Below are 288,358 nucleotides of genomic sequence, written 5' to 3'. Positions count from 1 at the left end.
AAATGTCTCTACATGAAAACTGCCTCTATGGAAGTGGAAGCATTCAACTATTTGCTTGTGATGAACAATTATCATCTACTCTACCTTTGTGCTGGTGAATATGAGGACAAATCTAAGTATGTGTGACAAAAGTACCTGATTATTTATCTAAAGTGGTTTAATGACTCACACCCACCCTGAACAATGACTTCAACCCAATTCACCAGGAAAAAAATGTCCAAGATGTGTCTGCGTTTGACTGGTTTTGTTTGGTCAAATCAGAGTTGTATTAATGTGCAGTTTTCTGTATCCAGAGCCGTCAATACTGCAAGAAAACCGTATGTCTAGTCACATAACAGAACATAGACAGTTGGCTTTGAGGAAAATACATTAGTCCATTTTCTCTGCGATCCGCCCCATTTTGGTGCGCATGTTGCGTACAAGGAAGAACCCAACGGTGGCGAGGGCCATTATCACCTCGGCTATCCAGAAAGCCATGTCCCAGCTGTGTTGTTTGGCAACAGTGCTGAAGGGAAGCCCCGCCATAAAAGCCCCCACTGTAACAAAAGAAAGCTTGTTTAGTCATATGAACGTGTCACTCCTGGAATGCTACAGTAAGTGACGCGGATGTGTTTGCAGCTTACCGTTAGCCATCAGAGCTACGACAGCATGAGAGGTTCCACAAAAATTTGAAGGAGCACTTTCACTGGCTATCACCCCAAACAAGGCAATTGGTCCGTAAGAAGAAAATCCAAACACAACGCCGAGGACGAGGATCCAGATCTGTGTATGACAATAAGAAAATACAGTGTTTTTGAAAGACTCAGTTCAGCGTATCTTTATCCCAATGAACCCTGTCACATTTTGGACCATACCTCTTTTTCTGACACACCAATGAGGACAGAGACAGGATGAAGGACTTGGACCCAAAGAGGAGCCTCCTGAGCAAAGACAATAAGCTCTTGTGACATTTGCAATACTGGCAACATGTATACTTCAAGCATTTTACACAGGTATGACAGAAATTCAATTACCTCTGGGATTTCAGGTGTGATGGTGACTCTGAAGAGGTACATGGAGACATACATACCACCCATCATGAGAATGAGAAGGCCGTGCCGAGGGTTGCCGTGGGTGCCCAAGCCTTGCTGGTGGACGTCAAAGAGGAGGTTGAACACTACTCAGTAGTAATCCTGGTGATTTATAATGGATCCCTGTTCGTTACTCACCCGAGCCACAGCCCTGTCAGTAAGAAAGCCTGATGCAAGGCTGCCCGCAAAACCTCCCACCTCCAAGGCGCTCATGTAGGTACTGCCTGTGAGCAACGCAGCTGATGTCAGCAACCCTAACCATTCACACTGAGTGAAGATCAGTGAGACGCAATAGACAATCAAAGCGCATACCCATGAGAGCAGTCTGGCCTTTCTCCTGCATGAGGAAGAGCTGTCCCCAGTCAGTGGCAGCCGTCTTCACCCCAAACACCACCAAGTAGCCCAGAGACAGCACCCACAGGAAAGGAGAGAGGAGGAACTCCCTCAGGGTGCTCTCACTGTTGCCTGGTGAGTACAAGTACAGACAGGGAGATACGTTCACACGCTTTATATATATATATATACACACACACACACATGTATACAACACGGTAAACAGGAAGTGCACTAGTATCTCGAACTCATTCTATATCTAACCATAATTTTTTCGATTAGTCAATATATTCCAAATAATTGTTACAATTAATTTATTAAATATAAATATCAAAAACTTGTCTCATTAATAATTTTAGATTTTATTCAATCATCCTGAAAAAGAGACAAGATATAAAGCTTATCAGAATAATAACAGTGGCACAATTGGCTCTAATTTCCACGTCACTGCTGTATGATATATTAATAACAATAATAATTGATAATAATCTGCCATCAAAAAGGACAGGGACAGACTACAACGGACAGTCAGGACTGCAGAAAAGATCATCGGTGTCAACCTGCCCTCCATTCAGGACTTTTTACATTTCCAGAGTCAGGAAACATCACTGCAGATCCATCTCACCCCGGATACAATCTGTTCCAGCTCCTCCCCTCTGGTAGGTGCTACAGAGCACTGTACGCCAAAACCAACAGACACAGAAACACTTTCTTCCCACAAGCCATCACTCGGATGAACAGCTGACTCTGACTCACGGTGTCAGGAACAATTCCTGTGCAATAACCCAGTAACTCTGTCTCTAATCAGCCACCTGTTTACTGACTATCACTTATTATTTATTCACCATTCTCTATTTCAGAGCTGTTCATATTGTCATTTTGTAAATACTGTATATCAAATCCACCTACCTCAAGTACATAACACTTGCACATAATACTTATTTATTGCAGCATCCTTTGTACTGTGCTCCATCACACAGTGTTCATCTATGCTTGTATGTGTATGTGCACCTGTATATCACATCCACCTGAGACATGTACATATTAATAACTATAGTAATAATAATTTACTCCTGCATCCTTTGCACTCTGCTCATAGCACTATTGTCTCAATCTGTCTGTTTTGTTTATAGTGTGTATATATATATGTGTCCTCTATGCAGTAAGATAATTACTGGCAAATGTATTTATGCATCAGTGTGGGGCAAGGAAAATAACTAACGATACACACACAGTAACACGCAGACTCTAACAACAATCACAGATTGTAACAAGTCTGTAATGTTAGTTTAAGCCATTTTCTCACTCATACCTAAATAAATGGAAAATCTAAAACGGGCCCAGCGATGACACAGGTTGTAAAGTTACATTACCATCACAGCAGCTTTGTGATTTAACCAACAAACTAAAAGGTTCTGAACAGAAACAATATGTATTCCACACTAGTTTAAGGTGATAATGGCTCAGTCCCAACACCCACGCTTGTGGTCTTGCATTTGCAAGTGTGTCCCATGTTGGAAAAATTCCAACATATGGTACACGTACGGACACGTCTCCCACACAGCTTTGGAGTGGTATTCAGAGCAAGTGTGTCCCAAAAGTCACCACGGTCTGTAGCACATCACCAGTCCAGTTCTTGGACAAAGAAGTCAAAGTTCCTGACATGCTAGATTCCGCCACAATATTATTATTCATGTACCAACACATTAGGGCTGCAAATAAAAAAAATAAAAAAACATAATTCATCTGCAGTTTTTGTCTATGAATCAACTTGTCAAATAAAATATCAAAAAATAGAAAATAAATGGCCATCATCATTTCCCACAGCTGAAAGTAACATTTGAATTGCTTACTTTGTCTGACCACCAATCCAAAACCCAGTTTCATTATCATATAAGCGCAGGGAAAGTAGCAAATACTCACATTTAGGAAGCTGAGAAACCAGAGAATGTGGACTCAAATGATTAATAGAATAAAAAAGTTCCTTTATTTTCTTTCTTAATCAACTTACTGATTAATCAACTAATTATTTCAGCTCTAATTAAATAACATTTCCCTTTATCAATAGTTTTGAATGTTATGTATCTTTTACATTAGGCTACTCAATGTGTTTGTGTCTGTCATTGTCTGTAACTGTAACACAGTATGGTCAAACCTACCGTACTGTTCAGCCATACATTTGTACTTGCGTGAGCAATAGAATGTCCTCATTAATCAGGTGTGTCCCAGTAAACTCTGATAAACCTGCACCTGGGTACTGTGGCAGTTTTGAGAAGATGGTGATACAAGTTGACTACTTGCAAAGAGACACACTGTTAGGATCAGAGGGGCTGTGGCTCAGGAGGTAGAGCCAGTACTGCCAGTGTATGAATGTGTGTGCATGGTGAATGTGATGTAGTGTAAAAGGAGCTAACATGGCACCATGTGACTGACATGCTTCAAGGTAACCATCTCCAGCTACACAGGAAGCCTCTTTACCTACCTCCCTTAGCTCCCGTCTTGGCTGCTGCATTGATGCTGGGCAGGCCCACATCCTTTGGCTCATTCTTTACAAACACCAGACAAACAAATGAGAAGGAAGCACAGAAAATGCCCGACATGGTCAGGATAGTCCTCCAGTCGTAGTATTGCAGGAGCACTGTGACCACGATTGGACCCAGACTCCCGGCCAGGTTCATACTGCAGGACAGCACGGACCACCATGTTCCAAACTGAGAGGGCTCAAACCACTGATGGAAAAGAGACACAGGAGGAAATAAAGCAGAGAGTGGTCAACATTTCCAAAATCCTACAATGCAGGCAGAGTCAAAGAGTGCAGAATGACCTTCATGTGGATGTTTACAACTATCATATACTGTACATATTGCTGCTTTCTTCCCATGAGGAAAGTGGATTCCTGAAGCAAGTCACATTTATGGTCAAAAACATGCTGATTCATTTCATTTAATTATCTTTAAGAGGAGGTTGAGGCAATGACAACGAATCAGCAGAAACATTACATACCAACAGCAATTAATATTATGACAGTTTGACGTAATAAGAGACATTTACAGCACAACACAGTTCAGATTCTTCTCTTTCTTTACTGCTTCCTGAGGAATGGTGTCACAAGCACACGCCCTTATGATGTCATACAGCTGAAGGCGGCTCACACACATTCCTCACACAGCACCACCCAGCAGAGCAACGGAGAAATCAAACTTGATAATCCACTAGGTAAACACTTATGGCAGCCCACAGGCTGAATTAACACACTGTTGATCCACAGTGTGTGGATGTTGACTCAGCTGTGAAACAGGAGCTGCACAGCTCTTGCAAACTGGTGCAGACATGGAGCTGTTAAAGATGTTTCCTCTCACCGGAGGAGGAAAACGCCTTTGGTCAAAGTAGTTTTTCCTTTTGGAAAGATGTACCGAGGATCTTCTATTAATACATTCTCCTGTAATCTGATCCCTTAAAGCACAGTGAACACATGCCAAATCCTATTTATTCCTCACCTTTGAACTACTACTTTTAAGGCAGCTACTCACGAGCCTCCAGTTGTCTGAGTATAGAACAGCGGAATGTGTTTTCCTCAAAGAGTATATAGTTTCAAAGTCCTGCCTATAATGCATACCATTCACCAGACCTTAATGAACAAAAGCTATATGAGAATGAGGCCTCGCAGATTATTAGGTAATCCTGTAATTTTTCAAACTCCTACCACTGCCAGTGTGTTCACTTTGGAGTTGGTACATCTGGCCCAAATGTCAACAGGATTGGTGCACTCTCTCTCTTGTGTGAAAACACAGAACACACATCGGTGCAGTAGGTGGCTCCCACTCCAGGGTCAGACCATTTCACTAGCTGCCCAGAATAATCACAGGCATCATGGATAGCCTGCGTGCTGTGAGTGGGACTTCCCTTGGCTCTCAGCATCACAATTACGCTGAATAAGGGATCTGTGCTGCACGAGGTGGCAGTCAGGATGCTATTACCTTGCGCAGCACCTTGCCACATGGGGGCCAGCCACAGCCTTGTCCCAGGCCGTTGATGAACCAGAGCAGTGAGAACATGGACACAGTAGAGGACCAGGAGAAGGCAACGTTGATGCCACCCACCACGAAGAGGCCGATGGCGAAAAGCCAGCGAGCGCTGATCTGATCCGACAGCACGCCGCTGATGAACTTACTGATGGCATAGGCCATGGTCTGGCTGCTGGTGATCAGGCCTGCAAAGACACCATGAAAGTTACTGATAAATCAAAGTACAGTCAGAGACACTGTAACAGGAGACATGAGCTGTAGCTTTGTACTCATGAACTACTGAGAATCAAGTCATTTTACTGCCATTAACATAAAATCTTTGTCGAAATTCTTGCCCTCTACTAGAGCCAAGGTTACGCTCAGTAGTATTATGCAGACAGACAGAGGAGGTGTAAGTTCCCTCTTCATATCGGCCACACTATCAGAGATCAGATCACTATCAGCGCTTAAAAGCATAACACAATATTGGGTGATTATGCTTGAATAGACTGGAAGGTGTTTCACCTCTGTCCAGTAGTTTTCAATTTGCTTATTTGGCGAGCTAAACAAGCCAGATTTAGACATTACTGCACAAGGCTTTTGTTAATAAAGACAGAATCAGCAATTAAGTAAATCTTGTTTAAATCAGACAAAATATGGTCTCTATTAACGGCATGTCTCACCCAAGTCATCTTTGTCCAGTTTAATCTCCTCCATCACAGAGGGCATGACAAAGGAGAAGGTCTTCCTGTTAAAGAAGTACAGCGCGTAGCCGATGAACATGCAGAAGAAGATGGCTACACGATAGTAGCCGTAACCTGTGGCCCCCATGATTGCAGACGATTGGACAAAAACAAAAGACACACAACTTCAAGGATGATGAAGGAAAACAATAATTATTTCTTTCTTCAGGGTAGTCTTCTATTCGGGTCCTCCGGCATCTAGATTATAGCCAATCAAGCTGAGAGCTGTGCTGTTATCAGCGGACGTTGTTGGACTTCTCTTAGTAAAAAGTCAACGACATCAACTACTTGTTTGCACTGGGACAATTGAGATATGAAACAAGAGTTTGCTGGGCAGCGCTGATGAAATATTTTCCATGAGGAGAAACACTCTTCTTCAGGCTGGTAGATCTGTCTATCTGCGAGGCTGCTGCTTGTAGAAGCCAGGACAGAGGAAGGAAGCCTTACACCGGCCTGAAATGAAAACAACAAATATGATTCAAGACAGAAGCAATTACGACAGTCATGACGATTCCAGCACTGCAGATATTTTGCACTTGATGATATGGGCACTAAGTTTTAATTGGTTAAATGAGCCGATAAATTATCATTTAACATTGTATTTTTTTTTTTTGGATTGTATTGACCTTGTTCTTTTATTGTATGGGTGTTATTGTTTTTACTTGTATGTTATGCTTCGCGTGAGCTATGTATTTAGTGTCTTATTTATTTTTCTGTACAGCACTTTGTGTCCACTTTGGATGTTTAAAGAGCTCTATAAATACATTTTGACTGATTGATCCTTTATAGAGACTTGCAATCAAAGAATCCTTTTCTAAGGATGGACTGCTGTATGTAATGTGACTGTAAACGTTCTTCTCATAGCAATATAGTGTCTGGAGTTTCAGAAGCAGAATAGCCTTCATTGTCAAAAAAAAAAAAAAAACATACAACGAAATTTGGAGAGCTACTCCTGTGAGGAGCCAAAACACACATTCATTCATTCATTCATCCGTTCATTCATGTCCATAATGAGCCAGTGGCCACCTTATTTCCAGCATCTCATACATCGCGGGTTCAAGTGCAAGTTCAGGATAAAATGACATTCTGGATCTACTAGCCTGTCATATGTCAAAGTTGTTCCTTTAACTGGCTTGGGTGTCTGGTTTAGAGGTCTCCGGTCAGCAACCCTGGAACTATCAGGTGTCGCACAGAGGGAACTGTAGCCTTTTTTGGACATATAAAAGTTAAAATTAAGGACGAGGACCTTACATGACCGATAAGTATCCCTTCCAGTCAAACGCCAGCAGTATGTTTGCTCTGTGTTCGTGTTATGAGCTCCACAAGCATTTCAACTGACGGAGACCTGTGACAGACAGTGTTTACAACAACATTACAGATGACAGTGGACTGATAAAAGTCACCAAACAGGACCATTCTTGCTAACGCTGGTACAAAGTACCCTCAGCTACTCGCGGCGAACTCCTGCGTGGAGCGGCCCGCGTATAGGACTGTCCCTCAGGCCTACCTTCTACATAAAGCAAGACATGTTGACGCTCGGTGACGTCTGATTCAGCCGTTTACCGCCTCGGTACCACACTGAATGAGGAAATGCCTGTAAAGCTGGTTACCTTGCATTCGCGTCCCTCTTCCTGATCCCATCCACGCGAAAGGACGGCGCGCGTTCATGATTCTGCAGCTCTTGGGCGCGTCACCGTGACACACTGAGCCATGCTCGGGCACCGTGGCAGAAAACTCATAATACACGGCCGCTGCAGCAGGCTATGGTTTCAAATGTTGCACCGTATGTGAATACATGTAGCACGTAGTAGGCCAAATGCCTGCTGCTACTCCGACTGCGGTCAATTCTCATGCCACCAGATTCCATTTAAAATATGTTACTTTAAATGTGTGATTCTAAACGAGGGAAACGGGGGATTCTTCATGATCTGGAATAGTTTAGGAATCAGTTGGACCCGCAGATTAATCAGATTAATCCGGCATGGTCGACGATTTATTATTTGAATAATATCTCAGCACTGCTCACTGCTGCCCTCCTCCGTCGGTATGGGGATGACCGGAGGAAGTTGAAAATGACCGTTGTTGATGGCAGTCTACAAGGTCTGCTGTTTCACGTCTGTGGGGTTGCCCACTTTAATAATATAACAATAATTATAATCTTAATTTGTAGAGCACTTTTCAAAAACAAGTTACAAAGTGCTTTAACAAGTGTAAAGACAATAATACAGAAACAATACAAGATAAAAGCAAGAAAACACTGAAAAGACTAAAATACACGTTTAAGATAAATATAAAATTGGTAAAATAGAATAAAATAAAAGGGATAAAATAAAGTCAAATAAGATCGGGAAAGGCTCTCCTATAAAAGTATGTTTTAAGAAGGGACTTAAAAGAGTTCACTGACTCAGCCGACCTGATTTCCTCGGGCAGGCTGTTCCAGAGCCTCGGGGCCCTGACAGCAAACGCTCTGTCCCCTTTAGTTTTCAGTCGAGACTCTGGAACAGACAACAGACCTCTGCCCGAGGATCTCAAGGTACGTGCTGGTGCGTATGGGACTAAAAGGTCAGAAATATAACAAGGCGAGAGGCCATGAAGAGCTTTAAAAGTGATCAATAGAATTTTAATTCAATTCTAAAACACACTGGGAGCCAGTGTAATGAAGCTAAAATAGGAGTAATGTGGTCATATTTCTTTGTTCTGGTTAAAAGCCTGGCAGCTGAGTTCTGGACAGTCTGGAGTCGATCAGTAGATTTTTGGGTTAAACAGGTGAAAAGGCTGTTGCAATAATCCAGGCGTGATGAGATGAAGGCATGTAAAATGGTCTCGGTGTCTTTAAAAGTTAACATAAATCGAATTTTTGCTATATTTCTAAGTTGATAAAAACATGATTGAACAAGCTTTGTGATGTTTACTCGACATGGCTGTGGCAGTTGAAGATTGAGAACAGTTACCTTAGGCCTGTGGTCACACCTGAATAAAATGCTAATAACCAGCCAAATACTCATGCAACCTCGAAAAATTAAAAATATTCCTTTCCTGAACAAAGTTTTGAGGAGGATCTGATTTGGCAACATAGTGAAATACTAGCCTTACATAAAGATTGTGTTGTGAGTGTTGTTAAACCAGATTAGTTTCTCCCTTTCTTTCCCCTGTTTTTTTGCTCATTTAAAGTGACTGTCAATCTATCACTCAAATCACGTGCTGTTCAAACCTATGGGATTTGGAATTTAGAAGACATCCTTATTAGACCCCAGGAAACAAGATCAGAGGTCAAAATGTCTGGCTGTTCTGACACACCCCTGCTGTTCCGATAGTCTGCAAATAATGCGCATACAGTATGAATATTAATGCACTAAAATGGGGGAAATAGTTGCAGCAAATGTGGTAGTTTGTTTAGTAGTCAAATCAGCAATAGGCTACAGCTCGTGCAGGCCAGGCAGACAGTGCAGCCAAGGTTGTTAGATTCACTTTGGAACAGTGCTTTGTGTAGAGTTTGACAAACAAAGCTGATATTTCTTACCAAAGGTATTTCAGTGTCCTCTGTCTTCTAGAAATGTAACCTGCTGACGATTGCATCAGAATGCTGATTAAATCATTGTTTGTTTCCTCTTTGTAATGTGAAGAAAACTGACACTTCTTTATTTAGTGCCAGAAGGATTCTTTTGTTTAACTGTTTCATAGACATCTAAGATTGGGTGTCGACCATTTTGGAGACAACCCCTGTTGTTCTGCATGATTAGTTTAGGGAAAAGATTGTTTGTTCCTGTAGATCGAAGGGGGTTTCACGTCTGGGATCGGCGCTCTTTTGTTTGACCAAAAGTAAAGGTACCCCCTTCCTAATTGGGTGACGACGAAACCAACCAAATAACCAATGACTATGGACCTGAGCCATGTGGAGGAAAAAGGACCCGCCCAGATACCTGGAGGATACAAACAACTCATTTTGTGAGAATCGGGACTGTAAGCTGTAAAATCCTGAAGGAGAAGCAACTTTCCAGTCCACTGCTGGGGGCGGTAGTAACTCAGTCCGTAAGGATTTGACTGAAAAGACTGGAAACTGGGGATCTTCAGGAGAAGCATCTTCAATCCACTGCAGTGTTTTTGTTTGTTCTGTAATGTTATCGTTTATTCACCAATTTTTTAATTAAATCTTTTGTTAATTTTCATTGGACCAAACCTCTCCTTGATCAAAATCCATTATACGCAACATTTTTACCTTCAAAGCTTATAATTCTAAGCTAATATATCACAGTAAAAAAGGGGCTAACTGTGTTTGTAAATTGGGATGTCCTCGATCACAACATCTGGGGCCTGCCTCACAAAGCGGGATTAATGAAGTTGGATGGGTGCTGAGGAATAAACTACATATAAAACTATATCAGATCTAGAAGTGAAAAACAACATGACTGTAAATTGTAAAAAGTCAAAGATAAACTGAAAGAATGACTGATGTGCAACCGTTCTTGAGGTCTAACCGTACTTTAGGCCTATATATCTCCACACATAAAGGATTGGTACCAAATATTTTTGCAAAGATGCTCACTCGCTGTCTTGCTGGGAGTTAAATGAGATTATTGATACCAGTCTCATGTCTGTTAAATATAAAGCTGGATTCAGGAGACAGTTAGATGAGCTTAGCAGAAAGGCAGGATGAAACAGCCTGACTGGTCTCTGTTCAAAGCTAAAAATCTGCCTCCTGGGCCTCTAAACAGATACAGATTCCGATACCTACACATATGCAGTCTTCCACACTCTTCAGAACTCTTCAAGTTCATTGCTCCTATTAAAAAAAAATCACAGCAGAAATTTTGACTTGTTAGAAAAAGCACAGGTGTTATTAGCTTTAAAGCTGGGGTATGTGATTGGAGAAAGCATGTTGATATTTGAACTTGACAGCCAAACAAATACACCCCTCCCTTCAGAAGCTCAGAAGCCCCTCACCAATTCACAAGAAAGCATTACCAAGGCAACACTTTAGATTGTTTTTACAAAGCTACAGTGACTGAAGACAGGGGCCCTTCTCTATGTTATGCATCTTAGTCTCCTCCCCTCTGTCCTCCTGCCTGTGAACCAGAAATCAGTCTCAGCACACCATCTTGAAGGACATCTCAATTCCTAACATACATCTCAAGGAGGAGGACAGAGCACAGAGGAGGCTTGCTGGACAAGCCATGAGCGAGAATGCACCATCCTTTGTGGTCTTTTCTGCACCTGTGCTGTATGAAAAAGTGACACAGCTGGAATATATAAACTATGGCGGGAGTAGGACACATAATATTCATAAGTTGTACTAACTATTTAAGATGATCAAATGCACAATCAAGTTCCGTTCACCATTAGTGTAGCCCCTCTAAGCTCATTGCTTAATGACATTTCACATTGATATTGCTGATGTTTTTATTGTTGAATGTAGTGACGCACGGATTGGGCTGGCCTGGTCATAAAAATTAACATTCTGATTAATAGGTTTGTGGATGGACACAGTCTGCATTTATGCATGATGCACAGCAGGGTAAAAGGTGAAACTAATATATTATATAGACTCATTACATGCAAAGTGAGATATTTGATATAATTTTGATGATTATTGCATACAGCTTATGAAAACCCAAAATTCTAAATCTCAGAAAATTAGAATATTGTGAAAAGGTTCAGTATTGTAGGATCAAAGTGTCACACTCTAATCAGTGCAATTAGCCTACCGTTGTAGACAACTAAAGTTAATCTGTTGACAACTCGGTGCACAATGTTTTTCTGGCTGCAACTGCATAGCCTATGTTCTATAATGCACAGAACCCTAGACAATGGTAGATACGGTATTAGCCTAATACACACAGGATTATTACTGTAGTAAGAGATGCACAGATTATTTTCTAGGCTGATTCCAATTATTGATTTTTTAAAAGGTCTGACCTGCCGATAAAAAATTTGGCTGATTCCGATTTTCTTTCTTTCTAAGAACTATAATTGACAGCCTACACAAACATTTTTGTAACTATTTATTGGAAAAATCTATTTTTATTATGATCTCCATCAGCACCAGTATAAATGTTAGCTATTCTCACTGGATGGTCAAAGTGAAACATTGATTATAAAATAACATTAGAATTTTCAGTGGAAGAAGCTGAAAATAAATTGCACACCATTTTAAATCTCCCTAATTCCTAAATTTATTTTTGTGTTAAATCACAAACTACAGTAATCTTCTCACCTTGCTTTTCCCATCAGACACACAAGCACACACCAACACCTGTCAGTCTCTCTCTTTCTCTCTCTGTCTGCTCTGACTTTATTTGTCAGCAGTTTTATTTAAAAGAACTCCTGTTTCTTACTTTTCAGCAGATGAGTTGCGTGTGGAGGACACTTGTTGTTAATTACAGATAGAGACCACTGTGGTCTGAATGACATCATCACCAACAGCTGCGTTCACTGTTACTTTACCTGCTCCCTGTTTTAAAATATCCACAGCGTCTCTTTCTGTGTGTTTCTCTGCAGATGTAGTGAGCGTTGCGTCTTCTTCACTCGTGAATAACTTCCACACACCAAGACATGTTTTAGCCTGTGTGTGTGTGGCTGTGACATGAGGTTACTGTCTGCATTTGTATTGTTTTACACAATCATTTTAAATATATATCATTATATTATTTTAAGGTTTTTAAGGGGGGGGCATCCCTCAGAAAGGGGGAGACTTGACCCCCCCTCCCCCTCCGGGATTTCCGCCTATGCTAGACTATACCATACCCAGAGCCCTTTACTAACATCAAAATCTACCTTTAAAAGCGTAGGACTGTGTGCAATTACAGTGTAGTTGTAGAAATGATTGTCACATTTCAGCATGGTTCAAGAATAGATGTTGCGATAAGTTATTGGTTGAGTATGAGTTAGTTATTGATGTGGCCATACTGTAACAGTCCACAAACCCAAACATTATTAATTATTTTTATTACTAAAACCGACTTTTAAAGTTTTACCACTCCTGAAACTGAGAGACTGTTATGGGCTGTAGGCTGAAACATGGGCATGTAACGTTTCGTGCACCTCCATTTCAGAAATAGCATTTACAGAAACATTAGAAACATTTACAAACGTCCTCATGTGGGATTGCAGTCAAAACTAAGCTTGTACATAGCGTCACATTTTGTTACATTGTTGTCCTTAACACTTACAGGATCAAATGTATGTCAATCCTGTGTAACAAAAACTATGTCACATGATTGTCACATGAAAAATCTTCAAAAGTAAGTGTAGGAAATAGGCCTGTAGAATCTTAAGGTAGTGTTCCCCTGATGCAAAAAGCCAAATGAAGATTTTACCAATCAAGTAACATGACCGCTTTTTGTCAACTTTCAGTGCATGCAAAGACCCTATCATAGAGTGAGAATTGCACAACAATCCCTACTACTAAACTACTGTGTGTGAAAAAATGACGGGAAAAAATGAGACAACAGAGCATAGCATGATTCTATGATGACTTAGATATTCTTTTAATAGCAATAATAATTTCGATGTGGATAAATTGCATTCTGTACATTCATACTAGTGATTGGCTGATTAATCAAACTTAAACACACAAACCTCTAAAAAACAGCCATTTCCTCTGAAATAATGTCATATTTTTTATGTTTTTAGTAATTGTTATTAGGGAATGACATGCATGAAGGACAATTGTGCCAACTATTTTCTCTTTCTCCAAGGGCAAAGAAGAACACCCAAATGGAGAAAGTTTGGTAAGTATTAATGAGGTGGTAAGGTAAGTGGCATCCCTATTTCTGCTGTAAATAGAAAAGGTTGCAGATGTAAAAAATGGGAGTAGTTCCAACAGTCTAGCTGCCAGTCAGAGCAATGTCTTGATGATGGAAGACACCCTTGAACAGGCCTTTGTTGCTCTTGGTGTCGTGCATGATGACACTGCTCTGACAGCGAATGTATGTTGGTTTGGGAAGCAGTGCTCAACAAAATCATGTGGAAAAGGAACAGACCTCATCTCAGGTCACTCTTACACCAAGTCAGCACAGCTGCCTAGCTCTTTGAGTGATCAGTATAGTTCAGAGTCTCCAAAAACAATTAAAAGGAAAGCTCATGAAGTAGAGGACAAGCTATGTGTGGCTCGCAAAAAACTGAGGTTGAAAAGCCAACAGACAAGGAGACTAAAGGCAAGAGTTTCTGATTTTAAAGGTGTAACAAAAGTTCTTCGGAAGAAACTTCTAATTTCAACTGAATGAACGAAAAGAAACCATTGATGACGTATGAAATGTACATTTATAAGCAAACTGAGTTTGACAGGGACCAGATTCATGGCTATGTTGACATTGGTGCTGGTGAGGTAGAAAATGTTGTGCCAACACAAGCACTGGTCCTCATGGTTGTTGCAATCAGTGTAGGCTTGTTCCAATTGCCGATTAAATCAGTTATCGATGATTGAAGGGATGATCAGCAATTGATTTTTCATGCGTCGATATAAAGGCGATTTTAACTAACTCATTGTCAGAAATAAGATGACATAAAAAGTCTCTAGAATCTGCACCACACTGCAGTGTTTCCCATTCATTGATTTATTTGTAGCGATACGTCCCGCCTCAATATTAACGTTGACTGCCACATATACTATTTAATGAGTAAAATCCTAATTCATTGCAGAGCTGCCCGCAGCACATAGATTCAGTCCGCTTGCTCGCTCCCTTTCTCTCTCACAAACGGAAACAGAGCCGTGTGTTTACAGAAAACCTAATGCATTCATGTAAACTCTAAGAAGTCAGTCTATCTAGACCCACCTTCAAATAAGTTATATGCAAACATGTAAGGAGCGTAGCTAATAAGTATAGCTATGTTGATGTTAGAATACAGCTGGGTTGTCGAGGTTAGCACACTTTACATAGCTGCTAATCAATATCGATTGCACACCCACCCGCGCGCTACGTCAGAGTTACACAGTTATTCTGTAGGAAACACTGCACTGTGCATTTACAGATGTTTCTGGTGGTTTCTCATAAAGCTAATAAGCCTTTTTCTTCCATGGTGGTATTTCACTGGCATGCTGCAACATAACACCGCCCCCTGGCGATCAGATCACCAATTGGTGATCTCAAGTAGCCATGATTAGACAATACGAAAATAGAGAAGATCGCCCAACCCTAAATCCATTGCTTCTTTCTTATCAACAGCATGGCAGGAGCAGAGAGAGCAAACATCATCCGACATGACATGAGACGTTACTTTCTCCATCCTGGGGATCACACAGAAAAAGTCCATGGGCTCCTGCATCTATGTCACATGACGCGACTCACCTAAGCCTCATAGCAATCCACCGATCAATTATATACCAACAAAAATGGTCTTGTTAGTTGTCAAAAGGTCCAGACAATCCAATCCAGTAAAAACATTTAGTCCAAAACACATTATTCCACCAGTAAATCCCCAGGGACTGCTGCCGTGTCGTCTCATATTTGCCGGCAGACGTGGCTTGTATGTCAGGACATTATAACCGTAAAACGCTGATTTGAATGTAAACAACTACGATAGCTTGTATTCAAATTAGTCGCTGAACTCTGACCTTTGTTATCTTTCAGAGAAGCCCAAAACCATGCATATACTCCAAATGGTTCAAGAACTACATTCAATTTACTTTGGATATGCCTTGGATAGGTGTTTTGCATGAATTGTTCAGGAATGTTAAAAGGTACTAAAAACGGGGCATATTCAGCGGCAAAATAAGAAAATGAATGGTCATCTTGCAGCTCAGCTCTTCAGCATTGTGAGCAGGAGCTAAAGTTTCCCTATTTCAGTGGATGTGCTGCCACAGTTAAGTTCCTGTGCACAATTGATGCAGCCTTTGATGTCCTAAAGAGCCTCAGCCCACTTGGAAATGGACACAAAGCAACAAGCCAACAACTAAAGCCTGTGCCATTTTAGAAGAAACAGTCACTTTTCCGTGGGCTTAAAGTGAAAGGAAGAGACAACACACTTGTTCATGTGCATTCCACACAGGAAGACACTAATCTATGGTTTCACTGCTTCTGTCAGGAGTGTGATGGGCATCTACGAAGACCTGGTAGAGCAGGCAGCTGTCCCATGTCGATACAAACTCAGTCAGGGCCACTTGGAGTTGTTCTTCTCAGCAGTCAGAGCGCGTGGAGGGGACAACAACAACCCCAATGTAAGGCAGTTCTGAGGGGCATACAAGCGGCTCCTTGTGAAAAGGGGCACAGGCAACTGTCTCCTTAGTGACAACACAACTATCCTTGACTGAGCACCTGCTACTGTGAACATTGCATGCCTTTTGGATGTGGAGCCTGTGTAACTGCTTGTGCCTGACGATGACTCTCTCTCTGGCCTTCCAGATGATGACAGTCTGTCTGAGTTCACAGGCTCACAGGCTCATTTTAAAAACGATGAGGAGAAGGTTACTTGCATGCCTTTCTCACAAGCGCTGACCTAAGACCTGACCTATTCCTGGCTTTGAAGGACAGAGGTGGCCTACGGGAACAGTCACCGGGCATCACTGCAGTTTTCAAAGTCTGTTGTCTGTGTCCCTGTCCTATTTTGAAATTGTCTGTGTCAAGTGTTCGTTTCATGTTTGTTTTGGATATGATCTGCATGTCTTGTTTGGTTGGTGTGCTTGTCTGTTCTCGGTTTATTTTGGTAAAGGGTTGTGTCACAGTTTTTCTTGTACTTGTTCTTGTATGTTCTAGAATTCGGTCTGTTGGTTATTTTATTATTTTGATTTTGTCAGTTTGGTCCAAGTCTGAGTGTCTAGTCTTGTTTCCTGTTTTAGATTGAAGTTGTCTGCGTCTGTTGTCTGTGTCTAGCTTTGCTTCCTGTCTGTCTGATTGCCCCTGATGTGTTACACCTGTTTGTGCTCCAGCCCTGCTCGTTTGTGTCTGCATTTATACTTCTTAGTTCCTGTTTGTGTTTGCTGGATCATTGCTTTGCCTTGTCCTGTTTTTTTTACCTGTCCGTGAGGATTATACTTTTTTTAAACAGGTGAGCTGGATACCATATTGTGGCAGACAGATTTTACTTTAACGAGAGAGTATTAATATACTCCTGTTTCATTATTTATTTAATTATGTATTGATTTGTCACTGGGCAGGACAGGAGGGGCAGATGGGGGGGCACAAACAGACAGCACAGAGAAAGGACAACACCTACAAGAGAAAGGGGATGGAGGGTGAGGACAACAGGGAAGCTGAACCGCAGCAATGAACAGTTGACATGGTAAGACAACTAAGAGAGAAATGAAAACAAGAAACAGTCAAACACAAATAAGCAGCACAGCTGGAATAATAACAATTAATTTAAATAAGTAATTGAAAGAAAAGCATCAAGAATATTTCTACCAGTGACAACCTAAATTTGTTTGTGTCTATGTGTCAGACTGTGTGTGTCTGTGTGCGTGTGGGTGAATGTGTCCGCAGACCGAACAACCAAAACGCCCAAACGCCACGCAATCATCAACATCAATACACAAGTGACGAGCCCAACCCCCACACTGCGCGAGCACGACGACACCCAGTGCCCGGCAGCCCCCTGTGTATCACGCATGTGAGACCGGGCAAACGAGAGAGAGCGAGGGGCAGAACATAACGGCAAAAGCCAGCGGAGAAAAACACCAGCAGCAAGTCCCAGCCCGGCAGCAAACGCGCCGTGGTTTAAGCCAGGTTAAAGCCACTGATTTTCTAAGGGGCCCTGTCCAACAGTAAGGGTTTTGGACACCACCACACCCCTCAGCATGCACCTGACAGACCACAGCAGGCTTGCAGTCTTCCAACCTGTCAGGCACAGAGCAGGGAAACATCAAATCACACCAAAAAGGGCCAGGCAGAGAAAGGGGACCTAAACGGCACACAGTCTAAGACAGTGCCCAAATACCACATCCTCCAAAGGCAACCTGAGGATGCTACACAGAAGGCTGCTACACCTACAGGTGGTCAGCAGCAGGCTGCTGTACTTGAGGTTGTACTAAAAGCGGGCACACCTTCAGGTGCTACACAGCAGGCTTTTGAGGCCACTGAACTGACTGATGGGCCCTGTCCAGAGGAAAAGGTTTTGGACACCGCTACCACCATATTGCACCCGATTAAAGACTTTAGGGCCCTGTCCAACAGAAAAAGCTTTTGTCACCACCGCCGCCATATCAGTGTATAAAAGGACCCTAGGCCAAGACCTGTGATGGGGTCGATGCCTCCCCCAAGAAGGCCATGATTTATGTGTCTGAGCTCGAATATGAGCAGGTCAGAAGCAGAAAGACAGAGCAGAACACCAAGCTCATGAGGGAGAACGAGGCTTTAGCAGCTGAGGTGGAGCAGTTGAAGAAAACGCTCCAAGGAAACATGGCTCTCCATGACGAGGCTATGCTGACGTGGGTGAACGAGATTGTCCACTGACGCTGGGGCATGGCCCAGCACACCGAGGAGAACAACAAGCTGAAGTCTGCAGTGACCCAGACTCAGAAAGAGCTGGAGAGTCAGCAGCTGCAGTGGCAGAAGGAGCGATCCCAACTCCTTCAGTCCCTCCGCATCATCCACCACACCCTGAAGAAGGAGGAGAAGGTTCCAGAGATCAAATGGGGAGGGGGTCTACGCCACCACTTATCCCCCACTTACAATGCTGTCCTTTCATCACTTCCCAGGAAACTCAACAAACGTAACCTATTGGCCTCAGGTGAAGATACCAACGATGGTCGTTCAGTCTTGGCCACAGGTAGTCTTAACGACTGTAACGACTGTCGTCACAGCAACAAGGAACACTAACGAACCAGCGGTATCGATGACCCGGGCCAACGACCCCACTGAGGTTAAATAGCTGAGTTTCCCTGCCAGTCAGTCAGAACTGAAGAAGATTCTGAATGCGTTGTATCCATATATATATATATATTTTTTTTTTTATTTTAATAATTTTTTTTTTTTTACAGTTAACACCATATTACAGCATTTAGGACAGCATTGCATTGACAGGGAGGGTTGTAGAAAAGTTAAAAAAGAAGTATTTGCAGTTGTTTCTCATTACAAATATCTTTTTCCTTAATATTCAATCATTTAAATGTATCTAACTTTGGAGTCAAGTGAATCATTTCAAATTACACTTTACCTATACCTTTTTTCTAAACATAAATTTCTTCAATCAAACTTTTCATTTGTTAGACACAAACTTCATGGAGCATGAAGAGCGATGGTTACTTCAAAGGCTGCACATACAGTATGCAATATCCAAACCAGGGAAGCTGCAAATTTTTGATGAAGGTGAAATGTGTGACAAAATAGCATTATAACAACAACTGTAGAGCTGCAGAGATGCCGGGCCTGCAAATCTTGTTATGCAGATGTAAGAGAGTTTGTTTGGTACAGACCCCAACAAAAAAAAAATTATCATTCCCAATCATAATCATGAATCATACTACAAATCGTAGCCCCTGTCAAAATAATCACAACGTGATGTTCTATTGTGCAGCCCTAGTTAGGCCTACAAAACAAGTTGAAGTTCAGTAGGTGGATTTGACATTTGAAATGAAAGTTTGTGAATTGAAGGTTTTTATGAATTTTCTTTCAACTGAAGATATATAAGAGTATCATTTAAAGGGCATCAAATGATTTTCCACATGATCCTTTTAAAGCTTTAATAAGATGACCTAGTGTAGTAACAGTTTGTCCTGTGTTGTTATTTCTTTGTTCAGCTTTGCCAACTACTGCATAATGGTGGCCTGTTTTATCCTGCCAATTTTATGCATTTGCATAATACAGCAGCTTTCCCAAAATTGACATGCACATACTCTGCACAAAAATACCCTTCCACAATAAGCATTTGTACCAGTTCAGTATCAATGGAGTTAAATCTTCCCTCTACAGACACACATTGTTCTGTCAAATTCTGGATAAGTCAGAGAAGTCAGTTCCTCCTGTCTACCTCGTCCACAGTGCCTCAGCTCTTCTTCCACAAGCTTGCCCTTCAGATCTTTGATTCTGAGAAACTCTCAGGTCAAGTGTTGAAAACAGGCACCTTTTTCCAGAAAAAAACGCCTAAAATTACATACCCAAAATGAATCAGGAATAACTCCTCAGCTATTTGGCCTAGATGCATAATTCTGGTCTCCTTTGAAAAGTCAGAAGCTAAGGAGTATAAATCCATTGTGTATTAATATATTTATTTTACTTTTACAGACTACGTGGATGCAATAAAGAAAAAATCTGATATTTTTATCCTCGCCTGATAAAAAAAGAGATATTTTAATGCAATAAACCATCAAAACCATCCTGAGGAAGATTTTAATGCAACTGAATATCTTCTAATACACCTAGAATGCAATTGTAACTGTAAATCTGATGAAAATAAACTAAAATACAACAGTTATCATACAACATTTTCAAATATACCAGGCGAATGTCCATATTTTGGCAATATTTATTGTTAAAATGTTGACTTTTATTGATAGATATCTTTAAAACACTTTTTCCAAATTTCCAAATGACAAAACATTGAAATATTGATAAAAACAGGAGTATTCATCAACATTCCTGTCACCAAAAGCACACCCATGCTTTACAGGCCTGTAGATTGAGAACAGAACATCCCACAGTGATGGGGAGGGTATCAATCGATCCGGCTTGAGCAGACCTTTCATTTGTTCCCCTTAATGTATCTATATATCTCCAACGGATCGGCCACAAAATGGCAAAAAACACCGTATGTTCTCAAGCCTCATGTTTCCTCTCTGCAGAAAAAGACGACAGCAGGCAGGCAGCTTGCAGGTATTGCACAATAATCAAGATGGCGCCCGCTTAGACTCGGAGCAACAACATCTGCGGGTTTCAATCAGTAATTTTGCCCAGAGCACCATTGCCCCCGGTACCAGGGGCGTCTGTTTTCAACAGGACTGCTCCAGAAGCTAAGAACTGCTCCAACAAGAGACGCCTCCACTCTGCTCCACTCCTCGTCTGTAACCAGCAGCTCAGCTTGACCACAAGTCAAGAGACACCCTTCCCACTGCAGTCTGCTGGGAAACAGACCCTGACGAGTCAACAGGTTCCTTTTAAACGGGACCCGTCCTCACTGACTTCCAAGGCTGACAGGGTGTCTGCCTCTGTGCTCTCAGAGATGTCTCAGAGCAGCACAGGTGCTCCTTCAGCCACTTACTCATCATGATTGTTTTTCAGACATTTATCTGGTTGTAAATTGTTGTAAATAATTATTAGTGATTGTATAGTTTAAATAGAGTGTTAAAATTTCTACAATACTGCATCTGTTATATTCCTTTGTTCTGCTATGTCGACTGAAATTTCCCTTATTAAAGTTATATCTTATCTTATCTTTCGACATTCAGGAGACATGGACATAGATATACCAAGATGGCGCTGCGTATCTGCCTTAGGTGCGCTTTGTTTTGTTTTTGTGTGTTCAGTTTTTAGCTGATATTCCCGGAGCTCTTTCACCAGAGAAAACATCAGGGGAACAACACCAGCGGATTTATTTCCCACTTTTCTTGCGTCATCAGTGGAATTATTGGAAATTTTGGTGAAGGGCACGCTTGTTCAGGCTGTGAAGCGCTGCAGAAGAGGGAAACGAGCCGGGTCGCTTGTGCATTTCCGTCTGCGAGGACTCTGCACACCTCTACCTGCAATATTTCTCTCCAACGTGCCTTATGTTGTCCCACCTTAAATCCATCACAGACCCACTCCTGGACCCCCTGCAGGTTGCCTACAGAGCCAACAGATCTGTAGATGATGCAGTAAACATGGCCCTTCACTACATCCTCCAGCACCTGGACTCCCCTGGAACCTATGCCAGAATCCTGTTTATGAAATTGAGCTCTGCTTTCAACACCATCATCCAGCTCTGCTGCAGGACAAGCTCTCCCAGCTGAGCGTGTCTGACTCCACCTGCAGTTGGATCACAGACTTCCTGATGTACAGGAAGCAGCACATGAAGCAGAGCTCAACGCTCTGAAGACTGTGGAGATGACAGTGGACTTCAGAAAGGGCACAGCCCCCACCCTCCCCCATCATCCGGTGTGACTCCCCAGTCGCCACTCTGGACTCCTCCTGCTTCCGGGGCACCATCATCTCCCAGGATGTACTTCCTGCAGCAGTTGAAGAAGTTGAGCCTGCCAAAGACAATGATGGTGCACTTCTACAGCGCCATCATTGAGTCTATCCTCACATCCTCCATCACCATCTGGTACACTGCTGCCACTGCCAGGGACAAGGGCAGGCTGCAGCATATTATCCGCTCTGCAGAGAAGGATTTGCTGCAATCTTCCACCTCTTCAGGACCTGTACACCTCCAGGACTCTATGGCATGCAGGAAAGATTGCATTTGACAAAGTGTCAAATTCAGTTAACAGGTGCAGAGTCACATCCCAAACACAAACTTTCTAAGCAGGTTTTTCAGTATATAGAGTTCTCACATAGGAAAACGGGAAAAAATTCAGCATGCAGACAAAAAAAACTACTTGTCTTTTGAGTGCGCTGTTGATAGACGCTATTCTCTGACAATGTAATGCACAAAGGAAATGAGAGGAGCAATCCTTAATCATCATCATTAATTTCATTATTTACACCTGTGCTTTTCCTACAGTGACATTTCAAAATGTCAACTGAATTTCACTTTCTTCACTTTTTGTTTGATGAACTAATCTCTCAAGTGATGGCTGGCCTATTACAAAGTCTTTATGATTTCCATTTTTCTTTTTGGATGATGATGTAATTTGTGCCCGTGTTGCTGGTATGTCTATGTGAAACATGACTGACAGTGTAAAATATGATTTTATCCATAATGGAGTCATTACAAGAAAGTACAGTTAAGTCACCATGGTTTTCATAAAAAGAAAGTTAATGCTTCCAGGAACATTGTGTGCCAAAATCCTGTCAGCCTGATTCATGTAACCCAGCTCCCATAACTGTACAATATCTAGTTAATGACCAATATATTATTGGCAATAATGAAGGGCCCTACACAACCACCGGGTGGGTTAGTAATTCCCAGAAAAACACTACTTAACTTTAATGTGAGCAGATGTCTAATGCTACAATAACTGAAACACCTGGGTGTGGGTTTGCAGTAATAATACACGATACCGTTTCTATTATGTGCACTTACACTTCTTGTCAACAGATGGCGCTAACGTAATGTGTTATTTGCTGTTCATGCATTTGTTACTGACAGAATGACAGGTATCACTGGATTTATTTTTCTTGTGTAATTTAACAGAACAGAAGTCTTTGTCTGCTTTAGAATAATGTGGAGGAAACTAAATGCATATTCCATTTTTTTTTTCAGGAAAGATGAGTTCAAATAAATAAATCAAATTGTCGTCCGTGTGTTTTCTGTTGTCATCTAGTCAGGATTAAGCTTGTTTGTTTCTATCAGTGTGATTAGTGATAGTGAGATTAGATAATATTCTTAAAAAACTGGAGGTCCCCTGTGTTAAAACAATGTGAAGGAAATGTACTTTCTAGAACTGATGTTTTAGCTCCAATGGTATTAGTATGCTACTGTTGCTAATTAGGGCAGATTTTCAACATAAATGACTTGTAAAGCCAAAATGTCACCTTGCAGAATACTTTTCCCTTCTTTTTTCTTTTAACTTGAGAATGAGGCTTTAAACCCTTCTCAGCTGAGAGGTCTTGTGATTACAGGTGTTGATCAAGTACTACCCCCCCTCTCCCCTTACAGACATGGTATGTGTCATTTTGTGCAAGATGCAGAGAAACTGATAAAATATTCAAGTCACCTTAAAAATTCAGCTCTGCCAGTGAAGCAGTTGAAGGGGCTCCTGGTGGTTTATACTGAAATAAGAAATAAATATATATGCTATTTTTTAATACTCACAATTAAGATCAACTGATTTATGTTGGCTGTTTTTACAGAAGAAAGACACTGAAAATGATTCTTATTCAAATTTAGCAATGTTCTGATTACCATACACTGCACAACAACTTCACTTCAAGTGTCATTGTTTTGTTAGAAACCATTTGGAAGAAGTTGTAGATAACCACCACTATAACCAGTGGTGGAAAATAAAGTAAAGTGTTTATTCTGTTTTCTTGATTATATAAACACAAATCATCTGACAGTGACATGCTGACAATCAAAACGAGTATGTAACACCCTGTATTTTGGGTAGGATGCACACTGGGCAATCCCTGTTCACTTGTCTCTCTACTCTGTAGTCTGCGGACTGGAGGTATTGATTATTGGTGAGAGTGACTGCAGAGGAAGAAAGACTTTATTGCACTGCATCAAATAACACAAAGGTTCTTTTTTGGAAGAAAATGTCTCATAATTGTATAGTGAAATGAATAATGATTAATTTACTCCTAAATGATACCGTGTATATAAAGGAAACCGCTCCAGTTATGTGTGTTTTGTGTGTTGTACTGGGCTTGTGGGGGACAGGCATCATTCTAAAAAGGGGGGGGGGGGGGGGGGGGGTTGAACTGAACCGCACTTTGAAAATTCATTATTTGATGATACATTTTTATTGCACACTAATAGAGCTGTCAATATGAGATATTTGTGACTCTACATTGTGTTATGTTGCTGATGGAAGAGTTGTTCAGGCGGTTGTAGCCAATTTAACCCTGTATACTTGAGGTCTTTAGTGACAGTAACTGACAAAATCAAGTCAAAGATTTGTGGACCACAGCTCAAGTGGGTTCATTTAAACCCGCCATTTGCCACAGAAATTACATTATGCATTTTTCCAAGTTTGATCCTCCATTTTAAAACATAAACAGGTGTCCATGTTGGTAGATACCAGAAGTCACAGGAGCCTGTGTGTAAGATAGTACAGTATACAGTGTACATGAAATATAACAGGCTACACTGAAATATATGTATATTCTTAATTTGTTGTTTGTAAGTACCAGGTTGCTAAAGACCAGGAATGTCTGAAAAAACACACATGCATTAAAGGGTTAAAGAGAAGGAACCTTTGTTACAGTAATACTGTGATCCAAAATCTTAATGGAAACAGTACAATTATAATAAGTACTTAAGGATTCAATAAGAAAATTGTTATATAAAACTCACACTGACCACTGCTCTAAAAACTAAAAAAAATAATTGGATTCTAATGCCCCCTTTTAAAATTAAAACACACTGTGCAATCCACTATACGATCTACATTAGATTAGAGATATTCTGTATGCTCATGGAGCTGCCATTACACCACTGGACATCATTGACCTCAGTGCAATTCAATTAATTCCTGCAGACTTCGGTCACTGTCAAAGTTATGTGATAAATGTCAGAGGTCATCACTGACATCCAAAAGGATGGAAACATATTGCACCGTTGATTCTATTCATAAAGTCATGCTATGCTATGTTGCAGAGATATAATCAGTTGCGTGTTTCCATTACAGGTATGGTTGCAGGTACTATGCCACCTTACTACCTGCAAATCACTGAAATTAGGGAAGCACATTCTTCCAAAAATTCTACTCAAAGTGTGAACGAGGCAATGATCTCAATAAGGCTCCCTTCCAATAAACCTTAACTAACTGCCTAACTATCTGTCGGTCTATGTTCTGCATCTATCTAAACGCCCTCAACAGCACTCATGCTTCAAATAACATATCAACATAAAAGAAGAGAAATAATGAGTCTAGGATCATAGCACCTGTCAAGATGAGTCACAAAGGGAAAAGAAAATGTTGCCCTGCTTGTTCAATCGACTGTCGACTCACCAACTGCAATCACAGTTTCACAGCAGGAGAGACAGGCCACAGGTCAGGAATTAGTTTCACATCCCAATTAATGCATCAAACTCAGCTGCTGGAGACTTGGCAGGGCCATTACAACTTCCCATCCTTTCCTTTCTCCTATCTCCCTGTTTGGATGAGGAACTGCCCCCTGCGGTCACACGTATTTCCTGCAGATACAATTTCAGTCACGTTGTCAAGGAAATGTAACCTGTTCTCACCTCTTTTCTCTTATAATCAAACCATTCAGATTAATTGTGTTTTGGGGAGTTGGGAGTCCTCACAAGTTAGAGTTAAAATATACATAGGCATTAGGGGAAAATACACAATGCTCTCCTAAATGCAAATTGGAATGTGAGGAGGTGTGTGTCCAGAGAAAAGTAAGATACGAAGGTAAACAAAAGGCAAAGCCTCTTTCTTCTGCATCAAAGGCAGATGGACTCACTACACAATCAATACCTGGCATGAAGTTTATCTCTCAAAGGCAGCTCCTACACATTACCACCTAAAGCTGCGGGGCAGACCAAAGAAAGCAGATCACAGCTGCAGAGGCAAAAAAAAAATACACAAACAAAGATGAAAATGTAATAAAAATGTAAATTTTTCTCCAGAATCTTAAGGAGCAATATGAAGATCTGCAGAGCAACGTTTGGATAATTGGATGCATAAGCATGCTGATGGGCTGTGTTGATTGTTTATTGAATGGAGGCAGCAGGTCTTAGGTTCCTGAGCTATTAAACCCTGGTGTGTTCGTTGTGAACATGTAATTGTATATCAACAGAAGCACTGTTAACATGGGGATAGATGGTCAAATCAGTGCAGCACTGACTTGTATTACTGTAAGACAGAGTAGCCACGATGCGCCGCATTAAATATGCCAGTTAATTATAATTACGCACGTTTTGATTAGACATGTGCTAAGTTTTTTTCTCTCTATGCAAACTGTAATCCATGATAAACAGGAAGCCCAATTATGATTATGCCGCAATCACTGGATAGTTGAACCTTCATTAATGAGTCAGCCGTTGTTAAATTATGCAGAAAAATCAGAGGCTGGTATTTAGTAAATTTTAACAGAATAAATTAATGAGAAAAGAATTCAGAGTGGACTGGAGTGGGAGTGAATGAACATGAAACTGTAGCGCTTAAGAGAGAGTACAATCACTTTCTCTCAATGTCTGCTCATCTCAAGACACAGACAGACCCACTTTTTTTCACACACTCACAAAGCATAATTCATAATCTCTCATTTAAGCAGTGAGTAGTGTAGTTCAATATTTATCGAGAAATCAATCGCAGTGAAATGCGTATGACAGAAGCTTGTTTGTACTGAATCATGTGTGGAAATGTAAGCAAAAATATCATCATATAGTGTAATTACCATGTTAAATCAGAGTGTGTTCCCTTTACACTGATCAAACAAGGAGGTTAGTTTAAATGTCGGTCGAGACCACGGGCCAACATGCTATGTAGGGTCTCATACTGTTAGTAGTGAGTACTGTACGCAGTGTTGATGGTGAATGTCACAAGAGCTCCTTTCGTGTTAAACTAACAAATTAAACCTGTGACTCTCCATCCAGCAGCGCTGAGCTGACATTTATAGAAGCTGTATCACCAGAGGTGTCACTGTTTGAAAAATGTACCTGAAAAGTAGGCTAGATCTGAAATGTCTATTCAAACCTAACATGGTGTCTCTCTGAACAAGACTAAAGGTAGGTTCACAGCAGCCTTGTTCAGTCTGGCTGAACAAAACCCTGGAGCGTTTACCCCCTTGGTGCGGTTCATCTGGGTTGGTGTGAACGTCAGATTCTAACTCTGGTGTGGACCAAACAACCGCTCTCTGGTCTGCCTTGAAGGAGTGGTCTCAGACTGCTGTCAAGTGAACTCTGGAACAGTTCATTTCTGGTGTGAACACCATTCGAACCAATAACAGGAAGTGTATTATTCTATGTGTCATTTCATTGGTTAAAAAAAATGTGTTCTCATCCTGTTTTGGTGACAGGTGAACTAGTAACGTACTAAAATTTCGACTAGCAGGGGACAAACCTGGACTCTCCTGTGTCAACAGTACATCAAAATTCTGTAGTATGTAAGTATTTGGAGGGTTTTCTTTCTTTTACCCGCCGACTGTATGACCATGCTAGCGCCTCTGAAATTATGTACTTGGACACATCAGGGCTTTGAGCTAAATACTGTTTCTTACTATGCTAACGTGCTCACAATGACAATGCTCACATGCTAATATTTACATTTTATTTTGCAAATACACTACTTGTTTGCTTCCTTGCCAAGAGATGAGATGATCAATACCGCTCTCATGTCTGTGTGTTAAGATACATAGACTGTATAAAATATGGACGTAGTCTCCATGACTTCATCCATAGGTTTGTGAAGAAAGATTGTGAAGCTATATACAAATTCTTATTGATTTTACTCATTATTATGAGAGCTACGTACAAAGCTATTACTAAAGTTACTTAAAATGAGAAAGATTGCTGAGATCTGCTGAATATTTCTTGATGACAGACTTGTTGACGCTGCTTATTTAGCTTACAAAAACATTTTCTGCTATTCTCTGCTCTACTGCTCTCATGCTGTATCCTCTCCTCTCATGCTCTGCTATGCTCTCCTCTCCACTGCATTGTTTCCTCTGAGAATGAGAGCAAAACTGTTTTGGTCCAGGCTATAAACATGTTTATTTCAACTTTACATGTTGCCGACCAGCTTGGCAACATAGACTGGAGCAACAGTTTCAGAGTTATTAATCACAGTAACAACTTTATTTCCATTGACTACCTGAAGGGTAGCTGGTGTGGAGGAGAGGAGAGGTGTGCAGCAGCTCAGTGTTTTTCTGTGGGCGTGTCGGACTCGCCGCTTGGCAAGCGTAACGTTATATGAGGCGCATTTAGCTTTCATCCCTGTGACGTCACAGGGATGAAAGGAAAGAGTTTTCTGTGGGAGATGAGAACTCCCTTTGGACTAGACTTTGGGCTTTTTCACTTTGCAAACCTATTACATGCACAAAAAAAGCCAAAAGGGAGAGGGAAAAAGCCAAAAAGCATAATACCACCTCTTTAACATGGGGGACTTTTGGAGGCAGCCTGAAGTGGCTAGTTGAGGAAGTTCCTCAGAGGAACTGCAGTTTTTGCCACTTCCTTGTTGGCTGCATTCAGGTTTGGTTGCCTCTTCGTCAGAAATGAAGCTACAACCCGGAGACGCTTAGCTTAGCTTAACATAAGACTGGAAACACGGAGAAACAGCTAGCAAGACTGGTTATCTACAAATTCTTCCAACCCAAAGGTTAAAAAAAATCTGCCCACCAGCACAGTCAGCACAGCTACATTTATTGGACGGTAACTGTTGGTGTGCTGGACTGAATACTGTAAATGAGATTGTTGCCATGCTTTAACAGTTAGATCGTAGGGAGTAACGTCACTGTAGTGAATGTGTCTTCCACTGTGGTGTTGTTCTGCGCTGTTATGCTGCATTATTATGTTATCATGTAAGTTACAGCGACTGAGACGGTGAAACTGTGTACCTGATGTTGACAGCCCTATCCTCACACGGCGGCACCATTATGTTGGGGATTAGGGTTTAAATAGCATCTAAATTTACATTAAATAATGTAATAATAATAATTATTGGATATTTAATTATTAATAACAGAATATAACTTAAAGTTATATCTACGGGGCACCACTCTTGAAACAAGAGAAATTGATTGCCAATTACCTAATTCATTGTCATTAAATATACTAAACTATTAATTTGGAATTTTGGTTAATAATTTAATCTATAACTATAATAATGTGAGGACATGTGGTCAAAGAACAAAAGGTGTAGAAGCAACTTTAAGTTGCTTCCTGTATTTACGTGATCTGTATTAACCCTAACCCCAGTATAGGCTACTATAAACACATTCATAATTTCTTGCAGGCTAAATCAACACTTTGACATAATACTGGTGGTACACAGGATGGTAATATGGATCGTGTTAGCTGGTAAGTAATGTGGACAATCGTAGAACTAAAGGACCTCTTCCTTAATGGGGCATGTTTAAATCCATTACTTTAATTCATTTAAGTAAATGCACAATTTAAATAAAAGATGTTTTCAATTATTTTAATTATATCAAAATAATGAAGTTATCCAAGTAAAGACAACCTCAAATAATCAGCTAATCTCACAAAGTAAATTCTAATGAATATAAAGCTGCTGTTGGGCCTTTGGTATTACAGCTGTTCGTATCAAGATGAGAAATAATAAATTAGTTATTATAATTTATTCACTTACTTTACAATTTATAATCATTGTGTCTTCTGATCAATTTAAGTCTAGCAAGGAAAAAAATACCTCAGCAGTTTTACCCCCTGTACAAGGTGAAAATTGTAAATGAAGTCAATGATTGATTTTCATCATCCTTATTTGTTAGCAGTCTTGTGTCCAGGGAGAGCAGCTGCTGTTCACATGCTGTCTGGAAAAAGTACGACCATGTGGTGGACCATGAAACATAATTACCGACTGATAACAAAGGGAGAACAACACTAACCTTTTGTTACACGTATGTGTATGCTACAATGGGTCAGTTGGCTCTTTACCAAAACTAAATACCACAGTTGACGTTGAGGACTCTGATGTGTCCTTATACTGTGTGATTGGCACATAGATTAGTGCTTGTTGAATATACCTGAGATACACATTCTGGAAACTATGCTCATTGTTAACAATTAACACATTTTTATTTCTTACCCTGGTAAGAAGTGAACCATCATCGTGGTACTGAAAACCCAGGGTTACCCTGAAGTTACCTCGCTAAGCTCAAATCCTGCTTTGTTTTACACTGCAGTCCAATTTCTCAGCTGGTTCTTCCTGCTCTTTCTCTCTCCATCCCCCTTGCCCCATTTTTACACTGAAATGTACACACAAACATCTTGTATACAGCTAGAATAATAACTAATAAATGTAAGAGGAGGTTGGGGTGAATCCACATTTGATAACAGTGCGCTGCTTAGTTAAGTAAATTACTTGTGAAATCTACTGCAATGAAATTGCAAAGTAGAAGCTACATTGGCATTATAACCATGTGGTCTTGACTAACTTTCTACTTTCTCACCTGGTTCTTCATCCTCTCTCTCTCTGCTGAATCCATCCTGCTCTCTCTCCTTTCCCCCTCTCTATGCTCTCTCCCTTTTTGTGCTGCCAGCCAAGCCTAATGTAACTACCAAACAAAGAATGTATAATTTAATCAATCAAGCCAGCAAATTTTTTTATTTAAAATGCAGAATCACAATGCAGCATGGTAGCAATACACTTAAACTAATAAACTGATCCATATTAAGTTATAATTCTAATTGAATATTGGGTTGTAGTGGCCAATGCAGTGAGGTAATATAATTTCTACCTGAACCTGGCTGTTTTCCTTTGAAAAGAATCATATATCCATCTATGGAAAAACAGACATTTCATTTGAATCAGAGTTTGTTGTTCCAGTGCTTCCAGTGCTTTACTTCATTGACACTCCATAAATGTATGATGTACCATAAAACTGGTGGGGTATATTTTTATAAATATTATATATGTTATATATTATATATATGCCCCGGCCTTTCTGTGTGGAGTTTGCATGTTCTCCCCGTGTCCGTGTGGGTTCTCTCTGGGTGCTCTGGCTTCCTCCCACCATCCAAAGACATGCAGGCTAGGTTAATTGGTGTCTCCAAAATTGCCCTTAGGTGTGGATGTGAGTGTGAGTGGTTGTTTGTCTCTGTGTGGCCCTGTGATGGACTGGCGGCCTGTCCAGGGTGTACACCGCCTTTCGCCCAATGTCAGCTGGGATTGGCTCCAGCCCCCTGCGACCCTGTACGCAGGATAAGCGGTTGACGATGGATGGACATATAGCCTAGGTTTGTTATTACCTAGGCTATCAGATGTTATTTAACCATTTTAATTACACTTCATTCATTCTGCACCTTTTTTTAGTGTGTACTCACTACCTGAATTCCACACACCTCTCCACAACACAGCGACGTGCCCCGCCTCATTCTGTCTCTCTTGCTCTAAAGTTGCCGAAAAGACGGGAGGCTTGTTAATGACAAAGCCTATTAAAAACCAACGTGGTATCAAATGACATCTGGTGTGTTCACTGTCGCTTCATCTGGTCCGTGCTCGTAAAATATCTACAGTGTCTGTGTCTTGTAACGTAATAGATAACAACTCTCTCTCGTGTCTGGGTCACATGGGTCACCAAATATACCTTATTCCATTGGCTTAAATATGGAACCAACTTGTGAGGCAAAAGCTTATGTGTGAGAATTATAGAAAATGAGTGCAATGAGGAGGCAGTGAACAATTCTAATGCAAAGTAACCCCTTAGAATGAGAATTAATTAATAAGTAACTGCTTGTTGTCAACTGCTTGGTTACCTAAGTAAACAGATAAGAATATTTTAATACATTTTAGTATGCATTGCTTAGAATGTGGCCCTGTACACAGGATAAGCGGTTGATGATGGATGGATGGATGGATGGATGCTTAGAATGTGAAAGAACGCAACACTTGAAATAAAAAGTGAATCACCCTGTTCTAAACTGATTCATATGCATAGAGAATTCAGTATGCATGGCTGATTATTTTCTGCATTGTATAAAAGCTGAGGCTGCAATGTTTGTGTCTTTCTGTTGTAACTTTTATAAACACAGCTGCAGATTTGACTACAGATATCCAAGAAGAGTACAAAATCAAAGAGAAGTTCACATACAGACTATAGTAAGTCTGCACTAAATTTTGCTTTGATTGAAGATTTGCCATGATCTCAGAGTCCAAACATGGGATGCTACTGAGAAAAGTAGTCAGTCAGTCACTACCAGTGGAAAGATGAAGTCAGACCAACATTCCTCCCTTTCCTGAACACAACACATGAATTGAATGGTGCAGTGACATTAGATAAACTGGTTATGCAGGTTTTCTTCAAGGAAGTGTGAGAGTGCTTGCATGTGTGTGAGCGGGTGCATCATTTGTGTGTATATCTGTTGAGAAGTGTGCAGGTGTTCACAGCAGTTAATGACATGAACCCCTCATGTCATCAGTGTTTGTTGCGAAATAAAGCACTGAAATGCAAATTCTCAAGAAACACTCAATACAACCTCATACATCTGATAGATTTAGTATCATCTGTGCTCATGTTTGCACTGGTAAAAAAATAAAAAATAAAAAAAGAGTACAGAGACATCCTTCAAGTTTCAGTACATCAAAATAGCATCTCAATATACAGTATCAGTTCTGCCAGGAAGACTTAGTCACAGACCTGTATAACGTCTGCCATACACCTTCTCGCTATCCGGTATCGGAGGACGTCTCTGGCATGGCTGCCTGAACAAGAGAATATATGTCATTATTTCTACAAATTCGTAGCATAAATCTTTAATAGAACCAATATCACCTCATGCATCTCAAAATGCTGTAACTGTGATGGAGACTGCCATCTGTCATAAACATCTGCGCATTCTCAAAATAATTCAATACATAAAACCTGAGTTCTGTCTGTTTTAACTCACCTCTTGATAACTAACCACAACATCTTGCTCAAGCTTTAAGAGTGGTTCACACTGCTTGGTCCAGCGAACAAAAACATTCCCATAACTATAAAATAGATATTATTTTAAAAAGAATTTATCACAAGCATGCATCGGAGGACTTTACAAAGAAAGAGCCTAACCAGATGAGACTACACAAAAATGGCTCAGCGTGCAATATCAAATAGGCAGTGGGGAAACTGCTGTTTTACTCTCTTCTAAAGTTTGTTCATAAAACAAATATAATTTATTTTGCTTGAAAGCACCACAAATCCAGCTAGTGTCCAAACAGCCAATGGGAAGGCGTGACATCATCACTATCAACGTGCCTTATTTTCCCTGTGATTTTGCTAAAGTTACATTTGGGAACAACAAATTTGTTTTGAAATCATAGAAATCCTGGGCCCCGTTTCAGAAAGCAGGTTCAACAAACTGAGTGTAAACCTGAACTCTAGGTTGACAAACTCTGAGTTTCCCAGTCAGTAGGTTACCCTATTAATGATTTTTTTGCAATGAAAAATGTGTCTAGGTTCAAACTGACTGTAAAGTTTTAGACATCTATTTTACATTGATACAATCTGGCTCATTTCGTATTGCTGTCAAAACAAGTTCAGACTATCAGCAGATAATAATAATGAAAACTTTTAAACTACATTTATTTGTTTCATCCTCACTCAGAAATATTCACATCATATCCAGCTGATAACAACAATAGGAATGTTCTAATCTGTGCGACTACAATATGAAATATTACTGTTCACTGATCAGTTTTATACAGATTAGTTTAAACAGTGGTTACTGCAAAACATGGTAGGCCTAAGTGTTTTTGTGCAACTGTTGCCAACCTGACAGCTGCCTTAATGTCCACAGAGTCACTGTGTTATAAAGGACAGAGTAGTCTATAGATTTTATTCTGTGCTGAGGATAAATCCACGATGTCCAAAGATAACTCTCTGTCGATCAATCGATGACAGATTGATCATAAAAGCGGTCATGTTCAAGATCATGTTAGTGTAAAAACACTAACAGCCTATCTAATCGGGATATCAATGTTTCTAAAGACGTAATTGCGGTCATATAGGCCTATGTGCTTTGATATATCGACAGTAGTCTATGAATGAGGAAACTGCCGCCTCAGGCTCCGCACGAGGGGAGGAGTCCGGGAGAAATTCAGCGTTTGTTGAAGAAAACCTCCTCCCAAGCAGGTTAGGTTAACAGCGTAAGTTGACACTCTCTGAAACCAAAAACCCAGAGTTTCCCTCATCTCGGGCTTAACTTACTCAGAGTTTTCACTAAACCCGCTTTCTAAAACAGGGCCCTGCTCTCCGTGAGCTCCTACACACACACAAGGAGCAAAGTCAGTGGTCAGCAGAGCAGGGAGGCTGCGGCAGAGAGGTGAACAAGGTGAAGTAAAGAGAACTCTTACTGTAGGTGCATTAATATCCTTTGTGAGTAAAAAGTAATTTTAACATAATATTAACTAGACTAGAGTTGACATATGTAGGCTAGTTAATGTAACATTAATCTTGATTATTGATGATTCATGTGTTGATTGTTGTGGTTGGACAGGAGAGAAGGAGAGGAGCTAGCATTAGCGCAGCAGAGCAAAGAACAGTAGGAGAACATGTTTTTGGAAACTGAATAAATGTGTAAAATAGATTCTAAGTAAAATCAGTAAGAATTTGTTTATGAAAAATATCTGTTAATGTAATTTTCTGGTGACTGATTGTCTTTTTCCCAGAAATAATTGGTTGATTGATGTTTCACATTGTCTGTTGTTACATATCGTACTTTCCACCCCCACATCCTGGTGTTCATATTACATACTGTGTTAACTTGCATGCAAATGCTTAGGTTGCATTCCCATGACCTCTACATTTGCTTTGGTCACACGCGGAGGTGGCGTCTGGACTTATGGCCGTAAAAAAAATTGGGCAAGCTGGTGAAGAAGGCCAGCTCAGTGGTGGGGATGGAGCTAGACAGTGTAGAGGCAGCGAGGAGGAGAGGGAAGCTTCCTCCCATTTAAACGTCCCCAGATTATTATTCTCTCTCACACTAGGTCAATGAAACATGTAATAATTCATTTTAATTTTATCATAGGAATTACTTTTGCCTGATCATTGCAAACTGACATATGTCAAAAGTGTGACATATGCACACTGTGATTCTGCATATACTGTATTGTGATCATTTACTTTTTTGTTTTTAGGAAATACTCAAAATGTTGTGGCCCTTATTGTAAAGTATTAATATTTTGGCCAGCATAAAAGGGATGACTAAATGTGATTTCAGATGGGTTCAAAGTGAATGAGGACATAAGAGGAAATGTAGAGTGAAAAGGACAGACTTGCATGACAGCAGGAACAGGGCAAGTTAAATAATATCAAACAATCTGTAATCTAGATTATTTATTGGTCAACTGTCAGTGATGAAAGCATTTTTTAAAAAAAAAGCTTTTTGTTGTCAAGAGCATTTTCCAAGTAAAATTTCACCTTCTGTGTATTGGGTCTCCTAACTGTATACCCCTGGGAAACAACCTGCAGTGACAGTCTTTTCATTAGCATAACCAATCTCACAAACATCTTTTCCTGATCATATACAGTATTTACCTTCTAAAACAGCTTCCATCCATAAACAAACATAACATTCATTCATTCCCCCTGCTGTGCTCTTTAAAGTAGGTAATATGGTACCAACCACAATGTGCTGTCTAGCCGTTACTCCTGATGAGTGTGTGAGAATGTTTCTGTTTGATTTGTTCCTTCTGGTGAGGCTGTTGTGTTTTGGTTTGGCTCTTTTCCCCTCTCTCCCTCATCTCCTGGTCTGCAGTGTTGTTGGGGGGCATGACTGTTACCTTGGGAGCTGATTGCACACACCTGCATCTAATCCTATTGGCGCACCTGATCCTCGCTTCCTCGGGTTCCAGTCTCATTTATGTGTCAGCCTGACATCCTGTCCTCGCCAGATCATTGTTGTACTCGTATGTGTTGACTACCAGCTCTCTGAACCTGTTTTTGTCTGCCCGTTTTTCCATGCTCAGGAACTCCGACTGGACCCGTCTGAAACCAAAACCAAATGCCTGCCCTGGCCCCCGACAGCCACTACATGCACTGTCTTTCTGTCTGAATAAATTGCTGAAAACCTGTCTGCAGCGTCCAGTCTAGTCTTTATCTGAATCGTGGCAGAACGATGCAGCCAGATGGACCCAGCAGACTTGAAGCCAGTCCGCACGCCATCTCCACTCAGGGTGCTCAATTAAATCAGTATGGTCAAGCCCTCCGGGACATCACGAGGAGCTTGCAGCAGCTAACAGCCAGAGTTTCCAGCTTACGGGCTCATTTTCCCCCTGCGTCCCAGCCCCCCGAGACATCTACACCACAAGCCTCTGTTCAAGCTGCTGCTGTCGCCAGAGAGCAGTGGGTGCCATCGCCGGACAGGTATGATGGTAATCGTGGACAATGTAGGTCATTTTTGATGCAATGTGGACTTTTTGTTCAGCAGCCCCTGACTTACTCCTCTGACATAGCCAATATCGCATGCACCTGCTATGAGGCGATTTCAGTGTGGGAGAGCCAATCAGCAGTCATCGCTTCCTACATTGCCTTCACCCAGGTGAAGCTTTTTGACCATCTGGTTTGGGGTAAGGAAGCCTCTAAGAGATTAATGTTGCTACACCAGGGGTCCAGAAGTGTGGCTGAATATGCTGTTGAGTTTCGTACTCTGTTGAATGTGGTTGGAATGAGGATGCCCTGTTGACTGTTTTTTTTGTTATGAGCTCTCCCTTGGTTCCTGTCATCCTCGGTCACTCTTGGTTAGTTATACACCACCCCAATATTGTTTGGACTAATAACAAGATTACTAGTTGGAGCATCTTTTGCCATTCCCACTGTTTGAAATCAGCCAGTCCTCAGTCTAACCCGGCCCCTCCTCCCAGCCCCGAGTCCCCTGATTTATCCGGCGTCCCCGCAGATCTCGACCTTAAAGAGGTGGTATTATGCTTTTTGGCTTTCCCCCTCTCCTTTATTAAGTTATATCTCTTTTTTTGTGCATGTAACAGGTTTGCAAAGTGAAAAAGCCCAAAGTCCAGCCCAAAGGGAGTTCCCATCTCCCGCAGAAAACTCTGCTTTGAACTGCTTGAAAACAGCTGGTTTGTAGTCCAGCCCTTCACTTCCTTTACTTGTGACGTCACAATGAAAATGCATCATAAAGCTTGCCAAGCGTCTAGCGGGGTCAGGCACGCCCTCAAACCAAGCTAGTCTGAGCGGAGGCCCTTTGTCTCCACTCGCCTTTGTTTGGTTTTCCATTGTAGAAATGTTGTACCTGCTTCCATACTAAAATGTAACGTGAAAACACGACAGACTGCTGACTGGTCAGAGAGAATATTCACTATTCACTGCATCATCATTGTGTGGCCCCAGACAGAGGCCAGCAACAAGTTTTTATATTTTACAGTTTTTGTATGGAATTTCATCACTAAATCCACTTCTGAGAAGTTTTGAGGTGAGAAATCAGCTGTGTAGATTTCGAATATTGACAGTTTTAAGAGAAGTGATGTGCTTGAATATTTTCGGAGTTGAGGAGCTCCGCAAGTGGCTGCGGGAGAAGCCTGCGCCAATCCGCGGGAGGAGCGTGAGGCCGATAATTGCAATATATTTTAATATATTTAGTTGTGTTAAAATGGACCGATTTCAAGTACCTTTAGTGTAATTTAAATAAAAAAATAAATAAAAATTTTGTGCTGTACTTGAAGAACAGTTTAAATATATTTGAACATTTTTATTAGCATTTCAGCATATTAGTAATTTATTACTAGTATACTCCAAGAGCCACTATTAATATCTTGGGAAGCTGCTTTATGAAACCATTCAGTATGAGAATAATGCATTATTAGTGCATTAAAAATATCTGGCAAAATTCCCTTTTAGCATAATAATAATCAGTAAATTCAAAAGTATTCACACACACACATACAGACAACTAAAAAAACTTTGTGGACATTACAAAAATAAATTCCTGTACATTAAAAGATACAGCAGCATGTATCACATCTTGACCAAAATACCTTCAAATACAAATAAAATCAGTAAAATGATGACATATGATCAGTATGACTGAAAAGTACACTATACACAGCACATCATTAATGTTACCCATGGGGGTCCCTTATACGGTTCGGACTCTGGGCACGACTCAGATGACCTCACGGCAAGCCATCCCACTTCTGACACCATATGCAGCCAAAGGCAAGAGCAGTCACCCTGCCCAGATTCAAACACAGGTCTACAGGGTACCAAACATGCAACTTTGACAGCAACGCCAAAGAGCCAGGCTCGTTGGTATGGCAGTCCAAGCGCTTACTCAACTGTAGTGAAGGTACTCCGTCACAAGCTTACAGTACAAATGGTGGAACCATAGTGAAACTGAAAAATGTCACAATCCTTATCCTTGGAGTGGAGGGTCTGTATCTTTGAGTAGGACTTGTTGCATTTTCTGTGACTGCAGACACTATGGGATTTGGAAACTGCTTTATCACACAGCATCTGTGGAAGGGAAAAGGAAATATTTTGTCTATATCAAAGCAATATTACCTCTAATTAACAACCATTGTCAGACTTTTGTTTAAAGTTGCTGAAACACAATATGACATCATGTCTAACTGTTCTGATGCTAACTGTTAGGTTCAGGTGCAGTGTTTCCCACAGAATGACAGCGTAAATGTGGCGGGGGAGGGGGCGACTTTAGCAGGTGATATGCCGAATTTCACTTGCCTGCCGAGAATTGTATGCACTTCCAAATACTGCTTTTAAACGCTATAATTTCTTTGTGGGGTAAATGATTCGAATTATTTCATGAACGTTTAGAGTAGTTTAGAGCTGTTATTTTATTAGCTACAGTTAGTAGAAGCAGCATTCCTTGAGATTTAGCAATAAATGTGGTGATAACCGCAGTTGATCAACGAGCACAGCAAAGTGTCTGAAAAGGTCCTATACAGGTGGATGCATAATTTGGCAGAACAGATGATGTAGGTTAATTTACCTGCCGAGATTTGCATCCACCTCTTTTCTCAGCATAAAAGGGCAGTACCACACGCGAGGTGCATCTAATTCTCGACAGCCAGGCAGAATTCGTCACAACACCTGGCGCTGCAAAACGTAACCGTGATGTCACAACACCATGACATAACATTACCTTGCAGGAGCAAGGTGGTGGCAGGCGCAGTTCTGGCGCACGCGGTTGTTTGCAACCACCTTTTGCCTGATCATTGTTCTAAGCTCACAGTAAGCACGCGCAGTCTACCGCCCAAATAAAGCCTATGTGTGGGAAACACTGAGGTGAAATGGTTTTCCACAAGGGACCCGTCCCAGTTAATGCTCAGTTCTTCCATTACAACATGATCAAAAACATTACATAAACACTACTGTGCATTCAGCCAAGGAGCTGTATATGATAAAATGTTATTAAACGGGTACAACAAATAACACAAACATTCAGACTTGCTTCACAACTGTTCTGTCTTCATTTTACACAGCAGTCAATTTGTAAAGTACAAAAGTAGCCAGTTACTTAATGTATAACAATATTTTAAATAAAATTATTTTTTCACAAGAATATTTGTTTATTTAGTCTGACCCCACTGACATGTAGTGAGAGCAAAAACAGTGATGGTGTGCAGGAGCACATTGAGCTTGTGAGGGTCCAGCTGTGAGATTTTTGTGGCCTCTAAGCCATCTGAGTGAGGCAACAATCCCAGGAAGCTCTAAAAGAAAAGAAATGCAGTTGCAAATGAGATATAATAAATATTCAGTGAGGCCAGTACTTCCACCTAGTTTAGTTCTTCATTTGCATATTATTATAAACACTGTAATTCTATTCTTATAGCAAATCTTTATTATTATTCTTTATTTCATTTTCTTGAGCGAAGGCAGGAAATTCCAACTCTGGGTTTAGCATTAAGTTGGTTAAAGTTGGCAAAGGGTAGGTTCAACTTTTAAAAGTTGAATACAGGATCTATGACCATACAAATGGACATAGTTGAGTAGTATTTTACATAACATCACATGCTATTATATCGTGTGGTCAGGCATTGCAGGACACAAAAACATTATTTCAAGCGCGTCTTAAAATACTGCTGTTATAACTGAGTTATTGGTCACTGTAAGAATTCCCCCTCCATGGTTGCAGTGAAGAGAAATCTCTAAAAAAAAAAAAACGGTGCACCTTTAGAAGATATCCACTTTTGAATAGTCTAATGGAGATGCTTAGCTGATGATTCATAGTAGCTTCAGCTAAACTTTAGAAGGAATTTATACAAAAATGACAACTGTGGTGATGTCTTTACAGACATTATGGGCAGGAATAATGATTACAGTGACCAATAACTTCCTGTAAACACGGACATGTGAATATTAAGGTAGACTATAAAAATGTGAACCTATTCTTTAGCACACAGACAGCAACACATTAGTTGCATTTATTATTCTGATAAAGACCTCACTGGTCATTTTAACAGTGCAAAAGCAGAATTGAGGGCTCATACACACACATGCACAGGCCTGCCTTGTTAAAATCTCATGCATCTTTAGCTCTTTTCACATTTAACTTCTGCAGGGAGCTGACCGGATATTCTTCTCTTCTGTGTTCTTTTCTTATTATGTCTGTGGTGTCCACCTTCCAAGTCCGGGTCGGTAAAGTAAAATAAAGGAAACCTGAGAAACAAAATGATTTCTGGCCAAAACTAACTTCCCTCTCAACAACAGTAAACATGGTCACATCCAGCCACTCTCTCTTAGTCTGCCCTTCCTCTGATACACACATTTTGTTTGTATGCTTTGTTTTTGTTGCTTAGAATAGATAATAGTGGTTTACTTGTTGAAGTTGTTGATCTGTGCTAAAGTTAAATAATCCTATTAGAATTTTAAGAAGTCATTGTCTGTGATTATTTGTGTATAATATTTTAGTAAGAGTTGTTTTTTACGGCCAGTGTACGAAATCACCCTTCATTGTCCCTCCCTATTTATGTATTAGCCTAGTCTTACAATTGCCGTCTATAGATTGACAATCGTTTGATCATATTTGCTTCATATTTGGTTTTTGGTCCCCGATTCCAGGGTGGTGCCCCGTATTTATTAATGATAACTAGTAACCAAACCTGACCCCATGCAGAGTTTCAGGAGCGGGACCACACATCAACCACGTCATCGCCAGCATTTCCAAAAATACCCACACGTCCTAACTCCTCCCCTTCACTCTCCTATTCTGCATCCTTCCCCCCCACCCCTTTCTCTCTCCTGCCTCCTGATCTTCTTCCTCTCCATAGGTTTATAAGGGGGTCCATCGTGCCCGGGTGCTACAGTGGATTTCCCTATCGTGGCTTCCCCACAACGCTTTCGAATGTCTTTTCGGCAACCGCAAGCCTCGTACATCTGTTGATTGTGTGGTCCTTGCTAGTTAAATATCTTTATCTGTCCTTTGTGCTACTAATAAATGAATAAAAAGAACTCATCTTCAGTCTTACTTTTGACTTTGTGCTCAATTAAATAATTATTTAGTAACATTATAGCAGTACTGGAGTGTAAGCTGTACCCTACCAGTGCTGGGATGGCCTGTATTAATATTGCCATAAGTAGTAACTGTATAATGTGCTGCTACTGCAGCTATTGGGAGAACTCCCACTTTGTGCAAAATCTTCTTAATGGCCATAAAATAGCTTTCTGTGTAACCCCAGACGGGATTTCTACCACAGTCAGGACTGGGATGAATCATTTTGACAGTGAGGCTGTATCACTGTCATGTAGGAATGAGACCCACACACCTGTTGCCTAACTACTTTATGATGAAAGATGTGTTTTCATGTTTTCTCAGAGCCCAGCGTTCTCCCCAAATGACAATGTTATTTGTCAAGTGGGCATGATGGAGAAGAATGGATCACATATGTGAGGCTAGGAAATAATCTATTGCCTCCAGATATCTGGAGATATGGGCTATGCTTTATCTGGGTGACAGCAGTTCAGGAGACACAGATTGGCTTTGTTTGACCTGAAGAGTATTCTGAAGAACATATCACAGGACGAAGACCATTTGTATGTTTAAAATGAACAATTTTGCAGACCAGGACCAATTCATCACTGCTGTCTAACATTTTACAGAGAATGTGTATAATACAGTCCCAATATAAGATGAAATTGTTTTTATTATTATTTTAGTGCAAAGTAATGACCTGAGGAAAAGGGAGGGAAACGCACACCTGTCACACCTGCTGTACCTGTCTGTTATCTGTCAAGTCAGTCATGTGAGGGTTGTCAGGAAAACTTGTCTGGCTGAGATCTTCATGAATTACACTTCAGTTTGAAGTCACTATCAGGAGGACCATTTCTGTCAGAGCATAAAACAGTCAAGCTTCAGTGAGGAGTGATATAAAGACATTTGAGCATGTGAGCTTGAGCGGCTCGATGCACATACAGTATGGCTGCACATAAAAGCTCTTATACTTTAACACCATGGCTCTTAGCGGAAAATACTATACGGTGAATTGTGTCAATTGATCAGTCAAGAGATGCTATTGAAATGACAATTACAGTGCAGGCTGTGAGGCTCAGCAGCATCAACAACTCCTAGGAAGACCAAAAAAAGACAGCCAAGGTGATGATAATGCAAAATAGTAGATGATAAACATGTGTTCCAGCAAAAAGCCACATGCAGTAGGAGGAAAATGTGAAGTTGATTTCTGAACCTGCTTTCACCAGTGATAGCAGAGCCATTTACAAAACAGCAGGGAATGTTTCTCCTGTCAAAAATAACCTGCCTTTCAATGGCGGATTTCAAAACCAAGAGATTCTGAGGTTTCAAACTGCTAAACTAATTTTGTAAATTACTACCACCACAAAGCAAGATGTATCTGAATTTCCGAACTAACTGCGATATCTGACATTAGGTTGTACAAGTTTGAAATCAAGAGGAAACACAATGAATATTACATCATCATGCTCATATGCTGTTTATGAGGACAAAAGCTGAAAGAAGAAAACTACAATCCTGCCCTCTTTATTGAAGTTCCCCACAGCTGTGCATTGCAATTTGTCATGGCAAAGGGCCCAGATGAAGGTGTTAACCTGGTTGATTTAATATATGTGCTGTGAAGCTGTGTGAGCTGTCAAAGCATAATGATCACACCTCCCTTTTTGCTCGTATTCATAAATTATCAAGGCAAAGTGATTTATTGCAGGCTGCCACAGCGGCACAAAGTGTGCAGCACCCCCTGGAACAAATGCTCTTCATGCAGATTAACGTCTCACAGAGGTAAACCACTAAATGAAAAGTTATATGTAAGGTGATGATTCCACAGTGATGACTGATTTGTCTCCTTTCATGCCCGTATAATGATTAAGAAGATACAGAAAATCTATTCTGTTTTTCATTATGAGTGATGCCTTAGAGCAGCTCTGTATTGGATTCTGGGACAGATAGTGAAGTAAATTAAAATGGCATAAAAGAAGATATTGATATTCAGGTCTAGCACAGATCCAGGACTGCATTAAAAAAAACAGTACAGTCCCAGCTCTTTGCAATATAATGGTTTCCTGTTCACAGCTTTGCAAACAGGCACTGTTGTGAGCAGGCATGTCAAACTAGACAGCGGTGTCAATTTAGGCTGAGGAGGAGGTGACACAGCGAGGGCTGGAATGACTGTGGGGGTTCTCAGGAGGTCTTGCTGACGAGTAACGTTGAGTTAATTACTGCCATTTTTTCCCTAGTCTCCTCCGGAGATAAAGGCCTTCTTGCTCATGCTCTCATTATTAAAAACACAAGGTTGTTTGTCTCCTTATGTTGTGGGAGGATGTGGAAATAAAATCTGAGCTGATTTAATGTGGCGCTTCATGCGCATAAGTTTAGTCAGTTAAGGAACAAGATGGCCACAGAGAGACGCTTCCAGGGTTTGCATGTTTTTGTTGGTCTGGTAATAACGGGTGGCATGAGGATGGTGCACTGGCTTTTAAAGATATGCTACGCAAGCAGTTTGAAACCCCAGCAAATTAATTGTCATCCTTAAGGGTAATTACAATAAACAAATGAGACTATGATGAAGACAACTAACATTACTTCCTCCTACTGTCACTCCCACTGTTCCCTGGTGTGTGCTTTACAGAGCAACGTAACAAATAGTGTCAGCTTTTGATAAAAGGCCGATACCTGTAGATCAGAGTCAGTTGATATGAACCTGAAATGGTGAAATTAGAAGGGTGATGGAGGTGTCGATTTCTTACTTTAAAGGCAAAAATGGTTCTTATATGGTGCATTAGAGCTCTCTTCCTTAATGAGATTAAACAATCCACAAGCATCTTAAACACAATACTTTGCTTTAGCTCCATCATGCTGACGTCTAACCACTATTCAAGTTGAATGCTGCAGATCCAAGTGGTGTTCATCCTGTGGAGAGAGATTTATTGATGATTTAATTTCTGCTGATTTCTGTTGGAGTTGTGTCTCCATGCCGGTACCCTCACTCTAATATGGGAGAACAAATGTGGGGGATTGATGTAAGTCAAGCCCATTTATTTCATATACGCCAAAATCACAGATTATCAATTTGCTTCATTACACATGTGGTTTGAATAAAGAAAGAAAACTTCAGGACGAACAACAGAGGAGGGTCCCTCTTCCAGGACACACAGACATGCAATTGATGGCATGTGGAGAGAGTTTAAGCATACAGTAAAAGAAGAATTTGGATAGGAGATGCAAAATCACTGCAATTGAAATACATGCATACTAAATTCAAATGCAACCCGTTAAATACACCACTTTCTTCCAATTTGTGTTCTTGTCATTGCGGTTGATTTTTATCTCTCCTAGTTTCAAAGAGCTGCATTCATTTCCACCACTTAATACTGTATTAGGAGTGAACTTAAAATATGTCCTGAGGATACAGGAACAAATATATCCATTTGCTATTTACGGTACTTAATCTTCTTTTAAAATCTGCCCTGCCCCCATTTGATAGCTGTAATTCAGTGGAGGGTATTCTTCACCACAATTGGCTGTGAAATCCTTGAGCTTCATCTTAAGTCCTCATTCTGGCATTGTTTTTAACAATCACCTTTTTGTGTTGTGCTATCTTTGCAACCCTTAATACTCGTTGTGACATACACTGAAATTACCTATAAATTCCATATATTCAATATTTACATCACATTTCAAACACAAATAAAATTGTAAACACATTTTCATCTGTAACTGCATGATTATTTCTAATGTCTGGTATACTTGGGAAATTCTTTAAGCCATCACGTTATGTGTAATTATGAGAAATAAAACTGTTTAATATATCTCCTCACCTGTACCATTGTTATCATGATTGAAATGCCATCCACTATAATCCTACTATGAACACACTATTACCAAGTTTGGTTTGCTTGGAGGCTTTGTTTGCTCATGTGTGAGATATTTCCTGAATCCACCACCAAGAACAAGAACCGTTGAGATATGTTTTATTAATGAGTGTGTAAAAATGTAATCCTCACAAAGTTCCTGTGTCCACAGGAAATGAAAGTAAATTTGTGTTTACATTCAAAAACACACAATAACTGAAAACAGAAAATAGTATCAGTGTGTGAAAACTGCAGTGTTGGTTTATCCAATTAATTTTTAAAAGGCATTTCCAGTAGATGTAGTTCACTGGGCTGCATCTTTTTCAGGACAGTATAATCCAATAAAGAGTTACACTGCAATAACAGTAGCAGCTTTATTAACCAAGTGCCCATTATACATCATCATTTTCCAGAACAGTAGAAGTGCAGAATGGCAGGTTCTGTTGCTTTTCCAGCACCTCTGCATTTTGATTTTGCTGCAACAGCAAACAATCACAGTGAGGTTGAACAGCTTTATTAAAAGTGTGACCAACAACTGGGATGTGAAGGGGAAGATAGTGAAGAAGCACCGAAAGAGGCTGCAAACATCAAGTATTTATGACCTTCGCACAAAGCAGTGACAACACTTGTCTGAAAATGTCTTCACATTTAGTCCACTTTGCATGTATTATTGAAAATGTTTTAGTGTATAATTTATATTGGGTGTATTTGAATTCTACTAAATGGTAAATAAGACGTGTGAGATAATGGAAAAATGCAATAAACAATGCGTGTAGGGTAGAAAAAGACCAACTTTGAGATTTGCATTCTCTCAAACTTTCAAAAATCAAAAATGCACATACTGTCAAGGAAACAGACTTAGGCTACTGGGAAACAGGTTTAATAGTACGGTAATCTTTAGAGTGCTCTGCTGATATGTTAAGATCCATAAAAATAGCTTACATATATTGTAGAAAACTGTAGTAACTGAGGTTATTCCTTAGTGTCAAGATTATTGACAATCTTACAGCGTGGTGCACAGAGAACAACCTTCTGCTCAATGTCAGCAAAACCAAGGAGCTGATTGTTGTTTTTAGAAAAAAGGAGGTAAAGACACACACAGTTCTGTCTATATCAGTGGAGCAGGTGAACAGTTTCAGGTTTCTGGGAACCAGTATTACAGAGAACCTGACATAGTCATCTCACATGGCCACGCTGGTGAAGAAAGCTCAGAAAGAGCTGTATTTCTTAAGAAAACTCAAGAAGGCAAAATTCCTTCTAGTTAACTTTTACAGAGGAGCAATAAAAGGTTTTGGAAGTGAATGGCCCAGGACAGGAGGGCTCTGTAGCGGGGGATTGTAACCGCTTAGAAGATTATTGGTCCCTATACCGAGTATCAGTGATAAAAGTGAGGTGAGGTGCCTCACAGGACAGTAAAATATAGTACCCACCCCAGCCACAGCTTGTTAACCTTGCTGTTGTCTGACAAGAGATATAGAAGTATTTGCTGTCGTACCACCAGACTTCAGAGCAGCTTCTTTTCTAACGCTGTGAGACTCCTTAATTCATCCTCAGCATTGAACCATATAAATAGTTTAATTTCTGTATTTGTATTTTTTATATATATTTTTAGTTTGCTCTTTCTGGGTAGCATAAAGGGAACTACAAACCTCATCTCATTATACAACCCTGTGTTATGAAATGATAATTGAATCTACCTTGTACCTTGAACGCAAGCAGCATCTTGAGAGACATTATCTCTTTACTGCCAAAATGGCATAGAAGACTCACATAAAAAGGTTTACCAAGAATCGATTTATTGAAAAAAATTGTAGGCATGAATCCCCCTTGCAGCTAGCCGTCCTATTGCAGGTTCTGCCCGGGCTGGAAACTTGGTGCTCCGGAGAAACTAGAAAATATTTACCAAAACTTCATAACCATAAAAACACTTTCTGTGAGACACACTGCACTGCATAGCTCTAGCTCTATAGACCCATATGACCGCTCACTCTGGAATGTGGGCTGGTATATGTAACATTGGGGGTGTAAACATCCCATATGTTGCGAAACATCAAACATCTGTCTTTTTCGGAAAAAGAGTTAATGCGCTAAATGGGAGATGGAAGCGCCTTAGCAGAATAAGTTCTGCTGTCAGCATCTTTCTGGATATTTCCATAACATGCAGAAGCATTGCTGGTTGCTATTTGCCAACTTGAAACACATTTCTGAAGACCTCTCTCAATGCGACTGGTTTTGTTTATGGTTTGCAACAGGCCAAACAAGAATCAGATGATGTCAACATCAGAAAGGATGGAGTCACGTCTGCAAGCCAGCTAACTCCGAGCAGTTGCTAATGTTATCAATATGGTTTTCAACGCGATCCACATTACTATCCTGTGTATTATGTCAAAGTGTTGATTTAGCCTGCAAGAAACGATGTAAATGCAAATGTGGAGCCATTTGTTTAGCAGCATGGATCCACCGCTGTTTACTTTGTAATGTTCAATTTAGATATTGACGTTACACAGGTACACAGCTTCTCCACCGTCTCAGTTGCTTTAGTTGCAGTTACCTACGTGACCCACATAATATACAATAATGCATAACGTAGGACACCACAGGACACCACAGACCCATTCACTACAGTAATGTCACTTACTGCAGTCTAACTGTTATAAAGTGTGGCAACAGTCTCATTTATAATATTCAGTCTAGCTCACTAACCGTTTCGTTGTCATCCAATACATGTGGCTGTGCTCACATTGCTGAGCCTCCAGTGAAAAATACACAAACAGTAATGTCAGTTACTGAAAGGCAGACAGGCAAGCAAAAGCCAATGTAGCACATCGGCTAAATGCAGTAAATGTAACATTATCATGTAACAAGCATGGATTAGTTCACACTCAAGCTAATAAAAATATTGCTGTAATGGTAACGGTTTGCCCGGAGTTTCCAGCGTGTTGTGTGTAGCTGTCTCCCTGTCTGTATATAGCTGCTGTCAAACTGCCTTTTTTCCTGAAGTATTGTGCCAATATGTCAGCGCGTTGATTGTGGGATTTCTGATTGAAAGCTTTTGTGTTTCAGATTATGCTCACTCCTATGAGTGAGTCAAGCCCAAGCACACAAACGAGCACTCACCTGGTTGCAATCTTAAAACCACACCACTAGTGGCCTCTGAAAACTACATATTACACAAAATTTGTTTGACAATAAGATGAAAACATGGCTACTGACAATGCTAGCATGCTGATGTTTAGCAGCTGTAATATTTACGATGACTATGATGTGAGGACAGTTGCTAATTAGCACTAAACACACAAAACACCTGAGGCTGATGGGAATGCCATTAATTGTGCAGGTATTTGGTCATGAAGGTGTCTGAAAAAAAAATTCTTGACCTGATGATGGTGTTATATGATTGTAGTTAACAGATCACCAGTTACATATCTTGATGAGGGGACAAGAATGTGTGCACCAAATTTTATGACAATCCTTCCGATAGTTGTTGAAATATTTCACTCCAAACCATGAATGCTAACCTCATGGTGGCGCTAGAGGAAAGGTCAGAAGATCACTAAGGTCATTAAGATTCATCCTGTGGGAAACATGAACGTATGTACAGCGTGTTTTCATGTATTTACTTCCAGTAGATGTTGAGATATTTCACAGGATACGTGAAAAATTTGACCTGCCGGTCATGCTACAGGTAAAGTTAGTGGGTCCACACTGTCGTTCTGATTCATCCTCTGGGCATGATATACAGTATGTGCACAGTTTCATGGCAATCAAGATGCCATAGCATGGCTAAATATATGTAGCCATTAAGAAAAGTAGCAGGCTAAATTAATTTTAATGTCATACTTTGGTCCAAACTTAGGTGTACTGATGAGAACAGAGACAGCAGGAAATTTGTGGAAATGCAGGTCTGATACCACTAAGTTGACACCAACAAATGCCTAGTTGGCTGGCTCATGAGGCTGCCTATTTAAAGTGTAACGTATGTTTTCATGTCCTTTGATTCAGATCACTTGTTTATACATCAGAGCCTTTATCATCTATAATTGTATAATTCATGTCTCAGTAGACAAACATTCTGTAATTGGTAACTTAAGTCTTAAACAGTCTTCATGTGCTCTCTCCCTAACACGTGCGAGCGATTGGCATAATTACTGTACGGAAAGTGGAAACTTGAGTTTGCTGAAAGAAACAATCAGCCGCAATCACTTTAACACCAGTGGGACACCTAAAAAAAGAACAGTGTCTGCCTACGCATGCCTCTGTCAAAGTGCAGTTGTGTTTGGGGACACAAAGTTGCAGACACAAATCGGTCTTGAGCAGGAATACTCATGATGACTTATGCTTTCATGATGGACAGTCTGTTTAGTAGCTGAAAGGTTGTTTTTTTTTTGAAAAAAGCTTCATGGTGTAATATAAATCCCAACTTTAACTAATCAGATCTTATATTGAAAAAAATCACCACATCGAACATACATACAGAACTTGCGTTTTTTTTTTTTTAACTCAATCTTTATTTAACCAGGTCAGCCCCATTGAGGATGGAAACCCGGCCAAGATGGCAACATAAAAACTTGCAGACAAAACAAACACCAGGTAAAATCAGACACCAGATAACAGAGACAGATAACAATACTAAGAAGACTAAAATAATACAGATGAGAACACAAACAAGTCCTCACAGTGAGGTTGACTCTTTTTGCAGACTGTTCTAAGTGGTGGGACCAGAAAACCTGAAGGCCTTCTTTCCCATCTCTGTACGTACATTTTGGACTGAGGGCATGGCTGATATATGTCTGCAATCTGAGATACTGTTTAAAAACTCTGTGAAAGTATTTTTCAGAGACTGGGTGGTAATTTTCACAGAATAGCTTTAAAATAAAACATCACAAATGACTCAATCAATATATGGACAAAGATGACCAGCCACATCTGGAAAACAACGCTCATGATGAGTTATACGTCTTACCTTAGATACAATTCTGCTACAATAAACAGAGCCCAATAAGGGAAGACTGTTCAATTTTAGACTTGCTAGCGGCTTTGAAGTCTAGGGGTAGCAACGTCAGTCGGTTGGTCTACCATTTACACTTACCTTTTGTACGGACAGTTGTGGTCCCCAGAAGTTGAAGCTTACTGAGTGACCCGCTGACCTTTCCTCTAGCGCCACCATGAGGTTTTGTGTCAAAGGTTTCAACACCTATTCGATAGATTGACGTGACATTCAACAGACATTCATGTTGTTCTCAGGACAACCAATCACCAGTTGCACCATCATGAGGTTGAAATTCCATGACATTAGCATTTAGGTAAAGCACTGCTGCAACCGAGGCCTTACAGTGCCACTAGCATGGCTGTAGACTTTCACTTAAATGACAAGAAAATTAACAGAAAAGGTAAAACAACAACCACATATATTCAAATATGCAGTTTACAGATAAAATATAACACACTCATCATGTAAGATCACACATCATTTATGGAAGTGTTTTTTCTTCTTCAATTGAAAACTGATTATCCCCAGTGAGGGCTCTTGCAGGAGAATCCTAAACCCACGACACATCAACAGGGACGAGACAGTTGTCTTGCACCATTTGTTATTGAATAATGAAGCATGGCCATTTGGTTAATTAATAATTCATACTGTAGTAGACCTATAAAATCACCTTGGGGCAAGCCTGGGCTCAAAAGACAAAAACTACAGGAACACCTGAATGTCAGCTTGATTGTGGTGTATGTAATTACCCATCCAATTAAATTTTCATCACTTTTTTATAGCTCTACAATTTTAAAGTAAAATACCATTTTCCCTTCAGAGAAGCATTAAAAGTGGCAAGAAATGTCTGAGACAAAAAACCCCACTTACATCGTGCTTGTTGAATGTGGACCATAAAGAAGACTTGCATAGGTGTCATTTCTAATGGGACTTACCATTTAACTCATGTTAGCTCAAGGCAATTACAAAATAATATAACCTAAGGCTCCTACCAGGAGAAAACTGTAAGCATTGCTGATCCAAATTGTAGACTATTTGCGCTTTCGGGTGCAATTAGCTCAGCCTCATCTGCCCTCACTTTGAGCTTGTAGGTGCAAAGCTATGGAGCAAGCAACAACTTATTTCTAGTAGTAGTTCGAATAACAGCTTCATAATCAGTTTGAAGGCACACTGACTTCTAATAGGGAGAATGGTGTCTGTCATTGCCACTTTGGACCCGGGGCGCTTGATGTATTGCTACGTAACATTTAAATCCCCACAAGAACGGCGTAATGCTTCACGGCACCGCATCACACCAACAAAACTCTTCAGCAAGCAAGCTATAAGAAGAAAAAAAGTATATAATGTACAATGTAAGTTCTTTAGATTGATTGAGATTGAAGAAGAGGAGGAAGCGAGAAAGAGAAAAAAAAACAAGGCGAGTGACCGAGCAAGAGACTGGACAAGAGTGTACCCCCTACTACCGAGAAAATGGCAATGTGTCTCCCTCAATATGCAGTACAAAAGATGATTAAAATGTACTACTCTTGTTATGTCCTATTTATTTTTTATTGTGTGCCAAAATATAATGATTGCTGGTCACAATTGTCTAATTACTAGGTGTATAAGTCAGTAAACAGTAAGCAACTGGCCAAAACAAATGGAGCAGTCGGTGTCTCGGAGAAATCACAATTTGTTTAACTGAATTCAGATGGTCAATGTAACAATTTTTTTTTATATAAAAATATCACAGAATTGTGGATGTAGGTAAAAAATATAGTAGGTTAAAAACAAGGAGGTATATATCATTCTGTGGGTTCATGAATAGTCAAAGTCACCTCTCTTTGAGCCGCACCTATAACTTGAATCTGTTTGTTATTCCAGTATTCATTTCACAACACAAAGACGGGAGAATCAGCCACAGAATACTAATTGAGCTAAGGAAGTGATTTGTTTGCTGGTTTGGGAAAGCCCTGCTTCAAGGCTCTTTGTGAAGGATGAATTAGCACACATTGTAGGCTGCCTATTGAGACACTCAGAGACAAAATACCCTGCCATTCAGTCTTTTTGGGTTTTTTTTCTTATGCTTGTTCTCTTGCTCAGCCGCTTTTCACCACCATTGCTACAGTTTATGCAAGCTGTTGTATTGTAACAGTGGCAGTGACACGGTAGATGATACTTTCCCATAAAGACTTGCTTTGGAAATGCTATAACTCTGTTGTACTTAAAATAACCTATGAGCCAAACACTGCACATTGAAAGCACAATCATCTCTCTCAAAAACAATTCTGCAGCTGACTCCCTGAATCACTGTTACATATGTGTACATGTCTTGCCTTTGTCAAGCTCCCATACCTTTATCATATTCACATACAGTACATACTATATCTCTTTTTTAAACTATATATTTTTAATGTTCACAGTTTTCTGAGGAACAAGCTAGCTGCATGAAGGAGATAACTGTGCAAGACTTTGCCCTAAATATTGCCTTTGCCCCTCTGGAGACCAACTTCCAGGAGATCTGAAAGTCTGTCAAAATACTTACAGGGTCCCCAGGCGCTTTGACCTACTTGTTCCTCTTGCAAGGCAAACTGTGGAGACATACAGAAACAGAAAATAGTTCACAATTATAAAGCTTTCAATCATCACTGCCAGCACTCACATTAAAAAGAGCGATACGATGGCTTATTCTGCCAAAAACTCATTAAAATTAGGTTAAGGTGGCGCACACCACATTGGTGTACGACATGCTGTAGGTTACTGAACCAACTTCTATAACCAGCACTCACAATCTGCTCCTTTTTTTGATAAAAGATTGTATGACACCACAAGTCCACAGGATTTTGGTTCCATGTTCATTTAGATTCAACACCGAAATAATAGGATCTGCAAAATCAGATCTAATAAGGCTTTGTTGCTGTTTTGGCCAGTCTATTGCTTTAACTTAAAATACTGACTAAAAAACTGGGGATTCTTTCATCTTTATTTTAGCCAATTCACCAAATTCTGGAATTCGGCTAAATTTACATTAAAAACCCTGTCACAGTCTGATTTTACATGAAATATTTTCTGCTTTAACCAATTTTATTGAGGTGATTTTGAAACATAAACTGTATGCCACAAAAATTAATCAAAGCTGATTAGAGTTTGAGCTGGGACAACATGATGCGTTCAAGGCACTTACATGGCTCCATAATGAGGAAAAACATAAAATTGCTTGCAGTTCCTATTCCATTTTTCTCCACTAAGGTTTGCAACACTTCCAGAAAAATTAACGGAACTGCTCCCGTCCAGCCTTACTTACAAATCGCTGTGACTGGGGACAAAATTTAAAGGTCAAATTTCAAACTTTGAAAGGCCACAGCTGCTGCACACTTGTGTCTCATTTTGATGAAGCTCGGAGGGATAATGCATCTTGTTACAGACTGGCTCGAGGGAGGCCTGCATTTTAAAGTAAAAAACAAAACAAAAACACGTTTATTTACATAAACCTTGATATAAAGCAAATGAATGCAAGCATATTTGTATTTGTAGAAGCATGTGGACATCAGTCTTTCTAGCTAGCTTTTCCGCTAAACGACAGCATCAACCTTTTTATTAGCAAGATTATAGAAATAAAGCAATTATAGTGTGCTATTTTAATGGACAGAGCACTTAAGACAATCACTCAATCACAGGCTCTTAAAGAGAAGGCCAGGGGTGAATACATCTTTTCTTGCAGTGCAGTGGGATAGCATTGTCACAGTACTGGAGCGGAAAGATTTCAAAGCACGGTAGATGGCTTTGTGCACCGCAGCCACTTCATCACTTCTTGGCTGAGGTGCACGTCTTCCTTAAATCAACATTGCTGTTTTGCTGTTAATCAGTACAGTGCATTGAAGAGTCTACTAATGTGTTCACTACCGTGGCTTTACCACTGTTACAGTGAGGCACTTGGATTTTAATATTGTTTTCCAATTATGGATGTGTCACATGATGCAAAGCACAACAATTATTTTGTAAAGGTTAGGCTCAAGTTTGGTGGATTACCCTCAGTAGCTTCTAAATGTCACACCTTTCAAAAGAGGAAAAGTAGTCCTTAATGGTTCCTCAGGGGTCATCTTTCAGTGTCAAAAAATTAAATTACATCCCACGATTTGAAGGTGATTTGGTGCTCGTTGAAAACAGTGACTTTTTTATTATGCACATCTCTTTTCACTTCATCTTTCTTAGACACACACCCACAGTGCAGAGCCTCTCCATGTCTTTCCCTCTCATCCTCTTGTACTCGTGTAGGCTGTTGATCCCTCTCTGGTACATGCCAATAGCTGCTTGTTTCAGAGAGGATGGGGGTTGGTCCTGTCCTCAAAGCAGACTCCCTCAGTCCCATATAAATACACTCACAGATGTCTTGCTTCAAGCCGTGCCTGCCTCTCTCTCTCTCTCTCTCACACACACACACACTCCTGCTGGAATCGGACAATTACTGGCATTAATTCTAGCAGCAAGAAAGAGGTGCAAGGGGAAACGGTGGGAACTAAACAGGGGCGGTAAAGTGGAATGAGACAAGAGACAGAGTGACAGAGAAAGGAAGAGCGAGGGGAGGAGAGTAGAATAGAGGGAGGGAGGGTTTAGTGTGTCTGAGCATTGGAGCACAGCGTGAGCTTTGGAGCGCCTTCCTGACATGTACACCTGTAAGCCCTACTGCTTCATTCAGGGATGCAGGATTCATGTATGAATGGCAGTGACGCCTTTGATGGCAGCAAATAGTCTATCTTAATGAGATCATTTAAGCTCAGAGGCAGAGGCAGCGGAGGAGAAGGCGGCATGCAAAGAAGTGGATGTGGAGCTGCTCCGGTCTACAATTAAGGTCTGAACCTTTTCTCTCCTTTGATCTGTCAGCCTTTTGAAATCTGCAGTACGGACAGACAGGACATGCTTTATGACTGTTTATGGATGTTTTTTCCCCCCATCATAGTGCATTGTTAAACAAGACAAGCGACAGCAGAGATGAGTTTGTCAAAATCTCTGTGGTGTCTTATCTGGCTGAATTACAGAGAACTTTCATGTTGAGTCAAGTCATTTACAGAACTGTTGAGATTAATGGGATTAGAATGCAGATTTGTTAATGATCTTTGTCTATTTCTTAGTTCCTTTGTTGTTTCACACCTAGTGACACACAGCATGAAGGCTCATTGAATCAGTGAAATACTGTCACTGCAGTAACATTAGACATCTGGTTGAAAAGATTGATACCTTAGTGTCATCTGTGCTTTAGTCACTGTAAAACTTTAGTTTGCTGAGCCTGTAATTTTTGACTCTGCTCAGCACGACGGAAATGTAGATCTTTTAATTAGACTTTGGATGATCTCTAAGATGTCATTTTGGCACGTTGCTGCCAAACTCTCTGGAGGGAACTGCAGATTATCCAACACTTCTCAAAATACTGACACTAATGAAGATGCAGTTGAATGATAATGATAAAATATGTTCACTCCTTAGCATTACTTATTGCCACAAAAAGTCTATCTTTGTACAAAAGCTTGTGATGTAGAAAGAATGGAAGAGACTATACCTGTGCTGTTCTGCGGGAAATGTGTCTTGTCGCAACATTAAAATCAACAGCACACTGAAAACAATAAGAACACAAAAATACACTTATCCCAAATCATCAGCAGTACACCAACATATGTACAAACTTTGATACGACTTAATTAGATCTCCCAACATAGGGATATTCCAGTGATGCTGCTTCAGCCCCACACAAACTCAGTGTGTGATTGATAAGCGTTCACAAATGAGTTGCAAACCAATTGCTACCAAGAATACTACAGAAATACCAGCTTTACAAAATCTGGCCAGACTGACATATTAAAAATTTTGAATTTTGTAACTGCCTAGAAAATCAACACAGAACAATTCCATAGTTTTGCTCTTCAGTCCCAAAACGCCCAAACTGTCTATCTGGCCGAGTATGAGCTGTTACCATCAGGCAGAAGGTTCAGGGTGCCATCTCTCCGAAACCAACCGGGCCCGCAGGTCATTTGTGCCTATTAGTATTGGATTTCTTAACAAAAAAATGAGATAATAAAACAGAGCTGAATCTTGGGGTGTCGGGGAGCTGCACTTTAGTATAATTTACATAGCACTCAGATGTTTGTGTTGGCAAAGCAGTTGTCTGGTTGTTGGTCTGTTGATGTTGTTTGTCTGACGTTTGCTGTAAGACACAAAATTAATTTCTGCAAGGACTAAAAAACATCTATCTATCTATCTATCTATCTATCTATCTATCTATCTATCTATCTATCTATCTATCTATCTATCTATCTATCTATCTATCTATCTATCTATCTATCTATCTATCTATCTATCTATCTGTCTATCTGTCTATCTATCTATCTACGATAGATTGTAACAGAAGTACCAGTACTCAAAGCTGATTGAAGTGTGGCATGCTGTGCAGAAAAAATGAACCCGTGCTGCAGTCACCTCAGTGTTGCACCATCAGTGGATCGTTACCATACTGCCTTAAATGAAATGTTTTTAAAGTCTAAAGATTTAACTTTTACGTTTGTTCTTCACTTACTGGTATGTTCATAAACAAATTGCTTACAAATGGTTCTTTTTGAAATAGTTTGATCTGGTGTTAAGATCTTCTTGGAAATTCATCAGAGGGTTATTTCAGTTGAAATCTTTGCCAACAATTTTGATTCTGCATCAGTTCCTTTATCAAATGCATCTCAGCAGAGTTCAGAGTAAAACTCAGAAGCATATATTATGCTTTGAAATAGCTCTGCAGTCTTGCTGGGGTATTTTAAATCTGCATACTCTTGGTTTACATTACAAAAAGTGCCTTTGAGTCAGATTGTTTGAGGTTGTTTTGCCCACTTGAAAGCTGGTTCAGATCAGAGGCAAATTCTCACTTCAAGTGGAGAGAATGCTGCATGAGCAGATCAATACAGGTCCTCGCAAAACCCAGCGCTATCATCCTACGAAGCAGGATGCTGACTCCTCTGATGTTCCCACTGAACTGTATAATCTTGCATGCCAGCTGTACAATAGAAGATGTGGAGACTGTTGTAACAGACAACTGTTGGAAGGATTGCCATGAAATTTGGAGGATCAGGATGAATTGTAATAACTTTGTTGATGCTTTAACTTATTATCTAGCACCAGCATCCAGTCAAAATGTAAATTTGTGAAATGCTTGCAAAACTAATGACATTCCCATCTGTGCTTTGTGCTTAGTGCTAGTATGTTAGCATACTAATATTAGAACTTAGCATTTAGACTCTTGACAGGTGTCTAAATTGAAAACAATTCCATTCAAAGAGTTGGGTTTCAGTAACAGATTCATTGGTTTGAAGGCTTATCAGACAGAACCATCTTGTGTGCTCGCACTTGGTGGTCTGGCAAAGGTTTCGCAGTGGTCAACTCTTTTGCCAGACAATCCTGTTTGGGGTTTTTTGCCAAAGCCCCCCTGTTATGTCGTCGGATCAGTCGCATTAAAACGAATGAGAGGGCTGGGTTTTGCATGTACACCAGATTGAAAGTCTGAGCTTTGTTCTTCAGTTGAGGCCTCTGAAAGAGATTAATATATTTTTCCTAAAATGTATTTGCAACATGTATCTGTCCCACTATCAGTTAGAAGCAGACAGCTTGCAAGCATAACTGATAACGTGTAACATAAATCAGTCTAAACAAATAGAAACAAATGTGTCCAGCCTGGCTGTGACTCAGCCTTACCAAATGCCAAGGAGATACAGATACAGTACGTCCCGGCAGATTCTTATTGAGGTTCACACTCTTCTTAAAGTGAGACTGAATCTCTGCCTGAATGTGAGAGAATGTTGTGTCTACAGCAAACAACATGAGTGAGCAGTACGATTTTAAACACACTTTGAGGCAGGAGCTTACACTATCACTTCACTGCACCAAGAGCACACAGCAGGTGCAGACAAAGAACCGGCTCATCTTCAAATAGAAAACTTGAAAGCAGGTGTTCACTTATGCCAGGAAGAGTCCTGGGACAACAATAGCAGGCACTAAAGCTGTGTGATCTTAATGTAAAAATACACCCTTTTTATCAGCTTAATGATGAACAAAATGCAATATGTCAATCTAATTTGCACAAATTACATTGTAGTGTCTGTTTACATGTGGCGATCTCCGCAGGAAGTGTTCAGTTGGTAAGTTGTTATCTGTAATGTTTAATACACAGATCACTAATACACATCTGTATGGTGCAGTATCGTAAAACACAATATCTGGCACATTTTCTATTGAGAAATGTCGACTGGCTTATCATGGCTTGTGTAGTCACATGTCCTAGTTAATGATGTCAATTACTGAAACATAAGTGGTATCACACATGACTTATTGGTACATTTGAATTAACTTTGCATCAGTTTATTCAAACACAACGCAGAATCCCACACAACGTCTTTGCTGTAGACCTCACTCTGATAAAGAATGAACGTTTCATTAACTTTATCGTCTCTAATGGGAAATTGATTTGCAGTGTGGGCACAAAAAGATACATATAAAAAAGCAAATACACACATATCAACAGGTGCATCAGAGGCAGTACACAAATGACACCCATACTGCTGGGAACATCACAAAATGGAGCAAAAAAGGAATGGGGAAGAGTGTAAAGTTACAGATTTTATACAGTTTTAATAGTGACTTCCACAGCAAACAGACGTATGTGAGTGCTTTTATCCCACCAGATTGGTAAACATTCCCTTAACAGTTTTTCTGGATAATGAAATACCAAATTCCAAAATAGAACAAATGTCCCCTCAGGCTGAGTTGTAGAAACTGGTGATCTCCTGACGTTTCATCAGGCACCATCATCAAGCCAAAATTTCCATTTGTAATTTATGAGCAAATACTTTCAAAATGAGTGACATTCCCATCAGTCTCAGCTGTAGCCTACTTTGTACTTAGCGCTAATTAGCAAGCGTTAGCATGCCAACATGTGAAACTAATGCTGTGTCTCAATTTGCATTCTTCCGTACCTAAATTTGCTATTTTATAAATGCGTTCACACCAACAGCAAAATGCAGTACACTGTTAGTACCTGCATGGTGTGCTCATAACGATCGATAAGTTGAGTAAGGAATTCTGGGAACTTCTCAGCCACAGCGGTCGCCATCTTGGTTACGTAGCAGATGGGAGGGAAGCTGCAGCGGTTGCGATAGCGGTTTTTGCTACATGAAAAAATAAAAAATTTATCATTTTTTTTTTTTTTTTTTTTTATGTAGTAGCTTCCTAAAAAGGTTGCAATTGCAACAATTACAGATTGTCATAGCTTAGATGGAATGATTCAGTACTATTAACTTTTAGTTCTGGGGTGGTCAATACGCCACCATTGTCCCAGTATGCCTCAGTCCATCCATAACACACACATCCACACCCACATCATCTTGGAAGTCAATCTGTTTAAGATGAATGAACAAACGGCAGGTGCACGACTGATACAGTAGAGTTAATGTAAAGCGTCACATAACTCAGTCAAGGCCAAAAACGTAAGCAACACATTGATCATTGACTTCCTCTCTTTCTCTGACAGTATCTTCAAATTGAGCTTCAAATTGTAGAAGAGAGAAAGAGACCGAGCAGCAGTGTGTGTTCCTTCAAGTAAATGAGACATTCTGATAATGATTGGACTGCTTACAACTTACTGCACTACTTTTCAAGTTTCTCCCTCCTGAGACAAACATTCTCAGCAACTGACAAACTAGTAAACATGTTAATGTGGGTTTGTTTTGTATGTGTGTGTTTTTGTAATCAGAATGGGTGGAGTGCAGTATAATACGGTTGTATATTATGGAAGTTGCTCTGCCTGTGTGTGTATTATAACTGAGTCAATGCCAAGCGTTCACTTTATTCCTGATTGTGGTTGCTGATTGTGATTGTTGTGAATGTATTTTTACTTGTGCTGAAAGATAAAATTGCTTCTGTGGTGGTATTCACTACTTACACTCACTAAAATGTGATTGAATGCTAAATTATTCAAATTTTAAGAGGAGGACATTAATATAGCCTATAGTTTAATTTTCCCCATTTTTCCTCATTGAAGTCTGCAGTTAAAGGTTCCATGTGTAATATTTATGAGGATCTATTGACAGAAATGTAATATAATATACAGAACTATGTTTTTTGTGTGTAAAGACCTTCCATGAATGAACCGTTATGTTTTTATTACCTTAGAGTGAGCCATTTGGAGAAAGGTGGACAAATAGAGGAGCACTTGTATTATTTAGCACAAAATCCAACAGAACATGTCGACCAAACATATAATTTGTAATATGGTTATAACATTCTGCTTGTTGTCCATGTGGTTTTCTTATATTCCCCACCAACTGCATTGATCTTTTTGTGAATATTACCACATTTATTTATTATTATTTATTAAATGCAGATGCAAGAAAATTCTGAGGTCACTTCAAGGCAAAATAAGAAGCTGCTTTATTAACTGTGACAACTCACAAAGAATTGTTGTATCTCGCTTTGATCATGAGAATGATTGGATTAGGCTAATTACATGCCCAGCAGAATATTACACTTGTACTCAGCATGTGTACGCTGTGATTTATGATGGAACTGATTGTCATTTGCCACTGGCTGTTGATCTGAATTAGAAGAATGCGGCAATTTTACATGGTCATATAAGCATCTTAACATTACTTTGAATTATATTCTTATTTAGTGAATTGATATTGTGATAAGACATGCATTTTGATGTACGCTGATTGCCACAAGGGAAACAAGCACATAATTATTTACTCCATCAACAAATGCATTATGCAGAATAGCAAGAAAATGGGAATATTAACTGAGGGAACAGCTTGATCCAATTATTCTCGAACTCCAAGGACAGTAATTAGATTATACCGTGCCCATAACCAAAGCCAGTGAATGATAAAGGGGGCAGACAGTACTCATGGTGATTTTGGGGGTATAGTGGTTAATTTTCTGATTCTGAAAGGTTATTAAAGTTTGAAATAGGTTTGATATAAAGTTCACCATTTTTAAATTGATTGAATTAGTCTCTGATGCAGCAGCAGAAAATGTTTTGTGTCGTCACTGATACAGTATTATATAGGGAAAAACCACAAAGAGTAAATTTAACATTGAAGTAATTTTGACAATGAAAGTGGATTTTATTATTGTTAGATGGGACTATTCATGCATGAAGAGAGTGCGGGCAGTTCTGAGTGACACGCTTTTTACTCTTCGCCTGCTTATTTCAAATGTCAATGAGCGGAATTTGATTTAGTCTCAGGATTTGACTGGCCAACACAGCAAGGCTGTGCAGTTTCTTTCTGTTAGCTAAGTAGATCTTTCCAAAATAAACGCCAATATAAATGCACCTTTCATTCAAATTATTGTATAGATGTTTTATTAAGACTGTACTTCAAGGCCGGCCCATTACGCAAGGATGAGTGAATATAATAGGTAAAAGTGTTACACATTCTGTTGGTTTCTATCTCTCCTCTTCAGGTCTGTGGTGTAATATGCAAAACTGCATGGGATGTGGACCATGAGAAACGGCATTTAAATAATTTGTATGCTTGCACTTGAACTTGAACTTAACTTGAACTTGAACCTGAAAACGGTCCTGTTTGTGTTAGAATATACACTGTAAGAAACCTACTGTGAAATTCACAGTAAATAACTGGCAGCAATTGACAAGCAACTTACTGTGAAACAAATCACAGTAAATTACTGTGGATTTCACAGGCGTTTTTTACAGTGTATTCATGCATTAGGATTCTATTACGACTATACTATTGGTATTCAATTATTTGACTGCCAGTAAAATGAATACAGTGTGGCATTTTCATGCACTCTTCAGTAATTGAGCATGTAGGGCTTTATTGGTTCAAATATTCTTGCCAAATTAGTTTTTAGTATTTAGTTTTTACCATCTTTTGGCTTGCTGTATGTATCAGTGTCTAGCTAATATTGTTAGTAGTACATTCCTTGATGAGGAGGAGTAGTAAGCATGATAACAGTGACATGATTCCTTTTCAATAAAAAAAAATGCAGCCAAGAGCTACAGAGCTTGTAATCTCTGTTAATTAATGTGCTTGCAAGGAAACAGATACTACTGCTCTGCTTTTCCTGGGCTGTTGATTTAACAGAATTGTGTTTAAGTGAGACTATGAAACTTTTGCAAAACACTGGAGAGTATAAAGCTTAACACCAAACTACTGTTGAGCATTTAGCGAAAATGCTAAGTTATTGTAACAAGAGCTGAATCATAGTCAAATTGACTATATTACCACCAAGTTTGCTAACATTGATAAGCCATTAGATACTGGTCAAACTCAAGCAGGAAGCTAAGGTCTGAGACGCAAAGTCCCTTAAACCTGCATTCTATCGAACAATCTTCTGTTTGCAAAATGAGGTCCAGTTCAATTAGAAATAATGGTAAAATGACCCTACTTCTCAGCTGATTTATTACCTCAGTAAACACTTTCCTGATGAGTTTATGGTCTCAGTCGCTAGTTTCAAGTGTTCTTCAACACAACACGATGTTCATTTAGTAACTATGGCGACCCTATGGGCCAAACTCGAGTCTTCAAAACAGCAGTCTACAAACCAACAGGTGACGTCACTGACTATGTCCACTTGTTATGTAAAGTTTATGGTCCAGACCAAGTACGGCTGTAGTAGTGTGTGTGTGTCTGTGTGTGTGTGTGTGTGTGTGCTTGTGTGTGTGTGTGCTTGTGTGTGTGTGTGTGTGTGTGTGTGTGTGTGTGTGTGTGTGTGTGTGTGGAATAGAGCAACAGCATATTTTTATTGCTTATGAAAAGTTTTCATATGTCAGAGAAAGAAGAAAAGTTATTTTTTCTCTCAAAATTGACATAGTCTCACTTTAAGTTATTGTTTTCACCAATGTTCTAAAAAAAATTACTGCTGGCAGATCAAAAGACATCCAGCACATTTTTTCTCATTCTCACACTTTTGAGCAATAAAATACTATATGTATAATTAGATTATATATATATATATATATATAAGACCCCAGTTGCAAATGCAAACTATGCAATAAGTGGGAATGTGTTCCCTGTTGGAGCTGTAAAATGCATTGTTGGCACAGTGTTATCCGCTACTCATTAACACCTTAGACTTCACACCGTCTGTACTTGTAAACATCTTCACTGTAGAAAGCTGTAATTGCATACACCCACACATCAAATTATTTAACCATCTCTAACTTACAATACTTTCAATAACTCAGTTTCTGAAGAAGACATTCTTTAAAAATCTATTTCTCAGCTATTGTTCATAGCAGTTACTTTTTAAAACAGTTTGACTTTGCCATATTTTAGCCATAGGCCATGATATCGCACCAGATATCACATTTCCTGATATGAGTTTAGCTTTAGTAATTGTCCATTGACATGCCAACACTGAGTGCATTATGACTGCTGATAATACATTTAAACAGATTAGTTCTGGAGCATCCTCTTGACAAATGAGGACATGCTGGAAATACAAGCAAAGCTTAAGCAGCAAGTGTGTGTGTGAGGGAGAGAGAGCGCGTGTGAGGGGTCCTAACAAGTCTATAAGGTGCATCCATCATCAAAGTCAGACTGAAATCAACATGATGCAGCTGCACCAGATCGTTTTAAGGTGGCTTGTGGATTTCTAAACATCATGATGTTTGACATCAATGTCAAACCTTTCATCCATATTGTTCCTTTATCTAAGCAAATCACTCTGCAATTTGGGAAGAACTTCACTGTGAACTAATGAAGCACACATGATGTCTTGATGTCCCTCCAACCTCCCTGAATAAAAGTGAAGCCAGGGTCCAAAAGCAACATGTTGTCATATTGGGTGTTAGCCTGTGTATCTACTAAAGATAAAGCTGTTGCAGTCACAATTATCACTCAGAAGATTTTCAAAGGACCCACGCACTCAATAACAATATTGCCACAGCCAGCTTAAGAAGCTATTAATTGAATTTGAATTTGAATGATTTGCATTTTAATAGCACACCTACACTTTCTTCTGTATGTGACACCTTTGAAACTGCATCACAGTCTCGTCATTCACCCATCTGTCAAAGACTGAATGGCATTTCTCGGGGTCTCAGCACACAAACAGATGCAGACAGAATATTAATGAAAGGATGGAAGTGATTAATTAACAGAAAAGTGAGAGCACAAGGAGAACTATCGGTGGATAGTTCTCCTTTCATAGTGGTTGTAGTACTGGGTCATCTCACTTAGATGATCTTCTTCTTATCAACACATTTCTTGCTGCGTTTCTATCTCTGCATAGTGTCGTGTGAGGACAAGGCAGCATTATGACACGTTGTTTTGAAATGATTCCTGTTGGGTCGATATCAGGTGTTGGGTTTCTGCTGGCTATGAAGACACCAGTCGGAGAAGAGGCGTTGAGCTGAGAGCAGTTATTCTTTTACAGTGAATCTGTTTACATGCGCACATTATTTCGAATAGCACTGCAGATCATAATGCTGCTAATACTCTTGGTCATGAAAGGCTGTTTGTAAGCATCATCTTATTCTGCTGCCTAATAACAAATGCATGAATAAACAGCACATTTCCTGTGAAAAAATAAGGCTGACTCAGGCAATGTAACCCCAAACGGTTGGTCAGGTGCATACATATCAAAATAGTATATTTAATATCCAAGAAAAGTTGACTTATTTGAATTATTTGATACTAGGATAATGATAACACATCATGGAGCTTGTGCTCGAAGAAATAATAATAATAATAATAAATTGAATTTGCATAGCGCTTTTCACGAACTCAAAGTCGCTTTACAGAGCAAATATAAAATTAATACTGTTGTATTTGTACATGTACAACGTAGATTTGTTTGTCATTTTACAACCCAGGGTTGTGTAATGAGATGAGGGTCATTAGAAAGGAGCCAAATTTCATTCCATTTGAGACACAAACTAAGTCATTTATAGAATATGTGATATTCCAGCATATTGGTGATAGTGTTGTGTAGCAGAAGACTGCAGACATACTGTGTACTGACCAGTCATGGACATCTGTGGGTGTAAATATAAAGCAACCAAATCTACCAAGATTCTATCAAAAAGCCAGCTTCATTTGTAGGGTTTAAATTGTTGCATACGCTAGTGTTTGACACAATTTTAACATTTGCATTGCCTGACTGTTGATCACTTGGGGGCAGAAGAGCTCCAAAACAACACACAGAAACACAGCTTTGATATAATTATCAACATACAAAAATGGGTAACATGTGAAGCCATGTGAACTAGCATGTTAATGATAACAAACATTTTGCATCTACCTTAACAGAGACTGAAAATCTGAGCAGAGTTGGGTAGTAATTACTTTTGGGTTAATCATTTTGAGCAACCTCTTTAAAATTACAGCACCACCCTCAACACATGTTATTTTGATAATATTATGCAGTTCATTTGAAATTTGTAGATTTGATCCAGTCTTTCTGTAATTTGACATATTTGTATTTTCTTGCCAAGACCTGATGATGATGACGATGAGATTAATGCAATGCCCCTGTCTGGACCATAAATGTGAAGCTGTAGCCAGCAGCCAGTTAGCTTAGCTTAGCACAAAGACTGGAAACAGCAAGCCTGGCTCTGTCCAATCCACCTACCACATCCAGTAAAGCTGGCAAATTAATATTAGGCAGGTTATGTTACCTTTAAGCTGATCAGCAGAGAGACAGGCTGTAGCCTATGTCTGTATGAGTAACTGTGATGACGTCAGCTAGAGGACAGTGACAGCAGGCACTGGGATTTTACTTAAAAATGTTTGGCTTTAAAGCTGAAAGCTCTTCATTTGACTTGAAGTTGTTTGGAAACAGGACAGCACATAGACTCACTGAGTCAGCATCAATGGACCAACTGTTCTACGGATCACCTGGTAATCATTGGTTCAATTGGAGCCTGCTAGCTGTATATGTTCAGTATATAATATCTGATTCTGGTCAAAAATCATCTAATGTTGGGTTAACCCTTTAGGATGATGTTTTGTGAAATATCTTCACGTGAATAAATATTAAACTGTTCATAGATCTTCCTCATGATGGACATTTTGATTTGTCAAACACAGTAACTAATAACATGGAGGAAGGCTTAAATCCATTGAGTTGCACTAGTTCCAGGCGATGATGTTGTGCATGCAGGCTCACTAGCAAGTGCTAAATGTAACATTTAAATGTAATAGAGCATCACTAATCATATTAGTAACACTGCATTCACGCCGTATCGACCATATTCCAACTTGGAAGTGTTCACACATTTTTCTGAGATCGTTATTCCCCTTAGCCAGTCACACCAGATACACATCATAAAATAGCATCTTTTCAGTTACACCAGGGTTAGACTGGTCATCTGGCAGACTGGGCAATTTGAGCAAACACAAATAGTTTTGTTGTTGTTGGATTTTTTTATCTTGATGCTGGGCTGGCTCAGTCATGTCGTTAAACCCCTGGCTTTTGGGCTCAGAAAAGGCCTTCATTAAACAGTGCATCTGCCAAAATGTGTACTGTATACTGTAACAGCAAGAGATGTTTTGTCAGCCTACTTTGATTATCCACCAGTGTGGCTGACTGGCCTGGGCAAGAGGGCTGACGGCCCACTGCTGATTGGGTATTACATCTGTCAGCCTCTCTCACCCAGCCCCACCCCTTTCCCATCCCAAGTGGTGACATTTGGAGAAATAGCGAAGTGGAACAAGATGGACAAATAAAAAGACAACAAAATTTAAAGGTGGTGCTGAACATCTGAGGGAGAAGAGGAAGTCCCTTGTGAAAAAGTCCAGGGCCATAGTCCAGCCCTGCCTTACAAATCTGTAGCATTTCATTAACAATTCAAACCAGATAAAAACATATGTAAAGCTCATTTTAAATGGGCTGAAATCATTCTGTTAGTGCTAATATTGGATTTTATTAAGTTATAACTTTCAGCAAAGGTGGTTTTGCAGCTGTGTTGCCCGTGGTTTGTTGACATATCTTTTCACAAAATGACAGATATCATCGCTGTTGGAAATTCACTGATTATTCTACAAGCTGGGCTCTGGCATGAATGGTTTTCGCTATGCGTTATGCGTTCTGATCGATATGATGTGAATGTGGAATTATACATGATTTTCCTGCAATGATAAGTCCTATCTGACATGGGCTCTCAGAATGCTGTCAAGCTGGTGAATAAATAAGCATTTCTCTGACTGTAATACAGTTGGTGTGTTTTCAACTGACCTAATCTTCCACAAGCTTGAAAGGCCATAGTCACTCATTTAAACCACCTGCTATAAGCAGCATCATTTATAGCCACTGCACTTTGTCACATGCCAAAATATTACCATCCTCTTTCATTACAGATATGAGCAGTACTGCCTGTCACACTGCTGCCTTCTCTCCATCTGTGGGGTTCTTTAGATTAGACGCATATTTTTACCCTGTCCCATTATTAGACTTTTCAAGCATAGTGGTCTATTAAGAATGCACTCGACTTAATTTGCCTTTCAGGAAATGAAAGCAAAATGAATAGAAATGTCCTTACTGTTTGACTAGAGGACTATAGCTGTATATGCCTCAGATAAAAAACCCCCACGTTAGGCATGGCTGTCTCAGTTTTTCAAATCCTGCTTCATCCCCAAGTAAGAATTCCATTTGTGGCACTGTGACATTTTTCATGTGATTATTCTATTGTCCTGAGTCCCCTGGCCATGGGTGCTCCTCCACCCCGTCCCCTTGCCATCAGCTTTGACAATCCCAGCCTTTGTTTTTGCAATGAGAAGCAGCATTCTTCCAGAGGGATGACCTCCTCTGTCTCTACAGGGGCTGGCACTGAGGACGCGACCCTGCCCGAGGATTGGATAGCACCCACGAGATGCTGTGAACAAAATCCGCTAGTTGTCACCCCAGCTCTGCTGCTCATATGTGCGCCAAGCACGCTCTCCTTACCCAGGAAGAGAACTTGATGGATCCCTCTATTCATCACAGCTGACACATCAAGGCCGACAATTATCAGCACATTCATCATTAACGCAGCCCAACAGGACTAGACTCTGTGACAAAAGTGGATCACCACTCATTTCTGTAAGTATACATCTCTTACACACACACATTGTTACACACATTATTATTTTTATTAATATTAATATATAATATATTCACATTGTATTGTAGTTCATTCAATTGAGAGTCAATGCTCCATTATATCATTATTTGAAACAGTGGTCTACGGGTAAAAGACACTTTGCCTTGGCCACAAAAGCAGGCAAGCTAACAAAATACCAAACTTGAGCAGCACCTGAAGGAGAGAAACTGGGACAAAAGGTACTGAAGTGAAAAAACTATTTCGGAGAGACTCATCCCTAAAATCCCACTGCACCTGAATATTAGAATTCAAAACCAGCCGTACACCAGGTGCAACTTTTACATCTGGAAACCAGTTGAAAGGGATAGTGCAAACATCAAACACCAGAAACAGTGGTGCATCCGATCATCTGTAGCTGTCTATTGTATTACAGACACATGCACTGGTCACCATTAGGATTTAAGGGATTAATAATTGTTGGCTGGATTCAGATGGCAGTAGGATTTAATGAAAGGAAATCACAACATACAGTCCCCCAGGGTTCCTGATAATCTCCTTCTGCTGTGAATGTATTTGAAACCAAAAATTATATTTCTGTCACTTACAATACTATTAAAATTAAAGATTTAAAGAGAAATGTTTGGGACTCTCTCCAACACCTCCCTGGATGATTGGAGGATGTGCATGGAACTGTTTTGCTGTAATGAGGCTTTGCCCTGGATACAGTTTGCAGTGTCAGTGTCTATAATATGGGCTTATCAGTCTTTTGTTCTGCACAGTGCTCTCCAGGCTTTTTACCCTTTAAATTGAGGATTTCTCAGCAGGCTGTCTTTAGTTTGTATGTGCCTCATTGCCCCTAGCAGCCCCTGCCATTTAACATTGCACTAGCACAGACAACATGAGCATGGATTTCCCAGCTAAGAGCTCCCAGGATTTAAAAGACACATCTCTGAGATGTTTGATATCAAGAGAGACCTATATATAGGTTTCATGCACTGTAGCATACATTTTAAACACACACAAGAAGCTTTTATCTTTTTAAGTACTGAGTGAGGCTGGTACCACCTTCCACTCGTCCTCCTTCGCCACTCCTGGCTCTTTGATCCAGTCAAGGTCTATCATTAGTGTGCGCTGGAATCATTAGGGTTGTGATGTAGACCTAAGTCTTCAGGCACTACAGCCTTAATAGTTGTACCTGTGCTATTTACAGCTGTTTGGTCATTACTTATGATGCGATAAAAAGCTACATCAATAGAATGACACCCTGTGCACTAAAGAAAGCAGCTTTGAAAGGCACCATTGTACACAAACAGATTCAAGTTGACTATGCAGGTAAATATTTAATGACAGGTAAATGTGTTGAGGTCAGTTTGTGTCTCTTAAGAGAATTATTCCTCCTTCTGGGCATAAAGTCGATTGGTGTTTATGCCAGGCAGCACTTAAATTGGCTTCATAGTTCAGTGCTTGTACACAGTAAAATTTCAGTGTTTGCCGCCAAGTTACCACAGTGGAACAAAACAATGCTTTATGATGTAGATGCATCAAAATAAATTCATGCATGATGAAATAGAAGATACATACAATTGTGAAAATGTCCTTATTTTGTGTATCTACACTTTGTTATGCCTCCAACCTTATATGAAAAAAAACAATCTTAGCATTATAATTGCATGCTGGAGTTCCAGTTTTTATTCATCGAACCCATGCAGCGGCCATTAACTAGTGGGCAGGGCCCCTGTGTTTAATGATGTGTATGGACACAGGCATGTGTGAAATTTCATAGATGTTGCATTGTGCCAACACCCCAACATCACAGATTTTCAGTTAAAGCCACATTAAGTAGTGATTGTATCTCAAAATAACAGCTTTAAAATCATGTTGATGGTACACTGACTTGACTTGTACACTTTGACTTTCATTGTCACTCTGGGCCCAGGGCAATTGGTATAGCGCTATGTAACATTAAAATCCCGGGCACGAAATCTATTGCAAGAACAGCGTAGTGCTGTACGGCACCATATCACACCAACAAAATTCTTCAGCAAGCAGGCTATAAGCAGAAACAATAAGTATACAATGTACAATGTGACTGGAAGAAACTAGCTCCATATTAAGAAGACGTTGCTGGAAGAAGCAAGGAAGAAAAAAAGAGAAAGTGACCAAGCAAGAGACCAGGCAAGAGTAAATATTAAAACGAAGGTTACGATATGGTAACCCTAGCGCACAGGCAAAGCCCTCTACTGCATGCACCGGTAAGGGTGGGTCTGTTTCCGCCTGTGTACAGGCTTGGGAGATTCACTCACAAAGCCAGCTGGCCAGGCTCTTCTTGGACAGGGTTTTACTGACTGCACTATCACTGAAACAGACGAATAGCTGACCAGTGCATCGAATGGGGGCTGTGTGCTCTACATAGGACGTTAGCATAGCACACATGGACCCAACAGATGCACTCTCACCCCCCTGCACTCTAAGTGGGATAGGGAGTTAGAAAGCATCCAGATTTATTGTCCTGGACCTGAACATGCTCCTAATGTTCTTAAGAACAAAGGAGGAGTGTTGTCTCAATCTGGCTGCACTGTGGACACCAAGAACCAGCATGCAGCTGGGGTGAACCGACAGACACACAGCTCACTCAGCAAGGCGTAGGGCTGTTTGAGAGATAGCATTTTCAATGAGGACTGCTCCAGGGGCTCATAAGGTGCAAATATTAGAGCCACCAACACAAGCAGCAAGTCCTACTGAAGCACCGAGAGACACGACACTGGTCGCTGTCTTCGCACGCCCTGCAGAAAGAGTATCACGCGGTGGTTGGTGAAGACTGTTCTGTCACCAAACCCCCCGTCACAGGAGAGATAGCAGCAGCGCAACAGCCCCTTCTCCAAGCCTGGGATGTGAAGGCTTTCAGAGACAGCAGGTGTTCTGATGCCCACGTCCATAGGTTCCCTGCCAGCGCCAACAGAGCCATAGATTGGACTCCGCCCTGTCTGTTGATGTACGCGCTGGAGGAAACACACCACCACACAAGAAACACAACCTGGAGTGGATTGTGGATGTGTGGCCCCCTCGGTTTTCCTCAGGGAGCCACAACACTCACTGCACTCCCCTGGCAGGTCCCTCCCCATCCAGTGAGAGACTCATCTATGAAGACTGACACAGATGAAGACACCCTGCCGAGCAGCACCCGCGCTGCCAGACAGCAAGAGACCCCCAGAACCGCAGGTCCTCCTGCACCAGAGTTGAAGGGAGGGCGGGAGTCACCATAGATCACCTTTGCCTCTTGAGGTCCAGATGCAGGCTGGCAAACCAACATTATAGCCAGCAAGCCCAGAGGGACCACCTGATGGACTGCTGCCCTGAGGCTCAACAACAGCATGCTTTCGCAGCTGCCGCCTGTGGACCACCAAGTGACGTGCCTGTCTCAACAGATACACTGTTGGATTGTTGCAGTTGAGCACAATCCCCAGATACTCCGCTCGCTACAGCGGCTGGGGAGAGCTCTCTTCCCAATTCATCGCAACCCCAGGCTGTTGAGGTGCAAAATCAACTGGGCTGTGTGGAGATCACTCAAGGCTTCAATCTCTCCATGACCATGAGGTCGTGAGTAGAAAAGAACCCTCATGCCCTTCTTGTGCAACTATTGCAGTGCGATGCATCTGCTGAGCATGTGGGGGGCTAGCGAGTAGTTGACGGAGAGCTTAATGTATTTGTAGGCTACCCCCTGTGAGGAGAAGCATAGAAATTCCCTGTTACTGTGTCACCTCGACATGAAATAGGCATCTTTCAGGTCGATTAACCAGTTGCCGGGCTGCACTTGCTCCAGCAGTTTCTTGATCATGACCATATGGAAACGCCCTTTTGTCCATTATGCTGGTTCAGGTGGCAGAGATCCAGAATGGCTCAGAAGCCTCTTGTCTTTTTTGGGACCAAAAAGTACATGGAGCAAGACCTCTGTGCATGTAAGATAGCCTGCTTCAGCAGAAGTTGCTGGATCTCAGCGGCCAGGAATTCCACTTCCTCTTGTGAGGATAGACTGGCTTCCATTATGTCCAGGAAAACTGGTGGTATGCAGCAGAACTGAAGAGAGTAGCCTCGTCTCAGAATGCTGTCCACTCAGCTTGTCAGCATGCAGCGGCGTCGCCATTCTGCATGAAAATGTGTCCACGGGAACAACCTGAACGCTGCGCTGGTTCGGTTGAGCATATGTTGACAATGCGGTTGTGTGTTTTAGGAACACACACACACTGTCAGTGAGCTAGCAGTGTTCCCATGGACACTGTTGTGAGCGCACGGGGAACACAGAGTTAGCTCGCATTGCTGCATTGTGTCACCATCATGGCAACAGCCCTTCATTCGGCTGCCAGGCAATGTAGGCGACCCGTTGAGCAGGCCAGACAGCCGGCTAGCAAGGAGGAAGCCCAGGTCCTACGATCGTCTTGCTCGGATGCCACCAGGAGAGCAGCATGGGACGTGGGCTTCTGTCCCAGTGGTTTGACTAGCGCAGCAAAGACCCGTGCCCTCCCATTGTCTCTCTCGAGCTGAGCAAGGAGAGCAGTTTGGGCCGTAGGTCGGATCATTAGCTTAGCATTGGTGAACGTGCAGTTTTGTGGAGACTGAAGCGCATTACGCACCGAGCCGAAGATGGAGGGGGTTCAGTAGGGAGGAGAATACTCTTTAGGAATGCACTGTATTTAAGCAGTTGAACATTCACAGCATTTTCAGTGTGTACACAAGCAGCACATGAAACACAAATAATTGCATGCTGGACACATAACAGAGGGAGGGGGTCTGGTGGTGTGCATCAGAGAGACCTGACTTTGGCTGTCTTTCTCCGGCTATAGCAGACTAGCCTAGCTGCGCTGTGAACGCTCAGCGAAAGAGATGTCGGCAGGGTGGCGTGTCTGTTTATGTAACACGCTTTCACTGCTGGTGAGCTAGCAACTGGGAATGCAGAGTTACAGTCGACTGCTGCATTGCCCAGTTTCCACGGTAAGAGCAGCTTGTTTCTGGGCTGTCACGTCATGGAAGCGGACCATCAAGGCTGTGCGGACTCGGCGGTCAGGCTAGCGAAGTGAACGCCCAGGCCTCACCCACCCTCTCACTCGGTTCTGACCAGGAGAGCAGCGATCCGTTAGCTTAGCGTCGGTGAGCACAGCGGCGCGTTCAACACAGCTAGCTCAATGGGATGGGGTTGGTGGTGGGGAATTATTGTCCAGGCAGGACATGGGTCACCTCGCCCGGGTGCAAAGATAATTTTCTAGAAGTGGCAACTCCATCCGTGGAGGTGGTGAATTCAGTGAGCAGTTCGCCGTTTGCTGAAGAAAAAAGGATGCTGAGGCAGTAGGGACACTGCTATTTATACGTCACGCACGTATCGGTAGCGACGTCCTATTAGTCGGCTATATGCACGATAAAATTTCAGTGGGCAAGTGCGTGCATGTGATTGGGGGAGGTTGTACTCATAGAGTCTATCTGTCTTGCCTATGTGAGATAGAACCGGCTTTTACTCATTGGTGAGAGCTAAAATAGCTGAAAGTATGTAGGACAGATGCCAAGGTGGCCTTCTTTTCTTGCTGTTGGACTAGTAAGTAATTAACATATTAGCTTATTAGCAAAGTTGTCGACATGAGCAAAATCAGCCTGAGGTTTCACAGACAGCTGTTTCACCGCTGGCTATAAATCTTGAGTTAAAGGTCCAGTGTGTAATATTTCTGAGGATCTATTGACAGAAATGCAATATAACATCCCTAACTATGTTTTCAGTGGTGTATAAAGTCTTTACATAATAAACCTTTATCTTTTTATTACCTTAGAATGAACCATTTATATCTCCATAACCGCAGGCATGGGCACCATATGGGGGGAAAAGTTAGGACAATTCCAAAAAATAATTATAAACTAATATCAAATTATATTATATTATACATGATATCAACCATCATCATTGAGTATAAATATATTCAAATATAATAATTAAATGAATGATCTCATTGTTTTTACTTGCTTTTGGCAGTAAAAGTAAAAAATCCCCATTGACAAAAAAATAAACATCCAACCCCCTGTATCTGCATGAAATGTTTTGGTCCTGCCTCAGCGCACTCATCAGTGACGTGTTTAGTTACAGTCAGTAGATGCGGCAGAAATACAGTGATCACAATGTTGCCTAGCTTTTCAAAAAAGGAAAGAGAGAAAAGAGAGAGAGGAAAGACAAAGGAAAGGATGTCAATCTGTAGCCCAGTTTTTCACCAAGAAAGGTGGGCAGCCTTTAGTCTGTGAGTGGTGTGAACCTGTTGGCTTAATGTCCACAGTGAAACAAGCTAGCTAGCTACAGACTAGTGTTAGCCTTCATTTCATCAACATATAAACAGCGCAGGGAAACGTTTAGCAAGATATTCATATTAAATCATTGTCCCTGCCCCTTTTAGCAGACTAACAACAGATGAGTCAGCAGCTCCCCAGTGTCCCCTTAACTGTATCCTCCCTGTCCCAGTGAGGAAGGGGAGTCTGTGGGGATTTCTCTGTCTCTCTTGCTCTTTTTATCATTACAAAAAGATATTAATGACAGAAATTCAAACTTTTTAAAAAACATTATTTTCTCACATAATGATCATTATGAAATAAATAAAATAACTTTCTGTCTATACTGGATGATGGACAGCCTACCTCAACCTGCATGTAAGTTACAGACAATATTAAAATAATCCAGTTTGATACGTTCATTTAGACTGAATTATGGCTGTTAAATGACTGAATGAATATATAGATACAGACTTTATTATTCCCATCATGAAGGGTAATTTATTTGAGAAGCAAATAGTGAACTGCATACTGTGTGCAGGCTTGCATGTACAAATCATAGCAGTAAATATTGTGTTAGTGCTAGTATTGAACTACGGGAAGCCAGACAGTTGCAAGCCTATAATTAGTTATGTAAAGCTTTTGATGGGGCAGTTAAGTCCTAGAGATGTAGTGACAACAGCTACGCAGAGGGGGTCCAATGAGATTTTTTTGTCATGGGGCCCAAAATTCCTGGCGGCCCCCCTGACTGCGGGCAATCCCTTTCATGGACATTGCCACGTTGCGTTGTCATGTTTCTACAGTAGCTGAAAACGGACAAACAGCACTACAGAGTGCTTCGTCAGTACGATCTTCTTGTTCTACTTCTGGAAAAATTTGTATGTTAGAAGACGAAGTAGTATTAATATACTGCAGAGGTCTGCAAATACGTTTTGCATCAGAGCAATATTTTCAACTATTAAGGTGGATGAGAATGTAAGCCATAATATTGACTTGCATCAACATGTTGTTTAGTTAGCTCAGTTGATAAGGTGCAGTACTGCCCACAACCCAAGGGTTGAGAGTTTGATCCCACCTTGATACAACTTTTTGTTTTTCTCTCTTCAAGAAATGGATTACAGCGTGTGCTGTAGTATTTTTGTTTAGTTTGATCCTCATCCATCAACCTATGGATGCTTTTTCATTTCCCCAGTGTCTCCAGGCAGAGGACAATTAGGGGAATCATGTTTTCTGATGGCTCTTTCAGAGGTGTGTGAAGCAGGCTACAGACTCTTTTAGTGTCATTCAGAATTTTTCAAGTAAAAGCTCAGTTCAACTCCAATACTGCATTACAGTAAACAAGCTTCTCGCACTTTTATTTTGAAGGCAAAACCCCTAAAGAGGAAGTGATTATGTGAGTAACTGTTGCTGCCATGACTGAGATCTATTTCAGTTCCGCTATCGAAGTATTTATTTATTTATATTTTTGCCGCTATCAAAGCACCATGATCTGACCATTATTGCTGGCGGGCAGTTTTGGCGAGGGTCCATAATCACAGAGAGAATGAATTTGTTTCCCTTGTCAATGTTTGTATAAACTTTATCTAATGTGTGGTTTATAATGGACTGTGGTGCAGAAACAGCGACAGTGTTTCACACTCTTGGCTTACATTTTCCATGTTATCTGTCAGTGGCCAAGTCACAATAACATATGGTTTTACTGAATAATTAAGTAAATATCATTTTTTTAATAAACATACCTTAAAAAACTAATTTCTTGACTGGCCACTCAGAAGCTATCTCAGAAGAAACACCTTTTGTGCTGTGTCAGCCACCATAGCTGTCCTACACTCCTTGAAAGGTTAGGGGGCAGTGGTCGACTGGACAGATGGTTGCAATTCACAACCCTCACCACTAGATGCCACTAAATTTTACACACTGAACTTTTAACATTGAGTTGATGTTAGCAAACCTACCAAATAACATACTGAGTGCAAGTACTTTTGTGTCAGTTGCTGTCTAGCTTTGTTGGCTAGCTTGCCACTCAGGTTTCATGCAACATTATGTAACTTTTCATAAAATAACTGCTGCAGTGTCATGTCAGGGCTGGGCAACATTACCAGGCTCCATAAAAGGCTGCAAGACATGCACCGAGCTTGCATTCTTTCTGTTGGAGTAAGTGATATTGTTATGTAAAGTTGTTGACTTGCTAGTTTTTGATCATAAGCATAACAAATGCACGATGGCTACCAATAATCTTCTGAGTGGTTTTAATCACCTACTGCAGAGCCCTCCGGAACTGTGCCGTGCACATCCCATGCTAGTTTGTGATGTTTCCAGTCAGGATGCTTACTTTCCTTTCTTTTTATTGCTCCTCTGTAAAGGTTAACAAGAAGAACTTCGCACAGGAGTTTTGCCTTCTTAAGTTTCCGTAAGAAATACAGTTGTTTCTGAGCTTCTATTGGTTCTGAAAGCAAACTGGTGAGGCTCCAGGCTGACTGGGATGTTGTTCTTTATGTGCTGGAGAACCAATTTCTCAAAGCAGTTCATCAGACTGGGGTGGGCGCCACAGGACAGTGGTCGTTCAGACTAGACACTGCAGATTTGTACAGGGACGATGGTGGCTGTCTTGAAGCAGGTGAGAAAACTCTCCTGTGACAGTGAGGCCCCATCCACACTACTCCGTTTTAAATTATAAACGAAGAATTAAAACGAATACTATCTCCGTCTACACCAGTGTTTTAGCACATCTAGTGGCCGTTCACGTACACTGGGCATGCGCGTGCCAGTGTAAACATGAAGCAGATGGTCTATTCTGTAGTTATTGAAGATTTGGCGAAAGAATAAAGTAATGCAGATAAAGATAAGACCAGATTTTTTGCATGGACCAGTAACGAGCTGGGACTGTTACTGAATGTAATACTGTGGCGGCGGAAAACAGACTGCGAGTCATCACAAAGTAAACGGCAACATGCACATACAAAGTGTAGGCAGATAAGTGTTATTTGCATTGTACAGAATATTTTAATAAAAATACCAAGTCAAAAACTCTGTCAGTAGCACCGTGTGTCTGCTTTGCATGACTTATAAGACCCAATCACGAGCCAAGCGTGAGCGTCCTTCGTTTTTGCCCGTCTGCACTAAAACGTCCTCTGGAATTTCAAAACGAAAAACGGGGTTAGATGCGTTTTCAAACTTGTCTGTTTTAGGTCTCGTTTTCACCGTCTTAGTCTGGATGTGGAGGTGCAAACGTAGCAAAAGGTCTCCGTTATCCATTACCAGTACCAGCTCAACTCGCCTCTACTCGACTCGTTTTGGCCATGCTCCGCTTTCCATTGCAGATAGTACCCAGAGATAGTACCCCTCATGTAGCTGGTCATCATAGCAACGACGTAATGTTCAATGTAACACACACACCAGTGATCCACACACAATTTTCTCTTTATTTAAGTTAAAATGTTTCAACATTCCTCAGAATGTAAAGACAGATAAGCGGTATGAAAACCTTCCAGCTGTGTTTTCCTCTGCCGTTGTTGCTGCAGCGGTCTGTGCAACGGCGGGAGCAGAGGGCTCTGTGAGCAGGCTGGTCTCACACGCTCATCCCGCAGGTTGGCACAGGCTGCCCCCGCCGCCACTTCCGAAAACTTTCAAGCATTTTTGTTCCACCATCACTTCTCGTAAAACTGTCAATATTCGAAATCTACACAGATGGCTTTCTCACCTCAAAACTTCTCAAAAGTGGATTTAGTGATGAAATAAAGTATGAAAATTGTAAAATATAAAACTTTCTGTTGCTGGCCTCTGTCTGGCGTGCGCAATGATGATGCAGTGAATAGCGACGATTCTGTCTGACCAATCAGTAGTCTGCCGTGTATACACATCACATCTTAGTATCGCCTCAGCTCGCTTGGAAATTCGATGTTATCAGGCCCAGCAGCTTTACTCCTATTCACTCGCAGCAGGATTATTCTCATATCTGCTGGGGATACTGACAGTGGCCGGTCTTCTTCACAACTGACTCTTTGTTGAAGACATCAAAATTAGCATAAAGTGTGTTAAGCTCCTCTGGGGACATGACCTCACAAATGATCGGGGTGCTCCTACTTTTGTAGCCTGTGATTCTCGGGATCAGGGAGTAAGTGAGCAGGAGAAACAGGAAAATATAATCTGACCGACCAAAATGGGGATTTTGTAGCTGCCAGAAAACATGGTCCAGCATATTGCTCCCCCTGGTGGGGATGTGGACATGCTGGCGAAATTTATGTAACAGTCTGGGATCTGTTTAAAATCACACGCTACAATTAATATACCATAGACTATATATAAAGATGGACGACACGTCTCCACTTTCTGTTGGTGCCTGATCTCTACCAGCTGCTGGATCAAAATTAAACCTGCACTATCTGCTCCACACAGAGGATTTTTTACATCGCTTTGAGAGAGTTTGTTGGTATTGGTTGGTATCAAATTAGCAAATTAGTGATACAAGATTGCGCTATGTTTGCTATGTCTATGGCAAGCAGTAAATAATCTTTAGACAAACTCTTGTTGTGAACTGCCAGTTATTTCCAGTTGTGTAAACTTGCTGGACATTTGTTAAAATACCTTTATTATATAACTTCAAATATTCGATCTGTAAAGTATCTAAAAACAAAAAAGCTTCGAATAGATCTCATTCCTTGAGACACATTGTAGACAACATTGCCTGATGATTTGCAATATTGCTAATAGATGTCTGTAAAATTCTATGACCCTTTCTATTATGGATTTTTAATCCATGAGGTTTTATATTTGTAAAACTTTCCTTGAGCTGAGAAAAGCAGATTTAAAAATCTGCAATGTCATCACAATGAATATCTATGGCCAAGCAGGAACTTACGGGCAGGGCCAGCAATAAAAACATATATAGTTACATATACAAAGGCACCATCTTTGGGTCTGGTATCCTATTCTCCCACTGGATAAAAATGAAGCCAGACTGCCATCTTGCTTTGGTCACGTAATTTGGAGCCAGGCGCTGCACAGTAGTCATCAGGTTGGAGCCGCGATGTTGCGGTCCTTTTGATCTGGCTGGTCTGGCCGGATACTTGAAACATGTTCTGAGCAGTGAGCATTAAGGGGTTGCACCAGAACAGGTTTACATGGTTTAATTTTCAAAAAAACATGTTTTTGTCATACTACACATTGCTGCAGCTCCTCTTTTCACCCTGTGTTGAAGGCTTCGTTTTAGCTATGGAGTGATACATCTTGTCTCTAAATGATCTTTGTTGGGAGTTGCACATGCGCAGTTCCTAGTTAAGGACTACTAGCCAATCAGAAGCAGAGTAGGACGGGTCAGTGAGAAGCCGGTAAACACGGTTCAGCTGTGTATCCCCTTACCAGCTTTGCAACATGGACTGGAGTTTCAGAGTGGTAAGTTATTAATCTGTAACAATTGTTTCTTTCATCCATAAAGTTTTAACTGAGCTCTGTCTCTACATCACAGTAACAACTTTATGTCCACTGACTGCCTGGAGGGTAGCTAGTGTTTGGAAGGGAGAGGAGAGGTGTGTGCTGTAGCTCAGTGTTTTTCCACCAGCGTTTTTGAGGGCGTGTCGGACTAGCCGGGCTACCCCTAATTGATTCATTACTCTTAATGCATAGTTTTATGGAACCTGATGAACAGTATTCCATGTTTAGATCGTTAAAGTTTCAGGAAAACCAACTGGACAACATTATCCGTGGATGTAAAACTGTACTCAGACACTGTGTCCATGGTCCCATGTACCACCTTTCCAGACCATGTTTCAGATTTGCCCTTGTGATTGCATTGCCAATCCTGCCAGCTCTTTACTGAACCGCAGTCAACATCACCATGTGTGCAGCTATATCTGAAGATGGTGTGGTGGGACGCAGACCTCGTATTTGATCATGTAATGCAGCTGTCCTTGTAACCTGCTGATGGCGTGTCGTATGTCATTGTGTGGGATAATGTCAGATTCCACCGTGCTCAGACGGTGCGAGCATGGTTTCAGACCCATCTACAATTTACCACCCTGTACCTACCCCATACTCTCCTGTCCTTAATCCAACTGAGGAATTTTTCCACATGAAGCTGGAAGGTATATGCTCGGCACCCTCAAGAACAAGTCACTCTTCTCCAGGACATAGATGTGTCAGGCCTGGATTCACCAAATTCTTCCCAAGACTGATGAAAACTAAAAAATTGACTAATGAAAACATTACAGTAATTGTGATGTAGATGAAAACCTGTGGCCAAATCCACAAGACAGGGTTGATGGAAATACTGAAGTACAGTAATCCATCCTTTGTTTTCTTTTTAAAATAAGCTAAGTGAGGAACCCTGCAGTTGACGTTATCCAGTACTGTAGTTTTTTTGTAGCTGATCATTTTGCATTGATTCAAAGACACCTAGTATGTTGTGATTTTACTGTATTGTTTCTTGTGTCAGATTTTCCTCTACTATTTTCTGTACTTTTACAGTGACGTATTTACGTTTAGTACCAAAATGATACATGTATCACATATTTTGTAGTATAATATATAATTATTGTGCACTACACAGTGAAACTATCAGTATCTTGTGTGTGGGCGATCTAAATTAATGTTCCTGTGGTATTTCATGATAAATTACTTTTTTGAACCAATGAGTCTGCAAGTGCAAGGTTTCTTTAAAGATATGAATGCACAATGCAATGTTTTGAACTCTGGAAAGCCTATGTTAAGTAATGACCATTTTGAAAAATGTTTCACATTTATAATATATGCTTCCATAGGCAATAAGTGCATCAGTAAGAATTTTGCAACATTTGAGGGAGCTACAGGCTGCCACATCACCATTGGAGAGAGAGAGAGAGAGAGAGAGAGATGTGCTGTACGAGTAAGTAGCCTTATCAACATAGTTATGATATAATGTACATGTAGTACAGTGAATACAAAACAGTTTTACAGGGGTAGCCTCTGGCTAACTTGCCATTTAGGGCTTTGATGGACAGGGGGACAAAGGAGTTTTAAAGCAGTTCAGCCTGCACTGGAGAACTCTGACGTGTCTGCCTGAGGGTAGAAGCTGGAAGTCATGGTGAAGGACATGGGTGGGGTCTGAATTATTTTTTGGGCCTATCTGATGTTGGATTATGGGATGCTGCTTGACTCCCATGATTTTCAAGGCTCTCTGTGTCATCCGTGTAATTGGGGCTTTCAGCTGTACCCTGAGGTTTCCAAACCAGGCTGGATGCTCTCAACTACGGCATGGTGGACAAGGAGCAGCACTTTTAGGCTTTTTGACCCTCAGCCTATGAAGGAAGTGTAGCTGCTGTATGACCCAACTACAGACACCCGTGTCAGTTTGTGGTTGCTGTGTATGCCTAGGTATCTGTAAGAGTTCTTGTCATGAACCTGTGAGTGGTCTCCTATGGATGTGGGGTCAAAAACCATGTCCTCTGTTTTCTTATGGTTGTATGAAAACCTAATCATGTAATTCATTGGTATAGAGGGTGAACAGGACTTGGGAGGCGCCGGTGCTGATGGTCAAGAGTTCAGACAAGGTCTTGTTCACCCTAACCTGCTGGGTGCGGCTGGTCAGAAATCATTGGTACCACTTAATAATGAAGGGGTTGAAATTCATTTTCTGCAGTGTTTTCAGGAGAACATGAGGCTGCAGGGTGTTAAAGGCTGAACTGAAGTCTACAAACTCTAGGATTTTCAACATGTTTAGTCACTAAGTGCAGTATACCGTTGGTTGCATCATCAGTGCCTCTCTGGTGTGTGCGTGTAAACTGGTAGGCATCTAGCTTTGGGGCTACATCCAGCTGTAGCTTACTCACCACGAGCTTCTTTAAAAAATCATTAATTCCCCTGTGGACAGGGTTTGTGAGGGATAGGTGCGATGATTGCCTTTTTTCATTGTGTTGGTATAGTATGAGAATATAGGGAGGCTGGGAAATCAGGCACCAGGCAGGTGTCAGTTCATCTGCATTTGCCATCTGGACCTGTGGCCTTGTTGACATTGATTTGCCTAAGGACCTTGCTTACAAAACCATACAGCTCATTTGCTTCAGCCAGTTCATCCACAACATGCAAAGATTCATTTGTGGGTTTTATGTTTGGGCAGTTCACATCGCGTCCCATAGTCTTTTTGAGTTCATAGTCTGGTGGTTTTCCTCCCTTGCTTCTTTGAGCCTCTGGCTCAACTGTGTTTGTATATTTTTAGTTGTAGGTGGTACCTGTTAATACAGTCCTTCACCTCCTCCACAAAATTGTATTTAATCTGTGGTAACTTCTGTGGCATTGTTCAGGTTCAGCTCTCCTGACAACACACCCCAGTCTGTGCATAAAAAGCAAGCTTTTCAGTGTTTCTATGCTATCATCAGCCCATGCCCTGATAGAATTAACCATGTGTTTACTGCTTGTATGTGGGGATCAGATTAACAGTGTTATGGTCAGAATTAGACAGAGGTGTTTTAGCTTTGGCTGGGTCTACGTCTTTTACATTATCATAGCACTTGTCTAAAATCCTATTCTTCTTGGTATCAAATTTAATATACTGTTCAAAACCTGGCAATGCGGTGTTTAAGTTGTAATGATTGAGATCTCCTAATCGAGGCATTTGGGGTGCGCTGTAGTTGTTCATGAACACAGTCTGCCACCTGTGTTGCAGTCCTCTAAGCATTACCATTGGGGTCACATAAACAGTGCAAATGAGGATATTACAAAACTTATGGGTTAGGTAGAACAGCCTGAGACTTACAGTTCTACATCAGGGTTACATATTTTGTCCCAGACTCTGCTTGTACATTAACGACATGTGGTGGTGTCTGCACTACATGTCTTTAATGTACAAGCACAGCCCGCTCCCTTTGCTTTTCCCAGACAGCTCACTTCTGTCATTCCAACAAGACAGACTGGAAGCGTCCAAGTGGAACCAAATTTGGATAGCAGGTGCACATATTAACCCCCCCCCCCCCCCCCCCCCCCCACACACACACACACACACATTTAGATCGTTGTTTTATCAGAAAATGTGAATATGTAGATGAGAGTACATTCCAAACTGTTGGTTGCCTTCAGCCATGACACAACAGAGCGAGTCATCAACATGATGTGTGCATAGATAATTAGCTTGTCTATATCAATGACATGCTGTTTAAACATGACCCTATTAAACCTATCCTGATGTGTTAATTAGCGAGCAAAACCTTTGATCTCAGACTGGGGTTGATCCTTTTTAATCAAGGATTAATTATGCCTAAAGACTTGTGATTAACCAGCAGAGTTATGAAGAAACTCCTGAAGAGAAGGACACAGAGTGGTTGGAGCCTGTATTATTGTGATCACAGATATCTGTGGTGTACATTGAAAACTACAGCGCTTCTGAACAGTTAAACAAAAGTAAAATGAGAGAGCTAGGTGTGAACACGTACTGACATATTGTACCAAGTAAAAACTGCCTGGCTGTAAATTGGCTGAAACAAACTACATAAATTACCTTTGGTAATGAATCATACCAAAGGCATACAAATAATGGAGATGAAAGAGTATTTTATGCTTTCCACTTTGAATATAAAACATTTGCCCCACATATTTTGCGTGACTGTAGGGACCCAATTATAGACTCATCAGTGTTCCCAATTTATAGTATTCCAAGTGACCTCAATTACAGACTAAGCATGTTGCACACCAGGCAGGTCACATGACCAAGAGACCAATTGACAAACCGTTGTTACATATCTGCATAGCTATATATGACAGGCTGTCAAACAGATTATGATCCTAATCCTACGTATGTCTTCTCTTTGCAGGGATAGTCGATTGAACTGAACCATAAATTCACACAGTCTGCTTTTCTCTAGGACTCTTTATACAGAGCCTACAGAATCAGTCCCTGAAATGATCGTGTTTGTTGGCTATAAACATAGGTAAGATATTATGGTTTGCATTTACATAGCGCCTTTTATCGAAAAACACTGTACACAGGGGAAATTAGAAATAAAGGTATGTCTGTAATATAAGCCCATATACTTTCTCTCCCACTGAGGAAATGCTGTTTGTAAATAACATAGAGCATCTTCATTATATCAGGGTAACTTAAGGTTTAACCTACAAAAGAGTAAATTCATAAAGTCTACATCATGTCAACTGACATAGACATAGAGGTAGGGAGGGGCCTGACCCTTTCAGCCACAGTGTAGCCCTCTTCAAATCATTGGCTCAAATGTTCTCTTAATATGCCAGTATGCTTTCAAATAAGACAAAAAGAAAGCTCAGAGCATTTTCTGACCTATTTTCTGTGGTGCAGCAGATCTAGCAGGCTGAGACTGCTCCCTCCATGTAGTTTGAGCCTTGCAGCTACAGTATGTTGATTTTCAATAGAGGGCCACAATCCATGGACTTGAAAATGCAATTGTAGTGAAAATGGAGGGCCATTAGACTGGAAAACTCAAAGCAATGAGTGCTTCATTTGAAAACTCTAAATGGAGTCTGGTGAAAGACACTTTGGAATTTCTCCACCCATGCATGTCTCTCTGCCTGACAGCTAAAACATTCTTTAGCAGTCTGTAAGAATTACAAATTTGGAATAAGATCCCTTAACATAACAACAACAAATAAAATGCCTTAAATGTAATTTATTTAATTGAATAAATAAAAAACAAATTGTATACAGTATGACTCTGACAACATTTTATACGCTATGGTTCTCTGGTTTTTATGATTGTGGACCATATCATGTGTTACATGCCTTGCAGGTAGTGACATGACTCAGGCGTGACCCTGGAGATGCCGAAGAGAAGAGACATCGTCGCCATTGTGTTGATCGTGTTGCCTTGGACATTGCTCATCACTGTTTGGCACCAGAGCACAATCACTCCTCTGCTTGCTATTCAAAAGGGTAAGGGTATAATTACTCAAGAGTCTGTGTTGATGTTTGATGAGTGAACATTTATCCCATTCATAGTTTTCTTACTCTATCGGTATGTTCGAACCTAAGGACTTGATAAAATGCCATGAAGTCAGGGCAAACGGCTGTGTACTTACATGATAATAGTTTAGCATCAAATTCTCTCAAAATTTCAGTCCACACTCATAGGCCCAACACCATTCAAGAAACACAAATCTGAATACACAATGGATTCATGTAGCACAAGCTCCAATCTGTATTTGACAGCACACAGAGGCTCACTGAAATCTTTTCCCCTCCTGGCCAGATGATAGACGTGATGGTCGCTCCAATTCCAGGAATACTTTTGCTTTCAAGGAGTCCTGCTCACTTCAGAACCGGGACATCGTGGAGGTGGTGCGGACTGAGTATGTCTACAGCCGTCCCCCGCCCTGGTCTGACATCCTTCCCACCATCCACGTCATCACTCCCACCTACAGCCGGCCGGTGCAGAAGGCAGAGCTGACACGCCTGGCCAACACCTTGCTGCACGTGCCCAACCTGCACTGGATCCTGGTGGAGGACTCCCAGAGGAGGACCACTCTGGTCAGCCATCTGCTCCAGGAGTCAGGACTCAACTACACCCACCTGAACGTGGAGACGCCTAGGAATTATAAGGTACGCGGGGACACTAGGGACCCACGAATACCTCGAGGTACCATACAGAGGAACCTGGCCCTGCGGTGGCTCCGGGAGACATCCAGCGTAAACAACAGCCAGCCTGGGATTGTCTACTTTGCAGATGATGACAACACATACAGTCTGGAGCTGTTTGAGGAGGTAAGAAGATATACTGGAATGCAAAATCATGCATGACATAGATCTGAATCTACGAGTACAATGTCTCCTACTCATCCTTATACAAACTTCTTACTTGTGTGTCATAGCTAAATGTATGGAATTTATGGCATTTATGGAACTGAAATTAACTCAGTGAGTGACTTGTGTTTTGTGTTTTCAACTACCAGATGCGTACCACCAAAAAAGTGTCCGTGTGGCCTGTGGCCTTTGTGGGTGGCCTACGGTATGAGTCTCCTAAAGTAAACACCTTGGGCAAGGTGTATGGCTGGAAGACTGTCTTCGACCCACACCGGCCCTTTGCCATCGACATGGCTGGGTTTGCAGTGAACCTGCGCCTCGTTCTGTCTAAACCTCAGGCTTATTTCAAGTTACGTGGGGTGAAGGGAGGTTACCAGGAGAGCAGTTTATTAAAGGAGCTGGTCACTCTCAGCGATTTGGAGCCTAAAGCTGCTAACTGCACTAAGGTATGAAAGGGGACTCTGTGCATGTTTGAAATGTTGTGTGACCCATGTGACTTGGCTTCTGTAAATGCTTCTAGTGTAAGAAAATGTGTAATCCTTGGTTGTCATAACAATTTGTTCTTAAAGTCAGTAAACTGTCAGCTTACAGCTAATTATTTATGCTTACAGCTCATTTAAAATATACTCTAGACATTGTGTAGCAGGTATGATGTAGTATATTACTACTGCACAACATTATGACCCAACATTTCTGTTTTAGTGTTTCATCATATTAACTCTATTCCTGCTCTTCTCCATCCCTTTTTTTTTTTCCCGCAGGTTTTAGTATGGCACACACGGACAGAGAAGCCTGTGCTGGTAAATGAGGGCAAGAAAGGATTTACAGACTCTAATGTAGAGATATGACATACTTCATCTGACACAGGTAATAGCAGAGATTTAGAAATGCAAATTACTGCATTTACACACTGTGATTATTTTGGGGGATGGGCCAAAGTGGAGCATCTCAGCACATAGTACGTGCACCATAAGATATGGACCTCACTTGAAATAGATCTCTGACTTCTTCAAAACATGTTTAAAGAATTGTCTCCTGCAGAGGAAAAAAAATTGCTTTGGTTATTACAAATATATTTAGCCACAGTAGGGCTCTTGGTTATGTTGGTCAGTCAGTCAGTCTGCCACTTGGACTGAATATCTCTAAAATTATTGATTGGATTGCCATAAACTTTTTAACAGAACACTCATGGTCTCCAGCAGATACACCCTGACCTTTCATTTAGCACCACAGTTGTGGATGGATTTGAACATATATCTATGGTGCCCTGAGATGAAGCCTGATGATTTGAATGATGCCTGAATTTTCATCTAGTGCCACCAGCTTGTCAAGGTTTTCACTAATCAAGAGAAATATCTCTTTATCTACTGGATTGATTGGCGGGATAGACTGAAAATTGTGTACAAGCTCATGGTGCCCAGAGAATAAATCATAATGACAATGGTGACATTTTTGTTTTTTAGTGAAATGTCTCAACAACTGTTGGATGGATTGCCATGAAATAGAGATGTTCATGTCCCCCTCAAGATAAATTGTGATAACTTTGGTGATCCTGTGACTTTGGTTTATGGTCAAATACAGTACCTGCAAAACTAATGACATTTCCATCAGCCTCAATTGAACTTTGTGTTTAGTACTAATTAGCGATTGTTGCATGCTTTTTAGTAAGATGGTGAACATGGCGAACAGTATACCTGCTTAGGATAGCAGCATGTTTGCATTACCATTGTGAGCCCGTTTAGATCATAGAGGCCGGACACTAAAGCGTAACTCTCAGTCTTGTTCATAAAAGTGACACTTTTTTTCAATTTGCATCTTGTTTCCTTGTTTGCCTGTGTTAAGTGTAAAATTGTTCTCATTTCAGGGGAGGCATTTATCCATGGGATTCTACCAGGATTCAAACCAACCTCAGAGCTCCTTAAAGCATTAGCCAGGGTCAACAAAATGATCACAGCACAGTAGCTGTAATTCACCACAGCTTAGTAATGGAGGCGCACCTGTCCATGCCAGGAGACAGCACTAGCCGTGTGCGTGAACTGACCACAGAATATCAAAGCACAACTGCACAAAAACAAGCCGGCCTGCTCTGCTCGGAGCATTGGCTGATGCGAGACACTGGTAGGAGTTGCCAAAAGAAGCTTGCTTGCTGAGGTCTCCTCGGAGAGCTGAGACAAAGGATGTTATGCGATTTGAACCGCAGGAAGAGATGGCACTGCAAGCAATAAAGAGCCCTCTGAGCCTAGACAACGCCAGCCAACCATCCAATCAGCATTAAATAGGGCCCTTTTGTTCTGAGGCGAGCTGGCTGTCGGGCACAGGGCTGCACAGAGGAATAAAAGGGGTCCTTGTCTTAAGTGAGTCAGCACTGACTGACAGACTGCACTGAGGGGAGCTGAGCCCCCCTCCACCCATGTACTGTACAACACTGAACTGTTTAGATAACATCCTGAACCTAGCACTAATTAGGAGTCATGTTACTCCTTAACACACATGCTCAGCCATCACGCTGCACATGATGAGCACACATACACACGTGCACTCAAAAAAACATGGAGCAATGATTTATTACAGTGTAACAGTGAAGTCCTCTCTTACAGTCATTTACTGTATTTATTCCTGCTGTAACACTATTGAGGTCTACTCATATTTAAGAGAAGTATTCCTAAGGGCCTGTCCACTTCTCAGGCTTCTTCATAAGCTAATTATGATCCAACTGAGTGAACTGAAGGTTTCTCAGCAGAATTATTTATTGTTTCAGAGTCACTGGTACTATTCACTTGTAAGTTGTGAGCTATGCTCATGTGAGTCAATGGGACATGAAGCCATTACTCTAAAAATCGGATGCGCATCCTTTCAAATAGCTGTATTACACAATCTTAATTATTCCCACCATGGATGGCTGGCATGCAAGTGATGATTTCATACCCCATTGACTTGCAGTGGCACTGCTAATGTTCTCTGACTCTGGTCATTTATTGATGTGACAATACATCAATAAACAACCCTTAACTTAAGGATTGTTGCACACAATGCTGCTTGTGTTTCATGTGAAGGTTTTTCACATCACTCTTGCTTCAGTTCAGATTGTCCCATGGCCTTTTGTTTTATAGGCAAAAATGTGTCCATTTCAATAACTGCTACCCGACACGTTCTGCGGAACATTCACACAAGCAATACAAATCTATCAACAATATCAAATACAGCTGCCATCCCCAAACAGCAATCATTACTCTTTAACTGGAAATCCATGAACAAGAGGATATACCTGGTAATTCTGCTTTATGTGTAAAGAGTCACTGTAACTAAAGGTACTGAATGTACATAGGTATAAAATGCTGCCATACAAACAAGCCTCTCTCTGTTTTTAAGATATTATATTCGAGAATGACCATATTAACAACATTAATATCCCTGAATTTGAAGGTTCAACCTAATTTTTGTAAATATTTAAGACACAAGATACACAAAAAATGCCCATACAGGCAGTGATGACAGTCACTGGATGTCTGCTGCCATGCCAAGATCAGGCGTCTCCTCAAAGAGGACCTTGTAGTCACCCTCCTGCTCCTCAAACACAATTACCTTTTTAGAGTTAAACAGAAAAAGTGAGAGAGAAAGAATAGAGAGTTAGAGCTTTGAGACTTGACTTTGCTGTGTTTTCACACTTTGAAAATGTAAAATTAATCATTTAAGTCCATTACAATGCCTGGGATTTTGTTTCTTCTGTAAATAGAATAGTATGGTGAAAATTGCTATTTGTTTTCTTGCCAAGAGTGAGTTGAGTAGATCAATACCACTCTCATGTCTGTACACTAAAAATGAAGATATAGCCAGCAACCGGGTATCTTAGCTTAGCACAATGACTGGGAAAAGGGGGTAACGGCTAGCCTGGCTCTGTCTAAAGATTAAAAATAATATGCCTGCCAGCTCTTCTAAAGCTCAATATTTCACAATGTGCTATGTACAAGGTAGGTTGTACAACCGGTTGTAAAGTGAAATTAAGTTTGTAACTCCCTTCTGCTACGTAGCAGACAATATACAGTAATACAAAAACAATCATAAAAATGGTAGACAGAAATAAACTATACTCATTGGAGCAGTGTAAAAGCCGCTCTGCAGTCTGGTGGTGCAGCAGAAGAAACTTCTGTCTCTGCCAGAAGGCAGCAGGGTGAACAGGCTGTGGCTGGCTGGATACTGTCCTTTAATATCCTTTGGGCTCTGCATATGTCTTGTGTGTCTAGTGGAATCAATCTTTTCATATAACTCTCGGAAAGAAAACAACTAAGCGTATTTCCTATAATATCAAACCATTTCTCTAACGAATGCTGGTATCATACACAGCTGTACCTGGTTGACTCCGCTGTTGAGGAAGGGACCAGGGAGGTAGAGAGTCTGCTGGGGGCCAATTGACCAGTAGCGGCCCAGATTCAGCCCGTTAATAAAAACAACACCTTTCTCCCAGCCCTGTGGACCCACAGAAAATTGCAGGGCTTCACAATGTATACAGAAAAGATTTCTCATACAAACACACATGCACAAAAAATGTACATAACATAAAAACAATACGTTTCATGTCACTTACTGGCAACTTCACAAATGTGTCACTTGGATACCCGAATGCAAACAGCCTCCCCATGAAAAATCCAGGGAAGCTGGGAGTTTCAGGGAGAGTTTTCCAGGGTGCCTGATAAAGACTGAAATGAGGGATCCACTTCAAATACACTATTACATCAGAATGAAAGTGATATGCAGCGCTTTAAATTCAATAACGCGTACAAACCTATCAATAAAGCTGGGTTTCATATCAAGGCTGTATATTGTAAAATCCCGCAAGGGGATATTGTTTAATAAAACGTCTCCCACAAGGCCTGCAAGAACACAAATCAAAATTGGCTTGTATACTACACACTGACTCCTTGAGTGATTTAATAGCACGCATAGCAATGAACATACTGTCTGTCGATCACCTTTGTGTTGTTTGTCAAGGTCCTTTCCCTGATGAACTCGTCCACAGTTTTCCACCAATAAACTCAAGGTACGCTGTCCCTGTAGGGATTGATTGCTTTTATGTCTTTTGCAAGTTTTAACAGTCAACACTTCAGCATCCATCACATCAGATAACTGAGAATGACGTTTATTGGACATTTGCCTTCGTTGTCCAACTTGATGCCATACCTTACCATCAGGAACCGCCAGCTCCCGGCTTTGGCGCTTGAAAAGGCCAATGTAGCTTCTGTCTACAAACACCTTGGAGGAAAAATATTGCTGTCAAATAAGTTACGTTATAGTACACAACACATAAACTCTGCTTCACTGAAAGATCTGTCATCACCTCTACACAACATACATATGCTGTATCTCCTGATACTGGGAAATACACTTATTCGCTTTCTTGCTGAGAGTTAGATGAGTAGAGTGATACTACTCTCACACCTGTCCTTTAAATATCAAGCTCCAGCAGACAGGTAGCTTAGCATAAAGACTGGAAACAGGGGGCAACAGCTAGCCTGACACTATATATCAAATCTTATATCTGATGTCTCACACTGACAAGAAGTTTCCAGGAAGTCAGTGTGCCTGGCCGAGAAATTCTCCCTCGTAAAACCACAACTTGTCAGTCCATGTTTTTGTGTGGAATAAACAAATAAGATATATTATAACATCATTGGTGAGCTTACGAGATTGCTGGTAGGCAAATTGTTTACCTTTGGACAGACCCAAACTAGCTGTTTTCCTCTTCCTCTTCCATTCTTAGCAAAGCTAAACAGCTGCTGGCTCTAGCGTTATATTTTGCACACAGATTTGAGATTTGTATATATTTTCCCGTTTAACTCGCAGCAAGATAGCATATTTGCCAAAATGTGAGACTTTTCCTTCAAATTTAATTTCAATCAGTGATCATGATGGCAACCTATCCATACCGCATAAGGTCAGATCATTTAAGACCATGCCATCATGGACAACAAGAACTCACTAGGGCACGGTCTCGGACATTGTCTCCAGACTTCAATAATCCTCCTCTGGTGATGGTAGTCTCATAGAGCGTGTATCCATAGGACTGGCCATTCCTGTTGTTCACAGGTAGATTCTCCATGTTTACTGGCTTGAGTGACTTAAATGGCTGCAGAACATTGAAAGAAAAAAATTGACCTCATTGACTGAAAAGTTAAATTCTTTTCATTACACGTACATTACATAATATGCAACAGATAATCTTACATAAAACATACTCCCTCAGTGAAGCTCAACGCATCCCATAAGGACAGGTGCTGGTACATGACGGCTGGTTCATAAGCCTCCCTGTAATGCAGGGCCGGCATGTCAGGGAAACTGTCTTCTCCTGCACAGAAAGATTAAAGATCAGGCAATGAGGTCCGTCACGGCATGTTTTCACATACTTAATTCTCATTCAAGTTTAGTGTTTAACTTAGCCTACTGTTGAATCGAGAAAGTAAATCCCTGAGGAGATGGTACTTTGGAGTGTACTCCCCAGCTTCAGACAAAGGAGCGTCATAATCTGAAAAACATGGTAGTCATGTGCTGCCACCTGCTGGTGTTCCGGTCGGGCCACACTGTCTACCTGAGCAGCGCATGTGCGTCGCGGAGCCTTTTTCTATCCATTTCGGCGCCCATGTTAACAGATTTGAGCCGCCACACAGCTCGCGGCGAGTCTATGATGTCTATGATGAAGCGGATCCGTTTCAGATTAAAAAGCCCTCGAGCGTTTCTGTGCACATAATCCCTGAATTTGTTAACAAGGACTTTATTGTGTTGTATTTATCAACGGCAAACTGGATGTAGAAAGAGAGGGCTGGCAGTAGTAGCGCCGCAGCAGCCTGTCGGTGTGGACACTGCGGGCCGCAGAAGTTTACGCACAGGTAAAGGTAGGCAGTGTGGCCCAAGAGTTAAGTTCATTGCTGTTCTGGAGACACAAAGAACAAGAACATATCCTCTAGCTCTGACATGGCAGTGCTTCATCATTCATCATCACGCCTTGTACATTTGGATTAAAGACACCACTAGTTTGTATATGACAGAGAGCACATGACTAATGGAACCAACCATAGCTGGGGACCAGTGCTTTGTAGGAAGGATCAGCCAGTGCTCCGCTCATGAAGCCAAAACTGGAGCCTCCGTGGAACATGTAGAGGTTGACAGACATGCCTCGCCTCAGAATTTCCCTCACAGCAGACACCATATCTGAAGAGAAGTACATGTTCATTGTAAACTATAGTACTCAAGACCGGTCTTGGTCTTGAGACCATTTTTTGATGGTCTTGTCTCGGTTTCGGACATTGAGGACTGGATTCTATTTCAAGACCAGTCAAGACCATAACTTTGGGAATATCCATGAATTGCTTTTGCATTGTCTGATTTATTTGTTCCATCATAACCTTGATTGGATGTAAAACGTATTGTTTCAAATGCAACCAATAACCCTAATTAAAAATGTGTTGTTCCCGTTAATGACTGTCCCCCCCCTACCTGTGATGGTAAGCATGGAAAATGTGTGTTGGATAAAGATGCTTAAGTTGATTTCAGCTCTTAGTGTTTGTATGTGGGTGTTTTAATGGGAAAGTGGATCTTTCAGATCAGTTTGAGAAGTACCTATGATCTCGTTCCACATTTTATTGTGTGTCATGTAGGGGGAACTGGTCTTGGACTTGACTTGGTCTTGCCCTCCTTCGGTCTTGGTCTCGACTTGGTCTCAGGCCCTAAAAGTCTTGGTCTTGACTACAACACTATTGTAAACATCCATGCAACAGGGAAATCATAATAATGCACACACATTTAATCAAGCCATTGAAACCTTTTTGACCTTCTGCTGATTTGACTTTCAGAATTTGCACTTTCATTTGCATTGGTGGCGTTCATCATGCAAAAAGCAAAGCGGTGAGGAAATCTATATAGGCGTCTCAAACACACTGAGAGAGACAGCCTTTGTTTACAGTTAACAGTGACTTGAGATTAGCAGGTAAAATTAAAAGAAATACTTTAAGAAGAGATGTCTGTCGCCTACTGAATGACAAAGGACAGAAAGTAAGTTGACCTCACCAACATGTGTTTTTCAAAGCTGATACCAGTATTTCTTAAGTAAATCTGCAGCAAGTTTCAAGAAGAATTAATAACCCTATATAATAATTTTAAAAATGTGATCATTGTGATTGGATCCAAGAAGTAGGCTGAAGATTTCTTACCCTCTAAGAAAGTCTTATGAGGGTCTAACAGGAAATAAAGGTCCAATGTCCTGGCATAACATATTAGTTCTATTTTTTTCTAATTTGATACAAAGTACGTCTTATTAGTGCACCATAAAATAAAGTATAACCTTATTTTCCCCAGGGAACCACATTAACATCAAAATATTTTTTTATATGTGAAATGTGCTTGGCCACCTACACAATAGTAATAAAGATTGGGCTACATTACAGCCTTTATGTGAAGAAAGCATGAAAAAAAGCAATATAAATGAAAAATTAATTGCAGTTTTCAAAAAGCTGTGATCAGAGGAACCTCCATCAAATTTACTGCAAATATCTGTAATTAAGAAAGTATCCCTACATATGCAATAAAAGTTTGTTTTTCATTTACACCTTTATGAGATATTTGATGGTGAGGAGACCCAGGATGGTGCAGTTATATTGGTATGTGCCTTAACCATTCGGCTACCAGGCTGAGAATCTCCCTTACCCTCTGGGGGAAGCACATGATGGAGGTCACCCCACACATCATACCAGCCGGTCCAGTAGTCCATCACCATGGTAGGGCTGTTGGGCTGACAAACAGCGCAGAAAAAAGGCCCACACTATCAGCTGACAGAGCTCAATGTCCAGTGTTTCATTAACTGTTTATACTTGATGTCCTTAGTGACAGACAGTGAAATGATGTGGAAAGGTAAGATACACACCTGGATAGCATTCAGATCCTGGATGTCTCTCTGATTTAGCTTCTGCAGCTTTATTGATCTGATAACTACAAGATTGGAGATCACAATGTAAGCTGTGTGTGTGTGTGTGTGTGTGTGTGTGTGTGTGTGTGTGTGTGTGTGTGTGTGTGTGTGTGTGTGTGTGTATTAATATACTGTACCTCCATCCACACCCCCTGACTTTAACGTGTTGTGGCTGTCTGATGTGAGTAAGAGCTCACTGATCCCTCTGGACTGTAAAGCCTTTCAAAACAAAACAGAATATTACAACAGAAGGTATGGACATCATCAGATTAATCCATTAGCTTAATATCAATCTCTCCTTGTATGTTTACTGTAGGGGGCATTTTAATTAAGCAAGCCTACCACATTACCTCTTTAATAAAAAGCATGTAACTTTCATCCTTTGCAAAGGATCCATACTCGTTTTCAACTTGCACTGCAATAATGGGACCACCTTTCTTGAACTAGGAGACACAAACAAAACATTTTAAGGATGACAAGGCAAATGAAGTGGAGCTACAACAAACTTGTTTCCAGCTATAGTGACAAAATGCAACCTGCAGTGGAACCACTTTTGGTATAAGTTTGTCAAAATAAGTATTGACAGCCTGAGTAAAGCCTGGGTATGTCGTCCTCAGTCTCATGCTGCCATCGCTGAGAAGCCAGCTGCAAAGAGACAGACAAAAAGATGCTTATCATGACTGAAGCCACAGAGCTGCAAGAACAACGGAGGCACAGTAAGTCTAAAATACTGGACAAAGCTTCACACACTGACCAAATCTTCCCTTACAGCAAGATGGGACTTTTTTACCCTTATTTCACTCAACAAAAAAGTGGCACTTTGTGGTTCAGATCAAGTGGCTTTTTTGCTGTCGGGGAAAATTCATTTACTTGAAACTTCATTTCATTTATTCAGGGATATAAACCAGTCAGAGCTCGTTAAATGAAAGCATTGGAGAAGTTTGAATCTACATCCCACTTTCACAAATACACAGAACATTGGGAATCATATACATTTTATTTTCTCAAATAGTTATAAGCAAAGTTTACTAGCACTACCTTGGCAGTCCTCCTAGGTCCAGCTCAGAGGAAATGTATGGCCCAGGACGTAAAATCACCCACAATCCCAATTCAGCAGCAAGATTGACGTAGGATCTGAAACCCAGACGGAGAAGACAATCAATAAGCATTTTCTATATGCACAAACACAAAGTTTAGACCGTGAGTGAGGTCACATATCTCCTTGTTTGAGGAGTGTGAAATGTCCCTGGCAACAGCAGCGGCTGAGGCGTCACATCCCTCCTCACTTATCACCGCTGTGTTGTTAATTGCTCGCTAAGTTGCTGTTGTCGGGGAGATGCCGCTGTCGTCAGATGGGACCTCTCTGCCTGTAGCCACTCCCCTGAGCACTGGGGCTTAGATGATGAGAAGAGAAGGGGAGTATTCCCAACATGCCATAGAGCAAGTAATATTGTTATAACAGCTATAGAGGTGGGGCAAGGTGTTTTCATTCTTAATTTGGACATTTTTCAGTTGCTGATGCGGTTCATTGAGAGCATTGGCTGCACTCACATAAGCAACAAACTGTATGGTGATTAATTATCGGTGTGTTTTGCATTCAGGTAAAGGAAGAGTCACACTACTCCTTACTCTAAATCCAGCTGTGTGTGGAAGTTGAAAACCCCTCTCTCTGGCTGGTGCAGACTCCATGGCACATACCTGCGAGGATGCAGGACGTTTTCTGTTAACATTCAACCAGTGACCAGTCTTGAGAAACAAAAACACATCCACAGTAATTTGCCTACGTAGTGAGGGTGTTGATTCCACAGGCCTTCATTTTCATCAGGCGGTCCCTCCAGTAGGCCTTGGGCACACGGAAATAGTGGATGGATCCCCCGAGGATGCGGAAGGGCTCTCCCCCCAGGGTGAACTGGGATGAGTTGGTGCTAAGACCCACCTTCCTGCTCATTCTCCGTCCCCCTGCTGGCATGCTGGAAGAGGAGTTGTGGCTTATTTGTGTCACACTCACATAATATAGCACATAGACTATTGTGCTTTAACAGACCACATGATGCTTGATTGGAATTTGCAGACATCTTGTGCTGGCAAACCCAACCACAAAGGAGGAAGAACATATTTGAATTTGAGTTTCATTTCAACCTAAATTTTACATAGGTCTATACTTAAGATATATTTATTATTATATATACAGTTACAAGAATTATATATATATATATATATATAGTCCTATCTTTCATGCCATAGTTAAAGCTTTTGCGAAATTAAACAAATTCTCTAAATTATAATGATTTTTATTGTGAGATAGCAGTGAAAATGTTTCACTACATAGCTTCACCTAATATCATGGCACCAGTATAATATTACTATAGAGATTTCCTGTATTTGTCTGTGATAGAGTTCTAGTATAGTATCACACTGTGTCTCTTGCTATATCCCTACAGAAACTTGCGGCATTGCAATGATAATATAGTGGGTCATTAATTGACTGTAATTAGGTATTACATTAGGTACAACAAGCAGCCTGAAAGTAGCTCTAACTGAAACATGCTGAACAATAGTGAGAACTAACTTACCCGAGATATCTGTACATGATGAAGCCAACAATGCACAGGCAGACAAGTGCACATTTCCTTTTGTGCGAATTTCTTACCCTCAAGACAACCATCGAGAGGATGAGTGATCCCTTTCAGTGACATAGGAAGCCGTCGAGTCAAATTAAGGGCAGCATCTGAGCATAGATACAAGCACGACGCTGGCATGACGAACGCACCGCCTCGTGGGAGTGCCCCTGTGCAGAGCCATGGAAATCTAACACACCTTATTAACAGGGTTTGGTTGTGTCCGTGTTACTCATCGGTCTAGCAAAAAAAGTAGGTGAAAATGACGAAATGACTTCCAATAGCCTATAATTATTTTCCAGATAGTAATATTGATTTATAAAAACATATCGTTTCTTCAAACACAAGAGTTCATGAAAATATAAACATACTTATGTTAACCATTTAAAGCTTATTATATCAGCATCTGTAAGTGTAAAACAAACACAAAAAAACCCAATAAAAACAAAAACGAAAAAACAGCTGGTGACATTTTTTCTAAGCCTATATTTTCTATAGCCTATATTTTCTATAGCCTATATTGCAGACATAAAAAAAAAAAACAACAATCCAACATATACAAATATCAAATATCAGAAAGGGCATGACCCGACATAGGGACAAAACAAAAACAAAGCATCACTAAAGTCTTAATTATAGGGTATGTATACAGAATCTCACAAAAGTATGTACACCCCTCACATTTTTGTAAATATTTGATTATCTTTATTATCCGATGCATATCTTTTCACATATATTGTGAGATAGTGTATATGTCAAGTGTCAACCACAGACTGTATAAAAATGTTAACTGAATGCATTTTGAATAACATAATGCAATCATACACAAACGTTTCCAATCATTGTTTTAATGCGCAATTTCCCTCTTAAAAACAGTAATGAGGTTAACAAGACGTTCCCTTCCTCTCTCTTCCCCCTCCAATTAGCAGGACTACACTTCCCATGTTCCTTAGAAGTCGGAGCTTGCGCAATGTGTTTTCCACGGCCCTGGCCGCACGTAGTATCTACTGTTTTTGTTGTCACATTAAGAGGGCAAAAGAAATAATTAACGGAGTTAATATAACCCTGAGCGAGTCGCATGAGGTAAGGAAGACACCGCGGCTAACTGTGTGCTCTGTCTCTGACTTTACACGCTTGTTGAGATGCTGTCTTGACGATAAACCCAACAGTTAAAATAGTTGTTGAGGTGAACAGTTAGCTAGCAACACAGACAGACAAGCTAGCAGAGCACTAAACAAACAAACGAAAGTAAAAGATTGTGAGACCGGAGGCATCGTGCAGACCACACGAGCTTTATAAGTTCACATATGCGATTGTTAAGACTTGTCGGCAGGCCAGACAGAGCCAGCAAACACTGACTGTTCGCTTTTGCATATGCGAGCTAACCCACTGAGTCAGCTTGCTAACGTTAACGCTAACTTGCACAAACAGCATGAGCTAGAGACGCTGGCTGAATTAACGTTTCACTTCCACCTTGGTACAAAACTTGTGTAATTAACAGAGTCTGTTTGGGAATACAGGTGACGTTGCTCTTGTTACTCATGCAGACAAACGCATTGGTTTGTTGATAAAGAAAGCAGATAATAGCGGCATTTATATTACACATACATTAGCTATGCTTCCCTACTTTCAGTTAGGTCAGCTAATAAGGTCAGATCCTGTTGGACCCCCTTTTTACACTTATCATGATCCTGTTTGATTTGTTTGTTCTACATTAAACTTTTAGATCCTAAAGGTCCATCGATAGTTTTCATAGTATCAAAGTCACTTTAGCATAGGGCTGGGCAATAAAACAATAATGATAATTATCGCAATATAATTTTCCTCAATATCAATATAATAAATGTTCAATATATCGTCAATAAATATTTGGTTTAAAATATTTATTTTGTTGAGGAATAGGGACTGAAAAGATTTACTAATATTTGTTGAAAAAGATTTTATCAAAATAGTTTTGAATGTTCTGCCTCAGATTTGTTGTGATCCACTGTTTGTCACATTCTGACTATAAAGAAGAGTTTAACTACATAATTAACCATCTGGTTTCTTAAATTTTCACTCAGGAGCAAAAATCAGCCTTTAAGCTTAAGAAATAATTATTTGACATATCGTGATAATTATCGATATCGAATAATATGAAATGTTTATATCGTGATAACATTTTTGGCCATATCGCCCGGCCCTACTTTAGCATTATGTTTTATCTAACGTTGTGGGTTGATTGAGATATTATTTAGGAGTAAATTATAAAGTTGTCAAGGGGTTCCTTGGAGAATATAGTCTACGCTCTCCTTGGGCTCTAAATGTTGTTTGAGGCTTTTTAACTGTCTCCCCTTTTTAAAGCAATTTTTGACCCAAAAACCCATAAGATTTTATGAAGGAATACTGGTATCACCCTTGAAAAACACACATTGGTTGAACCCTCAAGTTACATCCGATGTAATATTCCACATATGGAAAAAGGTGCCAGCAAACAGCCTTAAGGCTAGAAGGGTTTTTCATTCCTTGAAGTAAAATAATAATACTGAAGGGTTTGAGCCTTGTGTAGGCACATGAAAAACTTAGAAAATATGAAAATACCAAGATCACTATTTCTTAAAGTACTAAAGTTGATTATTTTAACAATAAAGCAGTCATGGGCGGGGTTGGGGGGATTAAGGTGACTATTACTGTTCAGATCTGCGTTTTAGAGGTTATTGTAAATTTCTAGACAAAGCTCCACCTGCTTGCTCTTGTCCTCATTTTGTTTCCTTGGTTTTTGGTTGTGGCAGGTTACTGGGTGAGCCCCTCCCTGCCATGAGAGCTGACCACCAGGTCACCAGCCCCCCCTCCTTCTGCAGTTGATGGATCTGCAGCTGGTCCAGAGATGACAGACAGCGTCAGGGCTTTCCTCCGTAATGTTGCGACGGTTAGCAAACACACACGCACTGTAGTCACACATAAGCTATGATACGAGGCACAAAGGTGTAGATCATTGACACAGTGAAACAGATCCATGCATTTCAACTAATGGACAGGCTTGTATACCAGGATATGACTTTTAATACCGTCAAAAATACAGACACTCCTCTTTCTATTAAATTGATACAGAGATGCTGTATTGAGATGATGTTATTGTAGTGTACCCCCTTAATGTAGGTGGGTGACGCCATGAGAACAACGCAACAATGCAATAACCCCCTTCACTTTTCCAGCAGTTGGTAAACAACACACACGGGAGCTTTAGCTGCAGCCTTTATTCGCTGTCATCTCGTCCTCCAGCAAGAATATATGGATTAATAGTGCTTATTCTCTATCGGACCAATATTCTATGAGCCATAAGTATTTAAACCCAGTAAGGCTTGTCTAAGTAGGCTAATTGCATATTAGACACACAACATTGTAGGCTAGACAATGCCGTACATGCTACAAGGACTTCTATGGTAAGCAGTTCAGCTTTGTGATTTTTCTTTTCTTTTTATTACAAATAGTGTCATATACTGTATATACCCTGGTGAAATGTCAGAAAGGTATGAAAACATTACTACTAATGGACCCATTTAGCTTTATTTTGAAATAGAAGAGACATACATTCACTTGCTACTTTGTTAGGTACACCTATATAGAAAGGTGTAATATTTTGTCATCCTCATATCTCTGTAAATGCAGTGGGGGAAAAAATATTATAAATACCTTTCAATGTAATGCAGTCCAGTACCACCACCACCCACTATGACCTCAATAACATAAAAACAAGTACTTAAATAAACAAATTACCAAAATTCACAACATTGGGGGAGGGCATTTTTCTATGTCAAGTTAGAAACAAACACATTCTCTCTCGATGTGGGTTCTTTAGGGGATCAAGGACTCCATATTGGGGATTGGAACAATCTCCAAGCTGGATGCCCGCATCCAGCAGAAAAGAGAAGAGCAGCGGAGGAGAAGGGCCAGCGGGGCCCTGGCACAGAGACGGGCACAGAGTGAGGAGCGCAAACCGGACAAGTAAGTCAAAAGAAAAACTTTATCTTACCTAGCCAGAGCCATCATTGCTATTTATGAGCTTTTAAAAAAAAGCTGGAAATGCAAGCCCCTCAGGTAAGTGCTGAACTCAGCTCAACCAAATCGCATTTCTCTATATTCTCATATTACTGTGAATAATGAAAATAACTTTGTGAAGGTGTAAATAACAACATGTTTATTTGGAGCAGGTATGGATCTATGCAGCTCTAATATCTCCTCATTTCAATAGAGCTGCCAACTGTTACATAACTGTAAATAAAAAAACATTGTTCCAAATACCTTCAGTGCAAGCACAGACATGGTAACAGCATCCATTAACTTGTCTTACTCTGGTTACGTAGTAGAAGTGAAATTAAAGAGGTACTATTATGCTTTTTGGCTTTTTCCCTCTCCTTTAGTGAGTTATATACCTTTTATGTGCATGTAATAGGTTTGCAAAGTGAAAAAGCCCAATGTCCAGCCCAAAGGGAGTTCCCATCTCCCACAGAAAACTCTGCTCTGATCTGCCTGAAAACAACTCGTTTGTAGTCCAAACGAGTAATCCCTGTGACGTCACAGGGATGAAAGCTAAATGCGCCTCATATAACTCTCGCCAAGCGGCGACTCCAACACGCCCTCAATAACAGGTGGAAAAACAGTGAGCTGCAGCACACAACTCTCCTCTCCCTTCCAAACACTAGCTACCCTCCAGGCAGTCAGTGGACATAAAGTTGTTACTGTGATGTAGAGACAGAGCTCAGTTAAAACTTTATGGATAAAAGATACTTTTGTTACAGATTAATAACTCACCACTCTGAAACTCTTGCTCCAGTCCACGTTGCCAAGCTGGTCGGCAACATGTCCAGCTGAACCGAAGCTGTTTACCGTCTTCTCACTGACCTGCCTTTCTCTGCTTCTGATTGGCTAGTAGTCCTTAACTAGGAACTGCGCATGTGCAACTCCCAACAAAGATCATTTAGAGACAAGATGCATTACTCCATAGCTAAAACGAAGCCTTCAACACAAGGTGAAAAGAGGAGCTGCAGCAATGTGCAAAAATATGGTGTTTCTTTTTTAATTAAACAATGTAAACCTGTTCTGGTACAACCCATAAATAAGATTATGAAACTTAAAATGAGCATAATACCACCTCTTTAAAGTGAAACCAAACTATAATTTCAATATTCAGCAGTGATGGACATTGTCATTATTTATTCTCTCTTTTAGTGAACCCAAAGTAGCCAGCAGGATTTTTCAGTGCTGTGCCTGGAATGGAGGAGTGTTCTGGGTAAGATATTCACCTAGTGTTACAGCCTTGTCACTCACAGGCTACTGAATACTACAGCAATAATACAGCTGCAGGTTTTGAGTGTCTGTGGCACTGCTGCTTCTGGATGGTAGTTTTCTTAGCCGTGTGTTGTCCCAAAGTTATTGTTTAGCTTCTGGACAATTTTGTCGGACAAGTTGTTCTTCTTGTACAACCCTGTTTCCTAAAAAGTTTGCATGCTGTATAAAATGTAAATAAAAACAAAATGTGATGATGTGCAAAACTCACCCCATATTTTATTGAAAATAACACAAAGACAACTTATCAAATGTTGAAACTGAGAAATGTGTGTTATTGGAAAATGATAAGCCCATTTTGAATTTGATACAAGCAACACAATTCAAAAAAGTTGGGACAGGGTCATATTTACCACTCTGCAGCATCACCAGCATATGTTGCTCCAAAACCTGTATATATTGTTCATCATTAATGGTGCAGGTTACCCATGGCACGTGCACTAATGCACCCCCATACCATCATAACAAGCCTGGAGGACGTCTATGATTTCCAAACAGAATTTCAAATTTTGACTCGTCAGACCACAGGACTGTTTTCCACTTTGCCTCGTCCATCTTAAATAAGTTGGGGTCCACAGAAGGCGGCAGCATTTCTGGATCTGGTGCATGTTAGAGTTACAACTTTGTGAAATTTGTGGATGCGGTGACGAGCTGTGTTCACAGACGATGGTTTTTGGAAGTGTTCCTCAGCCCATGCAGTGATGTCCGCTACAGAATCCTGTCTGTTTTTGATGCAGTGCCGTCTGAGGCCCGAAGGTCACGGCCATCCAATGTTGGTTTTCAGCCTTGACCCTTGTGTACAGAGATTTCTTCTATAAGTTGTCTTTGTGTTGTTTTTTTTTTTACTTAATATGGGGTTTCAATGTTTTGCACATCATCACGGTTTGTTTTTATTTACATTTTACACAGTGTGCCAACTTTTTTGGAAACAGGGTTGTAAAGATTAGCTAAAGACATGATCTCTCAGATAACCAACTCTGCTACACCTATGTTGTTTGGCCGCTAATCCTTTGGGTGATGTCTGCAGATACCAGAAATTTTTTTTTAAATGTATATTATATAAATGCTTTTACGTCTTTTTCTATTTGATTTTAATTTCCAGATTGTGTAATTTTTAAGGTTGATGTAACCTTTAATGTTTAATGTCCCTGAAACAATCAAAGCCAAATACCAGATTTTAAAAATCGTATTATATGTGGGAGCATGGCTTAAAGAGTAACTCAAGCATTTCATTTTCTCTCTCCAGCTCAGTCTGTTTCTCTTCTACCGGGTGTTTATTCCACTGCTGCAGACTCTAACAGCAAAAATCATTGGTACGTATGGCCACTTGTTATTCCGGGGCAGGTTCACTGGCTTGACGAACCTGTCAGTCAATAAGCTGTCTTCCTTTGCTCCAGGTGACCCCTCCCTCCATGGCAGCGTGTGGTCCTGGTTAGAGTTCATCCTGACCTCTGTCTTCAGTGCTCTCTGGGTTCTCCCTCTGTTCGTCCTCAGCAAGATAGTCAACGCCATCTGGTTCCAGGTTAGACCCTGCTTTTCTAGTCTGTAATGATGTGATGATGCAACATTAGGTGGCCTTACAATCTATTACAGAGTCTGACATACCATAAAGTTATCAAAATTGCATCCTTTTTAGGGGTCTTAATGGGTTTGGTGACATGTTGTTTAAGTCTGCATAATGTATCTATTATATTGTCCCTGTAATATGACTTGTAATAGAGATTTCAGTAAAATACAACTGATGTCAAAAATCAAGTCCATTGTCCCTGTGCAATGTTTCAAACAGATCCTTTAACAAAAATACACCAATAAAAGGAGGGTATCCCCTGTAGATCTAGATGGAATTGAGCTGAAGTCAGAACATTCAGTTGAACTCCTGTGAATTAAAATTCACAAAAGACTACCAGCTGGTCAAAACAAGGTATGAGGCAAGAGGCATCGCTGAAGGGCTTTTGTTATGAAGCATCTGCAGGACGCAGCAGCTGTCAGGACACAACAGTACTGAATACATACACTTTTATTTTTTATTTTCATTCTCTCCATTTTTATTTTTAGCACTTACCTGTTTTATCATGTAGCACATTGGGATTTGTGTAAATATAAAGTGCATTACAAATTAAATGTATTATTATTATAATATTTAAATATTGTTAAAAGACATCTGTGTTCCAAAGTTTGTGTTTGTATGTCTGCGTGTCTTTTTTTCTGGTGAAAGCATCTATTAATTAGTTTGTTACAGTTTGACACAGATATATATGTCAGCGTGTTATTCTCTGTTGCAGGATATAGCTGACCTAGCATTTGAAGTATCTGGATGTAAAGCACAGCCGTTCCCCAGTGTCAGTAAGATCATCGCGGATATGCTCTTTAACCTCCTCCTCCAGGCACTCTTCCTCATTCAGGTACAATTTTGCCGACTGATACCTTGTTTTTCGTCATTTCATTCCTAGACTTAAGGCAATTCAGAAAGTGTTCTGAATATATAAAAAGCTTCATGGCGTCACACTGGGTGGGGTTGTTTTTTGTTTTTTTATTGTTTTGGAAAGTGGTAAAGAGGGCTGTTGTTATAGCTTGATCTGCATTGATTTCTGACAAATAAAACAAAATCTCTACTCTCTAAGTTAAAGCTAATGCGATGATAATGCACACATGTCTCTCTCTTGTTGAATAAAATCGCATTGTGTATTCTGATGGTCTTCTAGGGAATGATTGTTAGCCTCTTCCCCATCGATGCCATTGGACAGATGGTTAGCCTCCTCCACATGTCTCTGCTCTACTCCCTGTACTGCTTTGAGTATCGCTGGTTCAACCATGGTGAGGTGCATTACATTCTACACCCAAACTAAATAAACTGGATTGAATGGAGAACTCAGAACAGAAATGTGGCTGGTTATGTTTGTTTGAGGCATTGAGATGCACCAACGGCTGTCCAATATTGAGAGGAACTGGCCCTATTACTTCGGCTTTGGTTTGCCCATGGCTCTGCTGACCGCTCTGCCCTCCTCATACATCATCAGGTAAGACTTGTAATTCTTGATTAATCAAGAAAATAACTGACAGATTTGTTAACATTGATACCAACTTGATACTACTTCAGTATACGCCAAAATATATTTGTGAGATGGTAATAAGGCAAACAAAATGTTATAACAAAGTTAATGGAGATGTGTGTCTATGAATATTTTGCTAGGCTTTGTTGCTTGTCCAAATACATTGGATGAAAGAGGGGCTCTTTTTTTAACTCTGGAAGGCAGACCTCCGGTTGTCTGTGGTCTGACGTATCCTTGTTCTTTCTTTTCTACCTAGTGGCTGCTTGTTCTCCATCCTCTTCCCTCTATTCATCATCAGCGCTAATGAGGCCAAGACGCCAACAAAGCTGTAGTGAGTGTGAAATAAAGACAATAGTTTACCTCAAAAAATATTTTCTTTCAATGCATGGCTCACTGCTCACGTTTGTGTGTTCCACTCTGTCAGCCACTTCCAGCTGCGCCTCTTCTCCCTGGTTGTGCTGATCAGCAACAAGCTTTTCCACAAGACGGTCCACCTGCAGTCCTCCCTGACATCGTCCACTTCCTCTGAGAGGCTGTCATCCCCCCATACTTCCCCGACCCGCCAGAGACCGCTGCCCACCCAATGATGGAGCCACTTGAAGGAGACAGGAAAGCAGTAGCTTCACTCAATGCAGTTTCCCTTAATGAAGACGATAAGTGGTTTAGGACAAAGGGTTTACATGTTTTTATCTAATTTCTGGCCCTTTGGTTATTCTTTTGCAGCACCCACCAGACACGTTTTTAGTGTGACACAAAAATCGACTTCCCTGTGCCTCACACTCGTAACACATTATACACTCTTACGCTCTTGACTTGTTTTCTTTTGTGAATTTTCATTCACTGATTTTTCTTTTCTTTTTTTGGATAATGTGCCATTTGAGTGACTCTTTGTTTATAAATAACAACACAAGAAATGATGTAGTTTTAATATGTTTAAGCAAACGTGTGACTAAAGAAGGATTTTTTTAACTTTGGAAGGGCTTGTTCGCATCCAGAAGGAAAGCACGGTCTTGTTTTTACCTACACTACATGTTTTCTTGATATTGCAAGTCACATTCCTTCCTCACAGGTTGAATGCTTTCTTGCACATGGATGTTTCTCTGTCAAAATATAGTGTCCTAGCAGTTCCAGGAATAACCTTGTGTAGTTGAAAAGGGAGGCTTTTTTATCCTGTAAGAGCTTTGTTTTTAGTAGAATAGACAAATCAGTTCAAGAGCTGCTATAAAAAGGATTGGTGACATTTTAGTAACGGAAACCAAATAACAAAGTCACTCTTGCCGTGTGTTGACTAAAGGTTTGTCTGGCGTCTCATCCCAAATTAAAATCTCACCCCAGTGTCTGATGAGATGTACATGTTGGAAATCACAGGGTGACACCAGCAAAGGAAAAGCTGCCTAAGCATTTTCAGCCCGTGTGAATTTAGTAGGTGAGATGACACTGCCAAACTGCTGCATCTATGTTTTGTTTATTTCACTTCAACCACTAAACTCTGTAATAAAGGATGGAGTCTTTATGTCTGCTTGCTCTAGTTTTCCCACAGAGCGCTGAAGCAAATACAGTTGGTCCCTATAGATCATTGGCTGTTTGGTTTTAGTGCTGTAAATATAATAATACATCCTGAATGTTCAACCAGAAGCCCACCACCACGCAACGACCCAGTCACCAACTTTATTTCACTCATCAGAGCTCATGGCCATGAGGAAAGGCCATGATTTTTGAAATAGTGTGCAATTATTGTAAGCAGAGATAGTGTTTGTGCAGACTGATATATGTAATTGAGGTTTTGTAAAAGTAATACGTCTAATTTCAATAAAATTGGTCAGTATTCAATATTTTGATCACTGTCTTTGGGGTTTTGCTACCATGGAGAAGACGAGACAGGACATTCCAAACTCAGTGATAAGATGAGCATGAAGAAGATGGCAGTTTTTGAGAAATAATCTAGTGGTCACATTGAAACTAGTAACTGCAGAGGGATGTGGAATGTTGTTTTACCCTTAGGACAAACAGACAGCAGATCACTTATTTTTGCAAATGAGCAGCTGTAACGATGCAATATATATAAAAAAAAAAAATATATATATATATAAATGTATTATTATTTTTCTCCACTCATAGTTTACATTGAACAACCTATGTAGTGGAGCTTGTTCCATGTCCAAACAGGAGACAGATTAACAAAGGAAAAATGTTAGGACTGCATACTTTCATACAGTATACTGCCCTTTAGCTTGTAAATGGCGGTGTCAATGTTATATTGGTACAATGTTGTTAACAGTTATTACATGTTTCTGTTTTGACTGGCTTCATCACTGAAATGATTTTGTATTGAGAGTTTTGCGCCAGTAGGGGACGACACGTTGCCTTTCCTCACTAAGGACACGTCACTACACTACAGCGGCAAGGCAGGGAACCAAAGGTGAATGACAGCCAAGAAACCAATCAGATTTATGTCGGGTAACTGTTGACTGACGCTCAACCAATAAACGTGCACGGTGGCGTGGTGTGGGCGGGACTAGTTCACAGTGAAGGTTGAGTGAGAATAGTGTATGAGTAGCAGGAGCGGAGCGGGTGAGTGTTAATGAACACTAAATATTAAACCTGGTAGCTCATTTAGGAGCACTAATTATTATTTAAGGCTGTTGTCCGGCTGCCATATATAAAGGAGTAGCAGATATTTCCAAAATAAGTTAGAGGGGGGTCGCGGCGCAAGAGTGCACATTATACAGCAGCTAGCAGGTTAGCATTGCTAGCTAGTCACACTTTTAACTGGATGAAAGCCGCATCAACACTAGCCGGCCTGATGCTGACTGGCTATAAGATGCTGTATAATCTATAACAATGCTTGTATTTATTTTAAATGTGAACACGATGCGTGTTAATGGCTAGTTAACAAATGTTGGCTGCTGTTCATTTCCTGGCTCTGTGGTGTTAGAAAGGTTGGTTAACTGTCAGCATGCAGGAGGCTTGCTCAGATAGTAACTTAACGTTACTGCAATGAAAGTTAGCATTGATTAGAGCGCTGTTGAGCTCGGTGGTTTGGGGTTTTCGCTTCGGTAAAACTTCCAAAATCTGAAGAAAACGGGCACAAATTCCTGCAGAAGTTTTCCAGAGTGGGTGCTTCCTGGTTCCTGACGCCACAGCTTAGTGCGTGGCCTTATCTGGTTGGACTGGACATGGCAGTTGACTCTCAGTTGGAAGACTTTTTGATTTCTTTTTCTGAGCATCTGGCTTGGTTAAAACCTGACCTAGAAAAGATTTTCTTATTTTGCAGGATGTTTATCTAAAACTGAAAATTATAGCAGGCAGTTTTGGACTTGTCTCCACAGTCCTCCTATGGGTTCCTCTAAGTCTTACAATGTGTCTTCCTCCCATTAGGTAGTACGGTGAGCTGTCCCTAATCTCGCCAAAATGACCAAGCTGGGCTTCCTGCGTTTGTCCTATGAGAAACAGGACACACTGCTGAAGCTGCTCATCCTGTCTATGGCCGCTGTCCTCTGTGAGTTCTCTAATGCCATTGCCTACAACATTGTCTCCCTAATACTAAAAACAAACGTAATACATTGATCCATGCGCTTTTCCTTCTCTTCAGCATTCTCCACCAGACTCTTTTCCGTCTTGAGGTTTGAAAGTGTCATCCATGAGTTTGATCCGTAAGTGCTACTTGTGTCGTGGTTGTTTCCTAGATAGAGTAGATTTCCCTCCTTTAAAGTAATGTCTCGCCTCCATCTCACCTTCAGGTACTTCAACTACCGTACCACCCGCTTCCTGGCAGAAGAAGGGTTTTATAAGTTTCACAACTGGTTTGACGACAGGGCATGGTATCCTCTGGGGAGGATCATTGGTGGTACCATTTATCCAGGTAGGAATCATAAACTATTAGAGAGCAGTACGAGTAGATGAGTGTGGGCTTAAACTTCATTCTGGCCTTTTTTTTTTTTTATATATATAAAAAGTATACAAGTTCAAATCTTGTCTCCCGCTCTTTTCTCTTACAGGACTGATGATCACCTCTGCCGTCCTGTACCATGTCCTACATTTTTTCCACATCACCATTGACATCCGTAATGTCTGTGTCTTCCTGGCTCCCTTGTTCTCTTCCTTCACGTCCATAGTCACCTACCACTTTACCAAGGAGTTAAAGGTAAAAAATCACAAGATACACAAGAAACTGTCATTTAAGGTTATAAACTCTTAATATATTAAAATGCAAAGATGTTTTTCTGTTAGGGGGCACTCTAGTGATTTTAGCTTTGCACTTTTATTAAAAGGGGGGACCCCGGGGTCAGACAAAAAAAAGTGGAAGTGACTAAATCAAAGCAGCAGAGTCTGAGATATCTTTACTTGTTGTTTATAGTGTGGGTTAAGTTCTATTGGTACAACTTAGTAGTGTGTTTCGTTAGTAAATGCCCACAGATTCTAAACTCCATGTCACCAGTTAGTAAATGAGGCTCTGGGGCCTTTACTACAAAGCAAGTTCAACATACCCGGGATATCTTTATCGTTATCAGGCTTCTCTAACCCTAACAAAGTCAACTCAGGCTTTCCCATTCCAGCCATGAGTGCGAACATGGACAAGTCTACTGGTTGCAGAGCGGCATATTTTACAAAAAAGCACAAACTGTAATATTAGGCAAATACAACCGTCTGAAGTGACTGCAGCTGATACATGCAGCAAGATAGAAAATGGAGACGGTGTGAATGCCAAAGTTAACAGATATATACTATGAATATGTTGCTTAAGTGTGTTCTTATGTTGTGTATGACAATTTTGGAATTATTCATTCAGCTCGGCTGTGTTGGCGGCTTTTCAACATTAAAGGAGACCCATTATACTGCATTTCCAGTCCTATATTGTAGATCTGTGACTCCTGTATAGCAGCTTTGCATGATTCAAAGTAAAAAAATAAATTTAAAAAATTCTATCTTATACTGGCCCTTCATGTAGGCCCTCATTTCAGCCTCTGTCTGAAACAAGCTGTAGATGCTCCTGTCTCAAAGCCCGCTGTCTTCTGATTGGCCAAGACCTGAAGCATGTACCAGGGGCGAGTTCAATCTCAAAACATTTAGCACAGGTTTGCAATGTTTTTGGATTGAATGTTCCGCAACGGGCATCGAGGTATGTTTTGTCCCGTTTGGTGGGCACCAATCGGCTGCGATAAGTTTGTAAACACAATGTAAAAAAAGGCAGGAAAATGCAGTGCACTTGCATACACAACAGGGTGTTTGAGGATGAGTGAACAGACTTGGGAGCAAATAAAAAAAAAATAAATTTAAATCTAAAACATAATTCAAAGCAGTAGGCTTACTGTCAGATCTTAAAAGTAGGCCTTTAAGTCTCTGTAAGATGATAGGCTTTACAAAGGTTTCTCAGCATCACAGCAGCAAACATAAAAGCAGCCTATATTTATGGAGTAGATCTCGGAGCAGGTTAGCCGTTCAGCATAAGTTACCATGGCAATTTCCCCCTGGTAAGAAGTGAACCACTTTTGTGGTACTGAAAACCCAGGGTTAACCTGAAGTTATCTGGATAAGCTCAAATCCTCTTTCGTGGTACAGGCGCCATGAGTCTTGAGTCCTGTCGGAGTTAGACAACTGATTTCACAGATTAAATTAGACTTTGTCTTTGGGGGGGGAATTCTTTTTCACAACACTGTACATCAACATTATCCTCCCCACATATAATTTCCCAACAAATGTTCACCAAGTGAAAGCAAGACTCCTAGTGTCCTCATTGAGAGACCTTGTTCAGGGCTGCTATGGCTGCGGGTACCAGGCTTTTGCCAAAACAAGCCCTTCTGTGCCTCAGGGACCTGTACCTGCACCAGAGGGTAGTAGATCGAAGTGGCGATTTAGTGGGGGTGTGATGTCCTGTGCTAATGTTCTTTTAATGCGTATGATGGCCTTACAGTTCTGAGAGGTTGGGCGTGGGCAGACCTATTATCCTGCCAGCAGTATTGGTTGTTATTGTCAATTTGATCTGGTTTGTAACAGCAAGCATGCCAGGTTGACTGGCGTGGAGTGCCCCCCTTTTTTTTAATTTTTTTATTTTTTTTTTAGAATTTTATTAGTAGCCTTACTGGAAGGTGCCACCCTTAGATGAGGACGTTTTTCTGTTGAATGTTGTGCATGCGTTTTTATATGCTTTAATTAATAGAACATCAAGAAGTATGAACTTACACCCTGTTGCCACTAAATGCCTTTGCCTTTGTAGGATGCAGGCGCTGGGCTCCTGGCTGCTGCCATGATTGCAGTGGTGCCTGGTTATATCTCTCGTTCTGTTGCTGGCTCCTATGATAATGAAGGTATACACCTGATGTGCAAAACAGTGCTATTTAAAGATCACATCACAAAAAACAGTTTGTTAATGAAATGCCTCTGTGCTGTCCTAATCAGGTATTGCCATCTTCTGTATGCTGTTGACCTATTACATGTGGATCAAGGCTGTCAAAACTGGGTCTGTGTACTGGTCAGCCATATGCGCACTGGCCTACTTCTACATGGTGAGGAGATCTAAAAATGTATTTGTTTTACGGAGTTAATTCAGAGTTTCCAGAGACCTGATCAGGTGTTTGTGTTACTAGGTTTCATCTTGGGGTGGCTACGTGTTCCTGATCAACCTTATCCCCCTCCACGTCCTGGTTCTGATGCTCACAGGCCGATTCTCTCACCGCATCTATGTGGCTTACTGCACAGTCTACTGTCTGGGAACCATCCTTTCCATGCAGATCTCTTTTGTTGGTTTCCAGGTAAGATGGAAAAAGTACTAATCATATATCACATAGGTTACTCTGGTCGTGCCTCGACTTTAAAATCATTTCAGACTAGGGATGCAACGAACAGATTTTGTTGGAACGATTATAGTCTGAGGAATAATCACGGTTTCATGATTATCACAATTATTATGAATTAATTAATTTCACAACACTAGTAATGACTTAAGTAGATTATTTTTTTTTTATTTACCTACCAACTTGCCACGTTATTTAACTCAGTTATTATGTATTACCTTTACTTGGATGTGCAAAGCTGGGTGGTGATCCCTGCAGGTGCTGCATCAAATTTAATGTAGCAGGAAACCTTTTAACGGCAAGTTTTTGAACGGGTGATCCGTCATCTCCAGTAACGCCCTGGTCAGTCTTGGTGTACCTGGAATGCTCCGACTTCAGACGTTTCTTTGGTGGAAATGAAGCGTCACATTTTTGGTCCCTCTGCCATAGTTTAGCCAGTGTACAGTAGTTGCCTCCATGTATCTGATAAGCACGGCACTTTAAGCTGGTGCACCGCTTGTGTAAGTTTGTTTTCGTTTCGTGCAACAGAAACACTCAGTGTAGCGGAGCCTTTACGATTAATTAAAGCACGGTTAATAGTGAAATCCGGTAATCGCTGCATCCCTATTTCAGACATAGGGTCCAGAAAAGAAAGACATCTTGCCTGATTTGTCTAGGTCAGTCATCATCTAGGCCAAAGAAGATACAAAAGTCAGATCGTGAAAAAGACGTTTCGCTGTGTTTTGAGTTCACCTGACTGTCTCTCTTCTCTCATATACCAGCCGGTGCAGTCATCAGAGCACATGGCAGCCTTTGGCATGTTTGGCTTGTGCCAGATTCATGCCTTTGTGGACTACCTGCGCAGCAAACTCAATGCCCAGCAATTTGAAGTGCTGTTCAAGAGCGTCATCTCCCTGGTGGGCTTCGTCCTGCTGTCTGTGGGCACTGTTCTCATGCTGACTGGTAAGAGATGACAAGATGTGCAAGTTGATACATTGGCAAGGTAGTGGATTGAGGGGGGAGGGGGGGGAATTTTTTTAAAGTTTGCTTCACCTCCTCCCTACCTTTTCGTTTCTTTTCAATGAGAAACTCATAAGTTGTTTTGCTTTGGACCCTGACTGACCAAAAGTATATTTCTCTCAGGTAAGATCTCTCCGTGGACTGGTCGTTTCTACTCCCTGCTGGACCCCTCCTATGCCAAGAATAACATTCCCATCATCGCCTCAGTCTCTGAGCACCAGCCCACAACCTGGTCCTCATACTACTTTGACCTCCAGCTGCTGGTTTTTATGTTCCCAGGTAAGTCAGGGTGTCTGTGGGGTCTTAAAAGGTAATAAATAAATTTTCCAAAATTTAAGGCCATTAAAAAGTATTAAAAAGTCTTAATCACCATTTAACAAGGTATTTTAAAGATATATTTTTTTTCAATGAGAAAGTCCTGTTTGTCCAAAAGTTTGTTTGCTAAAATAGTAGGTGAATGTATTTATTTGTAATGCATAGCCAAAAATACCAGACAGGCAGTCAGTAGCGACTGTGTGAGTTGTTTATGTAACGTTAGGCGCAGGGATCTACTGTGTGCCTATTTCACTCTTAAATGGTCCAAAAAAAAAATAGATCTGTGCGAAACAGGAAAATGATTTACGAGTACAACCAACCGTAACCTCACACCCTGCCGGACCCGCAATGCTTTTTGTCCATAACATAGTCGGAGTGGCGATCAGGAGTAATGGGATTAACCCGGTTGGCTGGTGGTGTGCCGAATTCTGCCTACAAAATCTGATCTGCCGAATTATGCATCCACCTCTTTGGTTCCTTCTCAGACACTTTGCTGTGCTCATTGATTATCACCACATTTGTTTACTGAATGTCAAGGAAAGGTACTTCTTCTAGGTACTACTTTTTTTTTTTGTGAACAGATCAGTCACAGCCTGGATGGAGTGGGATTTAAAAAAAAAAAAAAAAGCTTGATGTGCTGCAACAAACTTTATAAATGTTGAACTCAGTGTTCTGCATAAACAGTTATGATTATTGACGAGTTAGTAGCCTGCCCAAAATCAAGGTTAGAGATTATCATGTAGCCTAGAGCATTTTTCTTGTACAAAGTTAATGAATAAAAAAACAAACCCAAACTGAAACGGCGGTAATTTCAATTAATATTATACTAGTGGTAAGTTATATACTATTATATAAAATAATATTGAATATAGTAACATAATGAATATATTAGTATCAGACTTACAGTTTACCATTAAATTAACAACATACTTTCAATTTAATGTTATACTAATCCAGTCATTTAGACTAGTTCCTCCTCCAGGTTGTGCTTGTGCTACAGCGCCTACACTACTTACATTATTCATCACTCAGTTCTCTTCATCTTTGTTCCCTCCTGGCCTGTTTGATTTTTGTTGTATTGATCAAGTGGTCGATGAAAGTTATCACACATTTCATTGCAGGCAAGCTCACATTATATAGTTTAAACCAACTAAAACACAAAATGACACTGTTTCACATGATTTGCTGTAATGTTACGTACATAAACGACATAGCTTATGTAAGACAGTTGCTTTTCGCAGGAAATCTGACCAGTCCTTCACATAGAGAACAGTTGGCCCATACAGGCTGTTATAGGCAGCTGAGAAAGTTGGAGAATGCCTCAATTTTTAGGTGGCGTTACAACCTGATGACATATAGGCAATAAATATGTTATTAATATATTTAAATTCCTTTTTAAAACCTCAAATGTCCCTTTTTAAAGGTGTGTGGCTGATATAATCAGTTACAGGTCTTTAAAAAGGTATTGAATTTTACTTCAGGATTCCTGTGTATATACCCTGTAAGTGTACAATCAGCAGAAACACACAGAGTAACAAGGTTTATAGTGGATGACACCTCCATCGTTCATGCAAAAGACGCACGTAGCTTACTGTGTTCTTGTTGGGTTTTGACTGACCGTTACCTTCACTTTCCTTGCAGTTGGTCTTTACTACTGTTTCAACAACCTGTCAGATGCCAGGATCTTTATCATCATGTATGGGGTCACCAGCATGTACTTCTCAGCTGTGATGGTACGTCCTGTATATTACTGTATAATACTCTCCAGAGAGCGGTTTTGTTTGCTTTTGGGGTTTGTCACGTTTCAACAGTGTCAGCATTCAACATAACTGAAGTAAATGGAAAAATGTGTATTAAGGAAAGTGGATTTGCACCTACTTTATACATCAAATGGGTTAATAAACTGCTTTTGTGCGTTGTCTTCTCAGGTGCGTCTCATGTTGGTGCTGGCTCCCGTCATGTGCATCCTGTCAGGCATTGGTGTGTCCCAGGTGCTAACCACTTACATGAAGAATTTGGATGTCAGCCGGCCAGACAAGAAGAGCAAGAAGCAGCAGGACGCCACCTACCCCATCAAAAATGAGGTAGGAGGTCTGGAAGACTGCTTCAGAGTGCTATTGTGGCTGTTAGAGGGTGTGTCTACAGTCTGTTATCATCATTAGTCATTTTGTATACCATGCAATCGTTCTCAATCAAACTGCAACTTTGGACACACTCCTAGGAAGTGACGTTTTCCTAAGAGTGAATAATTATGTTTTGTTTTACAAGATTTGTCTGGAGCTCTTTCACCGCCACCCACAATAATCCAGCTGCAAGCACTGCTGTTTCTCAATGCGGATACTTCCGTTTGTACGCTTCCATGTAGCTCACTATGTACAGACTTTTGTAGACAGGGTAGTGTTGTCTCAAATCAAACCAGGCCTTTGTGCACTTCCTGGAAATGACGACCTCCTGCTCTTTCTTTTTCTTAATGGCAAATTGCAACCGGACAGAGCATTACCACCAAATTAGCCCAATGAACATACTGATGGCTTCTATTCGACAATAGCATAGTGTATAACTTACATTTTCATTGTGCGGTGTTCTCCAGAGCACCCGCAGCAGCGTTCCTCTTCTGCTACGTAGCCAAAAAGGCGATGATTTGAGGATGAGAAAGTGTCCAGTGTTCCACACTTTTTGACTATCATTATACCATCTGGGCACTCAGAGAGCACTGCATTTGCCATATCCCACTTGTACACTCGAAATAGCAAGTGTAGGTTTTAGGGGTGTCATGACTTCAATTCTAAATTGATCGAAATGAGCTTTCGATTTCCACCATCGCTATGGTTATCTGGCTTATCTGTAGTAAGTGATGTTTCAAACAACTCTGCTGTGAAGAATGCAGGAGGACACCGTAGTAACGTTGCATGAGCTTCTAATTGTGACACCCCTAATAATAAGCATGAAAGAATACAAATTGAGACACAGCATAGGTCTTGCTTTGTGCATTGCATTCATACTCCAGTGTGAACACACTACATACTCAAAACCTGCTGTATGTAGTGTGGATTTGGAACACAGCCTGTACATTTCCTTTTAAAATATGTTTCACAAAAATAACTTTTTAGAGGGAAATATTATTTCTTACTCCACCACATTGACACATTACAGCTACATTACTGGCTATTTTTCAGATTAAGATTTTGCATGAAAACATGATCCATATGAAAAGCTCAAAAACACAATGCAGTGTTAAAGATTAAGTGATTCCCAACCTTCTCTAGTCTAGCCGGGGCCCCCCGTCACGTTTCATGTGAGATGTTCCTCAGTTGTTGTAGTTCCATCAGACATTTCCCCTCTAAAATTCTTATTATTTAAATAACTGTTTGAGGCCCAAAAGAGGTCAAATCTAATATATCACAAAAAGAGAGAAAAGATTAGAAAGTAGTCCAATTAATGTGTATGGATTTGTGTAGCTGTGTATCATCTCATCTTTTATCTTATGACCCTTTTAGAGGGAACCCTGACCCCTTAGTTTGGATTAAACTACTTAACTGTATATAAAGTTGGTTTAGAGTAGCTCCACCTTGAGCAGCTACAACTGTAATATGCTAACATTTTATATGTTAGCATATTACGTTAGCATATGTTTTATATCAGTCACAGAAAAGTACTTTTTCCTTAATACTTTAAACCTGCAGAGCGGAACCTTTGTCTCCCCCTCCTGACAGTGAGAGTAATTACTCAACACTATCCTTACATGCTTCTGACGTTTAGCCGTCTTCATACATACATGCTGCTGTTGCAAGAGGACTTTTACAGGCCTGTTTTTACATTGTGATATTTCTGCTTGAAAGTCTCTGTAGTGCACATGTTCTCTCTCATTGAAAGAATCATTTGAGAGGAGTTGTTTTTTTTTCCCCCCTAAGCAATGTTTTTGTTTCAGTTCTGTGAATAAAAGCAGGGACGGTCCCAGTCAGAAGAGTAAAACCTGATGACATCCTGTGTTGCATATTCCTACCAGGTTGCCAGTGGGATGATTCTGGTCATGGCCTTCTTCCTCATTACATACACCTTCCACTCTACATGGGTGACCAGCGAAGCCTACTCCTCTCCCTCGATAGTCTTGTCGGCACGTGGAGGTGACGGGAGCCGTATCATCTTTGATGACTTCAGAGAGGCCTACTACTGGCTCCGCCACAACACTCCTGAGGTCAGTCATACACGAAGAAAGAATACGTAACCCAGTAAGGTGTTCTTAACTAGGGTTTTGGATGATCTGAATTGTAGACAGATTGTGGTTATGGGTTATTCCCCACCATAGTCATTGATCAAGGGGCTTCCACTTAGTTATTTGATTTATATTTTGTTTCCAGGATGCTAAAGTCATGTCGTGGTGGGATTATGGCTATCAGATAACGGCCATGGCTAATCGAACCATTCTAGTGGACAACAACACATGGAACAACACACACATCTCCAGAGTTGGACAGGTGAGCTGGGTAACCTTCAGGGTTATTCTGTTAATCGTGTTTTTAACGTGCTGCTGACAGGGCTGTTTGTTCTGCAGGCCATGGCATCCACAGAGGAGAGAGCCTATGAGATTATGAGGGAGCTGGATGTCAGCTATGTCTTGGTTATCTTTGGAGGACTGACAGGCTATTCTTCAGATGGTACGTCCCAATTATCAGTAGAGTCAGTACAGAACTTACAACACCGTGGCTTTTAATAAAGCTTGACTTGAACATGCACGTCTACAGACAGTTGGATTTAACAGTCTGTTTGCAAAGCTTAAGCTATGCTATTTGAATGTTACCCTCACATGTAATGGCATTTCATGCGATGGTGTGTAAAACCAACTTTGTAATTGATGTCACAGAAAGTAAAGTAAAAGAATAAGACACATTGGAATGCAATTTTAGCACCACTTGTCTAATTTATTTATTTGTCTGCATCACAGACATCAATAAGTTTCTGTGGATGGTCCGTATTGGGGGAAGCACAGACACAGGCAAACACATCAAGGAGCACGACTACTATACTCCCACTGGAGAATTCAGAGTGGACCGCGAGGGCTCGCCTGTCCTGCTCAACTGCCTGATGTACAAGATGTGCTACTATCGCTTCGGACAGGTCTACACAGAGGCCAGTGAGTAACTCTACAGCCTAGTGTGATCTGTCATCATGCATGACCTGCTGTTACCTTGCAATCAGAGGAAATTTGTGAATGACCCACATGTAAGCATTTTTTAAAATTAGTAGTTTAGTATGATTAATGAGGCAGCTCCTTCATTTATGGCACTCAATATTTTACGAGTTAGACAGAAATGTTAACAGAAACCATGGAGCAAGACTTTGAACAGGACAGCCAATGGATACTGATCAGCTTCTCTCAGCAGACGAGACATTGAGTGATGGATAAATATTGATGTTGCTGGTCTTTCTCATTAAATATGATTGCACAGCCTCTTTTGTACTATAATCTTCTCTGCAGAGCGCCCACCTGGTTATGACAGAGTGAGGAATGCTGAGATTGGAAACAAAGACTTCGAGCTGGACGTGTTGGAAGAGGCCTACACAACAGAGCACTGGCTGGTTAGGATATACAAGGTAAAATGGCTGACTTTCTCTGTAGCGTTGTCTTTGACATATTGTCCTTTTATATCAGTTGATAAGGATTGTTGGAACCCTAAAATAGTTTGCTGGTCTAGATCAGATCTTCTGAAACCATTTCTTTAGGAAATCAAAGTTTTAGACATGACAGATTGAGGGAAACTTGAACAGAAGGGGAAACTACATTTCTATCAGCTAAACCTGGAAGAAGAGCTGCAACAATTAGTCTATTGACAGAAAACTAATCCACAACTATTTTGAATTTTTTGAGGTCATTTTTCAAGCAAATGTTTCTTGGTCTTAAATTTAAGTGAATGTCTTTAGGTTTTGAACTATTGGCTAGAAAAAAGAACATTACGACATCACCCTGGGCTCTAGAAAATTGTGGTTGTATTTGTCACTGTTTTAATGTTCTGGAGGCCAAATCGATCTATTAAACAATCTGAAATAAAAAGTGTTACAGCTCTACCTGGAATACATTTAAAATTAGACTGAGAATTTCTGAAGTCTGAGGTTGGCTTATTCTTGTTTTTAACAAGGCTGCCTTTCAACATCTCTTTCTAACCAAGTCTTGTGTTCCATCTCTTAGGTGAAAGATCTGGACAACCGGGGTCTTTCAAGGACATAAAACCTTCAGACAGCAGTAAAAACAGCCTTTTAGCACACAGCACTGAACACCTTCCCGTGGTCTGCAGATGAGTTGGAAAAGAGTACTTTTTATACTTTTGGTTTGGGGGAAGAAAATTGCATCTGAGATTTTGTTTAGGTTTTTGTGGACGATTTTCATTTTTTTTGTTATAATGAAATGTCTCATCTGGGATCAGAGGGAGCTGGTGTCAAAACGTCCAGTCTGAGGTCAGAATTGTAATTCACCATGAAGCAGTCGAAAGAAAGCAGTGTTCATTTGGGAGCGTGTTGGATTTTTACAATGTGATCAATTAAAGTGGGATTGAACGTGATAAAATGGTGATTTGTCTTTTTTTCCCCCCTCTCAAATGCACTGAATAAATTGACGTTGACTACTGTATATAAAGTTGAACCAGAGAGCAGTTTATATATCGGAGTGAGATCCACAACTGGTTGACAGGATTGCTTCATTACATTTATGAAGTCATCATTTAATACTTGGTTTTTAATCAAAAGAAATCTCATCTCAAAGCACAACTACCAGTGTTTTACATAAAGCAATATTTTATTGTAGTGCAGTTGGCAATACATGTCAATGTTATGTTAAAATTAATAGTATTGGGTTTTCACTGGAGCAAGAAAGGAACAAGCTAAAATGATTTCAGTGAAAATTAATTGCTCAGATGCATTTAGGTAAGTAAAACCATTTGAAAAGTAACGGTATAAAGTGTCCATTAGCTCCAGTCCCAAACATTTCTGAAGGATTTTTTTTTTTAAACCACACAGGCATACCGAGCTCCTCACAGTCTGGGCTGGTCTGGCAAATCTTCCAGAAGTGCAGGGTTTTTTCTGTAGATGTAGGCATTGGCGTCATCATCATCATCCAGCTTCACCAGCTCAGCTAATGACGACACACAGGGATCATGATCCACCAACATCGTCGGCAGACGGGTGGATTTGCGTTCTATGCGGCAGGAACGGCGCACAGGTGTCAGAAACTTAAGATCTTTGATGTTGCTCTTTCTCCTGGATGTACTTCTACTGGCATCATCTGCAATTGCCTTCTTGACACTATTAAGGGATATTTGTAGATGAAACATACAAGTGAAATTAAATTACTTTGTGGCAATTTAACTCATGTTTAATAATGAAACTGAGAAAGATATTGCTAGTGTTAGAAATGGACTCACCTTTGCAGGTATGGAGTGGTTTTTACGCTGTACTTCACTACTGAAGCATCCTCCATCTGTGGCGTCGTCTCCATCACACCCTCATCACTTTCTACTTCCTCGACATCCGTCTCGTCTTCCGGGTCATCACTGTCTTCTCCTTTCTCCTTCACTTGCTCAACCTTTGGCTGCCCAGACATTTCATTCTTCAGCTCCATGGCCTCCAAAACATCACACAGGTTCACAACAATCTGTTGAAATTAAAACAAATACAGTTTATTAAGCCGGAAGGAAATCTTTTTAGAACAGAAATAAAAAAAAATGTACCTGTTTCCTTACATCATCCACTCTGTCCTGTGGGTCAACAGGCAGGTTTTCATCAGAGTTTTCAAGCAAGTCCAGGGTGGTGTTCATGATCACTGGTGTTTGGCTGTGTATCATTAACCCTGCTCCCTGGGTATCTGCACAGTGAGCAGCAGCAGAGTCCGACTCGTGTGCTTCCACACTGGGTTCAGGTTTGCACTGTGCAGCTGGCTGAGGATCAGCATGAGACTGAGGTTTGAGATCAGCTTCAGGTTTTGCAGAGACTTTGGGTTTTGAAGGTGCTGCTGTTGTCATGGCTGGTCTCTTGAAAGTCTTGCCCTTGGAAGCTAGCCACTCTGCCAGTTTCGCTCTGCAGGAGGAACAAAATATTGTTCTTGAACATGTGATGTACAGTAACACCAACGTAATCATGTTTGTACTTAGGAAAAATGTTACCTTCTTTCCTCAGCAGTCTCCACGGTAAATTTGTAGTGGCTGAGGGTGCTTGGGACAGGAATTTTGTTGACTTTCTTGTCATTCACTGGGATCTTTGACTTAGAGTTCTGGGTCCCTCTTCTCTGAGTGGGAGCCACTTTTGTGTTCCTGGAGCTGGTACTGGTTAGGGTTGCTGGGACGGTTCTAGCAGGAGGGCGAGCAGAGTAGAATCCAGCAGGTGGATGGCTGGTGGCGGCAGGCTTGGACATCTGTCTATCCAAGACTGACTTTGACCTTGTCTGTGTGGTTCTTTGGGTGCCATGCCCAGGCAGGTCAGCAACAGATTTGGACCTGATTTTTGTCAAATTTCCAACCAGTTTGCTCTCCGTTCTGGGTGCTGATGGTTTGAGATCCGCCCCACTCACAGTGGCGCTTGACTTCCAAATGGATCCGATTTTTGACTGGACAATCTTGCCTTTGTACATGCCCGGAGGTGGTTTGGATAATGGCACAGCAGCTGGTGGTTTTGGAGCTTCTGCAACTATTCTTTTGTCTTTCACAGCCTGTTCAGTGAGGAAGGCCTGGCTATGTGTTTGTTTGACGTCAGTAGGTCCTTTCACGTCTCTCTGCACAGTCTTTACTTTTTTTAGAGCTTCACCAGACGTTGACCTTGTGTCCACCTGCTTGGCTTTGGCTTTAACAGGACCACTTTTTGCAAAGGTTTCCTCTTTTTTGTTGCTTTTCAGTTGGAAGGGAGCAGCAGACGTTTTATCTCTATTGATAAAAGACTTGCTTCCATATGCAGGCTGAGCATTTTCCTTGTTTCCCTAATACAATTAAAACAACAAGACCATTAGGTAAGCTGAATATGGGCTGAACAAACAACAACTCTTAATAGAACTTAGTTAGAAGTCAACACAAGTACTTAATATAATATTCATTAGCGTTGACCTACTTTCTTAAAGGTGTGGTTTCTTCTTGAAACTGTGACGTCCATTGTGAAGCCTTAAACGGGTTTAAAATGAGGGGAGATTTCTGGAAGGCGAAACAAAGCAATACAAAAATAAACATGAATGCAGTGAATAACTTTGGTCATTAGTTTACATCACTTAGCATGCTAGGATTTTATCTACAGATTATAAATTAAATGTTAATCTACAAGTGCGGTTTTATTGGGCCTCTTCCAGTTATTGAAGCTCCCGCACACTATCAAAACTTACAAATGCCACTGAAAATAACGTTACTTACAGTGTTCGTGTGTTTCTTTTACAGTTTGAGAAAATACTATGTAAATCACAAGTACAATAACATCTACTTTCATGCGAAATGTGCATATATTAAATTGTTGGGCACGTCATATTTGTCGAAAAGCAAGAAAACATTCATATTAAAACACGTTGGCTTAAGGTCAGTGGTCTGACGTAACGTTAACGTTGTGCTCACATCTTTAAGTTAACTGACATGAGGGATAAAATCGAATAAACGTTAATGTTAGCGGGACGTTAGCTGTATGGAACAAAGGTTTTATGGGGGGTTTTTTGAAATATGAAGTAAAAAAATAAACGTTAACTTACCCTGCTGTGGTCTTTTGTTGTACAGTACGAGGAGAAAACAGAACAACTCTAAACCTAAACACGTCGCTTGCCTCCCTGCGGGAAAAACATTCGATTTGACTTGCTGCTGCGCTGCAATTGGTCAAGCAAGTATCGCGAGATAACCAAAGTAACCAATAGTGTGTCTCAAAACTAGGAACGAGAATTGCAGAAGACTAGCGGCGTTCTTTCAGCCCTGAAGTTTCGTAGCTTGTTTGAATGTTTGAACACAAATAGGATTCCACAGATACCGGTCCCATGATCCGTCCGTGCCACACGCCCAACACGCACGAGAGTCACTAAAAACGGTGGCTTTCAGAGAAACAGCTGTGACTTCCAGTAGGTATTAATTATCTTCAGGGAAATGAGCAAAAGCACTTACTTTCAGGAAAGAAATACATATAATTTTTTAAAATATGTTCTTTATTGCAATACAAAAGCAAGTGCAAACACAGACCAGGGGCTAACATATAAATAAAAATAAAGAAAATAATCAGCAGTTCAGGCAATTAAGAAATTTACATATATTGAGAGTCTTTAAGGCTTTGGGGTTTGAAGAGTGCTGAATAGTTTGTATGTATTGTTGCAATTCATTCAAATACTTTAAATAACGGTTTGCGGTTAGACAATTTACTGTTGTGAATGTGGAAATTTGCTAAAATAATGAAGAGATTGATGAGATAATACTGTTTTTGTTTTAAAGTGCAGACATCATAAAAACCAAACAGCACATCTTTGTACAGCAGAGAAAAATGGGCAGAAATGTTACAGCTGATATATTGTGCAAAGTCTTTCCAAAAAATAATAGCACAGTAAAGGACAGCTCCAAAATAAGTGTATGGTTGTTTCACAATGAAGTCCACAGAAAGAGCAGTTAATGTAAAGAAATACATATAAACATCACGTTGCAGTGTACAAATGACGTATGCACACAACAAATCCACTCTTGGACACAGGTCAGTCATCACTACAGTGAGAATACTTTCTGCACAAGGAGAATAGACAAATGCAGGCGTTTTAATGATAGCAATAATAATAATACCTCTAATTGTCAATAACTGTCTGTGTTATTATAAATTGAACTTCACAAAACACACAGTGGTTTTGTTTGGGGGGAGAAAATTGCATCCAAGAGATTTTGTTTATTTCTGGATGATTCTCATTTGTTTTTGTTATAATGAAATGTCTAATGTGGGATCAGAGGGAGCTGGTGTCAAGAAGTGTAATTCCCTATGAAGCAGTCAAAAGAAAGCAGTGTTTATTCAAGAATGCTTTGGATTTTTACAATATGAACAAACGTGATAAAATAGTGGTTAATCTCCCCCCACACACACACACACAAAATCCACAGAATAAATTGACATGGGAACCATAGAAGTTGATCCAGACAGCGGTTTATAAATCTGCATGAGACCTTCAACTGATTGACAGGATTGCCTGCTACTTCATGTCATGAGTCATTGAAGCTGTACCCTGCACCTTCATAATCACTGTAAACCAGATTGCAGTAACTGTCTCACCCTATAGTGTTTCTGATGTTATTACTGAGAATTCTATTTACTTGCATTTTCACCACACTTTTACCCCATAGTTACTCAATTCAATCACTGGAGGCGGTTGGAAGTTCACTGTACTCCCAAATTTGAATTGTTCATGTGAAGTTCCTGGATTGTTAAGCTTAGTGTGACCACAGTAATGTGATAAGTACAGTATGAAGGCTGTATGATATATTCAAGACTTAGCTTTATAGACTCAAGAAATCTTGTATGAAACCATAACTACCAATGTTTAAGATAAGGCAATATTATTTTATTGTAGTGCATTTAGGAAATACTAAAATACATTCAGTACAGAACACCACACTAAAGGGATTTAAATGACAATTAAAATGTGTTGCTCGTACGCATGTAGATTAAAAACTTTTGTTGTTTTTTTTTTATTTAAAAAGTAACGGTATAAAGTGTCCATTAGCTCCAGTCCCAAACATTTCTGAAGGATTTTTTTTTAAACCACACAGGCATACCGAGCTCCTCACAGTCTGGGCTGGTCTGGCAAATCTTCCAGAAGTGCAGGGTTTTTTCTGTAGATGTAGGCATTGGCGTCATCATCATCATCCAGCTTCACCAGCTCAGCTAATGACGACACACAGGGATCATGATCCACCAGCATCGTCGGCAGACGGGTGGATTTGCGTTCTATGCGGCAGGAACGGCGCACAGGTGTCAGAAACTTAAGATCTTTGATGTTGCTCTTTCTCCTGGATGTACTTCTACTGGCATCATCTGCAATTGCCTTCTTGACACTATTAAGGGATATTTGTAGATGAAAAGTGAAATTAAATTTACTTTGTGGCAATTTAACTCATGTTTAATAATGAAACTGAGAAAGATATTGCTAGCGTTAGAAATGGACTCACCTTTGCAGGTATGGAGTGGTTTTTACGCTGTACTTCACTACTGAAGCAGTCTCCATCTGTGGCGTCGTCTCCATCACACCCTCATCACTTTCTACTTCCTCGACATCCGTCTCGTCTTCCTTCCCACTTTCTTCTCCTTTATGCTTCACTTGCTCAACCTTTGGCTGCCCAGACATTTCATTCTTTAGCTTCATGGCCTCCAAAACATCACACAGGTTCACAACAATCTGTCAAAATGAAAAAGAGAAGAATATGGTTTATCACTATGGAAGGATTTCAAAAAAAAACACAATACACAGCAATACAAACAGTGCCCGTTTCCTTACATCATCTGCTCTGTCCTGTGGGTCAGGGTTAGGAGTTTGGCTGTGTATCATTAACCCTGCTCCCTGAGTATCTGCACAGTGAGCAGCAGCAGAGTCCGACTCGTGTGCTTCCACACTGGGCTCAGGTTCAGGGTTGCACTGTGCAGCTGGCTGAGGATCAGCATCAGGTTTTGCAGAGACTTTGGGTTTTGAAGGTGTTGCTGTTGTCATAGCTGGTCTCTTTAAAGTCTTGCCCTTGGAAGCTAGCCACTCTGCCAGTTTCGCTCTGCAGGAGGAACAAAATATTGTTCTTGAACATGTGATGTACAGTAACACCAACGTAATCATGTTTGTACTTAGGAAAAATGTTACCTTCTTTCCTCAGCAGTCTCCACGGTAAATTTGTAGTGGCTGAGGGTGCTTGTGACAGGAATTTTGTTGACTTTCTTGTCATTCACTGGGATCTTTGGCTTAGAGTTCTGGGTCCTACTTCCCTGAGTGGGAACACTTGACTTCCAAATAGATCCGATTTTTGACTGGACAATCTTGCCTTTGTACATCCCGGGAGCTGGTTTGGATAATGGCACAGGAGCTGGTGGCTTTGGAGCTTCTGCTTTAATTATTGTGTCTTTCACAGCCTGTTCAGTGAGGAAGGCCTGGCTATGTGCTTGTCCGACGTCAGTAGGTCCTTTCACGTCTCTCTGCACAGTCTTTACTTTTTTTAGAGCTTCACCAGACGTTGACCTTGTGTCCACCTGTTTGGCTTTTGCTTTAACAGGACCACTTTTTGCAAAGGTTTCCTCTTTTTTGTTGCTTTTCAGTTGGAAGGGAGCAGCAGACCTTTTATCTCTTTTAATAAAGGACTTGCTTCCATATGCTGGCTGAGCATTTTCCTTGTTTCCCTAATACAATTAAAACAACAAGGCTTAAAACAACAACTCTTAATAGAACTTAGTTAGAAGTCAACACAAGTATTTAATATATATTCATTAGCAATGACTTACTTTCTTATAGGTGTGGTTTTGTCTTGAAACTGCAATGTTGTCCATTGTGAAGCCTTAACCGGGTTAAATCAGTGGAGATTTCTGGAAGGCAAACAAAGCAATACAAAATCATCTAGCATACTAGGATTATACTTTTAATTATATGTATAACCTGCAAGTATGGTTTTATTAGGCTTATAGTTACTGACGCTGCCCCCTCAACTCCCACAGTGTGAAAACTTTCAAACAAATTCCACTGAAAGTACTGACAGCATTCAGTTGTGGGCATCTAAAAGTGCAATAACATCCCCTGTATCTACTTTCGTGCGAAATGTGCATATATTAAATTGTTGGGCACGTTTATATTTGTCGAAAAGCAAGAAAACATTAGTATTAAATATTAAAACACGTTGGCTTAAGCACAGTGGTCTGACGTGACGTGACGTTAAACAACGTAATTGTGGCCACATCTTAAAGTAAACTGACATGAGGAATAAAATCTAATAAACGTTAATGTTAGCGGGACTTTAGCTGTATGGGACATTGGCTGTAAGTTTTTTTTTTAAACTTATTTAATTAAAAAATGAACGTTAACTTACCCCTGCTGTGGTCTTTTGTTATACAGTATGTGGAGAGGGAGAAAGCAGCACAACCATAGACTGTTTATAAGAACAACACAACACGTCGCTTGCTTCACTGCGGAAAAAACATTGGATTGTTCTTGGCGCTGCTTCGCTGCAATTTGTCACGCAAGTATCGCGAGATAACAAAATTAACCTATCAAATGTCTCAAAACAAGGAACGAGATTTTTCGTTCCACACTCCAGTCCGCTTAGTGGCGGTCACGCACCTTTATGCCAAGTAAGTTTGCCAACCATAAAGAAGAAGGGACGCGATTTCAACCCACAGGTTTTCATTCCTTTTTGAATATTTGAGACTTTTATACAGTCTATAGTTTAAACCGAACACTTATGATTATATCTAATACCCGCCCATGCCACACACCCAACACGCACGAGAGTCAATAAAAACGGTGGCTTATTAGTGACAAACATGCAGCTGTGACTTCCAGTGTGTTAGGTAATAATCATCATTAGGGAAATTAGCAAAAGCAATTATTTTCAGGAAAAATATACATATAAACATAATTTTGTCATAATATGGCTGAGTACAAATCATCGACTGTATATAGTTACAGTTCACGTTTTCATAAGGAAGAAAAAACAGAAACAGTGAAAAAAAAAAAAAAACAATTATAAACAACAAAAATAAAGTATACAGCCAGAGTGTCAAACAATAAATATCAGTTAAATTAATTATAAAGTTATATTAGATAAATGTTGTAAACATTTTGATGCTGATTTACTCTTTAATCCAGAAATACAGACTATATAATTTTTTAAGTCAAATTTAAAAACATTGAAAAGAGGTTTGTTCTTCATAAATTTTGATTTATGAATAAAGCAAGATTAATAGATTGACTATGTATTGTACAGAGGAGTTTGAATCAGAAAAATAAAATAAAATGTCAAAATTGGATATTTTTAATGGTATTAATGATGTATACACACCCCCACCGTCTTGGAGGTGGGGTCAGTCATTACCACAGTTCTTTAAGACAATATTTAGACTTATCTGCACAAGTACAAAATGCAAAGCAGGCGTTTTAATGAAGGCCATAATAATAGGTATAATAGTCTGCGGTATTTATTATGAATTAATCTTCATAAGACGCACAACAATATGTTGTAAATATTGTTTTGAAATATGCCATGGCATATTTTCAACTTCTAGCCTTTGAAAGACTGCGGAGGATTATGGGAAAGGAGCGAAGCGCGCGATTTGATGCACGTTGTTCAATATATCAAGCTCAACGAAATTGTTTCCACAGCAAGCGAATTTACCTTCAAAATAAGATGACAACAAAAGGTATACACTAAATTATTTGTCTGTGGTTCTTCAGGAACAAGTAAACTAAGGCTAAAGGGACAAAGCAAACAAAGAATAGGAATCCACTGGAGCTGTTAAATAGGTGGTGAATACCTTTATTGCATGTTTAGGACATTTGACTTGTTAACCTAACATGGCCTAGTTGGCACATAGAATTTTTTGCGGGCTTGTTTATTAAAAAATAGGGATATTTTTCACATAAACACACACAGACAAAACTATTATTTTACCACAGACTATAATTTTTTTTTTTTTTTTTACTGTAGGTACTCTTATTTTAGTTACTAAAAAAAGCAATGTATTTTATTTTGAAAGTAAAATTAGGAAGTTTCCTTGCTGTTGAAAGTGGCTTGACAGCTAACTAGCTTTAGCAACACAGTTGGCTATCCTCTAAAGGTTTTAATTGCAAAGTACTGGTTTATGATACAAACGCATAATGCAGAATCACTGCGCTGTACCGAACTGCACTGGCGGGGAATCCGACCCTCAGCCACTCTTCAGGTTTCCGCATGATCCAGAAAGGTAACTAATGCTAATACCGAAGCAAACAGGAAGCTCTCAAGTTAACGTTACCAATAACTGTTTGTTTCTTAAAATACGACAGAGAATACATTTTAAAGACTAACTTGGTTGAATTGTTTCAGGCGCATTTTATGCAACGTAACGTTGTATGAGTTATAAGCTCTTTACATCTCAACATGCAAACTCTGTTCAGAGGTTGGCAGTATTTGAACTGATAAAGCACTGAACCATTAACTGAACCTCTAAGCCAACATATCGACTTTTAAACTTGCCTGCCTTTTGGTTTAACCTCTCCTTTTTCAGGTCCAAGAAGTGGGTTGAAAAATGCCAGAGGCAAGACCTCATTAACAAATCACCAGACCAGTTGTACAGATACTACAGACTTTGTGGAAAACATTTCGAAACGTCTTACATTGATAGTGTAAGTTGTTTTCAAATTGCATATGATTTTGGACCAAAAGAGGACGGTGTAACCCCAGACTTTGCAGTACTCTTAATGTATTTGCCTTTAAGTAAAAATGAAAAGGGCTTAATGCAGCCCTGCATATTATTTCACTAATTATTCAATAAATACAGCATATTTTGTAGTGCTTAGGGAATATGTGGGTAATGTGTAGGTATGTAGATTTAATACAAATTCAACATTAGTAACATTTTTATTAGCAGGGCTGCCAACTTCAGTTTAGTTTGGAGTGATTTGGGGTATTGCTGAAGTCGGTGCATTTTATAAGTAGGCCTTCTGTGAGATTACCCACCACAGGGGGCGATGTCATCACTCTTAAATCCTCGGGAATATAATGCATGTATAGATGAAAAACCAAGTGAACAATCATGGTCGGATGATCCCCATACTTGCCAAACTCCAGATGTGACACCAAAAATTGAAAAATAAAAACTGGGAATGTATTACAATTGTATGTGCTGTATAATTAACTTTTTGGCTTGACTGTGTTTTCAGGAAGCTCAGAGTACAGTGTTGAAGGATGATGCCATACCGACTCTCTTTGATGTGCCTAGCCAACCTCAAAATGGACAGGTGAAGCGCAGTAAAGAGACGGTGGGTAAATGAAATCTTTTTTATTTAATAAAAAATTATAAATTGATTTTTGTAGTTTCTATGAAATCACATATTAATTTATTTATCTTTGCAGACCAAAGATGAGGAAATGGAGAGTAAGGGTAGAAAAAGTAAGTAAAAATATCAACACACACATTTATGACTCCCATTTGTCACAGGATGAATGATTGATTTCTGTTTCTCTTTTAGAAATCAAAAAGTCTCAAGCAGGGACACCTAAGGAAGATGTCCAGACACTCCCAGAGGAAGACGAGCACAAAGGGTATCTTAAGTCACTATTTGAAGTTCTTGTACTGTTGGCAGAGCAAAGCATTCCCCCGACAGGGCCTGGTGAGGATAAACAGGATGGCCTTGTGTCAAGCAACTTTCACGCATTGTTAGAATATCGCATGAATTCTGGAGATGAACTCCTTAAGAAGAGGTTTGATGTGAATAAGGAGATCTGCTCCTCAGCTCAGCTGAATCAGTTGATTGAGGTGTGTGAGAAATGCATCCAGACTAAGCTGGTGGAGGAAGTTAAACAAAATGGCTTCTTCTCGTTACTTACTGAAGAGCTGGTGAAGATCTCAGGAGAGTGGTACCTCCCCATCTTTCTGCGTTATGTGGACCAGTCAAACTGCCAGCGGGAGAGTTTTGTTGGCTTTTTGTCCTTTGAAGGAGATGGAGATGCATTAGCAGAGAAACTGCTGTCTGAAATGACTGACAAATGGGGCTTAGATATGGCACAGTGTAGAGGTCAAGCCCACGCCTGTTTTGGAACAAATTTTGGTAAAATAAAAACATTCGCAGCCAAACTGATGGAGAGGTATCCAATGGCTGTGCTTACACTAAGATCTACTCGTGCATTGAACGTGTCACTGGCCAATGGCATGGCTCTCTCAGGGGTTCAGCTCGTCACTTCTACGTTCAAGAAGATTGAGTCATTCTTCAGTCAGTCCACTTTACTGCAGTTGGAGTTGGAGCATGCCATTTCGATTTTCCACCCAGACAAAGAGGAGAGAGCCAACGAACTGAAGGAGATCTGTCGAACCAGCTGGACCGGACGGCATGATGCATTTGAGGTGGCAGTGGAAATCCTAGAGGCATTACTACTCTGTGTGGACAGTGTGCATGACAACGAGGACATGAGGTGGAACGATCAAGTCGCACACAACGCTTTAGAGATTTCAAAAGCACTTGTTGATTTTGAGTTTGTCATGGCGTTGGTCGTGCTGAAAAACGTAATGACACTTACACGAGCATTTGGGAAGAACGTTCAAGGGAAAGCAACAGATGCCCACTTTGCTGCAACCAGTTTAAAAGCTGTGTTGCACTCCCTGATGGAAGTGTCCGACAACATAGATGTGTATCATGAGTTCTGGAACGACGAGGCTGTTAACCTCGCCGCTGCGATGGAGATCCCAGTTAAGATTCCTCGGTCATTCTTGAGAAAGCATCGGTCAGAATCTGGAGCCGTTCAGCCAGAGAGTTACTACAAGGAGCACCTGTCCGTTCCCGTGGTGAACTATGTCATCAAAGTAATGAATGAACTCTTCTGTGAGGACCACCTGAAGGCTCTGAGATGTCTGTCGCTAGTCCCTGCTGTCATAGAGCAGCATAAGTCTACTGAACCCGAGGAAGAGAGTGTGCAACTCTTTAAAAATGACATCCCTAATGCCGGAACCCTCTCCGCCGAGCTGCACTGTTGGTGGGTCAAATGGAGCAAAAAGGGCAAAGACGAGACTTTACCCTCCAGTCTGCATGAAACACTGCAGCTGGGCGACGTGAAGTTCTTTCCAAACATGCTTGCAGTTCTGAGGCTGATCGGCACCCTGCCCACCTTGGCTCTGGAGGACGGCTGTGACGTGGCGTACAAGCGCTTCCAGATGTACATGGCGAACACGCCTGATAAATTCAAATCAAAAAGTCTCGCTCTTCTGAACGTGAACTACGATGTTGGGTATGATTTGGATTCAGTGGTTGAGGTCTACATCAAGACATACCCTGACAGGGAGGAGGTTTCATAGTCAGCTGTGATATGACAGATTATCCACATCTTTGTAAATGAGTCTTGTGTAGACCGTGTTATCTTGATGAGATAAACATTTTTCTTTTTTAACTATCCAGCTCTTATACTGAAGTAGAAACTTTTGTGATAAAATGTAGTCTTTGAATAGAGAGCTGAAGCCTGTCCCTTCTGCCTCCGCCTCATGGGACCTTATTTCAGAAAAACATGTACGGTAGTCAGTGGTAAGAGACAAGTAATTATTTAATTTTGTGCCCTGAATTTGTTAATTTTAAAGAGTTTTGGCCGTCAAGGAAGTGGCAGTTTATCATAAAACAGTAAAGTAACATTCAGTTTAGTGTGAAACCACTCAGTGATCTACATCTCTGGTCTTGCACAATGTTTTTTTGGCTCTCTATTTTTTTTGCAGTGTTTGTCCTTCATGCTGTTTTCATGTTGTATTTTGGGCCAATATTGGCCCCTCTGTAAACACCCTGTGAACTTCCCAGGGTGGATATGAGTCCTGATAAAATGATATCTTGACTGTAGTAAGTTGTACATAGTTTATTTGTTAAGAGTGGGAGTTAAAACTCATGTAAGCCTTGTTTAGTGTTTTTGCTGTGTCAACCAATGTTCTGCTGTTCTGCTGACATACAACATTTAGCTAAGGGGGATCAACTATAAATCCTGAACGTGTTAATAAAGAGCAGCAAGTGGTCTTGGGTTTGACAAACTTTTCTGGTCTTTTATTCAAAATTTTGAGCATTTTACTAACAAAGCTCAAAATGCCAGAAATCCAGAAACTGGGGGGTTATACACAAGTGTTGAGTTCTTTTCAGGCACATGGCGAGTCTCCTGTGAATAAGGCCAACAATTATTAGCCACACCACTGCCAGTATCTGTCACTATCCCTCTTGCACTTTGGGTATTAGGGCTGCGAATGGAGTGTGTTTGGGACTAAACAGCCGAGTCACCGTCTGCTCTTTCCACTATAGTGTTTGGTGTTAATGAAATCTGGTATGAGTTAAGACTAAAAGCATTAGGCCTTCCTACACTATTTGTTGCAGTGTTCTATAATGTGGATGCATTAGCTTTCTTTTGTATGATTAAGCCATAAAATGATTTAGAAGATAAATTCCTTACTTGCCAGTGATTGCAGTATATCATTTAGGTGTTATAGTTCCAGAAAATTATATTTTAAAGACATCTTTAATTACAAACATATTACACACTATACTGTAGGTACAAATCAGTGTACACATTGTTCATTTCTGCAAAGACACGTGGTATATATAATTTAATGGACTACACAAAATGTGATGTAAACAGTTAAATTAATTTGAAGTTACAGATGACAAAAATATAGTGGAAGGTAAGATTTAAGGTACAGGATCAGACAGATTTAAATTGTGTACTGGAGAATAGGTAGAACATGTATTGAGTGTCTATACCTGGCAACAGTGAATTAAAAAGTGAAATTAGTAAAATTACATATTTATACGAGTTTTGCTTAAAAAAATCAGATCGAACTGGGGAATTACTAAAAAGTTAAAAGATCTCTTCAGATTTAATTGTGGTAAATTATATCAGTTTTTTTTTTAACCAGGAATAAAATGAACCAAATCAAAGTGTGAAGAGGAAACCGCAGGTCTAAATCAGAGAGTGTCAAATGAAAACAAGAGAAGGACTGGAGTTCAAGATATTGATAGACTAAGATTTGTTTCAGCGAAAGCGTATTTTTGTGTGTTCATTATATATATATAGATAGATAACATAAATACTGACACTATCATACATGGTTGCATGTACCTGCAAGTTCCTGCTTTGGTGGCGCATACTACCAACAAACCAGTTGACACAGTGGGGCTTCTGGGGCACTTGCTTGCCTTGCTCGGTTAGAATGGAATTGGACGTGAATTATCTTGACAATGAAACTCTTTGTCCAGGTCTGACGGTCCCATTGTACCCTCTGCTGGTTAACGTGTTGTACTGCACTGTCCAGTTCCTGGTTGTTGGGATAACACGCTTTCGGCGAGACTTGGCTCACCACGCAACATCAACTTTTCAAAGCATGGAATTAGTAGGTTCTTAGTTTGCCAAAGAGCCAATTAAGCGACAATATATTTGAAACTTAAGTGTGTCCGTTGCAGGTTTTGCCCAAAGCATGACTCTGTAGACTGCCCTGCAGGTTTGCTCAGAGTAGGCTTGCCAGCTTGCAACCGCCAGCTAAGCTAGCTAACTTGCTAGCTAGCTACATTGCAGTCCAAAATGACTGACTGCTGCGCCGCAGCGAACTGTGATTATCGGCAAGGGGAACCTGAAAACTCCACTCCACTTTTCTGCTTTCCTTTGGACCCGGAACGGTAAGAGTTCAGGTTATTTAACTTAAATGTGGGTTAAAAGAACGAGCCACCTAGCATCCAAAATGCATGTGTTAGCTACCCACTGTTAGCACGGGTGTTAGCTTAACATCATGTTGGCTAACAGTGACACAACTCTGTCGAAAATGGCGCAGACTAACGTTACTCTTGAAAGAAAAGTCTGTGTGAAATAGACTCCGTTCACTCAATTAAGCTCGGAGAGCGACACTGCTGTGTGATATTGGCTCTATGGTGTTAAATTTGTGTTCGGTCATTTCAACAACCAAGAGAAACCATAGTTAAAAACTTTTTGTATTGTAATTTAAATCGCCAGCGGGACACGACACCTACCGCCTCGACAGTGTGGTAACGTTAGTAGGACTGACGTTAGCTTAGCATAACTAAAACACCTCCCATTGGTGGTGTTGCTATTTCGCGTTATTGTGGCGATTGCTTACCAAAATGCGCAAGTTAGTCATTTCGCAGTACAGCCCACTGTGAACAATATAAACTTATATTTAGGTAGTTTTAACAGGTGACGTCCCTGTGAATAAATAGCTGTCTCTTTATCCTGCTGTTAACTGGAGCTGTTTGTTTTGTTATTTTCACTTTGAGATTCGATAGTATTATGCAATTATAGAATTACCTTAAAAATCAATACAGTAGGATTAATTTAAGGACTGTAATTGAATGGCAAGTGCAGTTCAGCTGGCTGAATCACAGTACTATATCTGTAGACAGGAAATGTAACCCCGAGCCAGAGGAAAGACTATTCGATCACGGGGTCTCCGAAATATTTCATTTCAAGCCCTGCAGTGAGTTTGTGTTTTTTCTTCCCCCTCTTTTGCTCCCGGTGCTCGTTTCTAAACTGGCACCCACCCAATGTTGTGTTACATTGAGAGAAGTAAATCTAACTTACTTACTTACTGCGCAAATGTGTCCAGTTATATTGTGTCTGTGCACATCAGTAAAACCAGTTGACAGCAAGAGGAGGAAGGAAAAGTGTAATGAAAGATACAATGGAAGCAAAGAGGTCATGTAAAGTGTGAAGGCTTTATTCAGCAGTCATTTGCAACTGCAGCCACCACAGCAGAATTGTATTGGTGGGTGTGTAATTGTTGCAGACATGAATCCTTTTAGCATAACAGCACCATGCATGTGCACTAAGCATCCAAAGCTCTCTCACAAACAGAGCTGTGTATGTCTGAAAATGGGTTTGAACTTGATCAGTTGGTAATTTTCAGTTGACAGCTGAAACAGCTAGTCTACCTACAGTGGTAATAAGATAGTGTTTGTCCGTCCGTCTGTCTGTCTGCGTATACTTTAAATAACAATGTTGTTTTTCACATAGTTGTACTTGAGAGGAAACATTGTCAGCTTTTAATGATCAGTGAATATATATTGCTGTTTTTAATGAAGGTTTAGTACTAACTAGTTGAGCCCAACCAATAAATCAATATTAGCTATTTGCAGATAAGTTGGTATGGGTTTATAACAGCCAATAAATGACAATTAAAAAAGCAATTGAGAGAGGGAAGATGGATCCACCACAAAACACAGCAATCAGCTGACACATTCTGTACTGTTGTTCAAAGTACTGTCTATATATATATATCAATAAAAAACGTTTCTTTTTATTATGTCGTGTTATCTTGGGGAAGTCTCATAACTACACATAACAAATTTTATTTATGTGTTTCTGAAAAAGAAGAAGAAAAAGAATATCGGCTGATATATCGGAATATATTATCAAAATTGGTATTGGTCTTAAAAATCCCATATCGGTCTGGCTCTAACGCAATCTAGCTCAAGCAGTTTTGTCAATTGCTCTCTATAGTGTACCATTTAGACCCACAACTATAGTGGCATTTTAGTAATGTATAGAGTCACCATGTTAAACTGGAACATTACGATGATCAGTGCTGAATTTGAAGCAAACTGTTTCACAAGCCTGTGAGAGCTCATGTCTGTTTGTCAACTGGTTATTTTACATTAGCACAGAACATTAACATGGATAAGTGTTTTGACAAATGCCTAATCTAATCCTTAAGTTTATGGTTATGAGTACAACAATTAATACTCCCACTCCTCTGTGTTTATTTTTCAGCTGCAAACAATGGCTGAACAACTGTTGTCGCCAAGACTTGGCATCAGAACCTCCCGAGCAGTTGCATAAGCTGTACAGACTTTGTGCAAAGCACTTTGAGCCCTCTATGATTTCTCTTCAGGTAAGAAATAATCTGTTTCCCGTTACCCTTATGTGTATGTTGTTATAATAAGAATTGTCATTGTAGCCTTGTTTTGTTATTATAGTACCGTATTAGAAACACATATGTGCACTCAATCTATATCATTAATGCAATCCAATAAACCCCCACCTACTAACTCAAGAAGTGTTGTATCAACACTTCTCTGATACAGTGTCAGCAAAGACTCAACATTCAAAACTCAATGTATTAACACAAATTGCTTGTGTTGCTCCGTATTATCAGTGTGATTGGCACTACAGATGGCACCAATTTCTTTTAAAACAAAAGCACTATTAATTACTTTTGGGTCAGTAAAAATCAGTGTGTATAGATGATCAAAGTGCTATTAATGGTTTTGTTACTGAAGATATGTTTACCCAGTGTGTGTGTAGAGTTAGATTCCTTAACTTTCACTCTCTAAATGTGATCTTAGAGAAACATATATTTCTCATAGAATATTGAGTATAAGCTATTTGTTTTTCAGAGCGCCTCCAGTAGCGTCTTACGGGAAGATGCTATTCCAACAATATTTGACTTTTCTGCGCCTCTGAATAATCAATCAACCTGCAACAGGAAACGAGCCAGAGATCCTGTAAGCGTTAAATTCAATATTTAAAAAGTCTCTTTCACATTTTTCATCAGACATTAAAACACTAAACATGCAAACCTGTAATTTCCTTTCCTTCTACCTAGTCGGAAGAGGAACCTACTTCTGTAAAGAAAACAAAAGGTACAGTAACTGGCTCATCTCATTCTTGAAAAAATGCCTTATTTACACCACTTTAGTTTTAGTCCATGTTAAAATGTATTAGCCCTATTTGTAAATATAGATTCAATGATTGAATGAGCTAATTATAAAACCATCTCGTTTTTTTCCATTTCCCATCAGAAAACGCAGCAACAACAGAAGTGGCTGAGGAGACAAGAGAAATATCTGGAGAGAACAGTGCAACGTCTGAAGTGCAAAAAGATAACCAAACCCAAGAGGATGTAGGCAGCTCCAAAGCAAAAGAGACTCTAAAAGTCTATTTCAAGGAAATCCTGGCACTGACTGGTTTCAGCATCAATGGTGCAAACGCTGATGAGCCGATTGGAGGTGCAAGAGGTCAACAGGCGCTTAATCGAATTTGCGTGGAGAAAATTGACAAGAAAGAAATCCTCCAGTTCAGCGAAGACCTCATGCGGGAGGAGATCCAAAACAGCCTCAGACAGGCACGATTCTTCTCCATTCTGCTTCAGGATGTGACGAGTATAGAGGGAAAGGAGCAGATCCCAGTTTTCATCAGGTCTGTCACAGTAGATGGGTTCCCACAAAAGCACCTCATTGGGTTCTTGCCGTGCGACATGGATGCAGAGAATCTGTTTTACATGCTCCTCTCAGAGTTGCGAAACAAGTGGGGGCTACGGATGGAGCACTGCAGAGGACTTAGTTATCTGGTTACAGGTAGCATGTGTCAGAAAATGCGAGACCTTACCTGCAGGATTTTGCAGGAGTTTCCCCAAGTAGTTCTGTCACCGAGTGACCCATATGCCTTCAACATATGGATTATTCGCTGCATGCCTGTGCCCTCCATTCAAAATGTTGCAAACACTGTAGAGGAGGTGGCCTCGTTACTCAGGAGAACACCAGAGCTGTGCAAAAGATTGGAGGGAAAGATCCAGACGACATACGGGCATGTAAAAGGGGAAGTGGACAGGATCAAAGCAGCTGTCAGTGAGAATTGGGAATATGGCACAGATGCCTTCCAGACCATGTTGGATATTCTGGAGCCATTTCTGAACTGCATCAATGAGATGATTTCAAAGGTAGATGAAGATACTGCTGAACAGATGGCTAAGCTCAAGCCAGTTTTGAAGAATTTCAATTTCATCATCACACTTGTTGTTCTGAAGAACACCCTCTGTTGTGTGAGCATACTCAACTCGAGTCTCAGGGGAATAATTAGCATCAGCAGTACCTTGCAGTACACTATTTCCAATGCCTTAAAGCTGGTAAGCAAATACCAACAGGAGCTTGCAATATTCCATAGGAAATGGTTTTCAGATGCAGCTGGCAGAGCAAAGAAGCTGGGGGTGGAGGTCACCAAACCAGAGATGGACCAAGGAGACACAACTGAAACACCACTGGAGGACTTTTACAGAGAGACTCTGAGCCGGCCCATCTTGCAGTATCTTGTTGCAGAGGTAAAGAGAGTGTTCAGCACAGAGATGGTGAGGATTCTTCGCTGGCTCTCGTTAGTGCCATCTTACATGGCTGACCACAATTTTAGCATTCGCAGGGATAAAGTAGCCGATGCCAACTTGAACAACCTTGCCAGGCCTGATACATTCTATGAAGAGCTTGGTTGTTGGGAAGTGAAGTGGAGGCATGCGAGCAAGCGCAGGATCCTACCAACCACAGTGTTTGCTACGCTCAAGATTCCAGATATTGGGTTTTATCCGAATGTGCAGAGCTTGCTGAGGGTGTTGGGCACTGTTCCATGTGTAAATGCAGAGGCAGATGTGTATGGCCAATACCATATGGTACTGGAGCGGTGCCACTCCTACCTGAGAGCCACGCCAGAGGACCAAAGACAATGCAGCATGGCATATGTCTACGTGAACCAAGATGTCCACTTCAATGTTGAACAAATGGTGGAATCATATGCCCAGAAGCATCCTGACATCCTGCAGTTGCTGCAAATGGTGAGTAGATTTATAAGCAGAGTACTATCAGTATTTTATTGCCCTTCTTAAGGGATAACACAGCTGTACTACCTGAAATTAAATTATACTGTGTGTTACAGGATGATGACACAAAGGAGAAGCCTTCCCAAGGTGAATTCTCTTTGAAATTATTTACCATTTCAGCATGCTGCAATTGTGGTTAATCACACTGTTATTCTATCACATAAAAGAGTCGGGTATGTTGTTCTCAAAATAGAGCTTTAGACACGATAGGAAGCATTCACATTGTTGGCTACGTTGCAAAAGGTGTTGCAATTAAATGGCAATTAGACTTGAGTGGAGTTTTTATTAAAAAGCAATCTTCATTAAGCATTAACCTGCTTATTTATGAATGTGTGTAATTGCACTCTTCACTTACAATACCATTCTCACCTCTCATTTCAGTGGCATCCCATGGAAACCATGCTGAAAAGGACACTGAAGAAGAATTACAGCTCATAAACCTAGAGATGGATGCTGAGAGGCTTGTGGAGCTAAAGTGTGCAGAGACTGATAGAGAAGCTCTTAAATCTGCTCTGCAGGCTGCAGTGACGGCTGCATACAGCAGTCAGAGTAGGCAACATGGTGACTCTTCTGCTCAGGATGGGGAGGTTGAGTATGTGACTAAGTCTGAAATGAAAGAAGTTCTCACCGTGTGCGAGAATGCGGTCAGGGAGGGAATACTCATGGAAGTGGGGAGTTCATTCTTTTCCTTGTTCATTGACCGTGTCGTGAAGATGGGGGAGAAGAACTATCTCCCGCTTTTCCTTAGATTTGTGGACAGTTTTGATGTCATGCGGTTAGAGTTGATGGCCTTCCTTGAGGCGGACCTTGATTGCGATGCCATGGTACAGCGTCTCCTGGAAATCGTAACAGTTGATTGGCATCTTGATTTGAGTAACTGCAGAGGTCAAGCATACCTAGGCTCTGGTGACGTTTCCTACAAGCTGAAAGCCTTTGCCTGCAAAGTCCAGGAGAACTATCCTCTTGCTATAAGCACACACTGCTCTTCCTACTCTTTCAACACATGGTGGTCAAAATCCATCCCAGTGCCTGCTGTTAAGAGAGCCCTGGATACATTTGAAGAGGTTTTGATGTTTTTCGGCAGTAGTGCCACTCTACAAAAACAGCTAGACCATGTAATAGCCTTTGGTCTTAGAGAGAGCTATGAAAAGGTCCAAGAGTTACAGGGGAAGTTCTGTGCCCTTTGGCAAGAGAAGCATGATTCTTATGAGGTGTTTGTGCAGATGCTGGAGCCCCTGGTGGAATGTCTGGAGAAAATCAAAAACAACCCACAGAGGTGGAAAGCCTTTGTGTCTGAACAAGCTGGGGCACTCCTCCGTAAGGTAATGGAATTTGATTTCATCATTGCTATGGTGGTCTTAAAGAATGCATCCTCTTTCACCAGAGAGCTGAGTGCAGGGCTCCAGAAGGACCACTTCAGTGCTGCTTCCCAACTTTGCCAGATCAGTGGGATTGTAGCCACTCTGAACCGAGTAAAAACAAATATGAAGGTGTTTCACCAGAACTGGTTTGATGAGGCCTGTGCAATGGCACAGAGTCTAAGAGTGCAGATTGAAGTGCCTGAAAACTCTTTACCGAGAGACGGCATGATAAAGCCAGTCGGTTTTTACAAAGACGGCTTAAGTGTGCCCCTTGTAGATAACCTTATCAATGCCGTGAAGGATCATTTTTCAGAGGACCACAAAGAAGCTCTCAACTTCCTCTCCCTAGTTCCATGCTCCGTCACAGTGAGTTACATGTTTGAGAGCTTGAAGTCAAAGCCGCCTCTCTACAGCAGTGACCTTCCCGATGCTGACAACTTCTTCACTGAGCTGTGCTGTTGGAGAGTAACATGGAAGACCAAAGTAGCATCCGTGACCATCCCAGGCTCAATATTTCACACTTTGCGTCTGCCACTCATGCAGTACTTTGGGAACATCAATGCACTGCTGAGGATTATGTCTGTGCTACCCAGCACAGCACTGGAAGACTGTGGCGTTGTAATGCGCCACAAGAAGTTCCAAGAGTACCTGAGAAATACAAATCCTAAAGACAGGTCCCCGTGCTTGGCTATGCTGCAGGTGGGCACAGACTTCAGCAGAGACCTGGACCGCATGGTGACCCAGTGTTTGAAGGTTACTCCGCAAGCCTTGGAGGGTATCTGTCTGGTACGTGCTTGTGTCGTTTGAATAAAAGTGACTTTAATTTCTAGTTAATTCTTATTTTATTTTTTTATATTTGATTAATATTATGAATGTCTGACTTATTTTTGTTTATCTGGGTATATTCACAGGACAAGGAATCCAAAAGTTTCAACAGGAACTCTGAAAATAATATGGAAGGTAGGGTTGTTTTTATTACGATTATTAACAACTCCAAAGTACTAAGAGTACATGACTTGACAAAGGTGCCATGATTTAATGTTTCTCATAACCGGTGTTGTCTGTTCTTCTTGCTTAGTTGAATGCGAAAAGGAGGAATCGGAAGAGCCTAAAATGGAACAATCTCCTGACAAGATTGAGGACCAGGACATGAAACCAGCAGATGAGAATGGGCACGCAGGAGATAACCGTCAAAGTATGGCGTCAGTATTCAGACTGGCTGCGCTACTGGGGAAAAAGAATAGCAACCTCTTGGACCTCTCAGAAGAGGACAGAGAGCTTTTCATCCAGGAGCTCAGCATGTGCCACTGGTTTGGAAGTGAGAGCAAATGCGCATCTTGGATAGGCGACGACGAAATGGTAAATCTCCTCATAAATGGAATCCGAGATGTCATTCTCAAGGAAATACAGGAATCGCCGTTCTTCTCCCTAATCACAGACAAACCTGTGAAAATTGCTGACAAGACGCACCTACCTGTTTTTGTCAGGTATGTTGGAGAATCCGCTCCTAAAGTAGAGCTCATGGGTTTCTTACCATTTAATGAAAACTGTCATGTTGATACACAAGCGAATAACCTCGCGAAGATTCTCACTGAAGACTGGGGCTTACCAATGTCTCAGTGTCGTGGACAAGCGTTCATGCACTTGGGCTCAGGTTATCAAAGCCTGAAGAAAATGTCTTTGAATTTCCTCAAGAGCTATCCGCTCTCTGTTGTAACACCCAGTGAGTCTTGCGGCCTTGCCCATTGGCTGGCAGGAAGTGTGCCTTGCCCTTCAGTAGCAAAAATGTTGGCTATCACAGAAGACCTGCTGCTGTTCTTTGATGAATCTCCTTGTCTGGAGGGACAGCTCGCACAGGCTGTTGATGGGCTTTTGAATATGCCAAGAGAGGCCCTGGAGGAAATACCAGAAACCTGTTGCTCCAGGTGGAAAAAGAGAGAGGACTTCTTTGACATACTCGCAGACACATTAGAGGGCATCCTCAGCTGCCTAGACGCTGTTAGCTCTAGTGCCATGGGTGCCAAATCAATGCATGCGCAAGTTCTCTCTATCGCTCTGAGAAATATGGATTTCATTGTCACCCTTGTGATTCTGAAGAATGCTTGTGCTCCTCTTCGTAACTGTAGCACTGTCTTCCGCTGTGGAAACCCTGCTGATATTCTCTGTGAAGTGGAAAAAATCCCCTCCATCATAGAGACGCTTAACAAAATGTTAGAAAACGTGAGCACTGTGCACTCCACTTGGTTTGAGCAGGCGTTCCAGCTAGCAACCAAGGTAGCTCCTGAACAGGTGTGCTTTTCAGAGGAAGCTAACAGCTACGAATCTCCTGAGATATATTACAGAGAGAATCTAAGTGTTCCTCTCCTCAGAAGTCTCATTGAGGAAATGAAGTACAGCTTCTCAGACAGTCACTTAAAGGCCCTGAAAATCCTGTCGTTGCTGCCCTCCTGCAATCCGCAGCCCATTCTGTCTGAGTCCACAGACAAGCCATTCAGCCCCTACCTTACAGATATTCCCGAGCCTGACGCAGCCGAGCAGGAAATCAGCGCCTGGGCTTCTGTCTGGAGCGAGAAGTACCAAGATGTCGCTCCTCCAACATCCATCGCTGAAACACTTGTCCATCCTGAGTCAACGAGCCACCCAACGGTAACCTTACTGCTTAGGCTAGTTGCTGTCCTGCCCAGTGTCAGTATGGAGTGTGACCTGATGAAGACCACTCTCAATTCCATGAGGGATCGTTTAAAAAACACTGTATGCAAAGGCAGCAGAATGGATCATGTGATGCTCCTCTCTCACTGCCCAACACTGCTGAGACTGCCGGAGGTCATTGAGAAGTGTATGGAGGTTGATCCAGAGAGCACTCCATGTCTTTCCCAGGTTAGTTTAAAAGGTTTTGAAAGTATATTTTTAATCACCATGTTGTATAAGAAAGCAAAACAGTAGCATTTACAGCCGTTCTAATCAGCACCATATATTTCTTAGGTGATGGGAACTTTACGAAGACTAAAGTTGGACAGTGGTAAGTGCATTTATGGCAACTTGATTTAAAAAAAGAAAAAAAAACATCACTGTCTTTGATTGTAATTATGAGGAAAACAGAGAATAGCCAGTTAATTGGCAGGTAGTTTTCTATGTGTGGCATTAACTTTGGTATTTTCATTCTTTAAATCAGGAAGCGTTGAAACAAAACCAGCAGCGCCAACAGAATCGCCTGCCTCCAGTGTAGCAGAGAAGCCCGCTGATGTTGAGGTGAAATCGGCTGATAATGAAGTGGTACCGGAGATGGCCCTCGGACCGAGAAAAGCTGCGTCTTTCTATGAGCCACAACTGCGTGAAGAAATCCTCAAGGAACTCTGGGACTCTCAGTTCTTCACCGTTATAACTGAGCAGGCTATTGAAATTGACGGTGAGCTCTATGTGCCATTGTGTATCAGATACTTAAACAAAGAGGACATCCAGTGTGAGGAAACATTGGCTTTCATCCCTTTCGGCGAAGACCCAGTTGTTCTTGCAGACGCTATTGAGACCGCCCTGTCTGAGAAGTGGGGGCTCAACATGGAGTACTGTAGAGGACAGGCCTTGCTGAGTGTTGGTGGAGTAGGAGCCCAGATGAGGGCTGTAAGTTTAGCTATAGCTAAGAAATACCCCCAGGCTGTAAGAACTGTCAGCTCTGCTCTGTCTCTCAATGTATGGCTGGCTAGATCCTCTCCTGCTGACGAAGCAGCGGATGGAGCAGTTCTAATAGGTAAAATATTACATTGGCTCACAGAGGATGTAGACCGCCAGAACAAACTGGAAGACATGATCATTCATGTGTTCCAGCACGATGAAGGAAAGGGCAACGAGCTGAGGGACAAACTCATCAAAAACTGGGAGAAGAGTCATGACATGCACGAAGTGATGGTAGAGATTTTAGAAGCTGTCATGCTCTGCTTGAATGAGTTGAAAGGGGAGGGAAGTACTTCAAACCAGCAGCAAGCGTCGCAGTTCTTCGACGCGATCAGAAACTTTGAATTCATCCTGTCAACTGTGGTGCAGAAGAACGTCTTGAGTGTAACGGAAAAGCTAAGTCAGTCTCTTCAGGGTAAACCCTTAGACATGTTACTGGCTGTGAATAACTTGCCTGATCTCAAAGCATCCCTCAGTAAACTGAAGAGCGATATTGACATCCACCACAAGGCCTGGTTTGAAGAAGCCGTTGCGCTGGCTTCTAATCTCCGTGTAACGATGTTGCATTCAGTGCTTCTAGAGCCATTAAGTGAGTTTTATAAAGAATCATTGAGCATGAAGGTTGTAGAGCACTCAATAGCAGAAATTGACGACCTCTTCACAGAAAAGGTATTGGATACCTTGAGGTGTCTGGAGATTGTGCCTTACGCAATGTCTAAAGTAGAAACCAGCATTCTTAGTGGTCTTGTGTTCCGCCTGTACAAGGAGGACCTGCCAGATCAGGTCTCTCTTCACTCTGAGATGAAGTCGTGGAAGGAGAAATGGTTGGATCCCCTGGCAGGCTATCTCCCAACTACTGTGCTCGATACACTCAAGACCTCACAGATAAGAAGTTTTAGTAACATTGAAACTCTCCTCAGACTCCAGGTCATCTTGCCATTTTCAAGGAGGGAGAGCAACTTCAGGCAGGGAAAAAGAAGCTTGCTGGAGTTCATGCAGCAGGAAAAGCGATCCCTCGCAGAGCTACATCCTCTGTAAGAGCCGCAGGTCTTCCGTTAAAGCTAGCAGATTCGAGCAATGCGTTTGAGATGTCACCGCCACCATACTTAAGAACTAATGTGTCTCGAGCCCAATTGAGGTCCCAAGTTCTAAACTCAATATTTCTGTGTACATTATTGATCTAAATTCTTTGAGATTTCCTTTTGTTGTTATCCTGCAAACCAAGCCCTATGTTTTGTTTTTTTATTCTGTAGTTTGTACAGTTGTACTGCCCAATGGGACCAATGTCTTGACAGAAAAAAACAATGCACCACTGACAGTTATCAATGCTTGTGTGCCTTGATGCAGAACTAATAATTCACCCCATGTATCATGATGATACAGATGTTGAAAAAATGTCCCATTGGCGTTGACATACTTCTGTGTCACTGTCATGAATTCATTATAATTATTAAATTGCACCCATACCTTTCCTAGGCACAAATAGAAATGGTTAGTTCCATCATGTCTTCTGATGATTTCCCATGTTTCCTGTGTCTTTGCAGGAATGAATTTGCTGTAAACGTATCTTTGAAAGAATGTTTCCTTGATAGGAAAACCTTCATATATATTTGTCAAAAAAGTAATAAAATGCTCCAAAAAGATGTTTTGTCTTTTGGGTGTCTCTCTCTGTTAAGCGAGATGTAAAAATGTGCAGTCGTGCCTGTAAGTTGACACAAGATGGCGTAGTGAGGCTGTAATTTACCATCTGAGTGTGGTAAGTAGTGGCACCCTAAAAGAGTGAATATACCTGTAAGTCGGACTACTAAATGTTGGATATAATTCCAGCTGGGAAGACCAGGAGGTTACTAGACGGTCAATTTATATACTGCTAGTATTACTGTTTTGGTGACTTGAAAATACACAACCTTTATGAGATTTTTAGACTAGAAAAGAAAGGAACATGTATAAGGTGTGATATGGTTATGGGGCAGTTGTGCTTTCTAAAAGTATTTCAATTTGCAATACACATTGCCAGTGTTAATGATTGCTGACTGAAAATAGGCAGTTCACCCTTTAGTTTGGGTCACGAGTGGTAGTGAATAAAAATGTCTTTTATGATTCACTTACTGATCAACAAGGATGTGGATTTAGAGGGAGGTTTATTAAGGTCACAAAACCACTACATTATCTTTAGATGCCTGGTAAATGTTTATTTTACAATTACTATTTGTTCTCCAAGTGTAAGGTCTCTACATGGCTGGGTTATGTGAGATAGACAGGTTTGACTAGGATTTGCCTGTAATGCAAATCATCGCTTTCGGGCTCTATTGTTTCCATTGTGCCTTGGTTAATATGTAATTTACAAGAACAAGTGTAATCTGTGGGGCAGTGTCTGCCTTTCTTGTCAATTATTTGCTATGAATTCCAGTCCGGTGTATAAGCTTTTTATAAGAGGAATCTCACTAACACAGCTATTGTACTTACAATTAGGAAAGCAAGGTACTGTGGCTGTTATCATGTATGGCTTTATTAAATCTGTAGGTTATTGTGTTTTTATATATTGGCCAATGACAATGTACTAAATTGAACTTGACAAACACTTTTAATTAAATTGGTTTGTTTAAAACTGGTTTATTCCAGTTTATTTCAGTAGAACAGCTGACAATAAGCCGTTCTGGATGTAATTGACTGAAGCTATACTTGCACAATACCCCAGGGCTTATTGAAGTTGCTATTGGTGATACCAGTTTAGACAAGGACTAAGTTGTTTTGGACCCTGAATTATTCTACGGGTTTCATGTAAAGAAAGATTGTATGCTACGGTTCCAACCCTACCATATCGATTTGTGTTTGTTGACATGGAGCCAACTTATCTTTAACTGATACCCCAATTTTTAAAGAGACATGTATTCTTCTTGTGAGCTGTAACATCAGATGCCTCCCTGACAAAGCCCTGATTGTCGGTGCTCAGCACAGTGTGAAAGGAGCATCTCCGTGGCCCTGGCTCAGCTGCTGAGCAAACGGATCTGTCTCTGCTGTGGGCCCGGCCTCACTGTAGCCACATGCAGCACAGAAGCGCACCGGCATCGTCTCATAACCCCGTCTCTGTATTCTCTGCCAAGACCCAAATACCTCCTACAAGCTGTGTTTTATTTATTTACACGTTGGATGTAGACGTGGACATTGTTACAGTTTAAATCTCAGGTGCAGCCTCTGAGTTTGAGCATGAAGAACACATCCTCTTTCTTTAAGCAAAACAAGGTATTGCCATAATTGACCCGTGCACCAGGTTTCCTGCTGGAAGTCAAGGTTCTGCACTGATGTAAGACCCGTGGCACTCTGTAATCATGTCCATACACAGCCAGGATTTAACTACACTCTGGAGGGGAAGACAGAGAGCTTAAATGGATTTTATTTCAAGGTTCCCTTTCAGGGAAAATTGGCAGCACAGGCCAGAATTCAGATCTTCCTCAGACTAGGAGCAAAACTTTTGGTTTGAATTATTCAGATGTCAACTTGTTGATTGTACTCTTAAAGAACACTTCATTTTTACTTGTTATTGTAAAGCTGAAGGATTCTATCTAAGTGAAATGTGAAGGATTGGCTTCGATGAGCGTGTTTAACCACCACTGTGGTGTATACGAAACAATCCGATCCTCAGGCAATGAATACATTTTATTTTATGATTGCTTACAACCTCTACTTGATTATCTGAAATGACTCCTGTTAACAGTGCTCAGCACCCTTTTTGGAGCTGTGCAAAAACATCCATTTATTTACTGTACTGGAACATTTTCCTAAAGGAATGTATGCAGTTTGGAATTTTAAAATGCTTATGTGATCCTTGAAAAAGTAAGCTTTAATCATTTCTAAGGATGCTCTGGTACTCTCATGCCTCTGTCAACCACAATTTCAAGGGCCATATTCATAAGAACCAGATGTATCTGCACAATTTATCTATTGTACTGTTCACAGGCCTGTAGCCTGGACGGTGCCTGTCCTTATGACTCCTCTATCGCAGTGGTTCTCAAAGTTTTTACATCAAGGAAGGACCCCTAAACTGAAGAAAATTAGACCGTGGACCCCCATTTGATAGGATTTTTGCTGTTTTATTACAGAAAGTGTATGAAACCAATGACCCATGTAGTCACACATTCTGTCATTGTGTGCTTCTGGATGGAATTATAACAACAATATTTATTCCCTTTTTTTGCTGGGGACCCCCTGAAACCAAGGACCCCTGGGGGTCCCCACACTCCACTTTGAGAACCACTGATCTATCGCTCTCCAGCTTCATGTTTGCCAGGAGGTGTGAGAGACGTCTGTAAATGAATAAAGCGCCTCAAACTCTGCTGAAGTCATCACCCCGCCTACATGGTTCACCTCAACCCCCTTGGCCCTCAACAGCTTTTGCTCCTCTTCAGCAACACCTCTTCAGACTCAGTGATATGGCTTCATACAGTGTGATAAAGGGCCTGTGTGAGACAGTGCTGCCGCCCTTGACACTGGAAGAACTGTGTCTTTTTATAGAGAAAATACGTCAAAAAATATCATTCACATGTGTTAATTTTTAAGTGACGTATTCCTCAGTTGTAATTCATGACTTGGACCAGAAGAACAGTAAAGAGACAGACTAAAGCGTTGATGTCGTAAGACAAATCCTGCAGCTGCTCCATAGACAGTAAATAATAAATCAAATCCTAAGACATTGTTGTGTGAAGTTGATACATTAACTCAAGTACTGTACTTAAGTACAATCTTAAGGTACTTGACTAATTGCATGCTGCTTTGTACTTCTATTCCACTCCATTTCGGAGGGAAATATTTTGTACTTTTTACTCAACTGCATTTATTTCACAGCTGTAGTACTTACAGATTCAAATTAACATATTAACAATTAAACATATAACTTATGTAATATTAAATATTTAGATCAGATGAATTCAAATGACTTCCACACTAACACCAGCGACAACATCAGTGATGCTTACATATTAATGTGTCAATAATTACAGTCCAATAATATAATTTATTAATTTATTATTATGAAATGAGCCACTCTGTATGAGTAATTTTACTTTTGTTACTTTAAGTGCATTTTGATGCTAATACTGATGGACTTTTAACAGAGTATTTATTTATTCTGCACTATGATATTACTTAAGTAAAAGATCTGAATACTCCTTGGATGGAGGAGCCTACTTCGATGATGGGAAGTGGGCAAAATTCTACTTCTCCATTGATTGAGTCCGTTATTCTGTGTCAATGAAACCGATCCAAATCACATCACCTGATGACATAGTCCATTAATGTCTTGATCTTCTAGTTTCCATCTTTGGTGAGAATTGTCTGTGTTAAAGTGATTTAACCACTCGAGTAGAAAAATGTAATATTAAGTTTCCCTCAAAGAGTGTTTATTTGAGGGAGCTTGTTTTCATGCATTGAATGGACTCAATTTAACAAAGATTTATCATCCTCTGGTGATATGACTGTAATGTGCTTAAATAGTTTTATTACCGGAATCCACTCCTCTCTCAGCTGGTTAACCCAAAGTGCCATCAACTTTTATACCCTCAGCTCAAACCAGAAGAGCCAGGGCGAGTTTGTTTTTCAGGAATCATCCAGGCCTCATGAAGACACGGCCCATACCCCTGGAGGACCACATGACGTGTTCAAAAGTGCCACCCATCTGTCACTTGAAAGGACTCTGTCCTCAAAGCACAATAGAGACAGAGGTTATAAACAAATGGTATACAAAAGATGTGAGTCCAGTCAGACAGATTGGACTGAGCTTGTTGTTTCTGTGGACGATCCCCACTGTGAGCTACAGCAGCTTTCACAGGAGGGACACCGGAGGGTGATGGGATTTTCACATGGCTGATCCGAAGCTGTCACTGTCCCTCTGCGGGTCTGATGTGACTGTTTATAGCCTTTAGGAATGCTGTTCATAATACATAATGTTCTTGTTATTTGTCAATAATCAGCTGGCAGCAGAGCCCTGCACCATACAGTGTTTGGTTGAAGATAAGAGGCAAAAGGAAAGCTAACCGTTACGGCCATGGTTCACTGATTGTTTCCATTTGAAAATTCCCTTTTAAGTTTGTGCTTTCTTCTATTTCTGAGGCTGTTAATCAAACTTCTGTTTCAAATTTTGATTGGAAAATGATCTATGGTCAAATGGGTCTAGTTGGTAATAAAGGACAGGCAGAAACGAACATACCTCATCAAAGTTAAAGCTTTATTAGTTTATCATTGTGGTTTGCACATTATTTTATCAAAAACTGACAAAATTAAAGGGACAAGACTTTAAAATAAAAACATGGCAGTGGGCTTTTTCCTATTGTGTGATGAGTACAGTGTTGGCATTAAAACTGAACTAAGTTGTTTTGATTTTTTAATCTCCCCTTTAAATCTTCATGAAACATTTCTAACAGCAAGGAATGAAAAATTTAAATCAACATCAAACATTTACTTTTGCCAGTAACTTTTTTTACATTTGCTTTGTTCATTGGAGCTCAATTTGGTTTTATATGTATGTATCCTGATGGGAGCATGGGAGTATTTTCCAGGGGCATAATAGTAACTCTGCACCCATTCAGGCTCTGATCCTCATGGGTGAAAGTTGAGTGTCCTTACCCCCCACCCCCCCACCCCACCCAGCGAGCCTCCAGACTTGTGATATTGGCTCTATCCTCTTGAGATTTAAAGGACAATGGCTTATTGCTGCGCGCCAGAGGGCTCATTCCTCCCAAACATTAACACTGTACTCAGCCAGTTTTAGTTATTCATACAGTCAGTTTGTTTTTTTACATTTAATTTGTGACAACACAGGATTGTGATATACAGTTTGCATAATGCAGTGTTTTAACACAGGCAAATTAACGACAGTTTCTATTTCTGTGCATTTACATTCTGGGGTCTTAAATTATTTCAGTGGGTTCATGACATCCCACAATCTGAAGGGATTTATTTAATTACTGATTGAAAATAAACTTCCATCTCAGGCTCAAACCACATCTGGGTTAAATAATAATATAAAATAGATTTTTTTTGAAACTTGGAAATGTTTTTATTGTAAATATAATAGGACATCTTTTCATACACACATTGTAGCTTTTTTTTTGCCAGTAATCCCACCATGTCAAGAACTGATTATCGTGACATTTAAAAAGGACGAGGTAACTGTAACATTACCTCCGTAAAGCTGGTTTTGATCCTGCATGTGGATTATCTATCATAACTCTGCCTGATTCCACTGTTATGTGACATGAGTTATTTCATTATCATGAACTCCAGTGGCTCTCTTATCCCCCTCTGTCTCTCTCCCCCGTCTGTGTTGCTTGGAAGGTAAGATGTGAAGATCAAGGGGCTGCGGGTTGATCCTAGCTCAGGAATGGAGCGCCTGAGTGTAAAAAGTTCCTCTGTAGACGGGCCCGATCCTGCTGGAAGCTCCACAACTCCCACACACACACGCTGACATGCGCTCATTCACAGTTGAATGCCATGTAAAACACATTGAGTCGCACTGGAACCAGGATTACAGCCCCATTGTAAATAAGATACATGGGGCTATCATCCTGTGTGTTAAAGGTGCTGTTAGGCCACCAGATTTTGACACAAGGTCTGAGTGCTACCAGAGGAAGAGGGCTTGTTGTGGCTGGAGACAGCATGACAAAGCCTGATCTGCTGTTCCCGGTGGAGCAGCCAGCAGAGCAGCAGGCCAGCCATGTTAGCTATACCACTTGCAAGGTCAAGGTCTGGACAACAGCTCACTATTGCCTTTGTCTGAGCGCTGGAGGTGCAGCCGATTCTCAGGGAAACTATACATTACTTTCCCACAGCTGGCTCTGCAGCATATCGCTTACAGTGTGGTTAATATTTAAGGAAATCAGCCAGAGCAGGAAAACTCTCTGTAACCTTAGGAAGGTTTTATTTGAAATGTTTTAAAGACTGTGTGCACGTGTGTTTGCATGTGTGTGTGCGTGTGTGTGCATGTGTGTATTTATAACAACAAAATATCATGTCACATTGTATTACAATACATTGTGTATGGTATCCACCCTAATTATTAAAATGTGTTTTTAGTGTCGTTGTGAATTCGGAGCATCGTTTACATTTCAAATTGGAAGTGATTCCAGTGTCAACATAAAAACTGATTATACTGTAGTTCACTGGAGATAAAGACAGAAATGGTGTCTGTCATAATGACATTTCCCTTGAGCATTACTTTCAGAAATATTTATTGTGAAGGCGATTTGCTTACACAGGAGAGACTGTGCAGGGCAGAGTTTTACCACAGCCGAGTCCTTCTTGAATTTTAGTTGTAGCTCTCTCTCTCTTTGTTGGTCTAAGCGCACTAAAGGAAAATCATGCAGCAAAGTCTGTAAAACATTTTTATGTTTCATGTTTCAAATGGTCTTGGATAAAAAGCAGGAGACACGGACATTTTCTGTAATTTTAGTAGGATGATTTAGTTATTTATATTTTTCCACAAAGCTGTTAAAATAAACAGAAGCAGAACATTTCTTTCTTTATTTGTCCGGATCAACAATAGCACTATGACCATAGATCAATACACTATGTATCTGTGAATCTTTTTATATCTTAAGAATAAAATATTAAATAACTTGGTAGGCCTACATGTGTCTCATTGTGGCCTTTTTACACTACTGTTGGTCCATTGCTGTAGTTTTGATATTTTTAGCAGTGTACCCAGGAAAAAGACTGCATAGCTGTTTCTAAAGAAGAATGCAAAACTAGATAACTGAGTGCCACTTTGTTTTTTAGTGCAAGAAATATTTTTCTAATCCAGAAACAAATTTTGTAAGGACACTTAATAGGTCTTATGTTTTTGTATAGCATAACCTAACTTTTATAGCCATGTAATCTCCTGCAGCCTATAGAATAATTATAACTGCATGATGATAAGGTCACTACAAAGTGTCCTTGTAGAACTGCAGGAATTTTATGGGAGTATGTAAGATACCAGAGCAGCTACAGAAATGCCGTTCAGATAAGGTCACTAAATCGTCATAGACACACTATAACTCTCTCCACTTCCCATTGGGAATATTATGGGATATCAGTCCCACTACATTACATTCTAGTATTTCCGAATAGCTCTGTCCCCGTGCAGCTTTCTTATGCTAATGCCGGTCTGACATCAGCAGTGAGATCAAAGCAGGGCAGGGGTACTTTAGAGCGGAGGCTGCCCCCACTCAGGCTCACTCCCCCTCCTCTGCTCAGACCTCTCCTCTGTCCCCCCGCGCGCTCACGCACCGACACCGCTCTGATACACATCATGCGTACCTGCCCGGAGCTATTCCACCACCCGATGTTGGACTTTACTAACGCATCTGGCTGATACCGACACAGACAGCAGCCTGAAAGGATATTCCTGCCGAGATTTCATTTTTTCCACCCCCTTTTCTCTTGTTTCGTTGATCGGTGGAAGCTGAGCGCAGCGGCAAAGGTGAGCTCAAACTTGTTTTTTGGCCGGAGGAGATCTTGTGCTGCTGTTAGTGAGTGCGGTGCGTCTTTGTGCGCACGCAGTAGGTTTAAAGTTTAGGATTAGTGAGTGAATACAGAGTCGCTTTGTTTGTCGCCAGAGTTAGGCTATTTGCCGGGGAGAGTGTGACACAGATTAGTTTAAGATTGGAGAAATCAGAACTGCATTTAGTCCCGTTTAGGTTTAGTTGTTGTATTTTAATTGTATGGAGCCTAAAACATATCACAGCTCCAGTGCAGAGCTTCATAGGACGTCTTCACAAGCAGATTGGCAAACAATAGGCCTACAATATTATAACACACAAACATTAGGCATGAAGCCTATAAAAATATCCTTTCCCGACCCTGTTAGTTTAGCTCCACTAATTAGATCCTCACTAATCGTTAGAAAGTAGGCTCTGAGTATTAGTCCTGCCAGGCTTATCTTGGTGAGTGTGGGGCTATCAGTTTTTATCTATTAGGGGGAAACAGGAGCTACCATTTAGCCCACTTTGGCCAAATGGAAATTTAAACAGTGGCCCACATCCACTTGAGGCCGGGACTTATGCTATTTAAACAGATACGACGCCAAGCGGGAAACAAAGAGTGGAAATGTGTAGGATAGTGGCTCCGTGATGGTCTAATTCTTTTATTCTTTCAGCCTGCAGGTCAGAGTCCTGGTGTGGAAAGGCAGTTGGATCCAGAGTAGCCTAACACACAACAGTCGGCCGCCGAGTTTCGGTTATTGCATTTAAATAATTAATATCAGTGATTTCACACAGTTTCGGAGGCGTCTCCGCCAATCAGCTGCGAGGAACGGAACTCGTGCTTTAAACGGGCCCATTATCAGATACCTGCAGTTTTAACGCGCTCAGTTTAAGCTCTATTCAAAGAGATTGCTTATCAGCGGCTCGGAGCGCTAAACCATTATGTTTCTGATGGGCTGCCCTGTCCACTGACTGCGAGTTTCTGCGTGGATCTGCTAGACTCAGTTGAAATTCAATTTCTCCCAGTGGAGCTGAGGTGACAGCGAGCCGAATTACAGAGACTAAAATAAACCAGCCAGCTTGAAAGCGCATGGTCACGGGCCCTCCTTGCCTGCATGTTCTGTCCTAAAGTTGAGGAAATGTTCACGTGATTGTAGCTAACCTAAATCATCCAATCCATCCCCCCTATAAAACTAACAATACTGGTGCAACAATCAGCTATGATATCTTATGACTCTTTTATTGTAGGCTATATTATAGAAATGCAGATGTGATAACAAAACAACATGAAGCAGAATGAAGTCAGGCTTGTGCCTCCTGACACACTGCCTGTAACACAGATAGGCCTACAGCAATAGTCCCTTAATTAAAATGTAAATTTCTTTGTCTTAAGAGTTTTCTTGTAATTACTTGTCTTGTTTCTTGGAGGGGTTTGAACTCATAATTTCCATTACATCCTCTACAGTGTGCTTGAACGCTTGGTGTTAGCGAACGGTCTAGAAAGTATTTCTTGCAAAGCACAATTTTTTTTTCTCATTTCCAGTTTTTCCTCTTGTGTTATTCTTTGTTTACTGTGTGCATACAGAAAGGAGAACTAAACAATACTCCTGCAAATGGCTGCATTTATAGATGGTAATGGTATATTCCTGTATCAGGCCTTTCTTTATCAGATGTGTGTGTTATTGAATGATCTTTTAAAGATCTAAACCTTGTAAGGATTCAGAGCTCACGCAAAGAGCTATGGTTTTTAAACAGCATTCATCAGTGCACCAAGAGAAATAACTAATACTTAAAATGAGTGAAAATAAAAAATGGCATGCAGTGGTATCGCCAAGTCATTGATGTTACTGATGTTATTTATTACAGAGTTTAGAAGAAGAGGTCGTGCCATGAAAGTTGACTTTTGAGTCGCAACCAAGAAGCCCAACAGCCTTTTGTATTTGTGTCCTGTGTGAACTGGAGCCACTATCCAACCATGAGGAGCAGCTCTCATGTCCTGCCTCTTGGTGTACTCACGGCTCTGCTGCTGTCTCAAGTCTGCTCTGGCATCAAATGGCTGTAAGTATTCCCAGGAGTGCCGCCATCTCACTCTTTAGGCCTCTCCCAATCTTTACACTGCTAACAGTCAAACAATGTCAAAAAGGATGACATCATGAACATACACGATATTTTGTGGCTCTTTGCTGCACATTTCAGTGTTTTATGAAGCGTAGGGTCGGTGGCAGCTCTGAAATGGGCCCCAACATTCCTCGAGTTGCTCCCGATCAAGGGAGAAGCTGTGTGTTCTGTACATGTGCATCTGATGAAGGAGACAGTTGATTAGTTGGCAGTTCTTCAGGTTGTGACCAGAAAACTCTTTGTTTTATTAACTTTAATGTGGCTTCAGTAAAAGGAGATGGCACGCGTATTTCAGTTCCAACATCTTAGAGAAAATATACCCCCTGCTGTGTAATAAGAAGATAAGAAAGGAAAATAAGTCAAAGATGACGAGGCGGCGTGGTGGCGCAGACAGTGCCAGTGATGTGACTGCTTCTTGTGTGTAGTCTAGTTAAGCCTGAGTCAGTTTAAAATAGTGTGCTAGTGAAGGAAGCTGGCTGCGATGCCATAAATGTTGATACAAATGTTGGTTGCTCGTACTGAGCGCTACACTGTTTTCATGGTAGAGTAAAAGTAAACAGTCATTTTCGCAATAAGTGCATAAAATTCCCAAGTTGCTATTTTTTGAATTTGTTTATGTTTCAGTTGAATGTTTCAGATGGTTTTGTTTGGTATTCTTATAAACCCGTTGAGGTTTCTTCACAACGTGCTCATTCTGGTGTCTGGTCTTTATCTGAGTTTCCATCCCTGTGCCTTATGTCTGATCACTGTGTAAACACAGTGTTCTTCATTGGCTTCACCCAAAAAAAAAAAATCTATGGCTTCTTATCAGAATGAGTGGTTGTAATAGTCACAGTGGGAGGACTTAAGCAGATCTGCCCATGAGAGCTGGGGTGGCATGTGCTAAATCTAAGCGAGAAGTCTTACAGTCTTGATAATGCACAGCGGTGCAATGCAAAACAGATGCAGCTGTAAACACCTGTGAGTGCCGGGTTACCACGAGACCAGTGGAGTCACAGCTTATCATTGGGCACAGAGTGGCGGCCCCTCGGCCCCTAATGCAAAACAGGCCAAGGTGCAGGCGGCGCTGCCTGGTTCTCACGAACTCTCAGCAGAGTGCAAGACACAGAAAGCAGAGATCAGAGCTAACCTGCTCCACCTGTGGTTTCTCTATTAAGTAAATCCTCAATAAGTTTAAAACGTTTCAATCAAATGCGTGCACCCTTTAGTAGTCTGTAAACGGATGATTCATGTCAAACTGAGGCCACAGAGGATGATGCTTCCTGTGGTGGAAAATGCAAATGTTGAGGGATCTATGTTGTTTCTCATCTGACAGTGGATCAGAATTTAGTGGGAGTTTTATACTTTTTGGCGTATCTTTAGGCCTATTCGGTGCTTTAACAAAAGAAAATCCCCATGCCAAGAACGTGTCACTGATATTTTATGAATCAGCAGCTGACTTTCCTTCGGGATTTTCGTGTGATAAGATGGTTCTTTTATGCAACACGTGCCAAAATATTTCCCTGCCTGAAGCATGATCTGTTTGGATTTTTCAGTTGTTTGTTCGAAGCTGACGGAGTCTCAGAGGCTTGAAATGTGTGTACACAAAAAACTCAAATCGATAACACACCGCGGGAACTTAAACTCACGCCATGCACTTTTATTCCCACAAACGTGATCACTTCACAACTCATAAAACAAACAAAAAAATGTGGTAAAGAAATCATCACATCATTGCATCATCACCACAATAAAAATATTATGTATCGTATAATGCAAACTGACCAGTTCCTTTTGTTTACCCCCCTGCAGATCGCTGTCACACGCTCCTGCATCTTTACACATCAACCAGACCCATCACTGTAAGCTGCTGCCTGGCATGGTGTCCTCCCAAGCTCAGCTGTGCCGCAGCAACCTGGAGCTCATGCAGACCATTATCCAAGCTGCCCGCGAAGTCAAGAAAACATGTCAGAAGACCTTCGCTGACATGCGCTGGAACTGCTCCTCCATTGACATCCCCCTTGATGCCCCGAAGTATCGTCCAGACCTCGACCGAGGTATGGTCATAAAGAGTTTGGAATGACAGCGAAGACGCCGTTGCTTCCAAAGAGCCGCTCCACTTTCTTTTACCCACAAGAGTCTGGTGTTTATGGTCGAGCTTGACATTCAGTGAATATCCAAAACCAAGGTCATTAAGTGCTGCATGTATTGCAGATTAGTTTACAGTAACTGGTGAAATGATCCACAGCCCTTTAATGGTGTCTATGCTCAGACACCACAATCAAATGTATCTGTATGTTTTAACATGTCGGCAATCTGAAGAACTTTTATACAGAATAATGTTGTTCTTTTTGAAAAACTATTTCTGTTTAAGATGACACGCTGCTTCATCTTTCCACTTTTTTGCTGCCAGACAAATTATTCCATAATTATTCCCGAGGAGCCTTCACCAGGGACCTGTACTGAAGCTGTTATTTGAGAATACACACAATATATACACACACAACATGTGTACATTCTGGATGATAAAGTAATTGGCTTGTTATTTATATCCAAAACCCACAGCTTTACCTGACTGCACGCCTGTTTGCGTTGCAGTCTGACTTAGCTGTGTTTCTATTGCCAAAAGGACCTTGAGTCAGCCAGAGACAATTTACTGGGTTGTGGGTGTGGGAGCTATGCAGCGCTCCCCAGAAAGCACATCGCTGCCATTTGCCAAATGAACATTCTGCACCGAACAGGAAATGGCTCATCTCTGTCCAGGGATGCCTTTGATCTAACCAGCCCAGGGTCATACATGATTTCTTCCCTTCCTTCCAAATGCTCCCCGACCTTTAACATATGTGCTATCCACGTACACGCATCACCACCAATTACATCAGTGCTCACTCTGCATTACGGTACGAGTAGTGATGGACTGTGTTTGATAGTTTCATTTTGTGCAGAATATTTATTTTCCCCCCACTGAGACAGTAGAGCGCTGAGAGGGAGAGAGAGAAATGTTTTGATCCTTTTTTTATTTGCTGTAATAACATTTAATCATTGGAATCCATCAGATCAAGGTGACCACTACACGCTTGAGCATACATTATGACAAATGCCAGTCTTTAAAGCATGAAAACTAGCAGTGCCTGCATCCTAATCGCACTACATTTAAACAAAATCCGACAGAATATTCACACACTCTGCTGGTTGCTTCCTTTATTAAGTAAATATTATTTCATGGATTTAATTTCTATTAATAACCAGTAGCGCTGAAATGATTAGTCTATTATCAATCCTCCCAAAAAATCTGCAACTATTTTAATAATCGATTAATCCAGCAAAAATGCCAAACATTCACTAGTTCTGGGTTTTAAATTTTGAAGATGTGCTGCTCTTCTTTGTCTGGTGTCTGGGTGTAGCTCAGTTTTAGTTTTAGACTGTTGGCTAGACATTGATTACTTCATTTATCAAGAAAAGAATTGATAATGAAAATTAGTAAGCTGGTGACCACTGAACATAATATGTGCTTATGTGTTGAACTCTACTGGACTGGGGACCTAAAAAAACCCGGCGTCTTGCATTTTTCCCTATGTAATTTGAGTTTCTTATCTGTTTCGACAGGAACAAGAGAGGCTGCATTTGTCTATGCCCTGTCCGCAGCAACCATCAGCCACACCATAGCACGGGCGTGCACTTCTGGAGATTTGCGGCTGTGCTCGTGTGGCCCCATCCCTGCAGAGATCCCAGAGCCTGGCTACCGCTGGGGCGGCTGTGCTGACAACCTGCACTACGGTTTGATCATGGGTTCCAAGTTCTCTGATGCTCCCATGAAGATGAAGCGCACAGGCTCCCACGCCAACAAACTGATGCACCTACACAACAGTGAAGTCGGGAGACAAGTAAGCAATATAGGGCTTCATCTTAAAACAAGTGCAAAATGCAAAGTGGTTGTTTCTAAAGAAGCTTAACACGTTGGACGCTACCGTTTAGTTTTAGTTTGCCTGGCTTGTACGGCGTCTTATCTGTGGGAATGTCAATCCCACAAAGAGTGAGTAGGTTGCTATCTAGCCCTCGTCTCCTCTGTCTCCATGAATAGGTGTTGAGAGAGGCCCTGGTGATGAAGTGTAAATGTCATGGTGTGTCCGGCTCCTGCTCCATACGGACCTGCTGGAGAGGGCTGCAAGACCTGAGGGAGATCGCCATGGACCTGAAGACCAAGTACCTGTCTGCCACCAAAGTGGTTCACCGGCCCATGGGGACACGCAAACAGCTGGTACCCAAAGACATTGACATCAGGCCGGTGAGAGAGAACGAGCTGGTCTACCTGCAGAGCTCCCCGGACTTCTGTACCAAGAATGATAAACAGGGCTCTGTTGGCACACAAGACAGGTGAGACTGCCACATCACATCATTGTGTGTGACTGTGTGAGTGCATGAGAAAGAGGGCAATATTTGGTGGTTTGGTGTTGGATTGATTAGCATGACACAGGAAGGAAATGGCCCGTCCTGAATGTCTGCTCATCCAGGATGTTGATTTTAGTGCCGTCCTTCCTGGTGGCACCGTTTAGTTTGCAGGCTGGCTGATAACAGCCAGTGGCCCTTGAGAGTACTCTGTCTGAGCATCTGTCACTGAAAAGGCAGCTGTGACTGGAGTCGCTGTCCCGCTATCTAAAACAATGACTAATGCATTTATTCTTAGCACTGAGTGCACTTGAGCTGATATTGATTGGAGAGGGCCACACAGATGGGGAAATAGTTAATGGTCCCCCAAAGATAAAGGTTTATTTACACCATCCAGCTCCAGTGTTTTAGTTGGGACAGTGTTTGGTCTGTGCTCTGTGAGAGGTTTGAGGGCAACGAGGAGCCCATTTGTCTGAGGGCGTGGCTCAGGTTAAGATTTGACCAACCCTAAGAGAAGTAGGCCATAATTATGCTGCGCTATCTTGCAAGCGTGTTGAGTTTCCCAATTTACCATGAATACTTTGCGTGTGTGTGTGTGTGTGCGTGTGACTAATGTCTCTGTTAATATAATCACATCAGATATAATTTCACCAACATTTCAGCACTGATCATCCGTTAGCTTGTTTAAGCACACACACACACCCCACCGTATAAGAACAATGTACTTTAGCAAGAACATTCAGCAGCCATGGTTGTGTAAGCCACTGAGAATAATGAGATTCACTAAAATGGCACGTGATGTTGTTATATGTTATAAATGTCATACATCATATGACATGTTAGAAAACGTTCCCTTCAGCATTAGACTACTCTACAGATAACCAGAAGACATTCTTCATGTAAAGGACACTCACTGTCCCCAAGGTGTCTGCTGCCTGATAACGCAGCAGCCACACGCAGTAGCAAAGTCCTGAGGCGCCCGCTCTGCTGGCATCATTACATGAGCGTGTGACGCTGATGTTTGTGTATGAGTAACTGTGAGTGTACATGCGTGTGTATGGATTATTCCCACGAGTGTCTAGACCGATTGCATTGCCACAGTATGGTCTTCTTTTCCACGGTAATCTCACCACTGATTTCTCGCTCACTGGTGGCCACTCGAGCAGAGGTTTTATCAGTTTTCACACTTGAATCGACCTTACCCCTGTCTACATTGTTAGCGCTGACCCATTCACAAGAGATGAGAGCAGCAGATACCATGCAGGGAAATACACAACAGAAAGCAGCATGTGGTAAGATTAATGTATTGTGGCGATCGGCACACGAGCCTGCATATCACACACACACACACACACACACACACACACACACACATCAGTCAGCTCGAGGGGTATCTACGACGGCGTTTCCAACCAAACTCACCGGTGGAAGAGGCCCAGTCCATCTGGCGTGACCAGCCGAACTACAGACAGTAACTCCAGTGCTGTCGTAGAATCGCCAAGCTTGTCTATTAGATGCAGTATGCAACACATGATTTTATTTTTAGTGGCCAACTACGTACTGAAAAGTATTTTTTTGTTTGCTTGCTTGGATCCAGAAGAGGAGGTTTTTGTTGAGAAATGGACTCCTGTGGAGATTTGAACTGAGATAAGGACTCATTCATTAGTGGTTGAACCTTGGTTTTTTGTGTGAACTTTGTGTTTCTGGTCGTGTGTAGAGACCTTTGAAATACCTGGTTGATAAGTAAGGTGGAGTGATGCACTGAAATATGTGGGTCCTTTTTACATTCAAGCATGCAGTAATGTTTTTGTGTAAATATAGTGAACACTGAACAATTTAATTTACATTAAATGACGCCTAAATGAGCAGACAAAAAAAACTTGCCTGCCACGAGAAAAGTTATTTTCAGACCCTGAATCTGGGACAGGGAAAGTGAATTTTAGCAGCAGTTCCTAATGGATAAAGTGTGATCATAGACCTGGGAAGAGGCACGCTATTGAAGCGTTCATTAGTCTTAAATTCCATTTTTATGCCTCTTCTTAAACTAGCAGGATTCTCACTCTTGATCCACACAGAAGCGATCTATTGAGATCTTGCTCCTAATAGAACATAACCGTGGGGGGGGGGGGGTTCTGTCTATTTCCCAGCTCCCACCAATGTAATAAACCTGTCTTACACTCTCAATGACTCTTGTCCCTCCTCCTCCTCTTTTTGCTCCCGCAGCAGCCTTCAGCTCAGCGTCTCCCTCACCATATTGGTCATTAACACTCTGCCATCATAAAACAATGCAATTATGTGGAGAGGGCAAGCTAAAGAAAGGGAGGGCAGCCCTGTGTATTCAGTGTGATTTACGGTCGGGCTATTTACTGCTCATTCAAGATGCCTTAGGCTTCTGAAATCAGAGGCTCCCTAGCACCCACTGCCCAGAGACAATGAAACAAAAAGAAAATGAAAGGACAAACATTTTTTAGAAGAAGGACTTCACTGCACAAAAGTTCAGTCATTCAAGCACTTTTAGAAGATTAATCTGGGCTCTTCACAGGCTGTGAGATTATAAAATATATTTTTGAATGAAGCTGTAAACCTAACTGTCTTAGGCAGGAAACCAAACTGCAAATATGTTACCCTTCAAGTCCAAAACTTTCTTTTTCTCTATCTTGTTGAAGCATAAATCTGTAGCTGTAACACAAAATGAAATCTCTAAGATAATATGTTCTTTTTGTCTATGCTAATTTCAGGCAGTGCAACAAAACCTCTCTTGGCAGCGACAGCTGTGACCTGATGTGCTGCGGCCGTGGCTACAACCCGTACACAGAGAAGCTGGTGGAGCGCTGCCATTGCAAGTACCACTGGTGCTGCTACGTAACCTGCAAGAAGTGTGAGCGGCTCGTGGAGAGATACGTTTGCAAATGAGTCTGTGCCGCTGCCAGCCCCACCAGCAGTCCTCTACTTGTACACAGCCCCCTGAGGCTACAAATTAACCAAAGCACTACAATACAGAGAAGGCTTACTTTTGTCTTTAGCATGTGTATCTCAAGAATTGGTCTATTCTTGTGTCAGTATCATTTTTGTATCAAATCTCCAAACTGCCAAATGGGCTTCTAAGCTTTTTCGCTTCACAAAACTGGATGTGGCGAGAGTACCGGTTTACGTGAAGACCGCCGTCCTCCTGGGTATTTCCTTTTTCTTGTTAATGGTTATAAATCCCCCTAACAGGGCTATTGAAAGTCTATTTTATTATATCTCTAATAAAAAGAAATAATATTGGATTTTATGCTGGAGGAGAGGGATTGTCTTTTCCCCTCAGTAGACAGAGACTTATGTTTGGCTTCATTCCACGGAAATCGAAGGATCCATGTGGTACTTTTTTAGGTACTTAAAATGTTTTTGCTGTGCAGCAAAGGACAATAGAGGAAAAAGGAACACAAAGGGAACTTCAAGTACTTTTCAATCACGGAACATTTTTTGTGGTTGATGTTTTGGACTCTCAACATGTGTCCTGTGTGGAGCTTGCCTGCATCCCTGTGGATTGAGAGAGGAGCATTAAGAACTTTGTGAAATGGTGCATTATCTCCTTTATGTTTGACACGCAGTTCAAAATATATTCTATTTTTCAGAGCATATGAGCTGAACTCATGGATTTTGTAAACCACTTTTGTGTGGATGTACATACTGTTATTTTGTATACTGAAATAAAGAAAGAAGTATTTATAAAATAACAAAATGCTCTTCACCATCATCTTTACATGGAAAATGCATTTTTTATTTTTCCTTTTTCTGTGACCTGCACTTTTAATATTATAATCTGTAGCTCATTTTACAGAATTTTGGCAAAGACAGATCCATATCCCCCAATGCTAATTATTTTTAAAGTAAGCAACATTTACTGTAATTCATTGCAAATCCAAGTGTTATAAAATAACAGTTTACCACAACTTATAGCACACTGTGATTGTAAATCAGCTCAGCACAGTCAGTAATGAATTGCAGGGCTCAACCTGACAGCCTAGTGGGATTGTTCTCTGAATTACCCAAACCCTGGGAAAGTGTTTGTTTGGCCATTCCACCTCCTCACAAAGGCCATTGCAAAGGGATTTTGTCACTCATTTCATGGCTTTAACACTGGAACAGTCATCTGTCTGACCGCCAGACCCCCAATGGGCAAACATCAAATAAAAAAAAGGCAGGAATCCTATTTATTTTGAACATATAGCCAGACAGTTGGGCTGCCGGAGGGAACAGACCTGGCACTGTGCAGTGCCGAGATATTACCCTCTGCCCAGCCTTGTGTTGGTTAAAGTGGTTCTCATGATTTTACACTGACAGAAATAGCTGTGGAAGATGTAGGGCCCATGCTGTGAGCTCACATGATACATCGCAGCGCCAGCCCGAACAAGCTGCACACTCTGTTGAGCTGTAACACTTCTTGACCCTAACCTGTGGTTGCACACATACACTGCCAAAACAACCCTGTGTGCTCTGGAAAAACAAGGCTGAGGGGAATATTATCACCAGTCATTTAGATTTTAGTGGCGATTTAATGACGCTGGACTTGATTCTCAGCTGTCTGTTTCATTTAATTGAATTTTTGGGGCAGTTTTTACAGTAAGGGACACAACATTTTGAGGAGTTAACAAATGAGGAATAAATGAGGAACTAACTGCTAGTAAACCATTAGTTAATGAGTAACCCCTGATTACATTTTATAGAGTTAATAGTTAATAAAGAAATGAGTCAGGAACGAATCAGGAACAACTTGATCAGTGATGAATCATTAGTAAGTACTTCCCTAATAATTCTTAAAGAAGGACTAAATAGTAGATAATAATGAGTTTCTATCCTATATTAATTAATCATTAGGTAATGATTCGTTCATGAATGTCTGCAGATTGATAATACTGACCACTTTCTTTATGCGTTGCTCCTGAATCACAAAACTAGTAACAACTCATTCATTACTAAGTAGTTACTGTTTATGTGCACCCCAAGAACCCAACATTTAATTTTTTTTTCTCAGCGTGTTATTCAGATGAAACGGGCAGGCACACTGAACAGCCGCCTACAGAGACCAATATTTTTACCCCTGCGACTACCAGCAGCTCTCGCCCCATGTCTCCTTCTGAAGCACACAAACGCTGTATTTTGCACCGTTATACTTTTGCAGATAAATAAATGGTTGTGGAAACAAATGCATGTGTATAGTGGCCGTTGTTGTATCTAAAAACAATGAGAAGGACTCCTGCACACTGTCTCGCTTACTGCTAAAAATGTTAAACTTATGGAAAGGTAATAATTAAGTAATTATTTTGTACCCGGCAAGCCCTCAGTGTGAAGCACCACTTTACTTGAAGGGACACAGAAAGGGTAACTAATGGACAGGTAATAATTAAGTAATTATCCAGTACTCAACAAGTCCTCTGCGTAATGCATCACTTTACTTGAAGGGACACAAAAAGAGTAACCCTGGACAGGTAATAATTAAGTAATTATTCAGTACTCAATAACCACTCAGGATGATGAACCACTTCACTTCAGGGGCCACAAAAAGAGTAAGCAATTGTAATATAATGATAAAGTAATGAGGGACTACTTAATAACTACTAACTAACTACTCAGTGTGATGAATCACTTTACTTGGGGTGCACATAAACAGTAACTAAGGTTTAGTTAGTAATGAATGAGTGGTTACTAGTTTTGCGCCGTTATGAGTTATTCTGGAACAACTCCTGAAGAAAGTGGATGTATGTATGATCAATCTGCAGATATTGATTAATCATTACCTAATGATTCATTAATATAGGATCTCCCAGTCTGTTCTCTAGTAACTCATCGTAATCTACTATTTAGTCCTCCATTAGGAATCATTAGGGATGTACGATTTATCAGTGATCAAGTTGTTCCCGATTAGTACCTCACTCGTTTCTTCATTAACCAATCATTACCTAATCCTTAACTACTCTTTAAAATTTAATTAGGGGTTACACATTAATTGATGGTTCACTAGCAGTTAGTTCCCCATTTAATCCCTTGTAACTTCTCACAATAAAGTGGTGAAGTGTTACCATTTACAGATGCAAACATAGGTTAAGTAGAGTTGATTAGTCTATTTCAGGTACTGAGGAGAAATGTGACACCATCTCCAAAAGATACACAAACTCCTTTAATGCTCCAACAGATAAAGTCGATGCACGGTGACATTATGGCTGAGGGGAGAAAGTGAACAACAAACTCATAAGATGTCTCATATGAGGTTTGATCAGTGGATTTTGGTGCATAGCTGCCGTCTAAAAGCAGAAACAGACACCAAGGATGAACACAGTGTAGTGTGGTTTGGGGGCAGGGAGAATCTTCTGTGTGCTCAGCTAGAGCAGACCCCCGCTCACCTGCGCACAGGCCTGTCCGTCGACAGCCTCAAGGACTCTTCTGTCACTGGCATTCCTCAGCCTGGCAGTTGGAAAGAATAGGGTGTATGTATATGCATGTGTGTGTGTGTGTGTGAGTCAGCCCAATGCTGTCTGTCACCGGGTTCACTGCTACAGAAATGTGATGCCTCACCTGCTGATGGAGGGCTTGCACGCTGTCCTAAAATACAGGTGGCTCTGCGAGAGTCAGAGGATACCAGTGGATGAAAAAGTGCTAATGAGGACACCAATTTCACGTCAGTGTGCCTGAGTTTGTAAGTGAGTATGGAGTTAGAGATGTTTGGATGATTCCCCTCCCACATTTGCTAAATGTGCCACAAAAAGTCATCTGTTTTTTGCAAAATATATTTTAAACATGTCAAATACTCCATGGAATGTTCAAAGCACTATTTTAAAAGTGCTGACAACGAGGGAAACAGCTGAACTCTTGACCCTCTAAAGTACCGTGCTAAGACCCGTGATATGTCTCATGAAATGACTTATCCACTTTCTTCATCTTCTGTCACTTTAAGTCTGGTCTAGACATTTACTAAATATATGAAATTGTGCCTATGTAAATGTTGATATCAAGTAGAGAAATTCTTTCAGAATACCACACAGCAATTTTATCAGGCCTCTAAAGATTAGATAGGGCCTTAAGTCTGACCTGATTTAGTCTGGAAATGCTGAACCTGGCCAACTGACCTTCTGAGCAGCCATTGTTATCATTAAGCCGTGCAACTATTCAGCTGACCTCAGTCTAACCCTTCTGAAATATCTCACTTGGACATAGTCCACACAATAAAACAACATTTCATGTAAGGCCTGAATGTGTTAACAATGTGAAGCTGTTGTTCACATTCATTTGCTCCACATTCTTCTATTTTTCTATCTGTCAACACAAAGCTGTGGTGGAGCGGAAAAGTGACTGTGTGGAAAATGGGAAGTGAATAGGCTGCCATTTTGGCGGGGATCAGGTAAGAAACAGCTTAAGAGCGGCCCTTATCCAGGCTGTTAAGGACCTTTGTGTCCGAAACGAAGACAAAAGTAAAGGCAAAAAAAACGGAACTAATCGCCGCTGCAGTTTATGTTTCTTTTCTTTCTTTCTGCCTTTGTCAGAAGGTATCTAAGTATCTCTCCATGGCTGCCGTGACCCCTCGCTCTGTGGGAATTGCCCGGTAATAGAGAAGGAAAAGAGGACTTTAATGGTGAGCAGTGAAAATATCAGGGGTTAATGTCAGCCTAGACAATATAATGCCAATTGCCTTTGTGAACCCTGCAGTCTAGATAGCTGCCAGTGAATGAGGGAGACAAAGAATTTGGCTGCAGTGGTAAAGGCTTTCACATGTACTGACCCGTACTGTAAATGGACTTTTGTGGACCCCACCCCCGCCTGCACCCTCCAGCCTCTAAATAGGAACCCAGCAGTATGTGCTGCTAAAGGCCATTTTTGTTTTGGAGAATGTGTGTGGGGGTGTGTGTTTGTGTGTGTGTGTGTGTGTGTGTGTGTGTGTGTGTGTGTTTGTGTGTGTGTGTGTTTGTGTGTTTGTGTGTGTGTGTGTGTGTGTGTGTGTGTGTGCGTGTCCTCAGCCATGTTGCTGGGAGATAGCAGATCATGCAAAGCATGCACATTTCTAGATAAAGAGAAACCAGCCGATGGCTGAGGAGCAGACAGTGACACCACCGGGAGTTTATGGTGTTTGGTCAGGAACTCATTTGGCCAAAGCCCTTTAACTGACTACAAATAAAGATTGAAGATTTCACTGTGGAAATAATTCATATTAACTTTTGTCCCATGTCGTCCTTTAATTTTATGTATAACATCTTGTTTGTGGTTTACGTTATTTACAGTTTGTTTTTCATTTTCATTGTATTTCATATTTCTTGTCTCTGCATGATGTGGCCCATGCATCCATTCTTTAAGTTTGTTTTGTGAATATTTGTTTGTTGAGTTGCTAATGACCAAACTAAGTTTTACCCTTATTTTAAATAATTCTACTACTGACTTTCAGATTACATAATACTATCAACAAACCCTGAAACAGATGTTGCATTAAACATGGCAGACCACTTATATCTAGTGTAAATATTTGTTTTAATTAATTTGAGTCAGACTAACCCACGTGAAAGCAGAGATAATAATAAACATGAAACACATGTAAACATGTGTTCTTTTTATAAACCTTCATTTCCCGTGAAATGGCACTTTTTTAATTTTTTTACTTTTATGACCACTATGGTTGAACATTTCAAACAGCTGAGCTACAGTGCAGATTTGTATTTTTCTCTTAGGTAATTACAATAAACCTTTAATCTAATACAGCACAGTGAAAAGCTGAACACTTGGACATATAAAGCCACATAAATCAAACTAAAGGTTTAAAGCTGAACTCTAAAGGCAAATTTAGAATGATTTTTAATGATTCCATCAATTTACCTATTTACATTATAGAGCATCAAAGTAACTTATTTTCAGTTTTTGAGTTGTACACCCTCCATAAGAGTAGAGGCACATTAGTTTATATAAGCTAAACGACATTCCACACTGTTTGGGATAAAATCTAATTTGTTCATCGGCAGACTAAACTCGACTTTCATAATGTTCCATAATCTCAACACAGAGTGAATCTGTGCCTATCTCAGTGGCAGGCCCTTAGTATGATATCAAAGGAAGGATACATGAAAAGAGCTGTGGAGAGAGAAAGAGAGAGACCGAATTAATATGAATAAAAGAAACAGCGAGCTAAGTAGGCTGGGAAAAGTAAACACTGCTCCGTGTAATCACAGTAAATCTGGCCAGGGGGCCTGACAGAGCAGGCTGCACCCTCAGCAGAGGAGTCAACAAACCCAGAGAAAAAAACAGCTAACTAACTAACGTTACTGAGAGGGGTTAAAGAGGAAAGCGGCACGGCTTTATTCACATGAAGATCAGGGAAACACGGCCATGTTTACTCAGTGTCTGCCTGAGTTAAACTATGTAAACCTCAGCTTATAATCCAAGAAGAGAATTCAGGGTCACAAATGTAAAGATGACTTTAGTCACAGTTTTAGAGGGCCTTCAACTGATGTGCGAGTGTGTGTCCTGTGAAGTTGGCCGTGTCTGGAGACTATGGCAGAGACTATATTAGCAACTTCTGACATGAGATGTAGCACTGTTTAAAGGGGACCTATTATGCTTTTTCATATTTTCTAGCATATGTATAATGTTACAATGTCAGATGTTCATGTTAAACATGACCAGAGCTTCAAATAATGAGGTAAAAGTATTTAAAAGAAATCCCTGTGAGCCAAAACCTCAGATATCCCCTATTCTGAATGCTCTGTTTTAAACTGTTTTTTCTACTAACGGCTCTGTATGATGTCATTCCGAGACGGATTTCCATATATGGTCATTTGCTCCAGGCAGAGAATGCTGGCCACGCCCACAAATGAACATGCAGCCCTATCCCTGCGGCAACCTGGTAAATACATAAGACAATGGCCAATCAGAAGACAGTGGGCTTTGGAGGGGCGAGGGTCTCAAAGAGACAGGAGCGTCTACAGCTTGTTTCAGACAGATGCGGAAATGAGGGCCTGCATAAGGAGCCAGTTTAAGATAGAAAATTCTTTTTTTGAACTTTGAATCATGCAAAGCTGCCATACAGGAGTTACAGAACTACAATATGGGACTGGAAATGCAGTATAATAAGTCTCCTTTAAGGCCAGAGTGAGAGCAACAATTCATAGTTTGACATGTGCGGTGACCTGGAGGGCAAAACAACAGACCAACACCACAACTCCCCCATAGAGACGCTGCAAAAGCAGTCACATTTCATTTGGATCACCTTTCAACTTAAGAAAAAGAAAGATATGAACACACACTGGAAGTGTTTGGCACTTCTGATCCATATTACATTAGAGCATCTGCTGCCGCATTTCTACCGTTAAAAACCGCCAGGTCCCTGCCAGCGCTCGACTGCGGTAATGTTTACTTTTACCTTCTGGGGAATCCCTCACCTAACACAGCCCAGGCTTGTCTCTTCCTCGATTAGTAAATCCGAAAGCACAACAACCATCCAGTATCTTGCCAACGCAAAAAGTAACAAACTCAAAGTAACAGTGTATCACTTGCATATTGGTTGGCAGGCAGCGCAAAATAACGTCTTTTTTGCCCTCCAAGGGCGCGTTTTCATTGGAGTGTGACGTCATGTGAAAACTATGAATAAGAAAAACAGCAGCATTAATATCAGCTGTGATGATCTGATAAATGGAGTGGCCCGGCCACTTCCCCCCCATACAGACCACAGATCAGTCAAGGCGTCAGGCCAATTGCCTTTGCATTTCATCACTCTGCGTGAAGTATTTTTCCCTGGTAATATCCTAATCTAACAGTCAGCTGTCATGTGCTGCCAAGTTGAACGATGTCATGCAAACACATCAAAGGAATTTGGTTAATGGCAGATATGAAAACTTTTTGAGGGATATTAAAGAAAACACGAGAACAAAGAGGTGATGTTACGCAAGACTTAGTTTTAATACTTTTCCATCCGTCAACAGATGCAAAGGATAAAAAAGCGGTTAATTACACTCTTTGTTTGTTTTTAGATATGTGTGCCAGATTTACAGTATTTTTTATGTGTCACACATGTTTAATGTTAATTCATTTGTTCTATGAACTGATTTTATGAGTTTGTTAATGAATAAGACAAAAATGTGAAAACATTTGGAGTAAAAGTGTCCCACTCCGTACTGATTTGTGGATCAGTTGAAGCACATCACAGCATGTGATTCCTTTGCTTCCGTGTCCAGATTTGAAAAAACACAACACACAAATGGATATTGTTGGAAAAGGACTTGTTTGTCATATATATTGATATATTGAAAACAGCTGTGGGTCCTGTTTATTTCTAACAAATATTCCAGTCTCACTGTGACTGTGGCCCAAAGGTTAAATGGAAGAATAATTTTTCTTTGAGGTTTTTATTTCGCATAAGTTAATTCGGGAGGATGCTGATCACTGTTCAGCCTTGTTTCTGTATTTTGTTAACCCAGACAACTCCGGCAACATGAGGACAAGTTCAGGCCTAAGTGCTAAAATTGCTCCTCCACTTCTTTCGACAGCCACACTTGTTGAGTGGCTGAAACATACACACAGCCTTGGCTTAAAGCAGGAAGACCATATGAGCTCAGTGCACGGCTCAAATCCCCCCAGATCTGTTCTCTCAAGTTGTCCAAATGAATGGCCAAGGCATAAAATTCAGACATTTTTTCTCTTGCTGCAACTCAAGCGCATCACAGTAAATCAATCTTTTGCCCTCGCAAATCTTTCAACTTGAGCTCTCATTTAAAGTAACCATTTTTTATAGGGAGAAAAAAGCATCCGAGGAGGGTATTCAGCTTCATACACACGCATATGTGTTTCAATTTCTCCTCCATTTGTAACATAAGGGTAATTTTGAATGGTAGCCAGATTACCCCCCTCTCTTTAATTGCTTCCATATTTCACAGCCTGAATGAGGTAATACCAGTTATTTGGCAAACGACTGAGTGGGACGGGCAGCCAGCAAAGCCATTATGTGTGATTAGCACTGTTTGCAGCACTCGTTTGATTTGTGAATTGTCTGATTGGTGACACACCCCAAGGGAAAAGAGGTTTTTTTTGTTGTTTTTTTTTTTTTTTACTTAAGAATACCCAACTGGAAACTATGTGCCACCATCAATCATCAATAACCTGCTACTGAAAGTGAAACAGGTGCTGAAATGTTTAGGCCGACCAATTTTGAAAGGCCAAATCAGCAAAGACATATCTTGGCTGATATTTTGTGTGGATGTTGAGCGGCTTCGTTTTTCTTGTCAAAAATGTATTAATCGTTTCACCCTAGAATTTAATACATTATTTCAACCATGCGGTGCTTAAAAAAGCCAAGTTTACATTACTGTATTCAAACGACATAATAATTTCACTTTATTACCACTTGGGTCTTGTTTTTTTAGTTGGGTTTTCTTGTAAAATCTGATAAGCTCATCTTACTAAAATCTAGTAATTAAAGAATTAATTAAAATAGATTCTGGCTATGTTTACTTTATATCTACTTGTTAAGTTTACTTAAAAATGTATTACTTAATTTTGTCAACCTGTAAATGGCCTGATGTTGTGCTTTCTATTATAATAACATTGTACTCAGGTTAACTGTTAAAATCAACGAGGCAAAAAACCCACCAAACTTTCGTACATTGTTTAAATAACAAACAGAAAGGCCCAAATTCAGTCTCCACTCCCCAGATACATCCTTCTTCTCCCCACTAACCTGTTTCATCCAAATCTCCTCTTCCAACACACGTATGGTCAGTGTGTGGTCGTACACTCTTGTATCGGCAAATACTTCTGGAAACGCTTTCTTTAAAATGTGCACAAATAGCTGCATGACTGTTTGGGTGGCCCTGTTCAGATCGGGCATTAAAGTCTGTCTCGGGTGCTGCAATGACAACCACACAGCTAAAAATACAGGTGTGAACACGTTCAAAATGCACTGAGAGTTTGACGTGGACGTCATTGTTGGCATGATGTGAATAACATGATGACATAAGTCATCTGTGCGAGTAGAAATAAGTTGCCAAAAGACATAATGAAAAGTTTAACTCGAAGCAGCAGCAGACTTTTACAAAAAAGGAAAAGTACATAATGTAACTAAATTACAACAAGCCTTCCTGGTGAAAAACAACGTGGATTCTAGTTTATTGCTTTAAACCGGTAATAAAGAAACAATGTGGAGGTGAAAACATCATACATGTCTTCTCTGTGTAATGACTCGGGAGGTCAGACGTAGACGCAGAATTTTGAGACACGCTGAAGTTAGCTGTGTGCAACCCATGTCAGACCCAATGTGAATTCTGTGATGTGGATACAAGTATCTGGCCTGGTCTAAACATGTCCTACTTGATATATTCTTATTAGCAGAGACGGAATAGTTCCACGGAGCTCAGTAATGGGCTGTTTTGCTTGCTCTGATCAGAGCATAAGCTCACACGCAGGCTATCCTTCACACACGATGCTCTGCAACTTTAGGAGTCTGTCTCCGGCCTAAACAGGCATAATAAAAGGAATGCTGAAGCTGCAGATTACTTTAAGACTAACTAAACGTGTGAGCTGGCTGCTTACCAAAACTTCCCTCCTTACTGTTCTGTTCTCAGTCGACCAATTACACTCTTATTAAAATGAAACAAATGCAGTACGTATGTTGGTTTGGGTAGATTAATCTTTATTTGAAGAGGCATGGCTGGAGGGCCATTACAAGGAGCAAGTAGGTGTGAAGGGTTAAAGCAATTAGCGCACATCTCTGTCACATCCTGCTAGGGAGCAGATTTCAGATGTTCTGCCAGTGGACCCACTCACTCCTCATTTCTCCTGCTGCCCCTCTCATGGCCCTGCTGTGGGCTGCACATTTCCAACTCTTTCTAAATAGTCAAGTCCTAATATTTACTTCTCACTTTCAAGCAACAGGCAGAGCGGGAGCTGGGCGCAGTCTGTCGGCGCAGGAGAGTGGAGGTGGCAGGAACTGATGCCCTCATTAATTCTGCAGAGGGAAACAAACATTTGTCCTTTCAGGGCCTTGTGTGACTTTGTGGAGGGGTGCAGCTGTAGACTGACAGGAGCATTCTTGTTTGCCGGGTTCATGTTTGTATTATGAAGCCCTGTGTGCGTGTGTGTGTGTGTGTGTGTGTGTGTGAGTGACCCGAGCTTGCCTGCTAACCACTAAATGAATTTATGCAGCTAATCTTGAGAGCAACGGCAGAGTTTGCATTGTTTAGGTGCAAAGTATCCTGTGCACTGTACTGTGTACTTGTCAGTAAATGTGTTGGTAGACATCTCACTGTTAAGCATCAGTAAGATGTAATCTTAGCTATAAGTTTGTTTTATTATGCAATCACCAAGCTCTGTGTTACTGTAAAAACCCACTATAGTGTCTTGTATTGTTCTTCCTTGCTGTCTTTCATTATTTCTTTTTCTTGCTGCCATTGTTTGGAAAGCAGTGTGACCCCCACACTGTTCCACAGTAGAATGACAATAACATCGAAGCTATTCAGCACAGTGCAGCACTGGAGTCAAATTTAATGTTTATCCTACTCCAAGTAAATGATTAAGTAAGTCTTTTCTCTCTCTGTCTCAGGAACAAACAAAGACAAAACAATAACCATCTGCTGTGTAGACTGGTTCAGAGATGTCCCACGTCTCTCCGTAGAGGTGTGTGTATGTGATTGTCCAGCTTGTCACAAATGGTGTACAGTTTTGTTATGCGTTGTGTTTATTATTAGCCAGCCAACCCTGCTCCCATCCGACAGTTTAACTTTGAAAAAGTTGAGATGAATGCGTATGACAGATTGTTTCCTCTGGTTTCCCATTCCTCCTTCCATCCTTCTTTCTCTCTGCAGTGGGCCCAGATTGTTGCCTGGGAGGTTGGATCGCAGTGCATTCCTACACGATCTGTTCCCTGAAGAATTTGCATCACAATCTTCACTCCACAATGCGCCACAGTTCACAATTCCCCGATCATATATCCCAATGGCAGACACTTGGCTTGCCACAGAACATCTTTGATGACAGCTTTTTATGTCATGACAAACAGATGGGACTCAGCAGGTCTAGTTTTCAAGAGAAGCCAAATCTATGGATTTAAATTATTTCAGTAACTAGGGGCTAATGGGAATGAGAGTTCTTTTATTTATTAAACAGCATCAGCCAAATATACTTCTAAAATGTCATGTGAATATTTATAAACTTTCTATTCATGACTAACCGAATGATTTCCAGGATAGGGGTGTTTTTTTTTTCCTATGGAAAATGCCATAGAAAGGTAGAAGAAGCAACTTACCAGAAGTTTTTCAAAATGATATGAAATGATATGAGCATGAAGCTCTTGACATGACATAAAAACACTCAAACACGCAAATGTTCCCTTTTTCTATCCTGTCAGCTGCACTAATCTGAAATGAAATGCGATTCATCCTAACTTCTCCATCAGGGGGCTTCTTTTCATGCACCTCTACACGGAGTCAAGGCAGAACACCCCTCACTCCCAGAACATTTGACAGAAAGGAAACAGAGCACTTCACAGTGATGGACGGCCTCTTCAGCGTTGAGGCCCTCACACTTCTTCTCAGCCTGCCAGCTGGGGATTAGCACTACAGCCTTGGCTGTTGCCTCCAAATACCCCTCACCCTTCCCCAAGAAAAAAATCCTCTGCTAACCTTGGCGGTTCCCTACCACTGTCTTCCAACCACCAACCCTCCATCTCCCCCCTCCAAACCAACATCAGCCTCCAGCATTCCTCGCTGCATCACATGGCCCTCGAGCTCGGCCGATGCTGCCCCAGGCTGAGAGATCTGAGTACCAGCGAGGTGCCAACATTCCAGGCTGACGGGCGTTTTGTTGGAGGGATTTCCTGTGGGCTTTCATGCCAGCGAGGAACAATTACTGCTGCTCAACAATCACTGGCTGTGACAGGTGGATACAGAGCCAGGGGCGTCCCACCAATCATCCCTCTTTGGCTTGGAGGTGCCACTTTGAGCTGAGTGCTCACTGGGAGTCCGTTTATATTTGGTTACAATTTTTTATTGAATTTAGTTCAGCGAGGAAAGACACATTTTATCCCTGTTAGAGAGTAGCCACTAAACAAATCTGACAAAACCAAACAAACAAGCACACAAACAGGTGAGCAAGTGCCAGGTAACGTGGAGTGCCAGGCTATCGTGAAGAACAGAAAGGAGGAATCTTGCCTTTCGGGTCCTTTAAATGGCCCCCATAATGTTTCATTTTTCAACAGAGGTCACTTCTTCTTATCAGTTTGATTGTCTGAAGTTGTGCTGCACTTCGACCACACAAGGGCCATATTAGCTTTAAATTAGATCATGTTTAGCACAGATTAAATCAACCAAGCCGCTCAATGAGGTGCAGCTGTGTGTCCGGCTCTATTTTGGCTAGGGCACTTGAGGAGGCTTTGATGAAGACTGTGGAATGAATCTCTGAATCATTCATCCTTGCAATATTTCACAGATATGCCTTTAGTCTATCAGAAGGACTTAACCAGACTTTTAAGCTGTGTATTTATAATCTTAACCTTGCCAGCATTTTGGGGCAAGGGGAAGTGAGAGGTGTTTAAAAAAATGGAAATTGTTAAAAGTTTGTACTTTGCATGTGCACTCTGATGTCTCTGTCACACATACATGTGCACACACTTTCAATCAGCTGGTTTCCATTGAGGTGAAGGTCAGAGTGTAGATGCCACTTATGCAGCTCTAATAGAGGCTGATTAAAAGAGGACAAATGGAGGACTGGAGATCATTTGGACTGCTTGAGAAGGGCTAGAAATCCCGTTGCTTTTTCATGCATACTCTGGCTCAGCTCTCCTCCACAGTTGTCATTGTCAATCACAACATAGAGTCTGTGAAGTTTTTATTAATTTATATTTCTCGTCCTTTACTCTTTCAGTCCGTGCTGTCAGTATGCATTTGATATAATTTATGAAATTAGATTCAAACATCTGCGCTTGAAAAAAAAAACTTGGCAGTGGAAATTGTTCTTTTTTAACTGCAAGTCAGTGATTTCTGCTGAAGGTAAATAGATTCTGAGAAGGAGGTTGGAAATCTTCTCCGGTCCATAATTCTGTTAAGTGCCAAGACCTCAATTGCTCTCAGATTCATCCTTTTCTCTGCCAAACAAAGACCAGGGTTACTGAGGTATTTTAGTTGTGGCAAGGCCGGGACAAGAGAAACTAATTATTTGTACTGACACTTTTAGTCCCGAGCTAAACTGTTGGTTGGAGGGTGTAGCGGAAGAAATTATCTGTCTGCGTCGCCGCCAGTCACAGGAAAGAGATGTTTTGGCCTTGAAGCTGAGAGGGGCACATGAGAAGGTCCCCACATGAAAGACCCAGGCGGGCTCTGTGCTTTAATCACTGCTGGCCCTGGCTGGGAGGAACCATTTCATGTCTGCGCTTTTTGCATCTCAAACTGCATCTTTGTTTGTTTGTCTTCTGCTTTTGTTTTGATAAATGATAATCAGTTCACTTGCGGCTCTCTCTCTTCAGTTCTGCCTGCTCTTCACATCTGACGTGGCAGACGTGTTCACATGTGAGAGTTGAAACTAGAGTGGCTGAGTGGAGGATAAACGGGCAAAATGACAGAGCTGGAGATCATCTCTTGATTTTCTGTTATTGCAGCGGCACTGATCCTTTTCAAGGCTGTATCAGGTAATAAAGAAATTCCACATTAGCTGGGCTCCACTTGTTTACTTTCAGACGTTGGTCCAACTGTGAGCCGTTGCTCTTCTGCCACAATCAATTACCAACTTCAGCGCTGTGGCTGCTGCTAATAAAAGCTCAACGAGTCAGAAAACACCTTGGTTCTGCACAGAGTGACATGCCGGAGAATCAAACTAGCGTACTTCCTCCTTTTCCACATGTCTGAGCAATGTATCTGAGCAGCCATCGCCAGCAGATATGATTTATGAGCACCTATGCACCGATCTCCCCTGCCTGACCCCGTTTAGCCAGGAGGACAAGGTTACTTAACAAATCAAAATCAAAAGTGGGAAAAAGCTGCATAGGTCTCCAGGTCATTACGCTCTTGTGTGTTTCAGGAGGATTTGTGTTTTTTTATTGGAGTTTTTCTTGCCTGTCTCCACGTGTTGGCCTCTCTGAGTGTTTCTCCGGTGGCTCTGTGTGCTCAGCCTCTCTTTTGCTCTCAATGCTCTACTGACCTTGCACTTTTCTTGTTTCCCTCAGCACTGTGTTGCAGCAGCTGGACTGGCGGCTCTGGCCTCTGACTTGCCTCCATGGGGCCACAATCATTTCCTGTGCGCCCCTCTGCCCTTTCTCTTGCTGACAGTGGCTCTAATCCCTCTGGCTGCACTCGGCCTGTCTTCTGCCTGCCAACAGTGGAAGACATTCATTTTAAAATGGAAATTATTACCTGATGAACATATGCATTTTTTCCCCCCCAGTTTTGTTTTGCTGCGAATTAAAGAAAAACCTTGCTAAATTAATGGCACGTGCTTTTGGTCAAAATTCTGTAAAATGGTCAAAGTTCTGTAAAATGCAATGCAATAAAATTTGTTAGTAAATAAAAATAAAAATAACCATTTGGAAGATATTGAAATGATGGCATAAAATATTATGACAACAGATGTAAACATATTGTGTTTTTATTTCTATAATTTAATATTACTATTATGTACAGTCTAAATCTGCTCTCTGAAAAGTGCAATGAGATAACTTCTGTTATGAATCGGTGCTGTATAAATTAAAGTGGAATGGAACTGACTTGAATTGAATAAAGATATAATAGATTACTGAGAGTAAGTCTGTTGCTAATAATACTGATTACCAGGCTACCACAGTTACTACTAATATGAGGTGGGAAATACTGTACTTTTTACCTCACTTCATTCATTTGCTATTGTACAGCTATAGTTACTACTTAAAGTTTATTAATCAGCAATAACAACCTAATTAAAATATAATAGTTACAGGGGCCATTCAACCACATTATGTGATACTTCCAGTACATTTAGCTGACTATTTAAAATTCAAGGGTTTTACCTGTGATGAAGTATATTAGTGGAAAATCACAGGTTTGATGATATTATTATTATTATTATTATTATTATTATTATTATTATTATTATATTATTATTATTATTATTATTATTATTATTATTATTATTCTTTTGAGCTATAAAATGTACTGAGCTATAAAATGTACTGTGATATTGTATTGTGTTTAGTTTCCAAACAGGAAAATAATGAGTAAGAATAAACAGGAGTGTGGTGCCAGGAAAGCTTGCATGCCTACCTGCAACCCTGTGTGTTTGGGACGTATCTCTCTACAGTAATATCTCATACATTATCTCACTATTGCAGCATCAGAATCACAATCAGAAGGAGCTTTATTGCCAAGTAGTGTTTTACACATACGAGGAATGTGCTTTGGTGATAGGGTGCTACACGTAGACAAACATACAGTCGACATAAATAAATGTAGAAATATATTAATATGGAATAGAAGAGCAATGTTTCAGATATATACATGTGCATTATTCTGGGACTGTGCTGTGCAGAAGTAACGCAACAGAAGAGAATATTGGATGATGGGACTGATGTTTCAGTTTAATTGAACTCGCTAGGCTGAGGCAGCAGAGCTCAGATGAGGGAGGACAGAAAACACAGTGTTATCTGTAATCTGTGGTGGAAACAGTAGCTTGTTACTATAAATTACATTTTACATGACTGGGATAGCAAAAATGTTAAAATAAAAAAGAAAACATGCAAGTTTTTATTATATTTAGAATGAAGAAAATTGAACTGTGCAGCATAATTCAGTAGATGAATGGTCAGCTCTTGATTATGAGCTGTAATCTGATCATTAAAAACTCATATGGCAGAAATGATCTGTCAGCCAGCACATATATTCAGACAACCAACCACATTTCGTTTGTGCCACTTTTGCCCTGTAATATTAAAACAAGTAACAAATTGAGATGTTTTTACTGACAGTCATCTGAGCACTCTTGTGGTTACTTGGTTCCCCACATGATCATGGAAATAACTCCACACTTCTGGGAACGTAAAACCTCGGTAGATGCCAGAAGCTACACGGCAACAAATGCATATGCAGCGAGGATGCGGGAATCACATCTGGTTGTAGTGTGTGTTTGCGTGCGTGTGAGCGAGAGGATGTCAGCCAAGGACAGCAAGAACTGTAAGCCTGTTCATCTCTGTCAGCTAAAACAATCTAGATGTCAGATATTAGGAGAGCCTGTCTTGTGCATCTGTACACCCTCAGTGATCAGTCTGACAGGGTCTTCTTTGGACATCATAACGTAAAGTGTTGTTGTGATGTGACGGCCCTGCTGCTCCAAGCTGCAGCATTCGCAGTTTTATCGTAATTTTTAACTAAACTATTAATTAAGTTGTAGAGCACAAAAAGTTGAAAACCCTAAATGGAGTACAGTGGAAGAGAAACAGCTCCCAGAACTACTAATCTGTTCTTCCTTGTTTGTTATGTAAAACCTTGATAGGAACCATTCAGGATCAACTATCTGTAAAATATTTGCAGCACCTACATACAGGGCTGACTCTATCTTAAAGGCCTGACAGTAGTATCATTGTGTTAGAAGATACAGATAACTCCTTTTGCATGTAAGGTGTTTTGTTAAGACTTATGTTTTTTTAAGACTTATACAATTTATACACCCTCATTTCATCAGCAGCTAAGCTGGGGACATGCTATGGTTCCGTGTTTAGATATATATATGGATAGAATGAAGCATAATGCACATAACATACTTATCCATTAAGTTCCGAGAGCCCACAGTGATCTTCAAATTGCTTATGCTGTCAAACAAAATCATCCGAATTAATATGATATGAAACAAGACAAAGAAGACATGAGCTGACTGTGGCTTCTCACAATACTTGGTTTCAGGAAATCACCACCCACTACTGAAGTGACGAGTCAAGTCACAAAATAGTCCAGAATTTCCAGTTAAGACTGCTTTATTGCCAAATTGTGGTAGATGTGTGTGTGGTTAGTTCAACGGACGCACACAACAGTCGGAAACAAAGGCATTAACACTCTTTTTGTAACTTAATTGGAACTCTCAGATCTCTCCATGATCTAGTGAACTGCACTGGGCGGTTGGAACATACCACTCTAAGATTGGGCAGAAAGTACCACTTTAACACAAATATTACGTTAATGATCTAATTGTTAGAGTGTTGAGAATGACAAGGTTATAGTTTATATTTATTTGCTTCATGAAATTAATGCAATAAGTAAATTTGTTGTATGTTTTAAGACTTTAAGACCCAAAGAAAAGTTAAATTACCTTGTTAAAAATTCTTAATTAAAAATTTTGATGATATGCATGTATATATATATATATATATACACATAATATACATATATATATAAATATATATATATACATATACATATATACATATATATACTGTATATACTGTACATGTATGATATCATATGATATCATCAAAGATCATAAAATCCTGCTTGTACATGCACAAACTAAAGTGAGATTTAAGGTGAGCACAGAAGAACTCAGCAGATGAACGTGAAAACAGCCTTCTAGTGGCAGACTCTGCAGTGAAGCGCAAACATCACAGTTAATGAACAATAAGAGAAACACAGTTTTGAGTGGAAAATGATTCCAGCTCATAGACACATGAGCAATGAGCTTTATTTGAGGTGATTATTGAATATTAAATCACGAGATTTGGATTTAACCAAATGCACTAACTAGAACAAAGAGGCCTTTTGTTTTTGACCAGTGACTTGCAGCCATGCTTCTCTGAATCGGGGCCTGAAACTGTTGCTGCTGATTGGTGCTTTCAGTTCATGTGTTTCTCTGTGCTGGTGGGTTGGGGTCTGCTGCCATCTTAGATCCTCTAATTGTGCTTCCACTGAAAAGAAACTGGTGTGAAAAATGAGAAGTGGATGTTGAGACACTACTTAGTGACAGACAACCATTCTAGAAGATGTGTTTGTTTTCTTGAAAAATGCAACAATGAAAACTCGGTCATCAACTCAGATAAACATTATTAGCAGTCTCTGATAGCAGCCACAGCTATATACAGAGTTTCAGTCATGGCTTTGATATTTCTTATACTGTCATAAACATTTATACTTCAATTAAAATCATATTTCATTTCTCACACAAGCTGTTTATGAGTCATTATACTCCCGAGTCATGCAATCTTTTGCATCTCACCCTCTATTTGTAACGACAGCAAGACACAGCCGAGAAGAAAGATGGATCAAATATTTACTCTCTCCATTGTTCTCCTGGTGGCCTCTCCTTTCTCACATGCTGAGGTATCCAATAGATATAAACAGATTCATCTGAAGAATCATTAACAAATGGGATCTGGCAGTGTGCAAGGCTATTTTCCCTGCGTTTAGTCCTTTCTGTCATAATTTCTGTGGAAATTACATAGGTGAGGATATTCTAGTTTCTTTTACAACTGGTTTAAAGGTTTGACATCCAGTGGATCATTACAGGAGAGCATGCAGTACTTATCAGAAGAACAAATATTATCGGTTATATCATAATTCATGCTGTCGAATCAAAGTCCTCTCAGGTTTTCAAAGTGCTTCCAAAAGGTGAAAGTGCTAATTAGAAGGTTGTAGCATGTTGTCTCCCAACATGCAGCTGGTAAGAGTATACCTCATTACAGAAACTAGTTTTAAATCATATCTCAGTTTAGGATGACATTTAGAATGTTGGGTTTTACAGAAATATGTTTTCTAACTGCATTTAGGAAAAGAAAACCTTTTCCAAGAATATGAATTTTTATTACAGAGCCCTAACTGAAGAATGTCCTAAATTGGGAATCCTAATGAGTTTAGCAGCTGCTTCGGTAATAAGAAGATATGATTTGTCTTTGAAACTTAAGGTAAGACAGGACAAGGACATTTTTCTGTGATGAAGCCCCTGGTATTCATCTTTTATCTCCATAGCAACAGAAACAAACAAACCACCACTTTAGAATTACTCTCAGACTATGGAGCCATTTCTCTGTAATCACACACTGTCTCATGTGTGATTACAAACATTTCTACCTGTGAGGAATCATTTCATTTTTAATAGCAGTGCAACACCTGAATAAGGTGAAATAACAGTGTCGTGGTCTGGGATTGATGGCGAGTCAGAATCCACCGCAGAGACTTGTTTTACAGCTTTTGTCAAATTTTGAACAAGTAATTCAGCAAATATTATTCCCTCTTTGTATGACCTCTGGGTCAAGATGAACCTACAGTAAATTGGGTGTTCATAGACTTTTTATTTCCTTTTTTTCCTATTCATTGTTCACTTAAATGCTGAATGTTTTTACATCTTTGCAGTATATAAAAATAATCATCTTGTTTGCACCCCTAAAGCCCTTAGAGTGCTAAATAAATTAAATTCATATGGGGAACACAAGCACAACAACAACAACAAAAATATGACCCAAAAATAGCTATCACGATAATACCAATTATAATGGAGATATTAAACTACGTGAAAGATACTTTTTAAGTGTTGCTCTTTCTGTGCATGTGATCACTAATATATCTTCAGTCTTTTATGACTTGCACTCAGCTTTGCTTTAATATACTCAGTCAGAGCTCTGTGAGCAGCCTAATAAATCTGTATGCTCTCACTCCAGTCTTCTTTTCACTCCACTGACAAAGAGCGCGAGGAGAAAGCAGCCACAGGGTATTAAGTTTCTCCTGAAACCCCAAACCGGAGCATTGATGAGGACCTGACATGCAGCGCTCACTGGGGAACAAAGAGATTTTATTGGAGTCCATCCCTGCAGGGGGCTTCTGGCCTTCACAGAGGCAGAGCTTCCTGAGCTGTCCATGATACTCCCTGTTGTGGTGGGATTATGGGGTGAAGGCCCATCTGCCCTGCTGGAGCGAGCTGTGGAGGTCAGGCAGGCCCAGGCTGATGGCCCCTGCCCCCATGACATTCCTCAGCAGCACAGTGTGTCTCAGCTAATTGGCCCTCTACAGGCAGTGTAATTGAAAGATGCCCACGCATCCCTGACATCCCAACACTTTACTTTATTGTATTTTTATCACTAAAGATTTTTTAAACTAATAATCTGAGTAGTTTTTATGGCTGAACAGATATTCAACCTACAGTATATTGTGTTCATTAAAGCTCTTACATGTTGGACAGGCCTGAATGTCTTCCCTGGGAAAAGTCTTATGGTCCACAGGAGGAGGTGTGTTTTTGCTTTTCTATTAACAGCTGCAACAGTGGTTTCTTTGTAATAAATATGAGAGGAAACTTGTAGTTAGCATGAGTAATAATAACCATGGCTGAAAAGACAAAGAAAAGAGCACCACCCACGGAAAAACTCGCTAAGATTTCGTTCGGTCACTTCCAGTGGGTGGAGTGTCTGAAGGTATTATATTTAGCCAGTCTGTAGAATCTCACCTGATGTTGCAGTTTTATCTTAGAAGACAGATAAGGTGTGTCATTTGCCTGCAGCTTTAAAACCTTGCTAATTTGCTGTCACTTTTGTGTTGAAGCCTTCTCATGACTTTCCATCTGTTATTTGACTTATCAGCAGAGAACCGTTGGTCTTTGTGAGCCAGAACACCCAGAACTGACATTTAGGGATGATTTGTTTAGCTTGCTCTGATCAGAAGAGAGGGTCACATGCCGGCGATCCCTCACTCACCAAACAAAGATGCACTGAAACTGTAAGCATCTGCCACAGGACTGAAACCAGCAGGTGTTTAACCACATCAGGCAGAAAGCTCAAACATTTCAATGATCTCTAATCTTCTATTGATTTTCATGTGTGTGTTTTTATTCTCCTGAACACAGTCCAAAGCTGTGAGCAAGCCAACCTGGCAAGTCAAAATCCACCCGATCCAACTTGGACCCAGCCGGTGTGTGTCTCTGTTTCTAAGCTACGGCTCAGCTCTGCTATCTATACCAGATCAGATCATATTCTTTGTCCTTTTACTTCTCTGATGTTCTGTAAGGTGTACTGAGCGTCTGGGAAAAACAGAGGAGGACACATTGCTGGTCAGGAGAGACCACTAGAATTTAGCTTACATAAATTGTGGGAGTTTTACATGGGGCTTTACTGGTCCCTTGTGAAGAAATGTGAAGGAACATCAACCAATATAAACTCAAATCATAAAATCCAACACGGTACCGTATGAGTAAGTGGTTTCCCATGGTTGCAAAATCAAAAATGTGCGAGTTCCGCTTGCTTGCATGGCTGACACTGCCCACCGTGGTGGACATTGCCTCACTCTCCAAGTGTGACTCTTACCTCAGAGCTGTTGTACTCCATCCTCCTGATAGGCAAGACAGGAGGTCGCTGTGCCGTTGTGGTTTGTTGTGTTGCGTGTTATCCAGCGTCTCTGTGGGGGAGCTGTTGCCGTCAGTGTTGAGATCTGCTGCCCGAGGCTCGGTGTGCTGCTGAACTGTGCAGAAATACAAGCCCTCAGTGTTTTCAAAGCAATTTACAGGTCTTAATTGTACGCTCCAAATGACGCGTCATATATCACATCGCAGGTAGAATGTTAGTCTGTACATGACAAGCCTACAAGCCTACAAGACGACTCCAGTCTGACTGGCATCATTTGCCTGAGAACATTTGTGTAATGGCGGAGTGTGTGTTTTCTCTCTGTTTATTATTCAGAGCAATACTACATTATAATTTCATCATGTTATTGCCATATTGCCACATTGTTGATGGAGAAATAGTTGTGTTTTTTTTTAAGCTGGCTGCATACCGAGCTGAAATTAGAGACTAGAGTTTGGCATATCTCTGTCAATGCTGCACTTCCACAAATTGTAATAATAGAATGTGTTCAGAATAGTTTTCATCAGCAACAAAATGTACACAACCATACCATGTTCACCATCTTATTTAACATGTAAGCATTCTAACATTTGCTAATCGGCAGTAAACACAAAGTACAGCTGAGGAATATCATTACATTTGCAGGTAGTTGTCGTGAAGTAACGTACTTAACAAATCTCTCTGACAGTTGCTGAGATATTTCAATAAAGAGCAAAAATGTCAACCTTATGGTGGCGCTAGAGGAAAATTCAGGGGATCAACAAATTCAGCAGAATACATCATCTGGGAACAATAAATGTATTTACAAAATCTGGTGCCAATCTATTTGGTAGATGTTGAGATATTTCATTAAATAAGCGAAAGGTTTGACTTGCTGTGATGCTATAATTCGCCAAAGTCAGAAGAATTTATCTCCTAGGGAACTTCAACATCTAAAGCCAATTTCATGGCCATCCATCCAATTTCTGTTTGGACAGACAGGCCAACATTGCTTCATTTCATGAATGCTAACCTGGATCTGCAAAAAGTCTAATCACACATACCTTAGTCCATGACCTAATTTCCCATCAAATTCCATTGAAATGAGACAAACAGGAAGCAGGAACAAAACATAACCTATTTTCCCCCAAACCCTGAATTGTCTAAAGGAATGAGTTCTATTGGGTTTGACTGAGTGTGTCAAGAACAAGAGGTTTGCTCTGATAAAAATCTATGTGCAAATTTCTTAGAAGCCTTTTTTTTCTACTAATCTGTCAGTTTTTAAGGAAATTATAATTTGTATATTTTTTTGCTTTCTGATGTATTTTGCCCGAGGGGACAATACATGTTCCCGAGGAAAACCGGTGTTATTTCTTTTGTCACTGCTGACTTTAAAAAGAGCAGTCCCATAGTGAAGTTTTTTAAGAAAAGGCTGACTTTTCCCGTGGCAACCACCTAATCTCCTGAAGGAACGGTGCCACTTCATCAAGCTGTGGTATTTCCTCTCTAGTTCGTCAAAAGCCTGCCATTTTTGTTTTCTTTCAGCTGCCCTCTCCTTCTCTGTAAAAATCACAGATTGCTTACTTTGTTGCAGAGGAGAAAGATGCTAAATGAGAGCTATATGTCATGTCCCGAGTGGAGTCGTCTTCAGAGGAACATTGAGTCTGGACGCACAGTCAGGAGGTGCCTGATGAAGACCTTTGGTCATGGCAGGACTTTGGTTTCAGGTCAGGCTGTGGCCCTCTAGAGACATAAGGTCAGGGGGCAGCTACATCAATACAGCCTCCTGACCTCCCTCCTTGACCCCTGGAGCACCTCATGTCTCTTCTGTACTTTGGCCATCAGGGCACAAGGCAGCAGAGTTGCATAGGTTAATAATAAGGTGTCATTTACAGAGAGATAGATATATGACCAGACAGACAGGCTGTCAGAGATCTTCTATAGTTTGCAACGTTGTTCCTTCTCAGTGGCTGTGACCCTCAGCAGGGTTGGCCTGGCTTAGGCTGACTCTTTCTTTGAAGCCTTGGGGGGGAATAGGCTGTATGTTAGGCTTTATTGCAGGGAAATTGATGGGTCGGGTACCTGCTGTGGCCTGTCATTAGCCCCAAGACAGTCTTATCAGTTTAGACTCAAGCTAGCTCAATTAGGCTCTCAACTGCTGAGGATTACTGCGGACCAATCTGCCTCTGTGCCCCTGCTGCAAGCCAAATGCCCCCTGCTGTTGGTAGGCAGAGTGCAAAGAATCATCTTCACAATGGATCCCAGTGAAGCAAAGAGAGAGAACGGCATGGGATTATCTAGTGCGATTCAGGAGTTGTTTGTAAGCTCTCAACAAGACGTGCCTCCCCTAAGTGTTATTCATCACCGCTCTTTACCACAACTTTACAGGAAACAGATTAACTGCAGTAATTGCGGCTTTGATTTGATGTTCTGTGAAAGTGGGTACAGCAAAGCACTCTAACTGCTTTTCATTGCGCGCTTTGAAGATGATTTATACGGAGGCACATCGAAATCAGTAACACACTGCGTTGTCACAAAAGAGCATAAAAATCTGCTAACAAGGCACTCTATCCAATGTCATAATGATCTACGAAGCTGTTTTTGAAGAGCTACATATCAGTTTCTGAACATAAAGTTCCAAAGTGCTAAAACAGAGCAAACCAATAAAATGTGGCGAAAAAGAAAAATGACATAGAATGTAGAAAAAGTAGAAAACCGAACAAGAAAAACAAAAGAAGTATCCTCAAGTATATTAGTAAGCATACTGAACTTACTTTTTATGAGTGATGTTGATGGAGTCGATTATCCCACAATGCAATGCACACTAGAAATGGAGAGGATACTCACAGCTGGAAAACATTTGAACAAACTGTGGACAATGGTGAGACAGCTCAAGGACCATCTCAGAAAAAAATATATTTACATAATATATACTTTGCATTGTGCCTTCTCTTTGCTATGTTTCCAAATTTAAAACTTCCCTCCAAAGTTGTGGTCTGATTGATCAGCACTCCTACTACTAGCTGCCAAAAGAGTACACTCTGAACATTAGCACATACTTTACAATATTAGCACAAAGTGTGCAATTGGGTCATTGCTCTGGACTTTCACCCAAAATGGCCGCCAGCACATGGTGAGCATGCTTTTCAGTGGCCTTGATACTGACACTTCTGCAGTTCTCACACAAATGCTTTGTTACTGACATCTTCCTTTGGGCCTAAAGAAACTAAAACAGAATCTGTTAATAATTTAAAGAATGAAAAAAAAAACATATAATGGGAATAAACCACTATCCTAGCAACCCAGAATCACGGATGCGTGAAACTGTGGTGCCTGCTCTTTGAAGGAGGACAGAGCATCAAATTTCAAACATTTTTCCCTTTGTAGACATTTAACAACTCCAAAAATCCCATTTGGTGTCAATGTTTAAGCCATTCCCGTGGAACAAAGACACATCGAACAGACACAACAGTAAACGTCTAGGGCTTTATCCGTTCTGGTTCATTGTCTCTTGGTTAAACATCTTGTATGCTCACAATAACACAGTGCCAGCCAGCTCTTGTGTGACCTTCTGTTGTACAATCGACTCACAGCTCAAACTAAAAGAAGATAACGCATTCTTCTCAACAGTTGTTCCTGTTTATTCGGGGGGAAGTCTGTTTTCCATTTCCCTTGTCTTTTCCCATGTGCTGTTGTAAGGGGTCTAATTTTCAGATAATGCTGAGATGATTTCCTCTGATTAACGTCATAACTGGGTAAACAGCCTGTCACTTGAGCTGTTGGCTAATAGCCACCAGAACCCAGCTACTGTGTTTCTTGTCTGCTCATCATCCTTTCCCTCACAGCTATTTGTCTGACCAGACTGCAGACATCCTGAATGGATGAAACCAAACGTAATGCAAAAGAAAGACTGAATACTGGAGAAAATTACAGAAAGAAAACAGGGGGTGTAAATAACAATTTTTAAAAATGACGCAAAATGTCCAGCTTTGTTTTTATAGTGTTCTGAGTCTTAAAAGTTTGCGAGTTGCCTCAGCGTAGCCTTCATCTTCTGAGAATGTTTTATTAGATTTTGAGGAATAATGATCCGTGAATGAAATTTATAGCTCAACCACACAGAATGAAAACAATTCCAGAATCTTGTACTCATTTACTAGCAATTAAGCTGCCAGCTCTACTTGCATTGGTCCCAAATGCATGCACGAGCTGTCAGCACACTGATGGATAGCTGTTTAAATGAGATCTTCCATAATTAGTGCAATCCAGCCCACAAAAGAAATGCAGTGAAACACACTTCACACTCAGCGAAAACCCAATAATCTCATTTGGTTACAGTTTGCATGCTATAAACAGCTGTCAATCAATTGCGCAACAAAAGGCATTTGAGGTAGTCTGTTCTAAACATTTTCAGCTCATCTCACGCTGAAAGTAAACAGAAAAATAGTTGTCCAAATACTGACTGCTTGACTTCACAGAAATGTGGACATCATTTTAGCAAATCTGTGGTTCAGGCTGCCTCAAACAATCTATCACAGATTAATTGTTCTCACCTCTAGTTGTGTGAACAGATGAAAGAGGTCGGAATCAGCAGATCGTTGAGAAAAACTGCTGGAGAAACTGAATAAAGCAAGTTATCATAACAAAGAAAAGCCTCTGTCCTCTCTTTTAAAGTAAATGGTTGGTTTTTGCAACACTGCAAAACACACCCATCCATTCAAATTCAGCCAGTAGGGTGACCAAATCTCACTTGTTCCCAATGCAGTTTCCTGCTTTTACAGAATAGAATAATAGAATAGAAATTAACATCCACAGTCCTAAACAAGACAAATCAAAGTAAGTAAAATTACAGCTGCTTCTAGAAAAATCTTAAATTAACTCGATGTCGTTGGAAATAGGTGAAATAATCTCACTCCATCCCAAGGCCAGAAATTATTTATTATTATCATTTAACAAAATACTGGTGATAATTCAAAAGTGCACAGGAAAGCTGCGTATGTGCCAGTGGTGAAATGTAATTAAGTTAAGTCATGTACTCTACTCCCATGTGTTGATCAGCATGTAAATTTTGATGTAGTGTTATAGATTACTGCCAGGGGGACGTTGTGCAACAATGGTGTAGAATCTTATAGAAAATTATGAATTCACAGATCATAAGACAATGCTCAGACAGCAATACAAAATCATAAATCATAAAATCATAAAAAGAATGTCAAGTGACCTTTATCTACTTTCTCCTTGCTCATCTTCCCCTTCATGGCTAAAGTGAAAGAGGTCTGTGGGGACTCTATCTTAGAAAAATAGCCTTTGTATTAGAATCATCTGTAGCCATCATTCGTTTCCCTTCAGTATAAAAGGTGAATGTCAGCTCACCTGTGTTTTGTACCTGAGCATGATACGTTGCGTTGTTGACGTACTGCGTAACAAATGACGTGGCATTGGGTCCGCTTAGCAGGTCCCGGCAGATAAGTGACACTTTTTTGAACAATAAAATGGTCACTTCATGATACCCGACCTTAGTTAGGGATGGGACATCTTCATCTGTGTCTTCATCTTCATGCTCCCTTTAATACATTTTTATTGACAGATAGCGCCAGCTTTTGGCCGATTGACACCAAATTTCACACAGCCCTTCGGGAAGTCGTGCCACATAAGGTCCCCAAGTTTGGTCTTGATCGTCCGTTCCAAACCATTCGATACCAGTAAGATCCCACTAAGTTTCCAATACTAACAAAAATACAACAAGAATATCTACCACTCGATATTTGACCCCTATTTTGTATATTGTCTGCTGTATAAACCATCATTTGAATGACGACCAGAGCAACTGAGAGCAAGGTATTCTGAAGGTATTATTTAACTTCTGCTCAAACCTTTTTCTCCAGTCCACTCCTCCTCACTGTCCTTCACTCTCAGATGGTATTTACCGAATCCTGCTCTTTAGTTACATAGAACAATCTTATATCCATTTTTCTGTGGACATGTGTTAAAAGAAGTTAAACTAAATAAATAAATACATACAACTATATTTAGAGCTTATATTGTGAACTACTGCATGTGATCATATGTGATAACATCACAACACATGGTCAGCAGACCTCCTTGTCGCACAACGTTGCCCTGAGGCAAGAGGAGCCTGAGGGTTAACTCAACAGAGTATTTTTGTAATGCTGTGGTATAAATACCTGTACTTAAAACGACTTTAATCCGTATTTGTTGCTGTGAATTTGACGCTCCCCTCGGCTTTATAGAACTTTATAGAGTGTCAGCTCATTGTTTAGCTGTCCGCTCTGTTTACTGTTTTGGTTCACCCTCATTGCTCTCAGTGCATTATTTTCGGGCTGGCAGCGGTTTTCAGTGGCAAAGCTCTAAAAACTCACAGCACCCACTCAGTGCTGTCAAATCGGACACATTCTACCTGCGTGAGCTTACTGTGAGCTTAGAACTGATCAATGAGATCAGGCAAAAGACAGAGAATCACAAGTCATGTTTTAGCTTCTAGCTATGATTTTACCTAAAAACCCAGTGCTGTTTTACTTCAGTGAGCGAGATGGCACAAGGATGACATTGTGCAGGTGTTTCATCTTCTCTCCTCCTGAGTATGAATCATTCTACCACACACGCATGCAACCAGACGGATGACTGTGCTGTGCGTCTCTTCCGCTAAATGCTCCCACTGTCCTGCTCTGGAAGGACTGAGGCAGTGCGGCTGAAGACTAAAATAAAAGTCAACTCTTTCTCCCCTGACCGCCGGTGAAACCACAGGCCTTTTTGCATGCTGTATAAATGTTTTGACGCGGTGAGGCCAACAGGCTTTCTCCTCTTATGCTTATTAAAATTGTAATCGTCTGTCACTATATATGTATAGCGATGAGCACCTTGAGGCAAAAAGGATGGAACTGTTTATTTATTTGACTCCTAGCGCTGAATGTGCAGAGGAAAAGCCCTGTCACAGCTCAGGGGCTATTGAATTGGAGGCTGGAGATTCAAAATATACTGACCTCATATTTGACTTGTGCTGACCATAGGCAGGCATTCAAATCATGGCCTGAACTAAGTCAACAAATGGATATCTGAGTTTATTTGTGTCTCACTGTGCAGTGCACTCAGAGGTGATACCTTTACTGCTGAATGGATATATTGACCTCACACTCACCACTACTTTTTTTAGAAAACGATTGACAGTTAGGATGAAGAAATCTATGATGGATATAATCAGGAGGTGATTTGTATAGGTGAAATGTTGCCCAAACTCAGATATGCTTTGGCCCCTGGGTGCCCTGAAGGCATCGTGGCTCTTTGATGTCCCACAGGCCTTCTGTTTGCCTTGGTGGGTGGGAAAAACAAAACCAGAGTGGGCCCAGGGGTGGTTTGGAGCAACTACACTAAGACGTTGTTAGTGTTCAAATTTCATGGCCGCGTTATATTTTGATGCATACCTAAAATCCTAGTATTCTGTATGATCATACTGGCTGCCACAAATTCCAGCTAAAAATTTTAAACAAGCAAGTCCTTCATTTATGTATAATGACCCATAAATAGTGTGATTTGATGTATTTGACCAAACTACACTCTAAGAGAGCTGTATTCTGGGGAGAACTTTAAAATCAGCACATATAAGATGGAAGTTAAAATGTTTTGAATTCAGAAAAAAAGTTCAGTATGAAAATATTAAAATATGACTAGTTGAAAAATGTTTTTCAAAATAGTTTGTCTCCATTCTCTGGTGTGGGAATTTTTAATCCAGGCAGAAAATATTCACAGGTTCAAATCCAGGGCAAGATGTTTATTTTGCTTTGCGTCTCTCCTTTTTGACAGTCTTCACTGATTAGAGTCTAAGCAGGAACCATCAAAAAAGACAGCGTTTCATTGTAGTAATATCCTTATAATCCAAATTTGTTAAAGTTCACCACGTACCCATCAGTCCCCCAAAAACCCTGCCTGTTTTTCTGGTTAAAATCTATCTGTCAGTCGATGGTTATTTATGGCGCCGCTAACCTGTCTCGTGGATAATTAATAATAGTCTGATTCATCCCCGTCCAAATGTACATGGTCTGCTCTGAAGCAGGACACAGCGCAGCTCAGCCAAGAAAATCCCCCGTGATTTAAAGCTCCCTGACTCCGAGCGCAGCTTGCTGCTCTGAGGCAGCAGGAACACAGCAGCCCACAGAGCTCCTCCTGGAATAATTACCACATCACATTTCTGTCAAAGGTAGACAGAGTGGTCACAAGACTCATGTGACATGTTTGTGTCGTTATTTGTGAAAATGGAAAAACGGTTCAGCATGTGCAGAGGCAATGTTTTTGATACAGTCTTATTGTGTTGCCATATGGACCAATGCCATTCCAAAGCTACAAACGTCTGCACATTTGCAGTGTTGTTTATTCCGACCATTTTGTAAACCTATTAGATTTTACTCTTGTCATGTTGGAAAAGTCTCCAGCAAATGGACCAAAGATACTAAAACTCTCCTCTGACACCAGCGCCAGTGAAATTATTGTATGTCACTTGGTTTTTAGTGGCAGGGACTCGCTGCACCTATTCAGTGGTGACAGGAATAATTTCATATCTGGCATTAATCCACTGTGCAGAGACTTTTATCAGCCTCTTATTGGCCAGCACCATTACCTCTTACCACAACAGGGAAAACCTGCAAAAAAAAAACACCAGACCAAGCCTCATATTATTTAGAGAAACAGTTTGAACAGTATTCCCTGAACTTATGCTCTAAAATGTATCTAGCCTTTAGCCAAATGAGCCAGCACATTCCGGCCAGATCCATGTTGAACGTTGTGGTTCATTGTTTTGTCCCCAGACCACCAGGGCACCCCTTCCTCTGTTTTTAGTGGTGTCAGTAGAGGAGATCAAGAAGGAGTCTGATGTCACTCTTAAGTGTCTAGAGAGGAACTTGAACAACTCAAGAAACAAGAGGACAGATTACGTTACTGTCTTGAAAAAGACCCAAACGGCTTCTCTCTACCAAGAAATCACTGTGGGTTGAGAGAGGGACACCACACCCCTCTTTGACTACACAATGGCAGATCTGGTCTATATCTCAGTCACTGCTGCAGGTCACATCCAGACATGACCTCTTCTCTTTCCTGTTGCTGGTCCCCCAAATGCCATGTCAGGCGTTAGGTGATACCCCTTTCTGTTGAAGAGGAAAATACAAACAGAAGAAAAAACTGTTGGAGAACAGCTTCAGAGGGGCCATAAAAAAGCAGGGATGCTTAAGACTGGAAAAAGTCTGGCGCTGAGGTAGGCTAGAGGTGAGCCGTTTTTACAGATTGTAAAAGTTTTGCTCGCTATAGCCTTTTTTTTTCTTTTAGAGGGGTGCTCTCATGTATCTTAGGTATTGGGACTAATAATGCTGTAGCTTGTATATATCTCAAAAATAGTATTGGGGGATGGGGATGACATGGTTTGGATATTCATTGGACTCCTCACTGTTTCCCAAAAAGACTGAAACCTGTTCCTGATCATTTTTGTCCTTTATTTATCCAGGTTGGTCTTCTCTGTGCACACATGCTCTTTTTTTTCCAACAGTGCACTGCTTCACTTTTATATAGCTGCACAGCAAGCTCCCAAACAGGACTGGAGTAGTTGGGATTAAATGCTTTCTAAAGGGCAGTATGTTCAGTACTCGCTGTGGAGTACATACTGACTGTACATGCTGTCCCTACACTGACAAGTACGAAGCACAGAACTTCCTGTCAAAAACCTAGGATTGGAAAACCTAGAAACATGGAAATTGACTTTTTCAATAAAGACGACAAAATCAATGAGTTCACACAATAAAATCTAATATTTTGAACTGAATATCACCATTTCACTGACTGCAGCTCCAAAAATGCATATGGTACCAATAGCTATCATTTTTCCAGTTCCAACTCCAATCTGAGTTGGCCGCATTTCTAAGTGAGGAACAAGGCCAGAAATGTTCCTAAAATATTCAAATAGTTTCCAGGACGTTCAGTGTTCATGATCCCGTGGAATTACAGTGCAAAGCTCATGCTGACCCAGCCTTATATTCAAAGTATATTACTTGAACTATTTGACAAAATTTGAGATGTAGGTAAAGTGTCAGTGTCTGGAACAAAAGCTGACCAAAAACACTCCATGACTTCTATTTCTCAAAAAAGCTAAAAGCTCTAAGAGCCCAACCACAAAGTCATTCATTTCATCATACCGCCCACTTGACAGCAACACACTCTATTGCAGTCAATTTGCTGGTAAAATCACAAATTATTGCTATGGCAACCGGCAGCGCTTTTAGAAGCAGCAGCCAGCGGCTCCTTCAAAATTCGCTCCACTTTTGTTTTTTATCATTTTTTTCCGGCTTTAGTGCCAAAACATGTGTTACCTTTGACATAAAGACAGTCATTGGAAGATGAAGACGGGTTTTTTTGGGTTAAAGAGCAGCGGGCCACGATCCACCCGGCACAAACACTGGACCAGGCGCCACGATGGGTGCGGTGATCGCTCAGAGGAGAGGAAAGAGAGCCAGGAGACGACCCATGCTGGCCCAGTTTGAACTTAATTCTGCTCCTAAAGATCCAGTCTGGACAAAATGGGACTCTGACCAGACAACGGAATTCAGAGATTGTTGTGCCCACATTACAGAGACCTTCCCCATCAACACCTTGTACCTTGTAAATTACTTAAAAATTGCCCTTAAAAGTTTAAAAACTTTGTGAACACTGCTATCCTTTGAAGCTGCCAAAATCAATATTTTCATTTAACAAAGGGATCGTTCACAAACCTACAGAGAACAATAATAGTTCCCCTCAGCTCTAAAGAGCTTTTTAGCATCTTTCAGCTAAATGTTTTAGTTTCCAAACACTTTTCACGTCACTTTTTTTGATTCACTCTCACCATTGTCATCAGCATCATTTTCTACATTTTCTTAGAAGTCGGTGCAAAAACAGAGCTAAACAAAGAGTGAATATTGGATTTGCATTTGCCAGGTGGTCAGAAACACAACTCCAAATACTTCCATTTGTCCTGCTTTCTATTTTAACTTTAGAAGGCAATAATATGTCAGTGCTGTGTTCACAGCATATTTGGCCAAGTATAAGTAAGTATTATAGTTGATGGGTTCATTTGAAACGGATGGCCAGTCCAGTTTCACACTGATGGCTGAAGACTGGATATTCTCTTTGGAACAATTCTTGCACATAAATGTACCATTTTTCTCACTTAGACTTAAAAGTATCTAAATATATTTCTAATCTCAGCATGCAACAGAAATACTGAACAGGCCTCTGATGTGTCAGTTGTTCGCTCACTGTAAAGCTGGGCATATACTGTACGGTGGTAGTAATGCTGTTATGTAGGTTCAACTTCTACTGCACGAGTCTGCGACGAAAAGTCAAAGCTCAAAATGTATGTGCTCACACTGTATGGTCCGATCACAATGACCTGAGCACTCACGCTACACATGTAAATAGAAAAAACCCATCCCGTTGACCTCTGCGTGGACCATTCCAGGTACAGAACAAATCATTCATTTGAAAGCTCCAAGGAAAGTAAGAAAGTAAACTAAGTACTGCATGTCTTACTGTTTTACTGTAGCCCAACCATGGATGTAGTATTCGACCAACCTCCTCTATATTTTCCGTCCACATGATGCTTCCTTTTGCCATGGCACTTTCAGTCGCTCTGTTTGTCACTTTGTGCAGGCGCAGAGAGAAAAAAAGGTGTTGATCGTGGGGAATCGACTTGTGGCTCTGCATAAGAGGCTGAAAATGGCCGACCTAAATATCTGTCAGATATTAATCCAAACGTCCGCCTGCCATTTGGAAGCAGTTGCTCGCATCCCCCCGTGTATTGCAGGCAAATGATGCCTGACAAAGCTAAAAATCGGTCCGACGTATGGGTCAAAAAGGGGCTCAAATCATACAATGTATGCACAGCTTTAGGACTTACTAAAGTAAAGGGAACACAATGGAGGTGTAATGAAGTAGACAGGAATTGGCTGTGAAAATTTGGAACAGGAAGAGACTATAAAATGTTGTGCCAATGGATGACTTGTTGAAAAGGCATTCACATTTTACAGGCTTTGACACTCCACTTAGAAGGCCATTGTTTGTCTGTGAGAGAAATTTATACTCCCTTTAATGGGTTGAAAAATCATTGCTCCTACATGCAGACCAGATGTGATTAATGTTTATACACTTCAGGGATTAGGTCCAGGTTTAAATGACCATGTAGACATGTCAGTTTGAGGTGATTTCTGTAAGTGTCCTACTGTACGTTTGAACCTGAACACCCCACAGACCAAAGTTTGAGAGCTTCCCAATGTTCAAATACACCCGGACAAGATACAATAACAAACGAGCAGATAGCCATCAAGGCATTTTCACCCCACCCCCCCCACCATTCCCTTTCTTGCCAGAGAGCAAATGAAGTTGCATATTGACAAAAGGTTTTACAGCATACCACACTTGTTACACTGGAGATCCTGTTTAGAAAGCCATTCGTTATGGCGCGAGGTGCTTACTTACTTTGCAGTCCTTTCTCAGCATTCTCTACATTGAGAGAGCAATGCCTGCTTTATGTTTGCTGCACCCCTGTGGCATGCCCTGTGCCAGCTGTCACTGGGATGACCTTTAATTATCACTGAGCTCCAGGCTTTAATGTTCTTGTGAGTGGGTGTGTGTTTATGTGTGTGTTCCAACTCTCTCCATAACCAAGTAAATACCCTCCAGCACGTAGTAGTGATTCTGATCAAGGAACTCTGCTGTTAGCTGTTTGTGTGTGGGCATGCACATGTGTATACATCATTTGCATGCCTTTGAGCCTGTTTGTGTGTATGTGTGGGTCATAAAAAGTTAACGCTGCTTTATTGGTGCTTACAACAGAGCGGAAAGTAAGAAGGGTGCAACATTTTCCCACCTGTAACCGAAAAGGAGGCGATGCTGTTTTAATTAAGGATGGGATGTTCCACCCTCCCACACACTGGCTGTAGGTGGACACACACATACATCCACACACCCACACATGCCTTCCACTTGTTGACCTGCGGTGCCAGCCTGATCTCGTCTTTCTAGGAGCCCATAAAGGCAGCCTGCAGTGTGGACAGCCCCCTTCACACTCAAGAGTCCTTCTCAGATCTAATTACGCCGTGTTACAGCTAAGCCCACCATGAGTTCCCACAGCGGAAAATCCTGCTGTTCTCAAGGTATGGCTGAAAAACCATTAATTCCACCTCCCCCATCTTACGCTCATACAATCGCCCATTCCTGATGTTCATAAAACCTGTGAGAGCTCACCGGGATGGTGAGATAGCAGCTGCATGGATGGTGTTCCTCCACTATATGAGCAATGAAGGAGGGGTGCCACGGGCCTGGAGGGCCTCATCTCATTTCTCACAGCAGGAGCAGCTCAGCTCATAATGTTGAAAAATGGTTTAGAAAAAAAGAATGTGAGATATTCTCTGAATGAAATCTCACAGGATGTGAAAACTCCAGCCGAGGCTGGCAGCACTAAATCAAGACAGAAGGGGCTTCATTAATTTGCTTTTTTGTTTTTCTCCCTGTGTCAACCTGGTATTTTTAGAGCAAATGCAGAGCGGTTCATTCAACAGCTGTGACCCACCTGGGAGGAGTGTGCGCACGTATGTTTGCATGAGGGTGAATGCTGTTATTAGTTCATGGTCACCTTCCTGGCTTAGCAACCAGTGACGGCTGGGTGGGGTGTGAAAGCGAGCCAGGCCACACACACCTCCTACATGGCTTCAAAGTTTCTGTCCCACGGTTTCATCCTCAGCTGTATGGATTCCAGTCAAAGGCACTGAAACTGTCTAGTTGGGATGTGTGAGATATATTGGCCTGTACGGCACCACCTGGGAGAGCTAAAGAGCTCAGATAGCTGATCCTCCTCACGCTGATACTGATGTATGATCTGATATTTTGTGTTTTTACTCTCGATTTGACACCGAGGCGCACAAGACCAAAACATTTCAAGATAGTGTGCGTACGACCCTAACCCGCTGCACAGAGGGATCTGGAACGGGGAGGCCCAGAACTCTGCGTCTGCAAAAATAATAATAACATGCTTCTTTGTAGCTCCCTCCGTGTCAGAATCCCAGCCTGCTGCGATCACAGGGGCAAGAACGAATTCCTGTCTGGAGATGCCAGGAGCTGTTAGTCTGAGCAGTTGGTCTGAGTGTTCACTTGCTCAGCTCGCTCCAGTCAAACAAGAGGGAGGGGAGATGAGGGCTCTTCACACACAGAGAGGGGGAGATGGACATGTTTGCAAGCTGTTAATTGGAGATGAAGCTAAGCAGAGTATGGGTTAGCAATGCAACAATACCTGCACACTGAAACAGGTACTCCCCTCCTCCTTATATTCTTACAGTCTCTCTGTTATTTATACCCTCTTTCTCTTTCTTTTCCTTCCTTTTTATGCCTTCTTTTCCCCTCTCACTCTTTCTTCTTTTTCCAGTATTTGTTCAGCCTTTTTAACCCTCACCTCTTCTTCCCTCCATTTTCTTCTTGTTACCAACCGTCTCCTTCTTTTGAACCCTTTGTTCTTCCCTTTTCTCTTCTTCCTTCAGACCTTTCCCCCTTTTTATTCTTTTTTTTTCTTTCTCTCCTCCCTTTTCTGTCTGCTCATACAACCATCCATCTGTCATCCTTCCCTTGTTTCTTCTCCAGTCTTTCGTCCCTTCTTTCTTCCTTGCCTGCTGTTCACCTGGCTTCCCTTCTTTCTTAATTTATTTTTTTATTTCTCTTGATATGCCTATGTCACTTCTCACTTTCTCTCGTGACTTTTTTGTCCCCCTATTTTCCCTTGACCGCGTTTCCCCTACAAGCTTTCCTTGTCCCTTCTTACTTTACTTTCTCCTTGTCTTTCCTCTATTTTCCCCATATTTTTGGCTTCTAGTTTTGATTATCCTTGTCTTCTTCCCACCTACTGTCCTCCTTTCTCTCTTCCTTCCTTCTGAACCCACGTTGCCTCGATCACAGAGCACCTCAGACAGTTGAACTCACACTGTGTCTTCTTTGTACCTGTCTGATAAAGTGACAGGCAGACGCTGAGAGGCGGGAGTTACAGTTGCAAAATGAGCTCTATGTGTACATTGTGACAGCTCTTAAACGCTGCAGCCTCTGTAGTGACGGGCTGCTGAGCGCTGTGGTTGATGGCACACAGTTAAAGTTACAGCAGCAGATGGAAAAGCATTACAGAGAGGCATGCAGAGCTGCTTCACATGCCCCCTGCCTTTGTGCAGCAGCAGCATATATATGGCGAGGTATTAAAAGCAGAGGGTCACATATATCTTTGGCTCAAACACATCCTGGGCAACCAGGAAGGGGAGGCTTATAGCTTTCCCACATTGCACCTGGGTGAATTTAGAACCGTACAAGCTTGCCCATTCCCCTTCCTTCTTCATTTGTCTTTTCCTTTTGTTTTTTCTTTCTCAACCCTGTATTTGACACCTATGAGTTACCTCCCTGACAGCTGATTTATTGTCATTCAGTGCAAAGGGGAGCCCGACCTTGAAAGATGTGTGGCACTGGGGGGAGGTAGCGTGGTGTTACACCGCAGGACCTTGCGGTTTGCATTGTTGTCCTGCCACACTGACATCATTTGACATTCATACCTACCTCATATCCGACAAAACGGCTGATCTCATTACCATTCAGCAGGCGGAATTCAGGAAGAATAAATCCTCGGCTGTGTAAGAGTTTATAGGGCTCCCTGGATGTTATTTATCCCTGCAGCCAGAGGGAGATCCCCTGTGAGTACAAGGCATTCAAGGGTTAATGTGAAATCCTCCTTATTCCCCTCATACAGGATGATTTATTCCTCCGACTTAAGTTGTAGCACATGTGTCTCGCATGGACAGAGGCACATCGGATATGACTGCTGCCCCTGATGCCTTGGGAGTCATTTGTTTAAGGTCCAAAGGGGTCAGAAATAATTTTCGACCCTACAATCAGTCTGCCGGCCGTGGCGGACATATCAGTTGTTTTACATGTTGAACCTTAAAGGTTCTTTGTGTTGCTTAACAAGCAGGAGGCTCCAACTCAAGTACCAACAGCTGGCGAGCTGTCACGCTAACAACCATCCCAGCATTCACACAGGCAGAATACGAGCGCCAACAACTGACAAAACGTTAACACTGAGAACAGGCAGCAACCAGCCATTGTACAGTCATCAGATCTGATATTTAATTGCAAGAGAGCCTGGATGTGACTGGAGGCTACAAATCTGTAAGGGCCATTAAGGTGAGCAGCAAAGGTTAGCAATCAGGATGTCAAATCCTTGTCGAGGCTTAAAATACACAATGCCTATTGAAGGTGTATTTTCACCCTCCTTCATCATTGTTCATCCCCATCTCCAGTATCCACTTGGGTTCTATTCTTAGCTTGTTGTAGCTGGGATTATGGTGACATGTTGTCTATTGTCGCTCTTACAGCAGCTACAGCATCCGAAGCCGCAGGACAGCTGCAGTTCAGTCAGTGCAAGTTACAGGTGTCTTTACACGCATGTGCACCAGGATAATGTTACATGTTGGTTTGATGAAGCTTGTTCACAATGGTGGATAGTGTTTTAGAATAGGGAGATTTCTGTCATTAGCTAAGAAGACATTTTCAAAATAAGACACGTATTAGTTTATTAGTTGTCATTAATCATTTGGTCAAAACATTTACCGATGCTTAACATTTTTTCATTTGCTTTCTTGGCAAGAGTTAGACGTGAAGATCAAAACAATGGACAAATATGAGAGTGCATTTGTCCACTGAATTATAAACTACAGCCAGCAGGCAGTTAGCTATTAGCATAACTGGAAGCATGGGGAAACAGCTAGCCTGGCTCTGTTTGAAGGTAAAACAAATCCAACTAGCAGCATCTCTAAATCTAATCTCTTGTTAGTTCAGCACACAGATATAAGAGTGGGATCTATATTCTCATCTAGCTCTGTGATTAAGCTTATTTCCCAAAATGTTGAAATATTCCTTCAGGTGCAAACATCACCAAATTCAGCAGCGTGTTTTAGTTAGTGCTGTTTTATTTTGTATGAAATGTTTCTGATACTTTCAGATAGTCAGGATTCAGAATCTTTAAGGACACCTGTCTGTTGGTGGACACACTAACTGCTGTTTGAGCCAGTGACATTTATGCTTACATTGTATTAACTTGGAGAAAGCAAGGCCGACACTTGGAGGGTCCTCAGAGAATACATTGGACATGAACATGAAATTTAATGCATGATATTGCATTACTTACTGTTTAAACCTCAAACGTCATCTCCACCATCCAGCCAACTCTGTGACAGTTATGGAGGAGGACAATGAGACACAAAACACAATAAATATATCAGATGACTTTGGTGACCTTTTGACATGACAGCTAAAAGACACCTGCCCCACAACTCTACAGATACAGAACAGATGAGGAGAAAACTGCAAACAGAACAATGACTGTGCAATAAGCTTGGCTTTAAGATGGAAAGTTACAATGTCCCACCGTGTAAAATACATCAGGGCCAGTCAGTCTCAATCAAGCAACGTTGGTTCACTGCAGTGATCATCAATGGGGTGATCAGTTGGAATTTTTCATACTCTAGAGCAGTTTGCCCACATATCATTAACTGCACACCATCTGGACTGTCTGTGTATTTGTTCACCCATATTACTCTACTGCAACTAACAAGAGAACATTCCTCTTTCTGTTTTGGTTAAAGATCCTCGATTGTGCAAGAAGTCAGTCCTGCACTTTTAGAATCAAACAGCAAACAGAGCACATGTAATTTCCCTCATCAGACTTAATTAGACAATAATTTATGACAGATTTGTTAAAGCAAACGCAGTTAACAAATAACATACACAGTTTTTGAGTAATTTTTTAAAGGGGCTCTGTAGTTTTTCAATGAAATTAATACTTATTTATTTATTAATAAATCAAATTTTCATTGCCTTATTATCAATGGGCTCAAAACTGACTTAGATATAAAGCATAGGCCTGTTTTCTCTGTTGCTTGCATCAGCCACTATTCTGCTTTTAATGTGAGAACTACACCCCAGCAAACAACATGCAGTCCACTAACACAATAAAACAACCGGCTCACAGCAAAATACAGGCTATGAAGGTTCAGGTATGTACCGAAGCCCATCAGACCAAACGCGATTCAGATGACGTTGAGTAAAACCACAGTGAACATCAGAAAGGCTGGAGAAACACGGAGAGAGTAAAGTTAGCTCACTGGCTAACGCCGAGCAGTTGCTAACGTTAACCAGTGCGAAGTTGTACCGCTTTCCACATTACTTCACCAACAAACGCGACCCATGTTACTATCATGTGTACCACCGGTGTTATGTCAAGTGTTGATTTAGCCTGCAAGAAAGGATGTAACAGCAAAAAATGTGGAGCAATTTTTTTACTATCCTATAGTGACGAAAGGCAGAGCAGCCAGCTAACGCTACATTGGCTCGGACCTGCTGTTTGCTTCGTAACGTTCAATTTAGATTTATATATTTACATAATATACAATACTGCAGCAAAACAGCGACAACAACATAGAGGAAGAAAAGCCGCAGTCTGCATGCAGGTGTTTCTGCGTTAATTGCAGGATCTCTGTATGAAAGCAGATGTGTTTCGGATCATGGTCGCTCATGAGTTCATGTGTGCACATGTACGAGCACACGCTAGTGGCTGCCCATTACTTATAAAAATGTATATTTTTGCAAGCTGTGGCCATGTATAATATATACCTGTGACATAATGGGATGAATATGAATGAAACATGAATATGTTTATTAAAACTTAAGTACAATTTTCTTCCCTTAGAGTACAGTTGTACTGTATTGTAAGTGATTTCGTTTTCTTCTATAGATGCTTGCTGCCAATATAATTTATGTTTATCCACTCCTCCTCCAGGGAACCCCTGTGTAACTAATGAGACTCCAACAGTGTCTGATGTTTTCTCAGATATGATTCATGTTGTGGCTACATACAGGAAAAAAATCTGTCCATTTGAAGGCCGTCTTGAACAAAGTCATGTGTCTTCATGCTAATTCAGTTAGCCTTGAACCGACAAAAAGCTGCGTTGTTTCCTATGAGGAAGGACTACCAAACTCGATAATATAGGCACATATGCCTCCAATAAGAAGTTGTGGGACATGGGGGTCAAAGTTGACATCTCTAAGGCCACAAAACATCAGAAGAAGGAGATATAAATCTGGCAAAGTCAATATTAGCCAGATAGGAGATATGCGTACTTTAAAGGAGACATCTCCAGATCAATGCACCGGCCCTAGGGGCTTTTAAAATAGACCCCTCCACCCTGCCTCACCTTTATCCCGCCTCTCGTTAACTTGCCGCCTGCACTCCAGCGTCTATCTCATCCATCTCATCTGCACCAGTGCTGTTAAGCTGCTGCTGCTCGCCCAGCTGCCTGCTCAGGAATCCACCTTTTCTCTGCACTCCCCCAACCCTGCCAAGGCCCATTCAGTCCACAAACAACAAATAACTTACTCAGCTGATGGATGACTCACGGTGAAACCTAAGATAGAAGCTTTCATCTTGTCTGCAGAGCTACTGACATCGGAGGTATAACAAGCTCGAATTCATGATAAAAAAAAATGACACAGTTGGTTAAAGAAAATATTCATATTCATTCTGTGCTTGCAGATGTTTGCTTTTATTCATTATTACCACATTACATAGCATTTTTGAAATTTCATATTTAGATGTGAAGGTGTTTTTATACGGGCAGGGCTGAAGTATGTAGGCTTTTATCTAAGTGTGCAATAAAGTCGGACAACTATATGCTTTTCTCAAGCTTTCTTTGAAGATATATCCTTTATTTATGAGTCCTACTGCTGGAGCACCAAGCTCCCCAGGAGCCAGAGGTCTGGATGTTTTTTTAAGCTACATCCGAAACTTTAAATTGTCACTGTCAGCTAAGTTTACAGATACAACTCTGGGTCACATTTCACATTTTCACAGTTGAAAGTATAGTTGAGTCAACCCAGCACAGCAGAGGTTTACTAACCAAACAGAACGTGCCTGTGTTCAGATCTCAGATCAAGTCTTTTGTATAAAGTGCTTCCCCAGCACTCCCACTATAGAGAGATCCTCTCCAGAGTGTCATGAATTGCTGATTTAGACCAGGAATTAAATTTCCTGTTGCACAGGATACCTTATGCTTTCGAAATGCTGTACATGTACAAATGAAGTACATTATTTAGTTTATTTTAAATGTTACATTTTTCAAAACCACGTGGGGAGACACACAACCCAGAATACTACTTACTATAATACTTTGTAACATGATCATCTTACTGAATGATAGATAAGATGTTCTTTCAACTCATAATGAGTTTAATTAATCAGGGATTCATGCCTATATATCTGTCACAGTTACCTATTAATTCCCTCTCTTCAGCCACACTGTTTCATCCCCGGCCCTCTGCATTGCTCCCTGTCTCTTTTCTTTGGCTCCCAAGACCTGCCGTCCTCTAGCTCTCCACAAGATGCCCTCGGACATACCCTGTCTGCCGAACCCAACTACACACCTCATCACCAGATCTGCAGTTATATTATAATATATATTTTTATATTGTAATATATATTACAATATTTGATAGCAGCCGTAGAGAGGTGGAAGGAAATAAGGGGAGAGGGGCGGAGTGACATTTAACAAAGGTCAGACTTAACTGGGGACATCGTAGTTACGTTTTCACCTCCCTAAACCAAGGCCATGAGATACCTTTCAACTCATTATTTTAACAAACTCATAAAAAGTTGCAGCTGATAAAACACTCTAGTGTAGATGCTGTAATTGAAACTGATAAAAATCTTTGTACATTGAGTCAATTATGTTCAATAACAGCACTTGAAGTACAATTTTTGCATGGCCAGTCTGCCCTGGTGGTATTTGGAATCCATTAAAACCTCAGTCTCATCAATAGCACTCGTATTGACAGTGAACTTAATGTGCTGCCACTTCACAGTGATTACAATAAGACCTGACTGTACTGGTAATGGCTGCTTTGACTGTAGCTGGGAAGGGCTGGGTAAAAGGGTTATATTACTGCTTCAAATATTTAGCAGGTGCACAATTGATCATATCAGCAATTTTAACATCAGCAAATGACTCTTGCCATATAACACACTCACATCTGTCACAAGAGGCGCAGTGACATAACTGTGTTTTCCAGTGACATTGCTATCTTGCCAGTGACATATCTGAGATTCCTCTCATCTCAACAACAGTGTCAAGCATCCATTGTCACTAGTATGCGCTTAATCCTTCTGTTCTGATGAAGGAAAATCTGACAAACCTGTACACCAGTCTACAATGAAATTCTCTCCATGATGGCAATTAGAGTAATGTAATGTAATGAAGCATAGACCAGCCCTCTTCATATATCTTATTATTCCATAGCCTTTTATCTAATCAATTAACTAGATAATCCCCCCCCCCCCCATCATTTACTGCCAATCCAGTCAATTAAATTCTTTCTATTTCTGTATTACCTCCCAAAGCCTTTATTTAATCCGTACAGTCCTTTCTTTCGTTGTGGTTTCTCCCAAATAATAGCCTCCATGTCCAATATATTTACACACTGTATATTAATCATCATATCACTGTCTTTCCAACACAAGCTGCATCTAGGATCTGGACTGGCTCAGAGACAGTGGCCTTTCCCCAGGTCCATCATCGTATCTACAGAATCTCACCTGAATGCTTGAAACAGTGCCAAGGTTTATGCCACCTTATCCTGCAATATAGAAAAAGAGTAAAGAGTTTGTATTGTCTTCTTCCGGTTCCTCCTGGCTCCTGTTGGGTCAGTCTTTAGCTAACATTGCTGCGGCACAGCCAAAGCAGCTAACTGGGCCTCTCTGTTGCATTTCCTAGTGGCTCATAAAAATGCATTTAAGTTAAGTACATTTACTATAATTATGCTGCCATCCACATCTGTGACAATATGTCAGTGGACCATGGATGTGAATTAGCTACAGTGGTACAGAGAACTCTGCTCGAACGTGATACGTTTGTACAGTAACTATGACGTGGAAATAAAGTTGAAAATTTGCAACGTGTTCCTTTAATCTAAAATGACCGACTGCAGCATGAAAATAAGCACATTTCCCGATGTTTCTGCAGCCAATGTCTACACTACATTTATCATGTGTACTGTACAGTATGTGTAGTCTAATGGACAAGCAATCTGCACTCCAACCACTTGAATTGGTCTCCTCATTAGACTCTAATCAGACTTTTATATGGCTCAGTGTTGTTTTACAGCGCATGTGTGACTTATGTGTGACTAGTCAGTTAATCAGTGTACACTTACTTTAATGTACTCTTGATAGATTGAAACATTTTCGCCCCTTGCTCCGTCACTTGCCATTTCAACGTCATTAGACATTATTGTTATGATAACCTGGACAAAATCCTTGGAATGGCAAAAGGCTGAGGGAACATTTGATTAAATGCATCAATCTCTATTTGGTGGCCATACATGGGGTCTATGCTTAATGCATACAGACGATGAAACCTGGTGCACTGCTGGTACAAATTAAAGCAATGTTTATCTAACTTATCACAGGAACAGACCTTGTTGTCACTGAAATAAGATGCTTAGAATATTTATTGGGAATGTGAGTGAATTTCAGCCTTTGAAAAATGTTATTCCTCTGTCAGCGAGTTCAGTATGTGTTACATGAACTTTGGTTTATCGCGTCTGAATAAGAGCTTTGTAAAAGCTGCATGGCTGAGCACTATTTCTGATTTGGCCATTTATAACTGAAAAGTATACCTTTGGGTTAGCCACAGGCAACCCATGTTTTTTCTGTGCGCTTTCTGACGTAGCATGCTGTCTGTTTTATGTACCACTCAGAGACACATACTGCCTCTCTCGCCTTTCATCCTCAGTCTGCTGTTGGTAATGCCTGGTCTCATCTAGTCTGCTGTTCTTCATCTAAGCCCAATATTGTGTAGGAAATACCTGACACAGTATTCATCCCAACCATTGTTACACAAAAAGTACAATATTGCCTGTTGGCGTTGCCTTATGTAGCTTATCTCATCCTTCCCCTCCCTGCTGCTGGTGATAGGCAACTTACCAGTCTACCTTGGGAGCAGTCCAGTTGGATAACAGCAAAGCAGGAAGTGTTGGTATTTTCTGAAACTGTGCCATGAGAAAGGGACATTTGATCATATCTGTGGATGGTTCTGTATCATTCTGTATCTGTTAGATATGTGACATTAAGATTGACTTACTATCCTGCCTCCCAGTTGTCAGAGGATACTCTTATGTACCAACAAGTCTCAGAGTCTACTGATTGCAACTTGCTAGCAGCTCTGTGGGACTGTATTTATGCAAAGCTATGTTTTAAGCTAAATGCTAACATCAGCATGCTAACATGCCCACAAAGACAGTGTTGACTGAAGCTAAGCAGGTTTGGGCTTTGCGAGAATTTGGATGGGAGATTAAGGCAAGTATTATACTTTCCGGGTCTGCGTGATAAAAAAATCGTCATCAGAGGGGGTACATGGAGGGTCTGTGCGGACATCCGCGTGCCTCCCGTTTTTTGTCCCTTTTGTTTTTTTTTTACAGTACAGCTGAGGCTGATGGGAAAAGAATTACTTGATGATGGTGCTAGGTGTAAAATCAGGGAATCACCAAAGTTATTACCTGAGGAGAACATGAACGAAATATCATGACAATCCATCCAATAGTTAGGCGATATATGAAAAGTTACCAAATTCTTCTTCTGGGGCTCTTTAAGTTCCTGGCAATCCATCCTGTAGTTGTTGAGATATGTCACGCTAGATCAGAGTGGCGGACTGATGACAGACGGACCAACACTGCCATTACCGGAGCCGCTGGCATGGATAAAAACAGGAGGAAGGTAATGTTTCCAGTCCTTCAGTCAGGTGCTGGAAAATATCACCCAATAGTCTCCCAAAAACTGGGATTATTCCTCCTGCATCAAAGGTTTGGATATTCTGCATACTTTATGTTACCAAAGTCATTTTTCGCATGGACAGAGCCAACAATAACAAACAAGAAGGGGTAAATGCAAAATATTTCCAGAACACAGCAATCTCCAAAAAATACAGTAATTTTCCCCTCAAGTCTTGGATGATTAGTTTGATTAAAATAACGCTATCAGACATCTTTAATGAAAACTAAAATAGCATAATAACACCCTAAAAGGACTTGTTATGTGCTTTCTTAAGCTTAGTCAAGATGATATTGTCTTGTATGTCATTCTTCACATTACAAAAGACTTTGATACTGTTTCTGATTTCAGTGTTAAACCGGTAATAAGAGTAATGTTAATGGCATAATACCACCGTTTTATGATAGAGAAGCTGGGTATCCATTTCAAGGGCCACTAATGGACTACTGGTGTGACAGAAGAAACTGAGGAATGTTCCGGCTCTCCTTTTACAAACATGAGACAGAAATATGTGGCCACTGAACAATAGATGTACTGACAGCTGTGGTCTTTATGGTTGTAGAAAATAAAAACACCTCCATTGCACAATATAAGGGAATGTACATCCAAATTATTCTTCTCCTGGACAGAATTGACAATAATTTGAAAGCAGCTGGAGCTTTTTCTTTCACAGTGGACTGTCTGTGAAGAAGCTCTGGCAGGAACACAAGATAGTTTGCATTACATTCTTTCCTTACTTTGTTCATTCTTTATCACAGTAGTACCTTATGTTTTATAACATTCTTACTGTTTGTGTGCGGCCAGCTTTGTATGTAGTATCCTTCAGAAATGTTTTCATATTCACCAAGTGCAGCCCCTATAATTTATGAGAAATCTTTGGCAACCTAGCGTCCAAATATTGCACAGGCTGCCAGAAATTTGGGATGTATTTTGATTCTTATCTGTATTATAAGAATCAAGTCCAATTTATTGTTGAACACATGGCTGTAGCTACCATTGTGGACACTGGAATCTGTATTTTCTCTGGGAAGTTAGTTAGTAGCCTTTACACATAGTGAGTATTTTGTAGGATGACCAATCAATTAATAAATTGAATAAATTGAGCCTTAATATTATTCAGTGTTTAGTGAAGTGAAGATGGCTTGGAAACACCATTCACTGATCCTTGTTTCAACCAGTTGAGAAATAACTTTAAAGATACAATACCAGTGAATTTCTTTCATGTTAGCTGGTGCTCACAAAAATCGCCTTGTCATACCCCTGACGCAAAACTGTCTATTTATATCAGGATATTACTAGGCTGCGAATAACAACATTTGTTTGGGTTCCTCTCCAGAGGAAGTTGGTTGGGGAAGGTCAGGGTGATTACGGCTGTTTGTCAGTGCGGCTGCAGAGCTGGAGTCCTGGAACAGATTTCTGGAAGGGTCTTCAAAACAGAGGCCTGCCATGTTTCTTCCCCCTGCTGAAAAACTAGACCATGAGGCCCTCTAGAATAACACAGAACGCCTGGAGCAAAAATAATCCTCCCTGTATCCCACAATAGGGGAGTATATGGATTTTGTATGCAGAGCAGCTCTGAAAAATGCGCAGATTGATAAGAACACTACCCACTTTTTCACAAAAAAACAAGGATACAGGTTTTACTTGGCAGGCTCACCAAGTTGTCCACCTGACTTCCTGGAAGCCACGCCTCTCGTTGCAGTCATCACACACGAAGAGGTAACTGAAACCATACTGCATGTTGGGAGAGGCAATCAAGATTAGACGCACCAGGCACAACAGACATGTTGCCCTGGCAGCTAATAACTGTTCATGTAAAGTCTTATTGTAAAAATGTACAGCAAAATCAAAATGATGTGTTAGTAACATACGAACCATACTGGTTCACTTTGCTCAAGACTGATTCTGATCTGATGCATATTTTAAAATAATAATTTAAAAAACACAGCTGATATCTTCATAGTTTCAATGTATTTTTATTTGCACAACTGAATATACAATAGAGAAAAGTCATGTTACATGAAAATGGGACTATTTTTACTTTAACCCTTTAATAGTCCCTTAAAAAAAGCATTTGTCTGTAGTGACAAGAAATGGCTTCTTCCTAAAAACTGCTGTAAAAATATCATAAATAATTTTTTTTCCCACTTTAAATGAGTCAGTCTTTTTAAGCTACTTAAGCCTGAATTATACAAATCATATATTAACTATATTTGGGGGGTTTTAACCCTTTAAATACTAGTATGTTTACATAACTCCTGTTTTTTTATCAAAAAAACAAAACTAAAACTAAAATAATTTCCATTAAATACAATTCAAGGAGTATTAAATTATTATTATTATTATTATTATTATTTTTAGGCCGTGAGGTAGATCAATGATTGGCAGCAACATTGATTTTGATGCATTTTTATTTTTTTTGCAGTCACATTTTAAGAAAAACTCACATTTGTTCCTAGTGACAAAAACTGGCTTCTTCCCAAAAACTGTTGTAAAAAATATTATAAATTAATATTTTTTTCTTTTTTTTCTTTAAACGAGTCAGTCTTTCAAAGCTACTTCAGCCTGAAATATACATATCAAACATCAATTACCTTTGGGGGATTTTAACCCTTTATATGCCAGTATGTTTATAAAACACTGTTTTTTGTTGTTTATAACACCTTGTTGAAAGTTTTCCACAAAGAATTAAGGCAGTTCTGAAAGCAAAAGGGGGTCCAACACGGTATTAGCAAGATGTACCTAATAAAGTGGCCGATGAGTTTATAACCATGGCTGCAGTGCACCTGCATAAACAACCTGAATGAGAACCAAAACAAAGTACCTAATTTTTGAATTAGTTCATAATGCAGAGTGTGGCCTTGGACACACACACACACACACACCATTATCCAACATCAATATGACACACACATATCAGTTCAGTGGCAAGGCACCCTTGTAGAAAAAGTGTGAAATTATGCTGCATGTTTTAAATGGGAAAAAGTAGCACAATCTGGTGAACAAATATAAAAATTGAAAGCTAGTAGTCCAACATGAAATTTTAACATAAAGGAATGCATCGGTTTAGATAAATGTGGGATCCGAAAAGGTATTTTCAATGGTTTTCAATGGGACAATTTTTTGTCACAAGGGACAAATGTGTCAGGTTTTGCGTAGCTTAGCCATTTTAGGCTAATTAAAGGAAAAGAATAAAAAAAACAATGAAAATCCTCTGGCAAATTTTAGCTATATATATTCAACACAGCAAAAATGGCTTGAAAATAAAAAAACTGAATAGCACAAAATGTCCCAAGGGACTCTTGAGGGTTTAATGACCTAAGTATACTTGAAACATAAGGGTGTAAATCAGATCAATCGAATGAGGCCAATAAAGATGATCTAAAGGAGAAATTTTAATGCTTATTATGCAGTCATCATTTAACAGATTTCTATGGTCAGGGGAGAAGAAAGAGCAACAGTTAATGAACAAATCAGTAGCTTTTAGCATTGGAGCTCCTCGCTGGTGACCATTACCTGCCTCGCCGAGAGATGCAATAGATTACTTCCTGGTTTAAAGCTTATTAAGAGACTGTGAAAGCCACAGAAACAATCATGATGTGATAACTCTGTCGGGAATATATTAACCCTGGTAACTACTCACAATTCGGAGTCCCTTGTTGTAAATGTTACCAAATTGTGTTCATAAGTCTGTTGCCCCGGTTCATACTGAGAGGATCCCATCACACCTACCCTGGGATGCTACAATATAAATCAATACACGGAGAATTAATTTTAGGTTGACTCCATTTACAATATCTCGTATTTGTTCTCCATCGCCAACTTTATTGAATCCAAATTAGATTCAGCACTTTGGTGAAACTCTAAAATTAATAATCTTAAATATAGTTTTTAGCCTGTTGAAATTAAAAATACTCATCTCCGACCAAAACAGAGGGCTTCCAGATGACAAGCCCAGCAAGATCATGACATATCAACACACTTCTGTTGTATTTATCAAGATTTACTATCTGCTGTCTGTTCCAGAGTCTCGACTGAAAACTAAAGGAGACAGAGCGTTTGCTGTCAGGGCCCCGAGGCTCTGGAACAGCCTGCCCGAGGAAATCAGGTCGACTGAGTCAGTGAACTCTTTTAAGTCCCTTCTTAAAACATACTTTTATAGGAGAGCCTTTCCCGATCTTATTTGACTTTATTTTATCCCTTTTATTTTATTGTATTTTACTAATTTTATATTTATCTGTATTTTAGTCTTTTCAATGTTTTCATGCTTTTATCTTGTATTGTTTTTTTGTATTATTGTCTCTTGGGTATTATTGTCTTTACACTTGTTAAAGCACTTTGTAACTTGTTTTTGAAAAGTGCTCTACAAATAAGGATTATTATTATTATTATTTGAACCGCACACGTCATTACTGTAATATGAATAAGCTTTGAGATGTTGTAAATCTTCAAACTCCGAGATAGAGGTAATTTATACCCTGTATGACTCTCAGATCTTATTTTGTTAACAAAAGCCTGCTGGATACCTAACTATCAAACAAAGGCCAAACTGTTTATTTGAATCGATCCTCTCAGACTACAGCTTGTATTGTTTAGTAAGAAGGGTCCTGTTTCATTTTAACGTGCCCTATAGTAATATGTAGCATATGTTAGTAAATGACCACTAATACAGCTGGACAGGAAGCAGAACATTTGGACAGAGCTTGTCATCGGAGTCATGGAAGTCATGAAAACTGCTGATCAAAATCCCATTACGTTAATATCTGAAGAGCAACACAGGTGCACTGGTGGGCACAGACATGCATCTCACTGAGGTCTTTGCATTGTTTTCCAAATTCTATTGTGGGAGCATTTTAGTAGAAACGTGTTGGCAGGTGGGTTTATTTCAGAAATCACATCACAATAATTTAACAACACTCTTCAGACACTTTGAGTAACTGAGAGTGATGGAGTCATAAAAGTGTGTGTGTGACTTTAAGCAGAGTGATTTCTGCTTTGGATAAACTAATGTGAAAGCAATGAGTGAGTAAAGAGTATTATTACACTTAACATCAAGAGAGACAAACTCATGCAGTCATGTAACAAGGCGTTCATTTTTATTCTCTGCAAATCCGCTTTGTGATTGATTGTTACGAACTTCACTCAAAGCCAAGTGATTCATCTGGAATGCTGTATGTAATGTGTACCCTCCTCTCTGCGTATGTAAAATGAATAGTCTGTGGCAAGTTTAGTGACATTTTGATTGAATCCAAAATGATGCCAAGACTTTTATATGTTCTCATTAAAAGTGAAGCTCCATTTTTAGAGGGAGAAAACAAGCTGACTGAATTCATCTCTAATATGACAAATGGAGAGAGCTGGATGTGGATACATCCAGGCTAATACTACGCAGTCTCTTTTCCCACTTCCCAGTGAGAATCGTGAATCTACTTGGAACACATGACACAAAGAGAGGGAGCATTTCCTAAGGAAGTTACATTCGAAAAAAATCCAGCTGGACCAAAGCCCAAATAGAAGCTTTATGCAAAAATAGCTCAATAACCCAAAACACAAGCCTTTGTCGGGACCTACTGGATTTGGGTCAGGCTGCTTAATCACAATTAACTTTGTTTGTTGCACAAAAAAAGAGAAAATGTTGATCTTTACATCCATAATGATAACATGTAAATTCTCCATCAAGTAGAATGAATTCTTTCCTCAGGGTACAACAAAGAATAAAACTGTCTAAGCTCATGTGGTTTCAGAAAAATAAAATAAAATGAGGCCTGAGAAGTTCATGAAAGTTACATTGGCTGACTGTCCAGCACTGGTGTAAGCAGCACAGATACTTGAGCATTAGCCATTGCAGCTATGAGGTAATGAACAAAGAAGCTCTTAATAAACAGATCTTAAAGGTGTTTGTTCCTTTTAGCAGTGGAAGAGGGTGTTAAGCGTTCAGCCCTGCTGATAAAGCTTCATCATCAGTAGGTTTATTGTTCCCCACTGACTCCCTGAACTCTTGGAGGAGTTTTCAGGCCAAGGTGAAATACTGGGAGCTCTCCCAGAATGACTTAAGATACTAAACTGTGTTTCCACACAGAGCTTTGGCAAGTTAGAGAGGAAGACCAGAGCTGATTTGTCAGAAATTAACATGACATGTTGATGAATGGTTTTACTGCAAATGTAACCGCCACATACATATCTTATACCAGCTCTCAGCTTTGGGAAGTGAGGGCGGTCGGATAAGACCATAACCATGGATTTAATGTTGAGGTGAGAATGCAAAACAGAATGGAGCAGGCAGGAAGAAAAGATTTCAGAGTTCTCTGTTCTGGATGAATCCGTCACTGTTTCCAGGCATATTAAAGCTGTTGGTGCAGCCTGGAGGAAATTCTACCTTTATTCACAGAAGCAAGCTTTTATTCCTAGATGCAGCCAGTAGGCATTAGTAAATCCTCAGGCAAACGTGTTCTAGTTGCTGGTGGATTTTTTTGAAAAGAGTGCTTGGCGCCAAGCACCTCTGCTATTTATGCTGCGTTCCAGACAACGCCACTCTAAGTCAAAGAGTTCCTACTTGTAAACTCATGGCAAATCCATCTAACCCAACTTCAACAACGGTAGCACCCATGGAAGCAAATATTAAAGGGTAAACCATCCACTAAAAGCCTAAATTAAGTATATTTGCCATTTTTTAAATTAAAACAATACATATTATCATACAGTAAAACCTGTTCTGCATGTAAATTTATATCAAAATATGCTGCAAATATTATCAGGTAGCTGGTTACGGTAAACAGTCTCTGGAAGTCATCTTCTCTGCACAAAAATTATACAGAAAAATGTCAAAAATGCCAATAAAATGTGAAAACAACAACTTTTGCAGATTGACTACAGATGTAGCCAGACGGGAATCAGTCCCATATATTTATGTCACTCGTTCTCATAAAACGGCAATCTTTTCAATTAACACCAAGGGCACCGCTGAGAGTTCAGCTGTGCAAACTTGACAAAGAAATATCACTTTGTCACGGTTAGCCATGTTTTTTGTTTACGTTTGGCGTTGTGCATCTGGAACGCTTGGAGGTCGGAAGTTTCAACCGGGACCTCCGACTTTGACTAGAATGCAGCATTAGCACTCAAAGGGCTCCCCTTAACACACACACTTTTCATTCCTCTGCCCCCTTTCACTTCCTCTCACTCTTTCGTGTAACTGGTCACACTGAGAGTCAATGAACATCAGATGTGTGTAATCGCCGCTAGGATCTAAGACCTGGATGCACCTGTGATGTGCAAGATGAGACAATTACACACATGACAAGGTAATTAGCAAGAAGAACATAAGAGTCAATTTAACAACCTTGAAGATTTCCTGATGAAATGCCGGTATTTCTGTGATTATCAGTGACGGTGTCCATGTGTGTCCCATTATCAGACGACTAAGTTTGCACAGCTAGGATGTGGCTTTGGTCTTGGTTTGGGTCCAAACAGAATCTTCTTTCCCATGCTGGTCTCTTTGAATTTAACAGCATGCTTGGTATGGGACAAGCTCAAAATGTTATCCTAAACTGGAATGTAACTCTATATATACCTCAGATTGCTCTAATATGTTTTTCATTAAGGAATCTATGAAATTGTTACGTTTGATCAATGATCACGATGAGGTCAACACAACATACGTTACTGATACATTTTCCCACAACATAAGTTATAAATACAGCTTCTACTGAAGAGTAGCACATGTGCACTGTCCCGAAGAAGACACAGAGATGTAGCAAATATTACACTGTGACCTGTGTGTGACTTGTGTTTGTAATGGTTACTATGGGAATAAAGTCTCTAACGCTGAATAACTGTCTGACCTGTAGAAGCTGACCTTTGGTGGCCCTCTTTGGGTCTGACAATAAATCAAACATTAATAAAGCAAACCATTAAAGTGAATTACTGCCTTAGAATATCACGCTAACCGAATTCAACACTAATCCTAAATGTATTGCACTGCTCTCCACCAACCAGAAGAAAACATGCTGCTTGGTGTTCAGATGCACGCTGAACTGAGGTGAATATACACCAATTCACTTCATTTAAGGAATTAAGTTATGTTCTTTTTTATAAGTTTTTTCAAATACCCAAGGCAAAATTAAACTGGAATATAATGGAAGTGGGTAAAATCACACCTGGGCATAATGGGTGTTACATGTAGGTTAATATAAATGGGTGTGGTGGGATGTGGTCAGAAGAAGAGCAAAAACATGCTGAAACAATCTGCCAATAATGGTTCAATATGTGCAAACAACACATAGACACCAACGGGAATTCTTTTGACTCTTTTCAGTTTCTTCTCATCAGATGCCATGCAGTGGTACGTAATCCTTGGTAGCTGCTCAGCAGGACTCTGTTGTTGTTTGCGAAGACTGATGCTTAGCCAGTGTTCAGTGTGTCACGAGATGAATCAATGCATGGCTGTACCTCAAAGGCACACGGAGAAATAGGGAATCCTTTCCAGAAATAAAAGAGGAGAAAACATGATGTTATCCATGAAAGTACATCTACTTCAAAACATGTACACCATACGCAATACAATAGCTACTGTACCAAACCATCATCCGGCAAAAATCTAATCTTTCTGTCAGTGCTGTGATATGCCTTTTCTTATTGTTTCCCTTTGTTAGCTGTAGGGGGACTTTTGTTAAGGTCCATTGTGTGTTTGGGGAGTATTCCCCTCTTCGTCTGTATGTCAGGTGTCAATTACGTCATTCAAACTTTCTAAAGGTAATGTCTTCAAGCGTGAGTTTACCACAAAATCCTCATATGAGCGTGATGACATCAGTCCTCAGCAATCGGTTTTAATTTCACAAGGTCCATAATAAAATAAAAGTCATGGTCATTGTGATATTATTTTTTACCCAGAATTCTGTACTCACAGCACTCCAAGCCTAATATTGATATTGCTGCAATGAAATCAGCTGGACACCACTGCATTTCATTAGGCTATGCAACTGGAGCATGTGGGGAGAATAAGTCAGCCCAATAAAAGTGTGAGTATGCTGAATGGCTGGGAAAGGTTTGTGCTCGCATTTAAAAAAAGAAAACACTGGGAGTGATAGCGAGGAGTGAGGTTTTACTGCCAAAAAACTGGAGAGGTGACTGGGATTTCATCCAGGCAGATGGTCTTGTTTCTGAGATGGCTTAAACAGCTGAGCCAGAGTGCAGCATAGTGTTGATCAGCCAAGTCCAGGACCAGGACGGGTCGAGGTGAGCAGATCCACCAGGGCCTAGTCTGAGCTCTCAGACAGGACACCAGAGTTGCTGCGTCTCCCTCCACGCTTGTAACGCAGTCCCTCAATCCCTGTATTATGACTATAATCCAGCAATAAAGAGTTATAGCCGCAGTATGAGGTCTCAACTCGCTAATGAATGAGAAAGCACTTTGTGTTTGTGTTGACTTTAAACCACAGAGTTGAATGCGGGTCAAGGCTGATATCTGACTCCTGCCCTCCTCTTGTCCCTTGTGCGAGACTTAAATGCGGGACAACACACAACACACAAGGACGCAGGGTGTTTAGTGACATATCCAACAAAATCAATTAATATCCTAAATGCTGTATGCAAAGTCAAAAGAATAGAAGAAGATTCATACCACTCTCATATTTGTGCGTTAAATATGAAGCTACAGCCAGGAGATGGTTGGCTTAGCTTGTATGACTCTGTCCAAAGGTAAAAAAAAATCTGCTTACCATAATTAAAATGTTATATCATGTTTGTGTAATCCAACAAAACCCAAAGTGAAAACGACAACTGGCAACCTCACGATTCCAGGAAATCACCGTGTCCGGCCAAGAAATAGTCCATAACCTCCTGTGAAGCCACAGTTAATTAGTGAGCTTTAGAGGACTTGATTTTCAACCTTTGGACAGAGCCAGACAGGCTGTTCTTCTGCCTCTGTAGTTTGTGCTAAGCTAAACTAACCATCTCATGGCTCAAGTATCATAGTTAAAGCAAGCTTTTACTGTGGCCACAAGTGACAATAACAGTAATGGTTCATGCTAAAACAAACTAACAGTAGCACGAGTGGAGAAGAGTTATGGTTAGTTACCTGACACAGTGTCAGCAATATTACCTATCTAATGTTAGCTAAAGTTTGCTAACGTTAGCTAACATTAGTCAGCGTAAGCTCCTTGTCATACCAGACTAAGGCAGGGTGTACTGGCAAAACCCCAGACGGTATTGGATTGATCAAAGGTGCGTTTTATTTCTCTTTCACGGGTTTAATTTCTAAGATGAGGAATATGTTATTTTTTCTTTGAAAAGTTACGGTGCCACTTTAGTGCACCAACGTGTTACTGATCTGAACTATTGCTTTTTACTTTGTTGCGGTCATCTGCCTAAAACAAACACTTTAAATGACTTACTGAAAGGAGGAATTTACACTTAGATATCACTTCTCTTCCTACTCTGGTGTTATTTCCATTAAAAGCATGATAGTCAATAATACACATACTGTAATGCATAAAATTCTCTTGATTCATGCTCTCCCATTTGTTCACAGATTTCACAGAGGTAAATCTTCATGCAGCTAGATGCAGTTATGTGTGACATGTTGCAATGACAGGATTACAGTGTCTGAGTGACACTCACTGTCGTAATGACAAGGGATCTACTGTATGACAGAGGCCCGGTAATGACAAGGGTGTAGAGTATCGCTGAGATCTAAGAATGACCTGGGACTGATGGTGTGTCAGACGATATGGCTGCTGTATAAATGAGGTACTGATAGACTGCAGCGTTTCTCCTCCCTGCGCACACTGTTAATCCTACTTATGATGTCGGCTGAGATGGATTCTACTCTTATCACAGGAGGGTCATCAGGATTAGATGGATAGGACAATTTGGCCGGTGACTATTTATATCAATAATCAAAGCTAATGAGGACACTGTTATGGAGGTAAAGACAGAGAGTAAGGGTTCATTAATTACTGTCACACATATACACACATTGCAGTGTAAAGCCTGGAGAGCTAGGCTTAGACGGCCAGCGGTGCTGGTTTGGCTGGTGTGTATTTTGTGAGGTGCTTGTGATGATGAACAGTACAGCAGACTATACATTGCAGCAGTGCTGAGCTCTTTAAACTGAGCACTCAGCTCAAAAATATGAAGATGGCTTTGTAAGAAAGGAAATAAGGCCTGCTTATTCTCACTCTCAATGTCTCGGTTCTTGTTCTCATAAACTTTAAACTACAATAATAACCTGCAAACTATCAACGTTTTAAGCCGTGCACCTGTGCAAAGGCACATGCGCTCACAGGCTACCCCTAGGGCAGGTCTGGCTTCTATGATGGCACAAATGTCCCGTCTCTGGCCGGATGAAATGTCATTCCCAGAAGGCTGAGTGTTGAGGCCTTCAGGCACCTGTAGGGGCTTAGCTGGGAGAGCAGACTGTCTGCAGAGTGACACAAGGAGCTCTTGGGATCGAGAAGCAGGAAAGAGCTTGACGTGAATCTGGAAACAGAAAGCACTAAAGGACAGATTCAGCAATCATCAGCATTATTGAAATTCCTAATGGAAAAGACTATGAAAAGCCCAACAGGTGATACTAAAGGAGACAGCTTTATTGCCATTAGTAATGGGCTAAATTATATTGATAGTAGCCAGCCATAATCTGCCGGAAACAACCAAGAGGAGATCACAGTACGCTTCAAATGCTTTAAGTTACTGTTTTCCGGTGCTTATTGTGAACAAATTGATACATTACCTGGAGGCCTAACAACCAAGTGACACGATAATATCATGAGAAAAGTTGGATTATGCTCATTGAAGTGCATAATGAGGTAAAGGAATACAGAGTGCTTATTTCATTAGAAAAGGGCTTACTTCAAGTACTGAAGGCACTTTAAAGGTTACATGCACAGCCACATGTGTACATGTATGTAAGGTGCTGTGGTGCTCACATTGTTTTGGCCAACCGACATCTACTGGGGATCTTAGGAATCTGAAATAAACCAGTTTCCCTATGAGGATCATTCAAGTTTCATCTGGCCAGATGAATAAAACAAATAAATCACTAGCCAAAATACAAAAAAACAGTTTCCCCTGATTCATTGTGTTGTAATACTATACTACTATAACTACTACTACTATACTACTATAAGTATATTGACTATGGCAAAGATGAACACATCTGTTGTTTGAGGGCATGAATTGTCATTAGAGACCCTTGGTCCAAACACTCATTTTACCTGATTAAGCTTTTTGTCAGCACTGCGCTGGTGTGTACAGGACAACTTCATAAACCTGTTTCACAGGGGACATTTTGATTTGACATGGCAGAAAAAGCACAGGTGTAATTAATAATGAATCCATTATCAATTACAAAATTGCTGATTTCCATTCAGGTGCGCCAGGTCCAGGGCTTTTACAGCATATCGTGCTTGCTGCTACATCGAACAGAGCAATTGTTAGTTATTAGTTACACCTGTGTTGCCCCTGCTATGACAAGTCAATATGTCTTCTGTGAAACTATTTTGATAATTATTTTATTAATTTCTTCTATAGTTTCAGCATCTCAATTTTCTTCTTCCCTTTGCCTTATATGATAGAAAACTGGATATGTCCTTCAGAGTGTTGATCAGAGAAAAGAAGCTATTTGATGACATCTCCATGGGCTTTAAGACATTTTATCACTATGTTCTAACATTTTATGAACCAAATGAATAATCAATAAGAACCAGCCATATTAAACCAAAATAAAAATAATTATTAGTTGCAGGTTGGTGACTTCATGTATTTCTCAAACATAGAGTACCTCTACCCAACTTTAACCTAAGCAGAGGTCTAATCAGAATAACAGAAAACGTGTGTGCGCGCACAGGTGGAATATCCTAACTTCTATCATTAAATGAAACAAGCCACATTTAATTCATGACTTCTGCTAGGTAACCTGTGTGGGAATACCTGCTGTTGACTGATGGTCCGAATGGGCTTAAGGTTTCTCATACACTGAGAAGGTTTTCAGAAGATCTGGCAAAGAAATGAAAATGAATCTAGAAAGAGGGAAGTCTGATTATTCCCTTCTTCATATTCCAATGGTAAAAATATCCTTATTGTTTTTGTCTCTGAGTACTCTTCAATTATACCATTATAATGTTCATTAATGACTCGTTAATGATTTTTAGCCATGGTAGTGGTGTAGATCTATGGATAGATAATTGTTGGATGGATTTATGAATTTATATATTAATATGGTACAGGTATCCATGCTGCCCAGACGATGAATCACAGAAACACTTCATGTAGCACAGCTACGGCTTAGTCTTACAGCCGGGTCTCATCTGCTAGCCCAAACCCAGGCCTAAAGCAGTGTCCTGCACAGAAGAAGAGCTGGGCGCAACTGTGCTACTGGGTGGTAGCTCTTTAGTCTCTTCATCTTTATCGACTTCAATCTGTCAATCCACCTCCACTGTGGTCTCCTTACCCTCCGTCTCGTTGGCGTCCGTAGTATTGGCCAGCATAAGCGAGGCCATGCCGGTACTTTTGGTTGGATTGCCGTGAAATTTGGTGTACAAATACATGAATTGCAATAACTTTGGTGAACTTTTCCACTAGAGCCATTATAAGGTCAAAATGTTTTGTCCTATACTAAGGTTTAGAGACTTCGCCTTCAAACTTGAGCACACCCACGCCAATACCAATGCAGCCAGACCACTCTTAAAGGGGGCTACACACATCCATGCCATTGGACTGCAAGCCTTTAATAACAAAAAAAAACCCTCCATACAAAAGTTTATGTACATGGTCACTTACTGAACTGTATAGCAGTTTATGGAAATGATCTAACATTGTCATCTTTTAGTTTTAAATACATTACTTCTCAACAGTCAGCAACAACAGTACTGGATCAGAAACACAAAGTGGGCTGCGGGTGGAGAGTCCATCTTTGTCACAGCGGGCGATGCAAAGCAGCTGTCCACATCAGGACCCAGACACTGGTAATGATATCAGTCTAACATTTGACAATATTAATGAGCGACATCACATATGAGTGGGGAAAATAAAACTAAATATTGATTTCCTTTAAAACAAAGCACGCACAATTGTTGAGAGACATAAATAATGCAATAATTGAATACCAGTGCAAGAAAGCATCCAGAACATGGAGACACAGGACAAAATCACAGACAATAGGGGTTTGCTGTTAACACTTACAGTAGAGCCTGAGTGAGACATTCCAACAGAACACACAATCTATTTTTTTTTGTCTACATAATATGAGAATCAGTGGACTTAACATAACACTGATGTTAACATTGATAGGGTACATTAAAATTTAACAAATTAAAAAGAGAAAATAGAGGACATGAGGATGGACAGAAAATCAATTGCACCGTATCCCTGCCATGTGCTGTAAGCTCCAACTTGCCACTCTTGTGTTCCTCATCTTAAGACCTGACGGAGAAACTCGACCCCGTGTGGAGACTGACGGGTAGGTTGTTCAAGGAGAGAAGATGCTGTGTGTCACAGTTAGGGAGTCTCCGATGGGGCTACTGGTTCCAGTTCCCACCTCGTTTTGTAGTAGCAAAGTCCTGCCGTCTTCAAAGGTCACTGGTGGGATTACTTGAAACCAGACTGTGGTTGCATGCTAATGTGAAGCCCCGACGCACACGCATACATGTCGTGTTCTCCCTCCTGCACACACCCACTGCCATGTACCCTGAATGAAGGCTCTGGGAACTGTCTGAACAGTTGCTTGTACAGTCAAAGGTGTAAGTACTGGGACAGCATGATACAAGATGATTCACTTCCAGTTGCAACCATTCTTCTTGTGTGTCTGTTGTTCATGTTAATGATTCTATAATTCATAAAATGTCCCAAAAAAACTCAAGTGAGGAAGCGAGCAGAAGCTTCTCTTGTTAACGCGATTGCTGGAAAAACAGATTTGGAGCTGCTGCATCAAAACATTTTTATACCATGATTTACTGAGGCTGCAGTCTATGTGTGGATGTGAATCTTAAATGCAGTCCAGAGAAGATCATGAAGTTAAGATGAATAACAATAACTGACAGCAAATGAGGCCAAATTATTTGTCTCAATAATGGTTCATTGTTCCATCCAATGTTAATTTTTTTTTATAAATGTTGGCATCAAAAATAAAAGTTAAGCTTACTGTCCCAATACTTGAACTTTCAACTGCATTTCATTTAAAACTATGGAAATGTTTACAATAAGTGCAAATTGGTCGTTATTCCAGAACAGCTCCTATGATTTTTGATGCTGTGATAAGGGAGTGGCCCTGCCTTGTATTTGTCCAAACCCCCTGTGCAAGTTTTTTTTCACGCCTCCCTTTCTCCTTAGGTCCTTTGCCTCACTTATCAGAGTTCTTGCGCGGTCTGCGGAAGCTGGACATGTTCTCATTTAGTGCATAGATGCGCCTGGAGAACTCCTCAAAGCCAGCGACGTCCAGCTCACCCAGCACCTGTTCATCACACTCCACAGCTACTGCGTGGTCCACAGGGATGCAGCGGTAGTCTTCCAGCCGAGCCTCATCTGCTAGCCCTAACCCCAACCCCAACCCCAGGCCTAAAGCAGTAGCCTCTGTGCCCATGATCTCCTCAGCTTGCTCCACAGAGCAGTGCAGCTCTGGGACCAGGCTAACAGGCGCATGTCCTGGTACCAAAGAGCCGTTCATGGCGCCTGTGTGCTGACTAGTTGCCACCGTTTCCTCGCTAGTGTCCTGCACTGTCAAAGGGCTGGGCGCAACTGTGCTACTGGGTGGTTGCTCTTCAGTCTCTTCTTCTTTATCGACTTCAATCTCAATGCTTCTGCGTCTCTCCACCTCCTCCTTCTCTTCTTTCTGCTCTCCCCCCTCTTTGGCCTCCGTAGTCTTGGCCAGGTTAAGTGAGGCCATGCCAGCATCAAGGGAGGAGGACAGGTGTTTGGGTGAAGGCGAGGGCGGTGCCAGGCCGACCGGGGGCTGCTCTTCACCCATGGCTGTGTTGTAGCTGGGTGGAGGAGTTGGCTTGTACCTGAGCTTATCGGCTTCTGAGCTCGCCCTTTTCCTCAGGGCTCGGTCTGGGGAGCTGGCGTGGCAGGGGTAGCCTATATCCGAGGCAGCGGACACACCAAGCTGAGACTTGGTCGGCACTGGGATAGAGCTGGAGACATGGTGTCGGTCACTGGGAGGAACAAAGAGAAAGACACTAAATGAACTAGTTCTTGATCATGTATTTGATTGACTACAGAAAGCAACAATCTCTACAGCCAACATAAGAGAGTGGGAGGTCCTGAGGGGTCAAATGAGACAACCAGGGACTATTTGGATCTGGTTCTCCATTAATCTCTTTAACACCCCTCCACCCAAATCACCCAACTCCTTTCTCCTGATCCAGGAGAAAGACAGCTGCAGCTCTTTGCAACATGTATGCTGCCTGTGAGACTACACTCACATTCTGCTGACTGGAAACCCGCAGCAGGCGTCCACCCAAGTAGGTCAGAGATTTTTCTCTATAACAGATAACAGACTTGGGATCTGGGACACCCCACCCCGCCCCAGTACTGAAGTCATAAATTTACTTAAATGGGGGCCTCACCGCCTCTTCCGATAGTCAAGGCTAAGATCACTGGACTACTTAGAGGTCTGCTTAACATGACCTCTCCGCTATCTCAAGAGCAGAGGCACTGTACCGTTGGGATCAAAGGTGAAGCAGGGCCTCCATGTGCTCTCTAGAGATTCACACGTGTTGGTTGAAGAGTTGAGGACAAATGTCTGCTTGTTCAGTTGGATATGCAATCATAATAGATAGTCCTTATAAATCTTCTCCTGTCACTTTGCCTTCTTTGTAAGAGTGGCACGACATCAGTGATGAATAAATAAAATTGATATTGATATTGATGATAGCACTGGTGGACATATTTATTTATTGTGGTCTAGTTCGCTGTCTGACAGACAGATTCACCACTAAGCACATGACAGCTTGTAAAAAGGTCCCTGACCTTGAGCCATGCAGGCACCCTGCTCAGGTGGTCACAGGCAGGACCAGAGTGTAGAAGCCTGTCTAGTTTTAAGAGAAACTTGTCAAACTTTAAAGTGCCTATGATACAGTAAATGAGAAACATTCGTAGCCTGAAGGTACTGTTTATAACCGCTTATGGTAACAACCTGTAAATACTGGACCTCATGGCTAACATTAAATGGGCAATATGTAGTTTTTTAATGAAATCACTTATCAATTTTATTGCGTATTTTTTAACGGGTTTTAACCTCACATAACAATTACCCATTCACTTGCTTTCTCTATCCCTTGAAGCAGCCACTGCTTTGTTTTGGATATTAAAACCGACCCAGAACTGGCTTTAATCCTATTGGATAGGAAAACTAAAATTACTGCGTGTGAAATATATTATGATTTTGTGCTTTAGTTGCCGGCTAAAGCCAAACAATTGCTAACATTATCCGTTACAAAATTCTATAGTGGTATAGCTTTTCCACATGATTTCACCAGCTAATGGTGGTACCAGTTTTATGTCAAAGTGTTTATTTTAGCCTACAAGACATGATGTAAAGGTACAAAGCAAATGTGGAACTGCTTGTTTATACTAGCCTAAAGTGATGCAAGGCAGGGGCAGCCAGCTACATTAGCATGGATTTGGTGTTGTTTGCTTCGTATCGATCTAGATTAATTGTCGTTTTACAGATACTCAGGTACATAGCTTCTTTGCCGTCTCAGTTGCCATAACTTCTGTGACCCACATAATATACAATAATACAACATAACGGTGCAGGACAACACCACAGTGGAAGTAACGTTGCTTACTGCGGTCTGTTATACTAAAGTGTGGTAACAATATAATTTATGATATTCAGTCTAGCTCACTAACCGTTTTTGTAACCATTCAAAAAATTATCGAAAAGCTGTTGACTAAATGCCGTTAATGTAACGTTATCATGCAACAAGCATGGATTAGTTCAACATTAAGTTTAACGTCAATGAGTTTCCAGCATTTGTGTGATGCCGTCTCTGGTGTGTCGGTCTCTCTTTTGACTTGCTCAGTAGTTCAAGGACGCACACAAACACAAGCTTGGGAAGGTAGTGGCTGAAATGTGAAACCTCACCGCTAAAGGCCACTGAAAACTACACATAATAGCTAATAGGAGGCATGCATGTTGAATAGTCAACCAAGGTCAGGGTTAAGTAAATGAAGGCATAGGGTAATGACCTGATCCTGTGAGGTTGTTCCTATTAAGTGGGGAGAACTGGAGATGGACTGTGTTTTACTTGGCAGTAACTGTCTGTCAAAACACATCATTTAATACAACTGGCTTTAGCTTACCCCCCTAACAAGCACATGGTTAATTCTGCAGAAAAGCATTTTTGGGCAAAATGGAAACTATGTACTCTTTAACACCTCATTTTCTGGAAAGACATTTGAAAAAGAATGACCAGAGAGAAGCTGAATGATTTGCCATCTCAAACATTTATCTGTGACTTTCCAAATGAAACCATCATGGGCTTGTTGGAAACCAGTTCCAAAATTCAAAACCTCATAAGAATAAAGACAGATGTCAAGAGAAGTCAATTATAATTTCAGTAAGTGGAAAATGTGGTTCAGACTCTTTGAAACACAATACAGATTTGGAAACCGGAGACAACCTGCGCAGGACGAAAAGTTTAAGGTTTCCATGCATCATTTATAACAAGCTAATAAGTGACTACCACCTTTTTTAGCTTGACTGAGTGATGTCCTTAGGGCAATGGCTGATTAGATGACTTTGATTTTAATTATCATCAGCCAATTTCTTCCATTCCTTCCTCCAGCTGGCTCTCATATAATCTGCTGATTTTAGCTGGCCATCTACGCCACAAACAAATGTATTACTGACACTGGCATAAAAATCACATGGCCATCACACCGGTCTTTTGGTTAATGAGGAATTTTGTATTTGGACCGTGTTATTTTGTTCCACTCTGTTTCTAGGTTAGGCCTACATTTGTTCTATTATTTGTGTCAAATTGTGCAGCAGTGTATTAGTAACAGTGGAGACTGGGTGTGTCAGTGAGGACTTCAGCCAAGCAAACCTCTGGCCAGTCATAACATATTTTCATGAAACATTTTAACTGATGACATGTTTTAATGTGAGCAATTAGACTACACATGTACAGTATGGCCACTGTGAGCATGTGTGCCGATTAAGGGTGCTGGGAAGACAGAACTGCTGAAAAAGACTTCCTGAAGTTATTTGGAAAAACTGGAACTCATACAGCGTTGTTCTTACAGGATACGGCCCAATACTTGCATGAGCTAACTGTGCCTCTTGTTGACATTCTTGGTGCACTGCGTGAGATGTTTCATACTCTTTATAAACATTTACTCTGTCCCGGTTCTAAAATGTCATTCTCCTTGCATAAATCATTCTTAAAAATAGTTGTTGAACTGCGTTTTGAAGAGTGGTGGAATGAAATTCTAGGGATGACAATGTCTGTCTGTCGGTCGGCCCAGACTGAAATCTCAAAAACTATTGGACAGATTGCCACTATATTTGGGACATATATTCACGGTCTCCAGAGGATGAATCCTGATTTCTTTGGTGGTCTGGGTATTTCCTTGGGAACCACCATGAGGTTAACATTTATGGTTTTGCCACTCTTGATTTGTTGCCAGACATCCTTGAGCCATCTGAGAAAATGTCCCCCTGTTTGCACATTATTAATAAAGATGGGACTTCTGGGATTTCTGTGCAGCATGGATGACAAGCAAAGTGAAGTGATAGCTGCTCAACATACCATACTGATCGGGAATGGGCTGATGTAGTGATAGGTTTCCTCCACTGGTAGCCCAGGCTACCCACCTATAGTAAGACACTAAGTTTCACTGGGCCCCAGTCTCTCTTGCATTATCCTGACAACAACTTCACTGCACTGTAAATGCTGCTAAGAGGCTTCTGCCTAAATCATCAAGCAGACGACTTGACATGCCGAGACAGAAATAGCCTTAACCCCTCCAAAGCGTTTTGCCTGCTCTCTTCCTTTTTACTACTGATGTCAAACCTGGCATATTTCAGTCCGACTCAGGAATTCAGTATGCCAGACGATTCCACAGTCCAATCCTCTGACAGGCTTCACACATGCCAAAACAAACATAAACGGCAGATAAGATTTGGTTGTGTGATGTGGTTTAGGGAAATCCCTGTGAAACTGCAACAATAAACATTACTAAAAATTTGATATTCACTATGGTGGAAGTTAAGTTTTCGTTTTCCGTTAACGGGACATGACTTATTGACCGTCTGGCCTTTGAAGACAGGGAATGACGACAGCGCAACCTGTGCAACACCCTCCCACCGCTCAATTGTGCATTTAATTCATATTTCTACTGACATGAATATTCCCCATTTCAATGCATTATATAAGACTGTGTTTCATGTTTTTAGCAGTAAAAAACAAACGTGCACTGATTCGACTGACAAAATGCGAGTCGACTCTTCTTGACTGAACTTGAATCATGCGTGTTACCCGCCACTACTCTTTTCTTTTTATTATTGCTCTGCAGGCTTATAAATTATTTCTATAACTTTTGTAATTTCAATCTTATATTGTTTTATTGATTACTTAGTAACATCTATCAAGGGACAACAGACGGGAAAAAAACTCCTTTTGTCTAACTTTGGCGTATTTACAACAATGTTTATTAATGTGCACGGTCTCCAAACTAAGAAATAAATGTGTGTACAGTAAACTTCACTCCTCGTGATCAATGTAAGTGCATTGTCTGTTCCCTTCCTCTGTGTACCAAGTTAGTTAACTGGACACAAAGATCCTACTAAGTTCCTACTAAAGACTACTACAACAAATCAGCTATAAAACCGGGGTAAAACTGTACTGGACGTTCTAATAACATCTATGACATTTTTACTTTTTTATTTTAGAGGATTTAAAAGCATCATTTCAAAAATATTGAAAAAGAAATTAAACGTAAACACATGGTTGGGTTAGAATAATGCTGTAAACCAAATTGAATAGAAATGGCATTTTTCCCAAAGGGTATGGAGGAAGTGGTTTGGAGAACCACTGTACCTTTCCAGCATATCACATGAACAGAGAAAAAGGAAATATTCTTGATTTATCCTTCCAAATCATCATCCATTATTATAAAAAGAGTAAATCTATAGGCCACCTGTCAGGCTTAATGTACCTTGCAAATGCTTATTTTGGACAAATACATTTTATTTTATCTTTCATTGACAAAACTGCAGCTGTCATAATATCGCAACCCTTTGCCTACATCATGGAACACAAGGGGACTACCGTGGTTTTGCTAACTTTTCACTCACTTTGGGGAGGTTCACATCCTCCAGCTGCAGTGCTGAATCTGCCTGGCCAGGCGCTCTGCCACACCTTGCCTCCCTCATGTGCGTACCCCTGCTTCCAGGAACAGGAGTGGGATTAGGGCCCTGTGAACCTCTGCCAGGCCCTCAGCGGATGTGGAGCGGCAAATGGGAGCATGTTGAACGCGTTTGCTTTGATCTCCGTAGACTGTACAGTTTACAAAGAATGGGTTTCTGGTACCGTCTCTGTCTGCCTCTTGGTAATAGATTCCCCATTTTTACGCCGTTTCTTATCCTTCAGCAAGATTTTAAAAATCTAAAGTGCCCATTTTTCACAAGAGCTAGACCGTATATTATGACATGTTATGGTGTGTTTCTGAGACAGTACTGTTTGGAAATGTATAAAGATATCAGCAGCTCATCAGCAGCATATAAGCCCACTGTACAAAAATTACATACTGTGCAGTACACTGTTGCAGATTCATACATCAGTTTTTCCGTCCGGTCTGTATGAAATGCCATAGATGAACCCGGCATGATGTGGGTCCTGGCACTTTAGGAAAGGCTCTCCCTGTAGACTGGATACATGGTGTATTAGTTCTACATGGAGGGACGGACTGTTTCCAAATTTGTTCTGGAAACAGTGCCCTCGGTCATATCCTTCATCACATCATCTTTGGCTGGATGCGTGGAAGGAAGAAATAGGTGGCAAGGAGGACCAGAGGAAGAACATCAGCCTCTCTCTCACAGTCTATAGGATAATTACCTGCAGCTGCCATGTAGCTTTTTTTTTTTTTATAAATCCATATTTCATAAACTGGTTCCCAGTGCTTGAAATTGTATCTGAAGTTATGCTTTTTCAAACCAGGGGGAAAGGAAACTGGAACTGATATTGTTAAGGAAAGAGCAGTGTGTGATGAAAAATCAGTGCATATCCTTATACCTATTACAGGGCTTTGGGAAACAGTCACCTCCTGATCCTCACTGCGGGTTTAAGTTAAGTAGCCTGAAGAATGGTTTTATGATGAGAGGAAGTGTTTAACCACTGTAACTCTGCTTAAATGTTTGCATACATTTTAAATGTTTTTAGCACTGTGCAAGAGTTTTAGAGCAGGTGGGGAAAAAATGTAAAGGAAGAATGCATGGTATTTTTATTTTTTTGTCATGTGTGATATTATTTTCCCATCCTGCTCTTTTTTGTTTAATTATACCATTTTGCAAATTGATCCTTTGTCGCCTTTGCAACGTTATGGAGCTACTTTCAGTACAGTATGTCTTGTTTGTCTTGAGTGTTGCTTTTCAGTAAAGGGACATACTGATAACTTGGAACAAATACAAAGACAATATCACAATGTGCTGTACTGTCCTGTACTGTAAGTAAGTATTGATGAGTTGCAACATAGTTAAAAGTTGCTTAATAGCAAAAACAAATGAAAATATGTTTTGTTGGAGATGATTTACGATGCAAAGAAATAATGGTTGAAAGCTAAAGTGTACAAATTAACTAGTTAAATATTGTTTGCACATAAACTGAAATGTAAAAACCATGAGCCAAGCTAAGTGTTTCCCTTGCTTCCAGTCTTTCTGCTAAGCTAAGCTAATCAGCTCCTGGCTGCTTCTTATTTACCATATAGAAATGAGGGTGTTGTCAGTCTTCTTATCCAATTCTGGCAAGAAGAAAAAATGTCTTTTCTCTCAATGTTAGAACTATTCCTTTACGGTGTTGCGTAATATATTGCCTTAGATCGTATGACTGATCTCAGTGAACGTTTTAGGAGCTTATGGCTGCATGATATGATGAAAAAGGCAGTTGCTTCATACTCAGCTGATGACTTCTGAGTCAGTACAGGAGAGCTTTTGATCCTGTCCCTGTGGTCTCATTGTTATACAGAAGTGTGGCTGTGGCAAGCCACTGTAGAACTGTTACACTTTCACCTCCACTTCTTTAAAAACGTCCATGCATGCGTACACACATTTGTACACACACACACAGCTTCAGGGTTAGGGGGCCCATGCTTTGATCTCATCTATCTTTGGGCCCTTCCACTTCCCATTAAGGATGGGGGCGGTAGAGGGCCAGTTTGAGAACTCAAGCTTTTCATGGCTTCTTTCCTTTCAAAACAAAAGATTATTCAATTAATGTGTGTAATACACATTTTCCCCTCTGCTGACCCTGGGAGAGGAGTGGAGAGATCAAAGACAGCTTTCTTTTTTATAGGGCAGGGGAGCTGAAGTCTGACACAGACCAACTCTCAGTTTTAGTGAAGGGTTACTAACAGGCCATAAGACTGTAGAAGGAGAAACGCGAGGATCTAAGCATTCCACTTCACCGGGACAAAGTGGCTGCTGTAAATCTCATCAAATACTGCGTTTTTAAATTGATGATGTGCATCTTTACAAAGGTGGGGTGTATAACACTCTTAACTTTTGCCTAATACATCCATATGATTTCAGACGACACTGTGCTGTGTCAGACCAACATTCTTTTGTCAAAACAGCAGCTACAACTTTTGCTATAAATGTATGAGAACATTGTTAATGAAAACAATAAACTGCAATGATAAAAAGTAATACATTCCTGTAGAGTTATATAAAGAGCAAGTGGGTGGATTTTCAAGTTATGGGATACCGCCAAAAATCGAATGTATGTTGACAATTCAAAAAGGGCACAATTAATTGTTGCATTCAGTCATAGAATGAAAGACACTTGATCCTACAGTATATAAAGTGTTGCATTCTGGGTTGTTTGCAGCCTGAACATTGCTAGGTAAGTGAGTTTCTTCAAGTCTGTTTATAATGAGTATTTCAGAGTTAGTTAATCGCTGTTGAAAATACAGGATTTTCCAATGGCAAATGTAAAGAAGTTGAACCCCTCTTCTAATGCTTTTACTGCAGAAAAAGACCAAATCATCTGGCAAGCTGCCAACAGTGTCAGGAGGAGCCTAAAAAAATTATACTGCCCAAGAAAATCATTCCTCAGATAGTGAGTTATGGAAGTAATTCATGTTTCAGTTTACAAGAGAAAGGGCTTCATAATAAGGAGAAAGGGCTTCATAATGAGGACTCCCATTGGACTAAGAGGATCTTGGAGGAAAATTCCTAACTGGACTAGTATGAAAAGTACTTTAAAGTTGATTTTCAAAAACAAGTGTTGACAAAGGATGGGTTGTCTTATAATTGGGCCAATACATTAAATTGGAAACAAGTGCACTGAAATATACTGTAATAAATGGAGCCATGGTTTAACGGAACTCTTTGCCTATACAAGAAATTCATGAAACAAGGAAATCCATCATCAACCGCTTATCCTGTGTACAGGGTCGCAGGGAGCTGGAGCCAATCCCAGCTGACATCGGGCGAAAGGCGGGGTACACCCTGGACAGGCCGCCAATCCATCACAGGGCCACACACAGACAAACAACCACTCACACTCTCACCTAAGGACAATTAAGGGTTACCAATAGTGATGTGCGGATCAGTCCTAAAGTATCGATATTTCTGACACCAACGTTTCCTGCTCTAGGATCGATACTCATATAAAAGGATCGATATCTAAACTCAGTCATTTGGAGTGAGTGTGTTTTTTAAGTATCTTACTGTCACCAGGATGGTCTAATTATAGGCTACTCAGTTGATAGGAACTACTTTTCCTTCTGCCTGTCAAAGTCATGCTTGAGCTACGGCTTTGTGACGGAGCTTCTTTGAAGTGAGCCGCTGCCGCCTTTGACATTTCCCGCGACTGAATACTGACTCTGGCCCGTCTGGCTGTATTTTAGCTGTGAAGGTAATAATGTTGCTCTGTGTGATGTGTCTGCAAAGACAGTGAACTTTTTGGCAACATTGCAAAGTTCGCTAAACATCTAAGATTAAGTCTCTCACAATAATAGGATGATGTTATGAAGTATTTTTATTATAATTAAAGAATATGACAGTAGTTTGATGTCTTGTCATTATGAAGCAATTATTTTTATTTGGTAAGGCTACAGCCTACTCCTTATTTCTCTTATAAATACAGAAACGGGAGGGGAAGGTCACATTAAAATAGAAATAAAATATGTAAAAAGTATTGGTATCAGTATCAGCAATACCAGCCTGGGTATTACTTGGTATTGGATCGTATAGAAATTAAGTGGTATCACACATCACTAGTCACCAATCAACCTATTCCGCATGTCTTTGGACAGTGGGAGGAAGCCGGAGCACCCAGAGAGAACCCACACAGACATGGGGAGAACATGCAAACTCCACACAGAAAGACCTTCTGTTTTGATGAATGTAATAGGGATTGTAATAAGTGAAATGATGACATATAAATAATGAAATGATTGGTAAAATGTTAACTATTCGTATTATTTCAAAGAGTGACTGATCATTTTGTTTCTAGCATCAGTAACTTCTGAAGAAATATCTGATAATATTCTTACCATCGGACCAGCAGGCCATGTTCCAGGAAGTTCTTCAAGTTGGGTAGTGTCTGCTGCAGGTCTGGGGTGGTCAAGCCATGTTGATATCTCAGCTGCAAAAAAAAAAGATAAAAAGGAACACATACTGTATCATTAATGTCAAACAACCTACAACATCTTATATCCTACAACCCTACATATAGTGTGTGTGGTGGGCTAGCACTGCTACGAATCACTTATGTGAACACGTGTGCATATTCATGCACATGTTTGGATGTCTTTGGAGAAGAAAGAAATACCACCAACAGGAGAGGTCTGAAGTCTACATTCTTTAAGCGTGACACATTTCTACACTCCCCATCAGACTATTACTCATCTGGACAGACAATGGGCATCCTTCCCTGATAACAGGCATGTGCACTAATATGTAAGGTGTGTGGAAAGACGGGATGAGTTGCGGGTGGCAAGAAAAACCTAACTCACTGTTAAAACATCTGGACGAAATGGGGCACAGAGAGCACATTAGAAACCCCATTACATTCTCCCACAATCTCTCTTCAGTAGACCCTATTCTAAATTGTGCCGTGAACATTCCCTCCTTTGTACCACAGTGCTTTATTTCATGATGACAGAAGTCAAATTCGGTGAAAAAAAAAAAAAGAAATCAACATGGCCACCTTGAAACTCCAGCTCTGGTGGCAGAAATATCTCCTCTAACAGCGATATCACAGCAAGCCAACTCTTGTCCCGGAGAGTTTATTTAACCTATATTACTGAACAGCAGAGGAGCATCATGCCGCACGTCCAGCGTATATCTCCGAGGCCCCTCTGTCACACACACTTCCTGCACCAGCTGACATCTGTTTTGTTTCCACTCGGGTGCCACGGCAACCACTCTGCTTTTTGCACGCACACACTTCTGGTGAAAAGATGGAGGCGCACATGACTCTGACACACCACTCACCCAGGATAACATGCTGCTTCTTCATATATGAGCACATAATGGATGAGCGACGTTATAATAAAGGAATTACAGAGAAATACATCTTTAAGCCTCAGGGAGCAAAGGTCACCTTTACTTGTTTTACATTTGAGAGTTTAGGAGAAGACAAATGGTTTTCAGGGTATCTGCAGCCCTCAAAACACATTAATACATGTTTTCTTGTACACGGTAAATGGTCTGTGCTTGTATAGCGCCTTTCTAGTCTTTCTGACCACTCACAGCGCTTTAACACTACATCACTTTCACCCCATTCACACACATTCATACACTGAGGCAGAGGCTAAGGTGTCATCTGCCATCCGAACGGAAATACACATTCATTCACAGATGGAACAGCCATCGGGAGCAATTTGGGGTTCAGCATCTTGGCCAAGGATACTTCGACATGCAGACTGGAGGAGCCGAGGATCAAACCACTAACCTTCTGATAAGTGGACACCGCTCTTCCCCTAAGTAGTGTGGCAAATGCTGTAACATTCATTCATTTTATGCCATTACCAAAGTAATGTCTATTTAACATAGGTTAAATTCCATTCTGTCTGAACAACTGTCAGGATAATGTCTACTGTATGGTATGAACATACAGAATGGTACAGTATGTGTGCGACGTGTACAAGTGTTCACATGTTAGCATCAATGTTCCAGTATGTTTGTGCATGTGTGTGTTCTGGCCTCAAATGGTGCGTATCTGTTGGGGGAGCCATAAAAACAACAGTCGCGATAGTATCAGAGGAGTTCTTTATCAAAAGAAGCTCAGATTGAGGGAGGGTTGGACACAGGGTGTCGCCTCAAAACCCAGCTGGTGATGAAATGGTCCAAAACCTACGAGAGCAACATAGAGAACCATTCATGGCTCAGAGAAAGCCTCAGGGTCTGACCAAATGACGGCGCTACGCTGTCCACAGGGCCGGATAAACGGAATTGGGTTTGTTTAGAAACAGAGCAGAATCGGGCAAGGGGGGGGGGGGGAGGGCTTGCTTGTTTTGTGGCCAGATGCTAAAAAAAGGAAAATCCCAGTCTCATGGTAATCTCAAGGTTACGGTCTGCAAACTATGAATCAGAAATCGTGAATCAGATATGAGCAAGGAATAAATATTTTGGCTTCAGAAAAGGTAAAGAGTCTTTGTTGGATATACTGTATACTTTCTCTGATTCTCAGTTATAGGGCGTAACAAAATGCCACCTTTAAGTCCCATTACCTGGCCTGATCAATGAAGTGTGTGTAATAACCATGCTGCATGTCCGACAGGAGCTCTATGTCAAATTACACGCCTGTATGTCTGAGAACGTGTTTGAGAGAGAAAGAACATGAGTTTGCATTTGTATGTGTGCCTCCAATTGTTTTCCTTATGTGAAGAGATCTTGCCGTAGCGTGCAACAACTGAACAGAAACTGGATGTGGGTGAAGACAAGAGAGTGATGGCTGACATCACTGGCCCCAGGCGGCCTTTATTACTATGGAGCTCGTTGTGGGGGATTAAAAAATACAAGGATGTTACTGGGAAGCACATGTGTGGATGCTTAATATTTCTGCAAGGAATGTAGCTGGTCTTCATAATGTCTGCCTCCAACAGGCCAACACAGAGGAATTCTACCTAATGGATGCATGTTCACTCAAGCTGTTGCCAAATCTCTGCCAGTAGGGCACCAGCAACACTTGTGCTAAGTGTCTGGTTGGCAGCCACCAGCACTGAGGGACTGCTGCTTCACACTGTCTTTGTAATGAGATGTGCTAAACACATTCAGACAGTTTGGAATACTGTAGCTTTGCGGCTGATCCAGCAGCATATATCCTGGATATACCCCCCCCAGTCGCTTGAGACAAGCAGAAAAAAATAGTGACCCAGCTGTGTAGTATGGAGGGTAAGAGAAGAGAGAATGTTGTAAAAGAGGGAGAAATGTGTGAGGCAGCTTTATGACATGAAGATGGGTGTCATTTCCAATTGTTGGCGCCATGAAAGCTATGACTGTAGGATGGAAACAAACAGCTGAGCGGAAAGGTTTAGATTCTGTTCTGGAAATCCATACTGATCTTTTTGGTGTGTGGTAACTGATATGAGGCAATGTGTTATAACTGACATAAGGTAAAAAAAAATTGTATTTCTGGTGCACACAACAGGAGTCCACAACCCAGTACGGTAAGTATCTTGGAGAATTTTTTATACAAGCACGGCAATGAGAAACAATTTAAGAGTGTTTCTATGTCAACAGCTCCAAACCAGATCATACAAATTGCTCAGAATCAGTGCACTTGAGACAGCTTGTCATTTCTAGTTTCCCTTTCATACATCATTGTGATGAATGCTAGTGGAGTCCTTTGCGTGCTTGTGCGTATGTGTATGGGAGAGTGCTTTCAAGCTGGCCACAGGGTTCTTTGTAATGGGGCTAACCAGATCGTGGTGAGAAATTCCCAGGGCCCATTGAGGACAGCTGAAAGGCGAGAGGAGTTGGGGGTGGGGGCTCTTTCACATGATGACATAGTGAAATAGATCCGGCCAGGTTTCCTCGTTGCTGCTCACACTTTTGTGTCTGGACACTCCCTTCCCTGTTTACCTATTCAACAAAACCCACACAGGGCTTTGGAAACTCAGCAGCATATGTAGTGGGTAATCAGTTGGTATGACTGCAAGGTTTGGTATGATTGTGTGTGAGAGCATGACCGCAGCTGACCCGTCACATCTGAGAATTTGGGGACTCATCCTCATCCATCTCAAAGATAGAGTAACAGCCCAAAGAATGCTGCAGTGTATACAACCCCAGCCTGCCAATCCACTGGAGCCATAACCACACATAAACATACTTAAACTGACTAGAGCCGGCGGGAACCAGTCAGTTTACAGTACATGCCACCCATCATTTGGCAAAACCTGCTTGTTTGCCCTGAGTTCTGTACAGCGGCTAAACAAACACTGCCTGGCTTATGCCACGTATTACTGTTTCCCTTAGTTCGTCAGTACCAATCACCCTCAGATCAGACCACAAATGTGGGCGGGCTGAGGAGAATTTTGAGACTGATTGCTGATGATGTGGTGATGTAGGAGGGTGGCCCAGGTAACAAAGCACACTCCCCCCGCCCTTCCGCCTTTTATGCCATGAGGTTACTCTAGGAGCCGCGTCTCAGCGCAGACATCCCAACAGTTCAACTGGTGCACTTATTAGCGTCAACAAGTTGTCTTCCATCGTCACTGGAGATGGGCAGTTGAAGAAATCTAGGACGCAGGATATTTTCATCAAGAGAGTTGCGTTTCATGTGTCAAGAGGTTAAAAGTCTCCAAATCAAACTCTGGAATATCCTGTGCATGTCTGACCTGCATCACAGACAATTACCCTGTGATTTATAATCAGAAAGCTTTTGTCCACTGGGGTAAAAATAGAAATGGTTATTTTACAGAGTAGATAGGTTTTACTCCCTGGGGAAGATAATCAGGGAGCTCATTAGGTACTATGACAGCTTGTTATAGAGGGGCTGACCAGGTGTTCCTCCCTCACCATCCCTCTGGCCAAACTGTGGACTGGATACTTCAGCAGAGAGGTTGACACAGACATACGTCTCCACACATAGATTTCATTTGTAGAGAACTGGAGCTATGGGAGATAACCTGCCAGTGACAACATTTCAGGGCTGTGTCTCTTTGGTTAAGGTTACTGAATCATGAACAGTTTACATACCAGTGAATTAAAAAACAAGCTGTAAAAACAAATAATATAATAAGAGCTGAATGATGACATGGCGTAGAAAAATATCCTGCAACAAATTAGGAACATTAGTGTGAACCGTTCACGTCATTTCTATCATCTTTTCAACTGGTCCTTCTGGGACACGCCATCTATGATATTAATTAAGTTAAAGTGTTTGAGTGACCAGTATGTCAAACAAAGTGGTCAGTCAAACTGTACAGTCAACTAACCTATTTTTGAAAGAAAAACACCAACCAGTTACTGTATCTAGAAATCTGTGGACCAAAACCAGAGGCAGAGTTGCAGTCCTACAAGCTTTCCTTTGCTTCCATTAGAGTAGTTACCCACAGCCCCATAGTGACAGTATCTGCCCCCTGACCACTTCAATTAATTAAATCAAAAGTAAACAGAAGAGGAGTTGTGCATAAAGACCTATTAAAAAGTAACACCACCGCTGCAGTAGTGCAAAAAATAGGAGAATTAAATGTGGATTTATTTTGTCTTACTGAAACATGGCTGGGTCATGGAGAATACATTAATGAAGTCACTCCCTACAGTCATATTAATACTCACATTCCTCAAGGCACCAACCAAGGAGGTGGAGTTGCAGCTATCTTCAAATGAAGCCTATTAATCAATTCTAAACCTAATTAAAATTATAACTCATTCGATCAGCATTGTTCGGGGTCTTTTACACCCAACTTGAAAAACACTAAAGCCAATTCTATTTGTTAAAGTGTACGATCATTATTATCCTGGTTATTAAAAGGCCATGCACCACAGTCCTTTAGTAGCTGTAGCTCTTTAAAACTCCACTCTTGATCCAGGGGTTTTAGCCAACTATAGACCTATACCTAACCTTCCTTTTCTCCAATATCCGTGAGAAAGCAGTTGCACATCAGTTGTGTGATCTTCTACAGAAAAACTGTATATTTGAGGATTTTCAGTTAGGCTCGATTGAGACAACACAGGTAAAAATGACCTTCTATTTGCATCAGACAAAGTACTCTTCCCGTCTTGTTAGATCTTAGTGCTGCATTCGACACCATTGACCATCGTATCCTATTGAACATTTAATTGGCATGAAAAGAACCACTCTAAGCTGCTTTCAGTACAATTCATCAGATCGATCTCAGAATGAATCCTGCATGCACTCTAAAGTTAGTCAGGGAGTTTCACAAGGTTCTGTGCCTGGACCCTATCCTATTCACCTTATATATATTTCCTTTAGGCAATATTATCAGGAAACACTCCATAAACTTTCATTGTTATGCAGATGATACTCAGTTATATCTATCAATAAAGCCAGACGAAACTAACCAGTTAGCTAAACTTCAAGCATACCTTAAGGACATAAAAACCTGGATGACCTGCAATTTTCTGATGTTGAACTCATGATGTTTTCTGATGTTGACAAATCTGAAGTAATTGTACTTAGCCGCCAACATCTCCGAGATGCATTATCTACAGATATAGTTACTCTGGATGCCCTCGCCTCCAGCACCAACATTAGGAATCTTAGAGTTGTCTTTTATCAGGATACATCATTTAACTACCACATAAATCAAACTTCAAGGACTGCCATTTCACCTACATAACATTGCAAAAATCCTGAACATCCTGTCATAAAATGATGCAGAAAAACGAGTCCATACATTTGTTACTTCTAGGCGGTATTATTGCAATTCCTTATTATGAGGCTACCTGAATAAGTCTCTTAAAACCCAGTTGATCCAGAATCCAGCACATGGATTGACAAGAACCAGGAAAAGTGATCATATTGCTCTTGTTTTAGCTGCACCGGCGCCCTCTTCATCCCTCTCACATTGTTTTGTGCTTTCTCATCTCTCTCCTCTCTTCTGGCTGTAGAGTCTGGATCTGTGGTTACAGGCCACTTACTGCTCCCATGTTCCTGCTCAAAAACACGGTAGCTCCGCTCTAATCTTGAGAAGCTGCTGCAGAGCTGCAGTCTCTATTCATTCAACTTACACTGTAAATTTCCAGCTAAACTGAGGCTATTTGAAGACCCTTTTCTCTCTCTCTCTCTCGCCTGCCATTCACCGGTCTTGTGAGTTTTGCGTGCATGCTGTGTTGCTGACAACTACACACACGTCGCGGTTCCTCGTGGGTCTATTTCAACTAGCCGGCTATTTAAAAACGATAAAATATTCTTTGTGTGGTTCATCAACGGCGATAAATGATCCGAGAGTCCCACGAGGTGCGGAGAACTCAGCACCAGTGAAGCTGGAGCTCAGTCTCCTCAGCAAGTGTTCCTCTGCCGCACGCATGCGCACACACACACACACACGTTCCACCTACACTTGCACACTGACTTAAATGTTTTTTTACATCATTAAAAGTTGAAATGTATATTGTAATAGGCTGTATATTAACTTATTGGGAGAAAACTGGTAGTGCTATGTAAAATCAGACATTGAGCACCCCCATATCGCCAAAATGGCATGATCCTTGTTTTGCTGCAAAGCTTTGACTGTGAGATTCACAGTCGAATCAGGCTCCGCCCATCAAAGCATCGAATCTTCGACTATTGGGGTTCAGCCCTAGATATGATTATTAGAATTATTATTCTCTCTCACTCTCTCTCAATTACTATTAAAAGTCCAGACAATAAGCTGATGAGTCGAATAAAATAGCGTTTACTGTATTATTAATATGCTGTACTTCTAGGCGATGCTGCATTCACCTCTATGTGGAGTGATACTGGTGGTAATATATGTGGGCTATTGCTCAAAGATTTTAATATATATAAATTCAAGTGAGAAATGCAATAAAATGGTTAACTTTTGGCTTGTGACAACAGCTTTTGGACATCTATAGCATCCTCTAGAACAGTTTGGCTGGCGCATGAAAACCACCTACCCCACACAAACCTCACTTATGTCTATGATTAAGCTCAAGGAGCTATCAACTCTAACCAAGAATCTGCCTGCAGAGGATTTCTTCACACTCGACTGCAAGTGCCAACTTTCCTTATGACAGCAGGTGAAGTTTTACTCTTCTCATTTCAGTGGTCATTAAATTTGTGTGTGCTTGTTCTTGTAATCCTCTCATTACGTCTCTTTGTTTTCGAACAACCAACTCACACAGTGGCACGGTTATCCAATTACTTTTAGTTTTTGTTTGTTGGCTCTGTGAGCCACACATAAGCTCAAGATGTTTTGATCAACGTCTTTTTTCCTGCTTGCCAAAATATCTGTTGTTGACAACTTTTCGAAATCTCCAGTCCAGCTTTGAGGAAATAAACAATTCATTCACCTGGGCTGATATGGTACAAATGTTAGAAGTCTGTGTTTACATACAGAGAGATTTCCATCTGATCTATTGTTTTGACATTTCAATAAACAGTTTGACTCGTCTTGACAAATTACACCATTGGCGTTATCTTTTGTGGCCAAGCTGCAAAGCCAGACCTCATACGTTTTTGTGTTATACAGTATATTTATTTTAACCCAAATCCTTCAAAATAATTGAATTATGCTTTACTATTACATTGAACATGGAAAATAAAACAATCAGTTATTTTTGATTTGCCTTGTAGCTGTGAGAGTGGAAGTTACAATCACAACAGCTCTTTAACATCTCACTTGAACTGTACTTTCTCCTTTCAGTGTGTGTAGCTATGATAATTGGATAACAAATAATAAAATAACAAAACTTGTTGCGCCACACAATTTATCCACAGGTTCTACATTCAATCTAGCCTAACATTAACATTTAACAGGCCACCTGATTTGTAACTGCATTATGTGCCATCTTAAGTAACTGATGCACCTGGTCTGTCAATAATTCATTAGGATACATACATTAAATATATATACCTGACTTGCAAACCAGTGTTGCTTTAAGATGACTTTGATAAAGTATCATTAAGAAATTCAGTTTTTGTTCTCCCCAAAAAGACTCCTAAACATTGAACAAAAGAGTGTGAGAAAACCCAGCCCTTCGTTTGGCCCATGGTTTCTCTCAGCTGTAACAGACATGCCAGGAGCCCATTGTAAAAACATTATTTCTTAACACGAAGGTTGAAAACTTACATGAATATTTAAGGTTAAAAACAGATACAGAAAACGACTCCCCAGAACCACTAATGTTGTCTAGAGTTGTATATAAAATGCAATACGGTGTAAGACTCTACTTTCTGGTCTACCGGCATTTCCTTCTATACATTTAGCCTTCTGTTTGTTGTTCTTTTTTGTTCATTTGATTTACATTACACAGGATGGCCCCTCTGAGCAGCTCTTTCTAGCTCACTGGTGGATTTGAAATGGTCGATTATGTCTGCCACAGTGCGGTGCTTCTATGATTCTGCCCATCTGGCTTATCGCGGGCACATAATGAAACTCACTCTGTACGGCATTCAGTCGTCCACTAAATAAATTACAGTGAAAAGTTGACCAGAATTCATACAAAATGGCCATGACAAAATGGCTGCAGCTGGGACATGAAGTGAAAGAATGATTTTAAAGATGTTTTATAGGAGAATGAGAACATGAGAATTCTATGTTAATTTTTTATTGTTGCTTACTGTTTCTATTTGATGTGTATTTACAGCTATTCTCTGTTGTTATTCTCTGACCTGCGATTTCTTTACATTTGCAGCTTAGTATTGGACAATGATAGATAAAACCTCACATGAAGCAATGGAGGCTCAAAACCTCAACAATCATGTGGTACAGTGTGGAATATGAAATCCAACTTGATTAATCACTGCAGCGTTTCATGTGTCACAATAAATATACAGAGCGGGGCTGAAAAGTTGTTTGACTCTGGCTAGATTCATATAATTCATTCACATCAGAAATTCACTTCCCTTAAAGTCGACGCAGTTTTCTGGCCTCGAATATGTCCCACGGTCATCATCATCCAGTCTTTAAGCCAAACTGAGAATCTGGATTCATAAACAGCACAGGCGTTTGCTTACCACAGAAAATATCTTCCCACATTTTTGTATATATATAGCGTGAAAAATTCATGCTATTTCATACATGACTAGCAAAAAGGTATTTTTTATTTTCCGTGCTAAAGTTTTGATACATTAGATTTAGACTCTATGAATGGGCAGAAAATGCCATACTGAAATTTAACGGCTAGGGCAATGGCCTAATGGTTGGGAAATTATTGTTTATCCAAATAGCCTGTCTTCAAACTTTCCAAATGCAGACAGAGAGAGAAAATAATAATCAACAAAGCATCAAATTATTACTTCTTCTATATGTGGAGTTTATTTTCATAAAAATGCTCAGAGATAGTTAATATCCAACACAAGCATCTGTACAGGAACTCTTAAGCACTGTGGATTATAAATTAATTCAATTCAAATTAAATACTCAGATACACCAAAAGAATAGAGCTGAAGCCATGGTGTCCACCAGTGACACAAGATTCCCACTGCCAGAAACGCGTGTGTTCTGCACTGACTGGGCAGACTTATAAGGCCGTGTGTATGCACACCTGTAAGCAATGTTCCCTTTATAAATCACAATCAACTTGAAATGTGGTGCATATGAGGGAGCTCCATGTCCGACCCTTCAAACGCCCATAGTTTCCTATAAATGGTCAGTTAAACGCCCCTCATTAATATTAATACATACTGACTGCATGAAGAAAAGGAGGCAAATTCTGACAGAAAAGCTACAAAACAAAATTTAACTCAGTGTGACACTGATGTTCCTTTTGGTGAAGCTGAAGCATGTTATGTTTGGTGGGTAAATAATGCATTTTCACGCAACTGTTGTGCACTGGAGGAAAGGGGGCACCGGAGCTCCACCTGTTTATGACCGATCTGCAGGAACGGGCATCACTCCTGAGTAGTGACGTCACTGGCTGGAGGGACACGCACACACGCAAGACGGGATGACCCAGGTACTAATTTGGATTCCCCTGTTTGAAAAGAGAGGAAAACCAAATACATTCCGCTTGTGTTTGAACATTTATTTAGGCTACACAAACAGTCCACTCACTTAACGAGGCTGCTGATGATTTAAAAGAAATATGACTTGTTGTAGGCAAAATGACATTAGCTGAAAGATCTACTTAATAAAATAGTGTTATATTTTCCGTAATGTGTTTGGCTCAATAAGGCAACGAACATGTGATAACAATAGGCTACATGAAACTATGCACTCGTATTTGCTCAACAGATGCATTGAAAACGGCATCAATTTAAATGTAATTTGTCCTCATGGTCACCTTATTTATGAGAATAAATTGCACTGCATGCAAGTAGCCTATTAATTAATATGATTCCTGGTTAAACTGTACAACATCTTTTGCAGAAACAGAAATCTCTGTTTGTGTTTATTATCCTAAATCTGGTTATTCAGAAAGGCTTTAAGCCTATACTACTCAGAGGTAATATTTCAATTTATTTTACACAATAGTAGGCCTATTCATTTCAAACAGTTTTATCCTTCTGCCATGTGAATTGCCGTTTCTCATTTCTCCACTTTATGTGCGTGCGCATGGTTCAGAGTTTGTGTGGAGGACATCACATTCTCCCGTCAAGTTTGTTTTTCATATTTCACAACCTTTGCTTGGGAAGTGGCGTACGCACGTTTCTAGCCCTGTTTTGTATGTACACACTGTGTATAAATGAGGCCCCAGGTCTTTCAATTCATTAACAGATTTAATGTCAATATTAAATGTTTACTGGTTGAAAAACTGCTCCCGTCAATTCCAGAAAATGATGATGAAATTGTCACAAATAAGAATAACTGATGTCTAAAAAAAAATCTATTACAGTTACATTGACACTAATTATAAATCAACCATCTTGACAATAAAACAAACATGCTCTAGTTTGTTTATGATTTTAAATTTAAAGACAGAAGTATTTTCAGATATGAGCTCTTAGTGGTTGTTGCAAAACAGATTAGGAACACTTTCAGGTTGTGGGAATCAAAGCCCAGCCTTCCGCTGAGCAGCCCCCAACGTATAAGGGAAGTGTATGAGCAACAGTAAGAAGTGTCTAGCATGACTGAAATATGGCTAACTGTTAACAGCAATTTGAAGAGATATAACAGGACTGTTTCTGTGTTGACTGGAAGTCACAGGTTAATCATTTCTACTTTATTTATCAGCCTCTATCATCTAAAGGCCTGTAGCTTACAGAAGTCTGTAACTGATCTACAGCATATACAATAATAATGTTCACAATGATCTTGCTCAGGCATGTGGAGCGAGGTCATTGGAGAAGAGCTAAAATTAAATGTCTAGTGGAAAGGTGCAATTTGGTTTTTCTACCAAGTTGGAGAGGGATTTTTAGAAGCTTGAAATGTGGTAACACTGCTGGTCAACTATCCTACCAAACCCCCAAGACGATTTTGCGCTACAGGCCAGGAAAACTGTACTCATTGCAGCTGTGACATTAATTGCCTTTCAGAGTGCTCTAGATGATTAGAAAGTAGATAGTGGAGCAGTATGTTTAAGATTATGCTGTTTGACGAAGTTATTGACTTTAGCAGCAGCGTTATCACTGTAAGATGTTTAAGAACCAACATAAACACAACACTCAAGTGTCCATGGGAACTGCATGACTGCATAGTTCAGACTATATGTTTAAGCAGTTCCTTAACAGGTGAAATGTAATATTCTTTGTACTTCCTGTCTCTGTTGCCATTTCAAATTTATAATATTGCATACTCTAAGTTCTTCCACTTCATTTAACATCCTTTTTCCTCTGCGCTTTTTGTTCTCACTGCTTTCCCCTCCTTTCTGTCTCCTCCACACTGTGGTAATGTAATACAGGTGTGGTGTACTCACTGTGCCTGAGTCCGATTCAAATGGAGCCCTAATTCAAACCAGATTCTTCCGTTTCATTACTTGTTGTTACACTTTTCTGAGTATCATGTTGCTGCCAAATTCAGTCAACAGATTTACATAATTACGGGAAAGGCTGTGTGAGATGAATAGGAAATTCAGTTAGGGAGACCACCGGTTACAAGAGAGCAATGTTAGTCTCCTCTGACCCCAATCACTGCAGGGGGGGTCAGAGGTGGGTACTACAATGCCTACAGTCTTAATGAGATCCCTTCATGTGTGGTTATTTAGTCTGTTTATGGGCTGGACCGTAGTGGAAACCAATGAGTGTTGTGTGCTACAGCGACACCTATTGGAAGAGCCACGATCCTTGAGGGTCGCTCTGGTCCCCAGGGATAATGCCCCTCGCCACTGTAACAGTCAAGTAACCCAACACCCACACAGCCTGACCCTATTTGCCAAGTCACAACACTGAGGTCAACTTCCTGTTAGCAGTATTGGCATGCAGGACCATCATCAATCCTCCATGGCAGGTCTCACAAGGACTCCCGGTGCCTGGATAAAGCACACCTAGGAGAACATGCTAATTCACTACTTTGTAGATTCAAATTCAAAGCACACGGAGCTTGTTCTTGAGGGAAGCCACAAACGTTTGTGGGCTGAACGGTGAATGGTGCCGAACAGTGAAATGCACAAAATGTGTAATGCAGCATAGCCTGAACTCAGCGCAGGTCTAATGTCTTCTCCTTGGCATGGAAAGTGGAGGAAAGGAACAAACACAACAAACTTTACCTTAGTTGTACTATGCCTTTTAAATAAAGCTGTCAAATATAGTCATTAAAACATTTTAATTTTAGCCAGAGTCTGATCACACTCATTTTATTATTTGGAATAAAAGTGTTGTGGTATTTTACAAGGGAAATCTTTTTTTATACGTGTGTTGTGTTTCCACAAGGCCCCTAGGAAAATAGCAGGCCAGAGAGGAGGATGAATATATGGTTTGTGGGCAGGTGCCTATCCTGGCTTCATGCTGCCCACAATTCCTCTCCCTTCCACTCCTTGTAAATGGGCATATTATTTTCTTTTCCTCTCCTCTTTATTTTGTGGATGGCTTTACAACTGAGATTTTCTATTAGCATTACCACTGGATTTGGGCTCACGGTGTGAGCCTCGGCTGGCGAACCGTGTATTTTGTCTGTCTGGGTTTGTCTGACTGTCAAATATATTGCTTTCAGAGTGAGGGTTGTCGAGAGCTACTTATCCCAAATATCTGCTTGTTTTAACTGTCTATTTTAGCAAGTCAAAAAGGTGAGTGAGCCATAACAAGAAATGAGGAATGAATGATAACTGATCTGGGATTCAGTTTGGTTGTTTCTCACTTTTTCTCACTGCATAAAAATAGCAAACATTTGCATCTGGCAAATAACCCTATAAACCTCCTTCAGCTTACTTCATAGAAACAGTTTGTCAAGTATGAATACAACCTTGATGACAGTAAAATGACCATGTCTGGCCTACAGTACAACTGACTGGCCAACTACATGCCCTATCAAAACAGTAACCAGAGAGTCCCAGATTAAAGCTCTGACTTCCAATATTTCACAGAGTTGAAAGGGATATCCAGCCAGATCCTGCTGCTATTCAACCAGGAAAAATATGCAGCATCAAACTGCTCCGTGGAGGAATTTGGGTTGGTGAGGATAAAAGTAAAATTGGAAAACAAGAGGTCTTTCATATATCCACATGGTGAAGGATTTAGCTATATGTATTTGTGCACACAGGACATGCTGCAGATTTGTAAGATTTCTGTTTTTGTTTTAGTCTGTATCTGTGTAAATGTGTGCTTGTGTGTGAACCATCAAGATATTGATATGAACATAGTAAGTATTAGCAGGCATCCTAGTTGTAAGCCGAAAGATCAACTATGCCTGAGCTTTCGCAGAATAGATCTGAGAATTCGGTCAGCTTTCCAAGAGACACTGGCAAAGAAAGCCCACATTATGCTTCAGAAAGAACTCTTAAAGGACAGTATTATTAAGAAGTACAGATTACACTGAAATATGGTATAAAATATAAGCTCCATTTGACTTTGATTTTAGTCACACTTGACAGTACTAAAGACCAAAAGTGATATTATACTGTAACATGGTTGAGTGCCACTCTGCAAGCAAAAAGGAAATAATAGTAATGACTCAACTCGGATAATAAGCAAGTAAACTCAGTATCTCCAGTCACAAGCTCTGATTGACAAATTACACAAACAAACAATTACGTGTAAAATTCAGTGCGTATGTTCAGCAAATATAGTAGTGATGAAAATGATTTCTCGAGAAGGGGATAAAAAAAAAAAAAAATCAAAAGCAGGATAATGTGACAATAAACAAAAGAAAAGGAAAACTTTTTCACTGGCTCTCAAATTGAAAGCTGCCACGGTATGGGAAGAGTATAGGCTGTGTCCGGTTTACTTTGGATAGCCTGGAGCATTCTCTGGTCATCTGGGTTAGTTCAACTGTGACCCTGCATAGTGTTAAAGATGTTAAAACCTTTTCCCACTGCCAATGGGATGCAGCGTCTGAAATCAAAAAAGTTCTAGCCCAGTACAAAAATATTTTCTCATAATGAATGGCTGATTACAATCAGGGACAGGTCTTTACAGGAAACAATCTCCCCTATAGAATATTTGATTTTACCTGGAAAGCACTGCAGTGCTCGTGGCCAGAACCCCATGTGGAACATTTGCTGCATTATTTGTTTTAAATCAGATAAATAGTTGTAATCTGTGATTAGACTGGCTGATCCAAGCTCATTACGTCCCCAGTCTGAGGTCAACCTGCTGAACTTTGTGCTTAATAAGAACAGCTCACAGCTCTTAATTTGTTTGCCTATGATACAATGATTGCATTCATTGCCTACACTTTGTCTCCAGTTGCTGCCAATATACTGTAATATGTCTTAATATAATAAACATAATACAATAAACATAATACATTTAAAGAAAAATCACTGTGCACTCAGATGACAACAACCTATCATACTGCTTTCTCCTTATACCCTCGCAGGTTATGTGTCTCAACCCTGTCAAAAAAAAAATGGCTGCAGAGGTTTACATAATAAGCAAATAAACAAATAAAATAATTGCTACATGGATTTTTAAAAAACGGAATTACATCCAAATGTGACTAGAAGAGAGAGGCAAAGCAGGAGAGAAAATGATGAACAAGAAACAAATAGCTATTGTGCCCCCCTTCCCCCTCCCCTTCCCTCGACACACACACACACATTTTTGGTGGCCAACTATGTGGATTGTTCCATTAATTCAGCATGAGGGAAAGAGTGTGAGGTTGAATGTGTGGTTTCTAACTCTCTAATAAGCTGGAACAAGGCCACTGCTGAATTGAATGGAAGGTTAAAGTGAAATACGGGTCAATCTGGCTCGCTTGCAAAAGCCATATAAAAGGAACCACTTGCAGCTTCAGAAAAAAATAGCTGTAATACAGTAAATGATCGCATCAATAACATAAAAAAGTAAGACTGATAAAATCTTTGAGTTGCATTAATGACATCTGACAAAATAAAACTAAAGGTCAAGTGAAATAATAGCCACAAAAAAACCCCCCAACTGTTCACACAGCACTTCTCATGGATATATCGATCATAACTCTGGATAAAGCTTTGTCAACAGGGATGGAGGAAATGAATTATGACACTGTTGCTGACAGGTGAACTTCTCTGGCTTCTTGGATCTCACAGTCACGGCGAGGAGCAATCTTCTCCTCTTCTCAAGAATAACTCTGCGCTCCAAACAGTTTCACTCTGACTGCTGTAACGGTTGTGAGGCCAAGGCTCCAAACACATAAAAGCCAAACACATGCGCTGACATAATATAATTACAGCATGTGTATTTGTGTTTATATTTGTAGTTGGATGCATATTTAGGTAAGGCAGGGTGCAGTGTCTGTGGACAGCATCCTAATTGCTCTGAAAAGCATGAGCCAACGACTTGGCTGAGAGACTTGTTTTAACTTTAAAAAAGGGGTCTGTTCCCATGGGGACAACAACAGTACTGGCAGTAATTTGTCCACTAAAACTTTAGAGATGCCTGCTTGGCGTCATAATGGGTGGGTAACAACCTGGAGCGGAACAACAAACAAAACGGTTGAGATGCAATCAAACAAATCTAAATATATGATATAAGCTCTTCTGTGAATGGAACTAGCCACTTAGCTGTAACTTTTAAAATGACCAAAATGCCCAAGGTAGTTTTCTATGCTAATGTTGATTTTAAATGTATATATATATATATATGTGTGTCAATTCATGGTCAAACCTTGTCTAGTCTTGCAATTTACACTGGATTACCATTACAGCTTGTATGTTAATGCATCATAGGCCTATACTGTGGGTATCAGTAAGTGCTATGAATCATGTTACTTGACCGCATGAACACAGTATTATTCTTCATGCAGCTAATATTTTGGAAATAAAAAATTATTCAGATATAGAGAAAACAGCTTACACTAATAACTTTCAAAGGAAAAGAAAAAAGACCCCCTCACAGCCTCCTTTTTTAACTTGAGCTGGTGTTTATTTAACAGCTTCTTTCATGAGCCACTTGGCCCCTTTTCTCCAATAACTGTAAAACGATTATTTGGCCTCTGGGACAACAGGCCTGGGCTCATCACAGACGCTTCATTAATAAAGAGCAAGCTGTGGCTGGATGGCATAGATGATGACATGACAGGGACGACACCCCACCCATATCCTCTCCTCCTGGCAGAGTAATGGAGGCTGACACCAGGGGTGACAGAGAGACACAACGCTAATGAGGTGAGACTTTATTTGACGGAGAGGAGTGCTGGAGTGACTGAAATTCAGAGAAAGGGATCGCTGAGATTAACTTGACAAAATTAGGGGAGAGAGACAGTGCCTCTCTTAAGTCAAGGATGAGTGCCACTGAAAGAGCTCTGTGGTCCAGAGCTGCTGCGTTAATTCAGATTAAAAGCTGCCGATTTTGCCAAAGCCAAAAGGCTGTAATGAAATCCACATGGAAGCAGGCCCGGCGCTGGATAGAAGGACTAACCCAGAGCCAGCACGGCTGATATTTTTTCAAATACTGACCAGATGGGGCCAGCATTGTTTTATTCAAAGAGCTGTTTAATATAATTGAGCCGCAGTAAGGCCTGTGCTCATGACTGAATACCTCTTCTCCTAAACACCCATATGACAGCACACAGGGTTTGATAAATTAACAAGAACAACAAGTTTTTCTAAACTTGCTGACATAAAATGTAATCTCTACCTTCTTGATTCTTATGACAAGTTGGTGGGGGCCCCAAGAGCTAAACTTGGTCAGCCAAAAAAAAATAAAAAAAATAAGCCCACAAGCAGAAGTTCTTTTGTTTGTGTACCTTGGTCCAGTTTCCCTACTTCACCAAGAGAAAAACAGAATTTGCAGATACTTTAACACACAATGACATAACTATGATCAAAGGAAGAGATAAAACCTCCAGTGGAGAAAAAAGTACTTAGTTAAATTGCAATGGATTGTCCGATTCGTTTTTCTCTTTCCTTTTATCTACTGAGCGGTTAGTTTCCTTCTAACCAATGCCAACATTTTAGATATTACCATAGACTAATATACAATGGCTGCTGAAGTTGAGTTGAGAGAGAGAAGATATCTGTAAGTGAAGGGACTTTAGAGAGGCCTTAGTGCTAAAGCGGAGTGGTATAGTATGTAGCAGTGAGACAACAGGAGAGCAGACGCCAAACAAACAGGCCTCAGCTACAAATTCAAACCAGCTGGAAACTGCAGACTCACTATTAAATAAATGATGGAGGGAAGCAGCCAACACTTTCCAAACACCCAGAATCACAGCAAACCCCTCACTTTTTCAGAACATTTTGCCAGTAAAATCCACAGTCTGACCTGTGGGACGAAGATATTCATAACACACATACTAATATGACTGCACCGATTTATTATAAAAGACGAGCACAAGCAAATGAAACATGCCACTTGATGTATCATCTCTGGATCTGGACCAATTTATTCTGATGAGATAAAATATACTATGCCTTCAGGCCCCTCTCTGTTCTATGACGTCTTCCCCCTCATCAATCTCTCCTAATAGCATAACATTTTGGCTTGATTTGACTACCTAGAGACAGCAAACATTGGTCAAGGCTTAAATGACCGACAAAAACTGAATACTTTAGCACAAAGAAATACTCCAATAACTCTCTCTCTCTTAGACATACACATATAGACACACAGACACAGGATTAACATTTACTTTTACCCTTATATTTAGTGGAACTAGCTCCTCTGGTACCCCTTTGTGGTGATGGACAAACCTGGAACTACCAACCACAAAATGTGGAAATTCAATTAGACGAATTTAAGTGTTTCATAAAGTCATAGGTGGCTGTCCAGAGGAATTCCCATAAAACCTCGGAGCTCAGGCATAATCGCAGCGTACTGACGGCCTCAATGCGTACATACGCCCACACTGGAAACCACATAACGGTGACATACACTTACAACAGCGGTACGAGACCTGCTTATAAATCACGTCGTCTGGCCAACAGCAAGCTGACAGACTACAAAAGGCCACACCCTCCATTGTACAGGTCAGGACTAGAGCATCAATTGTTTCCTTTCTTCTTTCTTATCAAAAACAGAACCTGCAGGGCGCTTAAGGCTTCGTAAGCACAGAACCTCAGACACACAATCTGCCTGACATAGCAGTAAACGGTAAATATCTGTTTATGGAAAAGGGTGCACCTACTTCTGATCCCACAACTCACTCTGGCCAATAAGTGGCACTGGATGCAAGCTGTAGCTACCAACAAAGGTTTGTGATGGAAAACAGGGACCACACAGTAAGGCTATGAAAACTTTTGGGTGTACATTAAGGCCTGGGTTTGGTTAATAGATAGCTTGAACAAGGAGAACCACAGGACGACCAAACCACTGGGTACTTTTTCTTTCCTACAGGGAGTTTCTCCTGAGCAGAGAAACTGTTCTTATCTAAATGTAATTTCTCAGTAGCGACTCTTCCTATGGCAGCTGGTCAAGTTTCTCTTCACACATCTCTTGCTTGGCCTGAGCCAAGACACATAAACTACAGGCTTAGAGACGTATATCAGTTCAGCCTTGCTTATTATGAAAATGTGAGGATAAATACATACATAGACTGCAATTAAAGGCAAGATGAAACACACACACACCATTATATTTGAGGATAATTCACCCATAATCTGTATTATGTTACGCAAACATACACCCCTATTATCACAGAAAATTCACAAAGCATCTGTCTGAATCAAAAAATGTACAATCCAAATGACATAACAGAGCACTGTAGGCTTCAGACAACAACCTTTCATAGATCTAATCTTAAATCCAGCACCATAAAAACAGCAACTTCCCTTCTCCCTTTATGCATCAATCACCAGAGGGGGGGAGCAGACAGCCATCAGCCTACTGTCTCTGCTCCTATCAGGCTGTTAACGATCTCACAACACGAGCCATACTGCTCTCAATTTAACCCACTTATAACCTGCCAAAAATAATTTCTTGCTAGAAATGTGATAAATAAAGTACACTAATGAAGTGCTTTTTACTGTCAGTGGAGTACAGAACTCTTGTTAAAAGTGGCACCTTAATGGCGTTCAAATACAAAACACATTGTCAGACACAGGGTCTAAAACTTATCCTCTATTAAATGTAAGGAGATGATTATCCAACATTTGTACAGCATCTGGCCATGTGGGAAATGACGCTCAGAGCATTCATATTCAGGCTATTCCTCACTGGGCTAAAGCAAAAACAGACACATTTATGGCTCGGCCTAAAAGAGAACTTAACTTGGGGCCACATTTCTTCTTTCCTCCTTCCTGTTAAGAGTAAAAGTGAGTTGTATTACGTTGACTTGATGCTATATTTTCTGGTGCCTGACCCGCCCATTATGTGTTCCATCATATCCATCCCTTTAAAATGGAAAACGGATGTGGCTGTTATGGAAGGATGGAGACAATGAGTGGCAGCAGGCGGTTGAAACGGTCTGATTACTTCCAGGCTCTGTCTGTCTTAGGGTAGAGATGGTGGCAGGGCCTGGGGAACAGTGGTCCAGGGTTCAGGTAAACAAACAGTGTACAGTGGGCTACATTATGATTTCTGAACATAGTCTATTTGTTGAGATGAGGTTTCTGCCAAGGCAGCTGGACAGAAGAATGACTGCTGTTGTTGAAGAGGGACAGTGGAGATGTAATCGCCTGTTTTTCTTCCCTTTTCTTTTCTGGAACGCTGTCTGGATCGCACCGAGAACTGAGTCACAAACCGCAAGCCTCAGCTGGACAAGGAGAGAAAGACCAACAGGCTTCTGAGGGAAACCTGGAATAGTTCTGTTTTAAAGTGTTTAAATTCTCAGAAAGATCTTGCTGAGAAATAGGCTGAAGCTCCCCTTTCTGCTCTCTTTTAACAGAATTCAAGCAATGAAGGAGTGAAATATTCTCCTGGGGCTGATACCTTTGAGAGTGAATAATGGAACCTTGTCAGCTATGATCTTTTTTCCCCATAAAGGATGCCTAAGTAGGTTCAAGATATGGGGTCCAAAACATTAAAGCTATAACTGTTCTCTCATTCAATCCTGTTTGGTACTATACAGTAAAAAAAACCTGCAGTTTGTGAATTAAAGTTTGCAAAACATGTGAAAAGAAGAAGAGAAATGGAGATAAGAGCCCTGTGCATTTACACTGTACATACATATCAGGAATATGGAAACACATATTTTGATGTCCTACATTTGACTATTACACAATCACTCATTGTACATAGCCATTTCTGATTCACAGGCTTGTGGACTGACAGAGTAAACACACAACTGCTTACAGGAATGTCATCTGTGGAAAAACTGAGTTCATGTGCAAATATGGTACGCCCATTGTTGCACTATAGAGTGTCAACTATATTCACAAAACCCAGTTGCAGACTCTGTACTGTCTCCGCAACATCCGCATTAAAGACAAGAGGAAATAAAGGAATAGGTGGAGATTTTCATCGGGGAATTTTAACATCTTGACAGCTTGGTCTGAGATGGAGGAGAGTTATGAGGTGGAAGGGAACTGTGTAATGTTCACGTTTTGTCTTTGCTTGGGTCATATGTTTTTATCGTAGCACAATCACATGAGCTAATGGCCACAAAGGGCTATGCCAAGACTATGTTGTATCTTTTTTGACCGGGGTCATGAGCTACAGCAGAGGTCACTAATAGGCGGACCGCGGTCCGGATCCGGACCCAGCCGCCGTCCTCTCCAGACCGCCGACCTACAGCCCATTTATTATTGAGACTTACTACCTCGTGACGGAGCGTTTCTATTTTAACCCGCGCAGCTTTTCTAGCATTTACTGTACTGGTTTAGAGGACCAGGAAACTCACAGACCAATCGCATGTGCTCCAATCCTCTCATGTGACGCTGCTCAGCCAATCAAGTCTGTGCATACCGATGCTTGCGAGTCGAGTCCGCGAGATTCACAAGAGACGTTTTGGAAACACACCCGAATTGAGGAGACGAAAGATAAAAGAGATTTCACATGACTTTTAATCAAGAATGTACAGATTTTTACATGTACATTCCTCCCACGGGCAGTTCAAAACCAGAATATCTCATAGATCTCCAATATGCTAGCTGGAGCTCACGTTTCTCACTGAACAACAGAAAGTAGGAAAGTGGTAGCTCTGTAAGAGGAAATGAAAGAGAAGAGGAGGCATAACAGCTGTTCAGTTGTGTGTTTATTATAAAATTGGTTAAGACTACACTTCATCACTTCAAGCTACACTTTTTATTAAATTTTTTCTAAAAATTAGGCACTTTAATTTAGTTTACTTAAATTTAGAATTTATTATTTGAATAGTTATTATTTATTATCCTTCCAGTTTGATGTGAAAACTGACTGAAATATTACTTGATTTGACAGTCCGTTGTTGACTAAAAACATGTGTTGATACAACTATAGGTTATAGTACTGAATGATAACGCAAGTTCGTCGTTTTGATGTTCCGGACCTTTGCTTCGGGAAATTTTCTCTAACTGGACCTCTTTGAAATCTAATTGAATACCCCTGAGCTACAGTATCTTTTTTGTAAATATTTGATTATATCTCTTCACTTGACAACACTGAAGAAATCAAACTTTGCTAAAATGTAAAGTAGTGAGTATACAGCTTGTGTAACAGTGTACATTTGCTGTCCCCTCAAATTAACACAGCCATGTCTCAGGGCTTAAAGTTCTCCGGCGCTGTGCCGGAATTCGACAATATATGTATATGTCTGTGGAAATTATTCTTGCTTAAATTTTTAACTGTTGCGTGATGTGTGTGTGAAGCGCCAATCTTCCTCGGCACAATTGGTGGCAGTGTCTCTGTCTCTGTCGGTGTATAAGTGAAAGAAAGAGGACTGGCACTTCCTGGCTACGTGGACACTCTGGCTATCGTAGGCTGTGAACAGGGCATGGAAGTTTCTATTGGGTCAATTAAGGTGTCACTCAAAAGGTCAATGTGTAGACGCCATTTGTGTTTACATGCTATCTATAGTTACGCTAATATAAAACAACGCAATAGCAGTCCGTGTGTATTTATTGATATAATAATGCGTTTTGGAATAAATCTTTTACCGGGTTCATCTGGACCATTTTTGTCAGAATGTAATCCACCAGTGGACTACGGCTTCACAGATAAGTGGCGTCAATTTTGATAATAGGCAGTGCTTGAAGTGGGCCACTGATACCAGTAAGTTAATTCGACGTTTTACTCTTTGGCGTCCCGGGACTTCTCTTGCGTACCGGTGGGCTCTATGTGGCTCTCATCTGTTCCCATTCTCGTCTATCTGCTAATCTCTGTTGCCGGAGACAGAGCCACAGTGCCTTTCATGCAGCCGAGTGCAGAAAGTTGCTGTCACAGTAACTTTTCGTCGACCAATCACAGCCTGGATGGGGCAGGGCATTAAAAACGTTTGATGCGCTACAGCAAACTTTTAAAATGTTGAACTCGTTCTGCATGAATGTTTATTGACGAGTTACTTAGCATTAACTAACTAGAGACTAAGCACCATGTAATTTTTCTTCCACGAGGTTTTAATAAATTAAAACCCACAGAAATTAAACTGCTGTCCAACTGGAATTAATATTATAGGTTTCTAGTGGAAAGCTTTATAGTTTAATATTGTATCTGAAGTTATAATGAAACAATTTAGCCATAGTACCAGCCGATACACACTCCCCCGTGTGAATGGGGAGTACCAGCAGGGCTGGGCAATAAAACAATAATGATAATTATCACAATATAATTCTCCGAAGCAATATAACAAATGTTCAATAAATGTTTCATTTAATTCATTTGAATCACAAACAAATCGGCACCTAATTTTTCTATTAAGATATTTATTTTGTTGAGGAAAGGGACTGAAAAAAAGATTTTTCTTAATCATAATAATTTTGAATGTTTTACCTCAGATTTGTACAGTGATCCACTGATTTTTGCTCAAAAATCAGCCTTTAAACCTGAAAGAGATAATGATTTGACATTTCTAATGAGAATTATCAATATTGACTGAAGTTAAATGTTTTATCATAACATTTTCGGCTGTATTGCCCAGCCCTAAGTACCAGCACCGATTATAGGTGGTGGCGGAAAATGTTACCAGAATGCAGGAAATTAAGTGTCTAATATCATAGAATTCCACATTGAAGTTTTCATCAAGACACTGTACAATTACCTTCTCGTCTTGTTCTTGTGAACCCAGTATCGTGTTTCCTCATGTTTCGTGAACTCTCAGCCCCTATGTCCCCATTAGTTTTCAACACAGAGATGCGCTCTTGCCCCCTACCCTCCATCTTTGTCGTAAACCCATTTCAGGCACAGAAAAGTTTCTTGCTTTAAGCCCTGCATGTCTAAAATACTGGCAAAAAAACTGAGTACACCCCTAAGTGACACTTAGAGGTGAAGAGGTAAAGGAAGAGCCTCAACTTTGGAAAACGTTGAATTAACAAAACAAGAATAAACAGAAGAGAAAAAACAGTGAAAGGGTTTCTTTGCTGTCAACTTACCAAACCTAATGACACTAGGGTATTTTTCCAAATTCTTTTTTTAAGATGGGAAACAGAGACTGCTTTCCAGCCAGCTTATTTTTCACCCTTTAAGCTTAATTTTTTTTTATTAATTTAAGATGTCTAACACAGTTAGACTGTTTTACTACCAGTCTTCACAGTGCTAATGAACTTTACAGGTGAGATATGAATAAATAATACATAATGCTGTGATATAATGAAATTAATTCACAATATTCATTTACATAGTCTGTATTTATCAGCCTAAATCATGGCAATTCTTAGAAAAGTAAAAAAATAACTGCAAAACAACATTCCATATGTACCACTTCCATGACTGAATTGTCACCCTGTGGGAAACCCTAACTCTTGTTCATTATTACTTACAAAAGCTATTGTTGACAGAGTACCTACAACCTTTCCAAATAGCTTCACCAAGAATTCCTCCAGCCAACCAGCTCCTGTTCCGCATGCTGCCACCTCCACTAACCACTAAAGACAGTAGGGCTCCCCCATGAGTCATAGCCATGTTTTATGGAGCCACAGTTGCCACTCTTAATGGCAACAGGCGCTCTGACGTATGCTCCAGACCACCAGAATGGCACTGTGCCTACAGCTCATGCTGTGAAATTGCCCAGAGACTTGGCGACCTGGTTAGGCGACAACAGATTTAGTGTTTTAATTCCCAATACTAGGTTTCCAGTGCTTGAGGCCCGCAAAATATGATACACCACGCTTAGTGACTGAGAACTAATCGCTGTGCCCCAACCCCTCCTGCTAAAAACCTAGAGTTTTGTGTAGCATCAGTTGTCATCTAATCAGCCCCACATGCCTGTTTCACAACAACGTAGTGCCGTGGATAATAGAGAGTAAGCAAATGCAAGACATGGCACGTCTTCAGTCTAACGGCTGCACGTTTTCCTTTGGAGTCAGCCACACTAACTTGGCTAATTTCACTCTCTGAGTGAAGGAATGACAGGTTTAACATTTGTGCGCCCCTGTGGATGGGCACTTCAGGCCGAGTTACGTACCTGTGGCCAACTACTTCAAGGAAACGCAACAGCCAGATGCTATTCATTTAACAACTAAACGAAGTGAAAATCACATTCTCTGTAAATCACGTTCAGGTATTGGTTCTACTGGGACCAAAGAAAAAAATATGCACATTGACAAAAATGGCAATGTCTCCACATAAACTCAGAAGCTACAGATTTTGCAGCAAGAAAAAAAGAAGGAGCAGTATAGATTGGGGTGGTGATGGCGCAATGGATAAGACACATTGCTTTGGTGTAACAGACCCGGGTTCAATTCCCCACTGTGACCCATCCACCATTGTGTCCCTGAGCAAGACACTTAACCCCTAGTGGCTCCAGAGGCCTGTGACCTCTGTATAGCAATTGTAAGTTGCTTTAGATAAAAGCGTCAGCTAAAAGAATAAATGTAGATTGGCTGGGTGTCAACCCAGGAATTCCTTTCCTCTCTTACAGTAACTTCTCTTTGTCAAACTAAAGAGGTGGTATTATACTCATTTTCAGGTTCATAATCTTATTTAGATGTTCTACCAGAACAGTTTCATTTTCAAAAAACAGCATATTTTTTGTCATACAGAACATTGCTGCAGCTCCTCTTTTCACCTTGTGTTGAAGGCTTCGTTTTAGCTATGGAGTGATGCATCTTTTCTCTAAATGATCTTTGTTGGGAGTTGCACATGCGCAGTTCCTAGTTAAGGACTACTAGCCAATCAGAAGCAGAGAAGGGCGGGTCAGTGAGAAGACGGTAAACAGCTTCGGTTCAGCTGGACATGTTGCCGCCCAGCTTGGCAACATGGACTGGAGCATGGTGAGTTATTAATCTGTAACAAAAGGATCTTTCATCCATAAAGTTTTAACTGAGCTCTGTCTCTACATCACAGTAACAACTTTATGTCCACTGACTGCCTGGAGGGTAGCTAGTGTTTGGAAGGGAGAGGAGAGGCAACAGGCGGTTGTGTCGGACTAGCCGTAAGGCGAGCATTATGACACGCATTTTGCTGTGACCTCACAGAGAACAAAAGGAAAGGGCTGGACTACAAACGAGCTGTTTTCAGAGCAGAGTTTTCTGTGGGAGATGGGAACTCACTTTGGGCTGGACTTTGGGCTTTTTCACTTTGCAAACCTATTACATGCACAAAAAAGAGAGATAACTCATTAAAGGAGAGGGAAAAAGCCAAAAAGCATAATACCACCTCTTTAAGCTGAAGTGACAACACCTGTGTTACCACCTCACATCCAGGGTGCTCCAAGCAGTCTCCCCATCCTTTCCCCTGGCCTCATGACACGAGGCCTAATAACAGAAAATGTCTTCCTCTGCCACATCAAAGCAGAGTCGACCTGCTGTGGCCCTGATCCTTTGCCAGCTTCCCACTTTCAAACACAGCCACACAAGGCAATTTAATAAGAGATGGACAGCTTATGTCTGCCACCCAGGCTCAGTCAGTCAGTGAGCAAATCAGCAAAGCAGCCAATCAGCCAGGACTGCTGTGAAACTAGACCTCTGCTTTGTATCACTGAGCCAGACATCGAACAAGCTGTGCAATAGCTGCGTAACATGCCGGGCTCAACTAAAGGAGGCCATTACAGAGAGAAGAAATATTCAAAAAACATAAACTAAATGATTACTGTGTATAAAATATTGTCTGTTGGTGAATCAGGTCAGCAGTAGAGAAACAATTTCCTAATAAAAGCCCTAATAAATTAACAAGAAACATACAGTAGAGCAGGAGTGGAACAAAGTTTCAGTCTCACTGATAAAGTGGATGAGAATGACAAGGTTAATGAATCCTAATACAATTTAAAAGAAGAAATTACATGTAGCATGAAAGAGTCCAGTTGCTTCATGCCTTTCATGCCAGCCTGAACTCCCAAAGCTGAACACGTGAGATCCAAGAAACTGAAAGATCTGGCTCACAGGAGTAAACACTTTAATGCGCTGTGCAGAAATCAACCCAACTGGCATGGGGAGCTCTGTTTGCTATGGCTTTCTATTTTATTGACTGTGACATGTTTACCACTTGTTCAGTTTTGAAACAATGGTCTATTATCCCCATCATATAGTGCTGGACTGCTCATGTGGCACTGTTACACTGTTTTGGAGTCAACCTGATAACTCATCCTTAACGTGGACAGAGTCAGGCACACATGGAATGCAGACGACAGGGCTTTAAAGCTGAAATTTTATCTTGTAAAAATACTGATGCTCTACCAAGCTGTTAAAAGCAGAGCATGTTTGCTTTGGTAAAAATACGTAAAAAGTGTTTTCCCCTATATTACCTTACATTTCAGGTTTGTACAATAATACAATGAACAATGTGTTTATTTCTATGTGCATGGGTTACATTATTTTTTGCCATGTACCCTTTCAGTCACTTAGATTTACAGAAATAAGCATCCACAGATGTTACATATTCACAAATAATAGAAAGACACATGCTGTCATTTCTTCATCATTCCACAGATTGCTCTTACAAAGTTATCATGTACTCCTGTCATGTGCCCGCCTGTGTTACAGCTGATGGTTCACAAGTGGTTTCAAAGCCTTAAAGTCTGAATCTTTCATGGACACAGGTGAAAACGTCCTGCTGGTCTGGATCTCATTTTTTATCTGCAGAGGGCCAGATTACTTTGAGGCGCGCACACACACACACACACACACTATTATTATTATACTATTTTCACACATCAAATTCAGAAAAATGATCATGCCACTTACATATGCCTTCTATCAGAAGTTAAATTAAACTTTCTGCATGAGTGAGCATGCAATGCTAAATGTGATGGCAGCACATGGCCAAGACTCATGAAACAGAAATCTTAGAAATCTTAGATCATGATGTGTGGCTTTGATAAAAAGGACTATGGGTGGGGGTTGTTTGAGTTGAAAGGTAGGAATATGCATTGAGATGACGATGCCAAATGGTCTACGTGTGAAAAGGTTTACACAGAGTCATGTGCATTGAAATCTGTCTCTTTCTCTCTGGTGCAACAAGAAACAATATATTACATGATCACAATTCGCTATTCTCAGTGGTTTAACAAGCTAAGTCAGTCTAGTCAGTGTTTTTTGTGGTTTTCTGCAAGTCACAATGGCGTATGTATGCTTGTGTACATATCTGGGAACTAAGCACGCGTTTAGTCTTGACATTTATTATAATACAGTAAAATCTATTTGTTGATTGAAGTGACCTGATTTGATGGAATGAGCGTCAGATTAGGGTTTAGTGTAAATGTACACTGACCTCACAATGTACAATAGAGCGCCAACCCTGAACAATGGCTTCCACTTTGCATTCATTACATACATTGTTATTTAGAAACATGACAAACTATATCTAGAGAACTTTTTTCAAAACACAACAGGCCGCTTTATTGTTTTCTTTGGTGTTTTCAGGAAGCACTTATTTTCATTTGTCTAAAATGTTTTCTTATCTGGCTTACTTGCTTATTCTGAGACTGGTAGAAATATGGCAGACTTGGATATTGGCTAGCAGCTTGTGGTCTGGTATTAGAACTAAAGGCTCCCAAAGTGCAGTGGTTTGAAGTCAGCCACCTGCTATCGCTAATTGGCCGGTCTTATTCAGTGGAGTGGTCCTTCATTCTCGCCTGGGTGAGGAGGAAAACAGGGAATGGAATGCAAATTGCTGATAAATGTCTGAGGAATGGATAGAGGGGAGTAACCCAGGTCAACACATTAGGTGTACTTTAATAAGCACAGATGGGTCAAGAGTTCAACCCTCCCCTGAGGTGTTTTTGAGAGAAAGACAAACCAACTTATGTGCAAAATGTTACACACACACTGTCTGCTCCTTCAAAGGAACCTTAAAGGATAAGAAGATATCCTATATTTTTCTTTTTGTCAAAGGATCCCATGAAAAGATCAAGTGATTCTACAACAAGAGCTCTAGCTGGCATTGTCAGACTAACTCTCAAATGAGTATTTGTGTGGAACCTCTCAGTTCATTTTTGATTTCAAAGGGGCGTAGACCAAAATGCCTCTGGACACAATTGGACAGACCTACAACTAACCAGTTTCGTGACCTTGGTGCATTATGCAGGTCCGGACCTACAACGAAATGTGTGACTTTTCAAATCTGGACCGGTGAAGCTCCTCTGTCATTGGTCGTATCAAACCTGCTCCATATTAGATAATGGGTGATGTGAAGGGTGGAAATCTGTCTGAATAAGAGGGGGGTCAGACATACCTGCCAGAGCAGATGAAACATGAACTCGGCAGATTCATCTGGTGTGGTATTCGTATAGTAATTGGTTCAAAAACAGCTTTTTTAAACCTCAGTTTGTAAACACAGTAGATCCCCTTTGTATAAAAAATTCCACTATAGTGGAAACAGGATAAAAATGTTACACTAAAACTAGAGTAATCAATACATTTTCTTCTCTCAAAATTTTATGGTCCTCAAATTTGTTTGCCCAAAAATTAGTTCCATCCACAGAAACAAACATTGTTGCACTATGTGTTTGTTCATATATTACCTGGGCAATGTTCTTGTTGAGTAAGTAGACACCATATTCAAAATGAAACCGCTCTCCTCTGGGGTACAAAGGGAATCTGTGAAAGACAGGAGAAAAAGATAAACAAGCCGTTACACAGGAACAGGTCGTGTATTCCACTTAATCCATTAGCAACAGAGTCTAGAAACTTGAAACTTGAAATTAGAAGTTTTTAAGACCCCCCTTCCACACACTCATAAACCAACTAAGTATAATTGAGCTTATAACAATATATCTATACTGCATAGCACACTATGGGTCTATCCATGTGAAAATGCCAATAAGGAATGGTGGGATTAAAAGGGGGTTCATTGCTTATTAATGTTGCTTTGAGGGATTCAAACAACTGTTGCGCATAGGCTCTGCAACAGGCAAAGAATTCTTCCCGTCACTGAAAGTGGCCGTTAATGTAGCCGACAGCGTTTACAGTTGGTTACACTTGCAGATGCTTGAAGAAGCAGGGTCTGGGTCTATGGTCCCATCCCACAGACGCCATCTCCGTACCGTGTTAAACTGAAATATCAAACAGAAGGGGAGGCGTCCCAACAGCCTGTCCATCTGCATCTAAGGTGGAACAAAGAGAAATTTTCCTTTCAGTATGGTGGGAAAGTCCCATCAGCGCCAGTCAGACGTCTTAGTTAGTACTGCACAGAGAGTGCTCATGAAGGATGGGGAAGATAGGGGTAGGGTAGAGAGGGGGCATGCTGAAATTCTCTTTGCTACCAGGGACTTAAGGCTGGACTCATCCCTTCCTGTCATTATGTGCTTATGTCAGCTGATCTCCCACTGAGGAGGATACAGAATTTTGGGAAACCAGCTCCATGAACTGAGCAGGGATTCAGTCTTACAACACACACACACACACACCTGTTTGCATCAACACACTTGAGATGACCTCTGTTATCTACATTCATATCTTAGCCCTTCCTAAACTCCATCTCTAAAAGCTTCACCTTAGCTTTTAGAGTAGCAATAATCTAATCCCATTCTTAACCTCTCACCCAAACACTGCATTTTCTGAAATGGGAGGAATGTCTTTATTTCAGAAGATTTTCAGTGCTCATTTCTGCACATGAAACCGACATCTGGTCTTTGTAAGAACAAAAATCCAACAACACACATGTGAGACATTACCACGGCCAAGTACTGTCATAAGCATACATACACACAGACGCAGCATACATGGAGTCAGTCAAATACACAGCTGTTGCTTTTTGGTTACTAGCTGTTGCTGCCAAAAGGCCATGTCAAAGGGAAACAACAAGCAGAGGAAATATTATTGTAAAGATAAGTCTTTCCATCTGAAAATGAATAAATAAAGCTTGCGTTATTGTCTAATGTCATACGAGGGAGGCCCACATCAAACCAACAGCACATGATTGTGTTTGGAGCAGCACCTTGGTGCATCACATATAGAAACTCCCACAAATGACAATAAAATGCACCATCTCATTTAATTAAGTGGCTGCCACTCTTTTATGTGACAGTGTTTTCACTTGCTACCGGAGTTAGGTCTGCAAAAAAGGGGTCTACTTCATCATAAAGACATTATGGCTATTATTGGAAAACTGAAAGGGGAATCGAGGCTCTTCAATTGGAGTCTAAATTCTAAAATGTGACACAAACACATAAAGCCATATCCTAACAGACCGAACGCGTGACCACTTCCATAAGATGTGCCTCTCTTATTAAATGACAGTGCTGCCAAATGCATGTGCGTGTACTGTACAGTATGTGCAGACGAGACGAGAAGAGATATGTTGAATGTGTGTGTGTGTGTGTGTGTGTGTGAATGTGTACTGGTGAGTATATGCTTCCGGCCTCCTCTGTGTGTGTGTGTGTGTGTGTGTGTGTGTGTGTGTGTGTGTGTGTGTGTGTGTGTGTGTGTGTGTGTGTGTGTGTGTGTGTGTGTGTGTGTGTGTGTGTGTGTGTGTGTGTGCGCCCCCCGGGGACTGGGTCATGGTCTTTTGTTAATCCTGTGTGAGAGCAGATTTGGAGCTCTTCATTCCCTCTTACTATGACCTCTAGGTGCCTGAGGCAATGGGAGAATACAGCAGAAAATAAACTTCCTCTGTCCTGGCACTTCATTGGCCTTTACTGTCAACTGAGATCATTCTAACAGCGCTGTAACCCTGCAGGTTAATGTATTGATTCAGATGTGCTTGTGGCATTTTGAAGGCCAGATTTTACTCAGATCCCACATTTCAGTATTCCAGCTGTAAAAGCTTTTGCCCTTGATGACATGAACTTGCCCAAAGACTTTTAACATGATGTCTGAGTTTCTCTGATTTGGCTTTAATTCATTTCTTGCAAGTTTGTTTTCTCCTACTAATATCTGAGCCTGTCTGGAGATCTCAGACAACATCCTGACCTAGTGCTCACTGTAAACACCTCCTCACTCACACATTACACTACAACCCTTTAACAGATGGAGATGGAGCCCCAGAATTAATTCTAACATGATGTTGCTGCGAAGGCTGGCAAGTAAAAAGGCTCTGTAGGCTGAGGGCCACACAGCCAGCCACATTTTCACCCCTTATATCCCCGACATGCAGCCAGGGTCTCATGGAGAAAGCAACATGCCAGAGGACATATCTCAGCACTAGGAAATAACTAACAGAGAGAGGAAGAACAACAAAACTGGCATTCCCCTCACACTGCTGGCATTTCCAATATCACTTCCCCACGTACAGATAGGATTTGTTTGCTGATGAACACGCATGAGAAGGAAAACAGACACACTTCCAACCCACACACACACACGCGCGCGCGCGCGCGCGCGCGCGCACAAACACATGTACACACACAGGCTCCGTCACAGCAAGGTGATTAATGACTGCTGTCCACTGTGTCTGAAATCACACTGGATAGACTCCGGTTCACCAAACACCAGGAATCCCTCCTGGGGACGTCCAGGAAAGTTAAATATATTATTACACTCCAGAAAGAAGGTCGAGGGAGGAAGTCTGCGGACGGACGGAAGGGAGGAGGAACCAAAATAGTATGATTCAGTTAGGACATATTAATTATTTTATATATTATCTAATCTGACCAGCTTTGTCCCACTGAGATTAAGATGCTTGTCAAAGGAGTCCTTACCAAGACGGCGCTCAAAACAAGCATACATAAAATAAACATAAATCACTAACAAATAATTCATTTTGATGTCAAAAGTGTCACTTTTTTTCATCTAACTCAGTTCTGACCTTGGGGACAAACAGCCATTGCATTGAGACATAAGGAATAGCAGAGTAAGAGGAGACAGAGCGCCATTTTTAATCGCTAAGCCAGCAGCAACAGCATCAAGTGAAGCAGTCCTCTACACTAAACAGGATGAAATAAATTAGAACCAAAATCAGTACACTGTCTGTCCATCAGGATGGAGTGTCCAGAATAAACAGACACAAACCAGAAAGACTCACACACAGGTCGGAGAAGTACTGTTTATGGCACTAAGTGTGCTTTCCTGCTAGCCCATAACAATATGTTTACATGTTGTTTGCAAATGAGCTCATGCTTACTTTGCCTTTTGTACCGTTTAATTTTTGTGTTTAATTTTGTTGAACATGTAAATCAAATCAAATCATCTCTAATCATCTCTATCTCAGCAGCCCTCCTCATTTTTCTTCGCTTTCCTTAATCAAGCTTTTTCTTCCATCAGCACATCCCTCTCCTGCTCCCCTTAGTGGAAGCTCTGTTGAAGGGTCGTGTCCTCGAAGCTAACACAGCAAACTGAATATGACAGGCAGCAAAATCAACACACCCATTCACTTTAGATTCCATTTAAAAAGACTGATTACTGAAACGTGAAATCTGCTTTCATTTAGCTAATATTCAACTCTGCGTGCACTGGACAGAGAGATGAAAAAAGAAATGACAGCGAGTTGATAGCAGAAATAAATCTGTTTCTGGAACAACCCCCCATAAAAGAATGCCCATCTCTCTCCTTTTCATCTGCCCTTCAGAGCAATCTCACCACAGGATAGTTAACGTGCAAGCACTGGCTCTGTGTGCAGACACACAAATATGTAATTATTAAGTGTGGAGCCATGACATTGTAAAAAGACAAAAGCTGCATCTCACAGGAAAGTCCCCTGTCTGCCTGAGTGAGAATGTGTGTGTCCCCAGCCTGCCAAGTCTTTAACTGCAGGGTCTAGACACAGACAACCTCAAAATATAAAGGGGGAACTCAAGAACCAATAAACATATACCGACAATGATGAGGTGAAGTAATAAGAAGTTCTTTGCGCTTTCTTCCTGTCCATTTCTTTTAATCCTGTTGAGGGATCTTTTAATAGTAGGCTGAGTTACAGTTCTTTCATCTTTGAGTGATCCACCACCACCAGTGTTTGCACTGTCTCCCTGGACTGCACTTGGGGGCCTCCTAACAGGTGTCAGCAGCACATGATGTCTTTTATAGCCTCCGGTTAAATGGCCACATTTGTGGGCTATTTGTGCAAAGAGAAAGGGTGAGCTTACTACGGCCCAAAGACTCTAGGTAAAGTTTCATATGTGCATTTTGCTTTGTACATAAACCCATTTAAAATGGACATTGGTTTCTGGAGTTTTACAACAATGCTAGAGCCAAAATGGAGGCCACTGAGTTCACTTGAGCTTTTGGTTTTTTGAGTTTAAATGATCTTCGTTACAGGCAGCCCTGTCAAAAGCAGACCATTAGAGAACAAAGGCCATAAGGTCAGTGGGTGCTTCTTGTGCAAACTATAGAGTGAACGTATATTTAAGCATGTTATAGTATATTGGACACCTCTCACTTCCCTCTTGGGTGCACAGTATTAAACGTAGGAGTATAAAGGAGGACACGGCTATGCAGGTGGGTGGTCGCGCTCAACTTTACTATGGTTCATGAAAACACGCTGGGAAGACTCCTAGTGACCGGCTGACCTGCTGTAATGTATACACAGGCTGAGGGCTCCACATGTGCTGGCTTGCCTGTTTAGACATCCTAATTAATACTCCAAATGTGCAAAACAACAGTTCTGGCTCACATGTTGGAGACGAGGCTTGGCCAGGACTTACACCCCTATTTTAATAGTGAGGGGGGGCGAGGGATGCTTGTGAGTTTCACAATGTCTTCAAACAGCGCAAGACCATAAATCATCTGGGCCTGCTTTTTAAAAAAACACCTGCCTTGCAACTGTCAAAGCTCTAATGGCAATGGTTACTATATAAATCACAGTGAGCTGTAATTCTCAATATCTGAGAAATGATTACACTGAGCATCTGTCAGTGAATGCTATTTTAATGACCGCTGCTGCACTTAAGACCCCAGCATAACCGTTTCGCCATCTTGGTGTATGCCGTTAAAGCATCTCCTGAGCGATGTGGCGGTTCCTCGCTCTGTCATGCCGGGTTTTCATCACAGCTCTTAAGAATTTCCAGGGGTCGGCTGACCCTAGCTCCCAACCCCTCCGCTCGCATTTTTCTTTCCTTTCCTTTTGTTTCCATCCATTGTTTTAATCACAAGCAGAGATGGAGAAGAGGAGCTCAATCTGACCAGCACCGTACATTGCATTCACTTGCCAAAAAGGTAAGCCAAAGCACACTGTAACTTCAGCAGACGTTTAAAAAAATGACATGATATCTGACCTTAAATCAAAAGATTATAACGACTATTTAGGATTAATATTCCAACCCATGGCAGTTTACGGTCAACACTAATTTTCATGACCTAACAAGACTAAAAGACTCTACAGACATGCTAGCGGCTCTGTGTGACTGTACTTGGGCACAGCGGTGCTTTGGGCTAAATGGTGGCATGGGTATGCTAATGGTGAAAATGCTAACATGGCGATTCCAAGCAGGTATAATATTTGTCATATTCACCATCTTAGTTTATGATGTTAGGATATTAACATTTGCTAATTTGCACTAAATACAAAATACAGGTGAGGCTGATGGGATGTCTCTAGTTCTGTTGTACTGGACACACAGCGCTAGACGAAAAGTCAGAAGATCTCTAATTAGGAATCTTCCCCTGGGCACCATGGATATATGTAACAAATTTAATAGAAATCCATCCATTAGTTTAGAAATTTCACAAAATACCACAAATATAAACCTCCAAGTGGCGCTAAAGGAAAGTCAGGGGATAACAAAAGTCAGTAGGATTCCTCCTCTGGGCACCATTAATGTCTGTACAATATTTTGTGCCAATCCATGCAATTGTTGTTGAGATATCTGGACAAAGTGATGGGCAGACTGACAGACAGACAGAGTCATCCCTAGGGCCATGCCACAAGTATGGTTAAAAAGACAGCAAGAGCTCATCTTACTGATAAAAAAGACTGTTACATGTACATTCATTTCTTCCCCTTCAAATTTCTGAACAAGAATTCAATACTATTCGATGTCCTCAGCTGGCTGTGACCTTCAACCTACAGCATCATTCAGAACGCCACTCAGCACAGATGCTTCTTGTTATCTGTTTAATGACGTGGATAAAGACTGCTAGAATAGGTTGCGCAACAGCAGGGCTCCAAGATGAAGGGCTGCTTATGCAACTAACCTGTCAACCTAATACAGACTCTTGACTTCTTCAGAGCTATTATACACATACCATTCCTGCCATTGTCCTTGAGTGATTTGGCAGAAAACCTCAAAAGACAAGTAAACATTCTGTCCAGTCCTAGGCTGCCTTTGTAGCTGACATACAGACTTAAATAACGATCGATTTGTTGGAATTTGATTCCAGTTCTCTGGCTCCCAAGTTGATAGTCTCCCTCATCTGTTCTATGAAGAATATAGTAACTGAAGCACTACCAAACATCTGCATATCACACTGTTGAAATAACATGATTTATTCTATGTCAGACAACGTGCAATCTCCTATAGAACCCAGTAGAACATCATAAAACATTTTTAACTATACTTAGAAGTCAATGTAATATACTAATTAATATTAATAACATGTAACTAATGTACCCCGCCTTTCGCCCGCTGTCAGCTGGGATTGGCCTGCAACCCTGTACACAGGATAAGCGGTTGATGATGGATGGATGGATGAATAGCAACTGAGGATATTGCCAATATATTCATCTAAACTGTAGGACAGAGTGAAAACAAACAATGATGACAAATTTACATACTTGGGTTGGACAATATGGCTAAAAATTTTATTATTCAATATCAATAATTATCACAATAAATGTCAAATTGTGATTTCTTTTCAAGTTTAAAGGCAGATTTTTGCTCCTGGGTTAAAGTTGAAGAAACCAGATGGTTAATTGTGGTTTTAAAACTATTCTTTATGGTCAGAACATGTCAAACACCAGACAGTGGAAATGGCAAATCTGAGGTAGAACATTCAAAACAATTATGATAAAATCTTTTTTCAACAAATATGCACGACCTAAATAAAGAATAATATTTTTTCAGTCCCTTTTCCTCAACAAAGTAGTTACGGAGGAAAATTATTTTGCGATATTAAAAAAGAAGAATGTTGATCAGGTGCCCAAAGAGAAAATCCTTTGATCCACAATGACTGTACAATATTGGCTTGGTAGCAGAAATGTCAGGAAAGATATCTCTAAACCACTGCTGATAAAATCCAATCAATCTGCATGGCTAGATACCTAGTAAGGTTAAGAAAGTGTGTCTAAGCATGTAATATGGTTGAACTCTTGATTGATACTTATTCAGCTTAAGTGGAAAAAATTAAAGTGGTTTGCCTTCCTATATATTTCAGCAGGATCTGCCCTGCAGCTTCACGGTGCTTTTCCCCGTCACTGCTGTAGTTTTTGGTGCAGTTCCCCCTCTCCTCCCGTGCACATGGTCCATGTTAAGAGACATGAAACTGCTGAACCCCCGGAACAATAACCTCTTTTCTTGGAGCTCACAGGTTCCTCTCGTCTTAAGCTGGCCTCCTTCCCCTGGCATTCACATTCGCAACCCTCACCAACAGTTTCTTTTGTGTTTGAACCAAGCAGTGATGTGTTAACCCCACTTACATCCATTTTTCCTTTAGCCGGTGATAAATAGTAAACTAAAAACTGATTTGCCTCAATACTTTGGGCAAACGACCATATGAGGCAGGGCTTGCTTTTTAAATGGCTGGGTTCTGGTCTCAATCAGACACTGGACATCTGGATTGCATCTCCCTAGTTCTCCCCCTCATGCAATCAGAAACACTGGAACTGGGCTCTCCACAGGACAAAATGTGGGCGCAACATGTCGTCAGAGTCCACTGATTTCAGAGAACGTCTCTGACAGGGAGGAGGATGATTCTCTGATGCCAAAAGGGCCAATTATACAGAATGCCAAAGAGACCACTCATATTCCACACCTTGCTTTCAAATATTCTTACAGGGCCAGATTCAAACTCTGGCCTGTGCCAAAGTGCTGGAGGGTAACACTGATCAACACATGCCTTGACTAGTTTCCTGTAGCAAAATATCAGACTATAGGACATAAGGCAGCCATTAAATATATTCATATTCTTCACACCACACTAAGATCCAATGCTTGGAACAAACTAACTTGCTAACACACTAGGCATAAGGATTTTTTCTTGCTCAACTATACCCAGGGCTATGAGAAATAACCATTAGGGATTTTATGTTGGACAGCAGCAGGGGCGAATATTTGAGCTACTGAAATCTTGATCCTTACTCTGTACTTCAGTAGAGCCACAGAAAGGGGCGGCTGAGCCTTACTTTAAGGATGCATGGCGTCATCTAAAAAGAGCACAAAGATTCATCACATTTCAAAAGTGGGGTTAGGGCAATTACCATTTAAAATGCAACTAAAAACAACATAAGGTTCCTATGTGAACGCCATTATAATTGACTGACTGCTTGCTAATCCTACCACGCTCAGACAAACTGATCCCATGCCACCTCACTTATCACCACTAGCTGCCTCTTTCCGACACTTTAATCACCCCTTTTTTGTACACTTTTAGAGCTCGGCTGGTTGCTTTCCGTCTCCCCACACATCATTTTGCTATGCGTCTGCAGCCCGCCAGGACCTCAGGGGTCATAAACATTTGGAGGGGAGGGTGGAATTTTGTGGGAGCGTTTGGCCCCACTCTGGGACACCTAAGGGCGATGCTGGATTGTCATGTCTGTTCAACAGCAACAGCCTACAAGTTTATTTTTTGTTGCTGGATGCTGGTGTAAATATCCTGCATGGTAGGACTGGAAACATGTAAAGCAACTCCCAGTGAGCTTCTCCAGCTGTTGTCATGACATAATCACCCACAGAGAGAGACAGCCACTCAGTCACAGTGTTGGTCTGATAATGTGTTTTCTCCCACACTTTTTCCCCAACTGTTTGTCTTCTTACGCATGACACATGTGGATGTGAAAGTGTCAGTGCTTATTTACACATCATTCCTATGTGCCTCAACAAAACATAAGCAGCCACTCGTTTTAGACTGAGAGTAGAGCACAAAGAGATACTGGTGAACACGGGGGTTGCTGACCCTTACAGGGCTTCTCGACAACACTAGTTAGCAATTCCATGAGCAGCTAAACATAACAACATTAAAAGGTGATAAGAGAAACAAAAAATTTGTGAGGCTTTCTGGTCTGCAGTGCAGTTATAATGACCTTATTTAACACTGACATGTGGCCTGCATCTCTTCTCCTACCAATTTAAATAATTTACTATAATGAGCCTACTGCAGGTTTCAAACGACCCCCAACTCGCTCCCTTACTGCTCAGCACTTAAAATACAAAGGCCCCAAAAGCCCATATTTGTTCAGATTCCCACTCCATAGAAAAGGTGTTAATAATACTTTACATTAGTATCCTTAAATAAAACAACAACAAAAAAGGACTGAAATATTCTGCTGATATCAACAAGGCCTTGCACAGCAAAAGCAGAACTGTGCACATAATCTAAAGAGCTGACAGGTTTAAGCATGACTCAGGACTTTCATCTTTATTCTCCTCTTCCAGTGGCTTTGAACCTAAACAGACGATTCACTCTTACACTAAGGGGGCAATCAAATTCACCCACATCCGTGTCTATCAGTAACACTGCTGATTACAGTAAAATCTTCCTCATCACTGCACTCAGCACACTTACTGAAGGGGGTCTTGAATGTGTGGAATGTCAATTTATGCATGTCAGGTGCATACCTGAACATGTGTCCCCCAAGCTTGCAATTATCATAACGCAGCAGGGATTTTTTTATTCTGACTTGATGCATAGTTACAAGACCATAACATATACAAATAATAATTTCATTACACTGGCCTCGCTGTAATTACAGTGTCTGTACAATTCCTGACGGCCCTCACAAAGCCCCAGGTGAGGTTAGATTCTCATGTTATCGTTTGCTTATCTCTATGTCAACACAGTATATTCAATCACGAATAGTTCCTGCTCAACAAAAACGATATAATGATGTGGAGATAAGAAGCAAAGCGTTTACAGCCCAAGGGTGCGATAAAGACACTGGCACTTAATGGGCGCTGTGATTTACAGTCGCAGCAGAGCTTCTTTTTGGATTCTCTGAACACCTTGAAAAAGGGCCAAAACAAAACAGCTTAAGACAGCACTTCTTGTCTATGCTATGCAGGCCTGTAGTGGAAATTGGGACAGATGTAAAAGATGCATTGATAAATACATTTAACATTCTGTAGTGCTTAAAAACACTGTAGAGCTTTCTAATCAGAACGTACCACCAGACAATGCACTAAAATTGTAAAATTCCAGCATTTCTCAGATTTTATGTAGGTTTGTCGCATTTGAAATTTACAGTAGTTGTATCCATAATCAACAGTATATGTGTCAAATTTCCAAATATTAAGCTCATCTCTAGAGGTTGGACCTAACATTTCAAGGTGAGGGGGTTCAGTGACTTTTACAGACCTCAGAATTGTTTCCCCTTCAACATTTGAAATTAAAAATTAAAAAAAAAGGAAGAACAGTGCACTGCCCCAATTATTTTAATAAGAGAAAGCCAGGTAAAAGTGAATGAGCATTGTTTTGGGTGACAAAGCAGTTTCCAAATAATTTATAGTAGGACTAAAATGAACTCAATTCACATTAAAGGCCCATGAAATTTTATTCAATCCATTTTAAATCCTCTTAGAATTAATCAGTTTCCGCTTATAGACAGAATAATGCGGCTACCACCAGCTAATGGAAGACACAATACTGTCGTAAGATGCAGCCGTTTGAGACAAATATAATCCCTTGTATATTCTGCACCGCAAAGGAAGCTAACGATTGTTACTGCCGTCACTGTAATTTAGTTTAGGTAAGACAGCTGACACTCTGACCAAGACAAGTAGCTGAAAAATGACACTTCTCTGTTAGCCTCTACTAACAAACGTTAGCGATCTCACACAGAGAAATCTTCACTATCAGAGATGAGTGACAAACTGAAGAGTCATTCCTACTCTACTGAAACGTGCCATTTATAAACCTGCCACACATTTATTTTTGGACAGCTTTTCAAGAAGTCTTGGAAATCCTAAGGTGCATTTTAGGACTAGTTTGGCCATTTACACCATGCCTAAAAATTTAATTTCAAGCAGATGATTTGAATTAAAATGCTTAGTTCAGTTAAGCAGTGCCGGCCTCTCCAGGGCTAAGTTACAATTCCATATATTCATGCTATCACTGTATGAAATATCTGAATTTATGATCTGTTGAAATCTGAAATATAAGGCCTCAAAGAGAATAACAGTATAACAAGGTTGGCAATTTATTGACTACAATATACCGGGTCTTTGAAATCTGGCAGCACTGAGTTATTTGATGTGGCTTGTATGGTTTGATAGATTACCAAAAGTGTAATAAACTTGGTGGAAATAAAAGAACAGTTTGATCATTAAGCGGTGATAATGATATAAAAATAAACGTTCAGCAAGTATTCTAGGTTTTACCATATGGACTTTCTTGTTAACAGTGTTAAAAATTAAACAAATGTTAAATGCTTTTTGAATCATGGCTATTGCAGTTGGAAATGAGCACCAGCTGAAATGTCTGATTAATGCTCCAAGACTTTACAGGCAGTAGCTACTCTCTATGTTACTGACAAAACTTTTCTGCGAGTACAATGCTGTCCTTTCAACAGATACAGCTATGCAAATGTTCCAAATTTTCAATAATGGGGGGGTTCAGTGGGGTTACAAAACTGAACACAGTCCGTGAAATGCATTCAGTCTGGCTTGCACACACCCAAAAACCGCCAAAAAGACAGACAAACAGCATGGATGAGAAACACAAAGCAGAGTCAGACACATTTTCTACAAAATCAAAAAGGGTAATTTATTACCCTATGTATTTAACTAAGGAAATCCTTTAAAAACAAAACTACTGAGCAAACAACACAAAGTGCTCCTCAATCTGCAAGCAAATATTTGAAAGCAGGCAGGGATGATATTTTGTTGAGATGCTACGGATCAGACATGGAATAAGATTATCCACACTCGTTACATAATGATATTGGCAACAAGGGAAAAGTTGAAAACAGGAAATAGGTTGCACAATCTTACCGATGCAAGTATGTCTTTATTGATCCAACATTTCAACAGATGATGATAACCTTGTGTGATAACCGTGTGGTTAAAATGTGGAACAAATAAAATCATATTCACACAGGAGAGTCCATCCATCCACCCTCCCTCCCTCCATCCATCCATCCATCCATCCATCGTCAAACGCTTATCTTACTAACAGAGTCGCGGGGGGCTGGAGCCAATCCCAGCTGACATCGGGCGAAAGGCAGGGTACACCCTGGACAGGTCGCCAGTCCATCGCAGGGCCACACACAGACAAACAACCACTCACACCGAAGGACAATTTAGGATCACCAATCAACCTAGGCCGCATATCTTTGGACGGTGGGATGGGAGACACGGGGAGAACATGCAAACTCCACAAGAGATCATGTCTCTAATTCATATTTTCTTATGGTTTATTTTAAAAATAAGACTCACACAAGAACCATACTGTAAATGCACTAACTAACTGTGTAGTACATACATGTTTAAAATAAAAGTAAATGTAAAAAGTTGTTGCTTTATTTTGCTTTTTACTTAAAAAGTAACTTACCATTACATTTTATGTTTTTGTTAAATAACATGTTCAGTCACTTTTTTACACTGTCTATTGATTTGTCAGGGTTCAGCATGCAGTTTTTGAATTTGTGAGGACTGCGTGTTCAATTTTATTTTGTTACAGCTATATTAGAGGTGTAACAATTCACCAAATCCACGCTCCAGTTCATCCCGCATTTTTCCCCCTGCTTTTTTGTGGTGTGAGAGGCATTATTATTATCATCATCATAATTATTAATATTATTTTCCATCTTCGGTTAAAAACTAATCTAACTTGCAGGCATGATCATTTAATCATGACTGGATCAAAATAGTCACGTGACACACGCAGTTGGAAAACTATAAAATAGCTTTATGCTGTAATATTTACGTATAATATATTTAAGTATAGGCCTACAGATTGCGCTTATTTTAAATACAATTTGCAAAACATTTTAGCATTTTGAAACACAGAGGGAGATGATATCTTGTATTACGCTACAAGGTGCGAGAGACCAGAGGTGTAGGTGTGTGTGTGTGAGTCAGAAGAAGATAACTGAAGAGAAAGGGATCAGATTTAAGTAGTGAATAATACCCCCCCCCCCGCCCCCAACACCAAATGAACAGAAAAGCTTGTTTCATTGTGGCAACACTTCCATGCGCCAGTCTTTGCACAGCCGTGAAAACAAAGCGTCATGTTGACGTCAGTACACGTGATCCAAATATTTTGGCAAAGCGGAACTAATCATAAAGTCAGAGCTATAGCCTCTCATCAATATCAGCCACAAGAGAGTATATTATAATATTATTCATATAAACAAGATTGTTTTGAGAAGGCACGATCATACACCATCACAAAATGAATTAATTAACTTCAGGAAAGTAAAGAGCAATCTTGAAGTGAGAACCATCTATTTGCACAGCAAAGAATGCAAACTCTGCCAAACATCTGTGATGCACGTGAAGATTTTAGGATTAGATGTTCCCTAATTTGGGGCGTTTCTCATACTGAGCCTACTTACTCTCTCTCCTTCTCAGTGAGTCTGTCAGTGATGGTGTCCTTGATGGAGGAGCGTGAACCCTTGTGGATAACAGGATACCTAAGAGGGACCTGCAGGAAGTACGAGATCATCAGGACCAGGTGCGACGTGTAACCTAGGGCGACTGCAACGCTCCCATCATCCTTTGCTGCAGGACATAAAGTAAAAAAAGAGGTTCCAGTAATCACCATTTATTTAGAGTTATGTTAAGCAGACAAGAAATGATGATCAACACACCAAAGCCGCTAAGCCGATAATTTAATGCAAATTAAACTCAAAACAGCATTTGAATCACTCAAAAGTCAGTATTTTATTACATCAAGAACTTCAAAGCATACAGTCATCAATGTCTGTTTTGTTTGGAATGCACTTTCATTACATGGAAAAATAAATTGTGTTTACATAAACCATGTCCACATCTTGTGGATCCAAACAAAAATGTACAAACACCCAACAAAAGATAGCTTGGTAACCAAGTATTCACAGGAAGAAGAGTATGTATTCATGTGGGAAAGTATTTTTAAAGTGATACAAAATGTGCCACAGCACACAGTACCAAAACACTTTGGCTGCAGTGGGATCCCCAATTTCTTTAAAATATGTGCTTGAGAAGGAAAAGTATCACGTATAACTATCTCCTCTGAGCCCCAAGTAACTTTTGGGTGGAAAACTGGATGCCTTTGCGAACTCTTTTGACAGGGAAAGAAAGAGCTAACCATCTCGCTTTAAGTACGAGAGACGGTTTAAAGACAACGTGCTAAGTGGTTTCGCATTCCTACACAGCAGCAGGACACTGCTTGAGGCAAAGACTTAAAATCACCGTGGTTTTTATCTTATGCTTTGAAATAATAGACTATGGCAACAGTGAGTGGTGGACTCCTTGGCGCATACTGTGTTTTTTTCAACTGAACACAGAAAGCCTGCTTAATATCATTATTCTTCCTGCATTTTTCAGTCCATAGCAACAAAAGCACCTGGACTAAACCACTTCCTGGCCTCTGGTGCTTTTGGATGAAGTTACACACCAACAGGTCAATATCAGGTCAGCTAAAAGACATGCAACTATAAGCGACACCTTGGGGTGCAAGTTGAGACTGCTGATATCTTGTCAGGCTGAGCTGACAAGGAAAGCTTAGTTAAATGTAAGAGATTGAGGGGCCTCAGCAGAGTTCCACCCTGTTCCACTTTGACCCCCAGTAGGATTATGAACTAACCCTGGCCCTGGTCTCTAATGTGGAACATCCTCCCCTGCAGGCATTTTTAACTTTGACTTCGACACCCATCCAAACAGTTCTGGACGCATTCGGCTTTTCTTCGGGGCAGACCTCACACAAATGAGAGCAAATGTCAGCAAAGGGGGAAAATTGTGGGTTAAAACACATGCTTCTCAATCCTTTGTTTCTACGGTCTCTACATGCTGTACCGGCTTTGGCAAGATGTCTATGTTAGAGCTAATATATTAATGACTACCTGGGCTGCATGACAGATCTTCTCTACATTTCACAAACCACAAGCCACCTGACCAGGAGGGAGGGCACACGGGAAAAGGTAGTTAGCAGTAAATAATTGAAAATGTTCTCTGTTAGGCCTTTAATCTTCTGCCACAGCACATGCCTCATTGTTTACACACTGCTAGGTGTCCCCCTTTGCAGGGTTGGGAGGAAGCACACACAGGCCTCCACCTTATGGGAATAAGTGATTGCTGCAAACACAAATGGGCTGGCTGTCACTGCTGTTCACTTCGCTGTGCTCTTAAAAGATGTTAACAGGTGGAGTGCGACAGCAGGGAGCAGAGGAGATTGGGAGTGGTATTTTTGAATTATGGGTTAGAGGCCTGCTGGGTCTCACCAGCTGTGAGGAAAGGGAGCTGGAGAATGTTGAGTGGACAGTGGCCAGTGTGTTCTCAGTATTAGTGCTGCACACCAAAGCTAACTATACATTACCCATTCAATCCGCCCCCCAATTCATCTGTGCTATTGAGAGGTCATGAAGTCATCAAGTTTCCCTCGCTGTGACAGCAAATCCCATCTATCATGACACATACAGCGTGACCTTTACTCTAACCTACGACACAAACATGATAACAAGGGCTTTGTGCTAGGCCCCAGCCACACTACTCCTTTTTTGTTTAAAAACAGTTTTAAAACGAATACGATCTCCGTCCACACCAGTGTTTTAGCTGCGTATCAGAGCTGATCTCCTTCTATATTAAAATGACTTATAACGCACATCTAGTAGCCTTTAACGTACCAGCATGCACATGCACTGGGCATGCCGGTACGGTGTAGACAGCAGTTTTCGCTGTTTTAGTCTGGACGTGAGGTGCAAACGTAGCAAAAGGTCGTTTTAAAACGAAAACACAGTAGTGTGTATGGGGCCAAATCTGCCTGCTGACGAAACTTTTTTTCAGAGTTCTTGTATTGTGTCTTATATCAAACCATGTGGTTTCTGCATCTCACTGGGGTGGCAAAACCATCCAAAGACTGTGGTGGTGCTGAACAACTCCTCCATCAGCAGTCAACAAGAAATCAGAAAGGCAAAGTGTAGAAACAACAGAAGAATGCAAACCAATTGAGCACCTAATTTATCTGCCCTCTCAGCTCGGCCCTCATGCCTGGCTCCAAACTCCAAACTTTTTCCTTACTTAAAGACTCCAAGAATCCAAATTCTTCCTTCCTTCTGACCTTCCTTTGTGTTTTAGCTTTTAGTTTTTTAGCTACCTTGTTGGCACTATGAATTACAGAAAGTCTTGCTAAAAAAAATTATTTATTAATTCTGAATCTTTTTACTGCACATATAAGAAATTATGTGATGCAAATTAAAGAACGTCAGGAGGAGCATAAAAGAAAAATATTAATAAAATAAGTGAAAATACACAGAGGAGGGTTTGCATGTGCGTGTCTGTTCATTTGTACTCGAAAACTGTCTTCGCTACAGGAAAGTGATTACTATGGTGCTCAATCATTGCCAGCGTATCTCACACACAGTATCTGAGGCAAGACATGTCATTATGTGTGTGTACACCGTGATTTTGATTGTATAAAGGAATGTCAACCTCTCCCAGCTAATAAAACTATTGAGTCCCTATTGATGATACAATTATGTCATTATGTCTTTTATGCATTAAAATGAAACACCGGTAATTATAACGTTATGTCATTTATGCCCGTTAAAGACTGTAATACCTTAGCACAGTAATGTTAAATTGCTATCTCCGGTAGCCAAACTTATGATATCATAGATACCTTTTGAATGAGATCATCTGCCTTTAAAATGGTGAAATATTAAATTGCTTCGCTTCACCAAACACCTACATAAAACCACATGGATTAAAAGCTGGAGCAAAACATTTGTTCAGCATGCCTCATCAGAGCTTATCCTCCTATAACCCTGAAACACACAAGCGGGCACATAATAAATTACCTTGAAAGTCTTCAGAGTTTGGCAGCTTCACTCCGCAGATGACATAATCTGACTGATTAGCCTGTGGATTTAAATAAGAGGTTTCATTTCAAAGAAAATGATTAGACAGGAGAACCAGACTCAAACAGGATGAAACACCGTGTGGGACAAAACACCAGCTTTGCCACTAGCCGATCCATTTGCTTTAAATTATTCTTTCACTGTCTCTTGGTGCCACCATTTAAAGTATTTAGCTTATATGCCAAATGTTTTGTAAAACAGAGTGAATATACATCAGAGACGCATGTTAAACAGAAAGGTAATGACTTTGGATGATCAGAACTTTGGAATAAAAAACAAACTCCTGGTTTATAACCAGATAATTCTTTTTTTCAACAATGTGTTGTGCAGCAATGTACCATCAGGTCCAACTCACCGTATCAATGGGGTAGATGTAGGAAAGCTCAGAGAGGAGCTGACGACAGCGGAAGGTGAGCTGGGCATTGGACTTCAGGAACTGCTCTCTGGGGAGACAAAACCAGACACAAGGACAATACAATGAGGATCCCGGCTGGCATAACTCCTCACCAGCAACAAGAGAGTTTTAACCAGTTTTATCATATCGACTTGTCTGAGCTTTTAAAAACAGTATCACAAATGAGAGTGCCCTCCAGCCCACTTGATGTAATACCTACAAAGTTTTTACTGAAAGTAATAGATTCTGTTGGGCCCCAACAGCTCCCTATCTACTGGTTGTGTCCCTGATTATTTTAAAACGGCTTGCGTGAACCCACTTTTAAAGAAACCTGGTTTAGATCCCTCCCTCCCACATAATTTTAGACCAATTTCAAAACTGCCTTTTATTGCAAAGATTCTAGAAAGAATTGTGTCCAAACAGCTGCTCACTGTGCTGGAAAATAACAAAATATTTGAAAAGTTTCAATCTGGTTTCAGGAAGTACCACAGCACTGAGACTGCCCTGCTTAAAGTCACCAATGACCTTTTAATGTCTGCTGATGAAGGTATGTGCTCAGTCCTGGTACCACCTCGACTGAAAACTAAAGGGGACAGAGCGTTTGCTGTCAGGGCCCCGAGGCTCTGGAACAGCCTGCCCAAAGAAATCAGGTCAGCTGAGTCAGTGAACTCTTTTAAGTCCCTTCTTAAAACATACTTTTATAGGAGAGCCTTTCCCGATCTTATTTGACTTTATTTTATCCCTTTTATTTTACTAATTTTATATTATTTATATTATATCTTAAACGTGTATTTTAGTCTTTTCAATGTTTTCATGCTTTTATCTTGTATTGTTTTTGTATTATTGTCTTTTTGGTATTATTGTCTTTACACTTGTTAAAGCACTTTGTAACTTGTTTTTGAAAAGTGCTCTACAAATAAAGATTATTATTATTATTATTATTATTATTATTATTATTATTATTATTATTATAAGGAGACAAAAGCAGCAGTTAAGAGTGGAGGACATAGGGAGTAGTAAGGCAAAGGAGGGATTAGGAGCAGAGATGAGATCTTAAGGGAAGGAGTGAAGCCTGAAGAGATAGGAGGAATTGGGCATGAGCAGCAGAAAAGGTCCAGGCTAGTTACTGCTCCACACTGTAAAGCATAATGGTAATTAAAGTCAGGGAACACAGAAAATAATTATGACAAACAGAGAGGAGAAGTATAATGATGTCCGATAGCAGGTTAATGTTGGTCTAAGGAGAAGACTGGCCCACTGTGTGTGTGAAACCTATTCAAAATGTAAAACATCTATTACATCCCTTCAGCAAAAAATAGCCTTGAATTTAGAAGAGTCTATTCCAGGATTTACACGGTATTTCCTGGGACTGCTTATGTCTGAGTAACACGATCGAATGCTTTGTATGAACGGTGCGTGTGTGCGTGCGTGTGTGCGTGCGTGTGTGCGCGCAAGTGACTCTTTGGGTGTCTGTACAATATTTACACTACCAGTTGTGGAGCACTGTGGGTAATAATTTCAACATAATTTCATGCAGATGAAAAGGGATTTTGGGGGGGAAATGGTTATTGAATGTGATGCACCCTCCAATCTATGCTTCTCGCCTTTCACTTGAATTTCCTATTTGGCTTTGCCTGTGGTTAGCAGTCTCTTATCATTTCCCTTCACAGTGTGCGGCTGCTTTGTACATGTGAAAGACGAGACAGATTGGTGTGTAATGATCATTTGATCTGAAATCACCCATCTGTCCAGCAGGCTTTGCCTTGTTAGTCAAGCCCAAGGTGCAAGTCCTTTACAAACCCCTTTTGTAAAACATGCAAACTCATGTTTCCCACTGCACATCTTAATGTATACTCACAAACAAAATACCTTGTGTTAATCTACATTTGGCTGGCATAAGTAAGGAAACACACATCCTGGCAGGTGACCAACAACGGTGGAAGATATAATCTGATTCTGTACTTATGTAAACAATACAACAATCCAAATGTGTTCAAAATCCATCTTAACACAAAGTACATAAGTATTGTCAGGTAAATGTACTTAAAGGAATAGCTCAACGTTTTGGGCAGCATATTAAAGTATCACAAGTGAAAGTAAGTAAGTGAAGCTTTTCACTGCTGGTGGACGTAGAGCTACTCTTAACTACTTTATGTACTATGAAATTCCAAAAAAAAAAAATTGTTTTTTTCTGACTTTTCTCCAATCTTGTTTTTTTTTTTTTTTTTTATGAAATATTGGATAATTCGACCTTCCCCTCATGGACTCAAATGAAACCATATGAGAAGTTTAGAGCAGATGCAGAATTGTCAAAGCTTTCCCTCTGTCCTGTGAGAGGTGCGCTCTCATGATGGAGTTCAATTTCACTCAGATGAATTACATTCTGGGAGGGGAGAGGAGAACTCTTTTTCCACTTTATTGCTTGACAGATGCATCACCAGTTTCGCTTTCTGTAACACGGCTCGCCCCCCCCCCCCGAGCGAGCCAGCAAATGCAGGTCGTCCAGGTAAAACAACACTCTCATCCCTATCCAGCATAACGGCTCCAGAGCTGTCTCCACACATCTGGAGAAAGTACTTGGAGCCAGGGAGTAACCGAATGGAATGAGAAATGTGGGAATTTGCTTTGTTTTGGGATGATGGAGACGTGGAAGTACACACCTTTCAGGTCTATGGCTGTGAACCAGTCTCCCCGGGAAACACATTACAGCACCTGCCTGATTGTTAGTATGTGAAACGGTCCGTTCGTTATTGATTTTTTGAACGGTGAAAGATAGAGGACAGGTCTCATCCTTCCAATTTTTTTCAGAAGCAGAATATAACAAGAGTAAAAACCTTGATCTTCCTCCCCCTGAGGAACTCTGGAAATTGGAGACAGGCTTGCTCTCCAATGGGAGTCCTAGCCAGTCTCCAATTTCCCGGGATGTTCCCGGGATGTCAGGTTTGTTTCCAGTACCCCGTTGAACTGTGTGCAGCCTCTGCTGATGAGTCTGCTCATCCAGCTGTCTTCCAGCATGCTCTGAAAGCAGGTGAACATGTTCACAGAGACAAGCCAGACCAGTGCCCTCGCTGCCGTTGCATGTGTGAGGAAAGTAGCATCAATAGGTCACCGTTTAGGCGGACAGGGCTCGTAAATGGGACACTGACACAAAGAGTGAAGAGAGGAAACACTGAACACAGCCGGGGATGTGCGTGCACTGTCCACACGAGGCATAGAACAGGCGCTCGTGGGCTTATTAAACACACAGAAAAGGGAGACCTCTGAATGTGTGGCAGGGGGAGTG

At 40.8% G+C, this 288,358-nt stretch overlaps 11 protein-coding genes and 2 long non-coding RNA genes across 20 annotated transcripts in view; 6 read left to right on the top strand and 7 right to left on the bottom strand.

Moving 5' to 3' along the window:
- Window positions 1-7,908, bottom strand: part of LOC119895323 (glucose-6-phosphate exchanger SLC37A4-like) — an 8,494-nt gene extending 586 nt beyond the window's left edge. The window contains exons 1-10 of one of the 2 annotated variants that reach the window (XM_038708354.1): window positions 7,761-7,908; window positions 6,091-6,603; window positions 5,381-5,613; window positions 3,886-4,132; window positions 1,383-1,535; window positions 1,209-1,294; window positions 1,014-1,127; window positions 855-920; window positions 624-762; window positions 1-536 (exon numbers count right to left, since the gene is read on the bottom strand). The exon at window positions 1-536 is cut by the window's left edge and continues 586 nt beyond it. In XM_038708354.1, the coding sequence (XP_038564282.1) occupies window positions 370-536; window positions 624-762; window positions 855-920; window positions 1,014-1,127; window positions 1,209-1,294; window positions 1,383-1,535; window positions 3,886-4,132; window positions 5,381-5,613; window positions 6,091-6,238 (1,353 nt within the window). In that variant the 5' untranslated portion in view covers window positions 6,239-6,603; window positions 7,761-7,908 and the 3' untranslated portion in view covers window positions 1-369. The other variant, XM_038708353.1, reaches the window with a different exon arrangement.
- A 47,262-nt stretch (window positions 7,909-55,170) lies between these two features.
- LOC119895935 (galactosylgalactosylxylosylprotein 3-beta-glucuronosyltransferase 1) lies at window positions 55,171-92,970 on the top strand. Of its 3 annotated transcripts, none has more exons than XM_038709355.1 (8): window positions 55,171-55,597; window positions 68,563-68,823; window positions 84,946-85,011; window positions 85,840-85,982; window positions 86,299-86,810; window positions 86,999-87,295; window positions 87,611-87,716; window positions 88,714-92,970. In XM_038709355.1, exons 4-7 carry the CDS (start codon window positions 85,871-85,873, stop codon window positions 87,695-87,697), a joined length of 1,008 nt encoding a protein of 335 aa, XP_038565283.1. In that variant the 5' UTR covers window positions 55,171-55,597; window positions 68,563-68,823; window positions 84,946-85,011; window positions 85,840-85,870; the 3' UTR covers window positions 87,698-87,716; window positions 88,714-92,970. The 3 variants fall into 3 exon arrangements, with proteins under 3 accessions (XP_038565283.1, XP_038565284.1, XP_038565285.1); XM_038709356.1 differs by having other exon boundaries at window positions 84,895-85,011; XM_038709357.1 differs by lacking the exon at window positions 84,946-85,011.
- On the bottom strand, window positions 90,328-98,500 carry LOC119895934 (beta-galactosidase-1-like protein 2). Of its 2 annotated transcripts, XM_038709353.1 has the most exons (19): window positions 98,373-98,500; window positions 97,584-97,769; window positions 97,429-97,497; window positions 96,838-96,933; window positions 96,336-96,444; window positions 96,150-96,242; window positions 95,937-96,018; window positions 95,758-95,822; window positions 95,541-95,625; window positions 93,912-94,049; window positions 93,286-93,366; window positions 93,080-93,189; window positions 92,824-92,970; window positions 92,025-92,096; window positions 91,817-91,895; window positions 91,630-91,717; window positions 91,432-91,543; window positions 91,197-91,313; window positions 90,328-90,431 (listed from the first exon to the last, which is right to left on the bottom strand). In XM_038709353.1, exons 1-19 carry the CDS (start codon window positions 98,462-98,464, stop codon window positions 90,345-90,347), a joined length of 1,908 nt encoding a protein of 635 aa, XP_038565281.1. In that variant the 5' UTR covers window positions 98,465-98,500; the 3' UTR covers window positions 90,328-90,344. The 2 variants fall into 2 exon arrangements, with proteins under 2 accessions (XP_038565281.1, XP_038565282.1); XM_038709354.1 differs by lacking the exons at window positions 90,328-90,431; window positions 91,630-91,717 and having other exon boundaries at window positions 91,198-91,313.
- Window positions 98,501-99,356: 856 nt separating this feature from the next.
- Window positions 99,357-108,624, top strand: ei24 (EI24 autophagy associated transmembrane protein). Its single transcript, XM_038707864.1, has 11 exons — window positions 99,357-99,500; window positions 101,189-101,325; window positions 102,256-102,401; window positions 103,626-103,686; window positions 104,989-105,055; window positions 105,140-105,264; window positions 106,025-106,144; window positions 106,445-106,556; window positions 106,648-106,759; window positions 107,049-107,123; window positions 107,217-108,624. Exons 2-11 carry the CDS (start codon window positions 101,284-101,286, stop codon window positions 107,377-107,379), a joined length of 1,023 nt encoding a protein of 340 aa, XP_038563792.1. The 5' UTR covers window positions 99,357-99,500; window positions 101,189-101,283; the 3' UTR covers window positions 107,380-108,624.
- Window positions 108,625-109,280: 656 nt separating this feature from the next.
- stt3a (STT3 oligosaccharyltransferase complex catalytic subunit A) lies at window positions 109,281-121,451 on the top strand. The gene is made up of 18 exons (XM_038707860.1): window positions 109,281-109,363; window positions 110,171-110,291; window positions 110,385-110,445; window positions 110,533-110,654; window positions 110,791-110,936; window positions 113,007-113,097; window positions 113,189-113,295; window positions 113,377-113,541; window positions 114,345-114,525; window positions 114,706-114,861; window positions 116,539-116,630; window positions 116,826-116,981; window positions 118,904-119,092; window positions 119,256-119,372; window positions 119,450-119,552; window positions 119,840-120,028; window positions 120,374-120,489; window positions 121,082-121,451. The coding sequence occupies exons 2-18, from the start codon at window positions 110,204-110,206 to the stop codon at window positions 121,118-121,120; spliced, it is 2,118 nt and encodes a 705-aa protein (XP_038563788.1). The 5' UTR covers window positions 109,281-109,363; window positions 110,171-110,203; the 3' UTR covers window positions 121,121-121,451.
- A 214-nt stretch (window positions 121,452-121,665) lies between these two features.
- LOC119895063 (cytoskeleton-associated protein 2-like) lies at window positions 121,666-124,697 on the bottom strand. Of its 2 annotated transcripts, none has more exons than XM_038707861.1 (6): window positions 124,601-124,697; window positions 123,982-124,061; window positions 123,048-123,853; window positions 122,616-122,961; window positions 122,310-122,539; window positions 121,666-122,190 (listed from the first exon to the last, which is right to left on the bottom strand). In XM_038707861.1, the coding sequence occupies exons 2-6, from the start codon at window positions 124,021-124,023 to the stop codon at window positions 121,920-121,922; spliced, it is 1,695 nt and encodes a 564-aa protein (XP_038563789.1). In that variant the 5' UTR covers window positions 124,024-124,061; window positions 124,601-124,697; the 3' UTR covers window positions 121,666-121,919. The 2 variants fall into 2 exon arrangements, with proteins under 2 accessions (XP_038563789.1, XP_038563790.1); XM_038707862.1 differs by having other exon boundaries at window positions 122,628-122,961; window positions 124,601-124,696.
- A 665-nt stretch (window positions 124,698-125,362) lies between these two features.
- On the bottom strand, window positions 125,363-131,170 carry LOC119895060 (cytoskeleton-associated protein 2-like). Of its 2 annotated transcripts, none has more exons than XM_038707859.1 (6): window positions 131,067-131,170; window positions 128,344-128,424; window positions 127,712-128,241; window positions 127,361-127,625; window positions 127,035-127,261; window positions 125,363-126,920 (listed from the first exon to the last, which is right to left on the bottom strand). In XM_038707859.1, exons 2-6 carry the CDS (start codon window positions 128,386-128,388, stop codon window positions 126,650-126,652), a joined length of 1,338 nt encoding a protein of 445 aa, XP_038563787.1. In that variant the 5' UTR covers window positions 128,389-128,424; window positions 131,067-131,170; the 3' UTR covers window positions 125,363-126,649. The 2 variants fall into 2 exon arrangements, with proteins under 2 accessions (XP_038563787.1, XP_038563786.1); XM_038707858.1 differs by lacking the exon at window positions 131,067-131,170 and adding an exon at window positions 128,922-129,040.
- thap12a (THAP domain containing 12a) lies at window positions 130,589-134,589 on the top strand. Of its 2 annotated transcripts, XM_038707856.1 has the most exons (5): window positions 130,589-130,794; window positions 131,098-131,215; window positions 131,753-131,851; window positions 131,946-131,982; window positions 132,062-134,589. In XM_038707856.1, exons 1-5 carry the CDS (start codon window positions 130,709-130,711, stop codon window positions 133,876-133,878), a joined length of 2,157 nt encoding a protein of 718 aa, XP_038563784.1. In that variant the 5' UTR covers window positions 130,589-130,708; the 3' UTR covers window positions 133,879-134,589. The 2 variants fall into 2 exon arrangements, with proteins under 2 accessions (XP_038563784.1, XP_038563785.1); XM_038707857.1 differs by lacking the exon at window positions 131,098-131,215 and having other exon boundaries at window positions 130,645-130,794.
- Window positions 134,590-135,767: 1,178 nt separating this feature from the next.
- si:dkey-250d21.1 lies at window positions 135,768-147,869 on the top strand. Its single transcript, XM_038707855.1, has 11 exons — window positions 135,768-136,219; window positions 138,324-138,444; window positions 138,950-139,057; window positions 139,159-139,195; window positions 139,355-141,150; window positions 141,252-141,282; window positions 141,577-143,342; window positions 143,468-143,516; window positions 143,635-145,433; window positions 145,539-145,575; window positions 145,729-147,869. Exons 1-11 carry the CDS (start codon window positions 136,125-136,127, stop codon window positions 147,261-147,263), a joined length of 7,374 nt encoding a protein of 2,457 aa, XP_038563783.1. The 5' UTR covers window positions 135,768-136,124; the 3' UTR covers window positions 147,264-147,869.
- Window positions 147,870-155,395: 7,526 nt separating this feature from the next.
- Window positions 155,396-165,882, top strand: wnt11 (wingless-type MMTV integration site family, member 11). Its single transcript, XM_038708839.1, has 6 exons — window positions 155,396-155,679; window positions 157,547-157,738; window positions 159,590-159,834; window positions 161,384-161,661; window positions 161,859-162,151; window positions 164,902-165,882. Exons 2-6 carry the CDS (start codon window positions 157,656-157,658, stop codon window positions 165,074-165,076), a joined length of 1,074 nt encoding a protein of 357 aa, XP_038564767.1. The 5' UTR covers window positions 155,396-155,679; window positions 157,547-157,655; the 3' UTR covers window positions 165,077-165,882.
- Window positions 165,883-175,790: 9,908 nt separating this feature from the next.
- LOC119896219 lies at window positions 175,791-190,458 on the bottom strand. Its single transcript, XR_005443183.1, has 4 exons — window positions 190,187-190,458; window positions 187,398-187,551; window positions 180,299-180,466; window positions 175,791-176,117 (listed from the first exon to the last, which is right to left on the bottom strand). It is a non-coding gene; the product is annotated as an uncharacterized LOC119896219 (long non-coding RNA).
- A 29,117-nt stretch (window positions 190,459-219,575) lies between these two features.
- Window positions 219,576-221,328, bottom strand: LOC119894818. The gene is made up of 2 exons (XR_005442978.1): window positions 221,052-221,328; window positions 219,576-219,812 (listed from the first exon to the last, which is right to left on the bottom strand). It is a non-coding gene; the product is annotated as an uncharacterized LOC119894818 (long non-coding RNA).
- A 3,695-nt stretch (window positions 221,329-225,023) lies between these two features.
- uvrag (UV radiation resistance associated gene) overlaps window positions 225,024-288,358 on the bottom strand; it is a 91,508-nt gene continuing 28,173 nt past the window's right edge. Inside the window, exons 10-15 of the mRNA XM_038708162.1 lie at window positions 285,037-285,124; window positions 284,622-284,682; window positions 281,181-281,346; window positions 267,124-267,199; window positions 237,055-237,146; window positions 225,024-227,483 (exon numbers count right to left, since the gene is read on the bottom strand). Of these exons, the coding sequence (XP_038564090.1) occupies window positions 226,673-227,483; window positions 237,055-237,146; window positions 267,124-267,199; window positions 281,181-281,346; window positions 284,622-284,682; window positions 285,037-285,124 (1,294 nt within the window). The 3' untranslated portion in view covers window positions 225,024-226,672. The remainder of the gene's footprint in view (window positions 227,484-237,054; window positions 237,147-267,123; window positions 267,200-281,180; window positions 281,347-284,621; window positions 284,683-285,036; window positions 285,125-288,358) is intronic.

The sequence above is a fragment of the Micropterus salmoides genome, unplaced genomic scaffold (genome assembly GCF_014851395.1).
Source record: "Micropterus salmoides isolate LMB-PRFRI ecotype aquatic unplaced genomic scaffold, ASM1485139v1 Ms_hic_scaffold_9, whole genome shotgun sequence".
Taxonomy (NCBI): domain Eukaryota; kingdom Metazoa; phylum Chordata; class Actinopteri; order Centrarchiformes; family Centrarchidae; genus Micropterus; species Micropterus salmoides.
This window is presented reverse-complemented; position numbering and strand designations above follow the sequence as displayed.

What these genes read in the sequence shown, in the direction of transcription:
- wnt11 (XM_038708839.1), top strand. Translation starts at nt 157,656, where the DNA reads ATGAGGAGCAGCTCTCATGTCCTGCCTCTTGGTGTACTCACGGCTCTG. An exon ending in TGCTCTGGCATCAAATGGCT is followed by an intron (nt 157,739 to 159,589) that starts GTAAGTATTCCC and finishes ACCCCCCTGCAG; the next exon opens with ATCGCTGTCACACGCTCCTG. An exon ending in TCGTCCAGACCTCGACCGAG is followed by an intron (nt 159,835 to 161,383) that starts GTATGGTCATAA and finishes CTGTTTCGACAG; the next exon opens with GAACAAGAGAGGCTGCATTT.
- si:dkey-250d21.1 (XM_038707855.1), top strand. Translation starts at nt 136,125, where the DNA reads ATGACTGACTGCTGCGCCGCAGCGAACTGTGATTATCGGCAAGGGGAA. An exon ending in TTCTGTAAAGAAAACAAAAG is followed by an intron (nt 139,196 to 139,354) that starts GTACAGTAACTG and finishes ATTTCCCATCAG; the next exon opens with AAAACGCAGCAACAACAGAA. An exon ending in AAGACTAAAGTTGGACAGTG is followed by an intron (nt 145,576 to 145,728) that starts GTAAGTGCATTT and finishes TCTTTAAATCAG; the next exon opens with GAAGCGTTGAAACAAAACCA.
- stt3a (XM_038707860.1), top strand. Translation starts at nt 110,204, where the DNA reads ATGACCAAGCTGGGCTTCCTGCGTTTGTCCTATGAGAAACAGGACACA. An exon ending in ACTTTACCAAGGAGTTAAAG is followed by an intron (nt 110,937 to 113,006) that starts GTAAAAAATCAC and finishes TTGCCTTTGTAG; the next exon opens with GATGCAGGCGCTGGGCTCCT. An exon ending in TCCGCCACAACACTCCTGAG is followed by an intron (nt 119,093 to 119,255) that starts GTCAGTCATACA and finishes TTTTGTTTCCAG; the next exon opens with GATGCTAAAGTCATGTCGTG.
- LOC119895060 (XM_038707859.1), bottom strand. Translation starts at nt 128,388, where the DNA reads ATGGACAACATTGCAGTTTCAAGACAAAACCACACCTATAAGAAA. An exon ending in AAAACCACACCTATAAGAAA is followed by an intron (nt 128,242 to 128,343) that starts GTAAGTCATTGC and finishes TAATTGTATTAG; the next exon opens with GGAAACAAGGAAAATGCTCA. An exon ending in CACAGGACAGAGCAGATGAT is followed by an intron (nt 127,262 to 127,360) that starts GTAAGGAAACGG and finishes TCATTTTGACAG; the next exon opens with ATTGTTGTGAACCTGTGTGA.
- LOC119895935 (XM_038709357.1), top strand. Translation starts at nt 85,871, where the DNA reads ATGCCGAAGAGAAGAGACATCGTCGCCATTGTGTTGATCGTGTTGCCT. An exon ending in GTCTGGAGCTGTTTGAGGAG is followed by an intron (nt 86,811 to 86,998) that starts GTAAGAAGATAT and finishes TTCAACTACCAG; the next exon opens with ATGCGTACCACCAAAAAAGT. An exon ending in AAGCTGCTAACTGCACTAAG is followed by an intron (nt 87,296 to 87,610) that starts GTATGAAAGGGG and finishes TTTTTCCCGCAG; the next exon opens with GTTTTAGTATGGCACACACG.
- LOC119895063 (XM_038707861.1), bottom strand. Translation starts at nt 124,023, where the DNA reads ATGGACGTCACAGTTTCAAGAAGAAACCACACCTTTAAGAAA. An exon ending in GAAACCACACCTTTAAGAAA is followed by an intron (nt 123,854 to 123,981) that starts GTAGGTCAACGC and finishes TAATTGTATTAG; the next exon opens with GGAAACAAGGAAAATGCTCA. An exon ending in ACCACTCCATACCTGCAAAG is followed by an intron (nt 122,191 to 122,309) that starts GTGAGTCCATTT and finishes ATCCCTTAATAG; the next exon opens with TGTCAAGAAGGCAATTGCAG.
- ei24 (XM_038707864.1), top strand. Translation starts at nt 101,284, where the DNA reads ATGACAGACAGCGTCAGGGCTTTCCTCCGTAATGTTGCGACG. An exon ending in TCTAACAGCAAAAATCATTG is followed by an intron (nt 105,056 to 105,139) that starts GTACGTATGGCC and finishes CCTTTGCTCCAG; the next exon opens with GTGACCCCTCCCTCCATGGC. An exon ending in AAGACGCCAACAAAGCTGTA is followed by an intron (nt 107,124 to 107,216) that starts GTGAGTGTGAAA and finishes CCACTCTGTCAG; the next exon opens with CCACTTCCAGCTGCGCCTCT.
- thap12a (XM_038707856.1), top strand. Translation starts at nt 130,709, where the DNA reads ATGCAGAATCACTGCGCTGTACCGAACTGCACTGGCGGGGAATCCGAC. An exon ending in TTTCCGCATGATCCAGAAAG is followed by an intron (nt 130,795 to 131,097) that starts GTAACTAATGCT and finishes CTCCTTTTTCAG; the next exon opens with GTCCAAGAAGTGGGTTGAAA. An exon ending in TGAAGCGCAGTAAAGAGACG is followed by an intron (nt 131,852 to 131,945) that starts GTGGGTAAATGA and finishes TTATCTTTGCAG; the next exon opens with ACCAAAGATGAGGAAATGGA.
- LOC119895934 (XM_038709353.1), bottom strand. Translation starts at nt 98,464, where the DNA reads ATGGTTGTCTTGAGGGTAAGAAATTCGCACAAAAGGAAATGTGCACTT. An exon ending in CACACACAGCTGGATTTAGA is followed by an intron (nt 96,934 to 97,428) that starts GTAAGGAGTAGT and finishes TCTGGGTTTCAG; the next exon opens with ATCCTACGTCAATCTTGCTG. An exon ending in CGTTGAGCTTCACTGAGGGA is followed by an intron (nt 92,971 to 93,079) that starts GTATGTTTTATG and finishes AATGTTCTGCAG; the next exon opens with CCATTTAAGTCACTCAAGCC.